The following is a 284,502-nucleotide window of genomic DNA, read 5'->3' as shown; positions in this document are numbered from 1 at the left end:
TTTGGTCTCGGCCCGAAACGTCACCTATTCCTTCGCTCCATAGATGCTGCCTCACCCGCTGAGTTTCTCCAGCATTTTTTCCTGCATCTGCAGTTATTTCTTAAACATCTGATAAAGTGAAATCAAGTAAGTAAATGTGCCAATCAGAAGCAGATTATGGTTCTTTATATATCTATCTTTGGCCTTCTCCACTGTAATGAAGCTTAATTCAAGCTTGAAAAATAGCAGCTCATCTTACATCCAAAAACCACTATCAAATTCTCTAACTTTAAATAAATCACCTTTTTTCTGTTTGTATCAAAACCAGCCATTTCTATTCAGATTTTCTTCTTATGCAAGTGCATCCTGGCCAACTTGTACCATATGCTCTGCTCATTTACAACAGATCTAACAACATAAACAATAATAAATCAACAGTTCAAAACATCATTTTTTTCCCACAAGTGCATAAACAACACTAGTCTGTCAGTAGCGGGGTCCTGATATGTCGACCTTACCTGGTACCATGCCTTGCTCTGCTCATCTTATGGCCGCCTCAACCCTGCACCCCCCCTGCTATTAACTACACTTAAGGCAGACAAAGAGGCATAATCTGGCAGGGACTTATATGGTGAACAAAATGAGTGACAGAGATGTTACCTTTGTTCTACCCATCCCTTCCTTACTTTTCCATGCAACTGAAACTTAACTTTCCATATACAGAGCTGCCCTGGCAGACCCATTGTTTCTGCTTGCTCTTGTCCCACTGAATTAATTTTCGCATAACTCAACTCCATCCTATCCTCCCCGGGTCCAATCCTTCCCTACCTATATCCAAAACGCTTCATACACCCTTCATCTCTTCAATCACCTGTTTTCCAGCACCCACTGCCTCATCTTTATGTCACCTCTAGATGTCAGCTGATCTACATTGATGAGACCAAGCGTAGGCTTGGCAATCATTTCGCCAAACACCTTCGCTCGGTCCGCATTAACCAACCTGATCTCCCGGTGGCTCAGCACTTCAACTCCCCCTCCCATTCCGAATCCGACCTCTCTGTCCTGGGCCTCCTCCATGGCCATAGTGTGCACCATCGGAAATTGGAGGAACAGCACCTCATATTCCGCATAGGCAGTCTGCACCTTAGTGGCATAAACATTTAATTCACCAATTTCCGGTATCATTTGCTGTCTCCTCCCCTTCTCTGTTCACCCTAGTGTGTACCAGCCCTCGGGCTCCTCCTCTTCCTTTTTCCTTTCTTCTCCCCATCCCCCCCCACATCAGTCTGAAGAAGGGTTTTGGCCTGAAACGTTGCCTATTTCCTTCGCTCCTTAGATGCTGCTGCACCCGCTGAGTTTCTCCAGCACCTTTGTCTACCCTCATCTTTACTATTCCTTCCTCCAGATTGTTTTCTTTCCTCCTCTGATGCAGAATCTCGGACCAGAAATGTTGATTCTTTTTTTTCTTTTACAGATTCTGCCTGAATCGTTGTGTATTTTCAGCATTTTATGTTATTATACCATTTGTAATTGTCCAGTTCTCTTTTCCATCTCACATCCTCTTCTACTTTCAAAAATCAAATCAACTTTATTCCCTTATCCTGCTCTTTGCCTTTCTCTTTTTGTTATTGTAAACAGAGCCATTGTTCTCAATGTGAGAATCAGTGAATGAAAGTCACAGCGATGACTAGTAATTTATTTGCAAGTAAGCTGGCGATACCACTTGTGGTGAAGTTGGAAGGAAATAATAGTTGCTGTAAATGCTCAGCATGAGAGAAACATTTGAGGCTGATGATCAAACATTTGAGGCTAATGAAAGTTATAAATTAAATATTTCCAGCATTTTCTGTTTCCACTTCAGATTTCCAACACCAACAGTACTTTGCTTTTGGAATAATGAAATTATGCTGTCCAACATGTATACCCTTGCATTATCTGTGTAAAGGGCCTGTCCCACTTACGCGACTTTTCAGCGACTGTCTTCGACCTTCAAGCTCGAGAGCATTCGCCTGAAAAACTTCGAGCTGGATCGACCGTCATCGATGAAACACACACACACACACACACACACACACACACACACACTCCTTTAGAGAGCGCGGGGGGGGGGGGGGGAGAAGGAGTGGAGACACTTTTAAGAAGCCAGACAACTTTTAATAAAGTTTAGCGGGCATTTAACATTACCGGTCGGTTTTCCTTGGTTCTGAAAACCCCAGTGAGCCAATTAAAATGGCAGGTCAGCAAAGGAGATTGCCTACGGCTACCTCGACTGCCTAGCGACCCCACTCCACTACGAGTTCAAAAGAACCATGCTGACCAATTTTTACTCGCGGAAAATTTTTCAACATGCTGAAAATTTTCCTCGGCCAAACTGAGGCCGCGAGTATGCGGGAACTTCCCTCGAGCATGAAGGAGAGCTACAGTGACCTCCTAGGATCACGTGTCGAGCATGCTGCAAGTTTGAGTCGAGCGCAAACTCTTCTAAACTTGCAAATTAGGTCGCCGCAGTGGGACAGGCCCTTAAGAAGTCACAAATTACTGATGCCTTACCAACTATTAGGTCAGTCAAATTTCACATAATAGTGCTTTTGGTGATGATGCAGGGGGACTAATATTGAGATATGCAGCAGTGGAACAGGCCATTTGACTCATGATGTCTGTGTTGAACATTTTGCCAAATTAAACTAATCCTAATTATAAATGACATGATGGTGGCTTCACATACAGGGACCACTGGCCTTGTGTATTAAATGTTTTGTTTTGTCACTTGAGTTCACTTCGGGTCGGGTCCAATTACACAAAATTGCATTGGATGGCAGGAAGAGAATGTCATTTTGGTTTTGGGCCATGCTATCAAGATATTCGTTCATATCTTCTAAATTAAACACAAGACATTTGATAGTTCCATGTGTAAACTGCTTGTGCTTACTGTTCATGTTAACCCACAAGGTTTTGAAGTAAATCATGTTATTTTTAGCTATTGTTTCTCTTCTAAATTGAACTTGTGTTTCTGTAAATTTTTAGCACTTTGGCTGAAATGTATGCCAAGTCCTGATCCGTGCAAGTTCAGCCAATAAGTTGCAAGGTCTATTAATAATAGAAAATATTTCTAAACACACAGCCTTTCCATATCCAGTGCCACCAATGAGCATTTTGGGGTGTTCATTAAAGTGGAAAAATCCCTGATGAATTTAACTTCCCCTGCAATTGTGATTGGAGTAGAGAATCCCTGGAATGGTTGCATTATCTTTTTAGATGGCCAAATGAGATTGGGTAACTCCGCACAAATCAGGGATCGAATTTGGCAACTTAATTTCCTACAGTAAAGCACAGTTGCATTATGTTAGTGAGAATTGCTGTGTACACAGTCTTGGAAAATTAATAATGTGTAGGAAAGAACTGCAGATGCTGGTTTAATTCGAAGGTAGACACAAAATGCTGGAGTAACTCAACGGGCCAGGCAGGATCTCTGAATAGAAGGAATGGGTGACATTTCGGGTCGAGACTCTTCTTCAGACATGCTGTCTGTCCTGCTGAGTTACTCCAGCATTTTGTGTCTACCTTGGAAAATTAATACTTTTGCTTCCATGGCTTATACATCACTGATATTGAGCTTGTTCCTCATGGGAATGTTGTACCCCACAGAATGCCAGGCAATGATTCAGCTGTTGTTTCAAATGATCTTATCAAATCAAAAGACCAATTTATAAGATTTTTTTTGTTTGGAACTTTTGTTGAATTACTGTTTCAAATTTAATAAGGTGCAGGTTTTTTGTAATGGTCTGCCACAGTATGGTTTTGACACATGTAAACATCATTGCAGTAATACTCAAAGCCCCAGGCCCAAGGAGGAGATTTAAAAAAAGGCTTTTTGTTTCTGCTGCCTTGTCTAAATTACATATTTGTTGGAAATAACAAACTTGAATGATTCAGGCATAACTTTGTACTTTTGCTTTTGCTGTCCATAATCTATTAGTCTACTGAATAAACCAATGGTCAAAAAACAAAAGTTTGACATTGGAGACATATCGACCGCTAATTTCAAAGCTGTTCTAGGATGATTAAAGAGTCCGATATGTTCATAAATAATTAAATGGAGGCTATGTACGATATAAATGCAAATATGCAGCATTGGTTGAGTAATTTCACTATTATAGTGTATAATGTCCTCCAGTCTTGAACATATTTAAGTCTGTTACTCAATCCACCCCAAGGTTTTGAATATTTATTTATTATAAGTATACTTTATACGTTACGGAATTCAGATCTTTCATTAAGAAGTCCCCTTTCAATTAGTTGATCCTTCAGCACCAGGTTTGTTTATAAATTCTTAGCCTGTAAAAACCTAAGTAGCTAAAATGTACAATGCTGGGGCCTTGCTAAAGGTAGGATCAGTTTTGGAATTTTCTTCCTGTTTGTAACCATTTAACAGATGGAACAAAGCACTGAATCCTGCTGTCAGATCCTCGCCTTGATCTGAATATAATAAACACACTTCAAGGACACTGAAGACAGCACGTTTTATTTTTATTCCGCCATTCCTTTTCTACGAGGGCGTCCAACGTCAAAGTTGTTAATGCACCGCTTTTTAACCAACGGCTGCTGAGTTTCAGATGCTGTTGCAACTTTCTGAACTCCAGATGCTGTTTCCTGTGCTTCCAGCATGTTTCTCACAGTCAAAAAAAACTTCGGACTACCCACCCGGATCGGAGTTGGTGTCTTCGTGAGGCCGAGGTGCTGAGGGTCTTAATTCTTCTTGCCGGTTATTCCGTTACGAAGTGCCAGGCTCTGGGTCGCCACGATCTGCTCCGAGGCTCCGTGCATCACTCCAGGTCTCCGCGCTCCACTCTGGGTCTCTGCTGGCACAAGTACCAATCCATTGTGCTTTGCACGCCTGGGTACGAATATCATCTTTGTCGCCAATGTCAGATCCTCGCCTTGATCTGAATATAATAAACACACTTCAAGGTCACTGAACACAGAACTTTTTATCTTTATTCCACCATTCCTTTTCTACGAGAGCGTCCAACGCCAAAGTTGTTAATGCACCACTTTTTAACCAACGGCTGCGGAGTTTCATGTGCTGTTGCCACTTTCTGAATTCCAGGTCTGGATGCTGATTCCTGTGCTTCCGACACCTACCAGGATGGCTAACTGTTCAAATAAAATTTTAGAATGCTACTTTTCACTGAATAATTTTAGTCAATGGAACAAGTGTCAAGGGAAATGGGCAATACCCTGAATTATCCAACAAAATTCTTGCGAAGCTCTCAAAATATATGATCCTTTCCTGAAATCTGCCTGCATTCTTGATAAGTTTAGCCAAAATGTTATATTTAGTGCCAATGAAGAGGAAATGAATAATGGATGAAAAATTGCTTGTTTGGAACAACTTCCTGACTAAGTTAAAGATATTGTGTTACTGATGTTTTGGCATTATGCATTACAAGATTTGATGACCATCATGCTATTTCATTCTGATACAGGATTGTTATCTATTTTGATAGCATGAAGAACTGAGATATTGGTGGATCAGGGTAACCAAAATGATCTACAGAAAAATTGTACTGAGGAAATGTGGAAAAAATAGTTCTTGGTTAACAAAAGATAAACACTCTCAAAGCCTTAATCCTCCAATTTAAACATAAACCTTCTTAAGATGAATTTAAATTAGAATTTCAACAGAAATGTTATCAAGGGCAAGGTAATGTAAAAAAAAAGTCATTGGTATTACTGTGGTTTGACAGAGGCCATTTTATAGTAAATACATTCTTTGAACTTTTATAATGAACAGGATTTTCATTTTCTTTTGCAAATGGATTTCAAGTAGCTGCATCATGTTGAAATTAAATTTCATAAAAATGCCTATCTTAATTGTAAAGAAGTCAAGTCTGACACACTTGTAACTTTACTGAGTATTTAATAAAGGCACATGTAAGGCACGTCCCAGTACTGACTGCATCTAGTCTTCAGGCGTACTGGAACCAGGGGAGGAGCAAGGGGAAGATATCACAACTATACTGAGATAACTGGCGTGGTTAGTGGTATTGAGGTAGCTACATTATAGGTAGCATGCATAAACCATCTACATTAATGTTGATAACAATCATTTGACCATGTCTACTTTCAGTTTTTGCTTAAACAAAATCTCTAGCAAACCGATGTTCCTCTGCCATAGCTGCCTCCTTTTAAAAATAATAACAGACAAAAATAAAACAAGAAATCATCAGTCCAAGTGCACAGTTTTGCCTCCATTTCTTATAGAACTAGGATTTGGTAACCTTAAGTTGGATAGCTATTACAATTGCAGTGTAATATAAAGCAAATGGTCTTGTAGCACATTTTTGATTTGAACCATTAAATGCCGATAACAAGGTTATGAGAATAAATTTGGAAATAATATTTTACTTTAAGAAAGTATTTTTATATGGAACTTAGTACTTTGCAGTTATAAAGAAAGAAATCATTTTGCTGTGGTGGACATTCCATTAAGAGTTGTTAAAATTCATTAAAGACCATAGATATTTTGGTAAAGAATTATCTGCAAAGGCTAAAAAAAAATGTAAATGAGTTTTCCTATGGCTTATGAAAATTGCTGTTTTTATTTTAATGTAGTTTGGTATTAATCTCAATTAACTTTCCTTTTAAAGGAAATGAATCAAGTCCCAAAAATATTGAGAACCAGGGCGGTGGTAGAGTTGCTGACTACGGGTGCTGTCAGTAAGGGGCTTGTACGTTCTCCCTGTGACCAGCGTAGGTTTTCTCCGTGATCTCCAGTTTCCTCCCACACTCCAAAGACATACTGGTTTGTAGGTTAATTGGCTTTGGTAAGTTTGTAAATTGTCGCTTGTGTGTGTAGGATAGTGTAAGTGTACAGGGTGATTGCAGGTCGGCGTGGACTCTGGGCCGAAGGGCCTGTTACCATGCTGTATCTCTAAACTAAACTAAAGACAAAACTGCTGATGGTGTTGGAGGAACTCAGCGGGTTAAGGGCCTGTCCCACTATACGAGTTTACCCAAGAGCTCTCCCGTGTTTAAAAAAAAAATCAAACTCGTGGTAAGTACGTAGAATGTACGTCGGAGCTTGGGACGTCTCTTAGCGGCTCGTAACACTAAAGGCAGGTACTCAGGGGATGCGGTAAGCTCGTGAAGTTTTTTCAACATGTTGAAAAATGTCCACGAGAGCCCCGAGTACCTACGAGCGGCTATTACCATCATTCTCCAAGTTCGAATCAGGGGAAACTTGGGAGAACTCGTACAGTGGGACAGGCCCTTTATGCAGCATCTCTGGAGAACATGAATAGATGACGCTTCGCCCTTGTTCAAAGGCAGCTCAAAACATCACCTGCAGTGATGCTGCTTGACCCGCTTGTCAGACCATCGCCCTGATCCGAATATAATAAACACACTTCAAGGACACTGAACATAAATGCTTTGTACGATACGATGGAGGGAAATTGGTCTTTATTCTGCCATTCCTTTACGTCCTGGCAACCTGTGTCCTCTGACCATACTGACTCATAGTAACCCATGGCACATTTAAATACAACGTCAGTTACCATGACATCCCTCCCTTATCAAACAAAAAAGGATTTCCGCATCATCATATTGTAAACTTATCATTCCAACACCATTTAGGATATGGCATTCATTACATTGATAACGCATCTTTTTCACGTGTCAACACTTCTCATTGTCCTCATGGATGGTCTTCTCTGATGCTTTGGTCTGACCACTGCCTTTGTCTGCGCTGGTACTGGATTCTGATCTGTCATTTCCTGTTCCACCCGTTCATCTTGATTCTGGCTTTGTATAGTCTCCTCAGACTCGTGCATTCTTGGCTCATCAATTTGTTCCGTCTTGGGTCTGATCCCCCACCTTCTCAACTTCAGTCTGCAGTGTTCCTAGACTATCATAACAATTACACTTTTCCACATACGATGTGTTTCTATCGTATTTGACTCCTCCTGGCAACTGGACTGTCACCTTACTTCCTTGTCTGGACACCACTATGTATGGTTGTGGAAAGAAGGGTGTGTCCATGTTGCTTGGACTTTCTCTCCTCACTTGCACCTCATCTCCCGGCATCACAACTGATGGTCTGGCACAGAGCTTTGATTCCCCTTTTGTTCTGCATCGTGGTCTCTCACTCCTTGGTCCTTTACCATGTCACTAACCCATGGTATCTTGGTCCGGATTTTCCTTCCAAACCACAATTCTGCCAGACTCTTCCCTCTGGTGTTGTGTGGTGCAGCTCTCTATGCTGCTATATATGATAAGAGGATCTCCTTCCAATCTTTGCCTTCTGCTTGGGGATTTTTCAACCTCTTCTCTAGAGATTGGTTCTGACGTTCACTTCTCCGTTAGTTTGTGGCTACTTTCGGATGACTTTGTGATGGTACACACCTGTGATTTTCATGTTGTCGGCAAACATCTGAGAAATGAACTGAAGCCCCTTGTCTGGATATAAGGTAGACAAAAATGCAGGAGAAACTCAGCGGGTGAGGCAGCATTTATGGAGCGAAGGAAAGGCAATGTTTCGGGTTGAGATCCTTCTTCAGACTGATGTGAGTGGGGGGGGGGGGGGGGGAGAAGAAAGGAAGAGGAGGAGCCAGTGGGCTGAGGGTGAGCTGAGAAGGGGAGGAGAAAGTAGGGACTATCTGAAATTAGAGAAGTCAATGTTCATACCGCTGAGGTGCAAACTGCCCAAGCGAAATATGAGGTGCTGCTCCTCCAATTTACGGTGGTCCTCACTCTGGCCATGGAGGGGGCCCAGGACAGAAAGGTCGGATTCGGAATGGGAGTGCTGAGCCACCGGGAGATCGGGTTGGTTATTGCGAACCGAGCGGAGGTGTCACTTTTAAACCGTGACTTTTGAAGATTTCCATCAAAGCTGCTTCAGTCGTTTCCGATGTTGTAGACTTCATTATCGCATACTTATAATACCTGCTGTAGTAGTCAATCGCAACTAGTATTGCCTCGCCTGATGGATGTAGGCCGAGAAAATCTACAGCAACGTCTTTCCATGACCCTTACAGTAAAAACGTGCTTCATATTGGTTCAGCTGAATTGGGTCTGCTTATCATCTGACATCCACGCAAGACCTTACATGTCATTCTACATATTTTTCCATTCCTAGCCACCATACTTTTGTGCAAAGATTTTGTTTAGTTCCAACAACTCCTATTTGTCCATCATGAGCAAACACAAACAGCCTTGACCTCAGCTTTGTTGGTACTATGAGCCTGTTTCCGCTCAGCCCACACCTTCCAATTGTGCAAAGTTCATCACCGAAGACTTCATATGTCCCATGTGGACATTTTTTCCCAGTCACCACTTTGGATCTGGATCCTTGTCCAACATGTCTTCTATTTCTCTTATTCCTAATAGAGTTCTTCTCATTGGTTTTGCTACAGGCTTAATATTTGGATTATCTTGAATTTGACTTGACGATCATGCAATTTTCCAATGCGTTCAGAAAACTGGCTTGAACTTCTCCTTTATGTCTCCATATTGGATTGGATTCAATTTATTGTCATTGCCTCATAACGAGACAACGAAATGCAATTTTCCTTACAGTCATAGAAATTTAAAAAAAGCACAGACCACAGAAGACCACGACACAAACATCCCCACAGTGGCACCAAAGTTCCCCACTGTGAGGGAAGGAACCAAAGTCCAGTCCACCTCCTCGCTGATGTTGATGTTCACCCGTGGTCGGGGGCTCCCGAGCGCCATGTAGTCGCCGCCAAGGGCGGCCCAATGTTCAGACCCTCTCGCCGGGAATGATGGAACCCCGACGTCGAGCGGGAGAACATTCTCAGCGGCCTGGACCTCTAAACCGGCCACCTCCCACCGGAGTCAGCGGCTCCCGAAGTCCACAGGCCGAGCTGGGCGGAGATTCACGCTGGCGACCCCCGACAAAGGGTCGCAGAACTCCGCGATGTTGGTCAGCGTCGCCCGCGTTGGGAGCTCCACGAACCACAGCTCCGCGATGTCAATGCAGCAACCCCGACACTCCGGAGCTCCAAACGGCGATCCCAGGTGAGGCATCGCCCACTCCTCGATGTATCCAGCGCTGCATCGATCATGCAATTTTCCAATGCGTTCAGAAAACTGGCTTGAACTTTTCCTTTAGGTCTGCATATGACTTCAGTGAGTTCACATTAATCCCAATGTGTAGCACACATGATGCTTGGGCAGCCTCTACACATGAGTGGCTCTCCTTTCTCCTCGATGACCACGTTCAGCCATAGTGTGCTTAACACCTGCTTGGACCTCTGCCTTGAAACATCCAACCATCGGTAGTGGTTTCGATGGTGTAACACCTGTTACATGCGATCATCTTTGGATTTGCTTTGCCATCTGCGAACTTTCCACTTATGTTGCCTAAAAGATCACAGCATTAAAAGGTTCCAAATAGAGTCATAGAGCATGGAAACAAGCAATTTGGCCTAACTTTCCCATGCCGACCAACATTCCCCATCTACACTTATTCCACCCGCCTGCGTTTGGTCCTCTAAACCTATCATCTATGCATCAGTCTAAGAAAGACACAAAAAGCTGGAGTAACTCAGGGTGACAATATGTGCAGATGGTAATTTAAACTAAAGTTTCTTAAACATTGTGGTAGTACCTGTCCCAACTACCTCCTCCATACACCTGCCATCCATTGTGTAAAAAATTTGCCCTTCAGTTTCCCATTAACCCCCCCCCTTTAAACCTATGTCCTCTGGTTCTCGATTCACCGACACTGGGTCAAAGATTATACCTTTACCCTATCCCTGTCATGATCTTGTAATTTACTATGCAACAAAAATATCTTCATCGACTTTGCAATGCAATGCAATTATTTGTATAAGTTTTAATGATATAGATGTCCTTGAATGATTTGTACAACGTTACCTCAAATAGTTTGTTTTTTCTTCACATCACCACCCCATATCTACCTGCCAGTCTTTACCACTTCGAATGAAGCTGCCCATCGCAAGTCTTTGCGAGTGTGTTCTTGAGCCACTTGCCACTGCATACATAGAACATAGAACATTGAACAGTCCAGCACAAGAACGGTCCCTTCGGACCACAACGTCTGTGTTGAATTTGATGCTAAGACCATCACTTATCTGTCTGCAATAGATTTGCAATCTTTCAACATCATCTGCCCCATCTGAGATTAGGACTTCATGTCAGGAGAAAGCCCTGCACTACATAGATTCGCAATCTTTTTCAATGGTATCTTTGGCAATCGTTTTTACTTTTTGATTATTTTATTTAGAAAATTTGTGAGCTTAACCTGCAATTTTATATGAGGCTCTTTGTGTATGAACGCCATGGGAGATTCATTTTGAGTTATATTCCACGAGGTCTGTGTGTATATCTGTGGTACACAACCAGCATTTGGCATGATTTGGTGCTGTAAATGGCCTGTCCCACTGTACGAGGTAATTCAAGAGTTCTTCCGAGTTTCCCCCTGATTCGAACTCGGAGAATGTCCGTAGCGGGTCCGTAGGAGCTCGTGGATGTCCCGTAGCGGCTGGTACGACTAACGGTAGGTACTCGGGAAATCCGGTAAACTCGTAACATTTATTCAACACTGTGAAAAATGTCCACAAGTAAAAAAATACTCGTGATAAAAAATATTGATGCTTTTTACTTGTAACAGCCGCTACAAGACATCCACGAACTCCTACGGACCCGCTACGGACATTCTCCGAGTTCGAATCAGGAAAACTCGGGAGAACTCTTGAATTACCTCGTACAGTGGGACAGGCCCTTAAGGCAGCAACTCTACTGCTGCGCCACCCTGCCGCCCTTTTGAATATAGCCAGTGGTGCGGCAGGCAAGAGGTGGGTATAGAGGCAGCTTCCCCTATGCATTTTCTGAGGTGCACCTCCAGCAACCGGCACAATTAACAGTTTGATACACACACAAAAAAGGAGGGTGGCTCCTGTTTTCCCAAGTAATTTTCTCTTTTTTGACATGCTAGTAAATATTTTTATTTAAAATTTAGGATGAGGGTTATCTTACTGCATTATTTAAAGTAGTCTGCACTAATTATACATATTTTTAGCTAAACATGTATAACGGGTGTGCATATTTAAAATTCACACTGCAAATCATAGTTTTGAGTGCCAATGTTTTGGTCAAGCTGTAAGTATAGAAGATTACAAAAAAAAAATGTTGATAGCATTTGACAGTGAATTTGTAAAAGCAGCAGATTGTGATCCCCATTTTAAATGTGTGTGATATAAATTAACAGTTAACAATCTGTTTATCATAAATTATAGTACCTCATTCAAAAACAAGCAGAGGTAGTTGAAATTTTAAAATGAACATCAAAGTACATGTCTCTTCATGGTCACTTTAAAGAAATAAATCTATGAGTACATCATATTACAAATGTCGTTCTATTTTTTATTTTTTTGGTACGCTCATTAAGAGTTCTGTTCTGCTGTTGTGTGTATTGTAATTCCAGCATGGTATTACACGTGTTACCCATGTTAAATAAGCAGTCAGTGGTAATAAGTTTCAGGAATAAGTAAACGTACAGAAGCTCAGTAAAGTTCAAAATACTTAGGATATTGGGAATTAAGGCTGGAGCATTGGGCAAATAAATTCTCATCTGCTTAAGTAGGTGCATCTGTTGTGTTTGCATCTCTGTAGCAGCTATCAACCAAGTGAGCTTGACATTTTGGTGATAAAGTGGAAAATACAGAATTAAAATATATAAAGTATAATAGAGGGGAGCAAATCCAGACGTGTATGTTGGAATGTGAAAATTTTGGTTTAATCACTGGGTAGTTGTACTTCAAAAGAAGGCCTGTTCAAGCGCTAGATTCTAGGTAAATGGATTGAATTACTTGACTACAATTTAAATGTTTGATTCTTCTGGACAACTACTGTTCTTTCTCCTTGAACGTGAATCCAAGATTAGTTTATTATAGTTTAGCTGCCTGCGGATGATTTGATTTCACATCAGATGTCAGGAATAATTCTACCAACTTTGCAAATACATACTCTGCAAATACTGTGCAGCCAGAATTGTTAGTGATATTTTTTGGAACACTACAATACAGTCAGGGTGAGCACAGTTGTTTACTTCCACACTCACGCTATTAAAAACTTTACTTTCCCGCAGCTTTTCAATATTATTGTCGGAGAGATTAGGTTCAGTATCACTAGTTTTGCAGTATTGCAGAGTTCAGGCAAATGAGACGACGTTCAGATTCAGATTCAATTTTAATTGTCATTGTCAGTGTACAGTACAGAGACAACGAAATGCATACATACATACTAAGTTGAAGCAGATGCATCCTCATTCTTGTTTGCTTTGCTAGACTTGCTCTCTATATATTGGCTGTCAATTTTTGCAAAAAAACTAAATTCAGCCTAATTTTGTGCACAACTATTAATGCTAACTATAATATTATTTTGAAACTGAATATCCAAAACATCCATGTCATTATTTTTGTGGGAACAAGTAAAAATATGAGGGATCAAATTTTAAAACCTTTTTCTACTAATCTGATCAAGAAATATGTTTGAGATGTTTTCCATGGTTTATTTTCAAGAGGGGCTTATAATTTATGTGTGCGTGTGTTGTGTGTGTATTTCTGGCAGAAAGTATTCAAATATTTAGTCCTGTATTCATAAAACCTCCCAGCTTCAAATGTTGATGCAAATTCCAATGCCGTACCTTGTTCAAATATATCAACATTCAAACATCCCCAGTAAGCTCCCCGTAATGGTTTCCTGAATGATATTATTCATTTCCATATTTTCAGTGAAGATTGCAAGCAAAAATCAGTTCCCTTGCAAGTATTTTCATATTTTTTTCACAGCCTTTCAATCTTATAACAAACTCAGCTTCATGTCCTTCAAATCGCAAACTTTGAAGTCATGGGTATTCTTTTCTCTTCTACTTTATTATACAATGTCGATTCTCTGAACCTTACTCTACCGAGTTCATTGCTTCCTGCTGTCACAACCTAAGTTCCTCAATCAAGTTTTCTGTTAGTTTCCTTCGCTCTACTACAATTCCTTTGGTTCTTTGTTTTCTTAAAACTTACCACATAGATGTACATTGTAGTACACAGAATAATGTTTGTAGTTCTGTCCACTGCTAATATTATTTGTGCTGCTGTGCCAACCATGAACTGAAGCCAATTTTGCCCAGAGAGAGAGAGAGAGGGAGAGAGAATGAATATAAGGGGAAATTGCATTTCAGAGCGTGCACTTTTTATCAAATGAACCCAGGGAGCAGGTCAATTCTCACTCAGGAACCGTATGTTAACACAGAAATAAAGAAAGTGAAATGAAGCGTCATCGCTATTCACTTTTACCTCCCATCCTAAAATGAAGGGGAAAGATATTGGTGATGGTCTCCTTTTAAACAAAAGGTTTAAATTTTAATGTGAATTGTTGAATTTGAGACAAGAATAAAACTATTACATTTTGGAAAGGATTTAAAGTAATAGTATTGCCATGTTGCCTTACTTAAATGTACATTTCTTTCTTGTTTTCTTTGCTGCTAACAAATACTTTATATAATAAATTACAGCATGTCCAATTTCCAACAATTTGACCATTGTGACTGAGGTAAATTTGGCAGTTTTTGTTTACAGGTACATTAAAACTAACGTATAACTACACCAATGCTAATTAACAATCACAAATTGTGTACATTATGCATGTGATTGATATGTTGTCGATTGCAACTTGTGAATTTGCCGAGTGAACATTAAGTTGTGCGTTACTATCAGTGGTTTCAGTAGTAAATGTCCAGAGGTATGTGGAAGGGAAATACAAAGAGAAGTGTGTTGGTTATTCTGTCCTAATCCCTTTCTGGCAGAAGCACAGTTTACAGTATTTCTAAATTATACTGAATGCATATTTGAGTCTGCATTGCATTAACAGGAGCTAATTGTGTTTGTTATTTCTCTGGTTTTTAATGGGTCACATTCAGCTTTTCTTTGTAAAACATATTCAACTCACTCATTATAAATACGACAGAAGTGGTTTGTTTTAATGCAGTAAAGTTTGCAAATGGAAAAGCCCTAAATGTGTTTCTGTAACATATTTGTCAAAGTGTATCAAGAGAAGCATTTCCAAAATCATACATTTCTTTAGGTGACTGAAAGTTAATTCTTGTTACTTGGGTAATTATAAATGTAAAACTGTTCAGCATTGAGGGGAAAACCTGATTAAACTACTGTAACTGGGATTTAGTTTGTACCAACTGAATTGTATTCACTTGAATAAATTAAATGTAATCTGTTTCATGTTAATGATGGTTGTTGGATTTGCTTGCCTTTATGTACTCGGGTGCACTGGAACTTGAAATAAAGCTATTTTATCAGAAATAGGGGCTTATGATCAATTGAACCCCATTATGTAACTTTGACAAACTCAGCACTAATAAAACTAATGGAAGTAAACTGGTGTACAAAGAATATCAATCTATTGGAAATAATATTTCGCCCAAAATGATTTAGCTTACAGTTAGAATTAGACATTTTTTTTTCCTCAAGAGTCCATTGTCAACCACAACCAAATGCAGAATCCTTACAACAGGTTTCCAACATGCAAAATGTATTGGAGGCATTTCACTGCGTCTATTCTATGGTTCTCTTCTATCAGGAAATGTAACCGGTACAATTGAGTTTATAGGACTTGATATTACAATCCCGACTATAATTGCACCTTCTACTCTACATAGACTAAGAAGCTGATTACTGCCGATGACCCATTTAAACTCGTCCTATGGGATATATTATGTTTGTTATGCTCATGCTTCTCCCAACATCTCTCCTACTGAAGACCAACTTGCTTTTATCTCTTTCCCAGTTCTGACAAAACCATTAGCTGTTTCTGTATCCACAGATTCTGCCTGATCTGCTGACAGTTTTCGGCAGTTTATGTTTCAGATTACCTGGGTTAAACACTCATTTCAATAAAAATATATTGATATGGATTGATACAAAATATTATCACCACTGTAAAACTAAAACAATTGATTTATAAAACTATTCAAAGCGCATTCTATATAAATTACTATAATCACTTGTCAAGCGTATATTTAAAATTGCAAGTTTTGCCATTTGATAAAAATACAATAATTGATGCTCCTGAACACATCATCGGTGATGTAACCTGGGGTCATTGGGCGTTTCGGGTCTTTCAACATCAGACACCCTCTCCCAGGCGACCCAGCCGTGGTTGATCAGACCACAACCTGTGTTCAGGTGGCATTCGCTCCTCGCCATGGACCTTCTCTCCTGATCCAGAGCCATCTCGAGGCCTTCTCTGTTGCCACCATGGTGTTCTTGATGGCTCTTCTCCTCGCCACTCCCTCCAGATCCATTCAGAACAAAATAAGCAGGAGGCTTCCCAGCAATATCAAGTGATTAGCCCTAGAAATGATTCTATGGGCATCATTCCATCTCCATCATGAATTCAAAAATATCCAGGTTAACTAAGTTAACCTAGATATTTTTGAATTAATGATAGAAATGTTGAACATAATTTGTGGATTTATGATTGCTTTATTTTGTAACAAATTGATCATCACCTTACTGTGTTGTTGGTAAACCACTACATTAAAACCAAATGCCGCACACACAATCATTGTGCAGACCTTAATTCACCTTGGCATTATTGTAGTGCTTCAATTGTCATCAGAACTCTTGGCTGAAGGGGATGAAAATCAGCCGAGCTCAGTTGGCCACGATAAAACTCTTGCCTTTCATTGTCAGGCAATATCCTGATGGTTGGAGACTCGAGGGGCACAGCTTCTTAGATGTTGCATTTCAATAGTCCAGCAAGACTTAACCCCTTTGCAAAATGCGAGTTAAAAATGACCAAACAGAGGCAGACTCGGATTACTTTACCGAGTTTTCTGAACTCAGTGGAATAAATGATTTCCCTGATAAAGCATCGTCTGATAATCTAATTATTTTTTTCCTTTAATGTTCTTAATAATGGGAAATGGTGGCCTGAGGGACAGTCGAAGAGATGGTGGGAAATATTTCACGGTGCCCAAGTAAGACCTCAAACTTAACATTAAGCTTTAAGGCAGTAGTGACTGCTGCCTTCCTGTATACTACTGGGACTTGGGCTATGTAGAACAGCTCACTACCTGAGGGTAATTGCATCTATGCCACCCCTGCTAATTCCTCCATGTTGTGAATTTCCTCACTACCAACCTTTACAAGACAGCAGGAATACAAATTCTTCCTGTGGCCTTGTTGTTTCTTCGTTGGTAAGTGGAATTTTCAACTCGCTATTGGTCAAGTGTGATGGCAAGACTGGAGTGGATAGTTTGAACAAAGAACATTGTATAAAATAGGAACATGCTCTTTTTTCCACAATGTTCACGCTGAACCTTGTTGTCAAGTTAAACGTGATCCATATCCCTCCATTCCCTGGAAATCCATGTGCCTATCCAGAAGCTTTTTAAATGCCACTACCATGTCTGCCTCTACCAACAAACCTAGCAGTTTATTCCAGTCATTCACCACGCTGTGTGCAAAAAAACGTTGCCCCACACACCACCTTTAAAGTTTGCCCCTCTCACCTTAAATCTACATCCTCTACTCATTTCCACTCTAGGGAAAAATGTTTGATTGTCTCTTCTATCTATGCTTTTCAAAATGTTATATACTTCTCTCAGGCTTTCCCCTCAGACTCTGACGCTTCAGAGAAAGTAAGTCAAGTTTGACCAATTTCTCATAGCTAATAGATTCATATCCAGGCAACATTCTGGTAAACCACCTCTGCACTATTTCCAAAGCCTCCACAAATCCATCTTATCATGAGATGATCAGAACTGCGCACAATACTCTAAATGCAGCCAAACCAAAGTCCTATTAAGTTGCAACTTGGCTGTGACATTTGCTTTCACTCCAGAATCAAGGTCACACCAGTGACTGGTTCCGCTGCAAACTCAAGGCATGATGGAGCTTCCAATTCTGAGATACTTTGTGTTGGTAATTAATTAGCTCCTGGGATGCCTGGTCATTCTCAAATCAAGCCTAGGTTTTTTCAAGGTCAGTTTATTGTCATATGTACCGATTAAGGTACAGTGAAATTCGAATTACCATACAGCCATACAAAAAAAAACCAACAAGACACAACATAAAAATTAACATAAACATCCACCACAGTGGATTCCACACGCTCCTCACTGACGAAAGGCAATAAAGTCTAATCTTCTTCCTCTTTATTCTCCCGCGGTCGGGGCAATTGAACCATCCACAGTCGACACGATCAAAGCACCCGCAGCCGGCGATTGAAGCCTCTGTTTCGGGACGATCGAAGCTCCTACGGCTTGGAGTTCCCGAAGTCTGTCTCTGACCAGAGACAGCGAGTTCCATGATGTTAAAGTCCGCAGGCTCCCGGGGTTAGAGTTCCCAAAGTCGGCCTCCACCAAAGGCCGCCAACTCCTCGATATTAGGCCGCAATGCGAACGGAGATACGATACGGAAAGAAATCGCATCTCTGTCGAGGTAAGAGATTAGAAAAAGTTTCCCCTCACCCCCCACATAAAACAAGCTAAAGAACACTACACTTAACACATACATACAAACAAACAACAAAAGAATGAAGGGTCCAACAGACTGTTGGCAAGGCAGTTATTGCTGGCGCCACCCAGTGGTGGAAAAATAAATAAGTAAATATATTGATAATAATAATAAAATATTGAAGTCTTCCTAGAAGATCAGTTGATCATCTTTGATCTGGACCAGATATTTTTCCCAAGGTCAGAGTACAAATTCTGCTCATCTGCTGCTTCCAGGATGAGGAATATGTGTTGATGATTGAGCCAGTGTTTATAAGACATTAACCAATTCCCTCTGTGATATGCCAGAGTAGCTCATGGTTGATGTTGAATCCCACCCATTGAAGATGGTATTCCTCTTCAGGTTTGATCATCCAGGAGTACATTGCCCCATTGCCCTGTTTTTTGACTGGCCAATTCCTGCCCATTGTGTCATTATGAACAGTGAAACTACCAAGCTGTCGTTGATGTTACTGAGTCTGAAGAAGGGTCTCGATCCAAAAGGTCACCCATTCCTTCTCTCCAGAGATGCTGCCTGTCCCGCTGAGTTACTCCAGCTTTTTGTGTCTCTCTTTGATGTTACTATACCCGGCTGATTCTGGAAATGTAGGTGAGACAATTAGGATGAGAATGTACAAGGCATGATTAGTAAGTTTGCAGATGACACTAAAGTGGGTGGTATCAGAGCAGTGAAGATGTTTATTAAAAATTACAGCAGGCACTTGATCAGCTGGGCAAGTGGGCTGAGGAATAGCTAATGGAGTTCAATGCTGATAAGTGTGAGGTGTTGCATTTGGGGAAGATTAAGCAGAGAGGACATTCACAGTGAATGGTAAGGGTCTGGGAATATTGCATAAGCAAAGGAATTTGGGAGAGTAGGTGCAGGTTCCTTGAAACTGGTGTCATGGTCAAGAAGATAGATGGTCAAGAATTTTTTTGGTACATTGGCTTTCATCATTCAATGTACTGAGTATAGAGTTTGGTTCATTGGTGAGATCATATTTGAAGTACTGTGTTCTGTATTTGTCACCCTGCTACAGGAAGGATGTCATTAATTTGTAAAGAGTGCAGAGAAGATTCAGAAGGCTGTTGCCAGGGCTTGAGGGTCTGAGCTATAGGCAGAGGTTGGGTACGCTAGTTTATTCCTTGGAGCTCATGAGGCTGAGGGGTAATCCTTTTTGTTTAGTTGAGTTTAGTTTTGAGACACAGCACGGGAAACAGGCCCTTCGGCCCACCGAGTCTGTGCCGACCAGTGATCTCTCCGAACACTAGCACTATCCTACACACCAGGGACAACTTACAGAATTGTACAAGATCAAGATCAAGATCAAGATAGATTTTAATTGTCACATGTGCCAGATGGCACAGTGAAATGAATTCCCATACAGCCATACAATAAAAATAAACAGGACTCAACACACTATAGAATTTAACACAAAACATCCCCACACAGCAGAATCAAAGTTTCCCACTGTGTGGGAAGGCACCAAAGCAGTCTTCTTCCCCCACTGTACCCCGTGGTAAGGGTCTCCCCAAGCCCTCCGCAGTTGCAGCTACTGGCGGCCCGATGACCAGGCCCGCTCGCCAGGATGATACCAGTCCGACGTCGGGGCTGCGGGACGTCCTCAGCGGCGTGGACACCAGAGTCGGCCCCCTCCTACCGGAGTCGGCGGCTTCCAAAGTCCGCAGGCCGCGCTGGGTGGATACTGCTGCTGGAGACCCTCTACAAGGCGCCCCAGGACTCCACGATGCCGTTCAGCGCCGCCCGCGTTGGAAGCTCTCCGCACCAGAGCTCCACGATGTTGGAGCAACGGCCCAACGCTCCGGAGGTCCAAACGGCGACCCAGGTAGGTATCGCCCGCTCCGTGGTGACTCCAGCACTGCGCCGTCGCTGTAGCAGCCCTGGTCCGGATCCCGGTCCCCGGCAGGAAAGGCCGCTCCGATCTAGCTGGTAGGCCGAAGAGACTGGGAGATGGTTTCCCCCTTACCCTGCCCCCCTCCCCCACATAGAAAAGTAAAAGTTTCCCCCTAAAACAGACTTTAGACTAACTAAATGTAATAAAAAAGATAGAAATGGCATACAGGCTGTAGGTAGAGGCTGCTGCCAGAGCAGCGCCTATTGGTACCTACAAGCCTGTACGTCTTTGGAATGTGGCAGGAAACTGCAGTACCGTAGAAAAACCACGTGGTCACGGGGAGAATGTACAAACTCCGTGCAGACAGCACCCGTAGTCAGGATCGAACCCGAGTCTCTGGTGCTGCAAGGCAGCATCTCTACCACTGCGCCACCATGTCGCCCCACATTGACAGAAATTAAACAGTGCCTCAATTTTTTAAAATGCTCATCCTTGCTTTCAAATTATTCCACAGCCTTCATCCCACCAGCTCATTAATCGGCTCCAGTCCTGCTGAGGATTGCAGAGAGCATTGCTCCTGCATATCTGCTCGCTGGACCATCCCGACTTTAATCACTGCACAATAGAATGCAGTCGCTTCAGTTTGCTTCCCTTTCACCTGACTGTGCCTCCTTTCTGACACATCTAAAAATCTGCTGCTTTGAGGTAATCTTTCAAACTTCTGTCTTCAGTGTTTGGTGTTAAAAAAAAAAATTGCATTGAGGAATCAACTATGGATATTTAACTATGCTAAAGCTGTTTTTCAATTACAATTCTATGTTGCTCATCTTTGCTTTTCTCTATGCAACAGAGAAAGAGACCATTCTGCTCATTGCTTGTGCTCGTTCTTTCAAGGCAGCACGGTGGCACAGCGGTAGTTGCTGCCTTACAGCGCCAGGGACCTGGGTCGATCCTGACTATGGGTGCTGTCTGTACGAAATTTGTAGGTTCTCCCCATGACCTGCGTGGGTTTTCGCCAGGAGCACCGGGTTCCTCCCCCACTCCATAGACATGCAGGTTTGTAGGCTAATTGGCTTGGTATTTGTAAATTGTCCCCAGTATGTGTAGGATATTGTTAGTGTGTAGGGATTGTTTGTTGGCACAGACTTGTTGGGCCGAAGGACCTGTTTCCATGCTATATCTCTAAACTAAACTAAACTGAAATCTATTTAGTCCTTTCCTTTAGTCTTACCCATATATACCTGCATATTCTTTACCATATCACACTCATTTTAGAAAGCTGTTTTAAACACTTATGGTTCACAAAGCCTTAATTCTAATTCTAACAGCAATGAACTCCGATACAGTTCTTTATTAGAGCTAGATAGGGCTCTTAAAGATGGCAGAGTCAGGGGATATGGGGAGAAGGCAGGAACGGGGTACTGATTGGGGATGATCAGCCATGATCACATTGAATGGTGGTGCTGGCTCGAAGGGCCGAATGGCCTACTCCTGCACCAATTGTCTATTGTCTACATGTGATATGAAGTCTTCTAACCACATGCCTTATTTGTATAGCTAGATATAAAAACACCATACTGTTTCCCCCTTTTAATAAATTATATGTAAATACTTTTCACAGTTATATACAGTTGCTGCAGGTTCACTCTGCAAGCTGGATTCTTCAGAGACAAGTACACAGTTGAGATCAATCTGACTGGAAACCCAGTTGTTCCTGGAGCTGAAAGCCTTCCAACCGCTTCCCTTCATTCATTTTTATTCTGTACCTTTGAGCAGAAGTGATTGGATTAACCAAAGATAGACACAAAGTACTGGAGTAACTCAACGGGACAGGCAGCATCTCTGGAGGCTCTGATTTGTTTTCAAACCTCTAGTTTCCCTCTCCCTTGGGTCTCAGTCTGAGGAAGGGTCTTGACACGAAACATCACCCATCTTTTTTTTCTCCAGAGATGCTGCCTGACCGCTGGGTTACTCCAGCACATTGTGTCTATTTTTGGTATAAAGCAGCATCTGCAGTTCCTTTCTACTCGTATGTATGTGGGGTTAATGGTTCAATGTATATGGGGTTAGTGGCAGCGCATAACGGCAGCGGCTCCACTGCAGTTGTCTGTCTTTTTTTATTTTTGTCTTGTTAAATGTATGTTTTGAGTTAGTTTTTATTATTTTTTTAGCTGTGTATATGTGGGGGGGGGGGGGGGGGGCTGTGGGGGGAAACCGTTTTAAATCTCTTCCCTGTGCGGGGACCCGACTATTCCCTGTCGGGTCTCGGATGTCGTTGGGCCTAACATCGTGGAGCCGGCGGCGACCTCCGGCCGGGACTAACCTGAGGGCTCCAGTTGCAGAGCCTGCGGAACTGACATCGCGGAGCTGGCCAACTTCGGAGCGGGAAGAGCTGTGGTGGCGCGCGGCTGCGACCCGACTTTTGGAGTTCGGAGGCACCGGCCGCAGACCCGGTGGACGGGAACATCGGGAGCTCGCAGGTCCCTGGTGGGAGACCGCTTTTCCGAGCTCCGCAATGGCGACTTCTCCCGCTGGAATCGTGGGTTTAAGGACATGGAGCCGGGGCCTAACATCGCCCGGCGTGGCTTAAACGGCCTCAGGACTTACCATCGCCCGCCGGGGGCTTTAACATCGGAGCCCCAGTTCGCCTCGACACTGCAGTTGGACTGCTGAACCGTGGGAGAAGGAACAAAGGGAAGAGGTAAAGACCTTGCCTTCCATCACAGTGAGGAGATGTTGGAGACTCACTGTGATGGATGTTTATGTAAACTGTGTTAAGTGTGGGTCTTGGATTGTTTTGTAATGTAAAAAACTGTAGAAATGATATTTCGTTCAAACCTAGGTTTGAATGACAATAAATTGCATTCTATTCTATCCTATTCTATAGAGAAAAGGCAATTGTGTGGAATAAAGTCTCTGGAGAGAAGGAATAGGTGACGTTTCGGATCAAGACCCTTCTTCAGACTTCTGCAGGTGTTTCGACCTGAAAGGTTACCTATTCCACTTCTCCAGAGATGCTGCATGACCCGCTAAGGTACAATAGACAATAGGTGCAGGACTAGGCCATTTGGCCCTTTGAGCCAGCATTCAATGTGATCTTGGCTGATCATCTGCAACCTGTCCATGCCTTCTCCCCCTAACCCCTGACTCTGCTAACTTTATCTAACTCTCTCTTGAAAGTATCTAGAGGACCGGCCTTCACCGCCTTCTGAGGCAGAGAATTCCACAGACTCACAACTCTCTCTGTGAGAAAGTTTTTCCTCATCTCCGTTCAAAATGGCTTACCCCTTATTCTTAAACTGTGGCCCCTGGTTCTAGATTCCCCCAACATCGGGAACATGTTTCCTGCCTGTAGCGTGTCCAAATCCTTAACAATCTTATATGTTTCAATAAGATTACCTCTCATCCTTCTAAATTCCAGAGTATACAAGCCCAGCCGCTCCATTCTATCAACATATGACAGTCCCGCCATCCCGGGAAATAACCTGGTCTTTATGGTTCACTGTTAACCATTGTCTTTATGGTTCCCAAAGTCTCAATTCTAATTCTAACAGCAATGAACTCCCGTACTGTTCTTCATAAGTACATGTGATATGAAGTTCTCCAACCACATGAGTTATTTGTATAGCTAGATATAAATACGCCACACTGTTTTCCCTCTTTCACGAAAATATCTGCGAATACTTTTCACAGTTATATACAGTTACTGCAGTAATACTCCAGCATTTTGTGTTCATCTTTGGTATAAACCAGTATCTGCAGTTCCTTCATACACACATACTTAGAAACATAGAAACATAGAAATTAGGTGCAGGAGTAGGCCATTCGGCCCTTCGAGCCTGCACCGCCATTCAATATGATCATGGCTGATCATCCAACTCAGTATCCCGTACCTGTCTTCTCTCCATACCCCCTGATCCCCTTAGCCACAAGGGCTACATCTAACTCCCTCTTAAATATAGCCAATGAACTGGCCTCAACTACCCTCTGTGGCAGAGAGTTCCAGAGATTCACCACTCTCTGCGTGAAAAAAAGTTCTTCTCATCTCGGTTTTAAAGGATTTCCCCTTTATCCTTAAGCTGTGACCCCTTGTCCTGGACTTCCCTAACATCGGGAACAATCTTCCTGCATCTAGCCTGTCCAACCCCTTAAGAATTTTGTAAGTTTCTATAAGATCCCCTCTAAATCTTCTAAATTCTAGAGAGTATAAACCAAGTCTATCCAGTCTTTCTTCATAAGACAGTCCTGACATCCCAGGAATCAGTCTGGTGAACCGTCTCTGCACTCCCTCTATGGCAATAATGTCCTTCCTCAGATTTGGAGACCAAAACTGTACGCAATACTCCAGGTATTAATTAGATCAACGTCAGGAATATATTCATCATGGATCAAAACATGGGGGAAAGATGCTGTACTATAATATACGTGTCACTTTGAGCAGTTTTTAATATTATGCAGATCCTCTATATAAATTCATTTGAGAAATGAGTTCTCTTTGTATGCTATTGTTGAGACAACAAACTGGTCTGTTGTCTTACACTTTGTTTTTGTAAGCCACAACTCTGTGTGCCTGACACAGATCGACCTTACGCCCTTAAAAAAACATATTAAGACTGAATACTGCTGGTAACATCTTACAACATTGACTTGCATCGGTTGCAGTCGCATGATGATGACCCCATTTCTGGCCCTTAGACCGCAGGCTAGCATTACATTGTGCTAGCACAAGGCAGAATTCTTTCGCATTCTTGGTTTGTCAACATAATCCCACACAAGATCTTTTGTGTTCAACAGTTTCAAGTATCTCTTTTTATCTCTTAGCTCACACTCGAGGCCTTGATCCAGAAACTCGACAACTGTACAGGAGTGTGATGATGTCAGCACTTGTGGTTTCCCTCACCTTTTGAATGCATGTGACGAATAAGTGGCTATTTCCATCATAGTTTGGGTTAGTGCATTCTCCTAACCTCTTAAAAAATAACATTATAAACCACATATTTGTAGCTTTCTGCAGAGCTATGAAGTGACTGTAAATATAGTTTCATGGAAATTTCCATAATTATTTTTGTTTTCTGGCCTTCTCTCACTGCAGCGTTAAACGTCTGAAATCTTCTGCACTGTTTTACTGTTCAAGAATATTATTGATCTTGAAACACGTCCCAATTCTCTCTGAGCTGTATATGAATGATTGTCACCCATTCAGCTATCAGGCTTCAGAACGGTACTTCCATAAGCTAAGGCACTGTCCGATTTGCCTCTCCCCCAGAGCGGACATTGAACTTTGACTCTGGAACTGGTGCCCTTCAATGTTGAGAACTGTAATCTGCAAACTCTACAAGAGCCTGCGTCTCTACATCTTGATATGTATCTTGATTTGCAGGAAACATGTTCTAAGACATATGAGAACTGTTCCAAAATCCTGTAACAGTGGTGACTCGTGGAAAGCTGTCTGGACCTCAGGATCTGAGCCCTTGAGGTGCTGAACTTTTTCAAACTCACAGGGTGCCTCTAAGGAAAAGAGGGTCAGCTCCTTCACTGCTCCACATCTGGAACACGTGACTGCTGACACCACTGGGCGGTAGGTTGTGGCAGTGAGTCACTTCTAGGCTAACAAAAAACAAACCCGAGCTGAACCCAAAATAAATGCAGCTGCCTGAACCGCTGAGTTATTCCAGCTTTTTGTGTCTATCTTGTATCACTCTACATAGATTGAGCAGTACAGCATGGGAACTGGGACCCTTCAGCCCCCAATGTCTGTGCCGAACATGATAACAAGATAAACTAATCTCATCTGCCTGCGCATGATCCCCTCTGGGGGGATAAAAAAATCGTATCATTGTATCGTATCCACATCCCTCCATTCCCTGCATATCCATCTGCCTATCTAAAAGCCTCTTAAACATCACTATGTTTACGTTTAAGAAGGAACTGCAGATGCTGGAAAATGAAAGATAGACAAAAAAGCTGGAGTAATTCAGCAGGTGAGGCAGCATCTATGGAGCGAAGGAAATAGGCAAAGTTTCAAGTCGAGACTGAAGTCTCGTGAACCAGTCTGAAGAAGGGTCTCGACCCGAAACGTTGCCTATTTCCTTCGCTCCATAGATGCTGCCTCACCCATTGAGTTTCTCCAGCTTTTCTGTCTACCTTAAACATCACTATCATATCTGCCTCCATCACTACCCCTGGCAGCACGTTACAGGTACTTACCACCCTCTGTGTAAAGACACTTGGTATATTTTTTTATTTCATTGAACAATCACTCTAATGCTGTCCATAATTAAATTAATGGAATATATGTTGTATCCAAAGGTAGACACAAAATGCTGGATTAATTCAGCGTTTTGGGTCAAGACCCTCCCAGTCTGAAGAAGGGTCTCAACATGAAACGTCACCCATTCCTTCTCCCCAGAGGTGCTGCCTGTCCTGCTGAGTTACTCTAGCATTTTGTGCCTATCTCCAGTGCAAACCAGCATCTGCAGTTCCTTCCTACACATATGTTGTATCCAGGTATTAATGAAAACCAGGAAACGTTTATTCAAGAGTCAACAGTGTTTTACTGTCATGTGCTCTGAAACAGAACAATGAATTAGCAGCACAACAGGTATGTAAACATTGCATTCAGCACTTATTATTGCTACCAGGTTGGAAAATCCTTTAAACAGGTATGGGTGAATTTGAATAAAGTCAGGTTTCCTAAATTAGATGATAAGTAATCCAGGAAAATTCAAGTCATTATAAAAATCAATAGGCCCTTCAAGCTGCACATAGACCCTCCCACCAGAGGTGGTGCTAAAGCACCATCTTAGCTCCCTCAGGCTGGATGGCCGAAAAACCAATGTGGGCCAAAACACCTCTACTTCTCCAACCATGGTAATGTTTTTATTAAACCATAGCCCCAGTTTTGTATAAACGAGATGCAGAATATATCACTTTAAAGCAGGGACTGTCTGCATTTTCTGGCCTATTTATTTCCTGTCGGCTAACCTGCCCTAGTTGAAAGAACTAAAGAAGGGTCCCAACCCGAAACATCTTCTGTCCATTCCCTCCACGGATGCTGCCTGACCCGCTGAGTTCCTTCAGCACTTTGTGGTTTGCGCAAGGTTCCTTGTGTCATTGTCCGAAGTAGTTTGCAGTAATACAAGGCCCATGGATGGGTCGTCTGGTCCCTCAGGACCGCCCCATTGTTAAATGACAGGCTTTCCCCCAGGCTCATTTCCCTATAGCCTTTAAGTCAAGAATCAATTGTGTTTTACTGTCATGTGTCCCAAAACAGAACAATGAATTTCTCACCTGCAGCAGCACAACAGATATGTAAACATAGTTCTCAACACTTATTATCACTACGAGCATATAAAATGTTTTAAAAAGGTATGGGTACGCTGAGTCGGTATACAAGAGTTGCCATGTTTTAGAGTCATTCGTCATGATTCAAGTTCTTAACTTGGCCATAAAGGCCCGTTATATTGGCGGCGGCACAGGGTCAGGTTGGCCAAACAAAGTTGTTGGTGTCCTCCACCACTGCTCCACTACTCTGTGCCACTGCAGGCTGCACTTGGGCTCTTGGAGTGGCACCTGATCCAATCGAGCCCGCAGGCTGCTGCAGGGCCTCCAGCCGCCCACTCCATCAACACCACGATACGGACACATCGACCCACGAAACTAGTCCCTCGCATAACCCGGCCACCGTTCAGTTTAGAAGCCCCGGGCTGCCTCCCACAGTAGCACCCAGGGCATTTGTGAGTGTTAAACACTAATCCGCTTACTGGCACCATTGTATTTCTGTGTCCATCACAGTCTCCATCTTGAATTTCTTCTTCCTAACCAGCTCCACACAAGGAGCCATTTAGAGCAGGGAAAGACACAAAATGTTGGAGTTACTCAGCAGGTCTCACTACATCCCTGGAGAACATAAATAGGTGATGTTTCGGGTCAGAACTCTTCTTCAGATTTTGATACCTCTAGAATCTCTACATATTCTTGGTGTAGCAAAGTTTTCAAAGTTAAGAATTATTATAAGGAAAGCAGAGGGTGTTGAACACCAGGTAAGTCACTCTAGTTACTCTACTCCACAATTTGGTCCATGAAGCTTCCAAAGGCATCTGCAGAAATAACTGCCTCTCCTTGGAGATAATGGGACGTACAGCCAAATTACAGAGGATAGTAAATATTCTGGAAGGGACAAATAAATTGTGAATCACAGATCTCCAAGCTTTCCTTTCACTGTTAGGAAATTACTTGGGATAAGAGATAATCTAGAAGGGTATGAGCTATTCAGAGATATACAACACAGTTTAATGAATGAGAAATTTTATTGTATTTAGCTATTGATATCTTTGGATCTTTGAAATCAAATGGATGTGGGGCTGGGGGAGGGAAAAGGGAGGAGTTGATGAGTGCCTGATTTCAGGTTGCATTTGGATTTCAACCCATTCATGTGTTGAACTGCATCAGGATGCAAGCTGCTGGAGAAACTCAGCCAGCGAAGAATATGAGGTGAAACCCTTCTTCCTGATGGGGGGTGAGAGGGAGAAGGAAGGAAAACGGTGAGGAGCCCGAGGGCGGGGGCTGGGAGGAGACACTCTAGGAAGGGGAGGAGACAGCAAGGGCAAAATTGGGAGGAGATCCAAGCTGCCCAGGCGGAAGAGAGGTCGGATTGGGAATGGGGAGGGGGAGGTTGGATTGGGAATGGGAGGGGGAGTTGAAATGCAGAGCCACCGGGAGTTCAGGTAGGTTATTGCGGACTGAGCGGAGGTGTTCGGCGAAACGCCCATGGGATACAATGTTGTGAAATTGGTATGAAAACCGATTAATGATGATGATAATTGATGATGCAAAGAATTACAGATGGTGGAATGTTGAGTAAAACACAATGTGCCTGGGTAACTCAGTGAGTCACACAGCATCTCTAGGGGACATGAATAGGTGAAGTTTCAAGTTGGGTCTGAAGAAGGGTCCCGATCCAAAATGGCACCTATTCACAAGGACATAAGGAATAGGAGTAGAATAAGGCCATTCAGCCCGTTAAGTCTATGCCATTCAATCATGGCTGATCTATCTCTCGCTCCTAACCCCATTAACCTGCCCATAACCTCTGACACCTATTCATGTCCCCCAGATGCTGCCTGACCCGTTGAGACATAAATGATGGTTGATAGACATCAAAGAATAATTGAATTAGATATATTTCTAGTTGGCATTTAGTTGCCATGGGAATGCAACACTTCGAGCCTCAACACTGAGGCTGGCGGTGTTGATAAATGCTGAAAGTTCTACCCAAATTTTGCAGGCAATGTCAAACCGTTAGCCATACCGAGGAATGAATATCAATGTACAGTATTTAAAATGCTCTTACAAGCTCGACCAGAGGGCAGAGAAATGGCACACGCAATTTAACATTGGAAAATGAAAGACTAAAAGTTTCGGCAGAAGGGCGATTGGTGTAAATGTTGTGCTAAATACTTGATTGAGTGCGAGAAAGATTGTTATCAGGCAGGTTACTGAAACCATTCGCACAATATTTGTAAACCATTAAAAAAGAAATTGGACTGTTGGTATGCATCTGTAAGGGATTCAACATTAATGTGCGGAGGTCATTTTAAAACCTATTGTCTCTGGCTATTTCATTACTGGGATAGTTATGGAAAAGTCATGTTAGTAATTGAAGGAAATGCATTGAAGAATTGCTTTATAATTAAGGGAAATATGAAAGAGGAATATTGTTCATCTTGAATCTTTCCCCTCTTTAAAAGAAAAACAAAACCAAGAGGACTTCTGATAGATGTGCCAGAGATAATGAAAGATTCAGACAAATTACATGTTTCCATTATGCAGAGATATTAATTACTTGGAGTCATATTTAGTATGGAAAAGAATAGGCATTTTTGAAGATGATAACACAGCAGCCACATAATTGGCAGTAAATAACAAATGTCCTTTTTGGAAATGACAGGTATAATGCTAAGTTTTAGATCACTGAGATTTTTTATTAAGTTGATGGCAATGGATGAGTGTGGAATCGATTATCATAAAGGGGCAAGAGTCAGTTACAGTTTTTATCTAGAACCAACTGGCCTTGTCAACAAATGGAACACAGTCAGTGCCCAGTTCAAGCCTGAAAGGCCTGGCAGGATGGACAAATTTGGATATGGGTTGAGTATCAAAATAACCGTGCGTTTGGGGCTCAGATACAGCAAGGCAAGTACGTTGTACATGCAACAAGTCTCGGCCCTCGGGGCAGGTTGAGGCTTACTGTCTGAACACGCTAGAGGCAGGAAACATGTTCCCGATATTGGGGGAGTCCAGAACCAGGAATAAGCCATTTAGAACGGAGACGAGGAAACACTTTTTCTCACAGAGTGTGGTGAGTCTGTGCAATTCTCTGCCTCAGAGGGCAGTGGAGATAAGTTCTCTGAATGCTTTCAAGAGAGAGCTAGACAGGGCTCTTAAAAATAACAGTCAGGGGATATGGGGAGAAAGCAGGAACGAAGTACTGATTGGGGATGATCAGCCATGATCACATTGAATGGTGGTGTTGGCTCGAAGGGCCGAATGGCCTATTCCTGCATCTATTGTCTATTGTCTAATGAATATTGGCTGTAAGAGAGATGAGAAAGCACAGGAATTCCTATCTCATGAAAGCTTGAGGCCTATGATGAGCTGGCCTGCAGACCCTTGAGTTGGCTCCATCATTCAATATCATGGTCAATCCTATACTACGTCCACTATTCTGCCTTATTCTCCTATCACTTGGTTCCCATTTTAATAAACATGCATTTCATTTTAGAGGTCTATATGAGTGTAAAATTTAGTTGGACCCAGATCCAGCATTTTCTGTATTTTTTTTATAAACTAGCACTGCAGTTCCTAGTGTCTAAGCAATTATCATTCCTCGGTGGAAAAGGAGGGAAAGCAATTTAAGATGTTGGAAACCGTGTCACTCAGCATCTGTGGAGAGTGAAACATATTTAATGGTTCAGACTAGGATCTTTCAGCAGAACAGCTATTTTTTTTTTCAATGTACAGCTGAACTATAGAACCTAGCTACCCCACCCAAGCGTGACAGGTGACAAAATGTGTAGGACCAACATACCTGTACAAACTGAAACGTTACCCATTCCTTCTCTCCAGCCATGCTGCCTGTCCTGCTGAGTTACTCCGGCATTGTGTGTCTATCTTTGGACAGGAAGCACAAGGAACTGCAGATGAAGAAGGGTCCCTGACCCAAAAGGTCACCTATCCATTCCCACGACAGATGCTGCATGACTCGCTGAGTTACTCCAACCCTTTGTGTTTTCCCAAGCCTGACAGAACCCAACCATATGTGTTGGGGTCAGATTTGCCTGCACCCGGCCCATAGCACTCTAAACCTTTCTTGTGCCTGTCCAAATGTTGTCATTGAACCCGCCTCAGCTACTTCTCGTGGCAGTTTGTTCTATATATCTCTCTACGGGAAAATCTTGTCCCTCTCACTCTAAACTAGTTCACGATTCCTCTACCCCGGTGAAATACACACTGTAAATTTACTATCTATTCCCCACGTGATTTTATACACCTCCATATGATCAACCCTCAGCCTCCTGCGTTCCCAGGAATAAAGTCCGAAACTGTTCCAACCTCTCCCTATAGTTTAGGGCCTTGAAACCTGGCAACAACCTCATAAGTGTTTAAGAAGGAACTGCAGATGCTGGAAAATCGAAGGTACACAAAAAAGCTGGAGAAACTCAGCAGGTGCAGCAGCATCTATGGAGCGAAGGAAATAGGCTACGTTTCAGGCCAAAACCATTCTTCAGACTTTCCTCAGAACATCCTCATAAGTATTTAAGAAGGAACTGCAGATGCTGGAGAATCGAAGGTACACAAAAAAAAGCTGGAGAAACTCAGCGGGTGCAGCAGCATCTATGGAGCGATGGAAATAGGCAACGTTTCGGGTGAGTTTCTCCATCCTCATAAGTATTCTCTGTACTCTTTTCAGCTTTATTGTCTTGGTGTTTGTAGTGTTTGAACAGATTAGCACAATACATGTAAAATTTTCACATTGCTTGGACAGTCCAATTGACCGGTGAATTACCATCAAATGAATAATCAATGGAGGTCTGCAAACATCCAAAATTCCACTGGGACCTGTCAAGGAGTTTGCAAGGATTATGTTCACCCTGACTGAGCTCCAGCGTGAATCTCAAAATAAGGGTTTGGCCATTTGGGACGGAGATGAGAAAAAAATGATTTCACCCAAAATTGTCAATCTTTTGAATTCTCTAAATGGGCCATGGATGCTCTCTTGCTGAATGTACTTAAAATAACAACTGATTGACTTTTGGATATGAAGAGTATCAAGCAATATTGTGCTGGTGCACGGAAATGACACTGAGGTAAACAAACCAGCTGTGTAGGAAGGAACTGCAGATGCTGGTTTACACTGAAAGATATACCTTCCCCCCCCTCCCACCCCCCCCCCCCCCCATCCCCCCCCCCCCCCCCCCCCCCCCCCCCCCCATCCTAGTTCTCCGACTAGTTTTATCCTGTCCTCCTGATTAAATTTTACTGATGCCTCGTTGTCAGCTTCCCCTCAGCTAACAATAATCCATTCTACATTTTCCTTGAGCGTCATTCCCTCTGATCTCTTGTTTTCACACCTTATCCTTCCATGTCTCCCTCTCCGTTGACTCTCAGTCTGAAGAAGGGTCTCGACCTGAAACGTCACCCATTCCTTCTATTCAGCGATTCTGCCTGTCCCGCTGAGTTACTCCAACATTTTGTGTCTATCTTAAACAAATCAGCTTGAAAGGTATAGCTGGTGTAAAAGGAGGAGTGGCCTGCTTTGATATCTTGTGTAGGGCAGGGTAAATTCAGAATATTAAGGTATACAGGAATACCCTAACCCGAACCCTTGTGAATCTGATGCATTCCATTCTGATGGGAGCTTTCCCCTTAAGTAAAGGCAGGATCTAGTCACCCTACCCAAGAGAGGCGATGAACTAAACCCTGATCTGTTTCTTGGTTGGGATCCAGGAGGCTTGGGAATTTCACTAATAATTGGGGTGACAGAGTGACACAGCTGGTAGAGCTGGTGCCTCACTGCGCCAGAGACCCAGGTTCGATCCTGACCTCGGCTGCTGTCTGTGAGGAGTTTGCATATTCTCCCTGTGACCATGTGGGTTTTCTCTGGGTGCCCTGGTTTCATCCCACATTCCAAAGGTGTGCACGTTTGTGGGTTAATTGGCTTCTGTAAATTGCCCCTAGGATGTGAAAGTGGGATAGTATTGAACTAGTGTATGGGTGGACGAAAGTCGACATGGACTCGGTGGGCCAAAGGGCCTGTTTCACCGCTGTACCTCTAAGCTAAACTCGAACTAAATTACGTGCAGAGAAAACTTGCAGTTATTATGTACTTGTCCATATCCCTAGAAGCCATCTGACATGATCCTTGCACTCTAAACCCCATTTATTTTAGTATCATCAACTGACTTGGAAATATGATCCCTTAGCCACATTAATGATATAGATTGTGAAAATCTGCTGCCAAGCACCCATCACTGTTGTATCCCACTGGTCACAGCCTGACATTGATTTATTTATTCCCACTCTTTGCTTTCTGTCTAATGACCAATTTTCAGTTCATGTTAGTATATTACCCCTGACTATGTATCCTTGTCGACAATCTTTGACTATGTATCTTTGTTGACAAACCACACTGAATACCTTCTAAAGATCCAAATACATCCATTAGTCTCGACCTGAAATGTTACCCATTCCTTCTCTCCAGAGATGCTGCCTGTCCTGCTGAGTTACTCCAGGTTTTTGTGTCTATATTCGGTTTAAACAAGCAACTGCAGTTCCTTCTTACAAATTAGGTCTTCATTATCTTTTCCACTGGTGGCTTCCTCAAAGGACCCCTGCATATTTGTAAAAAAATATTTTCCCTTCATAAATCCAAACTAGCTAAGGATGAATTACAAGAAATTGCAGAGATTTGTGGATGTAATTCAGTTCATCACACAGACCAGACTCCCCACCAGTGACTCCATCCATACCTCACGCTGCCTTGGAAAAACAGTCAACATCACCAAAGACTTATCCTACTCGGTCATTCAATGTTCTCCCCTCTCCTGGTGGCCAGAAGTTACAGAATCTTGAAAACGCACTCCATCAAACTCAGGAACGGTTTCCCCCCCCTCTGTTATCGGACGTGAATAGTCCTTCCATTAGATAGGGTGCCGTTCAATTCACCTCTACCCCATTGTGGACATTGGACTTTGTTTCTGGAGGTCGTGCGCTAATTTCTGCTTCTTGTGTTGAAAAGCCAACATCAGATGAAAGGCACACCATTTCTTTTTGTTGATAGAACTTAGATAGAGCAACTAACAGGAAATTACTGCACGATTATAGATGTCCCTGTGGCACTATTTGTGCAAATTGATCACAAGGCTGTTTCAATGATGACAGACCTGTTTTATTGTGGGAAGATTAGTCAGGAGTATTTTTTCTAGCTTACATGGTTAACGAATAGGCATATCGTTTTCAAACAAAACACAAAACGCTGGAGGAACTCAGCAGGACAGAAAGCACAGCGGCACCTTAAGGCTGTGTGCTCAGTAGCCGGCTCTCCTCTCTCTATATCCATGATTGTGTAGCTGGACACAGTTCCAACTCCATCATTAAATTCTCTGACGACACCACAGCTGTTGGATGAATGACCGGTAATGATGAGCCAGAGTATAGTAGGGAGATCGATCGTCTGATTGAATGGTGCCAGAACAACAACCTGCCTCTCAACCAGAAAGACCAGGGAGCTGAGTATTGACTATAGAAGAGGAAGGCCAAGGATCCACAACCTGTCTTCATCGTCAAGTTGGTGGTGGAGAGAGTCAACAGCTTCAAGTTACTGGGAAAGACACAAAAAGCTGGAGTAACTCAACGGGAGAAGCAGCATCTCTGGAGAGAAGGAATGGGTGACGTTTTGGGTCGAGACCCTTCTTCAGACTGAAGTCCACTGGCAACGCAAAAGCAACAAATTATCTCCAAATTAAGATGCTACGAGACTTGGGGACCTGCCAGATACTGGTGTGTACATGAATTCACTGCATTTGTTAAGGCTTTAGTGGTCATAAATTTGGAAGATACTGTTGAAGAAGCCTTGGTGCATTGCTGCATTGTGTTCTGCAGATATGTACACACTGGCCAGTGAAGGTGAGCGTAGAAATCTGTTGTAGAAATGATGCCAATCAATTGCAATGCTCTGTCTTGGTGGTTCTGGAGTTGTGGTTATCCAGAGAATGTTCCATTACTGCCAACCAAGTCTGAAGAAGGGTCTCAACCCGAAGCGTCACCCATTCCTTCCCTCCAGAGATGCTGCATGTCCTGCTGAGTTACTCCAGCATTTTGTGTCTATATACCTGTCTCTGGTGGAAAGGCTTTTGGAGGTCCCATGCTGCAGGGCACCCCGCCTCTGATCATCAATTCTGAAGCAGTGTCCCATCTCAAAACACCATCTGACCGTTCCCTCCACGGATGCTACCTGAGTTTTTCCTGCCTTTTGTTTTTTTACTCAGGATTCTAGCATCTGCATTTTCTTGTGTCTCCGACCATCAATTGTAGCCATAGTATTTGCACCGCTAGTCCACTTACGTTTTACTGTTAATGACTCCAGCATGTTTTTGGCCGGGGATTTGGCCGTGATGATTTTAGGTGCAATGCATGAGATAATTATGGAGATAATTGCTTGACATTTGTGTGACTCTACTATTGATTGTCAATCACTGGTCTATACCTATGTGTATAAATAAGGAACTACAAATGCTGGTTGACCAAAGAAAGACACAAGCAGTAACTCAGCGGGTCAGGCAGCATCTATGGAGAACATCGATAGGTGATGTTTCAGGTAGGGACCCTAATGTGGGCTATGTTGTGCAGCATCCACAAATTGCTGTCTCGTTATCTGTAGAAACGTGAATGCAAATGGCCATCGGTGACAATCCCAACTCCTTAACTCTGTGATGAAAGGAAAGGTTGTGATGAACGAACTGTTTGGAAGTGAGGCATTGTCCTGAGGAACTCCTGCAGTTATGTCCTTCAACAGGGAATGATTGTCCTTCCATCAACCACCATCACTTTCCTTTGAGCAAATCGAATGTTTTCTTAATCCCAATGGATTTTAACTTTACAAAGGCTCCTCGAAGCTACACTTGGGTAAAAAGCTGCACTCTAGCAATTCAAGTTTGGAGGACTCTTCTTTACATTTGTTTTGCAGCTTAATCATCCTGCTGGAACATAAATAAACTAAACATTATTAACCAGCCTATTGATAGGCGTTGCTTCAGAGCACTGTCATTAATACGTTCCAGTGTGGTATTTATGATTGTGGGCGGACCACCAGGTACTGATTGAACTGCTTCTGCTTCAGGTTGACTGAATGCTCCTTGACATACGTTCACATTGTCACATTGATGCCTGTGTCCTCGTTACAATGAAAGTGGACAATTCTGAACTGCAATAAGAAAGTCATTAGGTCCCATAGGATTGAAATATTCAGCAGTTTATTGATGTCACCTCAGATGTATATGCTTTATATATAAACATGCGGATATGCTTGGTAGAGACCGCTTTAGGGTATGCAACGGCAACTTCCCGCCCGGATGTTAAAGCTCCTGGAGCGGGGCCTGACATGGGTTGGGACTCTGCAGTACGTTTGCTAACACCAAGACCGCGTGTGCGACGATGCACCACCGGCGTGGCTTTAATGGCCGCGGGACAATCGCCATCGCCAGCCGGGGGGCTATGACTTTGACTCTGACATCGGGGGGGGGAGAGTGCAGTGGAGAGATAAGAGGGCAGCCGTGGAGGCAATCTCTGGGGTCTATTTGTATGTAATTTGCTGCAGAAACGGGCATTTTTTAATGGGCTCATTGACTCTGACTTTCAGGACGTTTGCAGAGGACACCAAGACTGCGCAGCCATAGTGCAGTGGAGTGGGGTCGTAGTTACGGGCAGTCGAATAGGCAATCTCCTTTGCTGACCGGGCATTTTAATGGGCTCATTGGAGTTTTCAGGACCAAGGAAAACCGACCGGTAATGTAAAATGCCCGCTAAACTATATTATAAGTTATCTGGCTTCTTAAAAGTGTCTCCACTCCATCTCCCACCCCTTCTCTCCCCTCTCTCCTTCTCTTCCCCACTCTCCCCTTCTACCCCCCCCCCCCCCCCCCCCCCCCCCCGCGCTCTCTAACGGATTTACCATTACTGTGCAGCCGTTTTACATTCCTCTTCATAGCGGGTGTGAATTTCAGACAGCACTCCCCCGCTTTTTGTGTGTGTGTGTGTGTGTGTGTGTGTGTGTGTGTGTGTGTGTGTGTCTGTGTCTGTGTCTGTGTGTGTGGTTTCAACGCGGACGGTCGATCCAGCTCGAGGCATTCCAGGCGAGTGCCTCGAGCTTGAAGGTCGAAGACACTCTTCTTAACTCGCCGATTAGGTCACTCAAGTGGGACAGCCCCTTAAAGGGGTCCAAGTCTATAGCTCCCTGAAAATGGCAACACAAATATCTGCAGGAAAGAAGCTGTATGGTATGCTTGTCTTCATTGGTCAAGCCATTGAGTATAAGAACCAGGATGTTTTGTTGCAGTTTCATTAAGCTTTGGTTAGGCCCTGTTTACAATATTGTGTGCAGTTTTGATCACCCCTTCACAGGAAGGATGTGGACACTTTAGAGAAGGTGCAGAAAAGGTTTATCATAATGCTTCGTGGATAAGAAGACATTAGCTATATGGAAAAGTTGAACAAACTTGGATTGTTTATTCTGGATTGTCCAAGATTAAGGCAGTTTATAGAATTATGTTCTTATTAAATCTTTCCCCACGCACCTTAAAATGGCCTGGTCCTTAAAAGGCTAAGGTATGGAATGAGTTTACCAACTTAATCCTGTACAGTTCAGATTAGCTCATAGACGGTCCATACAAAGCCAAAAGGTTTAGAAATTAAACGGCATAGTGTGTTTTTTAAATGGCAAAGGGAGTGAGCTGTGATATCTACTTGATCGGTGAATATGTTTGTCACATTTCTGGTTGTGTGGCACATGCGGCTGGTGCTGAGCACGCAGATCTCTGTGCATTATCCACTGATGACAATGCAAACCAGGTACAGTGCAATGGTATGAATCATTGTGCACTGCACTTTCAACGCTGCTGCTATTGTCACACTAGTTCACACATATGCAGCAAGTAGACAGAGTGGGATACGCACAGAAAAGCAGGTGTTAAAAGAAGTATCAGTCATGTGTGTTCAATAGTTTAGTTTAGTTTAGAGTTACAACGAGGAAACCGGCATGCCACCCACCAAGTCCGCGCCGGACAGCGATCCCCCACACCAACACTATCCTATACAAACTAGGGACAATTTACTTTCATACCAACGCCAATTATCCTACAAACCTGCACGTCTTTGGAGTGTGGGAGGAAACCGGAGCTCCCGGGGGAAATCTAAGTGGTCACCGGGAGAATGTACAAACTCAGTACAGACAGTACCTGTAGTCAGGATTGAACACGGGTCTCTGGCACTTTCACGCAGCATTTCTACTGTAGATCCAATGTGCTAAACATATTTGGAAAATGCTATTTAAGATATTGCAGCATTTCCTGTATCCTTGTTGAGAACGTCTTTAGTGCAGACATTGAAGGGTCCAGCTGGGCTGCAACAAGGAGATGGGATTGTTTTCATTTGTTGGATGAAATGTTGTAGATATTTTGTGGAGACTGACACCAGTTGTTGGCTTCGGCCACCATCGTATAATCAATGCCTGAGAAATGTGTCACATCCTTCTTGTCATTCTTCAAAACAACTTTCCTCAGGCAGTCCACAACTTAATCAATGACCCCATTTCAACATGGCCTCTTTAAAGATCAAGTATGTCATATGCACAGTGCAGTGAGATACAGCAACAATGAGGAGCTAACATACAACAGGAGCACAGGCACATTGACTCAGACACAAAAAATACACACAAAAACAAATTGTATCTCAATTACCCATAAAATCTACAGTGAAAAGAAAATGACTGTGCAAACGCAAGAGATCAGTGCCAGACATAACTAGAAAACAAATAAATTACAGCGCAATAGATGGTTCATGTTGTTCCTTTGCCAAGGTAGGAAGGATTAGTATTGTGCAGATTAGTGCGGTGGAGGGGATTCTTGATGATCGGTGCCACCTTCTTGAGGCTGTGCCTTGACTACTTTTGATAGTGGGGAGGTCTGTGCCCACACTGAGTCTCCCACTGTCTGCACCTTCACTTGTTCCTGTGTATTGGAATTGCCGTACCAGGCCATGATGGAAGCAGTCAGCATACTTTCTATAATGCATCTGTGGAAGTTTGTTAAAGTATTCAGTGACATGTCAAATCTCTTTAAACTTCCAAGAAAGTATATACACTGGTAGGCCTACTTCATGGTCATATCTATGTGCGAGGTCTAAGATAGGTTATCCAATATGTTAATGCCCAGCAATTTGCATTATGTCCAAAAGCATAGGTTTTGTTCTTTGGGAGTTCTTTGGGATGTAAGTCCCACGGTCACACACAACTAGTGTGTTCAGCTACAAAACATAGTGCAAATTGTGCCGTCGACTAATGCACAGAACAAGTCCAGAACCAGGGGTCACAGTTTAAGAATAAGGGGTAGGCCACTTAGGACTGAGATGAGGAAATTTTTCATCCAGAGAGTTGTGAAACTGGAATTCTCTGCCACAGAAGACAGTGGAAGCCAATTCACTGGATGTTTTCAAGAGAGAGTTAAATTTAGCTCTTAGGGCAAAAGGAATCAAGGGATGTGGGGAAAAAGCAGGAACAGGGTACTGATTTTGGATGATCAGTCATGATCATATTGAATGGCAGTACTGGCTCGAAGGGCCGAATGGCCTACTCCTGCACCTATTTTTCTACGTTCTATGTTATAGGAGCAGAATTAGGCCGTTCGGCCCATCTATTACGCTATTCAATCATAGTGGATCTATCTCACCTTCACAACCCCATTCTCCTGCCTTCTCCCCATAACCCCTGACACCCGTACTAATCCAGAAATGTAACATAACAGAGGTCTTACTGGAAAATCACTGGAGCAAATTGTCATGAGTCCCCCACACAGTGCTATCTATGTTTAAATGAATTTCAAAACCATAATGTTTCCTTTGAATTTGTTATAGCCTCAGCACAAAATTCAAGTGACCTCCAATGTTAGTTTTACAAATCTCTCTTGCAGTTGGCCTCAGTGAGTGTTGAGGGTGTAGGGAAATTGTGGGTTGGGAGTTCGAGGCGTGCAGGAGGGAGTCCAAATTGTCGGATGTAATATTGAGCATTCACATAAAAATCAGAAACCTTCAATCTCCACCACATTACTTTTGCGTGTGGAAGTGCAGATTGATACAGGGCTACCGAGACATGCAAAATATTATGTGTAAGAAGGAATTGCAAAAGCAGGTTTAAACCGAACATAGACACAAAAAGCTGGAGTAACTCAGCAGGACAGGCAGCGTCTCTGGAGAGAAGGAATGGGTGACATTTCGGGTCAACACCCTTTTGCTATGCAAAACATTATTATCAGTTCCTTCTGAATAATAACAAAATAAAAAGTCTGCTAATGGAGCGATGTTAGGGGCCGGCATAGTGCCACAGTGGTAGAGTTTCTGCCTGACAGTGCTAGAGACCCGGCTTCGATTCCGACTATGGATACTGAAGGTATGTTTGCACATTCTCCCTGTGACCGCGTGCGTTTTCTCTGGGTGCTCTAGATTCCTCCCACATTCCCAAGACGTTTGTAGGTTAATTTGCCTCTGTAACATTGTAAATTGTCCCTAGTATGTAGGATAGTGTACGTGGATCGTTGGTTGGCATGGACTTGGTTGGTTGACATGGACTTGGTAAGCTGATGGGCCTGTTTCCATGCTATATCTCCAAACTAAACAAAACTATAGATCTGTTGTATTCACCATTTGAAATCTACTAGCTTTTTAACAGGTTAAAATCATTTTTACAATTCATAAGTTAAAAAATATAACATTGACTGGCTGACAATTTATGCAAAAATGTGATAGAAGTTGACAGACAAAGATTACTGTTGTGTTGTGTCTTTTTAAAATTGTTTTTTTTTTTCTAAAATGTAAATACTGATTCTGTTCTATTCTGTTCTGTAGTTTTTGCACAATCCGCAGGCATTGCCACTTTCATTTCACTGCACATCTTGTATGTGTATGTGACAAATAAAGTTGACTTGACTTGACGTTCTTCATACAACACAAATATTACAGTTTTTTATTTAACCTTTTTCTTCACATCCAGCCCTCTTGAGTTCCGTCTGAGTGGAATGTAACGCATCTTTCTCCAGCAAAAGCGAAACAAAATGAAAATATGACTTATGCATTTTGAAAGAGGAGAACGCATCTGAATCATTTTACCTGAGGTTAGTGGCTGTCTCAGCTTCTTACTTGGAACTATGCAGTGAAACCACAGCATATCATTGTTGCATTTTTCACCATCACTGGCTCAGCTGTAGCTGGCAAATTAAAATTATGATTCTAAAATTTAATTTCAGTGTATCCTTCCAATTGTGTGTTTTTGTAATGATGGTGAGATAAAGCATGGGTTCTCACTCTAATTCCTGGTCCACCCAGGCAAAACAATTCCCGTGGTCCTCATCTTTCACCCTACAAATCTTGGCATCTAGCACACAATGACTCATCATTACCACCAGCTACAATGGGATTCTACCTGCTGCCATATCTTCCCCTCCCCACACTTTTCTGCTTTCTGCAGGCACCACTCTTTCTGTGACTCCCTGCTTCACTCATCCTTGCAACTGTAGGAGATGCAACACTTATCCCTATGTCTCCTCCCTCAACACCATCCAGGGACCCAAATGGATCTTCCTGGTCAGGCAAAGATTCACGTGCACCTCCTCCAACCTCACCCACTGCACCTGGTGCTCTTGATATGACCTCCTCTACAGGACAGAGTGCAGACTAGGTGAGCGTTTTGCAGAACAATTGTGCTTTGTACACAATGGCCTCTTCAGCTCCCAGTCGCAAGCCATTTCAACTCCTATTCCCATTCCACACCGCCCTGTTTGTCCTCGACCTACCCTACGACCAGGTGGAGGCCAAATGTAAACTAGAGAACTAACACCTCATATTGCACCAGCATCGTCCTCAACCCAAATTTATGAACATTGCATTTTCCTATTTCAGGTAACCAGCAACCCTGTGTTCCTACTTCTCTCCATGTGGCCATTCTCTCTCCTTTAGAAACCTTCTCTCTTCCTCTCCTTCAGGTTCGCTCACCCTAACCCTTTTTGCAAACCTACACCCAAGATCTCCTTCACCCAGTTTTGTTGCCCTCCCCCACCAATCATCTGCACATCATCCACAAACTACACCTTCATCTTCTGAAATCCCCTCCCAAAATGGTACCATCAGCCCATCATCTCTGCCCTTGGGTGTTCCACGTATAACCTTGTAATAATCCAGCATCTATATAACCATATAACAATTACAGCACGGAAACAGGCCATCTCGACCCTTCTAGTCCGTGCCGAACATGTATTCTCCCCTAGTCCCATATACCTGCGCTCAGACCATAACCCTCCATTCCTTTCTCGTCCATATAACTATCCAATTTATTTTTAAATGATAAAAACGAACCTGCCTCCACCACCTTCACTGGAAGCTCATTCCACACAGCCACCACTCTCTGAGTAAAGAAATTCCCCCTCATGTTACCCCTAAACTTCTGTCCCTTAATTCTCAAGTCATGTCCCCTTGTTTGCATCTTCCCTCCTCTCAGTGGGAAAAGCTTATCCACGTCAACTCTGTCTATCCCTCTCATAATTTTAAAGACCTCTATCAGTCCCCCCCTAACCTTCTGCGCTCCAAAAATAAAGCCCTAACTTGTTCAATTTCTCTGTAACTTAGTTGCTGAAACCCAGGCAACATTCTAGTAAATCTCCTCTGTACTCTCTCTATTTTGTTGACATCCTTCCTATAATTTCTCGACCAAAATACCCCATACTCCCAAAATGGCCTCACCAATGCCTTGTACAATTTTAACATTACATCCCAGCTTCATACTCTACCTCTTATGGACACAAAATGGCCTTCTGTTACCTTCTGTAATCTCTTATGGACACAAAATACTGGAGTAACTCAGCGGGACAGGTCGTTTCACTAGAGACAAGGAACGTCACGCATTCCTTCTCTCCAGTGACACTACCTGTCCCGCTGAGTTACTCCAGCGTTTTGTGTCCATCTTTGGTGTAAACCAGCATCTGCAGTTCCTTCCAACACATCTATAACCTCTTAGTTCTCCACTTATCAACTTCCACCCTCTCCCATCGCACTGACTCCATTGCCCAACTTTTTAAATATCAGTTTCCCTGTCTCCCCCACCTGCTCCATCTGCCCCTCTGCCCCCTCCTCACTCGATTCCGCTTGTTCAGGGACCTGCCAGGCCCTGTCTCTCCTCTCCCTCTCACTCCTTCTTAATGGCCGTCTCCCCTCTACACTCTCAGTCCTGATTCATTGTTTTGGACCTGAAAGGTCGACCATCCCTCTGCCTCCACGGATGTTGCCTGACCCGCTGAGTTACTACAGCGGTTTGTTTCTTGATCAGGGTTACAGCATCTGTCAATCTCCTGCGTCACCATTTTCCACTCCCTCTGGCTTCATATGATCGTAAATTGCCAATCCATAAGCCTGACCACAGTGGGAAAATTTTAATCCTCCAGTCAGAGGGTCACACGGTCAGTCCTACACAAGAGGCCATTATTTTGGCTGAAACTATCATACGATGCAGTGCAACCAGAGGGTTGCCTTTCAAAGGATTGTGTTTGCCTTCTTGGGTGGGTGCATAGGGTAGAAGGGCCCTTTTGATAAATAGATGGATTAGTGTTCTCATTGTATTCTTAAGTGCATTCGTTACTTAACTGATTGTACCAGGTGAAAAGACAATAATTTGATTCCTTTATTTGTGTTTTTGCAGTTTGAGGGACTTGCTGAATGCAGGTTATCAAGAGATGTGTTGACATTTCAATGACTGTGAATTTTGCTGCCTCATAGCTCCTCAATGCTCCAGCTTCCTCCCACATCCCTTAAAGGTGGCAGGAGGTTAATCACCTTTCTGGGGAGGTAGGAGGCAGATACGGATGTAAAAGGGAAAGTTGCTGCACACGTGAGAGAATAAATGTAGTTAGTTTAAGGATACAGCGTGGAAACTGGCTCTTCGGCCCAGAGTCTGCACTGACCGCCAATCACCCTTACACTAATTCTACTCTACACACAAGGGACAGGTGACAGAAGTCAATTAACCTACAAACCCGCACGTCTTTAGAATGTGGGAGGAAACCTGAGTGCCTGGTGAAAACCCATGCGGTCACAGGGAGAACTCCATACAGACAGCACCATACAGAAACTCCATACAGACAGCACCTTTCTGGTACACTGGGTCTCTGGCCCTGTGAGGATGCATCCTTACCAACTGCATCACAGTATGGTATGGCAACTGGTCTGTCTCCGACCGGAAGGCATTGCAGAGGGTGGTGAAAATTGCCCAACGCATCACCGGTTCCTCGCTCCCCTCCATTGAGTCTGTCCAAAGCAAGCGCTGTCTGCGGAGGGCACTCAGCATCGCCAAGGACTGCTCTCACCCCAACCATGGACTGTTTACCCTCCTACCATCCGGGAGGCGCTACAGGTCTCTCCGTTGCCAAACCAGCAGGTCGAGGAACAGCTTCTTTCCGGCGGCTGTCACTCTACTCAACAACGTACCTCGGTGACTGCCAATCACCACCCCCCCCGGACACTTATTATTATTTATTCAAATCGTTTGCTATGTCGCTCTCCAAGGGAGATGCTAAATGCATTTCGTTGTCTCTGTACTGTACACTGACAATGACAATTAAAATTGAAACTGAATCAGAATGCAAAAACTCCATACAGACCGCACCTTTCTGGTACACTGGGACTCTGGCCCTGTGAGGCAGCAACTCTATCGCTGCACCACTGTGCCACCCTAAAAGGGGCATAAAACAAGTGGAAAAGAAGAATGACGGGATTGGTCTGCTTAGAACCATGAATGTTAAGGGCCCAATAGAAACAAAAAATCGTTGAAGTGAAGGAGGTTTCTAATTTGAAACTGTTATTAGAGAACTTCAGAATGTTAAGGCAACAAAATTTGCAGATGACCAAGCTGGGTGGCAGTGTGAACTGTGAGGAGGATGCTATGAGAATGCAGGGTGACTTGGACAGGTTGGGGGAGTGGGCAGATGAAGTTTAATGCGGATAAATGTGAGGTTATCCACTTTGGCAGCAAAAACAGGAAGGCAGATTACTATCTAAATGGCGTCAAGTTGGGAAAAGGGGAAGTAGAACGGGATCTGGGGGTCCTTGTACATCAGTCTATGAAAGTAAGCCTGCAGGTACAGCAGGCAGTGAAGAAAGCGAATGGCATGTTGGCCTTTATAACAAGAGGAAACGAATATAGGAGCAAAGAGGTCCTTCTGCAGTTGTACAGAGCCCCAGATCACACCTGGCGTATTGTGTGCAGTTTTGGTTCCCTCAATTTGAGGAAGGACATTCTTGCTATTGAGGGAGCACAGCGTAGGTTTTACAAGGTTAATTCCTGGGATGGCGGGACTGTCATATGCTGAGAGAATGGAGCCGCTGGGCTTGTACACTCTGGAGTTTAGAAGGATGAGAGGTTATCTCATTGAAACATATAAGACTGTTAAGGGTTTGGACACACTAGAGGCAGGAAACATGTTCCCGATGTTGGGGGAGTCCAGAACCAGGGGCCACAGTTTAAGAATAAGGAGTAAGCCATTTAGAACGGAGACGAGGAAACACTTTTTCTCACAGAGAGGGGTGAGTCTGTGGAATTCTCTGCCTCAGAGGGCGGTGGAGGCAGGTTCTCTGGATGCTTTCAAGAGAGAACTAGATAGGGCTCTTAAAAATAGCGGCATCAGGGGATATGGGGAGAAGGCAGGAACGGGATACTGATTGGGGATGATCAGCCATGATCACATTGAATGGCGGTGCTGGCTCGAAGGGCCGAATGGCCTACTCCTGCACCTATTGTCTATTGAAATAACCGATGGGGGGGATAAAGCAGCACGTTTGTATCAGTGGTGTTGAATGTGTATTCATTATAATCGGAACAAGGCGAGGATCCAACAACCCTGGCCCCTTGTCTTTGTCAGACTGGTAGCAGTCAAAATTTGGAACATGCAATAGGTGGAAATTGAATTTCTCATGCAAGATTAATCTCTTGGTGAAATCTAAATTTACCGTCACTGCAGCTCAATATGCCAGGTGTCACCTGATGGGAAAGGTTTTATTTCTGGGCTATATTAAACAATGTTCTGTGGTTTAAACGGGATTGCTTGATGTTGCATGGGGGAGGTGTACAACACAGACCGCAGCCTTCGATTTGTTGGGAGATATTGGGATCAAAGATCATAGAACGCACTATGATCTTTGATTGGGATCCCAGTTGATCAGCTAAATGCAAATGGCAGATCATTATAAATGTAAATGCACTCCAGCTCCCTCTTCTGGGACGCCGAAGAGCTCCATATCCGTTCCTGTCCAACGTGCAAAAGATAAGACACACACACACACACGTTTCTGTGCCTGTCCCGCTGAGTTACTCCAGCATTTTGCGTCGATTTAAAAAAAAATTCTCATCTGTGTTCAAATATTGGCGTTGGTAAGAGATACGATGGAAAAAAACCCATAATTAATGCATTTTGATCTATACAGTGCAACACCTTAAGATGGTGGATATGCCTTTCTTTTGTGTTAAAAGCCGTCCTCTAAACTCCCTCTCACAATAATTAGACAGGCACGCCTACATTATCCGGTAACTGTGCAAACCAAAGATCTTATAAGATCTTTGGTGCAAACAGCATTGCGTCTGGGGCGATGGAAACAAGTTTTTTTGCCCCAAAATAACATCGACCAGCTGAACAATGCGTGAATAAATCGTCCGGGAAAACCAGTGAGGACTGCAAAACAAAACAAACCTAAAGAAGGGTCTGTGTACATAATCGTCAGTTTGCCCTACATTTCCGCAGCCTCGTTACTGGTGCAGAAGATAATTGTCCACAAGATAAAAAGGTTTAAAATGGTGGGGGGGTTGCATGGGTCTGTCCTATCCTGTTTCAGTGTGTGTGTGTACATACATACACACATATATATACACACATATATATATATATATATACATATATATACATATATATATATGCACACACATATACACACACACACATCATTTGCAGATAACAAGGGGTCTCTAGCTTGCTTTGACCACCTTTCCCTTCTCATGCAAGCTCCCCAGTAATATTTCGTGTTTGTTTTTTTTTCTCGCTCCCTTTGACAGGCTGCCTCATTTACAAAAACACACATATGTGTCAAGCAGATTCATAAAATGGTGGTATCTGTCGCCTCCCTCGCTATACCTTTAAAACCACGCAGTGCATCCGTTCTGGTCAGTTTCACCAAGTCCATTGACGTCAGTGAAGAGCCACATGATCAGGCGGAGACCAACCAGACGGACAGAGTTTCTGCAATGTTCATCGCCTGCCTCCTCTACTAAGATTATCCTCATTGGAACCGTGACGTCTCGCCTTTGTCTCCTTATTTTGGAAGGGGGTTGAATATCGGCCGCGTTCTTTATTGTTGTTTTGCTCACAGGGTGGTGGTTTAGCTGGAAAAGACCATGGCTTTGTTTTACACAGCGCAGTCCTAGGACCACGGGGAGCGCAGGAAGCGGCTGTGAAGGGTGTTCTCTACTGTGGACGCCGAGCCTCCTCTCTCCTCTTCCACCACCACCTCCTCCTCTCGGCTTGCGGGGACTGCCATGGATTTCAACAGCAGCAACAGCGGCGGCGGCGATCACACACAGGGCTCGGAGGACAAGTCTTGCCTTCTGCCCGAGACCTCGGCTTCGGATCTCAACAAACTGGGAGCAGCGCCCTGCAGGCGAGCTAATTACTGTACGAACGGCATGAGGTATAAACTGCTGCAGGAGGGGGATATACAGGTGTGTGTGATCAGGCATCCCAGGACATTTCTCAGCAAGATCCTCACCTCCAAATTCTTGCGGAGATGGGAGCCTCACCATCTGACCCTGGCTCATAACAGCCTTGCTTCAGCCACGGTAAGTGCCGACACAATCTATAATTCTCTCTCCCTTCACAGAGAAGGGTGCTGACAAGATACAGCCAACATGCATTGAAGGCGCTGTGTTCAACTGCGGAATTAAAACGAGTGCCTTGTAGACACAAGGAACTGCAGATGCTGTTACACACACACAAGACACAATGTGCTGGAGTACATCGCCAGCCACATTCTCATTTCAACAGTTTGGTTGGAATCAATGCAGTGTGTGTAAACTGGGTGCACGGCGGCATGTGAAGTTTATCAATAATGATGGAGTGTAGATCATTTGGCTCTCGTTGTCTGTGACCTTGTTTTCGCTGCACAGTGTAATTTCATTCACAGTGGCCGAGTTTCATTGTTTTCAAAACGAATTTTCAGCGTTGCTTCTCCCTCAGAACCGAGTTTCAAAATGTAAAAAATAATAATGTAATTTTTCACCCCTGACTTTGCAAATGTTCGAATAAAACGAGATTGGAGCCTTTGGCGAGCAGAGACAGGCGACAGTGTACAGGGCACAGCTTGGCAGTGCTGCACAGAGCAACCGATTTGGTCTGTTCCACAGTTCCCAACAATTTGTACAGACGGATTTAGCCGATGGTTCAGTGTCAGTACGGATAGTGAAGAGCTGGCTAGAATCATTGAGATAGCATGAATTGAAATCGTTGAGGGCATTAATTTAAACGTTGGCCTCCATTAACATATAACTATGATATGTTGATGTGAGTTTTTCTCCCAAATAGTTGCCAAACATTGGAAACCGAGCGCCAAGGAGCCGGCAACTTTTAACATGCGGGACAGAGTGAGAACAAGGTTGGGGAGAGTTGGGAACGGCAGGATGTGTTTTTCACAGGGCGAAGTACTAGCTGACTGGAGCTGGGGTTGGGATTAGGAAAAAACAGCTTTGGTGTTGTTGAGAGCAGACACATCCGGGATATGTAATTCAGCGATACAACTATCTATGTTACACTGAGCAGCGCATTTGTAGACCCAACCCGGCAAACGTCGGCGCTCCATTTCATATCAGATCTATAGGTGTTTCTCATGATTCCCTTTCATTCGAAAGGTCTGTCATTGGAATACTTACGGGGAACTTATTAAATATAAATAATAAATCAATAATAATAGAAATCTGCTTGTGAATTATTAAACTAATAATTTTTAAAAATTGACACCCCGTGAGATTTTGAAAGGTGGTGTGCAATTTACTGCTGATTCTGAACACTGTCAACAAACTGTAGACGGGCAATGTCAGTGCATGAAACGGTGTACTCGTAACATTATCTCGCTATTTTGTCCACCCGGCATTGGCAGGTATGTGAAATAGCAGGAATTTAATTTCTAATGCAGAGACCTAATTGAATAGCAGAACAACGTAAAATGTAGTGGGAATATTTCAGATTAGTTTGTAATAGTTTCATACGAGCCGTTTCGACCCAGTGCTTAGAAAGTAGATGGTGAGGGTGAAGTTTAATGTCTTCATTTCCGAAGCATTTACATTCTCAGTCCGAAAAGAATAAGTTGGGGTGAGTTCTCGGAAGCGAAGACAGAGTGTTGACGAATGCAATCAACCCGGCGCGCACAATCAAATCGGATCAAATGGAACAAGTTGTCCTACAACTTTAGGCTGTACACGCCATACACAAGAAGAAGAGATGCAGCCTGTCCCGACGGCTGATATTATGGTGTCCGGTATTCGTGTTTCTTCCTGTATTGAACCCACTCCAGCCGCATTGCCTCGCCTCCCGAGCGTTACATCCTGTATGGCCAGTCATTAAAACGGATTGAACGGCCCGAAGGGTGTGTGTAAAGCAAAGGGGAGCATTTCCGTGTCTCCAGTTAATCAAACTCCCCTCTGTTGTTGATCACATTTCCTTCAAGGCAGAATATTAAATAAAACATGGGTAATCATTGGGGAAACATGTCGGCGTTAAACCATCCTAAATCATAGTATTAAATATTTATCATCGATTTAAACGGTGCCCCATAACGTACATTAGATATTACTGCAAATTATTTAAACGTCATTATGGTTGCACAATAATTTAAAGTCCAAAACTCACTCCTTTAATATGGGCACAAATGCAATTGTAAGCACAGCAATCAAATCAGTTTATTAAATTAAATCGAGAATAACATTGTCAACTCCAAACACCTGCATTTATTCCAGGATGCAATAAATTATCTTGTTACAGCTTTATATTATCTAATTATTAATATATCTTGTTAGATTAATTGAATTGAATAAAGTGGCTACGAGAGTGTGAAATGAGGTATCAGAATCTGGCTTTGCACTATATAAAAACCAGTAGGGCAAAATGACAGGTCAAAACAGCTAGTTATAATCTGTGAGGATTTATTTTCCAATCAAATTGGTTGATTAACATTGAGAATGGACAGTCTACCTTACACTGTGAAATAGGTACTTTGATAAACTATAAACCCGTGGGAGTCGAGTGTGGACCATTTGTAGGTGCATTTGCTGCACTCTTTCTGTTGTCTTTCTCAGATTCCCACTTTACCGGAGTACAATGGGATGTCCTTAATCTGGGATTCTTAATCATTGTCAATAATTGGGTCAAGAAATTAATACCAAAACCCATTTGTAATTTGGTGCAGTGGGATTTTTATGGAAATCTCTGGATAGGAAACTCCAGTGGATGATTGAAACACAGTTAGGAATTGGCTATCCGGCAAGATTCGTTTAAAATCGTGGTTGGATTTTTTTTTTCAACTTGTTGAACTTTTTCAAATATCTCCCCAGTAGTCAAACAGAGGAGAGTCAACAGTGCTTTATTGTCATGTTCCAAAATGGAACAGTGAGCGTCTTATTTGCAGCAACACAACAGATATGTACTCTGTAAACACTATAATAAACAACAAAAAATAAGCTCAGTATATGTAAAAAAAACCAAGCAATAACAGTAAGGTTGAGGTTTAAAAGTAAGTTTGAGAAGTTTTCAGATGTTCTTTGAGATTTTAGAGGGCTTTAGGAAGGCCATCACATATCTAAGACCGCTTACTGTGCAATCTGTCTCGGATGTACCCTATTCCTTTACTGCACTTGCAGAAATCCGGTGCAAAATTGAACACCAGGCTGTAGATATCTGGAGAAATAATTTTCAATGAGATAAGTATTTGTTTGCGCCATTATGATACAAATTCCACAAATCCTATTGTTTTCTAAGAAAAGCATTCTTGCGTCGGATAAAGAAGTCAGTGTCAGTTTGTTTATTGAAACTAATTTTTGGAATTCTATGATTATTTTCACAGTTGGAGAGGTGAGGTGAGCAAGGTAAAATGTACCCAGTAATGTTGCAGTCTGTTTCTTTACTTCCATTTATTGCAGTTGGAAATTATTTTGGATGGTAACTACAATAAATAAAGTTATTTGGTTATGGATGAAAATAAAATGTATGGTGGACAATTTGGCTGATGCGAACATACCTAACGACTGGGGAAATCAAATATGCTCAAACGTGTTGACTTCTCGATAGAATCCATTTTGGATCCGGGTTGATGTCATTACCACGAAACTAAAATGACGTGTCTCAGAAGTACGATTTAAATTGGTTGTATTACCTGTACTTTCAATATTATAGTTGAGGCTGCAAGTGTACATTGCTTGCTGTATATTTATCCCAATGCATGAGTGTTTTAACCTTTATTGTAGTTGAAAGCTGATTGAAGGTCAATCAACAGTGGTTACGAGGAATTGAAGCAAAAGACCTGAACAAAAGGCCTTTCAAAAAAAAAATGAAGTGAAATCAAACACATGGTACAATAAAATATCATTTTGGGGGGATTTGCTGCCATGCAGATTTTGACATTAAAATGTACATAGAGTACGGTTAGTTTTGAACGTGTTTTTCTTCTCATTGCTGAATTTTAATAAAAGCCCAACAAAGTATAGATCCCATGCAAGAAATATGGAAAACTAAACATATTCATAGAGTTGAATTTCGCTATGAGCAGAGAGAACAAAGCAGTGTTAGTCATTGAAAATTAAAAGAAATGCAGATGCTGGAAATCTGAAATGAATGTAAAGAATGCTGGAAACACTGCAGGCCAGGGAGCAACTGTGGGGAGAGAAACAGAGTTAATGTTTTGATTCCAAGATGTTTTTACAATATCACTCAATAGCAAGATTTAAAATTAATGCTGCAGCTCGTGAGGGGAATAGATACATTTATGATGTAGTTAAAAATTTATTGTCATGTATCCCAGATAGGACAATTAAATTATTGCATTGCTGCAGCACAACAGGATATTGTAGTCATAAATACAGAACAGTTCAGTGTCCATATACCATATAATATATATATATATATATATCAATAAACATATAAAGTGTAATAGGCTGTTATAGTTCAGAGTTTGTTTGAAGTTGTGTTTAATAGTGTGATGGCTGTGGGGGAATAGCTGTTCCTGAAGCTGGATGTTGCAGATTTCAGGCTTCTGTACCTTCTACCTGATGGCAGCAGAGAGACGAGTATGTGGCAAGGATCTTGTGGGTCCTTGATGATGCTGGCAGCCTTTTTGAGGCAGCGACTGCGATAGATCCCCTCAATGGTAGGGAGGTCAGAGCCGATGATGGACTGGGCAGTGTTTACAACTTTTTGCAGCCTTTTCTGCTCCTGGGCGCTCAGGTTGCCATAACAAGCCACGATGCAACCGGCCAGCATGCTCTCTACTGTGCACCTGTAGAAGTTCGAGAGAGTCCTCCTTGACATACCGACTCTCCATAATCTTCTCAGGAAGTAGAGGCGCTGATGTGCTTTCTTTATGATTGCATCAGTGTTCTGGGACCAGGAGAGATCTTTAGAAATATGCACGCCCAGGAACTTGAAGTTCTTGACCCTTTCCACCATCGACCCGTTGATATAAACGGGACTGTGGGTCCCCATCCTGAACATATTCTAAATAAGAGTCTCGACCCGAAACGTCACAAATCTTTCTTCTCCAGAGATTCAGCCTGAGCCGCTGAGTTTCTCCAGTACTTTATGTCTATCTTTGGTATAAACTGCAATTCTTAGTTTCTACGTCTAAGGGAATATAAAGTGTGACAAAGGGTAAACCAAGGCTTAGGGGGAAATATAATGGGCAGCATAAACCAGAAGGGTGGAGTGGCCTGTTTCTGTGCTGTACAGTGTATGTGATTCTGCAACATGACTTAATAATCTGCATCAAATTGGATTATCCGAAATGGCAAATTCATAGCTCTTTAGAAATTTATCATGATATTTAATTATGCACTTTGGTAACATATTAGGCTCGTGAAAAGGCGTGTCACTTTGTAGATCCAGTTTAAAATGAATGAATAAAGCAGCAAAAATCGAGTTCCATCCCAGCCACAATGTTTGAGCACAAAATATGCTGTGGGTTTAAGGTTCACTCTGTGGTATCCCTCCCTATAGGACAGAGAAACACTTGGCTTCCACTGTATGCGTTTGCTTCTCCTAGTTAACGAAAAAGGGTTTGGATTTATTTTAAAAAGTTGCTGATCTAATTAATCCTCTCCTTATCATGTACCAGGGGTTGTATTGGAATAGAAGGTGCAAAAATGTACAGTCCAGCATAAAGAATAGTTAAAGGCATTGAACTGGATATAATTTTTACCTTCAAAGAAAACTGCGATTAAAGCAGGTTCTAATGTGTATATTTTACGTTTAGAATCACGTATAAATGTGTGCTCTTTATTACCACAGTTTCTAGAGGTGGTGGATTATTGGGTTGTTTCTCATGCACTACCATTGGGTAAAGCACCGTCAATTAATCAGCTGCTTGCTTTGACTTATTTTGAAAAGAATAATTAATTTGTAGGAGGTAATTCTGTTCTATCACTGTAGTCCCTGCTCACTGGGAATTGGTATAGTTTTATACAGGGCAATTACGGTCTGAAGAAGGGTCTCGACCTGAAACGTCACCCACCCATTCCTTCTCTCCAGAGATGCTGCCTGTCCCGCTGAGTTACTCCAGCATTTTGTGTCTATCTTTACTGAACTCTTCGGACAGGGGGGACTTTCAAATGGCTATCTTGAAGTGGATGTCTTGTGTCTTAGAGGTGTAAGGACTGTCTATCATTTCTCCACCCAATATACTACTCCTTGAGTATAAATTGTGCATGTTCAATAATCGCCATGGCAATGCCAGACATGTCTTCAGCCTTCTCAAGAACAGAAAGATTGCGAAATGTTTGTCCTCAATAAAAAAAGAGCCCCTTCAATAGCAGTGAAGTGCTAGGAATTACTCTGGTTAATGCAACACAAATACAAAACTGGAGCCCATAAATGCTATTGTGAGGATATAATTGATTATTATTATTATTTGACTCTGTGCTTATTTTGTGACGGTATGTGCAATAACGCCCACCTGCACATGCAAATAGTTGAAAAGGACATTGATGCACAGCAGACAATAGTGGCACGTGAACTGTTATACGTGCACAGTAATGCCACTTTTTTTGTTTACAACAAAATGCACTGGACGCAGTAATTCAGATGGCTTGAAGATCGACACAAAGCTGGAGTAACTCAGTGGGACAAGCGGCATCTTTGGAGAGAAGGAATGGGTGACGTTTCGGGTCGAGACCCTTCTTCAGACTTCGAGTCTCGACCCGAAACGTCACCCATTCCTACTCTCCAGAGATGCTGCCTGCCCCGCTGAGTTACTCCAGAAATTACCCTGGGGGTAAATTTGATGATTCTGGATTTGTACATATTTTTTCTCATTGACAGACTGTGTTTGGTTCTGATATACTGGTATCTGTTCATCATTAGTTGCTTATAAATAAGTGAAATAACATTGTTATGTGCTATTAAAGTTGTCAGGGGTAAACTGGACGAAAAAGGTTGTGAACCCCGTCCTAAATGAAACTAATCACTAATGCCGAGAGAGCTGCAACGGCCCATGCCTTATTAATGTGAATTGCCCAAAGTGTTATTTGTTAGTGATATCCCCTTGCATTCCATGTCTGCAGTGGTGAAATAATGATTACAGGAGACAGCCACATAATTTAGTGCAATTTATTTGAGCAAAGGCATGCATACAAAATTAAATTGACATTGAGCTCACTTGGGGTTGGATTTGCAGGATTTTCTCTTGCTGAAATTCCCCAGTGCCAACTTAGGTTTCAATGAAGCCTGTGCAGAAGAAAGCAACGAGGTGGACAACTTCTGGTCTTCAAAAAATATTATTTTAATTTAATGTTTCTGGCTATTTGCATTCTTAGATTTTTTTATTTAATTTTTAAATTACTCGTGTTAAGAATTGTAAATCATTTGCTTTAGGTGTGTTTGCTCTGAGCAGTATTGTGAAAACTACTTTTGAATATCAAAGATATTTAAATGTTACTCACAGCTTTGACATCTGTCAACAATGAGAACGTCAAAAGTACTGCATTGGCTGTAAACGTTTTGGGACATTCTGAAAGGGATGTGAATGGTGCTTCCTATATATACAGAAAGATTATTTGTGGAATGGTGTTTCCAATATAATTTAACGTGTTAAATTAACTATGTTTGTGCAAATTGGAATGATTTTGAACTGTTAATTTGTTCCATATTTTTAGATCACTTTAGTTCCGTTTAATTTCTCTCGTATTGGAATCGTGCTGAGTGCCAGGGTTTACATACAGGAGATAACCATTTGAGTTGCCTAGCGGGCAGCATTTTGCTTATCACAGCAGCTGCATAATTTCAGCCCCAATTCCACTGTCTTTCTGTCCCTCAAAATCCCTGTAGTGTTCAGTGCAGATTTGCCAGGGTGGTGACCAATAACTACTTTTATTTATTTTTTTAAATTTTAAACCTCTAGAAGAGCTCTAGAATATTAGCCTTCTTGATTTTTTTTTAATGCACCTGTGAATTATCTTTTAATGGAAGCCTTAAATGCCGGTGTTTATCTTTCGTTAATGCTTTCCAATTTAAACTTCCATTTCCCATTCTTGCATCCATGCTGCATATTAAATTACATTTGCCTACATTCTGATTTAATACATTGATAGTCGTCTGCATTCTCCTCAGCACTACCGTGCAATTTATTCCATTCTTACTAAGAATCATGTGCAAACTTATTATGCATCTAATGGGTTGTCCATGTCCCATGTTACCTCCAATCCAACGTGTCTCCATTTTAGTAAGCCTGATCAAATGGATTTTTGCAGCATATGCATGAACTGATCTTCCTTCATCTTTTGCTTAAAGTAGTGACTGTCAAATTACTTAAATACATTAGTTAGACAACGTATTAATTTCTCAACGATTACTCTGATTTTAATTTGTACTTTGCTATAATAAAACAGAAAATGCTGGCAACATTTAGGAAGCCAGGCAGCGTCTATGGGAAGAGAAACTGAGTTAGGTCAGGGACCATTCATCTGCACAGACACTTTCCTAATTATTTTTGTCAGGTTCCTTCCGCTCTGCCCCCTCCTCCTGCACAGGCTTCATGAAGCTCTAATTAACTTCCTGGAACAGAACGCCATCTCCCGACCAGACATGTTCCAGGTGTCCAGACTGTGCATTGAGTTCAACCATTCAAGATAATCCAGAATTTGAACTCACTCCAACTTCCTCTGAAAATAGCAAATAATTATTCAGTTTAAAATATTTCCTCTGGACCTGACCTTGTGCTACTTCATCCATTACCAGCATTTTGCATCAGGTGCTGTCAGCCCTTTTGACACTTAATCTTCCTAGATCTTCCCATTATTATTGTTCTCCCTCAGCTTCTTTTTACTTTATCTTACAACATACTTTGTCTCTAGCCTTTCCCTGCTCTGATGGAACATCATTGACCTGAAACATAGGCTGTGTTTCTCCGCCACAGAGTCTGCCTGCCCTGACGTGTGTATCCAGCATTTACTGTTACTGTGCGCATCACTGCTGGTTTGCAGTTCTGTCTCTTCCACCTTTTTCGATTATATTTCAATTCCCATAAATCTGTTGCGTTTCAGAATTACTTTACTGAATCATGCGCAATGCATTACCTCATATGTTTCCCGTCAATGATCCATAATGGGACGCGGTAGAAGAGTTGTGAAAAATGTGAGAGACGATTTGAGGAAGTATCACAGATTGAAGGATAATCGGTCACGCACCAGCATCAATACATTGCAAGGTTTCAAGGAATCCGAGAGTGCAGCTTGCAGAGGCACTAGCCATGTTGCAGGGACTTTGGGAGTGGCAGTAAGTAGGTGGTGGAATAGTGGAACTTCACAGATGGATGTGAAGAACTGGAACGCCACGGATGAAAAGATGGTGGCAGAGCATGGACCTCTTTGCAGCTTGTCCCAGAAGAGGATATATTATCATTCAACACCATCGCTCCACTCTTTTAAATCTCTTTTCCACTTGTAACTATTATATTCTGCACTCTGTCTTTTTTCTTAGCTTTACCTGTGGTACTCGTGTAAAGTATTATCTGATTTGAGTGTATAACATGCAAACAAAACCTGTACACTTGATCTCGGTACACATGACAATAAAAAACAGTGCCACTACAGCTGGCAGAGCTGCTGCATCACAGTGCCAGAGATTCAGGGTTCGACTCTGACCTCTAGTGCTGCTTGTTCAGAGTTTGCACATTCTCCCTGTGACTGTGTGGGTTTCTTCAGCGTTTCCTCGCACATCCCAAAGATGTGGGTTAGCAGGTTAATTGGCCACTAAATTACCTGTAGTGTGTAGGAGTGGGAAAGTGGGGCAATGTTAAACTGGTGTGAACAGGTGATCGATCATTGGCATGGACTCAGTGAGTCATTGGGTCTATTTCCATGTTGTGTTTCTGAACTGAACTAAACTAAACTGAACCAAACTGGTACCAATCCCAAGTCTGATGTGAAGGCTGTTTGGGACTAATCTATTCCAATAATCTATTCCAAGCCTTCTCCCCGCCACCCCCTATCAGTCTGAAGAAGGGTTTCGGCCCGAAACGTTGCTTATTTCCTTCGCTCCATAGATGCTGCTGCACCCGCTGAATTTCTCCAGCATTTTTGTGTACCTCCTATTCCAATACTAGTTGGATTTCTCAGAAGCTGCTGAAAAAAATCTGTGATCAGACCAACCAATTCATTGGGCTTTTCTATTTTGTTACATCTGATTTAATAAAATATCCTGTAGCACTTCTCATCACCTTTATATTTAAAAAAAAAAAAAAAAAAAAGTTTAATTCTCTACAGGATTAAGTATCAGATCTAGGGATGAAAATGTCAAATAACATCATTAATAACCAAATGATCACTGAAATAATCGGTTCAGACCTTTAATGAACACTGACATTGTTATGTGCAGAAATATTTTCGTTCATTGTGGACTGAACGAAGATAGTCCATGTGTTTTTACTAATGTGATTACAAACATTGACGTTTTGACGTTGAGCAGTTGGGAGCTTACAATTACGTAGCATAAAGGAAAGCAGTTCATGGTTGACTGTGGCGTTTGATTGTGTGACCATGTCATTTGACATCTTCAACGAGAGAACTCTGTTTTAATGATGCTGATGTTGGTGCAGTAGCCTGTATTCAAAGTAACGCCTTTTTTTTTTACAAAAGTGCTTTTCCAAACAAATTGCTTTGTTTTGTTCTGATTTCCTAGCAGCTAATTTACTGCAAAGAGAATAATTTTTGCATCTCAAAACAAGTAAGCCTCTGAACATCTTGAATAATGGTTTTAATAAACATGTTGGCCTGGCATTCATTATTCCCATGTGTGACACCAAACCCAGCTGTTTTTCCTCATGGGTCAGAATATGACGGTGTACAGTTGGAGATTCCTGGGACTGTTTTATTTTGGTCTGACATCCAAGTCACTGACAAGTGTGACATTTTGTGGGAAGGCACTGCCCTATTCCTAGAACACACGTTGAAGGCAAAAGCAAAGCGGGATCATTAAGAGTTCTTGGGAATAAATGGCTCTTTAAAACATTTTCTGAAGCGATTTGTGGTTGCAATCTTGTCCTCATTATCGTCTGCTAATCACAACAGTTCAGAACATGCCATGTGTGGTAGGATATATATGTAGAAGAACAAATAAAGGATTTGAAATGAAACTCCTGGGTTCACAAGTACTGATAGAAAATGGATAGCCCTGAAAATGACACCTCTTCCCCCAGTCAAACCGTTTGCTTTCTGGAGGACTGAAAACTGTAAACGTCCAGGTTCAGGAACAGCTTCTTCCCTACAGTCATTTGTTCGGCTATTAAACACTACAACCTCAAATAAGTTCTGAACTGCGTAGTGCAATAATAGTCTATTATTGTCTGTTTACTGTGTGTGTGTGCTCTTTCCTTGACCCCTATATATATATTTTATATATATATATATATTATATATTTATATATATATATGCACGCATTTGTATATATATATATATATATATATATAGACACATACACTGTATAACACCATTGGCTCAGTTTAAGCATTTGCTCAGGATAAATTGACCATGATTGTATTCCAAGCTTAATCCCAGCATACATTGCAGACACAATATTAACATGCAGAAGGCACACCAATGTTTAATCTCTTGTTCCTCTTGAATATTGGTCTGCCATATGTACAAAATATAACATAACAATTGTTTTATTTATTAACACTGGGGGAAGATGAAAAAACCATTGGCAAAGCTGACATTTATTGTACAGCCTCCCTTGCTTGACCTGAAAATGGCAGAGAGGCTACACCTTTAGTTTGAGATGCAGAATTATTACATCTGGTGCTCCTGGTACATGGTGCAATCTGAGATAATCATAAGACTGAATATTTCATGGGATGATATTGTAAAATTGCTTGTTGAATTCTGAAGTTAGCCATTTTGAGAAAATTCTGAGAAAGCCTCGCTACTTATATTGAATACCTTGAGTTGTTCTGTGTAGCTTTAAGTCTGCATAAGTAATGCATGCAGGAATATGGTTAGGTATAGGAAGGAACTGCCTCGACCCAAAACGTCACCCGTTCCTTCTCTCTGGAGATGCTGCCTGTCCCGCTGTTATTCCAGCATTTTGTGTCTTGATCTCAGGAAAATGGTTGGTTGGCAATGGTGTTACACAATGGTAATTCAATTACTCGTGTCTTTTAAGAAACTTTAAGAATGAAGCCTAAATATTTTGTGAGTATTAGTACTACCATTGGATTTGTCGCCACTGTAAATCCCACTGAAATGGATTTTAAATATTTTTGATGGAAAATTGTATACCTTTTAAGAGAAATAATATACATGGTGTAAGTTTAGATGGAGGGGACACTGAATGGAATTAAAGAGTAACTCATGATGCATGACATCTTTGTGTATCTACAAAGTTTGGTGGGGATCACCAGTCAATAATTCCTGCCAAACATTTAGTCTGCTCTGTTCCTTTCCTCAATCTGAAATTAGCATTTGAAAGATTTGTTGCCAGTATCTTTGGAGTTGATATGGAAACCAGTGAATGGAATTCTTTGGGACATATCCAATGTGCACAACAAGCTTTGTGGCATAATTTGAATTACCAGCTTTTTGTTAGCTGAGGAACACTGGGAAGTGGGGCATCCCGGAAATAGTTGTTTAGTTTTGAAATTGGTTGAAGGTCATGTCAGAAAAAAAATTAGATTTTTTTTTCATGTGTAAGATGTACAAAATTAGAATCTATATGAATAGAGATAAATAATTATGAACAGTCGATCAAATTAATATATGTGTCCGTAGACAGCTTAATTGTGGAAGAGTTGTCAAATAAGAAATATGCTGTGATAATGGCAAAATGAGTAAACGTCATACACCATCATAGGTGATATCGGCTTCCCCCAATGAGGCAGCACAGTGACGTAGCAATAGAGCTGTTGCCTTACAGCACCAGACACCCGGGTTCCATCCTGACTACGGGTGCTGTCTGTTTGGAGTTTGTACGTTCTCCCTGTGACCATGTGGGTTTTCTCCTGGTGCTCAGGTTTCCTCCCACACTCCAAAGATGTGCAGGTTTGTAGGCTTTGGTAACCAATTGCCCCCAGTGTGTAGGATAGTGCTAGTGTATGGGGTGATCGCTGGTCGGCGTGGAAGCTGTGGGCTGAAGGGCCTATTTCCACACTGTAACTCTATAGTCTATTGATTATGGACATAAGGAAATGGCATTCTTACAGAATATATAGAATTTATAAAGGGCTAATATGTAAAAATCATAAGATTAGACATAAAAAACATAGACATAGAAATTAGGTGCAGGAGTAGGCCATTCGGCCCTTCGAGCCTGCACCGCCATTCAATATGATCATGGCTGATCATCCAACTCAGTATCCCGTACCTGCCTTCTCTCCATACCCCCCTGATCCCCTTGGCCACAAGGGCCACATCTAACTCCCTCTTAAATATAGCCAATGAACTGGCCTCAACTACCCTCTGTGGCAGAGAGTTCCAGAGATTCACCACTCTCTGTGTGAAAAAAGTTCTCCTCATCTCGGTTTTAAAGGATTTCCCCCTTATCCTTAAGCTGTGACCTCTTGTCCTGGACTTCCCCAACATCGGGAACAATCTTCCTGCATCTAGCCTGTCCAACCCCTTAAGAATTCTTTGTTGGCTGTGGAGATAATTAGAGCACATAAGAGAATTATTATCAGTAATATCTAGGCAATCATGGCATTATTGTAATATATGTTGATAAGCCAATAGAGAAACACCCGTGAGAAGAAACTAAGTCATAGATGGGACAAAAGTTGACTTTGAGGGTCTGACAGTACATCTTGGGTAGGTAAAATGGACAATAATACTGGTGAACAACAATGTAGACCTTCAATGGGAAACATTTGAAAAGTATTCCAACCGCGTACAGGATAAAACATAATTTTCTCATAACGAAATAAGGTTCTTATATTTATACGATATAAGAATCTTTGTGTATGATGTACAGCATTGAAAATGTATAAAGCAGAGGAGTTCAAGATAAGGCTGAATGTAAAGGGATTTGGGAAGAAGTTTAAATTACATCTAAATTACTATGGTTGCTCTTAATATATTTTAAAGACAAATCAATAAAAATTGTTATGAATTGGAATACGATAGTTATGCAGGAGGAACTTGCCGTTAATAGGATGGAGATGGCAGAATTATTTAATTATTATTTCACTTTGGTGTTTAGATAGAACCAATGACCATGACATTAAGTGAAGAATTGAATAACAAAATTAATCCATTCAAAACTGATACAGGAAAAAATAGGGAATTAACCAAATCAATCAAACAAAAAGAGGGCAAAAGTTTGGATATAATACGGGTTATTTCCCCACATCTTCAGGCATCTGGGAAAGAGATAGAAGATGCTTTTGGATGGGCTCATGGATAGTAGGGAATGGAGGGCAGGCAGAAAAAAGTTGGTCTTGGCATCGTGTTCAGCACAGACATTGTGGGCTGAAGGGCCTGTTCCTGTGCTGCACTGTTCTATGTTCTTCAGGCAGTCAATGCAGAAAGAATGGTTTCACTTTTGTGGAAGAGCTAGAGGCCATCAATAAAATGAGGGTCACTAGTGTAGCAATTCGCAAATCTCACAGGAAGATATTTGCATCACAGCTCCGTGTCATCTGCAGACCTGGAACTTTTACACACAATTCCCTCGTCTGAATCATTAATGTGTCATGAGCAGCTGACATCCGAGCAGTTAACGCCGCAGTACACCATTAGCAACTACCTACCACTTGGAAAACATTCATATATTCCTACTCTCTGGCATTTAAGAAGCTTTTGGATAGGCACATGGATATGCAGGGAATGGAGGGACATGGATAACGTGCAGGCAGAGGGGATTTGTTAAACTTGGCATCGAGTTCGGCATGGACATTGTGTTCCTGTTCAATGCAGTTCTATGTTCTGCCCACCATTTCTCTCGCCACGTCAGTACCTTATCCCCAACCCCACATGCTTTTGTTTTGTTGACTAATCTATTATGAGGGAACCTGTGTGGTAGCTATCACAAGCCTTCTAAAGGTCCAAATGCATCGTCAACTTTGTCCACCTCATCTGTTTTGCTGGCTGCATTCTCAAAAATATTCAGCAGAACTAACCCTTTGTTGTTGATTCCCTTTTGTAAATCCATGTTGGATTTGTCCAGTCAGTTATGGAAGTTCTTTGCTGTAAAATATTTTATAATCTTTTATAATGGACTCTTGCATTTTCTCTACTGCCAGTATCAGGTTTACCAGTGTATAAAATCAGGTTTACCAGTGTATTTTTTAAATAGTACACTTAATACCCTTTAAGCTCCTTTCTAAACAGGCTGGCTATTTTCACATGGGACAGTCTTTTTCTGTGGAGGAAGGTAACGGATCAGAATGGTTTTTCATTCATTTTGTCCCATTATTAAGAGTTCAGACAGAAAGAGTTGATCGATCCCCACTGGTTAGTGGACTTGTGGAACTGATTTCCAATAGTATTAGTTGATTTGAGGACTCCAGGTCCTGATACTTGTGGGCGGAGCACCAAGACAAATTCCTTGTATGTGAATACTTGGCCAATAAACGTACTTACTTACTTGGAAGAAAGCTGGATTAACGCTCGCTGAGAAAGAAGATTTATCTTTCTAGATCTTATTCAAGTTTTTAAAAGAGATACATCATCAGATAGTGAGAAGTGAGACCCAGAATAAACAAGCCTTATCAGTCTGAATTTTATCTCCATTCATTATCCTAAAATCATCTGATACTTGATAACTGAAGTAGTGGAAGAATGTCAAGAGCAAAGGTGGAGAACATTGCAACTATTTAGCAGCAAAACGCTGACGCACTTTCTAAAAATTGTGCTGTAATTCTTATCATGAATCTCTTTAATTTTCCTTTTAAAGTAGTTTTGTAGAAAGGTTACCTATGGCAACGGTCCTTATGCTCGGAGCATGATGACCTGGCACATGCTATATGTTTGTCGAAGAGCGTTGCTATATTTTTTAGTGAGTGAGAGGTTGATCAACATTTCCCCCATAATGGCACTGACGTGCTTGCCCTTGTTTAAAAACACGGTCATTGTACATCATAAATGTGACAACATTTTTGACAATGCATCCATGTCAATGGGTCACTAATCATCTCACTATTTTCCTATTCTAATATATTTTATGCTGATAAAGGATGTCCAGTTTAGTTTAGAGATGCAGCGCGGAAACGGGCCCTTCGGCCTACCAGCGATCGCCATACAGTAACACAATCCTATTCACACACTAGGGACAATTTACATTCATACCAAGCCAATTAACCTACAAACCTGTACGTCTTTGGAGTGTGGCAGAAAACCGAAGATCTCGGAGATAACCCAAGTGGTCATGGGGAGAATGTATAAACTCCGTACAGACAGCACCCATAGTCGGGATCGAACCCGGGTCTCCGGCGCTGTAAGGCAGCAACCCTACCACTGTGCCACCATGCCGCCCGTTGGTAACATTTTAAAGACTTGAACCATTATCAGAACTACTGTGAATTGCTCATTTTGTTGCTGTTAACCGTGTTTACATTTTCTACAATATATAGGAGTGGTTTCAAGTGTACTCCGTTTTTAAGATGGCTTCCAAGAAGACCATGGTTGTCTGTTCCGAAACCAATTACTCAAATCTTTTACTGGAGAACTTATGATTCTGATTTTCGTGAGGTTTTTGAGAAGTAAATTGCATTCAAGTGGCAGGAAAGATTTAGTCCAATAAAAGTTGGATCTCTCCTTTCTCATTTTCCCTTAATTTTTTTTTTTTTAAAAAAAAAAACATTTTTAGTTTAGTTCAGAGATACAAACTGGAAACAGCCCCCTGGCTCATCGAGTCCACACTGACAATCGATCACCCGTTCATACTAGTTGTGTGCGATCCCACTTTCCCGTCCCCTCCCTACACACTACTGGCAATTTACGAAGTCCAATTAACCTACAAACCCGCACGTCTTTGGGAGGTGGGAGGAAACCCACCTGGTCAAAGGGAGAACGTACAAACTCCACACGTCACTTAATAAAGAAATTCACTTAATAAAGAAAAGCGATAGTCAATTTGTTGTGCGTCAGCAATGGAATTTGTGCCAAAATATTCAAAGATTTCAAATGTTCCAAAATATGCCCCAAAAAAATATAAATATTTGCAAGTACTTTTTTTTAAAAGCAGCATCAACAACTAATCTGTGCAGCTCCTGCTTAGAATATTCGGGAGATGGTTTTGGTTAATATTCTATTTACAACAAAATAATGTCCTGGAAAGTAGATTGGGGACTGTGGCATGTTTGCTGTTCATGAACATCGAGAGAAAGTTTGAAACTTTTTTTTGCTCAGTGACATGCTGGCAATGAGTAGGCCAAGGTCACAGTTTGACAAGAACCTATATCCTGTCGCTACAGATTTGACATGGAGCTCAAAAGTATCACAATGGGTGGCAACCCACAACTCATTCTACATACACTGTTTCTAAACTCCTGCTTCCAATAGCTTGGAACAGTTTTGTGTATGCGAATTGTCGAGGTGAATATCTAAAAGCGAGAAGCAGAGGAAATATTTTCTTGATGATGTTAACAAGGCAACCAAAAATCAAATATGGCGTCCCAGCAGTCGAAATTATATTTTTCATATATTTTTTGTTGCTGGGTCGACACGGTGGCGCAGAAGCAGAGTTGCTGCCTTACTGTGCCCGAGACAAAGGTTCGATCCTGACTACAGGTGCTGTCTGTACAGAGTTTGTAAGTTCTTCCCTTGACTGTATGCGTTCCCCCCCGGGTGCTCCGGTTTCCTCCTACACTCCAGACAAACAGATTTGTAGGTTAATTGGTTTCGGTGAATAATTGTAAATTGTCCCTAGTGTGTAGGATGGTGCTAGTGTACGAGGATCGTGGCTGGTGTGGACTCGGTGGGCTGAAGAGCCCGTTAGCGATACAGCACGGAAAACAAAACTAAACTAAAGAGGGGAGAGGGACTTGTGTTTCTTCTTTGGAATTAGCAACTCTGTACTGCTGAATGCAGGATGTTAATTCCAGCATAGCTTCATTTCACCATGCCCCAGTTCATTGTGACAATTCACTTCCCTTCTTGTCTGACAGAGGCATCATTTTCTGCTCGTTAGTTTTAATCTTTTCATCTGCAGAGGATAAAATATCAAGAAAGCACGAGAGATGTGTTATAGCATTTAGTCAGAATATTTATGATAAGATGCATTATAAATCAGTAAACAGCTTCAGTAAGCAATCCTACACTGTCCAATTTGATATTATTTTATCTGTCATCCCACATTCAATTACACCGCACTAGCTGGTAATTACACTGCCATTTGATCTAGGCGGATGGTAATTAAGTCGACCAGTGCCCACACTGGTACAGCAAGTCGCGTTGCAGTTTTAACCTTCAGAAAGGAAAACCCTCCTGATTGTGTAACTTGGTAGTTCCTTTAAACGCAAATAAGAATAGTTTAAACAAAGTACTTCTTATCGTCAACATTCCGAGCCCCCATTCCCTCATCTTTACTATGGATGTTCGGTCACTCTACACCTCCATCCCCCACCAAGAAGCCCTCCGTTTCTTCCTTGACTACAGAACCATCCAATTTCCCTCTATTCACACTCTACTCAAGAGAGAGTTAGATTTAGCTCTCGGGGCTAAAGGAATCAAGGGATATGGGGGAAAAAGCAGGAACGGAGTACTGATTTTACATGCTCAGCCAGGATCATATTGAATGGCGGTGCTGGTTCAAAGGGCCGCATGGCCTACTCCTGCACCTATTTTTCTATGTTTCTTACTATGTTTTTTAATGGCCCTCCCCATTAAAAAAACAATTAGGTACTGACATCCATGCTGAAGGTATGTAATGCACAGACAGTGGCCTCACTTTGGTTTATGTGGCACTTGGCTAATGAGATCTAATTTCAACAGACTGCTTGCAAACTTAGTTCTGCTCTGTGTAATATTTTAAATCAGATCTCATCTTACCAGTTCAATTCTGTTGTCTGAACAAAGACATCTTGTGTTGTACTAAGACGAATGAAATATATAACTTTCATTCATGGTAATCTTTCTGTAATTTACTAATGCAGTAAAAACTGTAGTAAGTCACACCAAAAGTTAGAGATGAAAAGCTGGAGAAACTCACGCGGGTCAGGCAGCATCTAGGAATAGGTGATGTTTCATGTCGATGCTGCCTGTTCCGCTGAGTTACTCCAGCATTCTGTGTCTATCTTCAGTGATTTGATCACGCGTGTTTCTGGAAGGGACAGCTGATTTTCTACCTTAATGGCATGGAGAAAAAGAATAGGTGAAATTTCGGGGTGAGACCCTACTTCAGATAGAGCTCGATCATAAGGAATAGGAGTAGAATTAGGCCATTCAGCCCATCAAGTCTACTCCGCCATTCAATCATGGCTGATCAATCTCTCCCACCTAACCATATTCTCCTGCCTTCTCCCCATAACCCCTGACACTTCACTTCCAATGTGATCACATCAACTATAACCAGTGCATAATGTGACACAGCATGGAAACAGGCCCTCTGGCCCAACTTGTCCATGTTGACCAAGATGCCCCATCTACACATCCCACCTGCCCGCATATAGCCTATATTCTTCTAACCCTTTCCTATCCATGCACTTGTCTGAATATCTTTCAAATGTTGCTATTGTACCCGCCTCAACTGGCAGCTCGTTCCATACACCCATCACCCACAGGTTCCTATTAAACATTTCCCCTCTCACTTTAGACCTATGTCCTCCGGTTTTTGGTTCCCCTCCTCTAGATAAAAGACTCTGTGCATCTGCCCTATCTATTCCCCTCATGATTTCATACACCTCGATAAGATCACTCCTGTGCTCCAAGGAATAAAATCCTAACCTGCCCAATCTCCCTGTAGGTCAGGCCCTTTTATATGTTTCTCTTTACTTTGCTTCTGTAGAACACAAATCTGTTTTTTCCAATACATTTGCATCCGATAATTGTGGGTCGTTTCTGCAATTAGCTCCTGTGCAAGATGGGAGATGTTATCTGCTTGCATCAGATGTTGACTTTGGATGAGAGATTTGAGTCATAAAGAATTTAAAAGCTCCATTTTCACACCGGACAATCCCATGGGAGATATCAGTTTGGAAATTGCTGTTATATATTGCTGTTGATCTTTTTCAATTACATTTGTTATAATTACCCATTGAAATGAAAACATTGGTTGTCACTTGTTCCGGACAATGATGCTGTTTGCAAGGCGCTCTCTGTACATATGTTGCACATCTGGAGTTTAGAGGGATGAGGGGGTGGACCTCATTGAAACATACCGAATAATGCAGGGCTTGGATAGAGTGGATGTGGAGAGGATGTTTCCACCAGTGGGGGAGTCCAGGACCAGGTCATAGCCTCAGAATTAAAGGACTTTCCTTTAGGTAGGAGATGTGGAGGAATTTCTGAGTCGGAGGGTGGTGAATCTGCGCAAGTCTTTGCCACAGAAGGCAGTGGAGGCCAGGTTAATGGATAATTTTAAGGCAGAGATAGATAGACTTTTGATTAGTTCGGGTGCCAGGGGTTTTGGGGAGAAGGCAGGAAAATGGGGTAAGGAGGGAGAGATAGATCAGCCATGATTGGATGGCGGAGTAGACTTGATGGGCCAAATGGACTAATTCTTTTCCTATCACTAATGATCTTGTGCTGTGGTACTGCATGAAATAAACTAAGTGGCTACATTTATTAACTCTACACCACTTCTACCTGCTTGGAGGTACCATGTTGATTTATTGGGTCTATGTGCGTGGAAGATCATGCTATCAAGTGAGAACTTCAACTGCAAAAGCAAGTCGCCTCGATCTCTACGTTTTTTCACATTTATGTTGTAAATGGTGGCTAATTTAAAGAATCGGATTTGGGAAGGCAAGAAGATTTTATATAGTGCCAATTATTAATACAACAATCCATACTGATCGATAATGTGCATTTAAAATCAACCGCAGTGAAATGATTTGACATACTCGCCAATGCACTGCTGATATCTGAGATCAAAATTAGTCAGTATTAATTTTCTTGTGATTGCAAAGGGATGCTCCTTGTTCTGAGTGTCAGCGGATGTACAAGTGAAGGCCTGTTTTGTGTGCTTGTTGGATTTTGTTCCTCCACAATAACCATCTATCACTGACACCTATGGTTGCCAACAGTCCCGTGTTAGACGGGACATCCTGTACTTTGGGCTAAATTAGTTTATACCGTACAGGACAGCCCTTGCCCCGTATTTGACTGCTGCAAATTGGGTCGAGGGGACTGTCGGGTTGGAGAGCCGCGCCCGGGCCCGGCATCACCCGTCCCGATGTAGTCCAGCCCATGGAGCGCCTCGCCCGTGGTCCCGTAGGTCGGCCGCCCGGCCAGCTGTCTGACCTTCGGACCTTCGCTTACCACCGACACCACCACCCCTCCTTCTCATGGCCGATCATCGGTTCATGAGTTGGATGGGGTGGCGGACCAAAACTCCTCAGCTGACCCGCCGGCTGGGTTTTGTGTGCAAGTCCAGCACCCGGGCCAACTCATCATTCACCCAGCCACGGCCGAGTCGGTCAACGTATTGCCGTCGGGAATATGTCTCGTATTTTGACCTTTGATCTATTATTTGGGAGTGACAATTCTCTCCCTTTCCTCTATCTCTGCCTCCATCACAAGGGCAGACATTACAAACCCACTGACTCTCACCGTTATCTTGACTACACCACATCCCACCCTGCCTCTTGCAAGGTCACCATCACCTACTCTTAATTTCCCCATCTCTGCCGCATCTGCATCTACGATGAGGCTTCCCATTACAGGATATTGGAGATAATCTCTTTCTTTAGTAAAAGTTTTCTCCCCCTGCTAACAAAATGTCTTCTCTCCTTATTAATGTTTAAGAAGGAACTGCAGATGCTGGAAAATCGAAGGTAGACAAAAATGTCTTGAACATAGGTAGGGAGCGATTTAACCAGATTGTTCTTGAACATAGTTTCTCCAGGATTTTTGTCTACCTTCTCTCCTAATTAACATGTTTTTGTGTCTTTTAGTGCCATTTTGTCACCCTTTTCAACTCTAGGCTTTGCCCACTCATTTGCCAATCCCCCCCCCCCCCCCCCCTCCTCCCCCAATCCTGTATCCAACTATCATTTGCCTGAAGGATCTGAAGAAGGCCATCTGGTCTACTCCAACATTCAACCATGGCTGATCTATCTATCTCTCCCGCCTAACCCCATTCTCCTGCCTTCTCCCCATAACCTCTGATACCCGTACTAATCAAGAATGTCTTTTGTGTCTCTCTTCAGTATAAACCAGCATCCGCAGTTTCTTCCTACATGTCACTTGCCTTGCTTTGCCCTGCCCCCCCCCTTTCTTTTCCAGCTTTCTCTCTCCCCCACTGCAATCCGTCTGAAGATGGGTCCCAAACAGAACCATTGCCTATCCATGCTCTCCAAGATGCTGCCTGACCCACTGAGTTACTACAGCACTTTGTGTTCTGAATGAAGACAATTTAATTAAAAATTCAGGTGAAGCTAAAATTGACTGTTGTGAATGCCTTTTAATCAGCTGGTCTAAAATTAGTTCCACATTGGACTAAATCTGAAAATGCAGCAACTGAATAGATCATTTGGTGGAGGAGAAATTGCAAAAGAACCCTATGGCCTTTCCAGAAAAGCAACCACAGACTTGTAACTATGATTCGAGTGACTTTCGGAATACAAAGTGAACCACATAATTGCCAGCATCCTTGGAATTTAATTTCATAATTGACCCTGACGTTCAGAACATGTACTTACTGTTTAAACATGGCTGGCTCCTTGATACATACGTCAATGCTTGTTCCTCTGTGCTCTGGCATGTACACATTGCTGTAAAGTGTTTGTTACATCAGCTATTACATTCCTATGATGTTAATTGCTCAACTTCAGGCATATAATAGCATTTTGGGATAGTTCAGGTTAAGACTTGGGTTTTAATAAGCTTCATAATAAAATTCCAGGGTTCTTCCAGGTAACCCATAAATATTCAGCCCTACATTTGAGCTGATCTACAACACCTTGGCCATGCTGCAAGTACTGTGTGTGGCATGGTGGCGCAGCTATAGTGTTGCTGCCTTACAGCGCCACAGACCCAGGTTTGATCCTGACTATGGGTGTTGCCTGTACAGAGTTTGGACGTTCTCCCTGTAATCACGTGGCTTTTCCCCAGGTGCTCCGGTTTCCTCCCACACTCCAAAGACGTACAGGTTTGTAGGTGATCGGTTTGGTAAAAATCGTAAATTGTCCCTAGTGTGTAGGATTGTGCCAGTGTGCAAGGATCAATCAATCAATCAGTTTTATTCGTCACATTGCACATAAAGTGCAAGTGAAATGAATTTGTCAGCAGTGGTACAATGATAAAGAACACACAAACACAATAAACATTTAATACAAACATCCACCACTGCATTCATCACTGTGGTGGAAGGCACAGAAATTGGCCAGTTCCATTTCCCCCCGTGGTCGGGACCTCAACCCTCCATCGCTGTCGCTGCGGGTGTCCAGAGGATAAAGGACGAGGTAAAAGTCAAGGTAAGTCCAGGATCAACTCTTCCCCACCGGAGACCGCGGCTTCAGGCTGGTGTAGGCCGCAGGCCGGCGGTCGAAGATTTAAAATTCCCGCCGCAGCCAGAAGCACCACAGTCTATAGGGCCGGCGGTCGAAGATTTAAAATTCCCGGGCCGGCATTCAGTCCCCCACGAGGGAGCACACCACGCCACAGTCTATCAGGGCCGGCGCCGCGGACCAGCGAAACGAGCGCTCCCCTCCCGAGGGGTGATGGCCCAGTCCACGCCGCCCGCACTGCGCCCCCGCTGTAGAAGTGGTGGTCTCCGCGGGCCGGCGATCCTTGTTGTTAGGCCACGGGGGAGGCGCTTCTTCTTCTCCCCTCACCCCCACACCCCCCCCGGGTCCCCCATACGACCGGTAAATTCCCGGGCTACAGGCGCGAAGTGCCTGTTTCCATGTTGCGTAGCTAAACTACACCAGTCCTTGGAAACCGCAACTCCTGAAGGCATGCCAGTGGCTGATTAAAATCTAATGTGGAAGCCCAGAATGGTTGCAAAACGAATGAGTTAGCGATCCCCTCCGGCGAGCCCCAGTGATTGTGGTCTCGCACCGGTAGCCAAAGTTTGTCCACGCCGATTGTCCGCAAACTGCGCAAGGTAGGCCGCTGAAGCTGGACATATCATTTGATATAGATGTCAGGAAAGCCATTAATAGAAAGTTTTAACTTTTGATTATTTTCCACCTGATTTGAAATTTTCTTAGTTGAATTGCGCTTCACTACCTTGAAGTTTGTCTTAGAAACCTCAGGTTAAGTCCAAATATGAATTGGAGGTTTGCAAAGGCCGCGCCGATCCTTGTTGTTAGGCCATGTTTGCATTTTAATTATGGGGATGCGACCTGGATTTAAAAAAACCTTGCCTCGCCGATATAGGAGGAGGGCTTTTTCTCGTTATTTTAATTCTCAGTTTACATGGACGGTATTGATTGTGAATTATGCAAAAACATATTTCTGTTCAGTGTCAAAAGGTCACATTTATAAGGCATTCAAATTAGAGGGTGTTTACAAGCAAAGATGACTGCTGGACTTGTTGATTTGTTCCTGATTGTAATACAACTGACCAGAAGAGAAAAATTAACATTGGAAACATCCTTTGTGTGTATTCTTGGATTTGTAAAAAATCCATGCACACGTTTTACAGTTGTTATATACTTTTGATACAGGATCCGAACATTAAAACCAGTCCAGCTCTCTGAGTAGGTGTTTGATGCAAAATATTTAACTATTAACTATTTCCGTGTATCCTGTTGGTCCAAAGACGTCACAGACAGAATCAAACTTTGATTAGGGAGTGGCAGTCAAGTCATGCCTGTCACATAAATATGGTCAAAGTTAATTCATAGTTCCTAATGAAAAGGACTTTGTAATATGGTATTGAGATGGAGGATCAGTCATGAATATTTTGGACAGTGGAACATGCTCGAAGGGCTGAATGGCCCACTCCTGCTCCTGTTTTCAAGACTTCTATATTACCAAGTCCTGCATCTTTACTATTTAGTGTCTTTCAGATAGAAAGCAAGCTGGATAAAATATGTTCACGTGTATATACTGTGTTTACAAAGAGCACAACACGCAATGGTCAATTGTTGATGTTTGACGTTGTATTGGACTATTTATTTGTTATTATGGTTCTATGCTAAAAAATATTCTTTATTGGAAATATCTTCAATTGTATCCCTGCAATTTAACACTGCAGAGTCCATTTTAAAAGGGAGTTAATTATCATTATCCCTGATGTAACATGGATACCTGTAACTGATTGAGTGCTCGCCAAGTTTTCTTTGGGAAATCAAATAAACCTGTTTCTTTGTGTCCTATCCTGAGACTTTATTTTACCATTCATGGCCTATTCCTTTTAGCCTTTCTGTGATTTATTTCTGTACCTTTGATGTCAAAGGACCATTGTTTTTATTTACAAAGTGCTCACTCACCTGCGTAGTCAACATGCTGGGCATCTGGTTTATTGGGAGGAGTGAGTTGGAAACTCATTCTGCATATATATTTGTGTAGGAAGAAACTGCAGGTGTTGGTTTACACTGAAGATAGACACCGAATGCTGGAGTAACTCAGCGGTGCAGGCAACATCTCTGGAGAGAAGGAATGGGTGACGTTTCAGGTCGAGATCTGCAGAAGGCTCCCGACCCAAAATATCACCCATTCCTTCTCTCCAAAGATGCTGCCTGCCCTACTGAGTTACTTCAGCATTTTGTGTCTTATCTTGTGCATGTTTATCGTTGATTATCTTCTGGATGATTATCGTTGGGTGGTTTCTTGTTTTGAAGAGATATCATTCAACTTTTGGTTGTATTCGAACACAAAGGACCAAAGGTGATGCCAATCTAACTTGGGATTTCAAAGTCTAATGGAAGACACAGTGCTGGAGGACCTCAGGGGATCAGACAGCGTCTCAGGAGAACGTGGATAGGGAACATTTTGAGTCGGGACCCTTCTTCAGTCCTCTGGACTTCTTTCAAAGTCCAATGATTCTTGATATCATCATTCTTGAAGCCCAAGAAGATGATGAGGGATAGCATTGATAATAACCATTGGAGTGTATCTCATCTCTCCACCATACCTTTAGTGGGAAATACTTTTAAACCCTTGGAAAAATGATGCTGATTTCATTTTCTATAGTTTTGTTGACCCGATATTGAGAAAATGAATGGAGACTTGTGTGGAAATACACTGCTGGTCATGTTCATGACGCACAAACATGTATGTCTTCAGTGTCAATGTTTATTATTGCATTTTACTCGTGCAAGAACTGGAATAACAGTGAGAAAATGGAAGTAGATTTTTTTTCATTTTCCTGTCATCAACCCCGCCAGAGAAAGCACTGCAAGACTTGGAGTCAATAAAAAGCTGCTTCTGCTGAACTGGGAGCAAGTTCCCCCCCCTCCACGTCGGTATAACAGGAAGGAGAACCACTGTTCTTTCACATTCTTCCTCACAGTAAAATCGAGCAGAAAGCCCGAAGGACTTGTTTTCTGCGTCAGTTTTGATTACGTTAAAGATTACCAATACAAGGCTAAATTGTTTTGAAGTGGATTCCTGCCCAGGAATGAAGGAAGTTTTACTTTAGAGAACTGCGTGAGAGAATCTACCACACAGTCTTAACTCCTATTAGGGAAACTTTCGGCATGAATGGTTTGCACTTCCTGTTCTTCTCATGACCAATTTCTTTCTGTTGTGGTTTTAAAAATGTAAAAACATCACAATATGACTGGCATTGGGTTTGTTGACCTTTTAGGAGCTCAGTTTTCTCACAACGTGTCTTGCTTTCTGCTAAGTCAGGAGGCTACATCGGACTGACTCAGTCCAGTTGTATCGTGAACTTCCAATCTTGAGATCCCAAAGATTGGCAAAGATGAAAGATTGTTTGATTGTTTACCTGGCGACAAAACAAACCCCAAATGGACAATGATTTTCCTCATTGGGAACATCAACAAGGGCTTCTCCGTTTGTTTGATTTATTGTAAAATTATTGTCAGTGCTGCTTTGGTGAACCATCTTGAAGAGTCACAGATTACAACACTGTCTTGGGACAGAAAGTGGCCATTCAAGTCATTTAATCTTTGCAGTATTGCACCACAGATGGTGACAAACAGTATTGCCTAAGTGCCTATCTTGTAGTTTGAATAAATCATATTGCTTTCATTTGAAACAAATTTGCACAATAGATGTTTGGAATTTATTGGGCAGAGCAGAGGTGGCAAGCACGAGAACAATTCGATCCATTTACTCCCAAACCCATCAATATCGCCATTTATCAAAAACGGGATAGTGTCTCCTGACTACTATTGATTCCATTGATTACTCCTGCTGGAAATACTGAGCACTCCATAGTTGCATGATGATGGTGAATTCACATGTCTTGAATGCAAGTGTAAAAAAACATTTTAGATAAATATATGTAGCCTTGATCGCAATGATTTTACGTTTGTCTATGTTCCAATTAAGATTTGCAGGTAAAATCATTACTAATCTACTAGGTGTCACAATGGCCTAACAATTGCAATATAACTCAATTATTCTCTGCTTTTAACAAATATTTATGACTCTTCTTCTTGCGTGTGGTGTGCACAGCCTTAAGTTGTTAGACAACTTGTTCTGTTTGATCGTCTGTTTGTGCACACCAGGTTGATTGCATTCATCAAAACAGGGTGGACCACGTGAAGGTTGCAATCTCCCACCCCAATTTATGACTGAAAACGTGAGCAAGCATTTAATCCAAATCTTGTCAAAAATGTCTGATCTTATACTATTTCATATTTGTTTCATGAACTTGTGTGTTATTGCTGTCACATTCAGGTGCTACACACTGAACAAGAGGTTTGTTTAGGTATTAAAGATTAATGATCAATTTGCTATGGGGGGAAAAAAGCATCATAGGACACAACGATTTCCAAATAAGAAGTGTTACTCAAGGTTGTGAAAGGCTGGAACCCGGCTTCCAAAAATTAGCTTGAAGCAGGATCCATCTCTACAGCAAAGATGGCCTAAATTATAGATGGCCTAAATCCAGCGTTGTCGACATTCCTATATTGGCCTTGAGGGCATTCCCAGACAGCGCTCTAACAAAGCACTGTTGATTAGCATGGGATTGGGTGTCACTTCTGAACGTCAGAGCTATAATGAACAGCATCACCAGATACTCAACACTCAGTCTATGGATGCCTTGTGGTGAAATCTTGCTGCTTTTACTCACTCGGTCCAGTTCAATGTTTTATTCTTCTGCTTGCTGATCAATGGTCTCTACATGATGCCTCATGAATCTATTGGAAGCATTTAAACTGTTATGGTTAGACAACAATTATAAAAATTCTCCACACGAGCCAATGCTTAGTGCTTAGTGGGCAGTGGTAAGGGTACACAGTATATCGCCTTCCATGATAAAGCTCAGGATCACTCGTCATTAATTAATAATGAGCACCCAATGAATTTTTCAGAAGACATGCGTGTCAAGAAGATGGATATCTATAAAGTGACCAAACGTGTTCCCCAGCTGATGTAGATTCGTGAGAGAATGTTGTATTTGCATTACGTGTTATGTATGAGCAATTGGACAGCAATTGAATATTGACTTTATCGATCACCAAGGAGCATATTTGTGGAATGAAATCATGCCAAATATTAAAATGTAAATGTAAATGTATTAAAATGTAAAATCATAAAATCGCATACTGAAAGAAGTGGACAGAAACAAATGGATTTTAGATAAGTAAACTCCTCATTGCTGACAAGTTTCTACACTTGTCTATATCACGCATATATCATGTGGTATTCGTGCAAGTCTAGCAGATAGTGAAGTACACATGAAGTTTGCTCGGTGTACATTTTCCCCATTAAGCTGAATGTCTGCAAAAAGCATCAGCACTGAACTGTCCAAGGAGAACCAAGAAATATTGTACTGGGTTGTAGCCATTTTAGTTACTTAAAGGAACACTCTGCTGACACTGAGAAATGTGACTGGCCACTCGGACATCTTCTAAAGGAAGGTATAACTAACTGGGAGTATTTTTCCCAGCATTTAGCTGCTGATACAGCATTGGCAGCATTCCAAGGCTGGCCATTCAAGGTGAGTCAGGAACTTTGGAGCAGGAGGCAAAGACTTGCCTATCAGCGAAAAAACTACTCCCGCAAAGTCTTTGGGGACAACATCCCACGAGAGGCTCTATGATCAGCAAGATATTCTGGGGCTCCTGTTTCCCAAGGCTGGTGTGAGAGATGCAGGGAAAACACCGTCAGCCACCCTCTCCTGCTCGGGCTGTTCGCTCCATGTAGATGAAGAATACTTAGAATCTCGACAACTTCCACCCGGACCTTTCCACGTGACCACAGCATATCTCGGTCTCCTGGTCTGCTGCACACCAATGCACCAGGAAGGCATTGTGTTGCAGAAAAAACATAATATCTACTTTGATACCAATGAGAACAAGCTGGCACCTCAGGCACTGGGTAGTGTCAGCATTGCTGGCTTCCCATTGATGCCTGAATAACCATTGACTATGGGCTTCCCTTAATGGCCAGGACCTTTTTATCAATAGTTTAGGGTGGTGCAGCGGTAGAGTTGCTGCTTTAAGGCGCCAGAGACCCGGGTTTGATCCTGACTACAGGTGCTGTCTGTACGGAATTTGTACGTATGGGTTTTCTCCGGGTGCTCTGGATTCCTCCCATACTTCAAAGGCGTACAGGTTTGTAGGTGAATAGGCTTTGGTAAAATTGTAAGTTGTCCCTAATGTGTAGGATAGTGGTAGTGTATGGGGTGATTGCTGGTTGACATGGACTCGGTGGGCCAAAGGGTCTGTTTCCACATCTGTGTTAGATAGCTAGAAAGCTAGTTGCAAGATAGATAGATCAATAGATAGCTATTTGCCTATCTTAACATCTACCTGCCTATCAAACTAGCTATCTATATAACTAGATAACTATATGGATCAGATGGTAGAGAGATAGTTCTTTAGTTCATTAGCCAGCTATACAATAGCTATATATCTATATATGTAGACAGCAAGATACAAAGATATCTAGCTAGATAGATGATTAGGCTACCAAGATAGCTCAATATAGCAAGATACCGAGATATTCCTTGTTATTCCCTCTCTAATCCACGGACACGCTGCTCAATGATGCCGCACCTCTTACTAACTCAATTTAAGTGGGAAAAATCTGTTGCTGTAGCGAATTAGATTTCTAGCTATCTAGTAAGTTAGCAATCTACACATCTAACCACCTATCTGTCTAGATATCTTGCTACCTAGCCACCTAGCTATCTGGCTATCTATTTAGCTATAAGCCACACTACTTACCTAGCTAACTGTCCATCTAGGCATCCAGCTATCTAGCCAAATCTCTAAAGTAAACTGTTAAGATTTCTACTCTTCACCATGCAGATGATCGAAGACAGGGATGATTTCCTTAAGGAGTCTGTAAAATAAAACTTTCCGACCAAGTCGCCCTTTTCAGCCGACAGAACTAAACCCAACAGAGTATGTCATTACGCAGCTGAGAGGAAAAATGATGATAAACGCTCGTGGCATCCTGTTGAGCAAGTCCATCTGCATCTTCATAGATTACATAAGTATGAATGAATACATTCCTGAATCTTTAAAGCGCTGTTAAAACATCTCTATTTCCTTATGCGGGCCACCTCACACAAAGAGTTCAGAACTCTGCAAGTATAAACAATGATGTGCAAATAACCCTGGCAAAACGTCTGAGATATAAAATGTCTTTCAACCTTGCTCCATTACATGGGACTGTGCAAGCAACGTAACTCCATTCTCATTCCTGGCGCAGACTACTGTGGCAACTTTGGGATGGCACAGTGGCGCAGGGGTAGAGGTGCTGCATTACAGCGCTTACAGCGCTGGAGTCCTGATTTCGATCCTGACTACGGGTGCTGTCTGTATGGAGTTTGTACGTTCTCCCCGTGACCTGCATGGGTTTTCTCTGAGATCTTTGGTTTCCTCCCACACTCCAAAGACATACAGGTTTGTAGGTGAATTGGCTTGGTATAGATGTAAATTGTCCCTAGTGTGTGTAGGATACTGTTAGTATGCGGGGATCGCTGATCGGTGGGGATTCGACAAAGTCTTTGCATCAATTTGGCAGGAATCATGCCGGTCCCACTTTAGCACTTGCTTCTGTTCTGTTTCAAAAAGCATTGTAGCCGCTTAGGTCGTGCCTTATGTGCGTTTAGTTAGTTTAATTTGTCATGTGTACCGAGATACAGTGAAAAGCTTTGGTTGCGTGCTAACCAGTGACTGGGCGTTAAAGATCAACACAGCCACTGATAGCACGCCAGATGGGTACAATCCATTTTGTAGTCAATTCTCCTTTTGCTTTCACCTTCTCCTCAGGCAACAATGGACCATTGTGGGCTCTTTGGCCATTGGAGGAGTCTCTGTTTTGTCCTGTACCTTTCCATACCTCTAGTTTCCCTCTCGCCAGACCCTCAGTCTGAAGAAGAATCTCGACCCGAAACGCCATCCATTCCTTATCTCTAGAGATGCTGCGTGACCCGCTGAGTTACTACTTTTTGTGTCTATCTTCGCCTTTCTAAAAGTTTTAGCTGCTCACACCGCCCGTCCTTGGAAGTATCTGCAGTGCGGTTTCGTCTGCTGCTGCTTCTTGTGTGCACGGCGGTATCTGGTGAAGGATCTCTAGTCTGCCGTGAGAATCGTTGTCCCTCAACCCACAGGAGCATCATTTCATTACAGAGCCACTATGAATATTCAAGCAGCAAAGACTATGTGAGGAGCACAGGAAGGTGGAGGAGGGATGCACTTGCGCTGTGACCAAATGTTTCGTGTGTCCGTAGACCAAATATGCTTCTAGCGTACCAGCGTACAAAGCTTTTCACTGCATCTTTCTCCTCGTGACAATAATAAAACAATCTTTCACAGCATAAAAAGGGGCACGTTTCCAATAAAATGCTGTGAATTTTCACGACAACAATGTGGGGCCTCCAAGGACACTGTCTGGGTATTGTGGAGAAAGAATATTATCCTTTTGTGCTTGCCCACACAGCCGCATAATCAAAATATATATTGATAAAATCCAGAGGCAATGACGCGCAGCTGAAAAGAAACCACTTGGTTCTCAGCGAGTACAGTACTTTCCCTGTGTCGGACGTCTTGCACCCTCTGTAGTTTGAAAATTAGAAAGGTTAAATGACAAGAAAATTCATGGGGGAATAAATAGCGAAAGTATGTAACTGTTTTTAATTACTCACTTGGAAAATATGAATAGAGGAACATGCATTTCAAAATGTCACCTACTTAAAAATAATATATTATTTACTAATCACAGGCCACCATATAGTGCTACCGTAGAATGATTAGTATGAATGATCTCGACGGGAAGGTATTTGCTGATCTTAATAACTTTCAGAGCCTGAAAGTCTTTCTTTGGATCGAATTGAGAAATTCATCTGCACAATGGCAAGAAACCTGCCATTGCATGGACAAAAATCTTATTAATGTGGTACAGTGAACCCTGGTTATAATGGAGCGTAGGGAGGGGGCAATGGTGTCTGTTATTTCTGGTTGTCCGCTATAACCAAGTAATGTATTATCATTGTATGAAAGAAAGAACTGCTGCTGATGGTTAATGCACAAAATGGCACAGTGCTGGCATTACACAGCGGGTCAGGCACTGTCACGGAGAGATGACGTCCACACCCTTCTTCAGACTGATTCAGGACACGCTGCTGCTTTCGACAGGACGCGCTTGGTCATTGTTGGGCTCCCTCATCCACTCCACTGCAGCCTCCAATGCCATGTCACCCGCAGGCGCCGACATCTTTCAAGGTGGAGTTTGTCCATGACTCCAGAGCAGAAGGTGGAGTGGACAAAGTGACGGGGGGGGGGGGGGGGGGGGGGGGGGGGAAGGAGAGAGAAGTAAGTGATGCCACAGGAAGTGGCAACTGGTGAGAGGGGATGTAGCCCCACGATGACCGAGCGCGTTCTGTATTTTCTTCGCCCTAAACATGTGCTAGTTGGTGGGCAAATGTCCTGCTGTAAATTACCCCCACCTGCATGCTAGTAGTTTCAGGATGGAGTTGATGATCATATGAGAGTGAATAGGGAGAGAAATTGGGGAATGGGATTAGTCTGATGGTTCCGAAACCCAGCGAACACTCAATGGACAAATTAGCGCCCTTTTGTTATGTTATGAAAATGATCTTTTAAGATCGAAGGACATAATGTGCTGGAGTAACTCAGCGGGTCGGAAAAACATCTCTGGAGAACATGGGATAGGTGACGTTTGGATCAGGATCCTTCTTCACTGAAATACTCCAGTACTTTGTGTCCTTTGTGTAAACCAGCATCTGCAGTTCCTTGCTTCTATCCTTTAAGACCTATTTTCTCAGGCCAGGCTAAGAGAGAAGAGGCTTCTTCTACCATACGAAATTTGATCCCAATACTTGCTATTTCTGGAGGAGTAGAACCGCATGAAGTGGCTGCTCATGCTGCTTTACACCTGGTGCTGACGAACTTTGAGATTTTTTTTCTTCTCGCACATTTTAAGTGTCAGGAAAGTCATTAACACCATTTTAACATCACAAAAGGGGGAGCAATCATTTTTTTAAGTACTAGTCTGAAATCGAGGATGGGGAAATGTGATGTCAAGAGTCAAGTGCATTTTATTGTCCCATGTCTCAGATAGAACAGTGCAATTCTTACTTGCAGCAGCGCAACAGAATATGTAAACATAGTGCACTGTAAACAATATAATAAGCATGGAAAAAAGTTCAGTGTGTGTAAATATACTCGCTTGTGTTTATTTGTGTGTGTGTGCATAAACTACACACAAAAAGGTTCTGCAAAGAATAATGGAACAATTGGTGCCTAATTTAATTAATCTGTGATATGACAGACATCATATAAATACAGCCTATACCATTTTTTTTTAATGTTGGCTGAGGGATACATTTTGAACAGCGCACTTTATTTCACTAAAAACAAATACTTCCTGTTATACATAGATGTCCACTATCTTATTCTGAGGCTGTCATCACAGTCATAGCATATAGTTGTTGTATGGAAATAGTTTCGCTTCTGCCCAAAACGACCGTGAGAAATTACGAAATTTGTGTCAATCTGACGCCAATAATATTGCAAGGGATTTGCATATCATTGTCGGTGCTTGTAATGATCAACGAATTAAAACAATGTGTTAAGTTACCAGCGTGAAGCAATTACAAGGTGAAAGAATTGCTTGTTCAGAATGACGAGGAGCTAACCTATTCATCTGCATGTACTTCAAATAGTTATGTACTTAAGAAAAGTTCTGAGTGTACTTAACAATTGTGACGTTCACAAAATGTTGAAATAACCAAGGGGTGAGTGTTAAACTACGTTTATTTACTCAGTGAACACTCTTAAGCAGTTGTGTTCGTGGGAAGGCAGCAAAACATGTTTAATCCTGTTCAAGAATCACAATAATGTACAACGGTGCCAAAATAAAAATGCCAGTGACTGGGAATGTTCTCCGGAGATGCTGACTAACCTGCTGAGTTACTCCAGCACTTTGTGTCTCTTATGAAAGCCGGTATCTTTGTGTCTCCAAGCTTATTCTGTGGAGGCGGACGCAACTGCATATGCTGGTTTACAAGAGCGGCACAACGTGCTGGAGTAAAGCCAGCGGGTCGGGCAGCATCTCTGGCGGGCTTCAGGTCAGTTCCTCCTTCAGATATGTGTTCTGATAGTGGGCGCTGAAACGGGGAGAAAGGATTTACTTTGAAGAAAGATGCAGGTGTATTTTTCAGGCTTCATTCTTACGAGTGGGACCTCGAGAATGCATTGGGATTAGATTATGCTTAACACATTCAGAAAGATTGAATCCCGTGTAGGCTTTGCAGCTTTGACTGGATGTGCTGGAGGTTGTATCACATGACCTGCAAAACATCTGATCTTGTCGTTGGTTATCTGATCCTTACATTTTCCTCGACATGAGCATGCTAATTGGAGAGCACATCAAATCTTTATTAATGAACAATTTTTCTCACTGTCACGTGACCTTTCCCACAAAACCATTATTTTTATAACATATAAATAAATATTCGAGGCAAATGAAAATAACACGGCTTTTTAAAAAAAATGTTGCAAAGCTGCTTTTTCTTTCCACAAATTGTGAGATTTGTGTCTTGGCAAATATTCTACAATCTTCGAAACTCCAACTTGATCTGGACACAGGGTGCCAGAGTAACTCGGCAGGTCAGGCAACATCTCTGGAGAACACGGATAAGTGACATTTTGTTCGACAGTCTTCAGACTGAAGAAGGGTCCTGATCTGAAACGTCACCTATGCATGTTCACTAGAGGTGCTGCCTGACTGGCTGAGTTACTCCAACACTTTGTGATCTTTGTTTGTAATCCAGTTCCTGCAGTTCCTCGTTTCTTCAAATTTAACTTGACTGAATTTAACGTGTCCCATAAAATAGAAGATAAATGAGTTAATTGCCTACTATTTGCACTAATCCGCTTTGAAGCGAGAGAAAAATAGGAAGATTGCCCTTGTATAGCCCCTCTCACATTGTTTTAGAACACCTCCAAAGTACCCTTAGCTCCATTCACGTACCTCAGACGAATGGACCCTGTTTTAAGATGGCAGTGCAGCAGCCTGCTCCCAGAGATGGTGACATGATCAAGAATGTCAATGCTTGTACAGGTCAATGAATTAAAACAATGTGTTAAGTTGCCAGCTTGAGGCAATTACAAGGCAGTAATCAGTAAATCAGTTCTTGGACGTGTTGGTTGGACGTTAAGTACTAGGCGTGATACTGAAGGAAGCTACATTGCTTTTCTTCAGACTAGTGTGCGGGGCCATGCACATCACCTGAGAAAGCAGAGGCAGTCCAGTTTTACATCCCATTCAGAAGATGGCACCTCCCCCAGTATTGTACTTGAGATGCATTCAAGAGAGTTGGATAGAGCTCTTTGGGCTAAAGGAATCTAGGGATATGGGGAGAAAGCAGGAATGGGCACTGATTCTGGATGATCAGCCATGGTCATATTGACTGGCGGTGCTGGCTTGAAGGGCCGAATGGCGCCTGCACCTATTTTCTATGCTTCTCTGTAGTGATACATCAGCCTAAATCTTTGTGATAAAATCTCTCAAAGTCTCCTTGCTCGTGGTACCTTTGAGTAGGAGATACCATTGGTGTCTACTATTGTTCCAGATGAGTGTTGCTTTTTCTTGGCCTCATTGCTCTGTCCAACAAGCATCATTTGGATTCATGCATGTCTAAAAATGTGCACTGTATTTAATATTCAACAATATACTCATTTGATAATGCTCTACACAATCTCAGACATGCGCAAAGCCAAATTACACTTGTCAAATGATGCTAGTTAAGGAAACACTATTGCGCTTCTATGTTGCATGATATTTGCTGGTGGTATTTTGTAGATTTTATCCTGACAATAAGTATCAAGTTTCAAGTGGCTTGGCTGTCAGATCGTTGTTGATTAAAGATGAACTGTACTGCACTGTTTCCATGGAAATGGAGCATGAATTTGTTTCCAAGGTAACCGCTTGCAGCGTCTGAGATAACACAAACCGATCCATTACCAGTTTTTTGTCCATTTCCCTCATCATTGAGATGATTTTCCTCATCTAATACAATGCACTTAAACAAATAGAAAATGTAGCTTATTTTTTTTAGTTGGCAAAAAATCATTGTTTATCTCAGCAACCAAAATTATAAGGTTTTGTTTTTTCTGCATTTAATATATTCAGTTAATTTATTTTGGCTTTTGATTGCTTGCTATCTATATTACAGATTTCCATTCCATCTCAAGGGGTTTTGGATAAAAACGATGTACAACATACTATTACCCTTGCCTGAGAGTGTTGTCATTGATCAGCTCGCATTCTGCTGCTGAGAGCGGGCTTTGATGTGCCTTTAGGATTGAGATTGCTGGATTTGGCCATTGGACACCAGATCAGCCAGGCTTGGCAGGCTCGCTCTTTGCACACCCACGGTTCCCAATTTCCCAGTTTTGCAGCAAAGCATAACACTGAATCACTGATAAACATATGAGCATATCAGTGGGACTTGGAATTTCAGTTCCAGCCCTTATCACCAGCATGAAGGGTCCCTAAAGTCACACAAACGTCACCTATCCACGTTCGTTAGAAATACTGCTTCACTTGATGAAGTTACTCCCGCACTTGGTGTCCTTTTTTTATCACCGGGCAGGGTGTGATAAGCAGTCCAACATTTATCAGAGGTAGTTTCCGTCATCCGTCGTTAGTTAAACCTCAGCAGGAACTTTGAGCGCACAGGTTTTCCTTGGACTTTACCAAGTGATTAATTGGTCCATGCCCCAGGCCACTGCTCGCTGTGGGATGATAATTGGGGGAAAGGTCACAAGTAATTGTAAATAAAAAGTTACAGTTACTGAAAAGATATCTGATGAATTATTTGGCATTATTCTAATCATTTACAAGTGAGGCTGGGAAACATTGTACTCTTGACATTAATGTGAAATGAGGCCCCTTTAATTGTTGTCTCATTCCTAAACCACACGTCTGTCGTATAAGTGAGCGGTGGAGGTTGTAGGTTTCCCGCAGAAGCACCAGTTCCTCTAAGCAGTGGAGGAGAGGTGAGCCGTGCGACCTCCAACATGCACAGCTGCAAGACTGAAGGCAGGTGCTCATGAGTCATGCATCTGTTGGTGTTGCAGATTGCACGGGTGAGTCGGGCCCAGAAGCACCCAGGCCAAATATTTGACCTGGAAATGCATGGGCGATCAAACATATGTTGAGTGGGTTTCATGAGGTTAAAGAAAGGCATAAAGTGGGTCTGACTTCTGGCTCAATGTGCTTCCTCAATGAGCCATCTGGGGAAGCTCAGGCTTTTAATATTTTTCTCTTGGCTTTTTTATGAAATCCACAGCTCTGGAAGGCAAGTGGAAGTAGAGCTATTATATAAACATGATACAATGTCTTCCAACACCACACACTGCCGAATGCCAATACCATTCGAATCCCTGTAAGCCCCGAGTGTAAGGCCATCCAAGCAGCTCTTTGTACTGAGCCAATGTCGAGTAACATCTTGACACGGTAGTCTTAAATTGCAAACCTCAATGCCGGTTATTCATTTCTGGTGAAGTCACTCCTTTTCCACCCATTACTCACGCTTTTAATAGCTTGGTTTCTGGAAATGTTTCAGCTGTTGCTTTCTCATCTGGGCAGGGAGATGTGCGAAGAATGATTTGGGTCATTTGTGTTGTCATGGCAGCGCTAAAGAGGAACGGTTGCCACTGTGAGCTTCCAGTTCCTGTAAAGACTCTCCTTGAGATATGCCCCAAATCTGATCTTTTCTTCAATAAGCCACAATAACACGGGGGGGGGGGAGGTTGGATATTAAACAGGAACTGGAGAAGATTGTTATCCGACGTGTGAAAGCTTACTGTAAATGGATGAGTGGTTAAACAGAAAATCCTTGTAATTTCAACTGCTCACCTCTGTGTTTGTCCAATGGCTACAAATAAAATGAAGGGGAAATCATTAAAAAATCATTCAAAATAATCGTGCCAAATCTGTTCATGGCTCTGGAAATCATGGTCGATGCCTGAGCAAGGAAATCGTCACATTTTCCCTCCTGGGTTTAATAGACAGAAAATAAAATTGTTCACCTTTAGTTTATCGTCACATGAAACGAGGTACAGTGAAAGGCTTTGTTTGTTGCGTGCTGTCGGGTAATCAGAAAGGATATACACGATTATGATCAAACCGTTCACAGTTTGCAGATACGGGATAAAGGGAATAACGTTTGGTGCAAGGTAAAGTCCAATGAAAGATACATCCGAGTGTCTTCAATGAGATAGATGTTAAGTCAGGACTGCTCTCTAGTTGGTGACAGGGTGGTTCAGCTGGGAAGAAACTGTCCCCGAATTGTACCTTTTAGTTTGAATGGGCCTAAGCTCACAGGACTGCAAGATTGACAAGGATCCCTTGCTAGTTTTACTAGTTAACTGTGTTGAGGATTTTTAACTTCTAATGAAACGAGAATAGCAGACTGGATCGTTAGATAGCGTGACCACAAGTCAATGCACATCACTCCTGGATTCTAGTACTTCTGAGAATGATATCCTTCTCGAGGAACAGTGATGTGGACATCAGACCAGTGTGGCAGGTTACAGGGGAACATGACTAAGGCTCACCACCCAATCCATGGAGCTCCACCCATGCAATGATCCAACCAGGGTGATCTCATAGTGGAGCAAATAAGCTAGCCACCCGAGTTTATTTTTCCTTTAAATTGATTACCTTACTGGATCATGGCAAAAACAAACAAACTTCATCATATATTTTTGGGATGTGTCAAAATATTGCGAGCGTTTAAATTCCACATCACCTCACAGCTTGGACTGAAGACCATCTTTAGACAGAATGAAGTCTGGTGCTCCTGATGTTTTTATTGGTGGGCTGTTAAATGTGGAGGAAGTGAAGGCAATGAAGTGGAGACAATCTGAAAAAGCAAATCCTCTTCCTTCAACCCATTTGGAAAATTGAGGGATCATTGTGCAGGCGTCACCTAAAATGCTGGGAAAACACAGGCTCCGTGTTGGGGGAAAAAGGAAGTTTAAAGCTTTGCTGTGCATTCCCCTCTAAAAGTTAATAATCTTTGAATAAGACCCATTTGTTAGTCTTCATCTAAACTAAATGAAGCTGAAAGATTTCTGTTCTATTTCACTGGCGTATCCTTAACAGGAAACATGACCAATTTGCAAGGCAAAACCAACCTATGTATTGAAAGAAAGAGCAGCAAACATATATATTGCTGCCCAAGATTAATTTCTCCTCCATAGCTTTTACCTAGAGACCCAATTTCAATCCGATCCTCGGGTGCTGTCTGTGTAGAATTTTGCACATTCTCCATGTGACCGTGAAGGTTTCCTCCGGGTGCTCCGGTTTCCTCCCACATCCAAAAGACACGCAAGTTTGTAGTAGCTTAATTGCCCCTAGTATAGTGAGGGGCTAGGAGCAAGGCCAAATGTGCATCCAGAGTCAAGGTCTGGAATAGTACTATGTGTGCAAAGCAAAGTCAAAGCTGGGACAATGGGAGTGTTCAGCACTGGGAACCTAAGCAGGTAAGCAGCTACAATCAAGGTAGAATAGGGGGCCAGGTGTAAGGCTGGACACAGGGTCAGGAATGAGAGAAGGTATGAACTGGAGTCAGGGTCAGGAGTAATACCAGGTGTGCCGTGAGACTTAGATTGGTCAACATGGACCAAGTGCTTGATTAGAATCTGATTTCCATACATGAATACACTAAGATCAAGTAATGCTGCACCTGTTCATCAGAGCCTGGCTCTACTGTGGAATGTAATTAGGAATGGAATTTAGCCTAACCTTATTCATAGCTAATCCAATTTAAAGCATAAATATTGCATTCAAGTGTTAAGTTAAAAGACTTACTACAGTATGCACCAGATTGCACAATTTCAAGTTGAAAAATGCTCCATACCAATGGGAGGGGGGCATCGGGAGATGCCCCCCCCACCTCCCCCCGGTCGCTACGCTCCCTCGCAATTTCTCACCCAACTCTCACCCAGTGTTGGCAGCCCTGAGAGTTGCCAGTTCGAGTCCCAAACCAATACACAACAGATGCTGAAAATAAACATAGAACACAGAGCAGTACAGCACAGGGAGAGGCCCTTCAGTCCACAATGGCTGTGCTGAACATGTTGCCAAATTAAACTAATCTCTTCTCCCTGATGTGACCCATGTCCCTCCATTCCCTGCATACCCATGTGCCTCTTAAAAGTCATTATTCTATCTGCCCCAGGCAGAATGTTCGAGGAACACATCTGCTTTAGGTTTTGCCCCTCTTGCCTTAAAGCTATGTCCTCTAGTCTTTGGCATTTCCACCCTGGAAATTCTGAAACAAAAACACTGAAAATTCTGGACATACTCGGCAAGTTGGACAACATTTGAGAAGGGAGAAATGGAATTGTTAATGCTTCCAATGAATGATTGGCTACTCAAAACATCCCTCGTTGTAGAGTTAAACATGCAAAACAGTGCAAAAGATTCTGAGGAGCCAAATCATAGTTAATAAATAACTCGGATGTAACTTTTTAAAATTCATCTATACTTTTATAGATAGTTGTGTTACTTTGAAGGTGATCCTTTATATTAAAATTTTCTCCAGATCGTTTTTGTTGAAGTTTTGTTCAGGGATGATGATCAAGAAAGTTACATGAAACATCAAGCTCCCTAGATTCGTTCTCGTATAAGCTCAGAATTACTAATATTATTATAGCCTCTAATTCATTATTATTGTGAAGGGTATTTGAACTTGCCATCTTAATTAACTCTCTCATAAATGATAGCTGTCACAAATATCCACTCGTAGCATTAAATGTGAACTCTTGCTGGCCTTCTATGCCACAGAAGTATGCACACAGGAGAACATATCTTTACATAGCTAGATACACGGGAGGGCAGTTTTCATGGTGTTTCAATGATTACAGTTGAGGCAAAAAATGAAACGCATTCAATATTAGGCCAGATATGTTAATTAAGGTAAAATGTATAGCCTAGCATGTCCTTTGTCTAACATAGAACAGTACAACAATGTCCATGCCGAACATGATGCCAAGTTAAACTAATCTCCTCTGCCTGCATGTGATCCAATGACAATTAAAGTTTAGACGTGTAAATAACGATTTAAATAACATTCTAAGTTATTTAATCCTGTAAAGTGAAAAACACCAACATAGCTTGATGAGGGATGGTTTGTTGGAAGGTGGGTGGAGAGGGGAAGTGTGGACAGCCAATTTCTATGCAAGTACAATACTTTGTATCTCAGCCATGTTTTCATTAACCAACAACGTCTCGTGCAAGCTGCCCATTCAGTTCAGTGCTGGAGTAGCCCAGCGGGTCAAGCAGCCTCTCAGGAGAGCATGGATAGGTCACAATTCGAGTTGGGACCCTTCTTCACACTGAGAACTGGCTATTCGGTTCATTTCTTTGCAGTGTTTTTCTTTACAAAATGAGTGCTATATTTGCCCTGAGGATTTATTGAAGGTGGTGCCCTTCTGAACATTTCTAAAGATGTCATTAGGCATAATATATATATTTTCTAAGTTTATAAATACTCAGCCTTCCTCTTTCACTGTCTCTAAATTGATGAGTGTGGTTAAATGTCATATGTGCCCTGTCATTTCACGTTGCTTGTTTAACATCTGTCATTGAGAATGTAAAGGAGGGGAGACACTGTAGTGGAAGTGAATGTGTATTGAGGGATAGTCTTGTTTGATTAGATGGCACATGTGTAAAGCTAGTGGTCAATCTGCTCGGTGCCGAACATTGGGCGATGGACAATGTAATGATGCAATTGACGTGCAGCCTTTGTTTGCTTCACATGTTGGCATCATCCATTTCCTGAATTGGAGATGAAACATTGGGAAGGCCACAACATCCCACTGTCTTTGGTGTCTTCTTGGCATGGACTTGAGATCTGAGAAGGCGGAGAGGGATAAAAGGAAGAAACAAAATTATTTTTTATTGTTATAAATCACATGTAGAAGGAAGTCAAATCTAGAAACATGGAAACAGAGAAACATACAAAATAGGTACAGGAGGAGGCCATTCGGCCCTTTGAGCCAGCACAGCCATTCAATATGACCTTGGCTGATTGTCCAGAATCGGTACCCTGTTCCTGCTTTCTCCCCATATCCCTTGATTCCATTAGCCCTAAGAGCTAAATCTACTTCTTTCCTTTCACTGCAAAGCAGAATGTCAGGTTTGGCTGGAAGACTGTTCTACTGCCTGCATGTTATCATCCTCTCAGATCTCTGGAACGGATTCATTTTCCTTGGCACAGATCGCAAAATAGCTGTGCAGAAATACATATCCTTGCGTATGCCATTTGTTCAGTGTGCTCTCTGCTATTTACATAGTTCACATAACTTACTGATGTGTTTACATGTACAGCCTGAGTGGGGATTCCTCTAATAGGGTAGTGCAGCTTTTGTACACATCCATGCAATATCATTTTGATCTGTCTTTGTTCATTCACATAGTTTACGTCAGATTTTCTTGCATTCATTTTAGTTGCATGGTAAGATGCTTGATTATTAGTGTTTCCATTGTTTACTCTATGTTTTATTTCTGCATAGAGAACTGTTTATGTACCACCTCGCCTTGTGTCAGATGCCTTTTTGGCACTGCTCCTGATCTTAAGTCCCTTCTTAATCGCAGATGGAGAGTTTGTATTAGTTGTCTCATCGCCTGTATTAATATCGCCTCATTGGGTTGGATCTGTTTACTCAATCAGCAGTAAGTGGTTAGGATTCAGAGACACAGCGTGGAACCAGGCCCTTCGGCCCACTGAGTCCGTGCCGACTAGCGATCCCCGCACACTAGCACACACGAGGGACAATTTTACAATTTTACTAGACCAACTAGCCTACACACCTTTACATCTTTGGAGTGTGGGATGAAACCGGAGCACCCGGAGAAAACCCACGCAGGTCACGGGGAGAACGTGCAAACTTCATACAGGCAACACCTGTAGCGAGGATGGAACCCGGGTCTTTGGCACTGTAAGGAAGCAACTTTTCTGCTGCGCCACCGTGCCGTCTGTGTCACACTAGTTTTGTGTACCTCTGTAATACCCTTCGCATTTGAGTGATTTTTTTAAAAAGCAGTCAAGTACTGCTGTATAATTTGTATGTGCATAACAAATTGAGAACCTTTAAAGAGATCTTTTAGATTAGATTCCATTATCATTTTTCTCAAGTTCGGCTCTGCTTTAATGGCTTTTAGAATTGTTTACAATAAATCAAATGATACATTGTTTTATAACGACAAGACCATTCTACCATCATCCTTAAAACCATTCTGCTGTTAAGGTCTCCATGTTTCATTTAACGTAATGCTTTTGGATCTTAGAGATTTATTTACTATCAATTCTGATGTCAGTTTGATAAAGGAAGTTTGTAGATTGGACTTTCAAAGGTTTTGGTCTCACACCAAAAGAAACTAACTTAAACTGAATTACTCGTTTTTGATACCTGTTGAGGCATGTAATACCCGAGTCTGAAGAAGGAACTCAACCCGAAACGTCACCAATTTCTCTCCAGAGATGTCGCCTGATCCGTTGAGTTATTCCAGGATTTTGTGTCTATCTCATGCAATACTTACTCTATTATCGTAATGCATAAAGTGTATGAATTTTACGTGGTTGGGGTAGAATCGTTATGGCACTGAAGGAGGCCATTCAGCCCGTTGAGTCTATGCTGATTTTCTGCGGAGCAATTCATTGAGTTCTTGAATTCCATTCCCCAACACTTCTTCCCTGTGTCCTTACAAGTTTTTTTCCCCTCATGCAATCTATTTCCCTTTTGGAAATTCTAGACTGACCAACATTTTAGGCAGAGAGTTTCATGTCGGTACTGTTCTCTGCATAAAAACATTTTTGCTCACTACCCTCCTATACATTTTACCAATCTGTGCCTGTTTATAACATTTCCATCTCTTTACCCCACGTATAATCCTTTTCTGGAGATTGTTCCAGTCTTGGTTCTTACATTCTCAAGGGCCTGTCCCACTTGGATGTCATTTGCGCGTCATGCAGGTGGCGCGTGAAGATTTTGTGAATCCCAGAATCCTGGGGCGCCGCTCGCGGCCGCGCGTCACTGCCTACATCACCACGCCATGAGCGCATCATGTCGTGCATGACACGCAAATGACGCCCAAGTGGGACAGGCCCTTCAGATAGCATTACTGGAGAAACCGGTTTGGCAAAGCCAGTGTATGGTACTTATCCATAGACATGTAGTAGAGGGCTTAATATATTATAGTATTGCTGGGATTAAATACCTATTCTGCCAGTAGAGACAAGTGGCTTGCATGCCATGAACTCCAACAAGCAAGTGCTGACCTGATGAACAAAATTAAGGAAATGTCACCATTGATTCAGTCCGATGAGATAATTGCTGGTTTCTTTTGGATATATATTTTGCATATTTATACACCTCACTGCTGTTAAACAAATTGACTTTTAAATGCATAATAGTTCAAAACACAGTTGTTATTTCAACTATGTTCAATTGCTTCCCTCATCATTTTTCTAAACCAGAGGCCTCCAGAATGTTATTAGTATCTTTTTAAGCATTCTTTTTTCTTTTTTTTAAGTTAATTCTACTTTTGCATGACTTGCTTTAAAAAATATCTTGCTGATTCAATTACTACCTATTGGTGCTAAATATTTCTGATGCATTTAATGCAGAGTAAAGTTTGAATGAACTGGGGAGCAGAACAACATCATTGAGCTTGAGGTTTGATTACACTTGGGAGGCTTGTATAGATCTACAAAGTGCATTAAATACTGCAAATGCCATCTCACCTGTGATAGCTGGATTGAAGTCTTCCCACAGTGACATTGCCACTGTTTTTCAGCACTTGATGATTTCTGGGCCTCCTTGGCCAGTATTCCAGTATTCATCGGAAATCTAATCTCCTTTGAGGGGAAACTTACAGAGTTAAAGGTCCCATTGTTTTACTGCGGAAGTTGGGACTGACCTTTAACATTTATTGAAAAGTATGCAACTTATTTGGGAAGAATATATATCATATCCTGTGTATTTGGAGTCCTCCCAGATTTATGGTACCACACCAGATATGTAAGAATACGTCTGTCAAAGTTGAAGGATTTTAATTTTATTCATTACCAGCTCCTGGTAACCATACTTATTTTTCTCTAAGGTGTATCTGTAATGCCATCACATCATTGTTACATCCTCTTTCAATGTGCTGAGCTTCCTAACTTAAAGTTCAGTGAAGTATTGGCAGTGAAGTATTGGCAAAAAGATTGAGGTGTTGCATTTTAGGAAGCCAAATAGGAGTAGGATATATAGTGTAAATGGTAGTGAGTAAGGAATGTTTAGTTTGGAGATACAGCGTGGAAACAGGCCCTTCAGCCCATTGAGTCTGCAGTGACCAGCGATCACCGCACATTAACAGGGCCAATTTACACTTATACCAAGCTAATTAACCTACAAACCTGTACGTTGACCGAGTGTGGGAGGAAACCGAAGATCTTGGAGAAAACCCACCGATAACGGGGAGGACGACGTACAAACTCCGTACAGACAGCTGCCATAGTCTGGTTTGAACCCAGATGTCCGGTGATGCAAACACTGTTTGGCAGCAACTCTACCGCTGCACCACCAACGCTGCCCTTTAGAGATGCAGTATTGAGACAGGCCCTTCGGCCCACCGAGTCCCTGTCGACCATCGATCACCCGCTCACACTAGTTCGGTGCTATCCCACTTAAACGGATGCAGCGGTTTAAGCTGAATCTAAAGGGTTTTAATGGAGAATTGCAGGGTAATTTTTTTTTTACACAGAGAATGGTTGATATCTGTAACTCGCTGCTAGAGGAGGTAATGGAATTAGATACAATCACTACATATTGGAGATTAACAGGCACGAATAGGCATGGCATAGGAGAAAGAGACAAGGAACTGCAAAAGCTGGATCCGTGAGCAAACGCAAAGTGCTAGAGGAGCTCAGCGGAGGCAGCATCTGTGCAGGGAATGGAAAGGTAACATGTCCATTCTCTCCACAGATGCTGTTTGGCCTGCGGAGTTCCTCCAGTGCTTTGTATTTTGCTTGGGGTATAGAAAGATATAGACTTAATATTGGCAAATGGGACTAGTGTAGACCGGTGAAAGGATTGGCATGGAAAGGGTCTGTTTCTGTGCTGCACAACTCTGACTATACCAGTTAATTTTGCTGGTGAAAAGCTATGACTGTCATGTAGTTCTTTGCCAAAATGTTCCATAGCAGTGGAATTCCTATGTTAAAAAGATGTTTTGCTTTAAATGAAATTTAAATAGGATTTGTTGCTTTAAATGAAACTGGCTTTGTGTTTCTGAGTCATCGCAGTATTCATGTTAAGTTTGAGCAAACTTTAGAAACAGAGGGTAGTTGGTGACTGAGCTGTCATTTAGGCTGGCTTTCCTTTGGGATCGAGGACGACTCATTTCCTCCTAGGTTCTGTGAGTCAGATGAGACCTCTGTGTGCCATCTAGATGTTATCATAGGTAGGTAGGAGTAGCTTAGCAGGGATGTGTGTGGGTAGTTTGGGAACCATTTCTGCAAGGCTTCTGTAATGCATTACCAAATGTTCTTCCATTTTGAGTTTTGAAGGGCAATGGATTTCCATGAATCAGTAGCGATATTTTGTTTTTTTGATCAGGCTTTGATAACATTTCTGAATTTATTCCTTTCGTCCAGTGGTGACCTTTAGGCTTTAGAGATAAAAGGTGGAAACAGGCCCTTTGGCCCACCGACCACGCCAACCAGTGGTCACCCTGGATATGACGTCTATCCTACACACTAGGGACAATTAGAGGCCAATTAACCTACAAACCCGCGCATTATTGGAATGTGGGATGAATCCGGAGCACCCAGAGAAAGCCCACATGGTCACGGGGAGAGCGGACAAACTCTATATAGACAGCACCCGAGGTCAGGATCGAACCGGGGTCCCTGGCTGTAAGGTGGCAGTTCTAACACTGTGCCGCTCTCTTACCATAATGAAGCTTGCAGCGGAGATAGACACAAAAAGCTGGAGTAGCAGTGGGTCAGGCAGCATCTCTGGAGTAGAGGAATAGGTGCCTGTTTCTGGAGTCAGGTGCCAGATAATTGAGTGACCAGGCCTATCCATCAGGCGACTGAGTGCAATTCGGGCTTTGATGGGCAGCTTCTTCTTGCGTATGGCGTGCACAGCCTAAAGTTTTAGAACAACTTATTCTATTTGATCTTATTTGATTGTGCACGCCAGGTTGATTGCATTCGTCGAAACAAGGCGGATCACGTAAATGTTGCAATCTCCCACCCCATGATGGGAATGTTGATCGGGGAGAGGACACTGATGTTAGTTCATTTATCCTGTCAATGAATGAAAGATTTTGTGGAGACACATATCTTGAGCAAAAGTGATGGAAGATCTCAGCAGGTCAGGCAGCCTCTGTGATGGAAATTTGGTTTGAGTTTCCTTCTTCGGACAGGGTTTTCGTGGAAACTGCTTTGGTGGGATTTCTGTCGGTAGGTAACACTTGACTTAGAAGTAGAGTGTATGGCAAGGATCGCTACTATTCTGTAAACCACAAGTTTAGTGCTGAGTTTAAGGTCTTTATTTTTAAATACTCTTTTCCTCAGATTGGCAAAGATTATGCTGGCTCACTAATGGCGATGGAGAATTCCATCAGCGAGGCCGATCTTCATTGATAGTTGACTCCTCCCAAAGTACATACGTCTGCTCTCTTGGCTCTTCCCAGTATTTTTAAATGAGGGTGTGGTCTTTCCACAAAAGGGCTCTGGATGCACACATTTTATAATGCGTTGTTCGTTCCAAAGTCATGTTGATGTCATGGAATGCAAAACCTGTCATAATTCAACATGTTGAGGCAGGGTATTAAATGTAATGAGATAAAATTCCTCTGCATCAGGAATTGCTCTAAATAGGTGGTGCAGAGCGAGCCGGCCCGTATTTTGCTATAATTTGTTGCATTTGAGACATTTGCAATGGTGTAGTACATGTATTTTGACATTCATAGAGGCCTTTCCAGGGCTCATACAGTCATTGTGAAGTCAGCAAAGGAAAAAACAAGTTGGCTGGACATCTTTGGGGGGGGGGGGGGGGGGGGGGGGGGAGGAGGTGGTTCTGGTCAATGTGGACACAGGTCTGTGCAAGGAGGTGTGCAACAAGGAACAGCAGATGCTGGTTTAAACCAAAGATCGACACAAAAAGCTGGAGTAACTGGCATCTGAAGAAGGGTCTTGACCCGAAACGTCACCTCTTCCTTTTCTCTAGAGATGCTGTTTGACCCGCTGTGTTACTCCAGCATTTTGTGCATATCTTCCGTTAAAGGAAGGTTGGTCAGAGGGAGTCATCAAGGGTATGGTTGGATTGAGGGAAGGTGGAGGGCTGTCTTGTGTTTTGTGTTGTTGTACTGATTAAATGGCAGGGATTGACTGGGGGCACGATCAGCCAGGATATTGTAATGAGAGGCATGAGTTGAAACAAGCAAGAAGATCATTTGAAGTGGTTCGATGTGATACTAAGTAGTCTGGCCAATGGCCTTTAAAGTTCCGTGAAGCAGGCGGCACAGTGTTGCAGCGGTCGAGATACTGCCTTACAGTGCCAGAGTCCCGGGTTCAATCCTGACCACGGGTGCTTGTCTGTACGGAGTTTGTACTTTCTCCCCGTGACCTGCATGAGTTTTCACCAGGATCTTCTGTTTCCACCCACACTCCAAAGACATACAGGTTGTAGGTTAATTGGCTTGGTATAAATGTAAAACTGTTCCAGGTCTGTGTAGGGTAGTGTTAATGTGCGGGGTTCGCTGGTCCGCGCGGAATCATGAGTAGATGGGTCTGTTTCCGCGCCGTATCTCTAAACTAAACAGATCTCTACTTCATTGTGAAGACCTACTTCTTCATGAAGGCTTGTTCCCTTTGCCAACTGCATTACCAATGGTAAATTTCACATTAGTTGCGTCCAAATGTATCAAATGACATTGATTTAATAGGCCGAAGATTCTCTGTGTCTAATTGCATCATTCACATTCAATGATGAAATAAGCAGTTTTCCACTTAACCCTGTATCAAACGATTGAATTTGGAGGCCAATTATCTCAAAAATCTTACTTAATAATACTCCTTGATGGTATTTAAAACCAAATACTTGTGGCAGTTTGATTAACAGAGTAAAAAAAACAGCAGATGAATTTAATATTTTAATTCCATTTTATACCTGAGGTTAAAATCATTGAAAATTAGTTATATAAACATTGGCTGTTTATTTTGTGGTGTGGTGGTCAATCTGGGTGTCAACTCTCACATGTGTTCTTTTGTTGCCACAAATAGTTTTTAAAGCCCGATTTAATGACACATAAATCAAGGCAATCCCATGAAACCTGAAATGGTGCTGAGTTCATGGTCAGGGTATGGCCTGCGTGGGCCATCATTTAACATACTCCAATACTCCAGGTGTGGTCTCACCAAGAAAATAAGGTATTGCGTACAGTTTTGGTCTCCTAATATGAGGAAAGACATTCTTGCCATTGAGGGAGTACAGAGAAGGTCCACCAGACTGATTCCTGGGATGTCAGGACTTTCATATGAAGAAAGACTGGATAGACTCGTCTTGTACTCGCTAGAATTTAGAAGATTGAGGGGGGATCTTATAGAAACGTACAAAATTCTTCAGGGGTTGGACAGGCTAGATGCAGGAAGATTGTTCCCGATGTTGGGGAAGTCCAGAACAAGGGGTCACAGTTTAAGGATAAGGGGGAAATTTTTTAGGACCGAGATGAGAAAAACATTTTTCACACAGTGGTGAATCTTTGGAATTCTCTGCCACAGAAGGTAGTTGAGGCCAGTTCATTGGCTATATTTAAGAGGGAGTTAGATGTGGCCCTTGTGGCTAAAGGTATCAGGGGGTATGGAGAGAAGGCAGGTACAGGATACTGAGTTGGATGATCAGCCATGATCATATTGAATGGCAGTGCAGGTTCGAAGGGCCGAATGGCCTACTCCTGCACCTATTTTCTATGTTTCTATGTTAACCCAGTGCAAACATTTGAGGGGAAAAATAGTTGCAGGGTGCTGGAGTAACTCAGCGCGTCAGGCAGCATCTCAGGAATACATGGATATGTAACGTTTCCGTTTGGAACTCTTGTTCAGACTGATTGTGGTGGGGGAAGCGAGGTGGGGGCAGGACAAAGCCTGGCAAGTGATAGGTGGATACAGGGGAGGGAGGGGGTTGATGGGCAGATGGTCGGACAAACGCCCGGGTTGAAATGGCAAATAGTGTGAGAGAAGGCTAGAAGATGTGTAAATTGTAAAGCAAATGGGGATGACGGAAGGGGAAGGGTAGAAATGGATGCAAATTCAGGTGGGAACACGGAAGAGAGGGGGAGAGAAAAGATCATGGAAATCTGTATACATTAAATGGGTACACGAGAAAAGTTGAAAGTCTAGCACAGTATATATTAATGTTGCCATAAATTACTGTCACATCTTTTTCCTTTAATTTTGGAACTGCCTTTTTCTACAACAAGCTCTGTGCTGTCAGGCAAACTGTATTTAGGTCAAAGTAGTTGCAAGCATGTGAAACCTACTTGTGAATCTTATGGAGAGATTCTCCTCCAGTAGAGAACACGCAGTTCCAGGGAAGAGGGAATAGTTTTGTGAAGTTGTTGCCTTGCGTCCACTCCCTTGCATTTGCTGCGGTGAGGTTTCCATCGCCTCCTGCACTGGGTAAAGGTCAGTCTGTCGGTGCAGGGCCAACACCGTCGGTACAGTAAGGTCAGTGGAGATTTTCAGTCTTGGGCCTCGTTGTATCCTCAACTTTGCCTTCCTGGATGTCCAAACAGATGAGGTCTTGAAGAAAGTTCAAGCTTCCAGGCGCAGAACAATGAGGGAGCTGGCGTGGGGGTGCGGGGAGAGAACAATGAAGGCTACCAGGGTGTAGGAACTGCAGATGCTGGTTTACACCTGGGGACTACTTTGTTGGTGCCCAACATGTAGTGACTCTTTGCATACCTTGTGTCTGGTGCGCTAAACAAAGACTTTCACTGTGACTCATCACACGTGATAATAAAGATGAATCAATAAAGATTCAAGAAGGAACTGCAGATGCTGGAAAATAGAAGGTAGACAAAAATGCTGGAGAAACTCAGCGGGTGGGGCAGCGTTTATGGAGCAAAGGAGTAGGCAACGTTTAGGGCCGAAACCCTTCTTCAGCCCGAAACATTGCCTATTTCCTTCGCTCCAAAGATTAATCAACTGTCCTGTGCTGTAGACCAGAGAGACCAGGGTTCTGATGTTGTCTGTGAGGAGGTTCCACCTTCTACAAGTGACTACTTGGGTTTAGCTTGGGTGCTCAGGTCGTTTCCCCTACATGCTGGTGGGTGGGTTGCTTGGTTACTGTAAACGACCTTTCATGGAGGAGAGGGTACCAGGATCAGCGGGGAGTTGCTGGGCATAGGAGAAAAGATAGGGTCCGAAGACAAAGGAGCAGAATGAGGCCGTTCAGCCCATCGAGTCTATTCTGCCATTCAGACGTAGCTCTGAACCCCATCCTCCTGCCTTCTCCCCGTAACCTTTAACACCCTTCCTAATCAAGCGCCTAAACAATCTCCGCCTTAAAAAAATAGATGGGTATTTGGGAAATATGTGGGCTGTTGATGGAGTTGCTCTCAGATATAGCATGGTCTTGATGGGCCAAATCACCGTCTATGCCATAGTAGATATGGGGAGTTGCCTGTGAGGCTTTGAGCTGGGTCCTGTGGAAGACCAGTAGTGGGCCACAGCAAGAATCAGAAGGAAAGCAAGTATTTTTGAAGAACTTTCCTTTGTTCTATTGGGCTCTCTGCCCGTTTGAACATGGCCAGCTCACAGATTGTCACGATTCTGGCAACTAAGGTGCAGTAAGAGGCACAGTGAGGGGTTTTGAACTGTGTACCACACTGGGTCAGGATAATCGATTAGCACGGAGTCTATAGGTTGTGTCTGCTCGTCCTCCTGCACCTGCCCTCGAGGAATACCAGCTCTATTCTGTTAAACACCAACGGTGTATTACTTATTCCTGGTGGCATTTTACTTTATAATTAGGCGGTTATAAATGAACCGTCTGCGTAATGGAGGAGGAACCAGTTTAATGGTAACTAACAGTGTACAATGCAAGCTTCTGCAGTTGCAGCTGATGCGTGCATAATCTGCGGATGTTGCCGGGGTCTCGTGCAGAAGCAGGCCTTCTCAGTGCTTGAGTCTTATTTTAGCATGATAGAAAGTCATAGAGTCATACAGCTTATAGGGAAATAGGCCCTTCGGCTCAACCTGTCCATGCCCACCAAGATGACCCATCTAAGCTGGTCCCATTTGGCCCATTTCTCTTTAAACCTTTCCTATCCATGTACCTGTCCAAGTGTCGTTTAAATGTTGTTATAGTACTTGCCTCGATTACCTCCTCCGGCAGCTTGTTCCATACGCTCACCACCCTCTGAGAGAAAAGGTTGTCCCTTGGGTTCCTATTAAATCTCACACAAACCTATGTCCTCCGGTTTTAATTCCTTACACTGGGTAAAAGACTGTGCATTCAGCCAATTTATTCCTCTCATGCTTTTATACATCACTTTAAGATCACCCCTTAGCCTCCGGCTCCAATGAATAGAGTTCTTGCCTGGCTAAACTCGCCCTATAGTTCAGACCCTTCAGTCCTGGCAACATCCTTATGAAAGAGAAAATGCCTGAGTGTTTCAGTCCATCAAGTCTCATATTGTAGATCTTCACGGGTGGATCTTACCCAATGAAAATACATATGCTGTTAATTTAACCGAAGAATGTGTGCATAGGAAAAACTGATGTTGTGCTGATACAATGGAAATCCTGTTAGTAAATAAAATAATCAGGCTTATACCGGGAAGGGCAACCAATGAATAAACAATACGATATATTTGCAAATGTTATGAATGAATTTATATTTTGGAGGGGAATAGGTGTATTAGTTCTTTCTTTGAGCTCTCTCACACACTCTGGTCAGAACCACCTCTCTTTCTCCATTGATCTCCAGATCAACCCACATTCAAACAGATTGCCAATATCCACAACCCCAGTGCTTCTCCCTTCCTTCCCACGGTCTTCCAGCCACTTGGTTCCACTGATTTCCATAGCATCACCTTTCCTTGCCAAATAATTCCTCCTACATCTCCTCTACCTGGGGTCTAACATCTCAATTGTATTTCTTCCTCCCTCCCCCCCACCCTCCCAAACGTTAACACAATGTGACCTCGCTCACAACCTTCTTATTTTCTTTCCGTATGGTGATAAGAAAGGCCTTTCAATGTACAACCGATATCCTGAGGCCTGATCTAGACTGTGAGAAGCCTTGGACCTTGTGCACCGCAGAAGTTTGCCACGACAGGTATCTGAAGCAAGATATCTCTTCATTCTCTCAGCTTCTCCCTGTTTAACACGGCTTCCCAGGCATTAGACAGTTTCTTGGCCAATATTGGCGTCGTAAAACATTTGTGCTTCAGATGAACCCGGTGGAAAAATGTTGGTTGCCACATCAACACTTTGCATAAATGACCCCAAGTCATTTCACAGGAGCATAATGAGATACAAATTGACACCCAGCCAAAAAAATGTTTCGCAGCTTGGCAAAAGATTATTTTCTTAGAGGAGTTCCGAGATGTAGAAAAAAGATCAGGGAGGAAATCGCAGACATCAGAAAGCCAACGGTAGGCAAAGTGAATTGTCAACGAAATGTTGGAAGAATATAGAGCTCTTGGACGGTATTACGGTGAGAGAGAGCGAGAAGGCACTGTGAAAGGCGAGAGGATTAAATATAAATATTGGGACCAAGGACTGACTGCTAGTTGAAAGTTGAACACAATACTCCAGATTCCATCAGCACCTCAGATAAATAATTGTACTCTCTGGTGATAAAGGCTGATGTTGCATCTGTCTGCCTAACTGCACAGAAGCAAGGAGATTATGTTGACCCTTAATAGAGCAGTAATGAGGTGCGACTAGAGAATTATAATCCTGGACATGATGTTCAGCGAAGTACCTGGAGACACCAGTGTACAGGAAACAAACAGCTGAATGTCTCTTGGGATAATACAAGTAATAGACTAGTGATCTGGGATTGGTCTCCTTGGAGTAGGGATGTTTGAGGATGTTTAATCTTCTCCCCCCCCACCTCCGCAACCTATTATCTGACACACTTTATCCTGCCTCTTCCCTTTTCCAGCTATCTTCTTCCCCTCGCCCAATAATCAGTCTGAAGAAGGGCCTCGGTCCGAAATGTCACCTGTCCATGTTCTGCAGAGGTGCTGGCTGACCTGCTGAGTTACTTCAGCACTTGGTGTCGTGTTGTGTATTAACCAGCATCTGCAGTTCCTTGTTTCTCAGTTGGATGAGTTATTTAAATCGGGTGCATCTTAATAAGGGAAGTAGGAAAAATCAGGTGCATCTTAATAAGGGAAGTTATTTAAATCCCTGTGCATCTTAATAAGGGAAGTAGGAAAAAAACAATTCCAGTTAGTGAAGAAATGTATGCCAGACAGATACAGATCTAAAGCAACATGACAGAAAATGTGTTTTGTGCCTTGTGTTGGCTCCAAGTTAGAATTTATTTTCTGGATGTTTGGTGGATGCAGACTTAATTGAGGCTTCTAAAAGAGCATTGGATGAATATTTTGAAGGTTCAAAATGTTTGCTGGGTTTTTAGTGGAAAGAGGTGTGATTCACTCAAAACCATCTCATCTCAGCAATGGCCTTCTTGTGAGGATTCGTCCTGGAGTTCTGGACCCCTCAGTCGGGGGATCATCCTCCCTGCGTCTGTCAAACCCTTCAACAATTTTGCACGTTTCAGCGAGATCTTGTCCCTTCTAAACGGCAGAGAATGTGATCCTAGTTTGCTCAATCTTCAGTAAGTGGCAGAAAACGTCATCACTGGGACCTGTCATGTAAACCTTTGAATTCATTTGAATCCATGGGAAATACGTCCTTTATTAACACAATATGGTCAGAAGGATACCCTCCTATCCCTGTCTTCCAGAGATTCTGCCTGTCCCGCTGAGTTACTCCAGCGCTTTGTGTTCTCCATTTTTATCTTAAGAAAGGAGACTAAAGTTGTGCACAGATCTCCAGGTGTTCTTGCCTGGACAGATACTATTGCAACTCATCTTTACTCCTGTCATCAAAGTCTCTTGCCATAAAGACCAACATATCATCTTCCTGCCTAACCCCTAGCTGCACTAACACGTTGGTCTTCAGTGACCTGTGTACAGGTACACACACGTCCCTTTGAAACTAACGCAACGTGATCTCTCACCATTCAACAAATACTGTGCTTTGTTTTGTTGTTGCAGCATTCGCTAAAGTGGATGAGATCATCATTTTCCACAGTCTATCTGTCATCTTTGTGCCCACTCAGTCAAACCTGACCAAATTCCCTGAAGCCGCCTAGCATCCTCCTCCATCCTCCCAATCCTGCCTGGTTTAATATTATCAGCAAACTTAGAAATGTGATAAATGGTCTCCTCAACCACATGTAGATGGTGACTAAAAGGGGCCCAAGCATCCATCGTCGGTTCCCCACTAATTCATATGGGGAAAAATTCATTTATTTCCACACCTTGCTTTCCATCTGATAACTAATAATACCACAATGTTGGCATATCACTCACTGATTCCATGAACTCTAACCTTGTTAACCAGCCTCCTGTGTGGAACCTTATTTGAAAGTGTTATGAAAATCCATTACTTCCCCTCTTATGTGTAGGAAGGAACTGCAGATGCTGGTTTAAATCGAAGATAGACACAAAATGCTGGAGTAACTCAGCGGGTCAGGCAGCATCTCTGGAGAGTAGGAATGGGTGATGTTTCGGGTCGAGACCCTTCATCAGACTTCTTCCCCATTATGAGTCACGTACTGCATGAGCTCCAGTAGGACCAGGCGTACATAATCATTCTTTCATTAAGCTACCTGCCGCTGCTCAACCCAGTAACCCAAGGTGTCCTTTTATTCAATCTCTCATTTCAGATTTGACCAATTTTCCTATTACTGCCAGTTCTTGCGTATTCTAAATTCTCATATACACATTGTCATAGTTGCAAGAAATATTTTCGAACAAAATGTGAAGAAATGTTCCTCTTAACATTCTAAAGGCAATTGTCATGCAAAAATCTATCCACATGTATTCTGTTTTGATTTGCACGTTAATGGGTCCATCGTGATCCACTTCAGTGAAGGTGACAACTACTTCTCCCGAGTTCATTGTTCTCCACCCAGTCACTGTAGATAGACACCAATTCCTTCTCTCCAGAGATGCCTCTTGAGTAACTACAGTTTTTTGTGTCTATCTTCGGTTTAAACCTGCATCTGCAGTTCCGTCCTACACGTTACAGTGACTGTGTTGGTTTCAAACTTTGACTTTGACTCTGACATGGGGGGGGGGGGGGGGGAGGAAGAGTGCAGTGGAGAAATAAGTTTATTTGGCCTTCCATCACAGCGATGTGATGGATGTTTATGTAAATTATGTTGTGTCTGGGGTCTATGTGTCTGTATGTATGGCTGCAGAAACGGCATTTCGTTTGGACCTCAAGGGGTCCAAATGACAATAAATTTGTATCTTATCTTATCTTAAACTGGTCTACAGCTTTGACGTTCATAGTAGCTCACATCAGTTCCAGATGTTGTCCACATGTACACAATTTTTTTTTCCAGAAATAAACTTTTTTCAGAATTTAAAAAAATATCCAAAACAAAAAGTGCAAGACACTCTTTATACATTCCCAGTGTCTATGTATTCAGTAGCATCTCACTCGGTAGTTTTCACACCCATCTTTAACCAAACCAACCACTTGTATAGCCCCCTGAGGTGATATCCCGTTCCTTGTTTGAGGGATGGCCCCACTGGACTCTGCCCCTCCATGCCGAGCAGCAGAAGGACCCTACACAGTGGTCCTCCCACACAAAGCTTCAGTGACTCACTTAGAGTGAACTCCAGCGATCTGGATTGGGCCAGTTGGCAAGATTCCCTGATGGACATCTCGCTGTGCTGAGATCAGCACATTTCGGGCAGGCCAAAGAGCTTTTTCACCGAGCTGATGATCGTCCAGCATCACTTGATGTCCATCGCTCAATGTGTCCCCGGGAACAGCCAGTGTAGATGCAAATCAATTAGATATGCCTAACCTTGCAAATTATTCTGTCTCATTTTGGGTGCTTCGGCGTAACGAGCAATATAGTAAAGAGGTTCAGTTTTAGGATAGTTTATTGTCACGTGTACCGAGATACAGTGAAAATGTTTTGTTGCGTGCTATCCAATACATGACTACAATCGAGCCATGATAAGAGAATAACGTTTAGTGCAAGGTAAAGCCAGCAAACACCAATCAAGGATAGTCCGAGGATCACCAAAGAGGTAAATAGTAGTTCAGCACTGCTCTCTGGTTGTGGTATAATTAAGGGCCTGTCCCACTTTCACGACCTAATTCACGACCTTTTTTACTCGTGGACATTTTTCATGTTGAAAAAACGCCCAGACGAGTACCTACGACCTGCTAAGACATACCTACAACCTCCTGCGACCCCGTGACAACCATGCTGCGAGTGTGAGTCAAGGGCAAACTCGGCAGAGGTCGTGAAAGTGGGACAGGCCCTTAAGTGTGGGAGTTTGTCTGAAAGGAGAAACCAGTAAAACAGGGCCATTAAGAAATCAACATCTTCTTCATCATCATTAGGTTTTATTGAAATGTTAATGGCAATGGAAATTGTTTTCATTGATCAATAGAATTTTGTGAGTAAAATTTAACATAATCGCCGACAACCAAAGGAAAATGTCAAGACAATGTGAGAGTTATCACAGCATGGAATTCACATGAGTGGAAACAAAATCAGCAGTGGCTTTGAACACGACATTGAACAAATATTTGAAAAATAAAGTGTTAAAGGTGCAAGGAAAGGCCAGGGTCAGTGAAAACAATTGCTTCTGTGAGAAATGTTGCACCCTCTGTGCTAAACAGAACAATTCATTTTTGACCTTCTGCCATTCTAATGTTTGCTGAGGTTTGAGGAAAATGTTCCAACCATTGTACTCGCCACTTCAGTGTTCCTTATTGTTTCATTGCTCTGATCCGATAGAGGGACAGTTCCAAAAGGAAGCTAATTTATGACCAAACCTAAAACATAAAATACAGGCATAAATAATAATAATAATAATAAATTTTATTTATGGGCACCTTTCAAGAGTCTCAAGGACACCTTACAAAAATTTAGCAGGTAGAGGAAAAACATGTAAGGGGAATGAAATAAATAGTAGAGACATGACTAGTACACAAAGTAAAGACAGAATACAATTCAAAACACAATATGAGGCAATTAATGCACAGATGAAAAGGGAGGGGGACGTGGGGCTAAGGATAAGCAGAGGTGAAGAGATGGGTCTTGAGGCGGGACTGGAAGATGGTGAGGGACACGGAATTGCGGATCAGTTGGGGGAGGGAGTTCCAGAGCCTGGGAGCTGCCCTGGAGAAGGCTCTGTCCCCAAAACTGCAGAGGTTGGACTTGTGGATGGAGAGGAGACCGGCTGATGTGGATCTGAGGGACCGTGAGGGTTGGTAGGGGGAGAGGAGGTCAGTGAGATATGGGGGGGCCAGATGGTGGAGGGCTTTGTAGGTGAGGATCAGGATTTTGTAGGTGATCCGGTGGGAGATGGGAAGCCAGTGAAGTTGTTTGAGGACTGGAGTGATGTGATGCCAGGATTTGGTGTGGGTGATGAGTCGGGCGGCTGCGTTCTGGACCAGTTGGAGTCGGTTGATGTAGGTGGAGCTGATGCCAAGGAGAAGTGAGTTGCAATAGTCCAGTCAGGAGGAGATGAAGGCATGGATGAGTCTTTCAGCAGCGGGAGGTGTGAGAGAGGGTCTGAGTTTGGCGATGTTGCGGAGATGAAAGAAGGAGGTTTTAATGACATGGCGGATGTGAGCCTCAAGGGAGAGGGTGGAATCAAAGATCACGCCAAGGTTGTGGGCCTGGGGAGATGGGGAAACAGTGGTGCCGTCGATGGTGAGAGTGGCGTTATTGATTTTGAGTGTGGCTTTGGAGCCTATGAGGAGGAATTCTGTCTTATCGCTGTTGAGTTTGAGGAAGTTATGTTGCATCCAGGTTTTTATAGCTGACAAACAGGAGTTGATATGGGAGGGGGGGGGGGTCGTGGGAGGATTTGGTGCCGAGGTAGATCTGGGTGTCATCGGCGTAACAGTGGAAGTCCAGGTTGAAGTGGCGGAGTATCTGACCAAGGGGGAGGATGTAGATGATGAAGAGGAGGGGGCCGAGTACGGAGCCTTGGGGAACGCCTTGAGTGACTGTGGCTGTAGCAGAGGTGTGGTTGTGGAGAGAGATGAAGTGGGATCTGTTGGAAAGGTAGGAACGGAGCCAGCTGAGTGCAGAGCCTTCAATGAGGTCTTTGAGTCTGGTGAGCAGGATGTTATGGTTCACTGTATCGAAGGCTGCGCTCAGGTCGAGGAGGATGAGGATGTTGAGGGAACCAGTGTCAGCAGAGGTGAGGAGGTCGTTGAGGACTTTGAGGAGAGCAGTTTCTGTGCTATGGAGGGGGCGAAAGCCAGATTGGAGGGGTTCAAGTAGGTTATACGCAAGGAGGTGGGAATGAAGTTGCGATGTAACGATACGCTCCAGGGTTTTTGAAAGAAAGGGGAGGTTTGAGATTGGGCGGTAGTTAATGAGAGAGGAGGGATCAAGACCAGGTTTCTTTAAGATTGGTGTGACAGCAGCAGTTTTGAAAGCGGAGGGGACAATTCCTTGGGACAATGAGGAGTTGAAGAGATTAGTGAGGTAGGGGCAGAGAACGGGGAGGCAGGACTTCAGCAGGGGAGTGGGGAGAGGGTCGAGGGAGCAGGTAGTGAGTTTGGAAGAGCTGATGAGTTTAGAGATTTCAATCGGGGTGACCAGGTCAAACTGGGAGAGGAAGCAGTGTGCAGGAGGGGTAAGGAGGTCAGTGGAGATGTTGAAAGGAGGGGCCTTGGTAGGTGGTGGAGTAGATGCTGGGGAGTCGGGTACAGGGGATAAAGATTGATAGATGGTGCTGATTTTATCAGTGAAAAAGTGGAGGAATGAGTTGCAGAGATCCGGAGTAGAGGTAGGTAGAGTGTTGGCTCGAGGCTTGAGGAGGTTGCCCACTGTGGAGAAGAGGGTTCTGTGGTTTAGGCAGGGATCAGTGAATATGGAGGAGAGGTAGGCAGATTTTGCAGCAATGAGGGCATCTTTGTAGTCAGTGAGGTGGAGTTTGTAAGCTTCAAGGTGGACTGTGAGAGATGATTTCTTTGTGAGTCGTTCAAGTCGGCGACCAGTCTGTTTCAGTTTACGAATTGCAGGTGTGTACCAGGGTGAAGATGTGTTGAAAGTTACGGTTCTTGTTTTGAGGGGGACCATAGTGTTAAGGGAGGTAGACAAGGTGGAGTGTGTGTGTAAATGGACTGTGGCTGCAATTATGAGAGTGAGAGAGAGGGAGAGAGAGAAAGCGAGAGAGAGAGAGAGAGGGGGGGATTCCGTGGGCGCTGGTCACCGCGTGGGGTTGAGAGTATTGTGAATAATGATTGTAATGTTGTACTATAATGACACGATATAATGTAAGTCCGTTTTGTGTATGACTTGATCTGTTGTAGTATTTGATGTGTTGAATAAAGTCTTTGAAAAATAAAAATAAAAAAATAAATTAAAAAAAAAGAGAGAGGGGGGGGGGGGGGGGGGGAGGAGGAGATGATTCCTGCCAAGGAGTTGTCTGTTCATGTGCTATCTTGTTGGTCTTATTAAGGAAAATATTTTCATTTAAACCTCGCACAATGGTCTGCTTGTGATGTTATTACCTGAGAACATTAGCCGGTTGATCACGGGTATCACCTCCCCATCATCAAAGGGAATTACAGGAAATGCTACCTCAAGAACTCCTATCATCAAAGACCCACAGCATCCTGGCCATGCTCTCATCTTGCTGCTCCAATCGGGAAGAAGGTGCAGGAGCCTGAGAACCGTAGCCTCTATGATGAAGAAAGCTTCTTTGCATCAACTGTTAGGCTCTTGAACCCTACTGCACAATCCTACCTCAGCAACAATCTACCGTGGACTATATGGCCTACTCCTGCACCTATTGTCTATTGTTGCACTACCTACTTTGGCTTAGAAACATAGAAACATAGAAAATAGGTGCAGGAGTAGGCCATTCGGCCCTTCGAGCCTGCACCACCGTTCAATATGATCATGGCTGATCATCCAACTCAGTATCCTATTAAGCTCTGGTTGGCGAGTGGGACTGATCATTTATTGTATTATTTATTGTATATTTGTTTGTATTCATTGTTCCATTTCCGATGCATATGGCAATTCACCAGTCTTGATTCTTGATCAGCTGTCTGCATTAGCTAGCTGACTGTCTGGGTCAAATCTTAGCACTTGAACTGTAAGTGTGATTTCTGCTAAGTAACCTACACTTGTTCTCTGAATAATTCGCTAGCATCAAATTTTGAACCGATTGTTATCATTTATTGACCACCATAATTACCAAGCTCCCAACTTCACAGGCACCCACAAACAGAACAGGCATATGTTTTTGTAAAGTGAAGTCTTTGCCTTCCAAACAATGTGTTGATAAATATCTCAATCATGAGCGATTCCGTGAATAATGCTGACTTACACCTTGCACTACACACACATCCATTAATTTTTTAGCAAATGAAATTCGATAGCAGTCAAAAGCCCAAATCCTAGATGGTTTTACCTTGTCCTCTGTTTCAGGATATTAATGCCAATTGTAAGATGTCAATTGCTTACCTGTATGAGATTAGCTAACACAGTAAAGAATTTGAATTACATTTTATGCTACAATTCATCAGGTGGGATGTTTACCCTCTGGACTGCTGTCAAGTCTGAGAACACCATTGCATCTGGATGAAGTTTTGCATTCAGAATGTCACACTATATTTAAACGGAGAAACTCTTGTCACATAAAATAAGATGTAGATAGCAAAGGTTTAGAGGGATATGGGCCAGGTGCTGGCAAATGGGACTAGCTTTGGTGGTGCGCCTTGGATGTGGGAAGGATGTTTCCAATAGGAAGATGGGAGAGTCTGGAACTTGAGGTCAGCCTCAGAATTAAAGGACCTTCTTTTAGGAAGGAGATGAGGAGACATTTCAGAGGGTGGTGAATCTGTGGAATTCTTTGCCACAGGCTGTAGAGACCAAGTCAGTGGATATTTTTAAGGCAGAGATGGATAGATTCTTGATTAGTATGGGTGTCAGATGTTTTGGGGAGAAGGCAGGAGAATGGGGTTAGGAGAGAGACATAGATCAGCTATGATTGAATGGCGAAGTAGACTTGATGGGCCGAATGGCCTAATTCTAGTCCTATTCCTGATGAACATGGGTGAGTTGGGCCGAAGGGTCTGTTTCTGGGCAGTACGACTTTATGACTACTGTAATCTGAAACTTGAATACATTTGTTTTTTTAAAGAAACATGCATATTCTGTACTGAAATAACTAAAGCTCAGATCACCCAGCTCGACAATGGGTCCGGAATCACATGCAGGTGGGAAACTTGCTTGAAGAGAGTTGACGCTAGATTTCACAACCATTTGTAAGCCTCAGATGACCAGATGTACTGAATTCAATTTGAAGGTTTGCTTTAGGGGGATTGGACACTCATGACCTCTCGATTAAGAAGGGTCTCGACCCAAAACGTCATCCATTCCTTCTCTCCAGAGATGCTGCCTGTCCCGCTGAGTTACTCCAGCATCTTGTTTCTATCTTCGGTTTAAACTAGCATCTGCAGTTCCTTCCCACACCTCTCGATTATTGTTCCAATGTCATAACCACAGCCATTATCTTCATAGAACATGGAACACAGAGCAGTACAGCACGGGAACTGGCCCTTCGACCCACAATATCTGTGCCAAACATGATGCCAAGATCAACTCTTACCTGCCTGCGCATAATCCATTCCTTGCATATCCATGTGCCTATTCCAAAAGTCCCTTGAATGCCACGACCGTATCTGCCTCCAACATCTTCCCCGGCAGTGCGTTCCAGGCACTCGCCACCCTGTGAGTAAAACAAACGTGCACCGCATATCTGCTTTATACGTTAGCCTCTCTCATCCTAAAGCTGTAGTCTCTGGTTTACTGATCTACCATTTTACAGCAGGCGTTTATTTATGGAGGGTATCACGAGCACCAGTTGAATATGCACGCACTTAAGCTAGTATTGATCTAAACCTGCCAATCAGCCCATATTTAGGCGTTATGAGCCAGGCGCTCCTGCTTTGAGTAATCTCATCTATTTGATAATGATCCGAGTTCCTGGAAAATATTGCAGCATGTTACACAGAAACTTCCTGATAGCATTAAATTCAAATTTATAAAGAATGTGCATTGAATATTGTAAACACCCAGCAAGTCAGAGAACCAGTTCTGACAAGAAACCTACGCATGAAACAATAACCTGCCTGTTCTCTCTCCCCTGATGGAGAATGACCTGTGTGTTTCCAACATTTTTCAATATTGTTGAAGATCTCCAGATTCAGCAATTTATTGCCATATATTTAAACAGTGAGCAATATGATTTTTAAGAGAAAATATACTTGTGATATTTATTTCTCTGCACATCCTGTTTTATAATATTAAGTGACCTGGCATTTAAGTAACCTCCACTGAAGCACATCACTGGCCCTTTCTTTGTTTGACTTCTTTAAAGACATGACACGTGTCTCTTTTTTTCCTCTTTCTGATCTCGCCACGTGTAAACTCATGATTCGTTCCAATTTCTGGGTGTGAGCCAATGCTATTTTAATCCATGTCAAAATATATTATGGAGTGCCTTTAAGTTGACAGTTGTGTTATTTTTTTTTTCCATCTGCCAAAATCTTCCAATACATTGCTGAAAACATTTGTCCTGAAACATTAACCCTGTTTCTCTCTCCGCATATGCTGGCTAATTTGCTGAGTATTTCCAGTTTTTTCTGTTTTTATTTCAGATTTTCAGCACCTGCAGTTCTTTTGAACTTAGTTTAGAGAATATAGCCTGGGAATGGGCCCTTTGGCTCACCAAGCCCACGCCAACCAACAATCACCCATACACTAGTTCTATCCTACACACTAGGGGCAATTTACAGAAACCATTTACCCTACAAACCTGCATGGCTTTTGAATGTGGGAGGAAACCAGAGCACCCGGAGAAAGCCCATGTAGGTCACGGGGAGAACGTACAAACTCCATACAGACTGCATCTATTGAAAGGATTGAACCAGGAACTCTGGTGCTGTAAGACAGCAACTCTACCTCTGTGCCACCGTGCCGCCCTCTTATCTTGAAATTTTATACCCGGTTAAGATCATGGCTGGCAGATGCATGGAAGCCTCATTAACTTGGACAGTAGACAGTGGGGAGGAGATGGTCAAGGAAGACCTTGACATAGAAACATAGAAATTAGGTGCAGGAGTAGGCCATTCAGCCCTTCGAGCCTGCACCGCCATTCAATATGATCATGGCTGACAATGACTTGTAGCAGAGTCTGAAGAGGGTTATTATTACATCTCTGATTTTTCAGAGGTTGTGGATTCACAGATAAGCTCTTCATCACTGAGTTATAAAACTTCACCAGGGATACAGTCTATCCTCCATCTACACCACATTGCCTCGGGAAAGCAACCAATATAATTAAAGACGTTTACCACCCCATTCATTCCTTCTTCTCCCTGTGCCCGATGGGCAGTTGATACAGAAGGTTAAAAGCATGCACCACCAGTCTTGAGATCAGCTTCCTCCCCTCTGCATATGAGGTTTCCAGAGGACAATCCAATTCTCCTCTATCTCATTGTGAACATTTGCCTCTGGAACTCTGGCGCTATAATGTTGAGCACTATATTCTTCCCTCTTTATCTTTGCCTTGGGTCTATAACTATATGCTATCAAACTAGTTTAGCTTGATTGTATTTATGTATAATATTAATTGATTTGATTGGAAAGCATGCAAAATAAAGTATTTAACTGTACCTTGGCACACATGACAATAATAAACCTAAACCCAAATCTGCCTTGAGACCTTGGTGTTTTATAGTTGGCCTATGACCTATTTGACTTCTTCTCACTCAAGACAGGCAAACAGGTGAAAATGATGGGTCTATCATTGAATGGAGTTAAAGGCTCTCAAGTCAGGGAGAGACTTATGGCTGAGGGGATCTTCATTGTGCTCCATCCAGTGGACATTAATCGTCTTTCCATCCGTAATGCACCCACTTCCATTTTTGGCTCTCAGTCAGATAAGGCCCAGTGTTTGTGTGTAGATGGTGTAGGAAAGAACTGCTTCTTCTTGCGTATGGTGTGCATGGCCTAAAGTTGTAGGTCAACTATTTGATCCATTTGTTTGTGCAAGTCAGATTTATTGCATTAGTCGAAACATAGTGGACCACCTGAAGGTTGCAATCTCCCACCCCAGGAAAGAATTGCAGATGCTGGTTTGCACCGAAAATAGACACAAAATGCTGGAGTATCTCAGCAGGACTGGCAGCATCTCTGGAGAGAAGGGATGGGTGATAGCCCTGTAGCACTGATGGTCACATTCATGCCATGGCCGTCAGTGATTTGCTGGGTTTCCACCCACTATTTCTACTTTAGGTGGTGGGTTTTCTGTTGGACCATAGTCTGCAGATGACAAAAGAGCTGAGTCTTCTCCCTTGAGACGTGAAAGAGCTCAAATCCAGGAGTGCTTTGCATTTGTGGTAAATTACTTCTGCATCTGCTAGTCATTCTCATCAAAGTAGTCTTCGTTCATCTTGGTAGAGAAGGTCACAGTGACAAACTATTGAGTGGATTGGACTCTTTCTCATTCGTATATGTATGCACGCGCTTACGCACACACCCTCGCTCACGCATACACTGTCTCACACACAGACATCATCGCTTTGTGAAGATGCCTTCCTTAACCAGTGTGATTGATATTTAGCAAAGTAATTCAGCATCCACTTTATTTTTCCAGACCTTGCATTCCACTTCTACCAGAGCTTGATACGTTTCATGGAGTTTGATTTTTTTTGTTTTAATTGATAATAACTGAAATAGCAGACCCCCAAAAATAGTCAAAATGTGTTTTGGTTTTATATACAATCAAAACTTTGTTATGTTATTATGTTTACCATGCATTTTTCTTTACATACTGCAATGCCAAAATGCAAATTTAAAAAAAAATTGGCATTAGTCTGTGGATATTCTAGACAGCGATGTGATTGAGATGAATTGGTGGAGAAAATCCTGGGAATTGAAAACACAGACAGACATTGAATGTGCAGCTACTAATATTGTCACCACCAATTGAATTACAATTCGTCATTGAAAATGAACAAAATGTATTTATCTGATTTTTTTTTTTTTTTTTTAATGATTAACCAATCAATTCTGCTTTTGCCAAATCATGACAACTAGTCTCTGAACAATAAAAAGTTAATAATAAAACCAGTATTTTGAAAATATATTAATGAATGATAACCTACCCATCCAGGGGCTCGAGTTACGGTGTGGTGCAGTCATCAATCATTCAGCACTATATTGAAAATCTCTAACCTGTGATGTACTACATAATTCATGCTGTTATTCTGACATTGGACGTGAAGCTGTAATTCACATGGTTGCTGTAGTACACTCAATACTAAAGGCCACGACTAAAGCCGCGAAGATGCCCCCCATGTTAAATTTTGGAACATTTTTGCACCCCAGGTTTGCATGACAGCTGCATGCAAATACCAGTCCATATGCAAATTAGAAAAGCCAGTTTCTTGTATGTTACCAACCCCAGTCAGTCTGGACCCGAAGAACCAAGGATAAACGATGGTATATTAAGTCAAAAGTCAAATGCTGCTGTTGGATAAATATGCACTTTGGACATTATTACACAAAATATCTTTCAAACTGGCATGAATATATTTAGTGACAAAAATATGATTTAATAAAATAAATGTGCTTATCAACAGCCAAATAAATTAAGAATAAATGTTGCATCTGCACAATGGCATTATTACATTCAATATGTAGTGTAATATTGGAAACTATTTGCACAATATAATTTTACTGTTTTCTTCAAGTTTCATGTCTTTTGCTGGTGAGTTTCTGAGAAAGTGGTCTAGGGGCAGGTAGTGGTAAGAATACGTTTTAGAGTCTATTCTGAGATGAGAACCTGGGTTTTATAAATAAAGACATAGAGTACAAGAGCAAAGAAGTTATGATGAATCTTTTGATCCACACTGGTCAAGCCATGACGAGAGTGATGTATCTAGTTCTGGACACCACACATTTGGATAGAGTGAAGGGTTTGCAGAACAGGTCTACTAAATATTATTCCAGGGACTATAGTTGTAGTTACTGGAGAAGCTGGTGGTGTTTTCCTTGGAAGAAAGATGGTTGCTTTGGGACCTGATTGAAGTATTTGAAGTTATGAAGAGTTATGGCAAATTGGACAGTGAGAAACAGTTTCTGTCAGTGGAGGAGTCAAAAGTTAGGCAACATGGAATGACAGTAATTGATGCAAGGACCAACAGTGAGATGAAGAAAAATTGTGTGAGACAGTGAGTGGTTACGGTGTGGAAGGCACTGACAAGGGTGGTTGTAGAGGCAGATTCAATTGTCTCATTCAAAACAGAGCTTAAGTATCTGCATAGCCGGTCATAGTGCGAACACCATTATCAAGTTCGCTAACTACGCCACTGTTGTGGGACGTATCACTGATGGGGACGTGTCAGAGTATAGAAGCGAGATCGAGCGACTGACCAAATGGTGCCAGCACAATAACCTGGCCCTCAACACCGGCAAAACCAAGGAACTGATTGTGGACTTTGGAAGGGGTAGGATGGGGACCCACAGTCCCGTTTATATCAACAGGTCGTTGGTGGAAAGGGTCAAGAGCTTCAAATTCTTGGGCATGCACATCTCTGAAGATCTCTCCTGGCCCGAGAACACTGATGAAATTATAAAGAAAGCACATCAGTGCCTCTACTTCCTGAGAAGATTACGGAGAGTCGGTATGTCAAGGAGGACTCTCTCTAACTTCTACAGGTGCACAGTAGAGAGCATGCAGACCGGTTGCATCGTGGCTTGGTTCGGCAATTTGAGTGCCCAGGAGCGGAAAAGACTACAAAAAGTAGTAAACACTGCCTGAAGTCCATCATCGGCTCTGACCTCCCTACCATCGAGGGGACCTATCGCAGCCGCTGCCTCAAAAAGGCTGGCAGCATCATCAAGGACCCACACCATCCTGGCCACACACTCATCTCCCCGTTACCTTCAGGTAGAAGGTACAGGAGCCTGAAGACTGCAACGTCCAGTTTCAGGAATAGCTACTTCCCCACAGCCATCAGGCTATTAAACTCAACTCAAATAACACTCTGAACATTAATCGCCCTTTATCTGTTTATTTGCACTTTATCTGTTTACTTATTCATGTGTATATATTTTTATAATGGTATATGTTCTGTTCTGTATTCATGCCCACCATATTCTGTTGAGCTGAAGCAAAGCAAGAATTTCATTGTCCTATTTGGGACACACGACAATAAACTCTCTTGAATCTTGAAAGGAAGGAATGTGCAGGGTATTGGGGAGGGAGTTATAGAGTGGGAGCAGATGGATTGGTTTTACATAATCCTGGAATTGACTCAATGAGTGGAAAACTCCCCCGTGTTATATTCATCCTATTCTTCCAATAGATATTTTGAAGAGCTTGAAATCTTTGAAAGATTTCAGTCAGATGGCATTTTCTCCCTATTGGTACATTCAATAGGCAGGTTTTGGATTATTCTTCAGCTTTCTGCTAACAAGAAACGGAATTGATCCAAGCCTGTGGTTTAGATTAAAGTGTGAATATTTAATCCAGAAATAATCAACCTTTTCCTTGGGGCAGATTGGTAATGCATATGCATAAAGGAACAAAATATATTTGTGCGCCTGACGTCTCACATTCCACAAAATGTTTCCCTTTTATACCAAGTGGGAGCCTGAGCAAAATAACGTAAATGTTTGGTAAAACGCAAAGTGTTGGAATAACTCAGCTGGTCAGGCAGCATCTTCGGATGGAATGGATAAGCGATGTTTCGGATCAGGACCATTCTCGTGACTTCTATCAGGTCTCTTCCCAACAAGGTTCCCAACCCAAAATATCATCTTCCCTTTCCATTCCCGGATGCCTGACCCACTGAGTTCCTCCAGCACTTTGTGTTTTGCTTAAGATTCCAGCATCTGCAGTTCCTTGTGTCAGAAAGAAGCTGTGGCTCGTGTCCACTTCATATCAGTGTCTGTCACGTCTGTCATTTGGCTGTGCTGGCGTTTTCTTCTCAATTAATGCACAACGTGTTAATTAACTATTAATGGATGCACTGGGGCAAGATTTGCATGGTACATGTAAAAATTTGCATTTTCTGAGATTTGAATAAATGTGGTTCCAGTGACATTAACATATAACTTTGTGTTGCTTGCATGTTGTTCACTTACAGTAGACTTCCACCTTAATATTACTTTGTACAGTGCTATAGATTACAGAGCTAATGAGGAACAGTGAGGTATATGTGCAGGAGGTCATTGGACTCTGTTGTCTCGCACATCCCTGCCTTTTCCAATAAACTCACCCATGGAAGTTTGCAAACTTAGTTAGAAGAGTTTATATATTTGTTCACAATCTCTGGATATCCCAGATTCCTTCTGAAGTGAAGTCACCGAAACAATGTTGTGAAATAGAGCAGCCCAAATAGTACATAACACGATAGACATAAAATGCTGGAGTAACTCAGTGGGGCAGGCAGCACCTCTGGTGAGAAGGAATGGGTGACGTTTCGGGGCGAGACCCTTCTTCAGACCCGATGGTGCCTTTCCAGCTGAGTTACTCCAGGATTTTGTGGTTATCTTCAGTTTAAACCAGCATCTGCAGTTCATTCCTACATGGTACATAACAACTTAGCACAAACACCAAATGAGACAAGCAACCAAGTGAACGTGTTTTATAGTGCTGGCAGAAGGTAAAGGGGTCTTCAGTTTAAGGGGTCATCTGAAGATGATAACTTCAGTAATGAGTTGAGATTGCCAGAGATCTTGGCTGCGTTGATTGAACCCCAGACCCTATGCCCTGGAGGTGAGAGTTCACCACTGAGTAAAGGCTGATGTGTAGAATCTGTTGTAAAATAGTAAAATCATAATGAGAGGGTTGGAGTAATGACGCACCTATTCACTTCCCTGTGAGCATATTAGCCAGAACGCTTTCAGTTCCTCTTAACACTACCATTTAATTTTCTGCTGTATTAGAAATGTAAAATTGGCTGAGTTACAGTAACATCTGAATTGTTTGCCTAATATTTAAAGCAGAATTACAAGTAACTAGGCATTTTCATTAAATGTAAAAAAACTATAAGCACAAGGGAATTAGCCGGGCCCAATGAATGGATCTGTGTACAGAATATGAACTTTAATCCTTACATCGTTCAATATTTTGGTTGCTATTGCGATATTTCTTCAAATATCTCGGTCAATATGTTTTGGGGGAGAGGTAGGAAAGGGAAAGTGGATTTTGGGCTTTGTTTTGTTGAATGTATGTCTATTTTGAAAGCTATGCTGTATCGTCACTGTTCAAAGATCATAGTAAAGGAATGGCTAACATTGTAACAACCACAGACTGAATTCAAGTAGCACTTTCCATCAAATGCAGAGCTCGTAAATTAAGGCCACTCATTACTGATGATTTCCCAAATCTGTATTGAGTTTGTAGGTTCTCCTTTTGATCGCGTATGTTTTCTCTGCGTGCTCCATTTTCATCCCACATCCCAAAAGAGTGCAGGTTTGTAGGTTAATTGGCTTTTGTAAATTGTCCCGAGTGTGTGGGATAGAACTCATGTACGGGTGATTGTTGGTCGGCGCGGATTCTTTGGGCCAAAGGGCTCGTCTCCACGCTGTATCTCTCTAAACTAAACTAATCTAAAATGCTCTGTGGAGTTGGACACCTCGTGAAGTCACAAAGAGTTAGAGAAAAAACTTACGACAATTTTCCGGGGCCCACATGCATGAAAATCTTTCCTATCTGTGCACCTGTGAATGTCAGACACGTTGAAATGCACTGAAAACTGCAAAGAGGTTTGGCAGCTAATTAAATCAAGGGCATAGCTTCGTTTCTTGACCTTTATTACTGTGATCTGTGAGCAGGTCTTGATTTAGTCACCTGGGAGACGCATTGCATTGGTAAGGCCTTGGCATTCAGGATTGGGCCTACTTGGGAATGCAGGTTGGTGACAGGGGAACACCAATAAGCAGGCATGTGCCACCACATAGATGAACAGCAGATGCTTACACATGCAGCAAGTTGTTTTATTAATGCTTTATTTAAGTTTGCTACTGCTTCCCCAACTAGAAGACAAAACACCTACCAAGATCTGAATGCTTCCAGAAATAGGGTTGATTAGTACGGGTGTCAGAGGTTATGGGGAGAAGGCAGGAGAATGGGGTTGGGAGGGAAAGATAAATCACCCATGGTTGAATGGCGGAGTAGATGGGCTAAATGTTCTAATTCTGCTCCTATAACTTAAGAAAATATCTGCTTATTGTTCACTTAGATTTCTCTCTCCTTTCTGGCATGGCTCTACTTTTATGTGGCGATTGGTTTATTATTTTCACAATGATTGGAGATATTATCGTAGTTATAGTGCAAAGCTTTGTTTTGCATGCTATCCAGGTTAATCATTCATACATGATTACAATCAAACCATACACAAGTATAATGGTTAGTGCAAAAAGACAAAGGAAACAGTGCAAAAAATAGTGTTACATCCAGAGAAAGTGCAGATAGAAAAGTGCGAGGGCTGCAATAAGGTAGTTTGGAGGATCCAGAATACATCCTTAAGGTTTAGGAGAGGGAATTGTGTTGTAAATGGTGTTCCAATGGAGTATGGGATCTGCTGACCCTTCAGTGGTTCCTTTGGTTGATGTCCAAGAATGATCCTTTCTCTTGTAGCACTACCTGTGAATGTCTCCGAATGTTTGAAGAAGGATCCCGATCCGAAAAGTCCCCTGCCCTTTCCCTCCACAGATCCTGCTGAGTTGCTCCAATCCTTTGCGTTTTACTGTGACTATCTCTAATTGATGCTGGAAACTACTGTAAAGGTGATTTATGATCCAAACAGCTTTGTAGGTTTAATAAACTGGTTTAGTTTAGTTAAACAGGCCCTTCGGCCCACCGTCTGCAACGACAGACGATCCCCACACATTAACACTACCCCTACAAACTATGGACAATTTACATTTGTTTCAAGCCATTTAACCTACAAACCTGTACGACTTTGGAGTGTGAAGTTCTTGGAGAAAGCAGACGTGGTCACAGGGAGAATGTACAAACTCCATACAGACAGCACCCGGAGTCGGGATCGAACCCAGGTCTTCGAAGCTCCATGCGCTGTAAGGCAGCAACTCTATTGCTGCGCCACCATGCGGATGATCAGTGGAGGTTTGTCTTGTAGTATTATATTAATGTTTGTATTAATGAGTAAACTTTCTTTGGGTAATTGGAAAAGCATTTTTATGATTGAACAATTTAAAGCCAGTATATACTCTAGTTAATTACCAAGGCCCAAAACTGTGTTTGTTAGAACATTTCCTGAAAAATATGTCTGTACAATGGGACTGTCCCCTGCCTGTTCTGTTTTACACGTTGGGCTGTAATTGAAATTGTCATGGCATTAAACATAGTGTACTGCTGCTGCCTGTGTGTGGCTTTTAGGAATGCATTGAACATCAGGGAGCCTTTCACTGAATTAGATTTGTGCATTTGTAGTTGAGTGGTCAGCTTGATAAGGACAGACCCAGACTGCATGAAAACAAAATTTGGCTAGTCTTTGTGTTTCTGTTAAATTTATTCCTGAATGAATAGCTGCTATTAAGCATGGTTCATTCCGCCAGAAACAGTCAGTTGGTCTCAGTAAAGGGGAACCGTGAACTGGTCAGGTACATACTATGAACGTTTGGTATCTCCATTGTCTAAAGGCCAGCTTTTTAATTTATTCCATAACATGTTTGAGAAATCTGTCCTTGTTTACCTGAAGCATTTTTTGTTCCGTTTGTAGCTGATGTTCTCAAGTCATAAGTTCATAAGTTCTCAGGGTAGAATTGGGCCATTCGGCCCATCAAGTCTACTCCACAATTCAATCATGGCTGATCTATTTCTCCCTCTCAACCCCATTCTCCTGCCTTCTCCCCATAACCCCTGACACCTATACTAATCACGAATCTGTCAATATGTGCCTTAGAAATACCCAATGACTTGGCCTCCACAGCCGCCTGTGGCATGTTTGTATATAGAATGGAGAACAGTACAGCACAGGAACAGGCCCTTCAGCCCGATGTCTGTGCTGAACATGATGCCAAGACCAACTCTTATCTACCTGTATATAATCCATATCCTTCCATTCCTTGCATATCCATGATCCTATCCAAAAGTCTCTTAAATGCCACTATTGTGGTGCGATCCAGGCAGTCACAACCCTCTGTGTAAAAATAATTTGCCCCACGCATATCCTTTAAAATTTGCCCCTCTTATCTTAGTAGTGTCCTCTAGTAATTGATTTTTTTCATCCTAAGGAAACTTTTTACCGTTCATCCTATCTATTCCTCTCATCGTTTTATATAGTTCTATCACATCTCCCCACATCCTCCAGCGTTCCACTGTAATTACCAATCCAATTCAGTCCAATCTCCTCCCTGTAACTAACACCCCTTAATCCAGGCGTACTTCTTGTAAACCTCCTCTGCATCCTTTCCCAAGTCCCCACATCCTCCCTGTATTAAGGCGACCAGAACTGCACGCAATATTCCAAATGTTGTTGAACCAAAGTCTATAAAGCTGTGTACTAAAATACTTTGTCCATCTATCAAAAATGACTTGCCGAGTGTTTGAGTGCGCAATAAATGAATATTTCATTTCATTTTCTTTTTGTAAGGAAACAGTAGCTGACTGGTAGTTTATTTTGCTCATAAATTGGTTTAATAAAATAAATTAAACCCTGGAATCTATAGCAATTACTTCTTTAAAAATTATGAGCTTTATGTCCTGTAATATTTCCAAAGGTTTATTTTAAGAGGATTTGATGTCTGAAACAAATTGAAAGATAATGTCATATATTTTAGCTTTGAGGATTAGATCTCGTTTTGTTTTCATTGCATTATTCAGTCTTGTGGTCACTGTTATCAGGCAACTGAATCCAGAGAGCAGTGCTGAACTAATATATATCTCCATGGTGTCCCTTGGACTATCATTGATCGGACTTTGCTGGCTTTCCCTTGCACTAAACGTTATTCCTTTATCATGTATCTATACACTGTAAATGGATCGATTGTAATCATGTATAATCTTTCTGCTGACTGGTTAGCACACGCCAAAAGCTTTTCACTGTATCTCGGGTGCATGTGACAATGAACTAAACGGAACTGTTGAATTAGGCCAAGCCATGTGTGCATTCATTTTGTTTCCCCTTTCCCCAAATCACCTGAACACAAATGTTTTACAAAACCATGGGTCGCTTCATATATCTGAAATTACTCCTGATTTTGAAGCTAGTTTCATGCCTAATTAGAGTGGTAATACCTGAAATGTTTTTCTCACAATTTTAGTGACAATCATAATGGACAAGGCCATCAACACCTTGGACCTTATTTACTATTTAGTTTGACTTGTTTCTTTGTCCTATTGTGATGCCTAATTTCTTGACCAAAATCCAGCAATCTCTGATGGCTATTTTGACCAACCCATACTTTGTGAGGAAACCTCAACGTTCATACTGTTCTTAATGTGACAACATTAACACAAATAGTGAAAGGCGTGGATGTGGAGAGGATGTTTCCACTAGTGTGAGTGTCTAGGACCAGAGGCCATAGCCTCAGAATTAAAGGACGTTCCTTTAGGAAGATGAGGAGGAATTTCTTGAGTCAGAGGGTGGTGGTGAATCTGTGGAATTCTTTGCCACAGAAGGCTGTGGAGGCCAGGTCAGTTGATATTTTTAATGCAGAGATAGATAGATTCTTGATTAGTATGGGTGTCATGGGTTATGGGGGGAAGGCAGGAGAATGGGGCTAGGAAGGAGAGATAGATCAGCCATGATTGAATGGCGTATAAATGATAGGCTGAATGGCCTAATTCTGCTCCTATCCCTTATGAACATGCTTCTTGGTACGGAATGACCAAGTTCTGTTCGGCCACGTTCTGAGCTCGCCCACCTACGAAATAGGGCTATCAAATCTGCCCCATTCAGTCCTTTAATCACGCTGAATAGTAAATAATGTACAGATGACGAGCTGCATGACAAGATAAAATTTAAAAAATGTTGAGTAATTGAATGACTATGATAGAGAAGTGTAATTAGGTCTCTTCCGTTTTTGAGATCAGTTTGACAGGTGCATATCAGTAATAATTCCGAGGCTAATTCCTTTCTGCAGCTTCTCTTTACATTTCAGTGACATTTATTTTTATACGATGGACTGAATTCAATAGTTGCACTACATTTCTATTCTATATTGCTTCAAATATTCCTTTCTCGGCAGTCTTAACAGTGAAGCAATCTAAATAAACCCTGCAATCGGAAAATGTATGATTGGGTGTAGAACCAAGTGTTATATGAAGACTTAATTGTTATTAAATGTGATGCATTCCCATAAAAAGATTTATTCATAGGTTACTAAATGAACAAAAAATATTACTTGGTGAAAATCCAAAGAATTGCTTTATGCTTTTGAAGTAATCTTTAAAATATTTTAAAATGTTTTTTTTCATAATTAATGCAGAATGCAGCCTGTGCAGAACAGCGGGAGATTAACGTGGCCATTGAATTAATGTAGTATCTAAGATCAATGCCCGCTCTCGCTCACACAAAAGATGAACCTAACTCGCACCTGGAACCAAGTAATATTTAATCTCCAACCTCTCCGAAGATATATTTTATATTCTGGCTATGAAAGTCTTGTTTTGCAGAGGAAGATAAACCTGGTTCAATCCATTTATCAACGATAGCTTTTACAGTAATCAAATGGTCTGTCTCGATGCCAACCTGATCTCTTTTCTAAAAGCCAACATGGTCCAAGTCTTCTCCTTGGGAGACAGGGAAAAGGAAATGTTTTTATTAATAATATAATTGTAGACTAAAAACATAATTGGGTCCCTGGATTTAACGGAAGCTCTGTTATTGTCAGTAGAAGAGCTCAGTTTGAGATAAGGTGTCCCGATATGTTTCCCCTGTGTAAAAGTTGCATTCAATTTGCATGGCGTAATTTCTATTTATACTGTTCAGATCTGCAGATTATTACAGTGTGTCTTGCTGACGTCGGTATTTCCTGTTAAGAAGGAAACTAAAGCTTTAAACTGGAAAACACATGATAGGAAGTTACTGCGGGCTCTTTCCCAACATCTTATATAACCATATAACATATAACAATTACAGCACGGAAACAGGCCATCTCGGCCCTTCTAGTCCGCGCCGAACACTTACTCTCACCTAGTCCCATCTACCTGCACTCAGACCATAACCCTCCATTCCTTTCCTGTCCATATAACTATCCAATATATTTTTAAATGATAAAATCGAACCTGCCTCAACCACTTCCACTGGAAGCTCATTCCACACAGCTACCACTCTCTGAGTAAAGAAGTTCCCCCTCATGTTACCCCTAAACTTTTGTCCCTTAATTCTCAAACCATGTCCTCTTGTTTGAATCTTCCCTACTCTCACCAACTGTTTAATTTTGTACACTCAATTACTTTTTTCACTGTGATTTAAACACACTGACCAATGGGAATATTGCAATATTTAGAATCCATATCAAGTCAAGTCAAGTTTATTTGTCACATACACATACGAGATGTGCAGTGAAATGAAAGTGGCAATGCTCGCGAACTTTTGTGCAAAAGACAAACAACAAAACAACCAAACAAATTATAAACACAATCATAACACACATATTCTTTTACATAATAATATCAACAGTACCCATGTTTGATATATATCATGATAAGTTATGTTTTGTTTCCGACTTTTGTTTTCTCACGGTATGTTGTTTTGGAAGGCATAGGTTTAAGGCGAGAGGGGGAAAATTTAATACTAACCCGAGGGGGCAACTTTTTCACACTTAGGGCGATGAGTATAGGGAGCGATCTGCCAGAGAAGGCAGTTGAGGCAAATGCAATAATAACATTTAAAAGACATTTGGACAGGTACACAGCTAGGGAAGTTGTAGGGGGACACGTGCAGGTAGATGAGAGGAGCTTAGATGGGGCATTTTGGTTGGCATGGATGAGTTGGGCCGAGTGGCCTGTTCCCATGCTCAACGACAAGCGGTAGGATCAGGGGGGGGGGACGACGACACACAATGTAGTGCAAGGTCAGCCAGGGTTCAGGGGAATGGACCGGGGTGGGGGCGGAGAAAGTGAGGGGGGCATAGATGTGGGGGGAAAAGGATAGGGGAAGTGAGGTGTTTGTAGGTTACTGAAAATTGGAGAGTTCATTGTTCATACTGTTGGGTTGTAAGCTACCCAAGCAGAATTGGAGTAAAATGAGGCCTGCCCCACACAACAAATGTAAAAGAGAGTGCGTGTCAGATCTCTGGACTCTTGCTCGAGGAGTGATTTATATGGTTCCAGACCCCTGCAGTTTATTGCTGAGCCAAGGTATTTAAATGGCATGAAAGGGGTATTGCCAGATCTACAGTAACGGCGTGTTTATTTGGTGTTTAAAGTCAGAGGATGCAAGCGGTCTATAATCTCAGTTTGAAACTGGAATCTTTCCAATGGGATTTATATGTGAGAGAAGGACAGGCAATGGACTGCAGATGTCGTAATCTGGAGCAAAAAACACAGTTGGACTGGGTCAGGCAGTGTCTATGGAGGGGAACTGTTGACGTTTAGGGTCAAGAAGATCCCGCATCAGACAACATTAAGAATAGGATTTTACATGGTATTTATATTATAGTCCCAAACCATTCATACAAAACAAAAATGGTAAACTTAAGATAGATACCATTATAACTATCAGCGACACATACTATAGTGACTGCAGCCAGCACAATTTCTAATACTTTGACTATGCAATAACTTCAATGCCTGAGAAGACATGAGCAACTAATATTGAGGAGGAAAGGATAATGATAAGGCACCAGATGTGGGACCCCTAACCTGTTCCATCCCAGTCTTTGCTACTACATGCTTCCAACACATCGCTGCCCCCACGTGTTCTGCCGGACATGCCGCCTATTCTTGCTTCTCTGACTTGAGGTGTTCTTTTCACAAGCACAATTATCATGACCTGGCAATTAAGCTAATTGAGAGGCAGCGGAGAAGAAAGTAACATTTTGAGCTACAACATTTAGCTTCACAGCTAAATGTGAGAAATCATCTCCCACTTGAGTCCACACCCTTGCTCTTCCCTCAAATCTTCTACGATGTTGCGTTCGCATACCTGACAACATACTTTAAAAACTATAATTGAGTTCTGTTTGCCTTGTCTTTATTTAAAAAATCTAATTAATATCTATTTTTTATAGAATCTTGAAAGCATTTGCTTTCTGATTTGTAACGCATCAAATCAAATTCAGATTTCATATAAAGTGTAGTTTATTATTGTGACGTGCAGCGATGTACAGTGAAAAGCTTTTGTTTGCGTGCGGTCCTGTCAAAGAAAGGACGACACGTGAATATAATCAAGCCGTCCACCGTGCACAGATGATAGATAAAGGGTACAGCATTTAGTGCGGAGATATAACACTGAAGCCCGATTAAAGATATTCCAGAGGTCCTTTAACAGGATCTATGATCAGCTGATGTGGTCGCTGAAAACCAAAAACATTCAAACGCATTCTGGAAACCCTGGCAGATGAATAATGCTGACTGCAAAAGGGCTTGGCAGAACAGATTTTCCCGCCTATTGTTTACATTCTGCACTGTCAATGACCCATTAATATTTGCAAAATGTCAGGCTGAATTGCTCAATGCCAGTCTGGATGGGGACTTCTCATAGTCCATGGCCCTTGTACTCTTAAAAGCGGAGGCTCACATTATCTTTCAAACATGATAGACATCACAGTAATGTAAACACACAGAGGCCACACTCCACGATGTTGTAAGCATGCATTCATGCATAGAAGACCTCTCTTGTTCCTTAGTGACAATTTAGCATTCACCATAGCACCTGTTAGTACACAGCTTAAAGGCCATTTAATGCTTTGGGCTTGTTTCCTAATGCCACATCACACTTGAACACTTATGAGTTGCTAGGCTTGCGTCTGCAATGTGCACAGTGTATTTTAACATGAGATTGGGGTAGAAGAAAGAATTTGGCGGCAGTAACATTTCAAGCAATCCTTCGCAGACAGAGGCTTCAGTTGTAGGGAGCACTTTTAAACACATGGATGGTTTCCGTTACATTATAGGAAGTTTCAAGTTGTGTCTTGTCTAACGGCTAGTCCCTTTGAATCAATCACATGTAACATTGAAGGATTTGAAATTTATTTTGCCTGCATCTTTGAGACAGAATCAAGAATTATGTTAGTCACACCTTTTGACTTTTCACTGAGCAGTTTGTTAATTATGGTGGCCAAAAAATAGCTCCGAAAGTTGCCATTTGTAAATTATTCGGAGAACAAGTGTAGGTTACTTAAGGGCCTGTCCCACTGTACAAGGTCATTCAAGAGTTCTCCCGAGATTCCCTTGATTCAAACTAGGAGAATTACGGTAATAGCCGCTCGTAGGTACTCGGGGCTCTCGTGGACATTTTTCAACATGTTGATAAAACCTCACGAGCTTACCGCGATTCCCGGGTATCTGCCGTGAGCGTTACGAGCCGTTAAGAGACGTCCCGAGCTCCGACGTACCTTCTACGTACTTACCACGAGTTTGATTTTTTTTTTAAACTCGGGAGAGCTCTTGGGTAAACTCGTATAGTGGGACAGGCCCTTAAGTAGTCTTAACAGAATCCATGAGTTTACTTGCAGGTCACGTCTGAACATTGCAAAATGTGCATATGTCCCATATAGCGAGCTAGCTAAGGTGAAGATAGCCGATCAATCGTCATGAATCAAGATTGTTTAATTGAACGCAACCAATAACATTCTTACTTGCTGTAGCCTAACAGGCATATAAATGGAAAAACACAACAAATAAATAGTTGTCAATAATATAATAACTTATCAGCATTACTAGGTAACCAGACCATAATAGTGCAAACCAAAGTTCAAAGTGCCAGCTAAACAAAGTCGGCAGTGTATTATTGTTGCTGGGGTTGGGCCGTGATTAGGGTTTTGCTGTGTGATTCAAGAGCCCGACGGTCGATGGGAAATAAGTGGTTTTGAAGTCTGAGGTGACTGTTCTCAGTCTCCTGTACCATCTTCTGGGTGGTAGCAGTCAGATGAGAGCATGGCCAGGCAGGTGTGTGTCTCTGATGATATTAGCTGCCTTTCTGAGGTAGCCTTTCCTGTAGATCTCTGCGATGGTGGGGAGGTCACTTCCCGTGATGCATCAGGCAAAGCCTACCACTTTCTGCAGCCCTTTTATGTTCCCGGGCTTCTGAGTTGCACAACCAGGCTGTGATCCAACCAGTCAGTATATTGTCTCCTATGTACATGTGCTTGTTCGATAGAGAATTAATCATATGCTGAATCTCCTCAAACTTCGGAGGAAGTAGAAGTGTTGATGAGCTGTCTTCGTGATTGCATCGATGTGCTGGACACAGGAGAAATGTTCATAAATTCACAAGTGATAGGAGCAGAATTAGCCCAGTAGGCTTATAAAATCTATTCCGCCATTCAACCAAGGCTGATCTACCCCACCGTCTCAACCCCACTGCCCTGCTTTCTCCCCATAACCCCTGGAACTCTCTGAAATGATCAGAGATATGCACGCCCAGGAACTTGAAACTGTGGACTCTGTTCAACATCGTCACCTTGACAAAGACGATGGCTCCTTGACTTTCTTCGCCTTAAATGGAAGTGACGTGAGAATAGACGGTAGAATTATAGAGTTACAAGTGTTGCAGGGCTGAGAGCTCAGGAATCTTAGTGAAAAGATTATGGAATGTGCCACAGCCAACTCCGCCATCCACTAAGCTGCCGCCCGGTGCTGGAATTATGCAGGTATCATCAGTTAGTTAGTCACAATTCATATCACAATGCTGGCTTGCACACAGCATCAAACCACCTGACACTGTAAATGTCTACAGTGCCACCATGACAGGAACATAGAACATAGAACAAAAGAGTACAGCACAGGAAAAGACACTACCCCCCACAAGCCCAATGCGAACATGTTGGTGCCAAATAAACTAATCTCTGTCTGCATGAGATCCATATACCCCCATTTCATTCTTGCCATTGGATATTGCTGATGATTGTGTAGGAGGGAACTGCAGATGCGGGTTTACACTGAAGATAGACACAAAATGCTGGAGTAACTCAGCAGATCAGGCAATATCTCTGGATAGATGGAATGGGTAACATTTCGGGTCTGAAGAAGGGTCTGGACCCAAAATGTTGCCCATTCTGTCTATCCAGAGATGCTGCATGCCCCCTGAGTTACTCCAGCATTTTGTGTCTAACTTTAATTGTATTGTACTCCTAAAAGAAGCGCTGTCATGCTGCTCGTGCCTCTCCACTAAATATTATCCTTGTTGAGTATGTCTTTCCTCGATGCTTTATAGCTATGCCCAGTTAAAGAGAATAGTAAGCTAGAACAGATGACCAGGCAATCCACCTGAGATCATAAACATCTCTTTTTTAGTCTTTAAAAAAAAAACTTTATTCAGAACAAAATATATTTACAAAACAAGAACCGTGCAAAATTTCTTCCGACATTCTCGGAAGCTAGGGATTTTGGACATTTATGCATTCTGAGCCCATAGTTAGCAGCAATTCGCAATGAATCCATTTGTTTAAAGGCTGATTAATCCAGTCAAGAGTATTTTATTGTCATATGTCCCAGACAGAACAACGAAATACATGCAGCAGCACGACAGGGAAGAATGCATTTCGTTGTCTCTGTACTGTACACTGACAATGACAATTAAAATTGAATCTGAATCTGCAGCTCTTCTGGTCTCGACCCACAAGTCACCCATTCCTTCTCTCTAGAGATGCTGCTTGTCTCGCTGAGTCACTCCAGCTTTTTGTGTCTGAGCTGTTCCTGAAACTGGACATTACAGTTTTCAGGCTCCTGAACCTTTTTTCCGATGGCAGGGGTGAAATAAGTGTGTGGCCAGGATAGTGTGGGTCTCTGATGGTGCTGGCTGCCTTTCTGAGGCAGCAACTCCAGTAAATCCCTTCGATGGCGGGGAGATCAGAACCCGTGATGGATTGGGCACTATTCACACTTTTTGCATTGTTCTTTGCTCCTGGGTGATGAAGTTGCTGAACCAGGCTATGATGCAACCAGTCGGTATGCTCTCTGCTGTACACCTGCAGAAGTTCAAAAGAGTCCTCTTAGATATACCAAATCTACGCTATGCCGTTAGAGGTTAGCGCTGCGCCAAAGCTCAAATTGTTTGTCAGGTTTTATGATACAGATCACTGTCAACAAATTTTCTTTTCAACTCTTAAAACTGTTGATTTTGTTTTCACTGTCCTGTCAGGTCGTTCTGGATTTAAGTATCAGGGATATGAGGATATGTATTTGTAACACAACACTCGGGGAAATGCTGCATTGTCAGATGTGCTAAACCTCACATGAAACAGTTCAGTGGTACAAACAGATAAACAAACAGGAGCTGCTAATAGTCTTTTGGCCAACATTCTGTCCAACACCACCATGAAAAAACATGTAGCTTGTTTATTTCTCTACGGGTTGAGAGATAGATGGTTTTTACAGGGGCAGTTCGGTGGCGCAGCGGTAGAGTTGCTGCCTCACAGCACCAGAGACCTGGGTTCGATCCCAAATACGGGTGCGTAAGAAAGAAGTGCAGATGCTGGTAAACCGAAGATCGGCTGTCTGTATGGAGTCTGTACGTTCTCCCCGTGACTGCGTGGGATTTCCCCGGGATGCTCTGGTTTCCGACCACACTCCAGAGGTACAGGTTTGTAGGTTAATTGGCTTTGATAAAAGATTATAAATTGTCCCTAGTGTGTAGGGTGATGCCAGTGTACGGGATGATGTTTGGTCTCGGTGGGCCAAAGGGCCTGTTTCCACACTATCTCTAAACTAAACTAAATTTACCTGAATAATAGCATTTATTGTCCTTGAGTAATTCACAGTTAAGTGTGGAAAGGAAGTTGGGGATAATGTGATAAGCCATTGTGTCAATGCAGTGTCTCCTTTGAAACAAGACCTAAGATTGTCCTTTCATAACTCAGTAAAGAGGATCTGCAGGTTTTCATAGTATCACTACAGACAACAAAGGTCATTTGGACTGAATGTGTTCAACCAAGCAGAAAAGGCCAACAGTGTCTCTTTTTCAACATCCTATCGTTTAGATTGTTCCAGCACTTTGTCTGCACAACTCTTTTCTATATTCAATTATATGTTCATTGTTTTCTGGATCGAGCACATTCTTGACAATGATTGGGAATTACAGCGATGGTTCCTTTGATGCAATGCCATAGTTTAGTCAAGATTATTAGAAACCCCCAGCTGGAACTTCTGAAACCCATATTTCATCTGAATGGGCCTGAAGAAGGGTCTTCACATTCTGTTGTGCTGCTGCAAGTAAGAATTTCATTGTTCTATATGGGACATATGAGAATAAAACATTCTTGACTCGACTAATCACCCTTCAAGCAAATGGATTCATTGTGAATTGCTGCTACCTGTAGGCTCAGAATGCATAAAGGTTCAAAATCCCTACTTTTATTTTCTTGCATTTGAATAGTGCTTTCATAGACTCAAGATTTCCCAGAGCACTTTTCAGGCAAGGAGGGCATTTGGAAATACTGTACATCATCTCTTCTCTTTCGCCCTGGTCCCAGAATGAGGATAAATTGCAAGTTGTCCCTCAATTCGTTTTTAATCATTTCAAATCTCACAGTCCAGTTCACTGAGAGCTGCAGGCTCACTGAGACAAATCTATAGGATGGAACTGCAGATGCTGGTTTACACCCAGGGTAGACACAAACAGCTGAAGTAACACTGGCAGCATCTCTGGAGAGACGGAATGGGTCTCAACACAAAACGTCGCCCATTCCTTCTCTTCAGAGATGCTGCCTGTCCCTCTGAGCTACTCCAGCATTTTGTGTCTCTCTTTGGTTTAAACCAGCATCTGCAGTTACTTCCCACACATTTCAATGCGAGCAACCAGAAACATCCATTCTGTTACTTTGAGCCTGCCTTTAGGGTAGCATAATGGTGCAATAATGGTAGAGCCACTGCCCAGCTGCGTGGGTTCAAACCTGACCTCCAAGTGCTGGCTGTATGGAGTTTGTGCCTTCTCCCCGTGACTGCATAGGTTTCCTCTAGAGAATTTGGTTTCCTCCCACATCCCAGAAAAGTGAGGGTGTAGTAATTGAATTGACTGCTGTATATCAGCTCCAGTGTGTGTATAGCATAGTGTGTGTTTAGCAGCTCCAGTGTGTGTATATCAGCTCCAGTGTGTGTATATCAGCTCCAGTGTGTGTATATCAGCTCCAGTGTGTGTATATCAGCTCCAGTGTGTGTATATCAGCTCCAGTGTGTGTATAACAGTGTGTGTGAGTGGTAACATTTGAGGGGAATGAGGGAAGAATGAAATGAAATTAGTATAAATGGCTGACACAGACTCGGTGGGCCGAATGGCCTGTTGCAATTGTGAACGACTCCACAACCTCTATGAGGCCCTAGTCTGTTGAGTTACCTTCACGTAATTACACTTGCAGGGTTGGAAGTTATGAAAGCTTGAAGAGTGGAGGGGCAGGACAAAGCTTGGCAAGTTATAGATGAATTCAGAGGGGGGAGGGGGGGGGGGGGTTGGATAGGCAGATAGCTGAACAAAGGCCAGAGGTGAACGTGAGACAAAGGGTTGTGAATTGTGAATGTGGAGGATTGATGAAGTGCAAATTGTGTAGGGGTGGAAGAGGAGGGGGAAGGGAGTAGAGAGATATGCGCAAGGGGAGGGAGAGGGGTTATCGTTTTTACTCTTTTTTTCTCTTGAGTAGGGGAAGAGTGACATTTAGATCCCCGTTAATGGCAAATCAACCAGGCATGTAATCATTCACACAACTGCGATTTATATTTTGTTTTGTGTTTCTTCAGTAAATAAAAATACTTCTTTTAAATGAGGCTGAATAATACAATGTTGTAAAAAAATGATGTTTATAGTAGGTGAATCTTTGATCTTAATAGTATGACAATCCCTTTCAACACTTCCTGTTTTATGACAAGTACTTCCACAAAACAATTTGCAGCAACACATAATATAATACCTAATTATATTGCCTAATGTCACTCATTAAGAGCGATAGAGAGGCATTATTTTGCTTCTCATGTGTCACTTACATGTGTGCAGATCAATGGGCTGTAAAAAAATAAACTCCACACTGGTGCAGTAGTAAATATGTCCAATGCTTTCACTATGTTTGCGATTCCAGCTTCAGTGCTTTAAAATGGGGTTTTCACTCGAATATTACCCATTGCAGCTTATATCTGGTTCTATCAATTTTGATGACAGAATGTAATATAACCAAGGGGGTTTGGAACTTTTAATGTCACTAATTTCTGTTCAAAGCAAGGTGGACCCAGTGTACAGGAAGGAACTGCAGTTGCTGGTTTAGACTGAAGGTAGACACAAATTGCTGGGGTAACTCAGCGGGTCACGTAGCATGGAGAAAAAGAATGGGTGACATTTTGGGTCGTACCCCTCTTTCAGGCAGTGTGACCCTCTTCTGCCAATAAAATATTTTTCTGCTGCGCTATTTTGACTAAGAATGGAGCAGGAATTATTTACAAATAGGAGAGAGACAGGCAAATGCTTTGGTCAGTTTTAACTCCTCAAGCTTTAATGTGAAAACGGTTTGAAGTATAGACAGTTGATTTTAAATTCTATCACATATCTCCACTCCTGTGATTTCCTCTGGCCCTGTAACATGAGATGCCTGCACTTCGCCAATCCGGGCCCTTTGAACATCTTCCGTCAAACACTTAACATGGGCAGTCATGCCTTCAGTGGCCACTGACTTAAGCATTGGCATTCTCTCACATATCCTCACTATCTCTTTCATTTTCCTATCTTTTGGCCAGGATTTTTGGAACTCCCCCAATATTGTGATTTTTTTTTTTTTTTTTGTTACGTGGTTCAGTATCAGGTCTTTGCTCAGTTAGATTGCTCTGAAGAGGTTTGAGGTGTTTTTAATCATGTTAGAGAGTTAGTTGATTAGAAGTTGCGGTTTTCAGAGGTGCATCCATTGGCCTCAGCTTTGTGGCTAGATGGTGGACTATTGCATTGGATGTGGAAACTTGTGGGGTCAATTCTCCTTCTGAAGAGATGAGTGACAATCGAGGTTGATAGTTCAGTACAGTACTGAAGGAGTGCTGCACTGTTGCAGATGTTGTCTTTTGGGTTAAGGTATTAGGGTGGCGCAGCGGGTAGAATCGCTGCCTCACAGCGCCAGAGACCTGGGTGCGATCCGGCGGTGTTGTCTTTGTGTAGTGTGGAATGACCTCCGGGGTGCCCCAGTTTCCATCCGCATCCCAAAGACGTGCAGATTTGGAGGTTAATTAACCTCTGTTTGAGTCTAGTTTAGTAAATGTTCTCTAGTGTGTAGCGAGCAGATAAGAAAGAGGGATAACAGAGAACGCAGGTGCACGGGTCGACTTGGTGGGCCGAAGGGCTTGTCTTCAGGCTGTATCTCTAAACTAAACAAAATATTGAAAAACAGACAATGTATCTGTAATCCTGTAGCATTCTTTCTAAGAATGGAAGTGGGGGTGGAGAACTCAACATCGGATTGATGTTTATTCTTCAACTAGGATGATTAAGTGGATTATCAGGTTATTTGTTCTATTAGCGTTTATGAAACCTTGGCTCAAGCAGACTGCCATATCCCGTCCATCACAACATTTACCACAGTTCAAGATCCTTGAGGTCTAAGTCATTGTAATTATGAATAAAGAATAAAGGTTTTTTTCATGATAACAAGATTAATCATGAAAGTCAAATGGTCTTCTAGTTTGTACAGAAAATAAGCGTAATATTTATTTGAATGGTCAGGAAGGTATAAGTCCTGAATGTCAGTTGTTCCAAGTGGCTTTTTGATAGCTTACTTTCGAAGAGAGTCTGTATGATATTTTTGAAACCATCATGAAAATTTAACATTGCAACTTGGTGCTAAGAATAAACTAACTGTACTGAAACTGAAGTAGTCCATTTTGGAGTTTAAGAATTTAAATGTTTAATGTAGAGAATATTCACCTCCATGGGAAATTCCACATCAGTGAATAGTGACATTGAGGTATGTAGCTAGACAGTGACAATGTGAATATTACAGACCCCAACACTATTTTATGATTGTTTACTTTAGCATGGTAGTGGATCTGTTCAGCTCTACCTATCTCAGTTGTGTAGATCCCTAATCGTGATCATTCACATCCCTACAGTCATGCTTATTTCAGGATTCAACAGACATTGCACAGAACAGGCCCCATTTTAGTCTTGCCTGAATTGTCAATAGTGTACGCCATTGGTATCAGGATTGAGAGAGAATAGATAAGGATCTATTTATCCCCCTTAACAGAGGGGGTAACATATTTAAAGTAAAGTCATAGAGTGATACGGTGTGGAAACAGGCCCTTCAGCCCAACATGTCCCAGCTACACTGGTCTCACCTGCGCGTATGGTCCATATCCCTCCTAACCCGTACTATCCATGTGCCTGTCTAACTGTTTCTCAAATGTCGGGATAGTCCCTGCCTCAACTACCTCCTCTGGCAGCTTGTTCCATACACCAACTGCCCTTTCTGTGGAAAAAGTTACCCCTCAGATTCTTATTAAATCTTTTCTCCTTCAACGTAAACATATGTCCTCTGGTCCTGGATTCACCAACTATGGGCAAGAGACTCTGTGCAAGTAATTGGGAGAAGGAGCAGAAGGGAGGTGAGGAAAGACCTTTTTATCTGTACACTGACCAGGGTCTGGGTCACGCCCTCCGGTAATGTGGGACAGGCTGAAATGTCATCATATTTTAAAATTTCATGGAGATAGAATCATAGTCATACAGCACCAGCACCTTCGGCCCAACTCCTCCATGATGTCAATCCTAACGTCCTATTTGCCCATGTTTGGGCCATATCCCTCTAAACCTATCCTATCCATGTACCTGTCCAAGTGTCTTTAAATTATTATCATGGTACCTACAGCTTGTTCCATATACCCACCACCCTCTGAGTGGAAAAGTTGGCACCCAGGTTCTATAACATTTTGCCTTTCTCTCCTTAAATGTATGTAATCTGGTTCTTCATTCCCCTAACTTGGGTAAAATACTCTGTGCATTCACCCTATCAATTCCCCTCATGATTTTCTACATTTCTACGAGATCACCCCTCAGTTTCCTGCACCCCAAGGAATAAAGTCCTAGCCTACACAATAGCTTGGACCGTCGGGCCCTGGCTACATCCTTGTGAATCTTTTCTACACTCTTTCCAGTTTAATGACACATGTACTTGATGATATGTGACCCATAGGTCTGATTCGTGATGTTAGGCTGTGTGGACCACTCTTGGACCAGTATGAGCACAATGAGCTGAATAGCATCCTTGCACACCCTTCTGTACCATGGAATTTTTATGATTCAGTTTCCATGAAGAGAAACTTAGATTTTTAATCCTTACTTATCGATGGGTAATGGAAAGAATTTTGAAAGCAGAATAATTTATGATGTGTCACCTATTTGGTAGACACTGGGATTGGCAGTGTTATCAATCCACACCCCTTACTAGAATATGGCAGAAAGGTAAAATGGAGACACCAGGCCAGGAGGAGGAAGGAAAGAAGGTGAATTCTGTACTTTGGCTGCCAAGATCAGATTCCAAATTGCTCGCTGTCCCTTCTTATGCTAAGAGGAATTCAAAAATGTTTATAGAAATGGAAAAAAAACTGAGCTTCAGTCATTTTAATCTTGTTGATAATGTCCCATTGTTTTAGTTGCTTGGTCGTTTATAGGCTGGCATGTTTGTATTAAATTCTTCAGGAATATAACAGTTTGCAGATATATCGAGGAGTTAGGGTGACAAAATTAAGATGACAATTCTAGGAATTAGATATATAAAGACTATACACAGCAATGTTGTGTCTAAAAGGGTAGAACACACTCTTCATATTATGGCTGAGGTAATTCTCACTGTTAGCTCTGGCAACATTTCCATTAAAGAAAGCATTTTGCAGACCTTTTACTTATCTGGTAAAGGCGAATCTTGGATCATACTTATTTCTGATCTATGTCAGTATGACGCACATTATTGGATATCTGGAAATTCATTTTTAAGAGTTTTCCAAGAAGTATATTCCCATGGTTTGTTAATCCCCTTTAATGGGTTGTTTTAAAATACAATTTTGATGTTATTTTTAATTGAATTTTGCAGTAAACGCACACTGTAAAGAATGTTAAAATAACTTGATGTTTATTCAATCATTGTGGCATGTCAATGGGCATCCAAACACGTTATTTGGTGGTAGCCCCTAAAACACAATTAATCACTATATGAATCTATAATGCCAAATGTACATGTGTATTATTTTTGTGTTAATAATATTCTACACAATATGTACAATATTCTAACACTTAATTTGTTAACAAATATTGAATGAGTGCCTTGGGGGAAGATTCACGACTTTGATTCATAAGAAAATATGCACAGAAGCAGTAGTCCTTTCACCATCTTGAGCCTGCCAATCATTAAATAAGATGGTGGTTGACTCCATATTTCTCGCCTTGCTTTAAGATTCGGAATCTGGGATCTGCAGTGTCAGTTGCTAACTATCTTTCCTGCACGATATTTTGTGGGACTTTTATTCCTGCCCACAAAGGCCGGTGGGGGAGTGAAAGGGCCCTCCATAACAAACAAGCACATAAATGTAGTGACATTTGCCTCATTTTCTTTAATTTTGGAATATGGGAAAGAAGCATTTGCTCAGTTTCCATCAGAATGGAGAACGATGAATGCACAGAGAAATGGAGTAGTCTTTTATCACTGGATTTGTTGTTGACCAACACATGGCCATTGGCGATCCCTCCACCTACAGCCTTCTCAGTGATCCATCCGTAATTCTGGATGCGGACCCAACCAAGTGGGGTTTAGTTTAGTTCAGAGGTACCGCGTGGAACCAGGCCTTTTGGCCCACCGAGTCCATGCCAACCTGTAATCCCCACACACTAACGCTATCCGACACACTCTAGGGATAATTTACAATTTTATCGAGGCCAATAAGCCGACAAATCTGTACGTCTTTGGAGTTTGGGAGGAAACCGGGGCATCCGGAGAAAACCCACACAGGTCATGGGGAGAACGAACATACTACAGATAGCGTCCGTAATGTGGATCGAACCCAAGTCTCTGGCGCTGTAAGGCAGCAACTCTACTGCTGCGCCACTGTGCCACCCACTAACACGATGGTGTAAACAAAAAGGATCAAAAAGCGACGTTGGTATGAACGCTTGGCTGCCTGGGGAGTAACAAAAGTTTGGATACCACTCTTGCTAAACTCATGTGGTGGGTCAGTGTGTGGAGAGCATCATGCAAGGAACCTGAAGCCTCAACTCCAGATCTGCTGCTAGACCAGCGGATGAGATTTTTGAAAATATTTTGAAAAGCCCAAATTTCCATTGCATTTCCATTCCTTGCAGACAATATTTTGCACGCTTGATTTTAACCATAAATTGTTCCTGGAATGCTCAACCATTTTGAGAGCCTCAAGAGTTAAACATAATTTCACAAGCATATGCACTTCTAAAATTGTATAATTTGCAGAGCACAAAAGCTTGAAGGTTGCCAAAACCAACTTCAGTTTTCCATTTCCTTTGGCAGCATTTTCTGTGGGTCCAACCTCATTGACGTAAACAACATAAGCGTTTGGGAACTAAATGAACACCAGCCCTCTCTCTCTCGAGCTGAATAGTTCTCCTTTAGCAGAACGGTGCATTTAACCCATGACTGGTGTGGTGGCCATTCAACGTTCAAAAAACAAATGACCATTTATCCTATTTATCAACCGTCTGTCCATATGCCAACAATCCATCTGCAGGTCCAAGGTGAGGCTTGCGAAAGGGATACACACTGCTGGAGTAACACAGCGGGACAGGCATCATGTCTGGATAGAAGGAATGGGTGACATTTGATGTCGAGACCCTTCAGACCACACGATAAAAGCTGATCACTGTAGGAGACACGGTATCACTATCTTTCATATTGAGTGATGCTGCCTTGTGCTGAAACTGCAATGGAAATGGAAATGAGATGAAAATGCAATCTGTTTGGCCTGCCCTCTGCTTGCAACTGCAATGGAAATGGAAATTAGATGAAAATGCAATGAGCTCTTTGGCCTGCCCTGTGCTTGAAACTGCAATGGAAATGGAAATGAGATGAAAATGCAACGAGCTGTTTGGCCTGCCCTGTGCTTGAAACTGCAATGGAAATGGAAATTAGATGAAAATGCAATGAGCTGTTTGGCCTGCCCTGTGCTTGAAACTGCAATGGATATGGAAATGAATAGAAAATGCAATGAGTTGTTTGGCCTACCCTGTGCTTGAAACTGCAATGGCAATGGCAATTAAAAGAAAATGCAATGAGTTGTTTGGCCTGCCCTGTGCTTGAAATTTAAATGTAAATTAAATGAAATGAGTTGTTTGGCCTGCCTGATAAGGCCCCTAATAGACGACAAACCACTTCCTTTTGCCCAAAATGCCTGTATTAGCCCAGGAGGAGCATTTTGGCACAAAAGGCCCATGCCAGGCCTGGAAAGGTTGAGAAAAAGTGCCTTTCGCTGAGATTTCACTCATTTTTTTTTAAAAAGAGCCCAGGAGTAGTCCCTTCAGCCCATCAGTAAGTATTCCCCCTGCACGTATTAAACCTCACAACACATTGATTCTCCACCCTCTCCCCCTTCACTTTCACAGTCTCTCAGCTGTTTTTGGCAGAATTTCTGGCAGTTTCTGAGCTGCCAGCCCACCAGGCCTGAGTGACTGAGCTGCCAGCCCACCAGGCCTGAGTGACTGAGCTGCCAGCCCACCAGGCCTGAGTGACTGAGCTGCCTGCCCACCAGGCATGAGTGACTGAGTTGCAAGCCCAAGAATCCATTCGGCCCACAGTCCATACTAGCCCTCTGGAAACCAGTCCCTTTGGCTCAGAACACCCATACTAGCGCTCCAGAGCCCCCCCCACTGGCCACCAATATTGGAATTGGTGGAGAGGTGGAATATTGCATTGGGGGACCAACCCTCCCGTGTGAATATGGGACCCAATGGGTCCCACTTAGTCTAGTAAATGTTAAATGTGTAAGAAGGAACTGCAGATACTGGTTTAACCAAAGATGGACGCAAAAAGCTGGAGTAACTCAGCGGGACAGGCAGCCTCTCTGGAGAGAAGGAATGGGTGATGTTTTGGGTCGAGAACTTTCTTGAGACTCAAGTGGTCTTTTTTACATATCTTTCATTCATTTGTTCTATATCTCCCTATATTACCGTCTATATCTCCCATTTCCCTTTCCCCCGACTCTCAGTCTGAAGAAGGATCTCAACCCAAAACGTCACCTATTCCTTTTCTCCAGAGATGCTGCCTGACCCGCTGAGTTACTCCAGCTCTTTGTGTCTATCTCCGGTTTAAACAAGCATCTGCAGTTCCTTCTTATGTATATGCCTCCATGTGTGTGCTGGTGAGAACTGCACACGATATGCCAGGTGTGGTCAATGTCCTGTACTTTTTCTCTTTTTATGGTTCCAAAACTATCCAAGATGATGACTGGTTCAAATGGGATAAATCAAGGAATCAGGGTTCAAAGGTCACCAAATACAAGTGAAAGATACAGGTGTTTGAGGATGCGGATGGCGTTCCTGGATGAGGAAGGTCCCTCTGCGGAGTATAGTTATGTAGGGATGGTGTAAGGAGATCTGCTGAAGCTTTCCAAGGGGAATAATTTGAACAATGAAGGGGAAAGAGCAGAGGAATAGGATTGCTTTACTCAGAACCAACATAGAATTGATGGTTACACAAAAAAGCTGGAGAAACTCAGCGGGTGCAGCAGCATCTATGGAGCGAAGGAAATAGGCAACGTTTCGGGCCGAAACGTTGCCTATTTCCTCCGCTCCATAGATGCTGCTGCACCCGCTGAGTTTCTCCAGCTTTTTTGTGTAACCTTCGATTCTCCAGCATCTGCAGTTCCCTCTTAAACATAGAATTGATGGGGGGGATGGTCACCCGTGCTGTAGCAATTCAATGACACCCTGATTCCATGTAAAGCAAACGTCTATCCATCGTTAATGTTATTAACCTGTAGTATGTGAACAGCTTCTTGATTGAGGATTAAATCTCGATTACATTATGAAGCATTTAATTTGACTAATATCATTAAATTGGAGGTCTTTTTCAAACATTGAATCATCATTGTAGAATTGGTTTGAAACTTTGATAGTTCATATTTGGCTCGTTGTCATTAAAATAAGAATCATTGTATGTGTTTGGAATCCAAAAGACCGAAAAGAGTAGCGTTGTTTAATATTTGAAAAAGCAACTTTGCCAGACAGCAAGTCTTTGAGAGAGCCACTCTAGCCCTTTATTGCAGGAAATTGTTTACATCTCGCAAAATGCGCATGTTCAAATATTGAGAATCTGATTCTCTTTGTAAGGGTCTGAAGAAGGGTCTCGACCTGAAACGTCACCTATTCCTTCGCTCCATAGATGCTGCCTCGCCTGCTGAGTTTCTCCAGCATTTTTGTCAACCTTCAATTTTTCCAGCAACTGCCGTCCTTTCTTAAACTCTTTGTAAGGTTCCTCATTTTAAAAAAGATGAATGGATCCTTGACCATCACGAAACATGGGGTTATGTGCAGGACCTTTCATAGAAACATAAAAACATAGAAAATAGGTGCAGGAGTAGGCCATTCGGCCCTTCGAGCCTGCACCGCCATTCAATATGATCATGGCTGATCATCCAACTCAGTATCCTGTACCTGCCTTCTCTCCATACCCCCTGATCCCTTTAGCCACAAGGGCCACATCTAACTCCCTCTTAAATATAGCCAATGAAATGGCCTCAACTACCTTCTGTGGCAGAGAGTTCCAGAGATTCACCACTCTCTGTGTGAAAAATGTTTTTCTCATCTCGGTCCTAAAAGATTTCCCCCTTATCCTTGAACTGTGACCCCTTGTCCTGGACTTCCCCAACATCGGGAACAATCTTCCTGCATCTAGCCTGTCCAATCCCTTAAGAATTTTGTACATTTCTATAAGATCCCACCTCAATCTTTCAGCTCTTTAGACCTGACCCACCATTAACTTGATCTGAAATCTTGGTTCCAAATGCTGTAGTTATATTACTAAACAAAAGTCTTAAGTTCAGCATTGATATTTACATTTGAACTTGAACGCGATAGATTTTTTGAGGTTGAACATTCCTGAGTTGAATTAATCATTGTACGAGGAGGTTCTCCTCAACATTCCATGTGACTGGTGTGTACAGTACTGTATATCTAATCTGGTTTCCCCGTGACCACGTAGGCTTTCCCAGGGTGCTCCGGTTTCCTCGCACGAGCCAAAGACATATAGGTTTGTAGGTTAATTGGTTTCAGTAAAGATTGTGTAAAAAAAAATTGTCTCTAGTGTGTAGGGTAGTGATAGTGCATGGGGATTGCTGGTTGGTGTGGACTCAGTGGGCCGAAGGGGCTGTTTCTGCACTGTATCTCTAATGTAAACTAAAATTAGATAAGTACTGAAGAAGGGTCACGACCCAAAACGTCACCCATTCCTTTTCTCCAGAGATGCTGCCTGTCCCGCTGAGTTACTCCAACAGTTTGTGTCTAAAAAGTAAATAATTTCAGTTTACTTTTTCATACAAAGATTACAATGTGTTTGCTGGAAATATTTACATGTGAAAAATCTTGTTGCAACCATGGAGCATGAAAGAAGTGATGACGGCGGGGAGTGAAATTCAATAACCAGAATTCATAACTTGAAAATGATTGGTAAAAGTGATGACTCCGAGGATAGTGGGAGTCTGGAACTTGTTACCTGAAACAGTGGTGGAGGCAGAAAAAAAACATGGCATTCGCAAACTGCTAAGATTTGTGCATGTAAGTCTGCAAACCGTGAGTTGGAAAGCAGTGGGTAGCCCTGCTTGGGTTGATATTGGTACGTTAGACAAAATGGCCTCCATATGGGTTGTATGACTCAAGGATTTTACAAAACACCGTTCCAGGTAATTCAACATAATCAGAAGATAGACACAAAATGCTGGAGTAACTATTCACGTTTAAATTGGAGATAAACTCTCCGGAGAGAAGGAATGGCTGACGTTTTGGGTCGAGACCCTTTTTCACACTTCAATTTTTAATCAGTTTGGTTGATGTCTTACTTTAAATATAGAGAATCAAATAGAGACTGGAGTGAAGTGTCACACAGTGTGAAATAAATTAAATACATTCTGGTATAGATGATGGGTTTAGTTTGCCTGTGATCAAATTGGCGATGTTTCTGAGATGGTAAGGCAAACAATATCAATGACTCATTCTCCAAGTTAAATCGAACAACACCTTTGTGCTCATTATATTATGTTTAACTGGCAACTTCTAATGTACACAATCTGCTCTGTCACATGGTGACAATTCCGTTGCATCGTAATTGGTATTTCTATGATAGATAGACAATAGGTGCAGGAGTAGGCCATTCAGCCCTTCGAGCCAGAACTGCCATTCAATGTAATCATGGCTGATCATCCCCAATCAGTACCCCATTCCTGCCTTCTCCCCAAATCCCCTGACTTTGCTATCTTTAAGAGCCCTATCTCGCTCTCTCTTGAAAACATCCAGAGAACCTGCCTCCACCGCCCTCTGAGGCAGAGAATTCCACAGACTCACAACTCTCTGTGAGAAAAAGTATTTCCTCGTCTCCGTTCTAAACGGCTTACCCCTTATTCTTAAAGTGTGGCCCCTGGTTCTGGACTCCCCCAACATCGGGAACATGTTTCCTGCCTCTAGCGTGTCCAAACCCTTAACAATCTTATATGTTTCAATAAGATCCCTTCTCATCCTTTTAAACAAGAGTGTACAAGCCCAGCCGCTCCATTCTCTCAGCATCTGACAGTCCCGCCATCCCGGGAATTAACCTTGTAAACCTACGCTGATGAATGCAGGGCAAACACTGTATATATCGTGTTGATCATGGGTGGGAGAGATTGCAGCCCCTTGCTCATCTGAACAAATGATGTGTCATCTGAACAAATTATTCAATTTGCCACAACCCACTGCTTAAGTTAAGAGTCTTAGTTTTAGTTTTAGAGAAATAGTGTGGGCACAGGCCCTTCGGCCGACCAGCAATCACCCGTCCACTAGTTCTTTCCTACACGCTAGGGACAATGTACAGAAGGCAATTAACCTACAAACCCACACTTCTTTTGGATTGGGAGGAAATAGGAGCACTCGGAAAAAACCCATTTGGTCACAGGGAAAGTGTGCAAACTCCACACAGACAGCACCCGGGGTCAGGTTTGAACCCAGGATTCTTGAGTGTGAGTCAGCAACTCTGCCGTTGCGCCACTGTACCACCCCAATGAGAACTCATAAAACCTGGGAAATTATATTGGCTATGATTAAAACCAATAGACTACAGGAAATAAGCTCCTTGGCCTTGTCTTTATTTTTGGCACCAACTTCTGCTTGTTGCTTATACTTTAACTGTATTTTATTGCAATTCCTATCGATAAGTACAATGTCCTTTTGCTGAATACAACAAGTTGCAACAGAAAAAATGACCTGAAATTGACCTGGTTATTTATTTCACTGAAAATTAGAGTACTTCCGCTTTGGTCAATTGTACATGGTTTTTATGGAAGTTAAGAAAATATCATTTCTTATAAGTTCAACAAATGAGCTCAGTAGCTCAGTATAAAAGAAAATACATTCCAGTAATAACAGCACAGCAATAGTAATTGAGTTTTCTTTGTGGTTGAGTGTGGAAGGAATGGATATATTCAGTACTGGATAACTTTAAAAGTAGTATTATGATCTAGTTTAGGGAGGAAAAAAACCTTGCATTTAAATAGTGCCATTTTACATTGTCACTGCCTCTGAGCTCCAGTGACCTTGATTCAATCTTGACCTGGGATGCTGTTCGTGTGGAGTTTGCACTTCTCTCTGTGACCACGTGTGCTTTGATTTCCTCCCACATCCCAAAGACTTTTGGGTTGTAAAGTTTGTTAATGACTGTGAATTGGCCCCAGTGTGGTGATGACTGATAGAGTTTGTGGGGAGTTGATGAGAACATGGGGAGGATAAAATGGGGTCAATGTAAATGCATGCTCCATGGTTGGCGTGGACTGGAGAGGCCTAAGGGCCTATTTCTATAAAGTATGACTCAATGACTTATCGCATTTTACAAAACAAATGAAACTTTTGAACTCATCTATTTTGTAATGTGAGAATTACAACAGCCAATTTATACATAGTTAGGTCCCAATAAAATAGTAATCGAGTCATACTGCATGGAAATTGGCCCACTTGGTGTGTGCAGACCATCCTGCGTTAACCATCAGCCTGAAGATGCACCCTGACCCAAAACATCAGCTATCCATATTCTCTAGAGTTGCTGTGTGACTCACTACCTCCATCAACTTGTGTTATTTCTTTCTACATTAGTGGCATTGTTTATTCTCTACAACTCCCCCTAACCGCCTTACAGTGCCAGAGACCCTGACTACGGGTGCTGTCTGTATGGAGTTTGTATGTTCTCCCTGTGACCGCGTGGGTTTTCTCTGGGTGCTCCGGTTTCCTCCCACACTCCAAGGATTGTGCTAGTGTACGGGGTGATTGCTGGTCGGCATGGACTTGGTGGGCCGAAGGGCCTGTTTCCATGCTGTATCTCTGAACTGAACAACTGAACCTGCAAATGTAAGAAACTAAGCATTACCTAAGGGATTTGAATAGTTTGTTTATAATGACATGAAGCCAGCTATTGTACAGTTAACTAAAAGTCTTGCAGTTCACAGCTGCGAAGAGTCACAATCAATTTTGAGGCTGAGACGGATTTACGATATTCTGCTGTTAGATCCTTCCTTTTTTATATTTCAAATAAATATTGTACTGAAACATTGAAGACGATATCCAACTTCTGCGCAAGCCTAGCCATATGCTTTTGGATCAGGCAGTTTTCACACACCCTATCTTGACCAGAGTAGACATGACTCCAGTCTCTGCAGTTCATTTCAATTTCAGATATGTGTCTTGTTGAATTTGGACTGGAAAGGAATGTCTCCTCACTGCACTAAGTTAGGATATGCCGGCTTGAACTTGTGTCTGCTGTTCACTGAGAGGTGTTGACGGATCACGTAGGGAGACTCGAGGTATTGGCAGCATAAGTTGATTCCAGAGTTGCAGAGCCTGACTCTGTTCAGTAGCTCGTCAATGCCTACTGTGTCGACTCACAAGCATAAAATCCAGTTGCCGAAAGAAACGAGATGTTGCTGGAGAGAGAAAACTGTAATGTTGTTTCAAAATGGATGTCTGGAATGTACATGCAGCAAAACAAGGAAGTGGAGGTGATTTCCTGACTGGGTTTCCTCGTCCATCTGCTGAGTTCTTGTCACATGCGGAGGGTCATTTTATCTCTGTGAGGACAGGAAACTGCTGTTGCAGTTAATAAGCTGGAGTGCTCTTGATTCCAGACCTGCCTCTGACATGGATTTGAAACATCTGAAGAACAGAAAACTCTTCAAACTCTGCTGAAAACTGCACACAGCTAACTAACTGTGAAACCCTATATTAATAGGCTGAGTACTTTTCAAACATATAATTTTAAAAGCTCCGTAAACAACATTATATAACAGATATAAATAGCAGTGTTTTACACAAGACAAACAAGGCGACTAAGAAATTAATGCTTCCAAAGTGTAATGCTGTAATTATAGAGGATAACTGATACTTCAAAGGTAACTTTGAAATTGTAATGAGGCAAATGTTCTAATGACAATTTGAATGTAATTAATTAAAAATAATTCATCACTGGAATTCCAGACTTCCTTATGAAATATCAATTATCATTCATTTATATATATATATAACATTTACCAATAATATATATATATATTTTAATGCCATTTTCTTTTAGATTCATAGATTTTGTGTCATATAACACAAAACAGGCCCTTCAGTGCAACTTGCCTATGCCAAGATGCCACGTCAACACCAGTTTAACCCATATCCCATTAAACCTTTCCTATCCATGTGCCTGTGCCTGTCTAAATGTCTTTATAATATATATATAGTATTTGCCACAACCACCTCCTCTGGCAGGTTGCTCCATATACCCACCATCCTCTGTGTGAAAAAGTTGCCCCTCAGGTTCCTATTAAATCTTTTCCCCACTCACCTCAAACCTAAGTCCTCTGGTTCATGAATCTCCTACTCTGGGCAAATGACTGTACACTCACCCTATCTGTTCCCATCTTGTTTGTTAAGATTACCCCTCAGTCTCCTGCGCTCCAAGTAATGAAGCCCACCTAGCCTGCCCAACCTCTCCTCGTGGCCGAGGGTACCCTTAAGTCCTGGCAACATCTTTTATTTTAAGAAGTTGTAGATCCTTGTGTCTAATGGATGCCACATTTACCAACCTAAACCTAGTCATTGCAATCAAACTAATGTTAAGTGTAATGATCATGAGTGGTTTCTGAGCTTTATTGAGAACACATCTGTAATACCCAATTACTGTTGTAGCTACAGGATTCCAAAATCAATCTAATCAGGGTGCAGGTTATAATGAGCTTTTCCATCTGGCTGTGTCTCTGCAACTATTGATCAGCTGTGGCTCAGTTTGATAATGCTCTTGCCACTGAGCTAGGTGGTTGTGGGTTCAAATCGGTGGTTGAGGACCAGAGTCCCGGTTATTGATACAGGAGTGTGGCGTTGTCAATTAGATGTGACATTATAACAAAGCCTTGTCTGCTCTCCCGGCTAAATAAATATATATTTATTCACAATCCGCCAGCCTAAATGCCTTTCAGAATATGGCGGTGAACTGTTTTATTTAACCATTGTTGCCTATGCGCTGAAGGTTCATATCCGAAGAAAGGTCCCAACCCAAACATCGCCTATCCATAGTGTTTAAGAAGGAACTGCAGATGCTAGAGAATCGAAGGTACACAAAAAAGCTGGAGAAACTCAGCGGGTGCAGCAGCATCTATGGAGCGAAGGAAATAGGCAACGTTTCGGGCCGAAACGTTGCCTATTTCCTTCGCTCCATAGATGCTGCTGCACCCGCTGAGTTTCTCCAGCTTTTTTGTGTACCATCGCCTATCCATAGATGGAGACAAAAAGCCGGAGTAACTCAACGGGACAGGCAGCATCCCTGGAGAGAAGGAATGGGTGACATTTCAGGTCGAGACCCCATCTACACTAGGCCCACCTGACAGTGCTTGACCAAAATTCCTCTAAACCTTCCCTTTCCATGCACCAGTCCAAATGTCCTTTAAATGTTCTTAAACATCCCTGCCTCAACTACCTCTAACAGCTCATTCCATATACACACCACCCTCTGTATGAAAATGGTGCCACTATCACCTTCAATCTTGGACTCTGGTTTTTAATTCCTCTACTCTGGATACAAGGCTCTGTGCATCTACCCCTCTCGATCTTGTATACCTCTAAAAGTTCACCCCTCATCCTCCTGTGCTCCAAGGAATAAAATCTTAGCCTGCATAGGTTTAAAGTGAAAGGGGAGAGGTTTAGGAGGGACCTCAAGCACAACCTTTTTACTCAGACAGTCGCCTGTATCTGTATGCCTATATATGGATGGGAAGGGTTTAGAGGGATATGGGCCAAATGCAGGGAAATTAGATTAGTCCAATATGCCAACCAGTTTGGCATGGACAAGGTGGGCCAAAGGGCCTGTTTCCGTGCTGTAGAGCTCTATAACTATAATTAGACAGTTCGCTGCCTAATATTCTGTTAGAGCATGCTGTCTCTAACAGCATAATGTGGTCAGAGTGTGATACAGTGCGGAAACAGGCCTTTCGGCCCAACTCGCCCACACCGGCCAACAATGTCCCAGCTACCCTAGTCCCACTTGCCTGCGCTTGGTCCATAACCCTCCAAACCTGTCCTATCCATGTACCTGTCCAACTGTTTCTTAAACGATGGGTTAATCCCAGCCTCAACTACCTCCTCTAGCAGCTTGTTCCATACACCCACCACCCTACCCTCTGTGTGAAAAAGTTACCCCTCGGATTCCGCTCTGACCCCTCTCACCCTGGCCACAAACTCTTTGAAGCACTTCCCTCTGGAAGGTGACTCCGGACTGTCAAAGCCCCCCACAGCCAGACATAAAAACAGATTTCTTCCCCAAAAGCAGTAGCTCTGCTCAACAGCCAAAAATCTGTAGTCTCCTTTTGCTCTGGTATTTTATTTAATTCTTCACATGTTTAAATTATAATGTTTTATGTTTAATTGTTTACTGTATATCGTGTTGTTACTTGCGAGCAAAGAACCAAGGCAAATTCCTTGTCTGTATACATACTTGGCTAATAAAATGTATTACATTCAATTCAATTAAATGAGATATTGGCGTGTCTACCAATTGATCGAGAATGTTGGCAGGTCATTGATCGACCTGTGGTCAATGGTGCAGTGGTAGAATATGGTGTTTGATGCTGCCTTCACTGACAATGGCCTGTGTGAGATAGTTGCACTTCTCACAACCCTGCATCCGGGATCTTCGGTGTGGACTCATAGTAATAATCACATTTGTATCTACTTCTTCCTTTCTGACTGTGGCCAGGGGCGACTTTTGACCTCTGCTTCGTTCCACCCCCTCTTGCAGAGCCACCAATTCTGAAGGCCAAGGTCTTCCGTATTGTGGCGTAGTTTAGTGTTTCCAGGCCGCTTTCAAAATGACAGTCAGCGTCTCTTGTACAAGCAACATTAACCATTGCCAGTAAATTATGATACAGTATTGGGCAAATTGGCATGCCACCATTCAGTGCATGCCTAGTACCAGCTGAATGGTTAATCCTTATGACAGGCAGGCAGCAAATAGCTGGTGTGTCAACTGCATTGCAATCCACAGATCCAGAACAAATCTATCTCCTGTTTGAAGGTAGGCACAAAATGCTGGAGTAACTCAGCGGGTCAGGCAGCATCTCTCAAGAAAAAGGCTGGGTGACATTTCAGATCGGAATCCTCCTTCAGACCCTGTTTCGAGTCTGAACCTGTCTTCTGACCCCGCTGAGTTACGCCAGCACTTTGTGTCTATCTTGGGTATAAATCAGCAAGTGCAGTTCCTTCCTACACGTTTTATCTCATGTCGGAGTTTCTTTTGACAACACAAGCCTGATTTATCCGTACCGCACCGTAACAGTTCCTTTTCAGAGGCAAATCTGTAAGAAAAAAATGTCCACATGACCTTTATTTGACCTTGACTATGTGCTGCTGACATAAGACTTAAAAAAAAGTTGTTTGATCTCCTTTGTAGGCATCAGGCAGTCCACTGATCAAAGAAACTTCACTGATAAGTTGAATCCCAAAATTTCAGCAATGTCTTGAGATAAATTCTTCGAAAGCTGCCTCGTTGGAGATTAAAGTTTATGCAAATGTCGCTCAGTCCTGTGAACTTCGCTTCTCAAAGAAAAGCAATGAGTAATTGCAGGGGAATGAGGTAATTGGAGTAGATGCAAGCTGAACTCATTTGCTGTTGGTGATGCATTCATTCTTGTAAACTGGCTGGAAAATATGAGAAATCATAACAGAGATTTGCACTTTGACATTGTGCAATCCATTTATTAGAATCCAATGCAGACACACTACTCAGTCGAAGATGGACGCAAAAAGCTCAAGACAACATCCCTGGAGAAAAGGAATTAGGAGACGTTTCGGGTCGAGGCCCTTTGTTTCATCTTGACCCAAAATGTCACCTACTATACTCCTTTTCTCCAGAGATGCTGTCTGACCCGATCAGTTACTCCAGCTTTTAGTATCTATCTTCAGTTTAAATCAGCATCTGCAGTTCCTTCCTTCACTACTCAGTTGTCTTCTGACTAGGATTATTTTCATAAAGTTGCAACATCCCTGAAATGATAAACATTTAGTCATCTGTTCATAGTTCCATTATAAACTAGATATTTTTAATGACAGTAACTCGTGCTGTAGTTAGGCTTCCCGGCCTACTGTGGTGCAGAAGCACCTTCCTGCTGTTTCACATTGTGTGCAGTAAAGACCACAGCAATGGGCAGTTCCATTTTCTTTCCCAAATTGATGCAAATCTATTTTTGGACAATAAGTAATATAAAATGCTACCATTATTTAAAGGTAAAGATAGATCGAGTCCCATTAAAATGATTAATTTGATAAACATGTTTCCCCATTTATATATTCCTGCCCGCCTCTGACAATATGATGGTAAAATGTTTTGCTTTTCTTGTTCTTGCACGTGGGCTTTGAAAAGAACCATGTTGGCAGACCCAGTGCAGATTTCTGTGTTGAAATGGGCAGCATCCCTCACAGAAGACTGTGCCCCAGAAGGAGATGGAGCACTAATCCCACCATATTTCCTGTCATAGCTCCATACCCATATCTGTAATGTGCTGCTATATTATCCTTTCTAACCAAACATGTTTAAACAAACATGTTTTGGAAAATCTATAGCAAGGAATTGCATTTGCTGGTTTAAATGGAAGATGGACACAAAAGGCTGGAGTAACTCAGTGGGTCTGACAGCATCTCTCGAGAAGAAGGTGACGTTTTGGGTCTGAAGATGGGCCTCGACCTGAAACCTAACCTATTCCTTTTCTCCAGAGATGCTGTCTGACCCGCTGAGTTCTTCTAGCTTTTTGAGTCTACCTTATGTTTTGAATAAAACAGCTCATCCATCAATTTCTTTCTTAAGAGTTTCAGGTAGAAGGAAATGACCAGTAGATGAAAGTAAATAAGTGATATAAAGGTTGAGTGCGTGGTTCCCAAGAGGACAACACATAGGATCATAGAGAGATTACAACACAGAAACAGGCCTTTCAACCCAATGTCCGTGCTGTCCAATGTACACTAATCTTGTACGAACCTAATCCAGTTTAATATCTTATACTAATCTAATCCAGTTTAATTCTCCCCACATTCCACACATTCACCCTCGCTAGGTTCCCCCACTCTCCCGAACTCAACTTACAGTGGCAAATTAACTCCCCTACCTGCACTTCCTTGGGATGTGGGGGGAAACCGGAGTGCCTGGAGAAAACCCACTCTCCATCACAGGGAGAACGTGCAAACACAGTCAATGCCAAGGTTACATTTTTCTACTCCTTCATAGAAATGGATGTTGCACATACTTCCATTCCCAATTCAATAATTGCCACATCTTCACCTGCTCGTCTTTTATTTTGTCTTTGTTAATGAACCAATGTTTCTTTCCCACCTTCAATTTTTTTCCCAATGATTTCCAGTCAAATCATTTCCTTCTTTCTTCATAATTTTGTGCTTCACAAGGCCATTGAACATAGGAGCAGAATTAGGCCATTTGGCCCATTGAGATTGCTCCGCCATTCGATCATAGCTGATCTATTTTTCCCTCTCAACCCCATTCTCCTGCCTCCTCCCCGTAACCTTTTCCGCCCATACCAATCAAGAACCTATCAATCTCAGCTTTAATAACTTGGCCTCCAGAGCTGTCTCTCCCATTACTAGAAACATCCTTTGGATGTCCACTATATCTAGGCCTTTCTTTATTCAGTGGGTTTCAATGAGATTCTCCCTCATCCTTCTAAACGCCAGGGAGCACAGGCCCAGAATCATCAAACATTCATCATATGTTAACACAATCATCCCTGGGATCATAAGCCTTTCCATTGCCAGCACATCCTTCCTCTGATATTGGGCCCAAAACTGCTCGCAAGGTTAATCACGAACCTTTCTACAAATTGTTGTATCTGCCTCACTCAGATGCTATTGCTGTATGTATTCAACTTCGCTACCGATAACATCATGGGAGAATTTGATATTTACTCGGAAATCAATTAAAAATAACCTATGATCAAAGTAAAGGTGCCACAAGGGTGCAATATTGGATATAATGTGGTAACTGCATTCTAATGTAGCTCAGCAAACAACCTGGCTATTTGAGTGGTTTCTCTGGACAACTGGGCACGTTATAAATGCCAGCCTTGCCAATGATGGCCAGAATACGTTGCAACAAATCTGTAAACTTGTCCCAATGTCCCACATATGGGATTATTTTATTGTCGAAATATTCTACAATACCGGGCCTATTTGATCCAATATCATTCCAATGAATTAAGGACAAGTAGAAAAAGCAAAAAGCAGATACTTTTGACCTCTGAATAAATTAGTCAGCAATCCCAAGTCATTTATAAGAGTTTGTGACAACATTTTCAGACAGTCTCTCAGAAGAAATCGGTAATGGTGTGGGATTACAGACAGTAGCTCAGCCCTTCTGTGTCATGATTGAACAAATAAATTACTGTTGGCCACCTCAGGCTTGGCTTTCAGCCGACAATTTGCAAGATCATCCACTGATAATTTAAGAATAGAAGAAGGCCATTCGGCCCTTCCATTTGTGGTAGACAATGTCTTATGATACGTGGACAGTATATAAAAGGTGATATATAAATGCAGAAGCAAAGTACTCTGACTTCTCTGTCTTTGTCACCGTACCACGTTCCACAAACACTCAACATGTACTCCAGGTACAGCACCTCATCTTTCTAGACACAAGATGCTGGAGTAACTCATCAGGACAGGGACTATCTATGGATAGAAGAAATCGGCCCTTACATTCCTTTCCTCCACAGATGCTGCCTGTCCTGCGGATTACACCAACATTTTGTGTCTATCTTCTGTGTTAATCAGCATCTGCAGTTCCTTCCTACACCTCATCTTTCTAACAAGGCTTCAGAGCTTTTTCAGAAATCAGTTTTGTTTCTGTTCTGGAAATTTCAGAAAGTTTTTCTGCATTTCCTGTTTACATCTCATCGTGTGGCTTTATTGTCCTAGCTTTCCCCAGTCATAGGCTGTGCTCGCTCATCACTGCATCCTTTCTTTGCATCCCGAGGCTTGTTTTGTCTCTAACATTTCCTATTCCTGACTCAAGGTCATTGACATGACATCTTAACTCTGCTTCTCTCTCTGATGCTGTCTGACCTATTGACTATTTCCAGTATTTCCTGCTTCGTTTCTGTAATGTAAACGCACGTTTAATTGCTTGTTTAGGATGTTTGGGGAATTTGTTATAGGTGAATTTTTGCAAAGAATGACATCGCATTTGGACCTGATTATAGTACAAATTCTTGGCACGTAAGTGAAGAACTTCAGATTAGAAGGATGAGGAGGACCTCATTGAAACTTACAGAATAGTGAAAGGCCTGGATCGAGTGAATGTGGAGAGGATTTTTCCATTAGTGGGAGAGTCTAGGACCAGAGGCCGTAGCCTCAGAATAAAATAAAGTACCTTTAGAAAGGAGAGGAGGAGGAATTTCTTTAGTCAGAGGCTGGTGAATCTGTAGAATTCTTTGCCACTGAAGAATGTGGAGGCCAAGTCAATGGATATTTTTAAGGCAGAGATTGAAAGATTCTTGATTTGTAAGGATGTTGTGTTACAGGGGGAAGGCAGAAGAATGGGGTTGAGAGGGACAGATAGATCAGCCATGATTGAATGGTGGAGTAGACTTGATGGGCCGAATGGCTTAATTCTGCTCCTAGAACTTATGAGCATAATTATTAGAGTGGTATTATCTTAACTTTAAAGTATATTAAACATATATAAATAGGAGTAGGAAGGAACTGCAGTTGCTGGTTTATACCGATGGTAGCCACAAAATGCTGGAGTAACTCTGTGGGTCAGGCAGCATCCATGGAGGAAAAAGAATAGGTGATGTTTTGGTTTGGTACCCTTCTTCAGAAAGAGCCAGAATATAAGGGTCACTTCTGCAGAGCTGCCAACTCTCACGCATTGAGCGTCAGACTCACGCATTTCGCCCAATTCTCACACTGATCACGGAATGTCTCGCGCTTTGTGCCAAATTTGCCCAGGTGACCGGCATGGACCAGGCTGCGGCTCAGTGCATCCTGGAGGACAACTAGTGGCTGCCGGAAGTAGGTACCAAGCACTGGGTAGAAGTGGTGGAAGATAGTGGCCTTCAAACGGGGGTGGTTGGAGAAAGCATCCTGCTTGCCTGCTAGATTTTCACTGACTGTAACTGCAGGAAAAATGTTCCCGATGTTGGGGGAATTCAGAACCATGGGTCACAGTTTAAGAATAAGGGGTAGGCCAGTTAGGACTGAGATGAGGACAAACTTTCTTCACGCAGTGAGTTGTGAATCTGTGGAATTCTCTAACACTGATGGCACTGGATGTTTTCAAGAGAGAGTTACATTTAGCTCTTGGGGCTAGTGAAATCAAGGTATATGGGGAAAAACAGGAAAGAGGTACTGATTTTAGATGAACAGCCATGATCATATTGAATGTCAGTGCTGGCTCGAAGGGCTGAATGGCCCATTCCTGCACCTATTTTCTATGTTTCTATGCTTGAGTATATGGCAATAAAACTCGATCACTTGATTTTGAAGCATTCATGCATGGTGGAGGTATAATGTAGTCATAGAGTGATACAGTGTGAAAACAGGCCCTTCGGCCCAACTTGTGCACACCCGCCAACATGTTCCAGCTACACTACCTGCTTTTGGTCCATATCACTCCAAACCTGTCCTATCCATGTATCAGTCTAACTCTTGCTTAAATGTTGGGATAGTCCCTGCCTCAACTACCTCCTCTGGCAGCTTGTTACATCCACCCTTTGTGTGGAAAAAGTAACCCCTTAAAAAGTTACCTCTTAAATATACTTTAAACAAAAAACTTTGAAATCATACTTCTACAATGCACTAACATGATTTTAATACATCAAATTTCAAAAAGTCCCTACCATGGGAGGGGGACACACCCTCCCCAAACTCGGTTGCTCCACTGCCTCGCCGGGTACCCCCAAGACCAGTGAACATCCTCAGCCCCCCCACTTTCAAAAACGCTCAGCGGCCCCTGGTTCAGACGGAGAGCACTGCCAGATGTGAGCGGGGAACTGAGGCCAGTTGTCCGTGATGCCCGGATCCCAATGCTCAGCGCTTCATGTCTCAGAGTTGGCTAATGTTTTTGTTTTGTAATTAGCCTGATTTGTAATTAGTTGACAAAACCTTAATTTATTAATCCGGAATATCCAGGGGGATGGGATAAGTGTAATATTAAAATGACATGCAAGGTGTCATGCTGTCTGTCACAGCATACAGCACCGATAACCCACTATTTCCTTCAGTTAAACATTGGGAAGGTAGCACTATTGTCATTTGCCACTCAACTATTATGTTTGTTTACCTCACTGACTATTTCTAACCCCCCCCCCCCCCCCCCCCCCCCCCCCCCCCCCTTGTTCAGATGCGATGTTCAAGAGCTTGTTCAAAGAAGGGGCATATTTTAAAGGAGTGATAGAAATATTTGCAGGGGAACGTGTGAGGAGGTTAATATTTGTCTTTGATTCTAGCTTGAACCAGGACATCTGAAGATTCAAAGTTTAATATAGTAATTGTGCTGATACTGACTCCAACCAACCATGTAATTAATATCATCCATTACGGAGGTTTTAATTTTCTGATGCCATTTAAACTTCACGTGGATTTCAATCACTTCAATGTAAAAGTAATTGGGAATGGGGAGCATTGGTGCAAAATTTTAATTTTGATACATATTAACTGCAATTTCATAATGTAATCATGTTGGTAGGTGCAATCAAAACAACAATCTTTTTATCATTGTTGTGTTATGAATACCACAGAAAATATTATGTTCTCTCAAGGTCACATTAAATAGAATATTATTGCTTAAATATATATTGCTATTGGACTTTGCATTTCGGAAAAGTCCCAGCTAAGAGGAAGACAGCAAAATACTGAAAATATTTGGGGTGAAAATGACTTCAGGACAGGAAAATGTAGGAAATGGTAACAGAATACTTATACAGCTGAGTGAGTATAATGTTATGGATGAGTAATTGTATTCAACCAATTGATGACATCTTTGACAAAGTAACTAGCATGTTAGATAACAAGGAAGCCAATGGATGTTGCAAATTTTGTTATACGAAATTTGGTCCGTGAAGTGCTCCATTAAAGATTATTGCATTAGATAAGCACCTATGGACTTGAACGTAATAGGTTATGTCCGGGGGGTCAGATATGGGGCTTTATGTGTGGGCCAGATATATTGTCAGTGCAGAGGGGTTAGGAGCTATGCCAAGTGTTCAATTCTAGTACTATTCAAGGTCTGGGTCAGAGTCAAGGTCAGAGTCAAGCTCTGGAATAGTACTAGGTGTGCAGTCAAAGCTGGGACAATGGGAATGTTCAGCCCTGGGAACATAAGCAGGTAAGCAGCTATGGTAGAATAGGGGGTCAGGTGTGAGGTTGGACACGGGGTCAGGAATGAGAGAAGGAGTCAGGAGTAGTACCAGGTGTGCAGTGAGACGCAGGTTGGTCAACATGGGCCAAGTGTTTGATTATAATCAGATTTCCATACATTAATACACTAAGATCATTCATGTGCTGCACCTGTTGATCAGAGCCTGGCTCTACTGTGGAAGGTAATTTGGAATATAATTTAGCCTAACCTTATTCATAGCTAATTCAATTTAAAGCATAAATATTGCATTCAAATGGTAGCTAAAAGACTCGCTACAGTATGCACCAGATTACACAATTTCAAGCTGAAAAATGCAAAAGCTCCGTACCAATGGGGGGGGGGGGGGGGGCTACGCTCCCTCGGGCTTGGTCTCTCATAATTTCTCACTCCCAACTCTTACCCAATGTTGGCAGCACTGCTTCTGGTACTTTGAATTTACGGGGACATTGTCAAATGATTGGATGGTTAATGAAGAATAAATTCTTGGGACTAGCAGGAACAGTTTGTTCTAGAAACAAATTTGGCACATCAGAATTTTCAGTTAAAACACAGCATATGCCATGTCAGCTGTAGGGTTACCATTTGCAATGTGTTTTTTTGGTAATTGGTAACAGATGATACGACTGGAGATGAATAGCAGTTCCATGGAATTAATCAGGCACAGAAACAATGGTAGTTTTTGAGCATAGCCTCACTAACAGAATGCATGTTCTAGGCTTTGATCCACTCTGCCTGTGATCAGGATCATTTTGTCCAGTTCTCACTGCATCTACCTCCGGCAAAGATGCTCAGAAGGCACACTTATGGCATTGTACGAAGCCTGGGGGACTGTGCTGGACACCCAGGATTCATCCTGACTACAGATGCTCTCAGTGTGGAGTTTGCATGTTCTCCCTATGACCTTGTGGGTTTTCTCTGGGTACCCCGGTTTCATTCCAAATACGTGCAGGTTTGTAGCTAAATTGGCTTCTGTAAATTGCCCCTTGTGTGTAGGATGGGGAAGTGGGATAACACAGAGCTACTGTACGGGTGATGGATGTTCAGTGTAGACTCGGTGGGGCGAGCGGCCTGTTTCCACTCTGCATCTCTAATTTTGTTTGTTTGTTTCCTTCAGTATAATAAAGAGGGGCTTTTGCTTGTAAACTACCGACAATTCTGAAAGTGATCGCATTTAGCTACTCATTTCTGTGGCTAATTCCTCTTTCTTGCCATGCAATTAGCCCTGCCTTATTGTGTAATTTTATTAAATTGAGTGCAAAGTTCGTTGTGGATTGCTGTGGAAGTAGGTAACCCAGTAGTTAAATTGCTCGTGTTTGTCATGGTAGAGTGACTACAGAATGTTTTTTATCTTGTTCAGGTGCAGGAGGGAGCAGTAATGTGTCTATCAATTCTATCGTTGCGCAGCGATGATAAAAACAATGAACTGTGACCTTTTTTGAAGTGGAAACCGCCTCGAGAGGTATCGCATTGTAGCCGTATACAATCACCTGCAGTGTAGGGATGGTATAGAGAGAAACATAATGCATTGCATCAAAGAACCATAAAGCAGAGCGCACTTAGTCAATTTGACTGAAGAAAAACCATAAGGTGTAACAAAAAAATATATCATTTATAGAGAGACTTTTCATGTAGTAACATATCCTGAGGTGCTTGCTAGGTATGTTCAACAGAATTTGACACTGAGCTGCACAAGGATGGTTGAATAATTGTTACACAAAAAAGCTGGAGAAACTCAGCGGGTGCAGCAGCATCTATGGAGCGAAGGAAATAGGCAACGTTTCGGGCCGAAACCCTTCTTCAGACTGATCGGGGGCGGGGGTGGGTGGGGACAAGAAAGGGAAAAGGAGGAGGAGGAGGTTGAATAATTGTTTGGCCAAGTAGGCAGGTCTTAAAGAGCAAGTTAAAGGTGGAGAAGCGGGTAGAGCATAGAACACAGAAACAGGCCCTTCGGCCCATAATGATTGTGCCGAACATGATGCCAAGTTAAATTTATCTCATCTCTCAGTACATGGTCCATTTCCTTCCATGAGCCTATCTAAAAGCCTCTTAAATGCCACTATCTGATCTGACCATCACTACAATCCCTGGCAATGCACTCCAGGCCCTCAGCCTTCTCTGTGTTAAATTAACATGCTCTGCACATCTCCATTATAGCTCTTGTCTTATAGCTATCTCTCCAGTGTTGGACATTTCCATCATGTGGAAAAAGGTTCCGTGCCTTCCCCCTGTCTGCCTCTCATAATTTTATCTACTATCAAGTCTCACCTCAACCCCCGAAGTTCCAGAGAAAACAATCCAAGTCTATCCAACCTCTCCTTGTAGCTGAAGCCCCCTGCTCCAGGCAGCATTCTGGCAAACCTCCTCTGCACTCTCTCCAAAGCCTCCACACCCTTCTTGTAATGGGGCGACCAGAACTGCAAGCAGTTCTCCAAATGCGGCCTAACAAGGTAGATATATTTAGGGAAGAAACTTTAGGAGGCACAGCTGTCAGTGGTGAAACAATTGGCTCGAATTATTATCCAGCAGCATGCAATGGAGCATAGAGAACCCAGAATGTTGTGGGGTCTGAGGAGACGACAGGAACAGAGAGGCGTGAAGCCCATCAAATTTGAAAAGGAGGAAGAGAATCTTTAACATTCAATGTGTCACACAAGGGCAATGCAAGTCAGCAACTATGGGACAATAAACCTTCTTGTCTAGGAAGGAACTGCAGATGCTGGTTTACACACCAAAGATGGACACAAAATGCTGGAGTAACTCAGCGGGACAGACGGCATCTCTGAAGTCTGAAGAAGGGTCTCGGCCCGAAACGTCATCCAAGCCTTCCTGCCTCTGTTTCTTCCATGGTTTTGTAAGAAGCCTCTTTTTGTGGAACAGCGGGATGTTTACCTATATGAGCTGCTAACTTTAACCAAAATGTTGATATTCGACAGACTGCTCCTCCTGATCTGAAACGAGACACATCATCATCTGCAACCATTTCACAATGGACGAGTAGAGAGAGGACACATCCTGAAATGGACTTCAAAAGCCTCATGTAAAGCAGTTGACACGTCAATGCAGCATTTAGTATGGAATTCTTTCCTGATAAAATTTGGTGTCATCTGATAGCATTTGGAATAGACCAGTGTGTTTCTGAGCTTATTCCATAGAATGTATACCAGCCACAAATATGCAGATATTCTCTACACCCATAAAAGATGATTTTGTTAGGGGAAGAATATCATTGTCATATGTTATTGTGACATGTATATTCTGCTCACAAGTGTACAGTGATGAAAAAATCCTTCAGACGGAACTATGAACGATAATTAATGCAGTCTCAAAGGACTCATCTAGGCCATTAAATCTGTCTGTCGTTGTGCTTCCTGAGTGATTGTTAAGTCAATAACAAATAAAAAGGCTGATTTGATATCTTGTTAACACCAAGTAAAAGATTGATGCTCAGGGTGGTTTTGATCACTCATCTCTAACCTACTTACTGTGTTGATAGTGGGACCAGACACACAGCTGTTGGTGTGTGTTACTTTAGCAGTAATTAGCTGTTTTTACCATGGTTAAGTGCTTTTCTGCTGTTGCAGACTCCTAACACATTGCCTTGCACAGACTCAGTGTAAATCATTTGCCTTTGCTCAGCACCGCCAAATCCATTTTTTTTGCTCCACTGTCCTCCTTCAGTGAATCTGACTGATTTACTTTCAGATAGACACAAAATGCTGGAGTAACTCAGCGAGACGGGCAGCATCTCTGTAGAAGAGGAATAGGCGACGTTTCTGGTCGAGACCCTTCTTCAGAAGAGAGTCGGGAAAGAGATATAGACGGTGACACAGAGAGATATACAACAAATGAATGAAAGATATGCAAAAAAGTCACAATGATAAAGGAAACAGGCCATTGTTAGCTGTTACTTTCAGATTGGCTTAACTGTACAATTTATCAATAATTAATCAAAGGGCAGCAATGTAATTAAATATAGCTGTTAAATCTCTAGCCATGCTCTATTCATAAATGATAAGCCTACAGTACTTAGACCTCCGAGAAACATTTGTAGCAAACATGGATCCTCCTTCAACTTTCCTGATCTTCTACAGATAGACACAAAGTGCGGGAGCAACTCAGCAGGTCAGGCAGCATCTCTGGAGAAAAAGGATAGGTGACATTTTGAGTCAGGATTCTTCTTTGGTATCCATCTTTTTCCTCCAGAGATGCTGCCTGACCCACAGAGATGATCCAGCACTTTGTGTCTACCTTTGGCCCAAACCAGTTCTTTATTTCCACACTCTTTGTTCTCCATTTGAAGAAGGCTCCTGACCAGAAACATTACCTAAGGTAGCCAAAAATGCTGGAGAAACTCAGCGGGTGAGGCAGCATCTATGGAGCGAAGGAAAATAGGCAACGTTTTGGGCCGAAACCGTCTTCAGACCCTATTTCCTTCGCTCCATAGACGCTGCCTCACCCAGTGAGTTTCTCCAGCATTCTTGTCTACCTTCGATTTTCCAGCATCTGCAGTTCTGTCAGAAACATTACCTATTCTTGTTCTCAAGAGATGCTGCCTGATCTACTGAATTACTCCAGCACTTTGTTCCTTTTTTGTATTAGAACCAGCATCTGCAGTTCCTTGTTGCTACATTTTGAACCATCGGTCATTGGCCTACTAAAGTTCCTCATTTTCCTATTATAAGCACCATTACATTCTAGAAACCTAAAGGGCCCTTACTATTTAATATAGGTAAGTGCTATCAGGATGATGAGGACGAAATACCAAAGTAAATGTAACACTGGCTTCAGTTTGATAGGCATTTCAATTCTCAGATGCGGGTTAAAATTAAGGCAACATTGATTTGTAAGATAGACACAAAATGCTGGAGTAACTCAGCGGGACAGGCAGCATCTCTGAATAGAAGGAATTGGTGACATTTCGGGTCGAGACCCTTCTTCAATTCAATTCAATTCAGCTTTATTGTCATTGCACAGATACAAGTATAGGTACAACAAAATGCAGTTTAGCATCTGGTCATAGTCATAGTGCAAGATAAAAAAAAAAAAAAAACAGAACAAGCATACATTAGAGTAAGAAGAGTACTGGTTAACAATGTGGATGGAGAGACCAAAGATATCTAGCGACGGGACTCCGAGTTCAGCAATGTAAGTGTGTTGTTGAAAAAGCTGTTCCTCATCCTGCTAGTTCGAGACCTGAGGGTCCTGTACCGCCTCCCTGATGGGAGGAGGGCAAACAGTCCATGGTTAGGGTGAGAGGGGTCCTTGATGATCTTCCTGGCCTGTCTCAGACACCGTTTTCGGTGGAGGGCATCCATGGCAGGGAGCGGGGCACCGATGATGTACTGAGCGGTTTTCACCACCCGTTGTAGTGCCTTCCTGTCCGCTGCGGTGCAACTGCTGTACCATACCGTGAAGCAGGTGGTCAGGATGCTTTCGATGGTACAGCGGTAAACGTTGGTCAGGATCTGGGGGGACAGGTGAGCTTTCTTGAGCCTCCTCAGGAAGTAAAGGCGCTGCTGCGCCTTTTTGATCAGTTTGGTGGTAGTGAGGGACCGTCAACAATAATTTCCTTCGTCTTCTTGGAGTTGAGGACGAGGTTATTGTTGGCACACCAAGCTGCCAGGTGCTGGACCTTCAGACTTAGAGTCGGGGAAGGGGGAAATGTAAGGTGTGTAGGGTGTGAGAAGGAGACATAGTTGGAGAGCAGGGGGAGCAGTGAGAGAGGATGTGGCAGGAATCTCGTCAGAGAAAGGAAGAGAACTTCATCAAAGTAGGCATACCTTGACGTGACTTTGCAGTGGAGCAGACCAAATGTGTAGGAAGGAACTGCAGATGCTGGTTTAAACCGAAGATAAATATCTTCCATCTGTTGGCTTTTAGAATCTTGTTTGAAGTTTAACCAGGCAGTCTCAATCCAGTTCCTTCTGAGCAAGGATCTGCATTATACACACATGCCTGATTATGATACTAATGGGCAAACCTGCAGTCTGAACGTGTGGAATATAGAAAGAGGCACAGATACAAAACGGCTTGTTTCTGTCAGGGAGGGACTAAGCCACATTGTGTGGACAGAATATAGAGCTTTACTAGTGTGTAGGAACGAACTGCAGATGCTGGTTTACACTGAAGATAGACACAAAACGCTGGAGTAATCAGCGGGACAGGCAGCGTCTCTGGATAGAAGGAATAGGTGACGTTTTGGGTCGAGATCTTTCTTCAGAGCTTTACTCCAGGTTGCACTAGGTTTATGACTGCCGATTGCTGGCACTGCTCACCTCATATGAAAACTGTCCAGTTACTCTGCATTGATGAATGTGATCAAAGAAACAGATCGTCGATGAAACAAACCTCCATACGATCCCAGCATCTCTGCTTCATATTTCTGTAGCTGTTAGTCACTTCTACACTGGTAGAGTGTAACCGCTATCTTCATAACATATTGCAGCCTTTTCAATTTGGTGTCAAATAAGTACAGAGACATGGCTCTAGTCCTGAAAGGGTTAAAATTCTACTGGCATGTAGATAGGCATTTTCTGGTCTTATATTGCATGTCAGCAAATATCTACCCTTTTCCTAAAGTCATAGGTTCAGTGCAGCACAAAAGGAAGCCATTTGTGATTGTCAATGTTGCTTTACTGGGTAATCCATTTAGTCGACTCCCCCCCTCCCCCCCCCTCCCTTATTTTCCCCTAAGCCTTCAAATTTATCTCCCTCCAGTTCCTGTCTCATTAGCTAATTTCCTTCTGAAATCATTGATCATCCGAATTTTCACCACCCTCATGGCACCAAGGTCCAGGTTATTGCCACTTGCTGCCCAAATAGATTTCCCCTTGTACCCCATTGATCTCTTGCCCCAAATCCTACACCTGCATGCCCCAAATCTTGTACCATCAGCTCAGTGAGAATCAAGTAAATGAAAACAGTTTTATCTTTATCTAGTCTTGTCATAATCTTGTTTACGTCTAATAAATTTCTCCTAAACTTCCTCTGCTCCAAGCAGAAAATGTCAAATTCCCCAGCCTAATCTTGTGGTTAAAATCCTTCAGACTTGGAAAGCACCCTTTCAAGGACTTTCATTCCTGAAGTGCAGTAAATAGGACTGTACCCAATATGTGTAGCCGAGCCAGGACGATATAAAGGTTCATTGTAACCTATTTACTTCTGTATGCGTTTCCCTTATGTAGGAAGCTGAAGATCCCACATATTTTTTGCCTTGCCAACTTCAAAGGTCTAAGCATGTGAATCCGAAGGACCTGTCCTTACTACTCATACCTAACCACTGTGGCACAATGTCAATATTACCTGTCCCCGTCTTTCCCTTTGTTAAATTACGCCATCATCTCATACTTGTGTATTCAATTCCACCTCCCACTTGCTTGCCTATTCTGCCATCAAGTCTTGCTCTGAACAGATGATTGGTATCATTTTTACTCTTTGTCGCATTCCTAAGTTTGGTATCATCTGCAGATTTTGGATTTTTTTCTCTGTATTCCAACAACTAAGTTGTTAATTTTTTTCCAAACATGAACGTAAGTAATTCTGGCTCTGACCATTGGGTGAATGCCACTATCTAGCATCCTCTAGTCAGAAGATAACTATTTGCTGCCATTTGCTGTTTTCTGTATTAAGCTGGCGCCGGTATTTGGTATATTATTGTCTCTTGTACCGAGGTACAGTGAAACGCTCTTTGCCCATGCCCTCTCTTTAGCAGCCTTATTTATCTCTTTGGTACCTTACGCAACTCATGGCATTTAGCACCGTTACAATAATTAACACATTACTTGTTGGAAGATTGGATTAATACGGATGGGTGTTAACTGTTGGTGTGGATGTGGAAGGCCAAAAGGCTTGTTTCCATCAAGAGTGTTTTATTGTCATATGTCCCAGATAGAACAATGAAATTTTTACCTGCAGCAAAATAATAAATGAGGAAACAAGTGCATGTCAATGATGTGATCCTCCTATCTTTTTGCCTCATCACTCTTGTCATTCCAGGATCCCAATGTTTGGTTCTCTTATGTTTCCATCTATTTGGATTATAATCAACTGCCGCCAAAACAATTCCTTCTCACAATTCACTAAACAAACAGCTGAGGGAAGAACTCTGTGGGTCAAGCAGCATCTGTGGAGGCAAAGGAATGTTTGGGTCTTGATGCAGGGTCTTGAGTGGAAACATAGACCACCCACAGATGCTGGTTGATCCTTTGAGTTCCTGCAGCAGTTGGTCTTTTGCTCCAGGTTCCAGAATCTGTAGCTTCTTGGATCCCCTTAAAGGGCAATTTTACTGTCACCGACTTCCCTGTTAATCTTTTGTTCCGCTTACCCCAGGCTAGATCCACTTCATTCAAATGAGATCTTGCAACTTGCTAAGTAAGTGCAGGCCTTTGGTCAACACTTCTTTTGTTTGACGAGCAATAGCCTGCATGTTGATGGCACAATTTAAATGGCAGTCAGGAGCTGTAACCCACATCATTGTTCAATAATTTGTAGATTTCCGTGATGCCATTGCCTGTTCTACCATTTCTAATGTCAGGAGACTAGACACAGCATTATGTTGTCACCAAGTGGCTGTTATTTTGGTGCTTCCCTTTGCAGAACTTATCCAGTTTTCAGTTCTGCTCTGCCAGATAACCTTACTGAGAGCAGATATGAAAAACTATCCCCAACATCGTTTTGCATCAGTTTTTGCATGAATCCAAATTTAGAGATTTATTTTATTTTGATCATCATATAGATATTTAAAGTTACCTTCCTATGTTATCAGTGAATAGTTTATTTCACACTTGGGAAAACATGGAAGTGCAATAGAGTGTAGACAAAAATGCTGGAGAAACCCAGCGGGTGAAGCAGGATCTATGGAGTGAAGGAAAAAAGGCAACGTTTCGGGACGAAACCCTTCTTCAGACTGATGTGAGTGTGGGGGGGAGGAGGGGCGGGAAGAAGAAAGGAAGAGGTGGAGCCAGTGGGCTGAGGGAGAGCTGAGAAGGGGAGGAGAAAGTAGGGACTACCTGAAATTAGAGAAGTCAATGTTCATACCGCTGGGGTGCAAACTGCCCAAGCGAAATATGAGGTGCTGCTCCTCCAATTTACAGTGGTCCTCACTTTGGCCATGGAGGAGGCCCAGGACAGAAAGGTCGGATTCGGAATGGGAGGGGGAGTTGAAGTGCTGAGCCACCGGGAGATCAGGTTGGTTATTGCGAACCGAGCGGAGGTGTTGGGCGAAGCGATCGCAATAGAATGGTGTCTATAATAAAGAACGCAAAGTGCTGGAGTGACTCAGTGGGTCATGCAGCATCTCTGGATAACATGGACAGGTGACGTTTTGGGTCGGGACCCGTCTTCAGACTCAGCTGCAGAGTTATAGTGGATATAGTGCTATTGTCTTTAAAGTACAGAAGTGTTCATTAAAGCTTTAATGGGAAGTGCGCGATGGAGGAGTGCTGTAATCCCTGTTGAATAGCTCATTACATTGCTTAGAAAACTGAGTCATTTGATGCATCAGAGCTCCGATTACAAAGATAACAGGACCAGTGCAACAGCATACCACGTATCGTCCCCACCCTTTGCTCAGAGCAAACGGGAAGCAAGGAACTGCAGATGCTGGTTTAGAAGAAGAAAGGCTAAGTGCTCGAGTAACTCAGCAGGTCAGGCAGCATCTCTGGAGGACATATATAGGTGACGTTTCAGGTCGGGACACTACTTCTGTCTGAAGAAAGGTTCCCACCCAAAATGTCACCTGTCCATGTTCTCCAGAGGGGCTGCCTGACCCACTGAGCTCCAGCACTGTGTGCTTCTTTTGGGAGGTGGATGTTCAAAAGGTGCATCATACCTACCTTGGCAGCAATGCAAGTTCCACATTCAAAAGAGAGTTAGATTGAGCTCTTAGGGCTAGCGGAATCAAGGGATATGGGGAGAAGGCAGGAAAGGGGTACTGATTGTGGATGATCAGCCATGATCACATTGAATGGCGGTGCTGGCTCGAAGGGCCTAATGGCCTACTCCTGCAACTACTGTTTATGCATCTATGTTATTCATTGGGACATGGCATTGGGCTGGGTCCTGAGAACTAGTTAAAGCTACGCAGAAACATAACATGCTTGCAATCCTGCCCTATGATATTTGTAGTGAGTACACTCTCATTTACTGTTCAAGCAGGAAATAAGGTGTGGAATACAGGCATAACGTGGGTAAGGCTTATCGATTCAGGCGATGAGTGAATGCAGTGCTCATTCTGTAAGATTCTGAGTCACTGATGAAAAGAGAGTCAACGTGTGCATGCGAGCTGTTTGACGCGTGGGCGCTATGTTGTCGAGATAAAGCAATTGGGCTTGGTTTAGGCTTGTTGGGGAAGGGGTACAGAAGCGATCAAGCATAATCAAGTGTAACACCTTTTATTTATTGTCACCTAGTGACTGTTGTATGCATGTCCTCTTGTAATAGGGTGATTTCACCAAATGTCAAATGAGCGTAGATCCCCCCTCACGTGACTGAAAAATTTAACTGGAGGACATATGTCACCGGTACATGTTAGTGAATTTCATCAAAAGTAAGTTAATAATGACTTACTTTTGATGAAATGCAGCGAGCAAACGCGATAATTCCCGATATTTTGGACCTTTAAATCTCCACGGCAAATGTCTGCTGTTCACTTCCGCTGTTTTTCCACCTTCAGTTCCCTCTTGTAATTACCTTACTTTCTATCTTTTTTTTTGCCTGAAAATTTAGGTCGCTGTGCTTCACGGTCACCCCGACTAGCACAGAAAATTTCAGCTCAAAAATCGGCCGTTTTCCATGTTTTTAACGGGTGTGAAAGTGCGTGTTTCCCCATTCACTAACATGTACCGAAGTGACATATGTCCTCCAGTTAAATTTTTCGGTCACGTGAGGGGGATCTACGCTCATTTGACATTTGGTGAAATCAACCTATAGTTATTGATTAAAAATAAACGTAGGCAGCCATGTGAAGTCTCCATGGATGAATGGTATGCTTGCTCTCTGGAGGGTGCAATGAATTTATCACAAACGACTTGTATCTTCACCATTTCAGAGAGATGGTGCCCAGCCTCCTTGTAGCCTAGTAAACCGTTGGGTTGCATCGCAGCTTGGTTTGGGAACAGCTCTGCCGAAGGCCACAAGCAATTGCAGAGTTGTAGATGCAGCCTTTCCAATGACACCGATTAGACCTCCCACCATTGACTCCATCTGTACCTCATGCTGTATTAGCAAAGCAGCCAATAACAATCAAAGGCTTGTCCCACCCCAGTCATTTTTTCTTCTCTCTGCTCCCGTCCAGCAGAAGGTTTAGAAGCTTAAAAACAGGCACCCAGACTAAGGAACAGCTTCTTTACCTCCATTATCAGGCTTCTGAACGATTCTTTCATTAGCTAGGGTACTGTTTAATTTACCTCTACCCCATTGAGGACATTGGACTTTGTCTGATGGAACTGGTGCGTTACAATGCTGAGAATTATATTCTGCTCTCTATATCCCCCTTTGCTCTATCTATTGTACTTGAGTTTGAACTGATTGTAACAGTAGGTCACACAGGGTTAATTACAAGTTCCCCAGGCAGGTCATATGAACACGTTCACCAATAATTTCAAAGTTGATACCCTGTTTGATTGGTGAGGAAGAAAGTGTCAGGTTACTTATGTCAAATGAACATGAAGTAGATGTCTGTAGGAAATTAGATCTGATGTGTAGCTAAAGGCCCCCAATATCCTTGACTGTTATTTGCCCTTTGAAAGCCACTGTGGTACGTAGTTAGGGATAAATGTTATCTTTACCAGAAACAGCCTGTGGATGAATAAACAAAGTACATGTTAGCTTGAAAGTCAGACATTTCATGTTTAGTTGACACTCAAAGTACCAAATAAAATTCAAACTTTCACAGCTGAGATTTTCCCTTACTTTATTGTGCAAAACGTGTGTCAGTTTCTGATCTCTCCACTTATTGTGACTCATTGCAAGGTTGTGCTTTACAGTGACCTCGATCAAATCTGAGATCTTTCTCCCCCTTTGGGGGAACAACACCGTACCACAACTTGGCATCTAGTGGGTGAACAGGGAAATCCCAGGGAGTGCAATCTAAAGCCTCCCACATCTAAAGTGCTAAGTGGACCAGACGACAGTTATGCTACCACAGACGAGAACATGAGATATCTGTCAGAAAAATGTTGCTTCATTGTATTTTTTCCTGATCTGCTGTTTAAGCAAGATGTTTTATACAAGATCCTTTTTGCTTCCTTCACAGCCTGCCGGTTACATGGAGAATGCCATTTCATACAGTGCTATTGAGGACGTACAGCTGTTATCATGGGAGAATGCACCTAAATATTGTTTGCAGCTCACCATCCCTGGAGGCACTGTTCTTCTGCAGGTAACCTTTTCACAGGCTGTCTCTGAGAGACTGAAATATGAACATCTCCATTGAATTGTTTTGCATTTGCTTTGTTCTGGGAACAAAGATGGAAAAGGAGTGAGAGAATGTTACAAAAGTGAACTCAAATGTCTGAAGCTTTCACAATCAGAAACTTGGCCTAACATTGGACTAGTCGACATTTACCTCCGACAACAAGCATCATTTGCCTCTGACACCAAGCTCCTCTTTCATCGCTTCTGCTTACTGATCAGATGCAATAATTAGACACATTAAATCACTTCAAATTTGTTTTGAATAAAGTATTTCAATTCATTGAAGTCAGAGTGTTGTACAGCACAGAAGTGGGGCCCTTCGGCCCAACTTATCCATGCTGGCCAAGTTGTTTAATTGAGTTAATTCCATTTGCCTGTGTCTGGCCCTCCATGCCTTTCCTATCCATGTACGTGTCTAAGTGTTCTTTAAATTTTGTAATGGTACCTGCCTGTACCACTTCCTCTGGCAGTCCGTTGCAGATATATGCACCATAATTGCAATAACAACTGGACAAGTTGCCCCACAAGTGTCTTTTAACACTTTCCCCTCTCACCTTAAAACTATGCCCGCTAATTTTGAATTTCCCTCTGCAGCGGATAAGAGTGTGATCATTCCACTTATTTATGCGCTCTGTATTTTTATATATCTCAATTAGTTCACCAACCAGCCTTGTACACTGTAGGAACAAAAGACCCAGCTTACCCAGCCTCTCCATATCGCTCAAACCCTCCATATCTAATAACATCTGAATATTGGGACTCTCACTCTAAAAATCCAACTCCTCAGCTAATCCATTATAATTGATCCATTAGAATTAAAACAGTTTGCTGAAGTTTCACAATTACATTCCAGCATATTTAAAAAATATATATTGTTCTCAGGCAGATTTATCCATGTTTTTATTTTTTTGTGTAACCTTTAAAAAATATATATTGTTCACTGCCAACTTTTTTTTCACTATTGGCCAGACCCGAGTATACTCGGTGGTGGCCATGAACAGGTTAAGAGCTTTATACAGTTCTGTGCAGGTTGAGAGAAGGTGGTTTGACAAGGACATACTCTTTAATTACTTAAGGCCTATCTTTTTCTTTAGAAAACCTCATTTTTTAAATGTTGTCATCCCTAGGGTTTTTTAATCTCATGAACTCTCAATATCTCTAGTGATTCTGTCGTAGAATAGCTGTTGCAAAAGTCAAGAGAGGTTATTACCCCCTTCAGCCACATTTACCAAGGATTTGAAGGAATTTGGAATTCATCAATTTACCTCCGAGTTAGATGCCCTTGGCTGATTGGATGATTTACAAAGAGAGACTAGACTGCCTTTAATTTAAAATAGTTAGTAAAGTTTAAACCCCTTATTATAATTCAATTTTGGTTTGAGCAACATGGATTTGGAAATCAATTTCACTTCTTAACATGCTGATTCCAGCTGAGCTGCCTGGTCACGTTTAGAGTGGTGTAGTTGTTTGAGTTTCTGACTGATTTAATTGATTGAATGAAAGATGCAGCATAGAAACTGACCATCAGCTCATCTTCCATTGCCAACCATCAATTAGCCATTCGTGCTATTTCCATGGTAGCCCAATTTCTCATCCACTCCCGACTCATTAGGAGCAATTTGCAGAGGCCAATGAACCGACAAACCCACATGTGTTTGGGAACTGGAGCACCCTGATGAAACCTGTATGGTCACGGGTAAAATGTGCAAACTCCACAGAGACAACTCCCGAGGTCAGAATCGAACCCAGGTCTCTGGCACTGTGAGACGGCAACTCTATCCAGCTGCGCTTCTGTGCCACCCCTTGATTGATTTTGGAAGGTAAAGAATAAAACCTTTAGATGCCATAAGTGACTGAGATATCCAATGTTAAATCTTTTTGGCAGATACAAGGTAGTTATATGGTAGCAGAGTATTAGGGTAGTGTAAACTAACCTTTAGCATGTGCATAGTTTATATACTTTGAATTTTGATTGAAATTTCATAAGAATTATAAATGTATTGAACATGAGATATCAAATATTGTCTGCTAAATGATAGAAAATGATTTACTCCATTTAGGAAAAATGCATTCACATTTATATAACACTGGAGAAAATCATCAACATTTATCTTTTAGGAATGCTTCTTGCTGATGTTTCTATATACAAATTATATAAACAGAGATTGAGTTGGCACATCGTCCTCTTCATTCTCCATGAACTCTAAACCTCCAAGTAAATGATCAAAGGTTCTCAAAACATTCCCCCCAAAAAAAAGCTTTTCAAGTTTGAGTTGGCCTGATCAGCTCAAAGCACATAATGTCCCCTTTCTCATGAACAGTATTAGAAATTGTAGCAGGTGTTTCACAAGAGTATAAACATCTGGTCAAAGAGAATGATATTTGGAGGGGGAAACAAGCCCTCAAGTCCTGGCAACATCCTAGTAAAAATGGGAAAATCCTCATAGACATGGATACAAAAATGAATTTTGCTGTACCTCAATATAGGTGAAATAAAGTACTATTGAACCATTGAGGTTGACTGGCTGAGTTACTCCAGCACTTTTTGTCTTTTCTTTTCATAAACTTCCATCTGCAGTTAGGAAACGGAAGTAGTTTTTATGATGGAACAAGAAGCCTAAACAGTGAGGCCTGAGAAATAATATCTCGTCTATTTTAGGGTGTCTTAGAAAGGTTCTTAAACAATGATTTATTTCTGCATTTTGTTAGTTGCTGACCTGAAGGTGAATATGGTAGTAAACTGTACAGCAAGATTACATAAACAACAAATGAGATAAAGCTTTTATATTCTTAAAGTATTTAAAAAATAACCTTGGCTTTCTAGCTTGAATATGATCAAGCTTGCACAGTGGTCATTTCTCTTTGCAATGGACTGGTGCATGGCACTCGGATATTTATTATCTCCAATATTTTCTTCCGCTTCCTTTCTCCTGCATCACTTTAATTTGTTGATTTATTGAATAGATTCTATGAAGACTATTAATCTTAACCTACGAGTCCAAATAACATGGTATGACATGGGGTGGTTAGCATTTTGTGTTTGCCTTAGTTTGACAATAATGAAGTTGATAAATTGTTCAATTGCAGAAACTGCTTAATGGTGACTGACATGGAGCACCTAGATGTTTATAATAATAAAGCAAAACTACAATAATAATTGCCTTGCAATTTTAGAACAAAAATATCTGAAATAGGACCAATAGGACCAGCAGTACAACAAATTCTTACTCTTCTTAGCCTGTCCCAAGGATGACTTGACTTGACTGCAGTTCTCTGGATAACAAATCCTCTGTAGACTCTGCCCCACGTGGGACAGCTGGGCGGGTTGTTTGGATTGTCACAAGCTTCTTCTGCCGTTTGTGCCTGCTCTCCACGCACTTCCATCAAAGATCCAAGAGGACTTGGTCCCTTTGTGACCAGGGTGCAGCAGCCTTGGGCTGGGGATTCCCACGAGCGGGTGAAGGTCACTTATTTCACCCTCGCACGTACTCAATTCCTCAGCGTTTACAGCTCCCCGATGCGAGCAATTCCAAACATTCTCAACAATCTGAGAGAAGGAATTTATTGCGAGACTTTGGTCTTTTGGTACTAAATTCTTCCCAAAATGGAAACATCATCACAGCATCCACTTTGTCAAGAGAATCTTATAGTGTCATTTTTTTATTTAGAATTTAAGCCACTGCTTCTCAGTCTTTCCTTATAGGACAATCGCACCATCCCAGGAATCAAGTTAGTGAACCTTCTTATTTTTCTCACACAGAAAATATATCCTATTTTTCTCACACAGAAATATATCCTTCTTTAAATAAGGCGACCACAAGCTTATGCGTTCCTCCAGGGGAAGTGTCTAATAAGCTATGTACCGTTGTAGAAAGACTTCAATGATGACAAGGTGCTTCAATTCACATTGTTATTCACTAAATAGTGAGAAGAATGGAATAAACAATCAAAGTTTATTATTTTTGAATAAATAGGATAATTGAACAAACTCAAAAATATTCTTGCTGCACATCTAGTTTCCAAAGCAAAGTTTCTGCTCAATAGCCATTTGTGGGTTTGTTTGCCAATGGATATCATTTGCTAAATTACATTTTTGTAATTGATGATAATGATACCACTGTTAAATATCACGACTGCACACTTCATTGGCCAGTCATTGAATATCAATCCATCATTTTAAAACTTAAATTCCAGTGGCATGTTCAGTTTAGTTGCGAGACACAGTGCAGCAACAGGCCCTTTGGCCCATCAAGTCTGCTCCAACCAGTGATCCCTGTACACTAGCACTATCCCACACACTAGGGACAATTTGCAATTGTTACCAAAGCTAATTAACCTCCAAACCTGTACGTCTTTGGGAGTGTGGGAGGAAACCGGAGCACCTGTGGAAAACCCATGCGGTCACGGGAAGAACATACAAACTCCATACAGACAGCACCCATGGTCAGAATTAAAGCCGGGTATCTGGCACTGTAAGGCAGCAACTCTACCCTTAAGACCATAATTGACTAACATAACTCTATTGGACCATGACTGATTAGCTGAAGTAGATCTTTTCTGTGCCGTGTCTCCCATCCAAAAGAATATATCTCTTTTAACACTATTTCATGTAATACATTGCTGCACAGATTGCCATCAGTAAATTTTTACAAAATATTACATTCATTTTTAAGAATAGATATGACATAAAGCCTTGTAAAGTTTAGTTAATGCACATACTTTTAAATGGCTACAGAATCCAAAACACTTCAGCTGTAAATGTTGCCCCAACATTATTCATGATGGTTTTAATCTGTTCGGTTCTGAAGAGACTAGGTTTGAAAATACTAGGCCATGTTTGAAATGTTTAATTCTCAGACCTCTTCAAATATGGTCATACAGAATTATAGAGTCATACGGTGCAGAAAATATTCTTTGTAATTTATTAAAAGCAATTTAAGTTCTTTTGACCTTGATAGTTTTGGCCTCGCTCATTATTTAACATTTAAAAAGCTTTGGAGTTGAAACCACTTCCTAAAATGGACATAAAGCTTCTTTGAAAGAAATGCTTACAGCAGCATTTACTGTCCTGTCCTCCTCCAGGATCAGTTGCCATCATAACTGCAGATCCCTCCCTGAGGAAATCTGGAATGTGCCCATATGCTGTTTAATAAAATAACATAAATGGATGCTGGCATTCTTCCCATATGTGGAGGACCATTGCATCACAATTGTCTCTGGAGATGCAGAATCATCTAAAAAGAATCATCTTAAAAAAAATATCTTTAATATATATTTTGAGCATGCATTTTGTTGTGTGCAATGCCCACCACATCCCCCCTTAATACTGCAGGTAATATTGCATGTGTTTTGGTGAAAGAAGCCTACCTCACCCAAATCATCCTCCTAGTTCCACCGTTTGCATCCTTGGGCAGCTTACAACCCAGTGGTATGGACATTGATTTATTTAATTTTAACTATGTCCTGCATGTGTGTAGGATGATGTGAATGTGTGGGGATAGCTGGTCGGTACGGATTCGGTGAGCCGAAGGGCTTATTTCCGGGCTGTATATCTAATCTAAACTAAAGTATGTAGTCACTGACAGTTACACAGTCTGAAGAAGGGTTTCGGCCCGAAACGTTGCCTATTTCCTTCGCTCCATAGATGCTGCTGCACCCGCTGAGTTTCTCCAGCTTTTCTGTGTAACCTTCGATTCTCCAGCATCTGCAGTTCCCTCTTAAACACTGTAGTCACTGACAGTGATGTGTGGATTTTCCAGTTTTACTCCGATGTTGCTGCAAGTTTCACAAAAGCCAACACTGACAGTGTTTTTGTCGTTTCAGCCACAAATTCCAAACCATAGAATGATAGAAATGCACAGGAAGATTCTGATGGCCCATTGAGTCTGGGTCAAATCGTTCACAGATTAATCCAGTCTGCCCCATTTTTGCTTCACTTTCCATGTATCCCAGCAATTATTTTCATTCAAGCCTTCATCCAATTCCCTTTTGAGAATCACAAATCAATCTATCTTTGTCGACCGGGGAGTATCGACCAATCTGTTTCCACAAGCTGGAAAGGGTACAGAGAAGATTTACGAGGATGCTGTCAGGACTAGAGGGTCTGAGCTATAGAGAGAGGTTGAGTAGGCTGGGACTCTATTCCCTGGAACGCAGGAGGATAAGGGGTGATCTTATAGAGGTATAAAATCATGAGAGGAATAGATCAGGTTGATGCACAGAGTCTCTTGCCCAGAGTAGGTGAATCGAGGACAAGAGACGATAGCTTTTTCACACAAAGGGTGGTGGATGTATGGAACAAGCTGCCAGAGGAGGTAGTTGAGGCAGGGACTATACCAACATTTAAGAAGCAGTTAGACAGGTACATAGATAGGTCAGGTTTGGAGTGAAATGGACCATAGTATTCGATCTAGTGCTTCAGGATTTTAAATGCTTTTATCAACTAGCTTCTCCTATTTGCTCATACATCAATAAACCATCAAATGTGACTTTTTTAGAAAATCCCTTTACTATTCTCTGGGAAGTCTCAATATCCTGGCTATGGCAAATGTAATGTGATGCAATGTTCTATTAGCAGCTGAATATGTTATGTGGCTTTTAAATAACTTTGTGGATTTGCATGCCAGCCTTTGTGTTCAAAGCAAAGAATCCCATTGGTTTTCTTAATCGATTTGTTAACGTGTCATGCAACTATCAGTTTTATATTTGTGCAGAAATATCTTGATGTATCTCCCTTCTTGCACCCTCCTTAAAATCGTAATAGGTAAGGACATATGTCCCACTCAAAATGTAACACCTCACGTTTATTTTATTTCTGAGTCTGCATATTTAATCTGATTAACTCTGGAGCATCGGAGGCTGAGGAGAGACCTAATTATCAAATTATGAGATGCATTGATACAGGTGACCTTTTCCCAGGGTGGAAATGTTGAAAACACCAGAGACCATAGCTATAAGGCTAGAGGGAGATCATTTAAAGGAGATGCGTGGGATAAGTACTACCAAGAATGTTAGATGCCTTGTACATGCTACCAAGGCTGGTGACGGAGCAGATATGATAGTGGCATTTAAGAAGCTTTTGAATAGGGATGTGAATAGGTTGGGATGAAGGGATAGACAGTGCAGGCAGATGGGTTTAATTTAACGCGGCATAATGTTCAGCACAGGCATCATGGGCCAAAGGGCCAGTTCCTGTGCTGTTCTATGTTCTATGGCTATCATCCTCATTTCCTATTACATCACCAAGTTTGGAATGATCTACACATTTATAAGTTCTGTTCTCTGTACCGTAACCTGTACAAAACAATGATTACAGAAACCAGGCTGTTTTTAATCGCACAAAGTTGCACCAAGGCACTTGTCAAATTCTAACACCTTCAAAATTACAACCTAGAGTGTTGGAACAGCATGGCTTGTATGTTGCAGCCATTGCCCTGCAGTGCACAATGTAAGATGCATACTTGATATCCTCAGAAAGCAAACTGACCAAGTCTTGACTCCAGGGAGGAGTAAAGGGCCTGATGCACTTTCACGACCACTGCCGAGTTCGCCCTTGACTCGTACTCGCAGCATGGTCGCCACGAGGTTGTAGGAGGTCTTAGGTAGGTCGTAGCAGGCTGTGATGCTAGTCGTAGGTACTCATGGCATCAAGTAGGTCGGGGCGTTTTTTCTAGCATGATGAACAATGTGCACGAGTAAAAAAGGTCGTGAATTAGGTCGTGAAAGTGCGACAGGCCATTAAGACTCATTTCATTGAAATTAGTTAATTGAAATTTACATTATATTGTTGCAACCAAAACTCTAGAAACTTTCCATATTTGCAAAGCAAGACATCTCAAGAACCCTCTCCCAAGGAGCTTGCCTTGTGCACATGGACTGGTATTTCTCTTTAATAAACCAGGTCACGCGGCAGCTCTGGTTAAGAAATCGCACTGCGTTAGTATGTCAGTTGATTGACTTGTCACCAAATCAATTGTAGTTTTACTTTTGACCCTCCTTAACACTACAAGTTTATCCCTGCTGACATTTATAGAAACACTTTGATAAAAGGAGGGGCCAAATGGGATCGCATGGCTACAGCTGTGCATCTGTGTCATGCTTTGTTTAATTTAGTTTCGATCAGTTTAGTTTAGAGATACAGCGCAGAAACAGACCTATTGGCCCACTGAGTACGGGCTGACTAACGCTAGCACGAGTGCACTAGCACTATTCCACACATGAGGGACAATTTACAATTTTTACCAATGCCAAATTACCTACAAACCTGGACGTCTTTGGAATGTGGGAGGAAACCGGAGGACCCGGGGAAAACCCACGCAGTTATAGGGAGAACGTACAAACTCCCTACAGACAGCACCCGTAGTCAGGATCAAACCGAAACACAGTAAATGCTGGAGTAACTCTGCGGGACAGGCAGCATCATTGGAGAGAAGGAATGGGTGATGTTTCGGGCCGAGACCCTTCTTCAGACTGATCAGTCTGAAGAAGGGTTTCGACCCGAAACGTCACTCATTCCTTCTCCCTAGAGATGCTGTCTGCCCCACAGTAACTCCAGCATTTTGTGACGATCTTCAGTTTAAACCAGCATCTGCAGTTCCTTCCTACACCAGGCACAGTAAAACAAGAGAGAGAGAGTCAATTTAATTGTCATTTGGACCCCTAGAGGTCCAAACGAAATGCCGTTTCTGCAGCCATACATTACACACAAATAGACCCAGACACAACATAATTACAATTTTACATAAACATCCATCACATAGCTGTGATGGAAGGCCAAAAAAAACTTATCTCTCCACTGCACTCTCCCCCCCCCGATGTCAGAGTCAAAGTCAAAGCCCCCGGCTGGCGATGGCGATTGTCCCGCGGCCATTGAAGCCACGCCGGGTGGTGCGAGGTCGCACACCGGGTCTTGGTGTTAGAGCCCCCGGTGTGCGCTCGCAAGTACCCGCGGCCATTCCAGCCGCGCGGGGCGGTGTAGTGAGGCCCCGCTCCAGTAGCTCCCCAACCCCGCAACACGGGCGGGAGAATTCTCCGTTGCAGCACAACTAGCACTGTAAAGCCCCTGTCCCACTTTCCCGAGTTACTCACGAATTCTCCCGAGTTTTCCCCTTGATACAAACTCGGACTCATGGACATTTTTCAGCATGTTGAAAAAGGTCCAGACTTATCTGATGCCCCGAGTACCTACGGCTGGCATTACGAACCGCTACGAAATATCTACGGACTCGCTATGGACATTCTCCGAGTTTGAATCAAGGGGAAAACTTGGGAGAATTTGTGCGTAACTCGGGAAAATGGGACTGGGCCTTAAGTCAGCAATACTCCCACTGTGCCACCCCTGGTTTTATGCCCGTTCTGAATCACATGAAGAATGATGTTTTCTGAGTCATAATTCTTACAACTCCATTGGTCACAGCAAAATAAATGCGCCCTTTGCAAATTTTAAAATGTCGCCTATCTTTTGCAAATTGACCAGGTTTAATGTAAGGCAATATGTAATGTAATGTAAGGAAAATGAACATATCAGCAATATCTGGCACCAACACGACAAAAAGTAATGTGAAACCATTATCTCTGCCAATAAATCAGTAGCACGAGATATGTAGGTTATGATGATGCTCCATTTTCTGTAGTAAGTTCTGTTTTTCATCATAAATGATCTTTAGAATATGAGGCATTGATGCAAGACTTATTACAGATGGGTCAAATATAGTCAGAGTTCATTGGAGAAACGCCAAATAATTGGGAAATGTGCTGATCGGCAAATCTAAAACATAGCAGCAGGGCATGACTTTGTCAATGATTTATCTCCCAACGATTATGTGCACTGCCCAATGCAGCTATTCTTTGTCATGAGCGCCTTTCAAATAATGCTTTAATCGGAAAGAACAAGAATAATGCCCGATGAAATAGGAGACATCAAACCAGGGCCACTGCCAACATTTCACAGACTAGCGAGAGCTTGCAAGGGCCTGCAGTATTTACCTTGCTATTAATGGATTAACATCAAAGCCCGGGCTCCTTTTCATTTTCACGTTGCCTCTTGAGTTCTTAGTAGTTGGGGGTATTTTGGTGTTGGCACGAGCCTGCTAATTTCACATAGATTGAAGGGTAAACAACAGTGCAGGAGCTGATGATACACAACTGCCCTGACTACTAAGATTTACATGTACAGAAACTGAAAATCCATTGAGATTAGCTGAAGGAAGGAAACAAGCAAAAGGTTATGACAATTTAGTCTCAAAGGAAGGACAAGAAGGGAAAGGTGAATAAACATGGTGAGACTGATGGACTGAACTGTGTGTGTGTATTTCGATGCAAGTATTATGGGGGGAAATGGATGAACTTGGAGCCTGGATCAGTGTACCAGAACATAGAGTACTGGATCAGTGTATATCAGTGATGATATAGGACAGAAAATGGTGGAGTGAATCATCGGTTCAGGCCGCATCTCCGGAGATAGGTTGGTCCTGACCTGAAATGTTACCTATCCGCATTCTTCAGAAAGGCTGCCTGACCTGCTGAGTTACTCCAGCCCTTTGTATCTTTATTTCCCCTCAAATTGTTTGCACTGGGTTAAAACTGAATGTGTTAAATAATGGCCTTATAGTAATTTTCATCCTTTCCACCCTGGGGAAGGACTCCCAGATCCACTCATCTCATAATTTTATAAACTTTTATTAGATCTCTCCTCGACCTCCGACGCTCCAAAGTTTATCAGATTAAATATGCAGGCACAGAAATAAAGGAAACTTGAGGTGTTACAGTTTGAGTGGGTGATATGTGCTTATCTACTATGATTTTAAGGAGGATGCAAGAAGGGAGATACATCGAGATATTTCTGCACAAATATAAAACTGCAGAGCTCATTAACAAATCGATTATGTAAACCTTTGGGATTCTTTGCTTTGAACACAAATGCTGGTACACAAATCAACAATGTATTTTAAAACCATGTAAAAAGTTCAGCTGCCGATAGAACATTGCATCACCTTGCATTTGCCATAACTTCAGGATATTGAGACTTCCCAGAGAATAGTCAAGGGATTCTCTAAAAATTTGTTCGGATTATTGATGCGTGAACAAATAGGAGAACCTGGGTTTTATAGAAACATATAGAAAATAGGTGCAGGAGTAGGCCATTCGGCCCTTCGAGCCTGCACCACCATTCAATATGATCATGGCTGATCATCCAACTAAGTATCCTGTTCCTGCCTTCTCTCCATACCCCCTGATCCCTTTAGCCACAAGTGCCACATCTAACTCCCTCTTAAATATAGCCAATGAACTGGCCTCAACTACCTTCTGCGGCAGAGAGTTCCAGAGATTCACCACTCTCTGTGTGAGAAAGGTTTTCCTCATCTCGGTCCTAAAAGATTTCCCCCTTATCCTTAAACTATGACCCCTTGTTCTGGATATCCTTAAACTATGACCCCTCGTCACGTGGGATCCGAGAAAGCCGAGGAACGAGTGGATAAAAATCATGAAGCACAAGATCGAAAAAAAGGAGAAACTATTTCAATTGCTGCTAAGCCAATAACCAAAGGACAAGGATTTAAGTTTTTACACTTCCTCTTTAACACATCAAGGGTCTTACCATGGATCCAAACGCCAACAATTTCAAACTTTCAAGAGTTTCAAATGCAAGTCATTAGAATTCCACGGATGTTTTCTAGGTCATTGACAGGGATTGGTAAATCCTCTGGTGATATTTACCTTCTGTGTATGCTTTTCCCTTCACTATTATTGTTACACAGATAGCTGTAAATCACAAAGCATTGAATTCAGTAAGTCACTTTTGGTGCCAAAGGTTTGATTTATGAGATAACATAAAATTCTCTCTTATGGATTTGAGTCTCCTTTTAGAAGCAAGTGTCGGCATGTCTTAGTCCAGTAAAATCAATCTTAAATGATCAAAATGGTCTGTAAATTATGCTAAATTTTCCTGTAGGTTTTAACAATTTTTTCTTTTTTTTCAGGCGGCAAACAGTTATCTGCGAGATCAGTGGTTTCATTCGCTGCAGTGGAAGGTAGGGTTGTGTCACTGCTATCTAAAAATCAATGACACTTGGCAAATGTAACAACTAGTCTGAAGAGGGATCCTGACCCGAAACGTCACCTATACACGACTTCCAGAGAGGCTGCCTGACCCGCTGAGTTACTCCAGCACTTTTTTTTTGTTGTAAACCAGCATCTGCCATTCCTCGAAAGAAGAAGGGCAACGACCCAAAACGTCACCTATTCTTTTTTTCTCCAGAGATGCTGCCTGACCGGCTGAGATACTCCAGCAATTTGTGTCGCTTTTCTGCCATTCCTTGTATTTACAACTAGCTGCTCAAAGTGTAATGAAACAGAATAATTTAGGCAGAATTTGTTCATTGTCCATGCAGAAGGCATTGACAAATCAAAGGTCTAAGAGCACTCCAATTTTACATTCTGTAGAGCTGGCTTATTGGCACCGCCCAGAATATATTCGGCTTCACTGCCAGTGAATCTTTCAATTGTGAAAGGAAAATTAAGGGCCTGTCCCCACTTGGGCGTCATTTGCGCGTCATTTACGCAACATTCTTTATGCGTCGTGACGCGCGCATGGTGCGTGGTGACGTAGGCAGTGACGTGCGGTCGTGTGCGGCGCCCCAGGATTTTGGGATGTCCCAAGTGGGACAGGCCCGTTAGTTGACAATTGACTGCAATAGCAGAGAGTAGCAATGGATCACGAAAGCTGGCTGTAGAAAATGTATAGGAAGTGAATGAAACAGAATGATTTTGCGATTTAAAAAAAAATCATATTTAACAGACCATAAGTGTTATCTTGGTCTCAAATTCATTGGTGTATGACAGGCAGAAGAGAGATTGCAGGAGAAAATAGGGACTGGTTGCAATATTTAAACATGAGGGGTGTCGGTCTTTGGAGAGGTTTGGTTCTCTTGTCCATGTGGAGGTGGATTGTATTACAGAGGACTAGGCAACATAGATCGCCTTCAATGCTTTAATGCCAATGCTGACCACAGCCTCGGCTGCAGTAATCAGTAGACGGTGATTGCGAAGAAAATTGTTTGGGTCATGTGGCATTTGAGGTTAATATCTAGGAGCATGGGCAAATTGAAAGGTGGGGCTATCAAGCTATTGCACTATTAGGGTATGTTGATGGAGCATGCAAGTCTTGGGTATTAGCCCTTACTATTAGAAGGCCAATGAACATAGCTGTATTACAGACACAAAATGCTGGAGTAACACAGCAGGATAGGCAGCATCTCTGGAGAGAAGGAGTGGGTGACGTTTTGGGTTGAGACCCTTCTTCAGATACGGGCCTCGACCCGAAAAGTCACCCATTCTGTCTCTCCGGAGATGCTGCCTGTCCCGCTGAGTTACTTCAGCACTTTGTGTCTATTGTCGGTTTAAACCAGCATCTGCAGTTCCTTCCCACATACACAAGCTTTGTGTATTAGTCCATATTAATAGGTAAATGAACATAGCGGTCTTGTTGGTTAGTGGGTGAGTAATGTGATTGGTGTCTGAGATTTGTGGTGCATTTGGTGGTGCATGGCCTTTAAAGCTGCAGCCACTGACATTATCATTGATAAGAAATCATCGAACCTCCTTTGCCACTGCATTCAGGCCTTCAGCAATTGACCATCTCTGTTGCCTTCCAACTGTTTGTGTACACGCTGTACTCTTCCCTGATGATATGCGGCATTTACTCTGCTTTGGAGGCCAGAGTGAAATGGAAGATTTTATTGTCACATGTGACTAGACACAGTGAAATTATTTGCTGCATACCCGATGTATACAAATAGCGGCCACCTACGGCTCCCCCTTTTGTTCTCCCCCCCCCCCCCCCCCCCCCCCCCCCACAGCGGTTCCCCCATTGTCCTTGTCTCCCCTTCTATTGTCCATTGTTCTCCCCCCATGGTGATCCCCCCCCCAGCGCCAGGTCCTGCATTGTTCTGCCCCTCCCGCCCTCACGGTCCTCCACGCCCCCATTGACCGTCGACCACGGGCTGACCCGCGAGGCATCGCTGCCGTCGCGAGGCTTCACCACCCAGCCACGGCTGAGTCGGTCAACGAATTGCCGTCGGGAATTTGTCCCGTATTTTGACCTTTTGTCCCTTATTTGGGAGTGAGAAAATTGGCTACCCTATTGATCAGCCATGATCATATTGAATGGCGGTGCTGGCTCGAAGGGCCAAATGGCCTACTCCTGCACCTATTTTCTATGTTTCCATGTTTCTAATTGCACATTGCAGATTAATGTCAGTATTGGAAGTCACTGGTCTGTGCCGAGCAACCTCTGTGTAAGTGCATCACCTGTATGGAGGCCAGCAATATAATTTAATGACGTGCATTATACATAGTCCAGCCTAGGACTTCCAACTAAGGAGAATTTATGATTGAGATTTTATATTGCAACAAATTCTGTGTCCATTTTTTCACAATGTGAATCTATGAAGCAAGTTTCCCTACTCCTCGAGCTTTATCTTTGTTGCCTAGCAAATTTATGGCACTCCTTTCATGTTACTGTCAAGTCTGCAGGTAGCGTTGCAAATAAACATGCCAAAGGCAGATCCCACCGCTATCAAAGCTGTCAAATCTTTAAAATGAAAGGTAAATACTTGTGTCTCTCTGCTTCATAAATCACCTCCTTGTACATGGCTTATCCTATTAATAGACTTGCACCTGAGTCTCTTAGTGCGACTTGCCTCAAGGGATTCTGAACAGTGTGTACCAAGGTACCTCAGGAGCAAACTAAACATCCATTATCCCCTTTGTTTGGTTTGTCTACCCTTTGTTTTTTATAAACACAGTCAACAACAGAATTTACACTTATTTTGAAGATCAAAGAAGGACAAATGCCATAAAGCGTTTGTGCATGTTTCTTGGCACATACAAGTTGTAAATCCTTGTTTTCACATTTGCTTTGATGTACATCAAAACTACTGACAGAGTAAAGTTTGCTTGCAACTTGTGGGAGAGGGATGAAGGGCTGTGCTTCTGATGATTCAATAATTCTGGATTATTGCGCTGAAGAGCACTTCTGGGCGTGAAGTTCTGAATGACTCAAAACCATGACGTTTTTCTTGATTGCAAATAATGTGACCGCTGACATTCTGATAATGTTGAAAACCTCCTCATCAAGTCTCGTGAGCTGTTTTGAGATCAAATGCCTCATGTATATGCATGGCAACAATTATGCAGAAGTGCCCATGTTTTTAAATCCCACTATAAATCTCCTTCAATCCAAATGCTTCCTTGAATTCACATTATCTCACCGCAATCACATCCATAACAGGAACAGGGTGGCATGGTGGCGCAGTGGTAGAGTTGCTGCCTTAACTGCCTTAACGCGTGCATTTCAGTTACTTGGCTTAGCTCCTCATTCCGAGGCTCGAGTGCATTTTCCTTCCTTGATTCCGACTGCAGAAATAGAGGACATTTCCCCTCCTAAGTTCCACCATTCAATAAAATGATAACTAATCTATGACCTAACCCATGGATCCACATAACCAGTAATGCCTTCTCAGTCAACAAAAATCTAACAATCACATTTATAGTTAACAATTGACCTAGAATGAATCGTTATTTGCAGAACAATGTTCCAGATTCAAAGCCTTTGCTCGTTAACGGTCAGTCCAATTTTTGAACCCGTTTGTTCCCAGGTCCCAACACATAATTCTCCTCATCTACTCTGATGATTCCCCACGATGGTCACAATTATGGTCAACTCGTTCATTAACCATGTGGGACAAAAGAAGGCCATTTGGCCCATCATAGCTATGCTGGTCAAAAATGATTTACCAAACCCAATCCCACCATCTACCACATACAGAGCATTCAGAAAGTATTCAGACCCCTGGTGTGTGGTGAGCTGTCCGCTTGAATTGGTAACTTAGTTTAGTTTAAAGATGAAGCATGGACACAGGCCATTACGCCCACTGAGTCCATGATGACCATTGATTACCCATTCACACTGGCCCCACATTATCCCATTTTCTCAACGACTGCCTACACAACTGGGCCGGTTTTACAGAGCCAATTAGCCTACAAACCCACACATCTTTGGGATGTGGGAGAAAACCCATGGGGTCACAGGGAGAACATGCAAACTCCACACAGAGAGCACCCGAGGTCAGGATCGAAACCGGTGAGGCAGCAGCTCTATCTGCTAGGCTTTGTGGTTAAGACATTCCATAGGATTTTGCAAAGCTGGAAAGATGGCCTCACGATCAGTAATTGTTGGAAATAAGCAAACAGCCTTTAATTCGGAGATTATTGTCAATAAGATAATGGGTGTTGGAGGACAGAAAGATTACTTGGAATTACATGGAGCCGAAAAGTCTCATTTCATCTGACAACATCAGCAGAACTCCTTAGTCCTTGGTAGACATAAAATGTTGGAGTAACTCAGCAGGACAGGCAACATCTCAGTAGAGAAGTATCGGGTCTAGACCCTTCTTATCTCTAGAGATGTTGCCTGTCCTGCTGAGTTGCTTCAGCATTTTGTGTCCATCTTTGGTTTAAACCAGCATTGCAGTTCCTTCCTGCTGCTTATTCCTTTCTCCTGCATACACTTATCTAACTTCCAACCTTCTTAAATCCATCCATTAACCATCTTAGTCTCCTGAGGTTCTAATCTTCATATTCTCATCAGTAGTGATGTTGTTTCTGAACTTCCTTCTTGGTACCTGGACAGTAACTATGCATTGGAACTCTGGCATTTACATCTGTCCGAAAATAATGACTTCTAGATGAGCTTTTTAATAGAAACCTAAGAAAAATGTTGAAGTGCTTTTGCAGATGTGTTGCTTTCCTGTAAGTACCAAATACAGCAGTAGACACAGTCTGCAATGGCTGAAAAATGATGTTTAAGTGGTGATGTTTAAGTTAGTTGCTGGTTAAAACAAAAGTTATTTATTAAAATTATTTGAGATGCTGAATCAAAAATGATATTAAGTATGATTATTATTAAGTGTTACTGGTAACATGGCAAGAATATGGAGTCTCTCAAATGCTGTACAAATTTATATATTATAATGAATGAACAATCACAATAGGAAGATTAATTCAGGAAGACACATTACAGGACTGATATTGCTGTGGGAGACTATAAGATCCTCAGGGAAAAGGAAGGTCGCATTCTGTGAATTCTGACCTTCTTGTGACTTAAAGTAGAACGTCAGCAGAATAATTTTAGGGCACAAAATCAAATGTGAAGCATTTAATTAATAATTTATTTCTGTAAAGTTGTGTTTTGTTGACTGTGTTTACTAAGTTCTTATCATTTAATAATAGAAATCAAGAAAACTAACGTGCTCAGAAGAATAATCACAAAGTATAACACTGATGATTTTGAAAGATGGGACTGGTTAGTTGGCCAGAAGATCAGGTTCATGGTTGATATGCTCTTCTGATTTGCTGACAAACGGGTTTGTTTGAACTCTGAATAAAGTTTATTTTATTAGATATATTATATATATATATGTCTACAAAAACAAAATATAGCTACAAAATATATCTACAAAAGAAGAACAATGCAAAAACTCTTCCATTATCATCCGCATTGATACTTTCATTAGTGTTACATTTGGTTGTGTTCACAAACTACCCTTATACCAAGCACCATGTGTCCCCTGGGTTGATATCCCTTCTGTTGTTTGAGAAGTGACTCCACCAAACCTTGCCCCCCAATGTCCTGCTGCAGAAAGTCCCCTGACTGTGGTCCTACCCCACAGAGTCTTGGCGTTGACTGCACCAAGCTTCAACGAGTCCCTCAGCATGTACTCCTGCAGTCTGGAATGGGCAAGTCAACGACATCCCCTAATGGACATCTCACTCTGCTGGGAGATCGAGCCTTTACTGTGCTTGTGTGGAGCAATCATTGTAATGTGTGCCATTGAGTAAGAGACAGGAAGAAGTAAAGCCTGAGTTTAAATTTTCCTTTACTCTACTTCCTGCCGACTGGGAAAAAGGGCTTATCTCCACTGAAACTGGATTATGTTTAACTTCAGTGCATTCTGTGTTTGCATAGCTACCAGACCATCCCTGTGTAAACCTGCATAATAAGGTGCAGGATTGTGATAAATGCATAGAGTGACTCTCTATCAAGAGATAGTGATGCCAGCTGGGAGCACATTGAAAAATGATGACCTTTTAAAGTATGCATAAGATTTGCGTGCATGACAACTAATTACATTTACCTTTGATCTGAGCTGGTCATGAGGTACATAGGAATATATTTGCATTGGTGCCTGAAGAGTCTTCTGCTGTAACACAGACACGCTGGCAAGTTTTCCAAAAACGTTTTGTGCAAGGTGTGGTAGATGCCAAATGGTTCTCCCAATGCGTTAAGTTACCAGATGGGGGGGGGGGGGATTAAAAAGACTTTTAGGTTGGTCAAACAGGCAGAGCATTGAGTATAGCAGATGGGAGGTCACGTTGCAGTTGTATAAGACGTTGGTGAGCGTTCATTTAGAGTATTGTTCAGTTCTGGGCACCATGTTATAAGAAAGATGTTGATAAGCTGGGCAGGGTACAGAGAAGATTTACGAGGATGTTGCCATACTAAAGGATGTGAGCTCATCAGGAGAGGTTGAGTAGGTTGGGACTATTTCTTGGAACCCAGGGGGATGAGGGGTGATCTTATAAAGGTGTATAAAATCATGAGAGGAATAGATCGGGTAGATGCACCGTCTCTTGCCCAGAGTAGGTGAATCGAGGACCAGAGGACAGAGGTTTAAGGTGAAGGGGAAAAGATTTAATAGGAATCTGAGGGATAACTTTTTCACACAGTGGGTGGTGGGTGTATGGAACAAGCTGGCAGAGGATGTAGTTGAGGCTGGGACTATTCCAATGTTTAAGAAACAGATAAGACAAGTACATGGATAGGATAGGCTTGGAGGGATATGGACCAAACGTGGGCAGGCGGAGCTAGTGTAGCTTGGACATGTTAGCGGGTGTGGGCAAGTTGGGTTGAAGGGCCTGTTTCCACACTGTGTATCGCTCAATGACTCCATGACCAAAATGATGCTGAATTGAGGGGGAAGAATTTGTTCCATCTTGTATCCTTTCTGCATTCAGCCAAGAATACCTTGGCCAGGCTTTTAAACTAGACAGCAGCTCTGGAGGGTTTTGGAATATCACTTAGAGCAGGAATATACGGAGAGACATGCTGTAATTTATAATTGGATCAGAAAGAAATATTAAGCATAGTTTATTTTATATTGAAATCTGATAGAAATGTTTCTGGTAGTTGTGTAACTGAGATCTGAGCAGAGAAGTTTGAAGAATGTTTGACTGTCCCGAGTGGGAATTAAATGAAAAATTGTACACTTTAAAGTGGAAACGGTTTTGGCTGCATTTTGACGCCAAGAGTTTTGTAAGAATTTGCCGTTGTACTTTCTAACTCTCACATGTGAGCCTGCTTGTGAAATCCTTCAGAAAGATTGAAGCAGATTAGAAGGGAGGAAGCCTTTGTGGATGATGATGGAAGTGGCACTGAGCCTGCGGTGGTATGTGAGGCTGACTCTAGGCCAACTCTAACACACATTGGGAGGCACAAGAGGGATATTTGGCTTGATGGATCCAGTTTGTGGCAGATGTCTGGAGACCAACTTTATATATCTCCTGATCTTCTATGAAGAGACGTAAAAACTACAAAAAGACTTTCCCATGCGATTTAGCTTAGTTTAGTTTAGAGATACAGCGCAGAAACAGGCTCTTGGGCCCACCGAGTTCGTGCTGACCAGCGATCCCCGCACACTAGCACTATCCTACACACACTTGGGACAATTTAACCAAGCCAATTAACCTGCAAACCTATTCACCTTTGGAATGTGAGAGGAAACTGGAGAACCCGCAGAAAACCCATGCAGGTCATGGGTAGAACGTACAAACTCCATGCAGGCAGTACCTGTCGTCAAGATAGAACCCGGATCTCTTGCGCTGTAAGGCAGCAACAGCACCACCGTTCCACCCTAACATTTCCCCTCAATTGTCCCTTCAAAATCATCCCGTTGGCACGTTGGAAAGGAATTGTGTCGAGTGCCACTATCCCTGAGACTATGTAAAGCTCTCTTTATCGATTTAAGAATTCCCACATGGGCACAATCCTGGATTTGATCAATTTCAGACCAGTTGTCGGTGAGCATGAAACTCTCACACAATGGATGCGGTCATTACTGGCAAGCCCAATGTTTGCTGCTCTTTCCTAATTGCCTTTGATATTGTTGAGATGAGCAGCTACCTTTAACTGCTGCTATCCTCCTGGTAATGTCCTCCAACAGTATATTGATAAGGAGTTTCAGGATTGATACCAATGATGATGAAGAGTGTATGATTTTATGTGTAGTGGAAATGCAGGTTCAACTATCAGTTGCTTTTGTCTATTGTATTTAATTGACACTTTAGAAAATTATGGAACTCTGGTGTGTTACGCAGAACACACTTAATATTTTTTGCCTGTGATGGCTCTTTGACTGAGATGCATCTATTGCTCTATAGCTGAGATGTCTCTGTACTCTATAGCTGAGATGTCTCTATACTCTATAGCCAAGATGCCTCCATACCTGAGATTGTCTTTGAGAGCAGTATGTTTTTGAGGGCTCTATGTCTGAGAAGGCCATATGATTGCAATAGTTCTATGACTGAGATGGCTCTGGCAAAAATTCTACTTTGCAAATAATTGAGTCGTATAGGTTTCCATATCGTCGCCTTAATATCAAATGTAATAAATGAAGTAAATGGAAGAGAATCCTTAACTTAGACAAAGTTGCTTAGATCTTTGAACTTTTTTTCAATCAGGTTCTTAAGCAGAATGTAGCTTCCATAATAGAACAAAGACTGAGACAATTTTAATTTGCTATATGCCCAATCATTCCTCCAGTCCATCCCCAGATGAATAGATATTCAAAGCTTTGTATTAAAAACATTTGCTTGGTTTCAAATTGGGTCTAATGCTCTATATTACTAATATACATATTTTAAAATATCCAAACAAAGTTGCTTTCAAGCAGAAGAAATTCTGTATTCATGAAGTAGTTTTGTAGTCCATACAGTCCTATTCAAAGTTGCAGTGATATGGGCAACTGAGAGTATGAATGTTATCTACATGATGAGATATACCTGTGTTTGAAAGTACTTTCAGTAACATTGTCAGCTTGCCATCTTCAGATCATATTCTACCCACTTAAACATTGGGTTGCTGCACTTTTTGTTAATTTGGTTTGACAAAATAATACATTCTTCCACATACAAAAAATATGTTACTATAAAGCTAAACCAATGGGGTTGTTACTTGACTGATCTACTTGAAATGCTATACTGACATCTTAAGCCACAGGTGCTTTAAAGACTAGATATTTAATCCAAAAAATCCAGAATCCAATATCAAAATGGCTGTTTGCACAGATAATAAATATTGCATAGAGATAATAACTATTTTGTTGATGTCAAACAACCTTCAGTGCACGTATAACATATGATTAAGCTTCTTCCACAATCCCCCATTATGAAATACTCGGAAGTTCATTTCATCTTAATACTTTTGTGCAAGACTACAAACCTGTATTCTAACTTATAAATCCAATTGCAACGTGCTGGAGGAACTCAGCAGATCAGTCAGCATCTGTGGAGAGAATGGTCGGATGATGTTCTGAGGCGGAACCCTTCTTCAGACTGGTTTGAAGAAAGGTCCTGACCCGAAAAGTCATCTGACCATTACCTACACTGATGTTGCCTGACCTGTTAAGTTCCTCCAGCACTGGTGTTTTGCTCAAGATACCAGCTTCTGCAGTTTATTGTATTTCTGTGTTATGACAAAATTCGGCTGCTATCTATCAGCAAGATTTACCTTCCTGAGTTATTTCTACTTAAAAAAGAATAATGCATTGTGCAATTTTCTGTTCTAAACATATTTTGTCTTTCCTTTGAAAAATATTCACGTCAGTCGCGAAAGGACATTAATTCAGTTCAATGCAGCATTAAAACGTCTGATTGCTATCCCATTTATGATTCTTTGCACATAAAACAATGACATATTAAGCAAGGTCACCTTTAAAGGAGAAGGGAGGGGAACATTATATTTGGTGAGAATTTATATCGATGTTACTTGCTTTGATCAGCATTCTGTTTGCTGTTTGATCCGTCATTCGATACTGGCTACGCTCCTGAAAGGCATTCTGGCCATTTTGTTTCAGCCATAGAAATGTTTTGTACTTTTCTGGAAAAAAATGATTTCAAAACATTTGGTTCGCTCTCTAAGATTTTTTTGCTCTTGCGATCTTTTAGTTTCTAATATGTTGCAACATTCTTTAACTCGGTTTATCACACACTCTGTTGTAATGCAGTGACCTCAACATTCATAAGAACTATTAGCAATTCGAAGAAATCACTCATCGTAAAGTTAGAAGATACTGAACTTTGTATTTAAACTGGTGGTAATGGAAATCTCAATATTCTTAGAAACCTTGGAAATATTCTGATTTTCAGAAAGGTTAAGTTGTATCTAATTGCAACAAAACAGCATCAGTCTGCTTGGATTTCTCAGCATGCGTGTTGTCTTAAGAATAAAGGTCCGATAGACTAAATGTGAAGGAAGGAACAGCAGATACTGGTTTACCCTGAAGGTAGACACAAAATGCTGGAGTAAGTCAGCGGGTCAGGCAACATCTCTGGAGTAAAGCAATAGGTGACGTTTCCGACAGACTGAATTCTGTCTGAAGAAGGGTCTTAACCTGAAACGTCACCTATTCCTTAGCCCCAGAGATGCTATCTGACCCGCTGGCTTACTCCAACATTTTGTGTTCATTTTAGATTGATTATGCGTGTACTTGAAGTTCAAAAGAGCAGGAGGGGATTTGATTGAAACAATAAGGTGAAGATGAGCCTTGAGGATGGATGCAAAGAGGATGTTTGATTTACAATTGAATTTTAGAACGTCTTTGGAATGCCATCTGCTCCCAAGGTCTTTTTTTGTTTGTTTAGTTTCAACGTGACCTTTTCACCTTCTTGTTGGCGCGGAATGACAGCATGACTTGTGGAATAGGTTCAAGAGCGGTCACATGAAAGGATGTGGTTGAGGAGGTGTATTAAGTATCTCTTTTACTTTCAACTTGCTCTCTTTCTCCATAGTTCCCCCCAATGCTTGGTGCTCATTGGACTTGAGCCATGGGTATTCAGACTGTAGAAAGACATAAAATGCTGGATTAACTCAGCAGGTCCCTGGAGAGAAGGAATGGGTGACGTTTTGGGTCGAGATCCTTTTTCAGACTTATGTCAGGGGAGAGGGAGATACATAGATAAGGAAGTGTAAGGTGTGAAAATAGGACAAAGGGAATGGAGATCAAGAACTGTTCTAACTGTAGATGGCCTTGACAGCACTTTGGGGACAACATGTGTCGTTGCTGTTGGTGACTTTCAGAGCCCACTGGCTTCACTCCTCCACTTTAGGTCACAGAGTTTTCGCTGGACGTTTGTATTCACGTGCTTGTCTAGGATGGTTCTTCTCATGGGGAACAAGATGGAAACAAATCAATCAAGGATTTGCTCCAAGCCTCCTTGAAGAACTCCAACATCCCTACTGACTCCAAGGATGATAACAGCTCAAAGTGGAGAAGGATCATTGAGATGGCGTTCAGCCTGTTGATCCCATGTATTGGGAAAACCACCTCACTACTTCACAAACTACTCATGTACCCACCTGGTCAGGTATCCTCCTCCCATCTACAGTGAAGTCTGTAATTCCCACAGTATACAAAAATGCTGGAGAAACTCTATGCACCAGCAGCATCTATGGAGCGAAGGAAATAGGCAACGTTTCAGGCCGAAACCCTTAAACACTCTGTAATTCCCACATTGGCCTGATGAGCATTCTCACAAGCCACATCACTGGTGTGAATTCCAGCCATCTTGAGGGACTGCCTAAAGAAGAAACGCCACAGCAAGCTAGAGGGACTGAATGGCCTTCTCTTCTCCTGCTCTTAATTCCCATGTTCATATAGTTTATGCAGCATTATTAACGTCATTATGTCAGGGTTATACTGGCTAAATCCAACTCCTAATCTGAGCTTCCGACATCAGATTTTTCTTTTGTATTTGACAGACTCCTGAATTTTGACAGTGATGTGCCATTTGGATAAACATTCTCTTTTTCAGTCCAACATTTTAGAGCATGCTTAATGATGAACTTGCATTCCCCATTATGATTTTTGTTTCCTGTGCGTTTTGTTTTGCTCTTTTTTAACCATTAGAAGGAGGTAAACATGCAGCAGACATTTTGCATTAAATATAATATTCATGCTGATGGTTCTCCGAAAGAACCACCAATTAATCTGGCTCAGCAATTTATAGACGGCTGCTCCATTTACAGGCATCAACAGGAATATTATAATTTATATAAAATGTCTGTTGCATGATTATCTTACAATTATCTGGTGAATGTGATGCAATATGTGTTAGCACAGGGTCTGACCTATCTTAGCTGGCAGTGTTGTTTAGTTAAGCAATTCTCATTCTGGGAGCTAGTCCCATCTTGGAACTTGAATTTCATCCATATAATAAGATGCCGTGTCGCTAATTCTTCCAGTTTTGTTAGTCTCAGCTCGTTTAACTTGCAAACAACATTTGAGAGACAGTACGGCTCAGAACGTAATAGTTGAGTGACTTTCACTCAAGATTAAAGTGATCTTCTCCAAGATAAACACAAAAAGCTGGAGTACCTCAGCGGGTCAGGCAGCACCTCTGGAGAAAAGGAATAGGTGACATCTCACCCTTCTTCAGGCTGGACCTTCTCCAGGAGTTGTAGTTTATGTCTGGGACAATTTTGGCAGATTTGTGGATTGAAGATGCTATCAATTTTACTTTTGATTGAGCACTCCCAGCTTGGTGACGTGACCCATTTTAAAGTTCTCGTATGACTTAAAGTTGCTGTGAGCAAATATTCCAACAGACTAAATTAATCAAAGTTATTGGCTATATCAATAGATCAATAGTGCTCAGAAAGATGTCTGCTCAGTAAGAATTGGTAATGTTAGCTCATCTCAAATGAACGGCAGTAACTCTCAAAGTACCAAGTGGTACGGAAGAGTGAACAGATTTGTACTTATTTGTTTCATTTTCCAATAATCAATGAGGAAATCTAACTACAGGGCGGAACAATGGTGCAACGGTAGAGCTACTGCCCCTTACAGTGCCAGAGACCCGGGTTTGATCCTGACCACGGGTGCCTGTCCGTACGGAGTTTGTACGTTCTTCCCAGTGCAAACTCCGTACGGACAAGCACCCGTAGTCAGGATCGAACACAGGTCTTTGACACTGTAAGGCAGTAAGTAGCTCTACCGCGTGGGTTTTCTCCGAGATCTTCAGTTTCCTTCCACACTCCAAAGACGTACAGGTTTGTCGGTTAATTGGCTTGCAATAAAAAATGTTAAAATGTAAATTGTCCCTAGTGTGTGTAGGGTGGGGTGAGTGTGCGGGGATCGCTGGTCGGCATGGACTCGGTGGGCCAAAGGGCCTGTTTCCACAATGTATCTCTAAACTAAACTAAGCTTTAAAAAGTACAAGAAAATAACATTTTAAGTTATAGTTAGCTTTCCTCACGAATGATCAGGCAATGAAGAAACATAGACATGAATCATTCACTCCTCTATGGGTAACACTCTTGACTGGAGTGCACACGTCTAAGCAGAAATGCCAAGTGGGAGTGCACCACTGGCAGAGATCAGATTCAGATTCAGATTCAATTTTAATTGTCATTGTCAGTGTACAGTACAGAGACAACGAAATGCATCAGGCATCTGAATGAGGCCTGGATTGAATAATGGTCAAAGAGACAGAACATTGACAGGTTTGGTCAGATGGTTGTTCTGGTACAAGCGAGAAGAAACTCAGATGTCAGAAGGTAGACACCAAAAGCTGGAGTAACTCAGCGGGACAGGCAGCATCTCTGGAGAGAAGGAGTGGGTGACGTGTCGGGTCGAGACCCATCTTCAGAAGGTAGATGGCATGCTGAGTGTAGGTAGGGCATGGGGATATGGTGTCTCTCTTGCTCCTGGTTTCACATTTGGCTCCTTTTAGCAGAAACTTCCCTGTGACTGAGCAAACAGAATACAGCCAGGTGCCACCTTTCACAAAGGAGCACAAAGTAGGCTTTAAGACAAGGGAATGATCACAGGACATCTGAGCCCATATAGCAGCAATTGCAGCATGAACTAAAAGTAAACACTTTAAGTGGGCTTTCCGCTGTCAGATTACTTGCTCAAAAAGTAAGCTGTGCATGGTTACTTTTCCAGACCAAAATGCCCACATGGAATGAGGATGGTCAATATACATCTGCAATTGAATGCTTCTTCCTTTTCTTATTGCAATGTGTTGTGTTGTCTGGTCTTTACCCATGAAACCAATGCGTCCTTTGCTACTCACAGTTAATGCAAAATGTGCACGCTTCAATTGAAACTAAATATTGGAAACAGAATTCAACCTAAATACAAACATTGCTAAATAAGTTGAACACGGGGCAAACCTACATCCTGTTCTTCTTTATATACATTTTGGACTTTAGCTGCTACTTTGCCAATGAACCTTTGAATGAACCATGGTGGTTGATGCTCAGCCATAATGTGCATACTGTTAAAAAAAAAAAAAGCCCATTTACACTATCTTCCAATATTTATCAACGGGGTAACCTCTATGCTGATCTTATCCAAAAATCAGTCTGGGAAATTTCCTGAAAATGTCTTATATTTGCATGAATATAAAAACAACTGTAAAAACAAACCAAATTTGTCAGAAGTGCTCTGAATTTACAGTGGCTGCTCCTTTTTATAGTTGTAAGTTAAACATGCTAAGCCATCAATCCATCATCTATGCACATTAGGTACTGATGCTGACAATAATTCAAGTGTGCAAAGTCACTTTGTGATATAACTCATCTTGATGCTGAAGCAAAGCTCAAGAAAAGGTCTTGTCAAGGATAATGTTTCAAAAATGGATCAAGATCCCAGCATGTAGCACCAGAACAATGTCTTCCTCGGCCTAGAATGTCATTGTGTGGGAAAGAACTGCAGATGCTGCTTTACAAGGTAGACACAAAATGCTGGAGTAACTCAGCGGGACAGGCAGCATCTTTGGAGAGAAGGAACAAGATACTGCCTGTCCTGCTGAGTTACTCCAGCATTTTGTGTCTACCTATAATATAATTTGCAGACTTTCACCCTCTAATCGCTATCAGAAATCGCTACCTCTGCCTCAGTTTGGATTGATAAAACCCATGCATTTTCATTAAGAGAACTTTAGTGTATGCCTGTTGTGTGTGATTCTGTATTCTCCACACAATTCAATGAGAGAATAAGCAAGAATTGCATTATTAGTTTAGTTTAGAGATACAGCATGGAAACAGGCCCTTTTGACCCACGGAGTCCATGCCGACCATCGATCACCCGTTCACACTAGTTATCCCACTACACACCAAGGGCAATTTACAGAGGCCAATTCACCTATAAACCCACACGGCTTTGGAATGTGGGAGAAAACCAGGCCAATCGATGGAAACCCACGAGATCAGAGAGAAAACGTGCAAACTCCACGCAGACAGCACCCAAAGTCAGGATCGAACCTGGGTCTCTGGCGCTGTGAGGTAGCAGCTCTACTAGCTGCGCCACTGTGCTGCTCTAAACCTTCTTAATATTTGGGCAAATCAAAACAACTTTACCCACCAGTACTACCCAACATTATGTTTGGATACTCACGCCTGGAAATTTCTGACCATAGGCCTCAAAAGGTTCCTTCCTGATTCAAAGTGTACGTCATGGAACACTTCTATGAGATGGAATAAACATTAAAATGTTGTAAAAAGGATAGCTCAGTATTACGGGATTGAACGTCACATCAAACGTCATTTCTGTTGGGTGGTGTATGATTATTGCTGGGAACGCAGTATTAATGCTGTGACTATAGCCTGGCATCAGCTATCATGATAGCTACTTGTAACACAGCTATAATCTGGTCTAAAGCTGCTTTTTGTTGCAATTTGCAGATTAAATTGGTACAGTCAAGCTGATCTGAGAGCACTGAATGAATAGACCACCTTCAAAAAATTGTTTCATCATATCCTGCTCAAAATATTTCCTAGCACAATATACATGAGTTATCAACAAATGGAATGTATTTACATTAATGTACTATTTTATAAACATGCATTTGACTTTTCACTTCCTTACATTGAAATGTGGATGAATTGACTGTACCAATTTCATTTAGAATTAGAATTAGAATGCCTTTATTGACATTCAAGAAAGGTTTGAACGAAATTTCGTTCCCTGCAGTCACAACAGCAAAAAACAAAACAAAACACCCAATTGACACAGTTCCACACAAACATCCATCGCAGTGAATCTCCAAACACGTCCTCGCTGTGATGGAAGGCAGAAGTCTTCCCTCTTCCCTGTTTGTAAAGATACTTATGCCCCAAGGTTCAAACTGTAGAATCAAGAATATTTATTTTAGCTGTGATGAATCTGAACGTAATCAGTTTGAATCACATGGTTAGTCATGCATTGAAACATGTATTTTAGTTTGGCCTCTCTCACTGGTGGGAAGCTTGTTTTATTAGACAGTGGCAGGAGCTATGGTAGATACATAATGATGATCCTTAGTGGAGCTTATGTGTTTATCATCAATAAGGTTTTCCCCTTTAAGGTTTTATACTTCAGTCTTCTCTCTTGATCTGACACCCTTTTGCCTTGTTTTCATCTCAAGCCTTTGTCTACCCATCTACCAATCGACCCCTCCCCTCACCTGCATCTATCTGTCCCCTGCCAAGCTTTGTCTCTCTACTCACCCCCCTCCCCCTCCCCACTCATCTCTTTTTCCAGCTCTCTTTCTCCTCCACCCCATTACAATCAATCTGAAAAAAGGATCCAGATCTGAAACAACACCTCTGCAGAGAAACTCCCTGACCCGCTGAGTTAGTTTTAATTTTAGTTTTAGTTTTAGCTTTAGAGATCTATCGTGGAAACAGGCCCTTTGACCCACTGAGTCCACACTGACCATTGGAACGATCACCTGTTATCCACTACACACTAGGGGCAATTTACAGAGGCTGATTAACGTACAAACCCGCACATCTTTGGGATGTGGGAGGAAACTGGAGCAACTCTGGAGAACGTGCAAATTCCATGCAGTCAGCACCTAAGATCAGGATCCAACCCAGGTCTCTGGCACTGTCGTGCAGCAGCTCTACCACTGTGCCACTGTGCCGCGCAACTTGAAACAGAATATAACGTTCTTTCTCCATGGAATCCAATCAATGTATTAGTGCTGTAAACGCTCACAGCATTATACTGGTGCAGAAGAAGCAAGGCCAATGTCAGGGTTTAGTTTGTGTCCCCAAATGAAGCATTTGGATTCATTGAAAGAGGTGGACCTTGTGAAAGATCTACTTCCATTATAGTGAATTCAAAGGAAATCTGCCTTGCATCGCAGCCTTGCGATAATGTGGAATTTACTATCAAAGAAAAAAATGGAAAATAAGTTGCCATTGAAGAGTTACTCCAGCACTCTGTGCTTTTTATGCTGGATCAGCATCTGCAGTTCCTTGTATTTCCCCTTTAAGCGTTAGACAAATAAATCTGTGTGAAATTTGGTGTGGGTCACAAATTGGTCTGCTTGACATACTATCTATAGTTCACAATGTAAAGAGAGAACAATGGCCGGTGAAGAGAAACAAATATTGAGGACTTGCCTGGTACCGCAGTTCCATATGTGTTAAGCGTTTTAGCTGGTATATTCAAAGGAGTTCTGTTTCTTTTTAACAAACATCAGCTGGATGATTGTGGTGCTGATTGAGTGGTTATGGCTCTGTGTCTGAATAGTGTTTATGCATGCACACCTTGTATGTTTAACCTTCTCTACATACTCGGGCTGGATTCATGATGTGGAAACACTATCAATCCCTCTTAAACAAGATATGAAAAGGTTAATTGGCTAACAATTTGTTTGCTTGCTTGCGGACACGTAAATTATGTTCAATGTGCTGTAACAAAAATTCTGTCCCTTCCCTCTGTCAAGATAAAAATAGGTTTGTCCGCCATTTTACTGTGAAAATGGCAACCGGTGCTTCCTCGCTTGTATACCGTGCGCAAATATGTTTGCCGAATTAAGTCAATATATTTTTATGTGTCAATTTGACGATCTGTGCTGAATCTTTTTCATTTTTGCTTCTGTCCTTTTTTTTCCAGAAAAAGATTTACAAATATAAAAAGGTACTTAGTAACCCAAGTCGGTGGGAGGTTGTGTTGAAGGAGATCCGGACTCTGGTGGACATGGCACTTTTCTCACCTCTTCAAGATGATTCCATTCACCAAGCGCCCTTGGAAATAGTCTCGAAGCTCCTCTCTGAGGTATGCATCACGTCAAGGTCCTTTAATATGAAAGGGTGACTGTTGAAGATGACTGTTTTTACAATTAATGGAGGTGATTCCGGCTGCCTGTTTTGAGGCATAGATAGGGCAGATAGTCAAAACCTATTTCCCAGGATGCAGATATCAAACACTAGAGGGCATAGCTTTAACGTGAGAGGGGCAAAGTTTAAAAGAGATGTGTGGGGCAAGTTGTTTTACACAGAGGTTGGTGAATGTCTGGAATGCATTGCTGGGGTGTAGTGGTCGAGGAAGATGCAATAATGGTGTTTAAGTGACTTTTGGTTAAGCAGGGAATGGAGGGATATGAATAATGTGAGGGCAGATAAGAGTGGGTCTTGGTATCATGTTCAGCGCCGATATTGTGGGCTGTAGTGCCAGTTCCGATGCAGTACTATTCTATGTTCCATCTAGGTGATGAAGACTTTGCAAATAATTGAGATGAATTGTTAATGAAAATTAAAAAAAATCTTGCAGGTGCTGAAAATCTGGAATTTAAAAAGAAACAGAAAATGATGTAAACACTCAGCACTTCAGGCAGCATCTGTGGAAAGAGAAAGAGTCGACGTTTTGGGTCATAGACGTCATCAGATCTGGGATAGAGGGAAAACATGTCAGAGAAAGGGTGAAAAGGGAACATCTCTGTCAGGGTGAAACCAAATGAATTAATGTCACATTTGGAGGATCAGTTTGGATCAGATTGCAACTCTTTGTTTGTGTGATGTGTGGCTGATAACACAGTTTAGAGACATGTCAGCAAGCCAAACTGTAAAAATAGAAAATGCAAAAACGTGCCAAATGATGGCAGGTAAAAATGGTCAGTTTTAATACAGAACTACGGAAAGAAAGGGTCACACAAAACTTGGGATTTTGAGGCAGAAGGCTTCATAGTGTTCAAGAGAAAGCTAAGTTGCCATTTCTTAAGTTTTCCTGCAGCTTAATTGCATTGATTTTTATCAATACATTGGTTATTTTATTTCTGTGTTTGAGGCAAGAGGAACGGGTTGCAAAATTTGTGCAACATATATATTGTAAATGCAGTTTGCTTAATTTATAACTGAGCACCCAATGGGTCTGACTGATAATAGATTGGCATCATTTACCACAATTTTGTTGCATTGGCTACAACTAAAGCAGGACCAACACTTGCCACTACGGCACTAAAATACTCCGATTCCTGCTGCCCTCATGCTCTAAGACCATGTTCTGGCCTGGACTCGCTACCACAGCCACGTGTGTTTCCTCAGCATTTGCCCCAGCTGCCATCTTGGGCCACATGGCTTCCTATCAAAATCCCCCTTCACCTCTATCCATCTATCACTCGCCAGGCTTTGTCCATTCCCACAAAAATTATCTTCCAACTTTCTTAACCCACTCTCCCCCACCTCCCTCACCACATCAGTCTGACGAAGGGTCTGACCCAAAAGGTCACCTATGTTCTTCTCTACAGACATTAGGTTATTAAACACTACAACCTCAAATAAACTCTGAACGACATAGACTATCATTGTTATTATTGCACTATATTTGTTTATTTATATGTGTACGTATGCGTGCGTATGCGTGTGTGTGTATACACACACATTGAACTTTTTTCTCATTGATTTTATTTACAGTGTACTATGCTTACATATTCGGTTGTGCCACTGCAAGTAAGAATTTAATTGTCCTATCTGAGACATATGACAATAAACCACTCTTGACTCTTCTCCAGAGATGCTGCCTGACCTGCTGAGTCACACAAGGACAGTCTTTTTTGTAATCTTCCATGTACTTGGTGCATCTGCAGAGGAACAACTATAATTTCATATTTAGAATTTTTAGCCAGAGAATTATGCTACAGGTTCCCAAGTGCTTGGTTATATCATTATCGCCATGTTTCTGGTATGAATGGGAAGCAAGAAGCTCGGAGGGGTCTTTGCTATTTTAACGTTATTGTTTGTCCTCTGACAATGGAAGGCCATTGATCTGAAATTTTAATTCTGTTCACTCTCTCTCCCTCTTTCTAAATGTTATTTGAGCTGGAATGATTTTAAAATTGATTTTCTTTTTTTTTTACAGAACCTTAAACTAACAACCCAAGAGCATGAAAACATCATTGTGGTAAGTCTATATTAATGACTGGGATCCAGTGAATGGGTTTAGCCCTGCAGAAACCTTTGAAAGTGCTGCAAGTTCAATACGTCACAAAAATGTCCTCTCAATGAAATGAAAATAAAACTTTTCACTTAATAAAAGTATAATATGACATCAGGGCACAGAGGGCATTGCACACATTTCTCCCAAGTGTCAGGATATTATTTTTAATGAAATCAACATAATTAAAGAACGATTAAACTTCAAAGCACTTGCATTCATCTGAATGCCACTTTCAGACCTGTGTGTCAGATTGGTGCAGTGGTAAAGTTGCTGCCTTACAGCCCCAGAGACCATGGTTCGATCCTGACTCCATCGGCAGCATTCTATAACTGCAGTGCCACAAGATGTAGCAGCACTTGACAAGACTTATTCAAAAGCACAGTCTTAAACCCATGCGTTCTACCATCTGTAAGGATAAGGGAGCAGATTCGAGGGAAATCTCCAATTTTTAAACTTAATTCTCAGAAATTGGGCCTCGCTGACCAGACCGACTTTTATTACCCATCCCTTGTATGCGTTAAGAAGGTGACAGTGAGCTTGAACTGCCGCTGGCTCATGTACTGGGATATGTGTAGTATTATAGGATAGTATTGTTCTGAAGTGTTATATGGTTGTGCATTCCAAGAATTAGAGTTGGAGCGGCACGGTAGTGGAGCAGTAGAGTTATTGTCTTACAGCGCCAGAGACCCGGGTTCGATCCTGACTACGGGTGCTGTCTGTATGGAGTTTGTACGTTCTCCTCGTGACCCGTGCGGGTTTTCTCCGGGTGATCCAGTTTCCACATTCTAAAGAAGTACATTTCTGTAGGTTAATTGGCTTGGTAAAATTGTAAAAATTGCCCCTAGTGTGTGAGGGGATCACTGGCTGGTGCAAACTCAGTGGACCGAAGGGCCTGTTTCCGCACTGTATCTCTAAACTAATCTTAGTTCCAGTGATGATGAAGGGCCAGTACCAAATTTTCAAGTAAAGATATTGTGCATGTTGGAGGGGAAGTTTCAGAGGATGGTGCCCGCATGCATCTGTTTAGTTTAGTTTACAGATACAGCGTGGAAACAGACTCTTCGGCACACCGAGTCTATGCCGACCAGCGATCCCTGCACACTAACATTATCCTATACACACTTGGGCTAATTTACATTTATACCAAGCCAATTAACCTACAAACCAGTACGTCTTTGGTGTGTGGGAGGAAACCGAAGATCCCGGAGAAAACCCAAGCAGGTCATGGGGAGAACGTACAAACTCCATACAGACAGCACCTGTAGTTTGGATCGAATCCGGGTCTTCGGTGCCGCAAGCGCTGTAAGGCAGCAACTCTACCGCTGCGCCACCGTGCCGCCCTCTGGTGTTCATGTCTGCTTCACAAGCGGTGTTGTGGATATGGAAATGGTGTCGGAATAACTGGGCAAGTTACAGCAATGCATTTTGCAAATGACATTCGCTTCTGCCTTTGTAAATTTTGCCTCCAGCGCACACACGCATGGGTCTGAAGAAGGGTCTCGACCTGAAACTTCACCCAGTCCTTCTCTCCAGAGATGCTGCCTGCCCCGCTGAGTTACTCCAGCTTTTTGTGTCTCTCTCCGGTTAAACCAACATCTGCAGTTTCTTCTTTCACACACTATCCTTACTTAGTAGAACACTTCCTCATTGTCACTGAGTCAACAATCAGGAATTAACTGGCTAGCAACACTTTGGAAAGAGCTTCACCATAGGAAATGGGTTTCATTAAGTTTACATTTTGTTTTTAGACTTTACTTTAGAGATACAGCATGGAAACAGGCCCTTCGGCCCACTGAGTCCATGCCAACCAGCGATCACCCTGTACACTAGCACTATCCTGCACACTAGGGCCAATTTACAATTTTACAGAAGCCAATTAACCTACAAACCTTTACGTCTTGGAGTGTGGGAGGAAACCAGAGCACCCGGAGAAAACCCACGCGGTCACAGGGAGAACGTACAAACTCCATGCAGTCGGCACCTGTAGTCAGGATCGAACTCGGTTTCTGGCGTTGTAAGGCAGTAACACTACCGTTGCGCCACTGTGCCACACTCGTAATGCCAATTAGGGATGTACATTCAATGCATGAATAAAACTAAAATGACTGAGCCGTCCTGTAGTGCTTCAGATAACTGTTGCAAATCAACCAGGCAGCCAAAGGGGAAGGGGAACTTCACTCGCAGCTACTGGTGAAGTAGAACGGTCCCCATAGGCTACGGTTCGCTAGGGTGCAAGTGGATAAATATGGAAGAAAAGAGTCAGTCAGTAACTATTAATGATCTACTTCCCTGGCGTGACAGGGACTTAAGCTGCAAATAACTTTCTGACCCCTGCTGTAACCTGTGTTATCCAGAACAAAAACACATATCGGAGATTTACAATAATACAATGATTCAATGGTACTTTATCATTACATGTACCTTAGTACAGTGCAATTTTATCTATAGCATACAGTTCAGTGACAATCCTACTATACAATGGGCACAATCATACGAAGTATCAAGTGTAAGATCGTAGACTACACAGAGTCCACTCTTTAGGCATCCTCCTGTACACTTAATACCGCTCAATGTAAAAGTATGTGCGTTGTTTAAGAAGAAAGCTGGTTTGGGAATTTCATTCAAGAAAAGAAAAACTTGATATATTTATTACTTGTTTAAATATGTACGATAAATTGGCTTGCCGGAGCCAGGAAGATGGAATAATTTGACATGCCTCATTTCTGTCCTCAGGAAATAGCACCTTTGCTGGAAAACAACCATCCTCCACCAGACCTCTGCGAGTTTTTCTGCAAGGTATTATCGTTAATTCTATTTGTATACATGTGTGCGCCTGGAGGTATAGGAAGAGAACTGACACGATTCTTGTGCATTCAAATATGCATTTGCTGTTAATCACGCTGAAATAAACATTGCTTCAGGGAAAATTCAGCGGTTAAATGAAGCATATGGTATGAAAATATCCATTGCTCTGCAAATCCTAATTGGAGAAACTGTCCCTGCCTTATTAAACATTAGAAATATGGGGGATTGTCTTGATAAAGTCATACAGCATGGAAGTACACCCTTTGGTTGAACCCATCCATGCTGACCAAGATGCCTCATCTAAGCTAGTCCTATTTGGCTGCATTTGACTCGTATCCCTCTGAACCTTTCCTATCCATGTACCTGTCTAAATGGCTATGAAGTGTTGTTATTCCTCAATTCATCTGGCAGTTCTTTCATACACATAGCACCCTCTCTGTGAAAATGTTGCATTTCAGGTTCCAATTGAAACTATCCCTTCTCACCATAAACCTGTACCCTCTAGATCTTGCAACACTGGGACAAAGACTCCACTATCTAATATCTTTAATATTTTATACAGCTCTATAAGATCACCCTCTCAGCCTTTTGCACTCCAAGGAATAAAGTCCTTGCCTGCCCAACCTCCTCCTATAGCTAGGCCCCTGAGTCCTGGAATCATCATCATAAATCTTTACTGCGCACTTTCCAGCTTAATGGCATCTTTCTTGGAATAGGGTGACCAAACCTGTACACAATACTCACAAGTGCAGCCTCATCAGCACTGTGTACAACTGACATAATATCAGATTCAGATTCAATTTTAATTGTCATTGTCAGTGTACAGTACAGAGACAACGAAATGCATTTAGCATCTCCCTTGAAGAGCGACATAGCAAACGATTTGAATAAAAAATAATAAGTGTAAGTGTCCGGGGGGGGGGGGTGGTGATTGGCAGTCACTGAGGTACGTTGTTGAGTAGAGTGACAGCCGCCGGAAAGAAGCTGTTCCTACCTGCTGGTTGCAACGGAGAGACCTGTTATCCCATCATCAATATTGTTTCCCTGACTGATGAAGGCCAAAACCCTTCTTCGCCGCCCTATTTACCTGTGATGCCATGTTCAAGGAACTATGTACTTGTACTCCTGGATTCCTTTGCACTACAACACTCCCAGGGCCCTACCATTCACTGTGAAGCTCCCGTTCTGATTTGACTTCCCAAAATGCAAGACCTCCACACTTAACTGAATGAAGATACAGATGTAAACCGAGATCCAGTTATACAAGGACAAGAGAATGTGGAATTGTTCTCAGAGCAGAGGTTAAGCGGACATTTACAGATTTTAATTTATGAATCTTTTGAATGAGTAAATAAGGATAAGCCATTTATTTTGCAGATGTTGGAATCCAAGGGTTAGTGGTATTCATTATTTGGCAGGGAGATTATTCTGAGATTTTTTTTAAATAAAATAAATTTTTAGGAGTTGGCAATCAAAGTAGTGGAAACAGATATTGGAGAAACATTCATGAGAGAAAGGGATATATTGGCAAATAGGAAACATTTGTGTGGGAGTAGGACCAATTTAATATCATATGAACAAATAGCATATTTTCGTGAGATATAATTCTGTGCTGTTTAAGGTATTTGTAATGTATGGCTGCAGAAACGTCATTTCGTTTGGACCTCAAGGGGTCCAAATGACAAATAAATTGAATTGAATTGAATTGAATTTTTCTTTCTTTCTGCAGCATTGCAGAGAGCGACCTCGATCGATGGTTGTCATCGAAGTCTTCACACCTGTGGTTCAGAGAATCCTAAAACACAATATGGTATGTTCCCTTTTATAAAAGGTATTTCCACCGCTGGCATTGCTCAATTGTGAAAAATATCTTGCATGCTGACAGATGGTGGAATTTCTTTCTGTTTTCTGTATGTTTATTTGCCTTACCCGGGTGATTAATATTATCAAAACTGTAGAACACATCATATAAATTCATAGCAAATGGTGAGAAACCATACAAAATATGTAGGAAGGAACTGCAGATACTGTTTACACCAAAGATATCAAGAGTGTTTTATTGTCACATATGTCCCGGATGGGACAATGAAATGCTTACTTTCTGCAGCACAACAGAATATGTGAATTTGTAAACTTAGTACATAACGTGGGAAGAGAAAGAAAAAAAGTTCAGTAATTAACAAATATAGTGTAATAATACTATAGTTTCGGGTCAAGACCCTTCTTCAGACCCGACCCAAAACGTCATTCATTCCTCCTCTCCAGAGATGCTGCCTGTCCCGCTGAGTTACTCCAGCATTTTGTGTCTATCTTTTATTCTAAATAACGACAGCTGCTCTTCACTCACAATAGAACAACTTTTACTATTGCTGAAGGTAAACACCCTCTGTTTAAAGGGCTAATATCCGTAAAGTTGAAATGGTCAAACTGGTGCGCACACAGTTTAGTTTATACACGCCATGCGGAATACTGGCCCTCCTTTGCATCCTCAAACACCTAAAATGACTCACCATATCTATTTGCCTGGAATTTACACTCAGCGGGTCAGGCAGCATTTCTGGAGAAAAGGAATAGGTGACGTTTCGGGTCGAGATCCTTCTTCAGACTGAAGACTGACCCACTGACTTGCTCCAGCTTTATGTGTCTATCTACAGTGATACTCTCATTGTCCTCAGTAATCACTGGGACAGCCATGATGAAGTGAAAAGCTCCATTAGCTGGAAGATGCTAGAGGCTTGAATAGCTTGTGCTTTACGTCTGTTTGGCTGATGAGTGCTCAGCTGTGTGTCACAGTACCACCAGCAATGAGAAATTCAACCTGTAACGTTCGCAGTCTTTGAACCAAGGATATTTTGCAAAGAGGGGCCCAACGGAGCAATACTTCAACCAGCACGAATGAACCTCATGAACCTTTAAGAGGCTAACCATCAGCATAACAACATATAATCCCCCCAAGCAAATGACCATGTCTAGGTACCAGCCCGGTGGAACTGGAAGAAGTTACTTTACTCTTGCAATATGCGCTCCTACACAGAAACAAAAGAGAAATGAGACCACCAATAAAAGTACAGAAACATACAGCCGCATATTAGAAGTGCCGAGACTGTTTTATATAAATTTAATGGTTGAGGTTTATTGGCTCAAACTATGAGATGCATGTTAAATCTTAGTCATCACAATCAGCAAGGGTCACCGTGCTACGGCATTCGTCAGCATGCTGATTTGTGGAGTGTTAACTCCACAGTTAACTGTTGGAGGATTACATTTACCAGTTTCTTCTGTTGTTATTGGCAACTTTGCAATGCAGTTGGCTCAGCGATTGTCCAGAACCAGAATAAAATATACCCTGGTGGAAATTTAGTTTCATTTTCCTTGGCATGGAAATGGAGAGAATATTTACAAATTGGAAGAGATTGATTTGCTCTTTCCTGTATGGTTGAATGTAACGACCACAGTTGAGTCAACTTTGGATAGAACATCTCAAACTGGGACTGCTATCAAAATTGTTCCATCAAAAATATATTGCGTTGTATTTTGCATGTTGATTTTGAGGATAAAACAGAACTACAGCTTTACAAATGACAATAGTTTAAACAAGGGCGGCACGGTGGCGCAGCGGTAGAGTTGCTGCCTTACAGCGCCAGAGACCCGGGTTCGATCCTGACTCCGGGTGCTGTCTGAATGGAGTTTTACGTTCTCCCCATGACCTGCATGGTTTTCACTGGATGCTCCGATTTCCCCCCACATTCCAAACACATACAGGTTTGTAGGCCAATTGGCTTGGTTTAACTGTAAATTGTCCCCAGTGTGTGTAAGGTAGTGTTAGTGTGCGGGGATTGCAGGTCGGCATGGATTCGGTGGGCCGAAGGGCCTGTTTCCGCGCTGTATCTCTAATCTTGGTGGTATTCATTTTTTTTACTGTGCTATTTTGTGACTCTGAAACAGAAACCATTAATATTTAGTCCCTTATTTGGCAGTGTCACTGGAGGGTGCCAAATAAACGAGTGTTTGTCAGAAAATGGGCTTAAATTGTATATTTTGGGCAGTGAAATGGGTCTTTTAATGTTTATCTAGCAAATGCTGTGCTTGGTATGGAAATATTTGATACCAAAACTGGATATAAAACAGGCAAATGGTGCCTTCCCATTTTTGATAAACGCCAAATAAGCGACTATTATTTATGAGTCCATAAATTAGCTATTATTTTGAAAGATTTAATTACATTTCTGTTGTGATACATGTAACAGAGAAACAAAGGTAGACAAAAATGCTGGAGAAACTCAGTGGGTGAGGCAGCATTTGTGGAGCGAAGGAATAGGTGACGTTTCGGGTCGAGATCCTTCTCTGTCAATCTTCGATTTTTTCAGCATCTGCAGTTCTTTCTTTACCAGAGAAACAAAAGCTGCTCTTATATGCATCCTAAAAATATATAAATATCATTTATTTTTTATTTTATAAGGCATGTGAAAACAGTTCCAGTTAGATGACAAACGCTTGTATCAATCCAATATTATTCCATTCTACCAACGAGTGCCTTTGAATAACCTATGACAAATCTTAGATTCAAGTTCCAAAGATGAATGGCATGATGCATATGCAGTGGTGTGGCGCTGTAAAATATGTCCTTTAAAATAATTTAGTTTGCATACGCCATAATTAACCTAAAATTCCCTTCTCATTTTTTAATGGATGCGCGGAGTGACATCAATTTTGTTACACTATTTTCCAGAACTTCTTGGATTTATGGACACTGCAAATATGTTTGTTTCCTAGAGCATTTTTTTTTTGTATTGATGGGAATGATGATATCAGATGAGCCTCCCTCCCCAATGGGGTTACTCGTCTCTTGATTTTAACAAGAATAAATTAAACCAATATTTTAGAGTGTCAGGAGACTAAAGATTGCCATAACTGAAAAGTGAGCTTCTTTTGAATAGGTTTGTACGATCATACATAATGTCACCTGGGTAGCTTTAACATTTTGATTTTTTATTTTATCACGTGGTCAGGGAATTGGAAAGAAATGATGCTAGATATCATTACACTCTAAGCACAAAACATGTTTGATGCTCCTAATATTCATGTTCAGAATTGACGAGATGCCTTTTCAAAGTAAAGCTTGAAGAAGCCATATAATGGTTAGGAAGGAACTGCAGATGCTGGTTGACACCGAAGATAGACACGAAATGCTGGAGTAACTCAGTGGGACAGGCAGCATCTCTGGAGAGAAGGAATGGGTGACGGAAGACAACCTCTTCAGATTGAGGGTCAGAGGGGAGGGAAACTAGATATATGGAAGGGTAAGGTGTGAAAACGACAGATCAAAGCAGACGATGGTCAAGGAAATTTAGAATGGGTCATTGTTGGCTGAGGGGAAGCTGACAGAGAGGCATACAAACAGTAAAATTAACCAGGACGACAGTGAGTATTTGGAGAACTAGGGTGGGGAGGAACGGAGAGAGAAGGAAAGCAAGGGTCGCTTGAAGATAGAGAAATCAATATTCATACCATAGGATTGTAAGCTTACAGTTTACAATTGTGGAATTTTGACTTGGGGAGGTGGCCTGTTTAAAGGAATGGGTAGATATGAATGAATCAAATCTTTAACCATTAGTGTAATGGATTGCAATAAACAGACATTTGGTGTTTGGTTGTAACCCTTTTGTGTTTAAAAGTTTCTATTCTTGTGCAGTAGGTCAGCTGATTCCACCAGCAACATGTTTTTGTATCTGGAGAGAAAATCTATCTACCAATCGTCCCTTTTATAGATGGCCTCCATTGATGCTATTATAATGAGGAGGTATAAAGATATGTATGTTCCATAAATGGCGGAGTCACAGTCATACAGTATGGGAACAGGCCCTTCGGCCCAACTTGCCCATGCTGACCATCATGCCCCATCTTCTTCTCTAGTCCTATCTGCCTGCATTTGGACCATATCTCTCTAAACCTATCCAAAGTACCGTTCAAATGTTTCTTAAACATTCCGATAGTACATGCCTCATCTACCTCCTCCAGCAGCTCGTCGTATATACCTACCATCCTTTGTGTAAAAAAAAATGCTCTTCTGGTTCCTATTAAATCCTTCCACCCTCACATTAAACCCCATGTCTGCCTCTTGTTTCTCTTACCCTGAGTAAAAGACTCTGCATTTACCCTGTCTATTCCACTCATGATTTTACACACCCTCCCATGGTCTTGTACATATTTCTAATTTCATCTCGTGCCTCATTGAAATGGCTACCTGAGGTGACAAAATTAGCTCATGTCTGCCTCCAGCATGTTATTTCATGTCTTTCTGCACTGGTTGAAACTGATTGTCACGCTGTTGTTAATATGCTGTGCTGATGTGAAAGGAAATGGAACTGTGCCCATGGCCATATACAATGAAGAGAGAACATGTATCATGAACATATAAGATAAGTAGGTTAGCATCCTCTTGGCAAAAGATTACCACTTGAGTTTGCGATTTAAAAACAAAATCAAGATTTCAAACCATGATTTCAAAACATTAGCAGAAGTAAGATTCGTGTAAGTACATTTATATTATGTACAATGGGAAAAGTCATTTGATTAGCTATTGTAGATTAGCAATCAACACAATTTAACACTGGTTTTTCTAGGTGAGCAACGAGTAACCTGGGGTAAAATAGATTTTTTGCAGGTTTCCGCCTTCAATGTATTTTTCTTGCGGGGAAGAGAGGGGCAAAACCTTTAGAAAACGTAATGGCAATTGGTTTAATGTCTCCTTTTCATGCTTTGTTTTAGTGACACAAGCGACTGCCTGTGCGTTTCTACCAGAAATTTGACTGGCGAGGTTAATCAGTCACCTGAGTCAGTGTGTAATCTCTTAAACAAGGTGCAACCCCGATTGAAAAGTGATTGGCTGCATAGTGATTCCTTTTAAAAAAAAAAAAAAAATGATTTAACCTTTTGCCTCCATGAATATTGTCAATGTATTTTAAGCCATTTGTAAGGTTCCCTTGCAGTGTACTATTGTTCCTGACAGGTTGCGAAAATAATCTGGTTCGTTACTGTGTTTCTGAATGCATGTGGTTCTATTTCAGGCAGTTGTTCCCCTCCCGCCCAAGACAAATGTCCTTTCTACTGTCCAGACAAGCATTAATTTGCCTGGAGAATATCTATATTAACAAGAACAGATATATGGAACAGATCCAATGCAGCCTATTAGGAGCAAATATATGGTCAAGCTGAATTTTTCTTACAGGTTCATAATGAATTTTACAGCAATAAATCTGATATGTTTCCCTATGCCTTGTTCCAGCCATGTTCATCCATACTCCCATACAAATAGTACCAGACATTTTGGACAAAATACATTGGTTGGAGTTTGATAACAATGATTACAAAATAGTGCAACCAAGTTGAAGTCTTGACATTGTCTTCAAAGAAAAAGATTACGGTTATTCTGCCCATGATTTTGCCTCATTGGAACTGACGGCCTCACAAAATGGAATAGTTTTGTATAAGTGTTTAAGAAGAAACTGCAGATGCTGGATAATCGAAGGTACACAAAAATGCTGGAGAAACTCAGCGGGCCAAAACGTTGCCTATTTCCTTCGCTCCATAGATGCTGCTGCACCCGCTGAGTTTCTCCAGCATTTTTGTGCACCATAGCTTTGCATAGTTTAGTTCAGAGATACTGAATGGGAATGGACTGTCCAGCCCACTGAGTCCATGCCGACCATCGATCTCCGTTCTCATTAGTTCTACGTTATCGCACTTTCGCATCCATACCCTACACAGGAGGGGCAATTTACCTACAAACACACATGTATTTGGGATGAAGGAGGAAACTGGAAATCCTAGAGGAAACCCACATGGGACAACGTGCAAACTATACACGGACAGCACCCAAGGTCAGGATCGAACCCGGGTCTCTGGTGCTGTGAGGCAGCAACTCTACCAGCTGCGCCACTGTGTCATCCTTCAATTTATGTGCCAAAGATTCAGCTTCAATGTATATTTGCCCATTTGAGTGAGGTTTGATTCTAAAAGCAAAATGCAATGCATTGAGAAGCTCAGGTAGCACCTGTGAAGAAAAACTGTGTTAATATTTAAAACCTACAAACGAAACTGGATGGCTGATTAATGCTGGGACATTTGAGATATGCATACATATGCATAAGTATCCTACATACTTGTACAAATATACCAGACCATTGAAACCCAGTAAGTTTCCTTCCCAGTGGAAGTTAACCCATCTATTGTTAACAGGAAAAGGGAGAAGGACTCAAATAATATGTTAATAGGTGACGATCCTATTTGGCGCTTCAAGGAACCTTGTCCTTAGAAAAGCATGGCCGCATGTCTGATAGCAGGTGGGGAGAAAAGCAAGATGTAGATGACGATCACTATTTGTTCGAGTATTAATCCTGTGGTGAACATTGGTTCCCACCTTTTTCCTGATTCAACTCCTCTTGAGCCAGTTTGTGGCCATTGCGAGTTGGCCCATCCTAAGTTCATAAGTTATAGGAGCAAAATTAGGCCATTCGGCCCATCAAGTCTACTCTGCCATTCAATCACAGCTGATCTATCCTCCCCTCTCAACGCCATTCTCCTGCCTTCTTCTCATAACCTCTGACACCCATACTGTACTTATCAAGAATCGGTCAATCTCCGGCGTAAAAATATCTATTGATCTGAACTCCAAAGCGTTCTGTGGCAATGAATTCCACAGATTCACCACCCTAAAGAAACTAAAGAAATTCCTCCTCATCTCAGGAATTGAGATTCCTCCTCATCTCTTTACAGGTAAACTAAACTCATTACTCCCATTGTGTCAGTGTGAGGTCTCTGCAAAAGGCATCCAAATGAACACTGATTTAAACTGTAACCTCGTCTGCTTCAACCATTCAACCTTTTTTTTTGCTCAAGTATTCTAAATCCTCTGCCTGAACCATCCCTGGCAGTGAAATGCCCATGCTCTGATAGCCACAGTGCAATGGAAGTAATGTCACTGAATATTTCTCTTGTAAACATGGCTGGCAAACTATCAGCTGGAGGATGCATTTGATGAAAGGTTATCTGCAGTTCCAATGAAAGAGTGCCAAGATGACATTCAGTGCTTCTGTCTCTATAGTAGCTGCCTGCCCTGTTGAGTATTTCTACTTATTTTGTGTCCAAAGCAGCAAAGCTTCAAATCTTTGGCTTTCATTTTGAGTTACTTGTGTGGTTGAAGGTATTGCCACCAGGGGATAGAAATGAAAGCCTTGTTGAGGTTTAGGTTACAACTGTTGGGAAGAGCTTATTGCTGGCAGAGATCCCACTGAATGAAAGGTTTAACACTGAAATATGAACGCATGAACTGGTACTTTGCCAATGGCCAAAGCTCAAAATACTGATTACACCAGTTGAATAGAGTAGTTTTTATTTGCAATAAGTGGGTCTAGGCCGATGATGATGTGAACCCGCGGTAATCCCAAGGTACTTTTGAAATAATCTGACAGCGTAGTGTTGATCCCAGCCTCAAAACAGTTTCAAGTTTCGCATTGTTTAATTCAGGCATATCAGCGCTGAGGTTTCACACTCAAAGCCAATTTTATTTGGCACCGATAGACGTTCACAAGAGACAGAGGTGTACTGATTTTATGTTTTTGTCTCTGAGCATGAGCATTGTGTGCAAACTGCTGTCATACTGAGATGCCGTTTGCCGAAACAGATTTTGACGGTGGGTCTCGATTTCCTAATCTGTTCTTAAAATGACCAAGATAATACAGTTTAAATGCGCGCTTGCTTGAAGTCCCATTGGATGATATACCGTTGTCAAAGTGCCAAAGGATTAAACTTTCAGAAATACTTCCGTCATGATGATCTACACGAGTCAGAAATGAGTCTAATGCACAAAGACATCTCCCATACTTGGTTTAGTTTTAACCTGCAGTTGAGGGGAAATTGCAGGACTATCCAGGACCTCTTCTATATCATCTTTGTTAATGTGGGCAAGCTTATGGCATATGTTTCTTTAAGGATGGGCTGGGTGCAATGATAATTTTTTCATAGAACAGTATAGCACAAAACCAGTCTCGTTGGGCTAAAATAAGGTAATGAAGTCATATGGAATAAGAGTAGAATCAGGCCATCAAGTCTACTCCGCCATTCAATCATAGCTAATCTATCTCTCCCTCCTAACCCCATTCTCCTGCGTTCTCCCCATAACCTCTTGACACCTGCACTAATCAAGAAATGTCTGTGTCGAACACGATGCCAAGACCATCACTTATCGACCAGCACTTAACTCATATCCCTCCATTCCCTGTATGTCCATATGCCTATCCAAAGATATTTTAAATGCCACTAACATATCTGCTTCAATCACCACCCCAGGCAACCTTTTTTAGGTACTCGCCACCCTCTGTGTAAAAACAGTATCTCCTGCACATCTCCTTTACGCTGTCCCCTCTCCTCCCCTCACTCTCCCTCTCCATGGACTCACTGCCCCGTTATTACATTTTTCAATCGCCAGAGATAAATCATCTCCATTCAAATATGCTCCAAATATTAATTAGACTGAAACATTTTTTTTTACTGTGTATCATTTTAATGATTGTTGAAGGTTAACTTTTAATTGGAACCTTGCAGATACTGTACAAGCTGACAGACTACCCATGGACTTGGGAATGATGGCCAATATTATTTATTCTGAATAATGGATTCTTGTATTATGACTTTAATTTAATGGCTGGTTCTTTTATTATTTTACCTGCATGACTATTTCACTCCTCAATACTTACTACCACGTCAACTGATTTTGCTGTGGAGGGAATGTCTGAAGCAGCTGAGATAAGGTCATCTGTAGAAGGTCTACTTGAACAAGTTTAACCATGGTGTTTGAAGTCTAAAGTAGTTTGGGGGCATTCCCTGCATGTACAGTGCCCTCCATAATGTTTTGGACAAATATCCATCATTTATTTATTTGCCTCTGCACTCCACAATTTGAGATTTGTAATAGAAAAAAATCACATGTAGTTAAAATGCACATTGTCAGATTTTATTAAAGGCCATTTATATACATTTTGATTTCACCATGTAGAATTTACAGCTGTATTTAGACATACTCCTTCCACCCACTTCAGGGCACCATAATGTTTGGGACACATGGCTTCATAAGTAATTGCTCAGATGTGTTTAAATGCCTCCTTAATGCAGGTATAAGAGAGCTCTCAGCACCTAGTCTTTCCTCCACTATCCATTATCTTTGAAAACTGTTATTGCTGTTTATCAACAAGAGGACCAAGGTTGTGCTATTGAAAGTCAAAGAAGCCCATTATGAGACTGAGAAACAAGAATAAAACTGCTAGACACATCAGCCAAACTTTAGGCTTACCAAAATCAACTGTTTCGAACATCATTGAGAAGAAAGAGAGCACTGGCGAGCTTACTAATCGCAGAGCCAAGGAAGACCTCCACAGCTGATGACAGAGAAGAATTATCTCAATAATAATAAAGAAAAATCCCCAAACACCTGTCCGACAGATCAGAAACACTCTTCAGGAGTCAGGTGTGGGTTTGTCAATGACCATTGTCCGCAGAAGACTTTATGGTCCTGCTTCAAGCTGAGTGTGTAAATATCAAGACTGGGAAGAGCGAAACCAAACATCCCTCAAACCACTTCTGAACCAAAGAAGGACGTGAGACTTTAGCGGAACATTGCGTTTAATTGTGAAGCCAAGGGTTTACAACGAGTGGCACCGATCAGAGCGAGGACCACAGATGGCATCATTGCCACAGACGGATGTGGTGGCCAAGCCAATGGATATTTGTAAGGCAGAGAGAGATAGATTCTTGATTAGTACGGGTGTCAGAGGTTGATAGGAAGAAGGCAGGAGAATGGGGTTAGGAGGAAGAGATAGATCAACCATGATTGGAGAGTAGAGTAGACTTGATGGGCCGAATAGCCTAATTTTACTCCTATCACTGACGACCTTATGATCTTATGGACAGAGGACATAGGTTTAAGGGGTAGAGGTCAGAGGGTGAAGGGTGATCTTATAGAGGTGTACAAAATGCAGGAAACATGTTCCCGCTGTTGGGGGAGTCCAGAACCAGGGGCCACAGTTTAAGAATAAGTGGTAGGCCATTTAGAACGGAGATGAGGAAAAACTTTTTCACCCAGAGAGTTGTGGATTTGTGGAATTCTCTGCCTCAGAAGGCAGGCAAGGCCATTTCGCTGGATGTTTTCAAAAGGGAGTTAGATAGAGCTCTGAGGGCTAACGGAATCAAGGGATATGAGGAGAAGGCAGGAACGGGGTATTGACTGTGAATGATCAGCCATGATCACATTGAATGACGGTGCTGGCTCAAAGGACCAAATGGCCTACACCTGCTATGTGTCTATGTAAATACAGAGGCTACACTGCAATATGCAAACCACTGGTTAGCTGCAAAATAGGTTACAGTTTACCAAGAAGTACTTAAAAGAGCAACTACAGTTGTGGAAAAGGGTCTTGTGGACAGATGAGACGAAGATTAACTGATGTCAGAGTGATGGCAAGAGCAAAGTATGGAGGAGAGAAGGAACTGCCCAAGATCCAAAGCATACCACCTCATCTGTGAAACACAGTGGTGGGGGTGTTATGGCCTGGCCATGTATGGCTGCTGAAGGTACTGGCTCACTTATTTTCTTTGATGCTACAACTGCTGATGGTAGTAGCATAATGAATTTTGAAGTGTATAGACACATCCTATCTGCTCAAGTTCAAACAAATGCCTCAAAACTCATTGGCCGGCAGTTCATTCTACAGCAAGACAATGATCCCAAACATACTGCTAAAGCAACAAAGGAGTTTTTTAAAGCTAAAAAATTGTCAATTGCTGAGTGACCAACTCAATCACCTGATCTGAACCCAATTGCGTATGCCTTTTATATGCTGAAGAGAAAACTGAAAGGGACTAGCCCCCAAAACAAGCATGAGCTAAAGATGGCTGCAATACAGGCTTGGCAATCACCAGAGAAGACACCCAGCAACTGGTGATGTCTATGAATCGCGGACTTCAAGCAGTCATTGCATGCAAAGGATATGCATCAAAAATACTAAACATGACTACTTTCATTTACATGACATTGCTGTGTCCCGAACATTATGGTGCCCTGAAACGAGGGGACTATGTATAAATGCTGCTGTAATTTCTACATGGTGAAATCAAAATGTATAAAAATGGCCTTTATTAAAATGTGACAATGTGCACTTTAACCACATGTGATTTTTTTTCTATTGCAAATCTCAAATTGTGGAGTACAGAGGCAAATAAATAAATGATGGGTCTTTGTCACAAACATTATGGAGGGCACTGTAACCAGTGCTGGACCTGCTCTGTTGAAGGTGACTAAAACTTCAGGATTAAGATGCAGGAGTCTGGGATGTTAGCTGAAAGGTACTATTCTATGATTACGGTTAGTCTTTAGTAATCCACAAGACCGCAGGATCAGAATGAGGCCATTTTTCCCATCTAGTCGACCCTGCCATTTGTTCATAGCTGCCCTGTTTTTCCCACTAAACCCCACGCTCCTGTCATCTCCCCATAACCTTTGACACTCTAATCAAGAACCCATCAACCTCCACTTTAAAAATACCCAAATCTCTTGGCTGTACTTATGGGAATAAATTCTGCTAAGTACATTAGAAAACTAGATGAGCTATGAAACGGTGCAGTGGTTTAATAATCATCCTTGCTAATGCCAGGTTTTTATTACAAATTACTTAATTAATGGAGTTTGAATTACCCAGCTGTTGCGGGATTTGAACTTCTATTTCCAGATCATTAATCCAGGCCTCTGAAACACTTGCCCAGTAACATAACACATCGCCATCGTTCCCTTATTAAGAGTTTATTTTCTCAGCTGCGTTCATCTCTTTTTTTGTTCTGCAGATATATCCTGTGAGTTATGGTGTGTATGTTGTTGCTCAATTCAAACAGTTAGATTTCTTACCTAGCAACAGTAAACAGCATCCTGGGGTTGGTACCTAGCCAAATGCTCGGTCTAATCATGTTTACTCCAAAATGTTGGCAGAGCAAAAATATGCAGAAAGTAACATACGAAAGAGCTGCAAAATTGCAATGCGTTTGTCTCATTATTAATTTTCTGCATTTTTTCAATGATTTTGAATGAATTAATTCAAAATTTCAGGACTCAATAGTAGAAATTAAATCTGTTCTTCTGGCAAGGTAGTTGTAATCTTTAATAGTTAACTTTGTCAGTCCTCCATTTGGCACACTGATTTGATTAATGATCACTAGACATTGCAATCTACGAACTTAAGAATGATTAGAGATATAATGATTAAATATTAACAAACTGGGGACGGATTTGGCTTAATTTTACTGCAAATATTTTTATAATGAATGCAACTGATTTCCCATTAGTTATTTGGCATGTTTTTTTTATGTTAGTTCTCTCAGTTCATACTGGTTAATATGTTGAATTCCACTGGGATGGCCATTTAACAAAATGTGAGAAAGAAAAAGAAAAAAATAAGTTCTTAAATTGAAATGACCTCTGGCATTAATATTTTTTTGCTCATTTTTCAGTAACTTTCTGATAGGCTGCTACATCATAGCATCTATCATCTTAATGGAAATACGTATGCTTTGAATACCGATTTCAATGATTGGTCCTGCCATTGTCACGGAGTGATCTTAGAATGGAGATTTTATTAGCCAGAGGGGTGGTGAATCTGTGGAATTCATGGCCACAGATGGCTGGGGAAGTCAAGTCGTTGGGTATTTTTAGAGCGGGGTTTGATAGGTTATTGATTCGTAAGGGTGTCAAAGATTATGGGGTGAAGGCAGGAGAATGGGATTGAGAAGGAAAAATAGATCAGCCATGATCAAATGGCGGAGTAGACGCGATGGGCTGAATGGCCTTAATTCTGCTCCTATACCTTATGGTCATATGATCCAGTCAGTCAAAGAATAAATTTTAAAAGAGCTGCCAAATTTCTGCTGTGCTAACTTTATGAGGACAATTACTCATGCAAGAACTTTAAGGTTAAATCATCATTTTTTGATTTAGCACCATGAGATTCATGAGAATCAGTGAACTCTGCCAATCTGATATTGTGGTGATGCTTGGTGGAGTTTGGACCACTGTAAACGATGGCTCGAGGGCAGTAGATGATGGCAGATGAAACTATACTTTATCTTCTTTTTCTCAGGATTTTGGCAAGTGTCCTCGATTGAGACTTTTCACTCAGGAATATATTCTTGCTTTGAATGAGTTGAATGCTGGCATGGAAGTGGTAAAAAAATTCATTCACAGGTATGTAGAACCTTGCGTTCTTGTTGATTACATTTTGAAATGCCATTATGACCCAAGTATTTGGAAGAACTTGGCCGACACAGTGGTGTAGTAGCAGAGCTGCTGCCCTACAGTGCCAGAGACCCGGGTTCGATCCTGACCATGGGTGCGGTCTGTTTGTACATTCTGCGGGTGCTCTGGTTTCCTCCCCACACTCCAAAGATGTACATACAGGCTGGTAAGTTAATTGGCTTCAGTAAAATTGTAAATTGACCGTCGTGCGAAAGATCGTGTTAGTGTACGGGGTGATTGCTGGTCGGCGCGGACTCGTTGGGCCGAAGGGCCTGTTTCTGCGCTGTACCTCGAAAGTCTAAAAGTAAAGTTTAAAGTTAAAATAAAATTCATAACCATTGGAGATTGGGAGAAAAATGGTTCTTTTTGCCGAATGAATACATCATTGAGTTTCAAATAGCATCTTTAAAGCAATATTTTAATGAGATTTAAATTGCACAAATTTTGTGTAATATGTCCACATTGTTTAGTTATACTATTAGCACATAACTACATTTAGCGATCATTTTTTCTCTGATTTTATGTTACAGTATGCATGGTCCAACCGGTCAGTGTCCCCATCCAAGGGTCCTTCCGAACCTTGTAGCTGTCTGCTTAGCTGCCATTTATTCTTGTTATGAAGAATTTATAAACAGGTTTGTGTAAAGATCTTATGCTTTCTTCACATCCTGAAAGAAAAATGAGTTGACAGAATTATGATTCATCAAAATGATTAGGCTTTGAAATGTCTTCTTGTCACCTTCTTCTCGAATGTAATGTTAATGCTAAGCATGAATATCTAATAAATGTGTTTGGTGAAAGATTTTTTTATGATGGGGCAATGTATTCATGACAAATTTGCATTGATTTGTGTTGCAAACATTCCAAAACAGTGAAATCCTCACGATCTTTAAAAAAAAATCCTTAAATTTGAATAACATATTTATGATTTAAATTCATGGTTCTGCTTCCAAAAATCAAGCAATCATTTACAGATGTTTTTTCATGAAGGTTGGCTTTTAAAGTATCATAAACACTCTTCAGAACTAAGGTTTAGAGAGTAAAAATTGGACACTTGCATCGAATGGTGCTGAAATAAAAGACTTCAGAAGCTAGGAATCTGAAATTAAATAACTACTGGAAATATTCAGCTGGTCAGGCGGTGTCTGTGGAGAGATGAAAGGCTATTGAAATGTTGACTGTTGGAAAAGGTACAGGGTAGATTTACGAAGATGTTGTCAGGACCAGAGGGTTTGAGCTACAGGGAGAGGTTGAGTAGGCGGGAACTCTATTTCCTGGAATGCAGGAGGATGAGGGGTGATCTTATAGAGGTGTATAATACCATGAGTGGAATAGATCGGGTAGATTCACAGAGTCTCTTGCCCAAAGTAGGTGAATTGCGGACCAGAGGATATAGGTTTAAGGTGAAGGGGGTAAGATTTAATAGAAATCTGAGGGGTAACTTTTTCACACAAAGGGTAGTGGATGTATGGATCAAGCTGCCAGAGGAGGTAATTGAGGCTGAGACTATCCCAATGTGTAAGAAGTAGTTAGGCAGGTACATGGATAGGACAGGTTTGGAGGGATATGGATTAAATGCAGGCAAGTGGGACTAGTGCAGCTGGGACACATTGGGTGGTGTGCGCAAGTTGGGCCAAGGACCTGTTTCCACACTGTATCGCTCTATGACCTGGTGGAGGTTTTGATAGGTCTGCTGGCATTCACTGTCGCTAGGCAGACGATGGAATCTAGCAACAGACCCTGGTGTCATTGAGACTCATAGTGTTACATTGGGACAGGCACATGTTTTCTCCTTGAGGGCTGGGGCAGGAGCCAACTTCAGATTTTTGGAGACAAAGGGAAATCTGGTTTAGCTTAATATTTCTGATTATGTAAAGTTTTAAAGTATTGGTAATTAATTATTTTAAGGGTTTTTTTTTTAATTATTTAAACATTTTTACTTTCATTTTAAGAGAATGTCAAAATCAGTGACGGCTTTTACAGCTGGCAAAATTTTGCCCCCAGTTTAGCTGAATGTCACAAGCTATCGGGGTATTGTAAGATAAACCCTTCTCGCTGCACCAACAGAGGGGCTATAGTTGTCCAGAAACACTGTAAATACAGCCTGGAGTGCGGAGGGCTCAGCTGTAAGCTTGGACAGAACTGTAGGTAATTCAGAGTTCAATGGCACTTCTTTGTCACGTGTATCGAGGTACATCGATGATCTTTTTTGCATAGAGTTCAGTGAATTATTACTATAGACAGGGACAATCTTAGATTAAGTTTAAGTGTATAGGAACAGCACACTGAGACAGTGTACAAGAGTAGCCCGGTTTTGGTGCCATTTTCAAGACCAAGTGAGGAATTGGATCCAGTCCATTCTCCCCGTTTTGTTCTCGGCAGATTTTGCCTAACCTGCTGAGTATTTCCAGTATTTTTCTTCTATTATCTCGTTGGGTAAAGATTGGAATAACCGATCCAATGAGAAACAGAAGAACCCTTTTGCATTCAGAAGGGGTCAGAAACTCAAGCATTCCACCCGCTGGAGGATCTGTGCAAGTTCTAAGCATCCTTGTGCATAGTACATGGAACATCGAAAGCTACAGCACAGAATCACGAGACAATTTAGGAAATCCCTCATGCTGATGGCTGTATTAACAGCGGACAAATCCCACCTGCACTTCTGTTCTCAAAGCCTGGAGCATTCCTACCCATAAGATATGATCCATCTGTAAAGTAACAAGATGCATGTAATAATGTAGGAAGGATATAGAGAAATTATGACATTATCAGCTATTACTTAAAAACTACCTAACATTGCGGATGATACAAAGCTGGGTGGCAGTGTTATCTGTGAAGAGGATGTTAGGAGGTTGCAGGGTGACCTGGACAGGTTGAGTTAGTGGGCAGATGCGTGGCAGATGCAGTATAATACAGATAAATGTGAGGTTATCCACTTTGGCGGCAAAAACAAGGGGGCAGATTATTATCTCAATGGAGTTAGGTTAGGTGAGACCTGGGTGTCCTTGTACACCAGTCACTGAAAGTTGGCGTGCAGGTACAGCAGGCAGTGAAGAAAGCTAATGTTGGTCTTCATAACGAGGATTTCAGTACGGGAGTAAAGAGATTCTTCTGCAGTTGTATAGGGCTCTGGTAACACCACATCTGGAGTATTGTGTACAGTTTTGGTCTCCTAATTTGAGGAAGGACATCCTTGTGATTGAGGCAGTGCAGTGTAGGTTCACGAGATTGATCCCTGGGATGGCGGGATTGTCATATGAGGAAAGATTGAAAAGACTAGGCTTGTATTCACTGGAGTTTAGAAGGATGAGGGGGATCTTATAGAAACATATAAAATTATAAAAGGACTGGACAAGCTAGATGCAGGAAAAATGTTCCCAATGTTGGGCGAGTCCAGAACCAGGGGCCACAGTCTTAGAATTAAATGGAGGCCATTTAAGACTGAGGTGAGAAAAAACGTTTTCACCCAGAGAGTTGTGAATTTGTGGAATTCCCTACCACAGAGAGCAGTGGAGGTCAAATCACTGGATGAATTTAAGAGAGAGTTAGATAGAGCTCTAGGGGCTAGTGAAGTCAAGGGATATGGGGACACGGGTTATTGATTGGGGACGATCATCTATGATCACAATGAATGGTGTTGCTGGCTCGAAGGGCCGAATGGCCTCCTCCTGCACCTATTTTCTATGTTTCTATAAAACAGGAACAAAAAAAATCTGTCCTTGCCCTGCTGTAACTGAATGCCACAGCATAGATTTAATAGCCATTGCTTTGTAGAGAAGGCATGGATGAATAGCTGGATACACTAGAGACTGTAGATACTGGAACCTTGAGCAATCTTGTTGGATGAACTCAACAGGTCAAGCAGCATCTAGGGAGAGAATGGACTGGTGATGTTTTGTGTCCTTCAGTAGAAAGGTCCCGTTGCCATACATCACCTGTTCATTTTCATCCTGAACATTGCCTGACCCGCTGACTTCCTTCGACATTGTGTGTTTTGCATAGACACATAGCTATGCATACATTTCACATCCATCACACAAACCAACCTCCCTTCCATTTACTCCATTTACATCCCACTCTGCCTCGGCAAGGCTGCTAGTATAATCAAGGACTGGTCACACCCTGGCAACTCCCTCTTCTCCCCTCTCACATTAGGCAAGAGGTATAGAAGTGTGAAAACGCTCACCTCCAGTTTCAGGGACAGATTTTTCCCAGCTGTTATCAGGCAACTGAACTATCCAACCATAACGAGAGAGCAATCCTGAGCTACTACCTACCTCATTGGAGACTCTCGGACTATCTTTGATAGGAATTTACTGGACTTTATCTTGTACTTAACGTTATTCACATTATTCCCTGTATCATGCATCTGTACTCTGTAGATTGTAATCATTTATTTGTCTTTCTGCTGACTGGTTAGCACGCAACAAAAGCTTTTCACTGTACCTACGTGACAATAAGCTACACTCAATCAACTCATTTGATTTTCAACAACATGCCGTTTAACAGACCATCCAATTATCTGTGCTCCTCCACAGTCGTGACAATTCCCCCAGCCTGAAGGAAATTCGCAATGGCTGTCAGCAGCAGTGTGATCGGAAGCCGAACATGCCCCTCCGGCACTTACACAGCAGTCCTGACCTTGTGTCGCAGGAGGTCAACTCCGACGCCAGGATGAAAACCATCATCGTGAACTCAACCGAGATCCATGTGGAACTGGGGAGGAGCAACATGGTGAATCAGAAACTGAAAGGAAGCACCAGCAGTAGTACCACCAGCACCAGTACCTGCACTAACAGCAGCAGCAGCAGCAGCAGCAACAGCGACAGTGAGCCCAGCCTCATTGACTGTTTGCTGGTCAGCCCCACCTGTAGCACGATGGTCATCGAACTGAGCTCGCAGGCTGAGAGAGTCCTGGGCTGCTATGTGGAAATCCTCAAAATGCTGTAAGTACATGCTCTCCAAAACACATTTTTACTTGTTCCATTGAATAACATTAACAAAGGGGAAAGTAATAAACCTATGGTCAATTCTGCTTTATCAAAGAAAAGTAAAATTGCAACAAAAGCCATCTTCTATTTGAGTTCTATTTGAGGACAATGAAATTCTTGCTTGCTACAGCAGAATAGAATATGTAAACATAGTACATAACGGGAGAAGAAAAAAGGTTCAGTATGTATATATACACGTGCACACATACTCAATAAATAACAAATATAGTGCAATAATAATGATAGTTCAGAGCTTATTTGCGTTCGTGTTTAATAGCCTGATGGCTGTAGGGAGGAAGCTATCCCTGAACCTGGACGTTACAGTTTTCAGGCTCTGTACCTTCTTCCTGATGGCAATGGTGAAATGTGTGTGGCCAGGATGGTGTGGGTCTCTGATGATGTTGGCTGCCTTTTTGAGGCAGCGACTTAGATAGATCCCTTCGCTGGTGGGGAGGTCAAAGCCGGTGATGGACTGGGCAGTGGGCACATGTTTATTTTTGTCATTACATTCAGATAGATGGAGTGTCCCCACCTCATTACATGGAATCCAGTTATTAGGCATCTAAGGATGTTTAGTTAAGTGGTCATTCCATGGTGTCCAAATGACTGAAGGTCTTAAGCATTCTTTACCAGGCTAAAAGCACAGAGACAGTAATCCTTCCTTAGTAATCCTTGCCTCCATGGACTATATCATGCTGATGGCTGATGTGGATGGCTGATTGATGTTTCGACCAGAAAGCCCTAATGTAGGTAGCCACAGGAAATTGTGATGCTAAGAAATGCAGCTGGGCACTAATTTCCACAAAGATTTGACTAATGTCCAGGAGAAATGTGTGCAACTTCCACCTAACAGGGGCAAATTCACAGTTGCATGTGTCACATGTGCAGTATATTTGTGATTACATTTTTCACGCCTTTTCCCGAATGCAGTCCATTAACTTCAATTGGATCAAAATTTAGGAAGCAGAGCACAGGGCCACAATTAATCAATGTGACTAACATATGCATCAAATGGTCAACATCTCACATACTGTGTTCATTTTGATGCAGTGTAGACTCTCACTAAGGAGAAGTAATCCTAAAGATCTATAATAGATGAGGGCAACATGGTGGCGCAGCGGTAGAGTTGCTGCCTTACAGAGACCTAGGTTCGGGTCTGGCTGCCGGTGCTGTCTTTGCGTAGTTTGTACGTTCTCCCCGTGACCGCCTGGGTTTTCTCCGAGATCTTCAGTTCCCCCCCCCACACTCCAAAAATGAACAGGTTTGTCGGTTAATTAGATTGGTATAAATGTAAAGATTGTCCCAAGTGTGTAGGATAGTGTTAGTGTGCGGGGATCGCTGGTCGGTGCGGATTCGGTGGGCCGAAGGGCCTGTTTCCGTGATGTGTCTCTGAACTAAACTAAACTAAAAATAGATTTAAAAGAAGAATATATTTGGATGTCTAGATTAGTAAATCGATTTCTATTTATTGCATTTGTTTACAAAGCACCAAGTTGTTATTTATAATATTATTCAAACCTTATAGTTGAATGTAATCTTACTCGGAAGTTAATTACAGCAGGAAAACTGATAAAATAGTCAAACATACTGGGTACTATCTAAAAGCAGGAGTCATTGGAATTATAGTTCTACCTTCTGCAACCGGCATAAGCTTGTTAATAACCCAAAGGATCTTCAGATGATCTAACAATATGACAGAAATGTTGGTTTCCTTGGTCAAAACCAAGATACATATACATGTGACATATTTCTGAGTGCATCTTGAGCCGTTAACACTAAGCTCCTATGTTAATCAGGATATGCGGTTTACCGTTATTTTGATCTGCAGACGTAGTTGAAGAGAGAGTTAAAATATAATGGCCACTTAACAATGAAACCAAATCACTAGAAATTTCTTACAGTCTGGCAGGATTAGATGGCTTAATTCCAATGGTTTAAACACTGGCACTGTTCTCTAAAACCACTGCAGTTTAAATACAATTTTACTTTGGGCAGAGAATTGTGCTTATCTTACATTTCACCCTCAAATTCCTGGCCAATAGTTAATGGATTTGACATCTTTTAACATGTTAGCTTAGCCACAAAGTAGAGGTTTTTGGCTCCACAGGTGCCAATTTGCTTCCCATTTTGCTTGTGAAGTGAGGGAACACTGTAGAGAGGCCCTGGCTGCTACTCAGATTAGGTAGTGGAGTAGTGCAGCCAGTACGCACACACGCAGGAAGCATGCACATGAAATGACACCGATCCACCAAATTAAACTGCGACAAACCCAATGTATATTCAATATCATTGATTCCTTAAGAAAGCTGGTCATTAGCTGCAGGAAGACTCCCATCTCCCCCTCCCATTCCCACACTGACCTTTCTGTCCTGGGCCTCTTCCATTGTCAGAGTGAGGCCCAACGCAAATTGGAGGAACAGCACCTCATATTTTGCATGGGCAGCTTATACCCCAACGTTATGAATATTGACTTCTCTAACTTCAAGTAACCCTTGTTTTTCCTCTCTCTCTCTCTCCATTCCTCCCCTATCCTAGTTCTCAGACTAGTCTGACTATCCTCCTGATTTGATCTCATTGTCACCTTCCCCTAGCTAACACTGATCAATTCTACATTTTCCTTGACCTTCGCCCCATTGTTCTCTCGTTTTCACATCTTACCCTTCCATATCTCTGTGTCTCCTTGTCTCCTGACTCTATCTGAAGTAGGGTCTTGACCTGAGACGTCACCCATTCATTCTCTCCACAGATGCTGCCTGTCCCGCTGAGTTACTCCAGCATTTAGTGTCTACCAGCACTATTCAAAGTTAATTGATGGTTAATTTGGGATAGAGTTCTTTCTTGACCTGAATAATCAAGGAACATGCTCTAAACTCTTCTGGGAGTATCGCGGCTAAGGCTGAACATGCAAACTCAACTTGAACCTTGCACTATCTTCTCCTTCGACTTTCAGATCAAAGATGACGTGTTCTTTCCAATGCTGCAGATTGGAAGTTGCCAGTGCATGAATTCTTATGAAGTGTTGTGGCCGTTACACATTAGTTATCACACATTGTTGACAGCGCAATGGGCATTGAGGTCCAAGACAATTGGGGACCAGGCACTGCTGCATAAACTAAACACAGACACAAAGAGCTATTTACTGTCAGACGTATTTAGAGTATTGTGTTCAGTCTTGGGCACCATGTTATAGGAAAGATGTCAAGCTGGAAAAGGTGCAGAAAAGATATTCAAGATGTTGCCAGGAAGCTAGGGGGCTAGGACTCTATTCTTTGGAAAGTAGGAGGATGAGCGGTGATCTTTTGGATGTGTACAAAATCATGAGAGGAATGGATCGGGTAAACGCACAGGATCTTTTGCCTAGAATAGGGGAATCGAGATCCATAGAACATAGGTTTAAGGTGAGGGGGGAAAATTTAATATGAACCTGAGGGGTAATTTTTTCACACAAAGGGTGATAGGTATATGGAACGAGCTGCCGAAGGAGATAGCTGAGGCAGGTACTATCACAATGTTTAAGAAACATTTAGTCCGGTACATGGATAGGACAGGTTTAGAGGGATATGGGCCAAATGCAGGCAGGTGGGACTAGTATAGATGGGACATGTTGGCAGATGTGGGCAAGTTAGGCTGAAGGGCCTGTTTCCACGCTGTATAACTCTAAGCCAGCACTTTGGTGTCGGTATTGTTGGCCGATGATGTGGTAGAAAGGAGGGGAGGTGAGTAGTGTTGAACTCTCTGCTGAAGGAAGGATGGGAAGGAGGAAGAGCAGGTGGTTTCTGCAGAAGGAAACAACCTCAGTAAGTTCTCAGACAGCAATTATTCACATACATGAACGGGAAAGAATGGTATGGAGACTCTGGTTCATCAGTCAAGTGGTGGCTGCGCTCTGGCCTATTCTGCAGCCACGACTACAGCCGCAGTGTCATGTCAGAACCACACAAAGTGCGGTTGCAAAGGCAGCATTGCCAGCTCCATTTCTCCATTAGTGGACATTTTGGCCACTATGCTAGATTTGTTGATATGATGTGGACATTGCTTGCACTGCTGGCAGTTATTGCTGTAGTGCTGTGTCATTCTCAAAGCCCCCTTTAACTGTGGTGCCCGGAACCATGATACCAACAATCGGGACTTGCACTGGAAGAGTTAACCTTTCTACTGCTGCACTCAGACATCGGGTTCTATGTAATTTCAGCATCTGCAAGTCATAAAATTGAGCTGGCTGCCAGGTTTGTGTGGGGAAGATGGACATCAATGGTCCTTGCAGTGCAGTGTTTGGTATGGTGGTGGGCGGCATGATGGTGTTTGGTATTTCATGCACACTTTCATCCAATACATTCAGCATTGCATCCTCTCTCTGTCCAACATCCTTCATCACCAGGCTCCCCAGTCCCTGCAAACGTACTCCAGGTGGCTGGTGTCCTGATACCCCGTGCTGCATCCCACCGCCACCCATTTGCAGATCCAACCCCTGCCTTGTAAGAATTGCCAGCAGCCGGATTGGTGGCTGCGGGTCAGCTCAAGGCACCAGACGACTCAGTCTTCGTCCTCTTGCTGCTCGGCTGCCACTTGAATGGAGCTGTGGGCTTTATGCAAGAGAAAAGGGACAACGGATTGGCGAATTGCTGAAATGGACGGGAAAGGTTTATCCTCGGCCTGCATTGAAGGCATTAAAGACGTGTGAAATTACTGGGACCCATAGGACCAGAGGCAGGATAATATCTCTTTAAGGCTTGCGGCATGGCGTCAGTTGGTGGTGGCTGACTGGAATAAAATGGCTCCCTTGGCAACGCACTTTGGTGATAAACTCATTCCCGCATTCCACACTCCGATTGATCCACTCGTGCATTGATCAATTGCACATTGAGATCCCGGAGCACTTTTTTCAATGCTATTGTAGTCTCCCCCCTTTCCCTCCCCCCTCCGCCCATTCGATCTCCACTCCTAACCTTTAGTGGAGATAGGGATAGAGGGCTTCTATTTTCACTTCCGGAATGGGCACTTCGAGTCACTAAATATTCACAGTGCAGCCAAAGGACATGTAATCGGAACACACGCAAAATGTCATTCGTCAGGAAGCTTCAACAGTCTCCATTTCCTAAAAAATGTCAGCATTAGGTGAGGTCTTGAGCTTGTGCTCATTAAACACCGCTTATTAGGATTCTGACAGACAAGTGCTTAATTGTGCTCTGCGTACATTTACTCTGAACCTTTTAAGTCCCAATATTGGCATCGGGGAGCTTAATTCATCCATTAGCATGTCTACAGGGAGAGCTAGATTACCAGCGTATGCTGTCAGTTAGGATTCCAAGTCAACCTATTCCATGTTTAAGCAAATGACAACTTGGATCATGGCTGCTAAGCAGAAATGGGGATGTCAAGAGCAAAGTAATATGTATTTCCATTGTCTGTTGATGGACCTGTCTCACTGTCTTATTAACAAACGAGCTATCAAATTTTGTGTTGGATCCCAGTGCCATTAGTGCAATTCCTCTTGAATTATCAATCACTGTCTTCCCAAATGTCAGCTTTACATTCTAAAGCGTTACATTCTATAGCTTGATTTCTACATTTCACGGAGAAAGAAGCATGACCATCCTTCCTACAATTACTTTACGTTTGGAAAAACAACAGTACTGAAAACATTTGACATATCAAGATATCATGAAAGGAACATTACAAGTTGTGAAATGCAAATGTAAAAAGCAGCACAGATTCTGGTCTGCCGAATAAAAAAAGATGACAAAATGGAACAAAAGTTATAAAAGTAGTTTGAAATGCAACTTGCTAGGGACACCGAAATTAACACAAAAATATCGATAATTTAGGAAAATATCAGGATGGGCCTTTAGAAATCAAAATGGTTCATAAATTCAGAAACAATTTGGCCCATCAAGTCTACTCCGCCATCTCGTCATGGTTGATCTATCTTGCCCTCTCAATCCCATTCTCCTGCCTTCTACAATTATACAATTGTTTTGGTTATTTATTTAGAGTACAGAAAGGGATAATCTGCCAGACATCCAAAGAATAGTAATATTGCTTCATGACAAATTAGAGACAAAGTAAGAACATAATGGGCTGATTGAGTTGAAATGGGTTCTCTGCCCACAGTCCTTACCTGTCCACGCTTACCTGGGAAAACAAGCCAACCCACCTGTGCAACAGGAGGTATTTGGCGAGCTTAATGGAGGCCTTAGCAGTGAGTGCATATCGGGGTGAATCACCACAACACTCAGTTTCCGAAATGCCCTGATAGGAGGTAAAACTAGAACAGAGACTGTTATGATCAACGGATAAAATTTAAAAATAATAATGATTACAAATAAAAGTTATTGAGCGGCTACCAAATGCGTTTGGATTAACTTAAAAAATGCAAAAAAAAAGAATAAAATCAAACACATTGAAATACCAAGAAATACTGAAAAATATTAAAATGAATTAAAAAGTAAATGACATTGTTATTCATACAAATTAATCAGGTATAGGAAAAATCTAGCTAGTCCGTCACTCGTGCTCTATCATTTAATAAATTAATGGCTGATCTGCTTGTAGTCTCAACTTTGCATTCCTATCTATTAGTGGTAACCTTTCAACCACTTACCTATCAAGAATCTATCTACTTCTGCCGAAAAGATATTGAAAGACATTTTTCCACCTCCCTGTAATTTAAATAAAACTCTCTCAAAAAGTATTGTCTCATCTCTAGTTTAAATAATGGATGTTTAATGCTTAATGAGCGGCCATGTAGTCTACATGACTGGAAGCCTCCATACAAATGACTGTGACCATAGCTCCGATGTAGGTGTACCTGACATGAGAGCAGGGAATTCAAGCATGTTCTAACTCCAATGATGGAGTCCAAGTTTCACACGCAAGGGTTTCAGAGGAAACATATAAAAACAATACATGCATCCCAACTAAATCTGGTGGGATTTTATTCTTTCAGTTTGTAAAATTCAGCATTTCATATCATTTGAAAATTTGAAAAAAAATGAGAGGGGGAATCCATGTCATCATGGGCCAATTAAAAAGTAAATGACTTTGTTATTCATACAAATTAATCAGGTATAGGAAAAATCGAGTTAGTCCGTCACTCATGCTCCATCATTTTATAAATTAATGGTTGATCTGCTTGTAGTCTCAGCTTTGCATTCCTATCTATTAATGGTAACCTTTCAACCACTTATCTATCAAGAATCTATCTACTTCTGCGATGTTTCTACATGTGATGTTCAGAAATTACCCAAGTATAAGTGAGGATAAACTTGCAGAAGATTGAAATATTTCAGCTGGTCAGAGAAATCCAGCATATTTATGAAGAAAAGATCATGCTTTGTAAATCTAGTTGAACTGAAGTTTAGGAATGGGTGAATAAAAGATTATCTTAGGATATTGCTTATATGGACTTCCAAAAGGCACTTGATGTAGCTCCTTATTAAGAGTTTATTAGCTACCGTTAAACCACATGGGGCTGAAGATAAATTATTGGCATCATTAGAAAATCAGCTGAATGGCAGGGGACTGAGATAATGGACAAATAGTCACATTGGCAGGAAGTATCTAACCGTGTCCCACCAGGGTGCAATTGGCCGCAGCGACTCAACATGTTTATAAATTATTTAGATAAGAGAATAAAAAGCTATGTATCCCAGTGTACTAATGACACCAACATGGGTGGTAGTGTCAGCAGTGCAGATGCAGGCTTTAAATATGATAAAAGATATTGATCAACAAAGTGAATGACCAAAACTGTGGCAAATTAATTTATTCTCATGTGTAAAATAATCATCAATGGCCAGTAGTAGGCTCGGTTTTGTATTAAATTAAATGATTATGCAATCACTGGAAGAATTGATGGAATATTCTCTTGATGAGCAGATGTCTTCATACAGTTTTAAAGCACCATGCAGTTAAGAATTATTACGAGATCATTTAGACCAAATGTTTCAGTGGTTTTCTATTTTCACTTTTATAAATTGCAGGTTTTCAATGGTGGAAATTTGTACTGCTGACAAATTAATTTAATTTACATTTAATTTAGTTTAATTTAATTAAATGTTAATTTACAGTCAATATTCTGGATTATTTCCAACAGGTTGAAAGGCCACTGTGAATTTCCCCAAGTTTGTAGATAAATAAGTATCTGCGGAGGGAGTTATGGGGAGAATAAAATTGAATTGATGAGGCTGGTATAAAACGAGAGCTTGATATGGACTGAATAAGTCAGAGGATCAGTGTTTGTGCTGTTTGACTCAATACAGTGCTCCTTACCATTCCCTGATGCGTAAGAGAATGACGAGGTAAGGGGGACCTGGTGGGAAAATGACATTGGAAAGGATTGTTAGGGTGGCACAGTGCACAGCAGAAAAGTTGTTGCCTTACGGCATCAGCGACTGGGTTGCAATTGCGACTACTTGTGCTGTCTGTATGGAGTTTGTGTGTTCTCCTTGTGACCACGTGGATTTCCTCCAGGTGCTCCGGTTTCCTCCCACATCCCAAAGACGTGCAACTTTGTAGGTTAATTGGCTTCTGTAAATTGTCCCTAGTGTGTAGGATAGAACTAGTGTGAATCATTGGTCATCATGGGCACAGTGGGATAAAGGGCCTGTTTCTACACTGTACCTCCAAAACTAAAACTACAAACTAAAGATCACTTGAATGGTGGATAAGACTTGCTGGGTCTCATGGTCTTTTATTTCTTGTATTCTTGTATTTGTATCTTATATTTTTAAACAATGTATGGAACCTCATTTGGAATAGCATAGATCATTGTAGAATTGATTTGTTTGTAAGGTTATGGTGAACAGTATTATTATTATTTAGTGCACTTTTTAGAAAAACTCTGTATTTGATGTGAATTCAAACACTATTGGTGCAGGGTCTGATATCTGTCTGTTCAACAGGTCAGATTATGATGACTGGAGACCTGCGCTTGCCAGCTTGCTTCAACCCATTCCCTTTCCCAAAGAGTAAGTATAATCAAACCCAAAACTATTCTCTTCTCTGTTTAATGTACTACATTTGACATAACAATTACAGTTTGACTTGTATGACGAGTTGCCTCTAAGCTACTAGTTTATTAGTGTGAGGAGTAATAAAATCTGAAAAGAGACAAGACCATGCAGAATTTAGAGTTCATGCCTAAGGTGAGAATTTGTCACTTTAGTTTTGGTTATATTTTGGTTATAATTGCTTGACAAAATCAGATCGAATTTGGTTGTTAAAATGAAATCAGACCGATGCATCAGCTTCATATGGAAACTAACTTGTTGGTGACAATATAGCTACACATTCAGTTGTGTCTCATTGTCCCTCTTGTTTTCACCTTTCTATTTTTGTCTTGTGTTACCCCCATTACAGCACAGATAAATCCATTATTGTCGGAGTTTTGAATTCTGCATTCTTAAAGTTCTGCGTTATAAAATAATAATCTCCAATAGAATGTAATTGGCATGTAAAAATGTATTTTAAGTTGGTCTTAAGTTGGTGGGTGTCTTTTTTTTAGTAGTTATTATTCGTTAAAACTGAAAATATAGTCCTGTTAATAGATAATTTCAATAGCACAATGACAAAATAATTAAACTTCAGTTTGAAGTCTAAAGAAAATAGGTACTTCAAACTTCCAGGATGTTAGAGTTAGGAATTTTAAGGATTAAAGTGATAAACGTCACTGGAGAGCTGAAAGCTATGATAAAACAAACATCACGGAGTCCCACTTTAATTATGACCTAAGTGAACAAATGTACAAAATTCAGCAGGGAAGATTGTTGTGTGGTGAAATGTATTGATAAGAATCATAGATTACCTGTTGAATTTACCAGTTGAATTTTGTGAAGAGGAAACAACCATTAAGGGATAATAATAATAATAATAAATTTTATTTATGGGCGCCTTTCAAGAGTCTCAAGGACACCTTACAAATATTTAGCAGGTAGAGGAAAAACATGTAAGGGGAATGAAATAAATAGTAGAGACATGACTAGTACACAAAGTAAAGACAGAATTCAATTCAAAACACAATATGAGGCAATTAATGCACAGATGAAAAGGGAGGGGGACGTGGGGCTAAGGATAGGCAGAGGTGAAGAGATGGGTCTTGAGGCGGGACTGGAAGATGGTGAGGGACACGGAATTGCGGATCAGTTGGGGGAGGGAGTTCCAGAGCCTGGGAGCTGCCCTGGAGAAGTCTCTGTGCCCAAAACTGCGGAGGTTGGACTTGTGGATGGAGAGGAGACCGGCTGATGTGGATCTGAGGGACCGTGAGGGTTGGTAGGGGGAGAGGAGGTCAGTGAGATATGGGGGGGCCAGATGGTGGAGGGCTTTGTAGGTGAGGATAAGGATTTTGTAGGTGATCCGGTGGGAGATGGGAGCCAGTGAAGTTGTTTGAGGACTGGAGTGATGTGATGCCAGGATTTGGTGTGGGTGATGAGTCGGGCGGCTGCGTTCTGGACCAGTTGGAGTCGGTTGATGTAGGTGGAGCTGATGCCAAGGAGAAGTGAGTTGCAATAGTCCAGTCGGGAGGAGGTGAAGGTATGGGTGAGTCTTTCAGCAGCAGGAGGTGTGAGAGAGGGTCTGAGTTTGGCGATGGGCCAACTGGGGTAGTGCAGTTATAGAATCATAGAATGTGAAAACAGGCCCCTCAGCCCAACTCGCCCACATCAGCCAACATGTCCCAGCTACACCTGCCTATGTGTGGTCCATATCCCTCCTGACCTGTTCTATCCATGTACCTTTCTAACCGTTTCTTAAACATTGCGATAGGAACTGCCTCAACTACCTCCACTGGCAGCTAGTTCCATACACCCGCCACCCTTTGTTTGAAAAAGTTACCCTTCAGATTTTTATTAAATCATTTTCCCTTTACCTTCAACCTATGTCCTCTGGTCCTCGATTTCCCGTACTCTGGGCAAAAGACTGTGCATCTACCCGATCTATTCCTCTCATGGTTTTATACACCTCTACAACACCACCCCCTTATCCTTCTGTGCACAGACCGTCGAGTATTAGCAACATCCTCATAAAGTGCCTGTCCCACTGTCCGAGGTAATTCAAGAGTTCTGCCGAGTTTCCCCTGATTCAAATTCGGAGAATTACGGTAATAGCTGCTCGTAGGTACTCGGGGCTCTCGTGGACATTTTTCAACATGTTGATAAAACTTCATGAGCTTACCGCGCTTTCCGAGTAACTGCAGTTGGCGTTACGAGCCGCTATGAGATGTCGTGAGCTCCGACGTCCTTGCTACGTACATTCTACGCACTTACCACGAGTTTGATTTTTTTTTTTAACTCGGGAGAGCTCTTGGGTAAACTCGTATAGTGGGACAGCCCTTAAATCTTCTCTGTACCCTTTCCAGCTTGACAATATCTTTCCTATAATGGGGTGAACATTTGGTACAGACAACAAGCCAATTAACAAAGCCTTTGGGCAGGAAGGTGAAAAATTGAATTTATTTCATGAAAGTGTAAGGTTGGATATTTGGAGAAGTCCAACAAAGCAATGAAATATATCCAATGAATGGAATTTCCGTGAATCAAGGTTTAAACGAAGCTTAGTATTTCCATAGGTTACCAAGGAAGCAGAACGGGTCAAAAAGGCATTTAGGGGCCTTTTTGGTTTCAGAAATGTTTACTTTTTTAAAACATAGTAAAAGCAAGTAATTTAGAAATAGAAACATAGGTGCAGGAGTAGGTCATTCAGCCCTTCGAGTCAGCACCGCCATTCAATATGATCATGGCTGATCATCTAAAATCAGTACCCCATTCCTGCATTTTGCCCATATCCCTTGATTCCTTTAGCCCTAAGAGCTAAATCTAACTCTCACCACAATGAACCCTGATTGGGCACGTCTTTTGATCACGTACTTACTATTTGGCTGTTTTTATAGTTGGAGTTTGCAGTCTTCTGCTGAATCAAAATCAGACATTGGAATTGAGTGAATTACTGAATGATATAAAAGCAGTCACTTTTCCAAAATGAAATGACATTGACATAAGAAATAGGAGCAGGATTTTGTCACTCAGCTCATCGAACCCGCCCCTTCGTTCAATGTGATCATGCCTGCGTTATTTGGAAGCTTATCTCTGCATTCACACCTCAGCCCAGTAACCGTATCAAGAATCTGTATCAATTTTTCCCCTAAAAGCATTCAAAGGCTCGGTTTCCACAGTTCAGGTTAGTTTGTTATTGTCACGTGTGAAACACCTTTGTTTACGTGCTAGCCTGTCATTGAAAAGGGCTGTACCTGATTACAATCAAGCCGGCCACAGTGTACTGATACAGGATAAAGGGTATAACATTTGCTGCGGGTCAAAGTCCGATTAAAGATAGCGCTTTTGTGCTCCCAGCACTTCGGAATTAGAGTTCCAAAGACTCTGGATCTTTAGAGAAAAAGCTTAGCTTATTTACATTTCTGCAGCATAGACTAATTTCTGCCCCCCCCCCCCCCCCCCCCCCCCCCCCCCCCCCCCCCGATCAGTGTCTTTAATTATGCCACCTTCACTCCAACTTATCATTTATTTTAATCATCTATTTTATTCAGTCAGCACAGCTAATTTCAATGGAAAATGTTAAACAAAGAGAAGGGCCAATGGATTACTTATTGTTATTTAAACATATTGTTTAGCTGGAAGCTGCAAATAGCATTTGTGAATTCACTAAGACATTCGCTAAATCAAACTTGGCGCAGTAAATGACGTGTCATTATATCACAAATGTTTTCCCTTGACTTACTTAAAAAGGCTTGAAATGTTAACCACTGATAATTAGAAAACAAAATGTACTTTGCTAACAGGTTTTTATTACTATAGTTTTCAATGTATTCACACACCGATATTGGGACATGAATTGTTTGTGGAAATGTATAAAATCAATTTTTAATTAACCAATAAATTTCATACCTTTTGTACTAAGAACAGACTGTATAAAATATCTGTGCATTTTGTCAACAGGGCCCTCGCACATGTTAAGTTCACAAAGTAAGTAATGTACTTGATATCTTTTACCTTGTTTGTATTGATATTGTTGTCAAAGATTTATGGTTTTAATGTCTCATCTGTGTTTTATTGACTTTGCTTGCAACAATAAATCCAGTGAATGTAAAAAATATATTGAAAGCGGTTGTTTTTTTACACTGTATTCCTTATAATGCAGGCAAAAAAAACCCATTTACTGAGACTTCTCTCACTCCTGCAATGTTCATCGGAGAAAGCTTTTCTTTTAAAGTTTTTTGAGAAAGTTTGCTAATCTGTTGGGAAGAGATCAAACCAAGATGTACAATGTAATAGGTACATCCAAATCCAGGTCAACTAGCATTTGAAACTAATCTGAAGAAAGGTCTCTGCCCGAAACATCACCCATTTCTCTCCAGAGATGCTGCCTATCCCGCTGAGTTACTCCAGCATTTTATGTCTCTCTTCGGTTTAAACTAGCATCTGCAGATCCTTCCTATGCATTTAAAACTAACTCTTTGGAACCACCTTATTAATGAATAAAATAGCATAATATAGATTCCAACTGTCAACCATCTTGACTTCTCTACTCCTCTTACTTACTCTAATCTCACCCCTTCTGATCACACAGCCTGGTCACTCAGCAATAATACCAACATTGTCACCAGGCGACCAGGGAGATGCCATTGTAGTCTGGCAGGCTGACCTTCACTGTGATGAGGCCAGGCGCCACCTCTCGGACCCGTCCTTATACCTACCCCTTGATCATGACTCCCCAGACGAACACCAGGCCAACATCTCCCACCTCTGGCGATCTGCCCTCCACAGCCTTCAACCTTATTGTTCCCCAGCCCCGCACTGCCGCTTCCATGGTGTCGAAAGATGGGTCCCAACTCGAAGCATCACCTATCCATGTTCTCCAGGGATGCTGGCTGACCTGTGGAGTTACTCCAGCATTTTGTGTTTTTCCTTGGCAAACCAGCATCTGCAATTCCTTGATTCTAAAAGATAGATCAGCTTCTTTCTTATTAATTTTTTTAACGAAGATAGACACATAATGCTGGTGTAACTCAGTGGGACAGGCAGCATCTCTGAAGAGAAGGAATGGGTGACATTTTGGGTCGAAGTAACATTCTAGTAAATCTCCTCTGTACTCTCTCTATTTTGTTGACATCCATCCTATAATTGGGCGACCAAAATTGTACCCCATACTCCAGATTTGGTCTCACCAATGCCTTGTACAATTTTAACATTACATCCCAGCTTCTATACTCAATGCTCTGATTTATAAAGGCTAGCATACCAAAAGCTTTCTTTACCACCCTATCTATATGAGATTCCACCTTCAAGGAACTATGCACAGTTATTCCCAGATCCCTCTGTTCAACTGTATTCTTCAATTCCCTACCATTTACCATGTACGTCCTATTTTGATTTGTCCTGCCAAGGTGTAGCACCTCACATTTATCAGCATTAAACTCCATCTGCCATCTTTCAGCCCATTTTTCCAAATGGCCTAAATCACTCTGTAGACTTTGGAAATCCTCTTAATTATCCACAACACCCCCTATCTTGGTATCATCTGCATACTTACTAATCCAATTTACCACCCCTTCATCCAGATCATTGATGTACATGACAAACAACAAAGGGCCCAACACAGATCCCTGAGGCACCCCACTAGTCACCTGCCTCCAACCCGATAAACAGCCATCCACCATTACCCTCTGGCTTCTCCCATTCAGCCACTGTTGAATCCATCTTGCTATTCGTGCATTTATACCCAACATTTGAACCTTCTTAACCAACCTTCCATGAGGAACCTTGTCAAAGGCAAGGTTATTCTCTGGAGCGCAGAAAGTTAAGGGGGGACTTGATAGAGGTCTTTAAAATGATGAGAGGGATAGACAGAGTTGATGTCGACAAGCTTTTCCATTTGAGAATAGGGAAGATTCAAACAAGAGGACATGACTTCAGAATTAAGGGACAGAAGTTTAAGGGTAACATGAGGGGGAACTTCTTTACTCAGAGAGTGGTAGCGGTGTGGAATGAGCTTCCAGTGGAAGTGGTGGCGGCATGTTCGTTGGTATCATTTAAAAATAAATTGGATAGGCATATGGATGAGAAGAGAATGAAGGGTTATGGTATGAGTGCAGGCAGGTGGGACTAAGGGAAAAAAAGTTGTTCGGCACGGACTTGTAGGGCCGAGATGGCCTGTTTCCGCGCTGTAATTGTTATATGGTTATATGGTTATAGTTACTATGTCAGAGGAGGTATATCAAAGTAGCTTACATCAAAATAGCATATCAAAATAGCTGATATCTAAATAGATATACAGTAATTAAATATATTAATTATTAAGTGGAAATGAGGAATTGCAGATGCTGTTTTTCAAAAAAAAGACACAGAGCTGGAGTAACTCAGCAGGTCAGGCAGCATCTTGCAGAACATGGATAGGTGACGTTTTGGGTCTGGACCCTTCTGACTGAAGATGGGTCCCGACTTGAAACTTCACCTATCCTGAGATGTCTGACCCGCTGAATTACTCCAGCATTTTGTGTCTTTTAAAAAAATTTGATTGTATTTTATGATCAGTTCAAAAGCATATGAGAGGCTGCTTTGAAACAGTAAAATAATGCAATTTGATGCAATAATGAAACATGCCAATCACTCTCTGCATTACCTGAAAATATTTTGATGAAAACTCATCATAAATGCGCTGTCTCACTGTTATTATTTGAGTTATGTTTGGTATCTGCTAAGTGCTTACCTGAATAGATAAATGTACAACTACCATCAAGGATTTGTATTAACCAAACAGAAAACAATGTTTTTCATAGAAATTGAGGCAATTTTTCTGATGGATTTGATTTTGTCCCTTGAAATGGTTTGAATTGCCTTTATTTGGATGTCAGTCAGATGAACTTGAAGCAATTGAGTCTTTTAATTGCAAAAATGTTTAATCAAGTCCTGATCCACATTCCTGGTTGAATGTCCTGCAATCTGGTTGGCGACACCTCCTCATTTCATGCTCAAATAATAACAGTGAGACAAGCATTGGAAATAAAATTGTTCCAATTTAAGATGATATCCTATCTCTCATTCATATGATACCTATTTCTTGTTAAGACACCGTACTACTATTATTTAACAATTACCTTTGTACTTTTCCCTCAGAGAATTAAAGTATGTCATTCAGAGATTTGCAGAAGATCCCAGACAAGAAGTGAGTAAGATCTGCAATTTGGCTTGTCAAATATTCTTTGGCTTTGGATAAACAAAGAGCAATTTTAGCAAATGAATGTTTGCATTTACTCTAGCCAGTTATTGTAAAATGTCTACAAATGTAAACGTCTTGATATTCCATGGCATGAGTAAGGGATAAGAATGATTCATGCTGCCTCTGAAATAATAGTCCCCAGTGAAAATATTCAGCATTTGAATCTGCTTCAACTGATGTCCGTCTGGCACCCTCACCCTGTCTGATCTATATGTGTCTCCAGTGGGTTAACTGCCCACCAAAATGGCGGGTGAGGGCTTGGTTCAAGGCGAATTAGAGATGAACAATAGATGTAAATATTCTGTGAACTAAAAATCTCTCTGCTGTTCAATATCTGGTAGTGAGAGGCAGATCGGAGGATACAACGTGTTGGAAGGAACTGCAGATGCTGGTTTCAATTGAAGGGCACAAAAGGGTCGGGAACCTTCTTCAGACCCGAAACGTCACCCATTCCTTCTCTCCAGAGACGCTGCCTGTCCCGCTGATTTACTCCAGCTTTTTGTGTCTATCTTCGGTTTAACCCATCATTTGCAGTTCCTTCCTACACATAAATTACTTGGGACCAGCTTCACTACGGGAATTGTCAGTCATCCAGATAGGAATCACAATGAAAACACAAAAACTAAAATAAAACTAAATATCTAACATGTCCGTGGTGATCAGTCTTTGTTGTGACGTAAACTCTTCTCCAGTGTTTGGCCTTTTAAGGTTACTGCTGTTTTCAGACTGAGTAGATTTATATATCTGGTTTCATAGTGCTGAATTTGTGTTTCTCCATATATAACATTGGCAGATCTGTCCCAATGTAAACTCCAATCCCCATTCCATGCCAGGTTTCTGCCAGAGCCGGATAACAAACGGCTTGCTCCAACTCCCTCTTTCTCCCATCATCAACGTCTTGTGCTGCCTGTTTACTGGCTGCGTTTACACGTGAGGGAAGGCCACATCGTGCTTAGATTAGCGAAGAGCATAACAATTGCTGCCCAGTTGATAATACCAATTGGGAAAAATGTCATCAAAGTTATGTAAAAATAAAAATGGATTGTGAGACCAGAGTAGGAGCCAACACACAAACCAGACTTCTGGGTTAAGACATTTCATTAACCAAATCTAAAGAGATTGTGCACTTTTTATTTATATCCGAAATGCATAAATACAGGCACTCCCTGACTTGTGTGGTAGGTGAGTTATGTAAACTCACACGTACATAAACAATTCACAATAGGAGGTCCCGTTTCCTGAACGGCCTGTGCTATTGCATCAGGGGGATGGAGAGGGGTCTCCGTCCACCAGTGATAAAACCATCGCTCTGGCTCGCTGCTGTGCCAGTGACACTGGGAAGGCAGTGAGAACGAGGGAGGTGGTGGAGAGCGATTCCCGGTCACATCGCTGACGTCTTCCACAAGGGACACCAGCGACGCCTTCTTCATCCGCACCAGCGCTTTCTTCAGGCCACCACCACCGACAGGACATGCTCGGCCACCGTGGGTCCCCCTCCCTTCTCACCAGCTGCCGCTTTTTCCCGTCAGCCATCGCTTTGTCCACTTCCCCCTCCACCTCTGCCAGTCCTCCTCATGCTCCCCCCTCCACCTTGTGGAAGATAGCGTCGACTGCGGGGGAGAAAGAGGAGGAGGAGGGGGGAGCAGCGGAGTGGACAAAGAGATGGCTGACAGGGTGGAATGGCAACTGGTGAGAGGGCAGCGGAGTCCCACAGTGACTGAGTGTGTCCTGTCTGTGGCGACAGCCTGAAGGATATGTTGTCGACCAGGGGCTACAACGTGAGCAGCACCGACAACAACCGCCTCAACTGAACCGTGCTGAAGCTGTTGAAGAAGGGCTCGCTGGTGTCCACCAGTGTCATTGGCACCTAGCTTTAAGGTGAAACGACACAAAGTTGTAGAATAACTCAGCGGATTGAGTCACTCTGAAAAAGTGTCCTGTCGCAAAACTTCACCTATCTACATTCACCAGAGATGCTGCATGACCTGCTGAGTTACTCCCTCACTTTGTGTCGTTTTGTGTATTAACCTGCATCTGCAGTTCTTTGCTTCTACCACATTTTAAGGTGATTCTGACTTGCTTTCAATCTGACTTACATAATTTACGGAACGTAACCCTTGCGTAAGTCGGGAGTGTCTGTATGTACAAGACTATTATTTGCTGTTTGTCCTAACATGATTATTTCATCTTATTCATCATTTATGATGTAATTTACATTTAACATACGTCATTCATTTATTGTCAAGTTGCATTTCAAGTCGCACCCTGTGCATACAAATGTCAGGATCCTGATTGTGCTAGTCTTAAATTGACCTGATCGTGAAAGATAAACCACCTGGATAATGAAAGTCACCCCTGTACCAGGTTAATGTGGATCATTGACACACCATTGAGAGCATTCTTACCAGCAGTCTCTCAGTCTGGTATGGCAGTTGCTCTGCTGCTGACCAAAAGGCACTACAGAGAGTGGTGAGGACAGCAGAGAAGATCACCAGATCACCCCAACCTACAATCCAGGACTTATACCCATCTCGTTGTCGCAAGAGAGCAACCAATATCATCAAAGACACCACCCACCCAGCACACAAACTGTTCACTCTCCTACCATCTGGCAAGCGCTACCGCAGCATGCCGAGCAAAACCACCAGATTCAAAAACAGCTTTTTCTCTCAGGCCATCAGACTACTCAACACACTCAAGAAAATTCCATGAACATTTAACTTTAACTCAATGTCTGCAGTATGCTATTTGCACTTTTCTATATTGCACCTTTACTATTGCACCTAAATAACATACCTCAAAATTTTACTACATTCTGGTACACTGTGAATATTTTAAATAATGTATATTGTCTCTCTTATTGGTATATTGTCTGTCTGTGTTATAAATATTACTTGCACATTTGGAGTATGGGGAAACGCAATTTCAATCCAATTTATTTGAATTGACAATAAAGTTTATTTTGAACTTTGAACTTTGAACCAGATACTCAAAGAGATGAATTGTATTGTGGCAGGTCCATTCCTGTTTGCTGAGTGTTCGGGCTGGCAAGGATGGTTGGTTCCAGCTCTACAGTCCGGGAGGTGTAGCCTGTGATGACGATGGAGAGCTTTTTGCCAGTATGGTACGTGTTTGCAATAACGTGAGTTAATACCTTCTGCTTACACTATGAACAATAATCAGACAGCATTTTATTGCTAGAATTGCACTGATTTACATGCTATTATGTGCAGCATATTATCCCAATTGCCGGTGCCCTGAAGGGAAATAAACTTTTTACACAAATCTTTTGGTTTACTATTCAGTTTTGTTTAGGGATACAGCGTGGAAACAGGCCCTTCAGCCCACCGTGTCCACGCCGACCAACGAACACACGTTCGCGCCAGTTATTCCCAGTTTTGCATCCTGTACACTAGGTGCAGTTTGCAGAGGCCATTTAACCTACAAACCTGCACGTCTTTGGGATGTAGATGGAAACCAGAGCACCCGGAGAAAACCCACACTTTCACGGGGAGAGGATGTACAAAGTCTGCACAGGCAGCACCCTTAGTCAGGATTGAACCCGGGTCAATGGCAGCAGATCTACCACTGCGCAACTGTGCCACCCTAATAATTGTGCTTTTAACAATCCCATTCTAATAAGATCAGTCCTATGGACAGACTTGGGTTTTATTCCCTGGAATGTCAGAGGCTGCGGGGATACCTGACAGAAGTATATAAAATGAAGACGGGCACAGATAGGGTAGACAGCCAGAGCCTTTTTTCCCAGGATGGAAATATCAAATATGAGAGGGCATAGCTTTAAGGTGAGAGGGACAAAGATTAAAGTAACTGCAGATGCTGGGTTACCAAAAAAGGCTTAAAGTGCTCGAGTAACTCACTGGGTCAGGCAGCATCCCTAGAGAACATGGGCAATCGACTTTCAGGTCAGGATTCTTCTTTAGGGAGATGTGCAAGGCAAGTTTTTTTACATAGATGGTGGTGGGTGCCTGGAACGTGCAGCTGGAGGTGGTGGTTGAGAGAGATAAGACAGATATGTTAGCGGCATTTGAGAAGATTTTGGATGGACACATAGATATGCAGGGAATGGAGGGACTTGGATTATGTGCAGGTAGATAAGAGTTGGTCTTGGTGTCATGTTCGACACAGACATTGTGGGCTGAAGGGTCTGTTCCTGTGCTGTACTGTTTTATGTTCTATGTTGTTCTACTGTAGAAATGCTAAAAATAAATCCTGTTACGTTAAATGCAGCTGCATAATTGAGGATTGTTAGGAGCGGCATTCAGTCTATGATCACAGCACTTCCTTTGAGGAACATAAAAGAAAGCATTGATTTTCTCCACCATTTATATAGGAAAGCCAGGAAGTTCACCTGAGCTCTATTCTAGAACCATTTTACCATATATTGCCACTGATAGCTGATGGGTTTTGAAAAACGAATCATACCAGTGTCTTTTCTTGAAAAAGTTGACCGAGTCATCGTTTTCCCCATGATCCTGCTCCTCCTCCATCCTTGATGTTTGACTGATTCACATTCTGGATGAACTATGGTTTGCAAAGCTGGATTCTAGCACATTCATTGAAGATGTTAGTTATTTGGAAGGGGTGGTCTAAGCTATTATCTTTGCACCTGGAATTGTTTGCGAACTATAGGCCGGTATGATAGCTTGTCAAAGATTAAATGGGGCAGAGGGTGGGATTGGAGTGAAGGGGGGCTAACCGGAGAGAGAGAGAAATTTGGTTTGTTTGTGAAAAGGTCTGCAGGTCCCTACAAAACAAGTAACACATTTTCATGGAGTAACAAAGAGAAACGCCACTGAAATGGGCCCTTTGGCCTTTTGCATCTGTGCCAACTATCAGCCACCCATTTATCTTACAGTAAACTTTTGTTTTTTATTCTCACCTTCTCCTCACATTCTGCCCGTTTCTACCATTCACCTGCACACTGGTGGCATTTTACAGTGACCACATAACGTGTACTATATACAAACTGAATTTCACTGTGCAGTTGTGTATGTGACAAATAAAAGACTATTGACTAACCACAGAGTGAACGTGCAAAGTCCTCACAGACAACACTTAGGGTCAGAGTTGAAGCCGGTCTCTGGCACCATGAAGCAGAAGGTCTAACACCACTGAGCAAAATTGTTCAAAACTCTGCTGGTGGGAAACTAGATCCCATGTACATCCTAAAACAAATTTGTACATTAAATTGTGGAAATCTCTGCCACAGAATGCAGTGGAGGCCGATTCACTGTATGTTTTCAAGAGAGAGTTAGATATAGCTTTTAGGGCGAAGGGAATCAAGGGATATGGGGAGAAAGCAGGAACAGGGTACTGATTTTGGATGATCAGCCATGATCATATTGAATGGCGGTGCTGGATCGAGTGGGCGAATGGCCTACTCCTGCACCTATTTTCTATGTTTCTAAAGGGTGAAGCCACGTTGAGAAATAGGAGTGCGAGCATAATGGGGCAGTAAGCTGCCAGCAGGTTGAGATCCCATTTACACAAATTACACAAATTAAGCCTCAACATCAGAATAAGGATAATGAAACGAGGTGATCTGTAATTAATATATTTTCTATTGTCCTGAGCACATTCCACTTGGGTAAGAGTTCCAATTAAGTAATCCGCTCATGATTGTATCATTACCTTCAGAAGACATTAGCGGACAATCTGTGACAAACTCAAATGTGTATCCAGTTTATAAACAAGAGTTGGCGGGATCAGTGGTGGTGAATAATGGGGGCCATTGTGTTGGTTGTAACAGGGAAATTTCAGTTCTCCTTCCACATTGTCTTTCACCAGTGAACTTAAGTTGAACCTTATTGAGTCCAGGATCAATCTCCGGCAGAATTCAGCGAGACTGACATGTGGGAATATTCTTGACGTGCCAGGTGCAGAGAAAGGGTGGACATTGCTGCATAACAGCATCTCCTTCCTTTTCTTAAAGCTGTTGGACTTGAACATTGTCCTTTTCAGCTGGGGGCAAGTTGCACTGATCTCCTTTCCAACCAAATTTGTTCATCTGTAGATGGTGACAGGGAAGTTTGCGTATTGTAATTGGATTTATTTAGTCAACTAGAACACAAAAATCAAACTGCATGTTTTCAATAAATAATTTGCTTCCTTATTTCGGCTCCGCGATGCCACATTCCATTTCCCAGTTGTAGGGTGGCTGCCATTGCTAGAGTGTGTGTGTGTCTGTGTGTTTGTTGTAATGCATTGCATGTCTTACAAGTGCAGTGGTGTATTGTTTTCTCAGGTTCACATCTTAATGGGTTCCTGTTACAAAACAAAGAAGTTCCTGTTATCTCTGGCTGAGAACAAGCTGGGGCCTTGCATGCTGCTGGCTTTGAGAGGAAATCAAACAATGGTAGAGGTAAGTCTCAGACATTAAAACAATCTATCCGTCATGAACAGTGTCATCCAAAGATCCTATAGCTCTGCTATAAGATCTTTGGTATCATCTGCTAACTCCCTCAAATGCATCTTGTATTTATATATTTTTGTTTGCAGCTAGCTGTAGACAATAATTGTGTCTCTATGCATATTCATACGCCAGCTAGAAAAAGGGGTATATTGTTCATTCCTGGTTTTAAAAGTTTGACTTTACAACAAATATAATTTGTAGTCAATCAGGGGTGTACAGGCACTTACTAGCTAGTCTTGTTTCATTTCATTTTAGTGTTTTAATTTTCCTCAAGATTTTTGTCATAGCATGGTCTGAAGAAGAGTCTCGATCCCAAACGTTCTCTCCAGAGAAGCTGCCTGTCCTGCTGAGTTACTCCAGCATTTTGTGTCTCTCTGTCTTCCATATATTCTTAGATCCATTTGTAACTAATTTATGGGCCAGTGATATTTTTGCAAATTGCAAAAAGAGACAAACTACAAGATGTTTGTGTCAGACGTTAAACAGGATTCATTCCGTTTCACATTTACATATTTAAGTGTGAATCTCTAGGTTAAGTTCTTGTGCTTTCTTATGTTGGGGAAATGCAGAGTATTATTATTGCCTGACTTGCAAGCTGGATGGATTAAAATAGGATCAAAATGTCTGCAAGCTTCACGATCTGTAATTACTGTAATAATTATTCCTCTGCCTTACCTATTTTTAAGTGATAAGGAGACTTGCCATTGTGGAAAACTGCTGCAAAGTATTTTACGTAAAACATTTTGAAAACTCAATAATGGAGCAGCAGGGTTTTATCTCCCATTCGGAGAGAGCTGTTTGTTAAAAATCTGCTTATTTATTGCATCTTACATTTTGTTGCCGTGCTTTTTGGAATTCTTGTGGTGAGCAGATTATTAAAGCCATATTTGAAGCTGCAAATAGTCAGAGGGATAAAAAAAAAAGCAGAATATTCTTGCAGATCGGGCACTAATTTTTATTTTATTACGGCTCAACAACTATGATTTAGAAAACCAGGTCAGGCCAGTCATATACCCCAATGTCAACATTAAGTACATTATAAATAGTCGCTGGCAGGCGATCAAGGTGCTATAATTTAGCTGCTGGTTTCTAATGAAATTCATAAACTATATGAGAGAACCAGCTGGCTGTAGACATTGAATCATAGCAATAGTTTTATTGCCAATAGTTTTTTTTTTTTGCAGTACTAAACATTGTTAAAGCCTATTTAAAAAGATCATTTGCTTACTCGTATAAGAAATGAACTTGGTGGTCTTGAGCTCATGTTCCAAGAAAATGTATTAGAAATTCAAAATGAAGAAGAAAATTGAGGATGTAACTGATATTAGGAGGGACTCACATTATAATTGGACACTTTCAAATCCCAATTTCAAAAAGGTCTTTCTGTATTATTAAAATCATACACCATGGATGACAGCATTTGAGTGAAATAAAAGTTTGGTATATTAAATCTTACAGTGGCAGCTTACCCTGTTATAATAGACCAGTGTGTTTCCTCTCTTCGTCTTTAAGGAAAGGGGGTCCCCCTCTTCGACTATAGATGAGGCTCTCACCAGGGTCTCCTGTATATCCCGTAGCTCCGCTCTCACTCCCCATCCCCTCACTCGTAACAAGTGTCCCCCTTGTCCACGCCTTCCACCCCACCAGCCGTCACGTACGACAGATAATCCTCCGACATTTTCACCACCTCCAACGGGATCCCACCGCTGGCCACATCTTCCCATCTCCACCTCTTTCGGCTTTCCGCAGAGACTGCTTGCTCCCTCTGTAACTCCTTGGTCAATTCGTCGCTTCCCAGCCAAACCACCCCCTCCCCTGATACTTTCCCTTGCAACCGCAGGAAATGCTACAGTTGACGCTTTACCTCCCACCTTGACTCCATCCAAGGACCTAAGCAGTCTTTCCAGGTGTGGCAGAGGGTCACCTGCACCTCCTCCAACCTCATCTATTGCATCCGCTGCTCTAGGTGTCAGCTGCTCTACATCGGTGCGACCAAGCGTAGGCTTGGCGATCATTTCCCCCAACACCTCCGCTCGGTTCGCACTAACCAACCTGATCTCCCGGTGGCTCAGCACTTCAACTCCCCCACCCATTCCGAATCCGACCTTTCTGTCCTGGGCCTCCTCCATGGCCAGAGTCCACCACAAATTGGAGGAGCAGCACCTCATATTTCGCTTGGGCAGTTTACACCCCAGCAGTATGAACATTGACTTCTCCAAGTTCAGGTAGTCCTTGCTTTCTCCCTCATTCCCCTCCCCTTCCCAGCTCTCCCACAGCCTACTGTCTCTGCCTCTTCCTTTCTTCTTCTCCCCCCCCCCCCCCACCCCCACATTAGTCTGAAAAAGGGTCTCGACCCGAAACGTCACCTATTTATTCGCTACCTCACCCGTTGAGTTTCTCCAGCATTTTTGTCTACCTTAGTGTGTTTTAATTTATTATATTAAACAAAAAAATTGCAGCACACTAGGTTAAAACGAGAAAAACTTTGTACTCATAAAGTATCCAATGATTTCAGGATATCCCAACAATTTACAGCAAATGTTGTCACTATTGAAATGTAAGATACTTGGCGATCAATCTACGTCCAGATAGTGCCTCCACACAGCAATGTATAGATAATGTTTCATTTGTGATACTGTTTGACTGATTAATATTGCCCAGGAATATTGTGACAGCTCCTTTGCTCTTCCTCAAGATGGTCATGATTTTGTTTATGCCCATCATCATAAGTTTATCTATGATTAGGGTGGCACGGTGGTGCAGTGGTAGAGTTGCTGCCTTACAGCACTTTTAGCCCCAGAGACCCGTGTTTCTACTTTGAAAGATTGCTCCTTTGTTATTGCTTATACCTCTGACCTGGGGATTGGGCCTGCTAACATCTGACTTTGAGACAAAAATTCTCCCCAAGGAACCACAGCTGGAGAAGATAGTGACACACTATTGTATCATCTGCGCATGTCCACTTTAGAATAAAGTTGGCAGAACCATGAGCATTTTCCATTCAAGACTTGCCTTTCATTTCTACTTCATTATCCCTGTCCATTCTCAGGCATCTTTTCACATGGGTGAATTATATTTAAAACTAATGTGAAAACCCCACACATTTCACTCTGGTTTCTGATATGTTTAGAGATACAGCGTGGAAACAGGCCCTTTGGTCCTCCCGAGTCCACCCATTCACACTACTTCTGTATAGTCACACTTTCTCACCCACTCCCTATACATTAAGAGATATTTTTTTTACAGAGGCCAATTAACCAACAAACCCGCGAGTCTTTGGCGTGTGGGCGAAAACCAGAGCACCCTGCGGAAACCCACGCGGTCATAACCATATAACCATATAACCATATAACAATTACAGCACGGAAACAGGCCATCTCAACCCTTCTAGTCCGTGCCGAACACATATTCTCCCCTAGTCCCATACACCTGCGCTCAGACCATAACCTTCCATTCCCTTCCCGTCCATATAACTATCCAATTTATTTTTAAATGACTAAAAACGAACCTGCCTCCACCACCTTCACTGGAAGCTCATTCCACACAGCCACCACACTCTGAGTAAAGAAGTCCCCCCTCATGTTCCCCCTAAACTTCAGTCCCTTAATTCTCAAGTCATGTCCCCTTGTTTGAATCTTCCCTACTCTCAGTGGGAAAAGCTTTTCCACGTCAACTTTGTCTATCCCTCTCATCATTTTAAAAACCTCTATCATGTCCCCCCTTAACCTTCTGCGCTCCAAAGAATAAAGCCCTAACTTGTTCAACCTTTCTCTGTAACTGGGTGAATTATATTTAAGATCAATATATAACATAGGGAGAACATGCACACGGACAGCACCCGAGGTCAGGATCGAACCTGGGACTGTGGTGCTGTAAAGGCAGCATTTCTAGTAGGTGCTCCACTCTGCCGGCAGAGATTTCCTCCATATGAATATCAGGAAGACTCTAAGCCATTCTCTTGGATCAGCTTCAGAGTTTGTTTCCGAGCTACTGATTCCATCCTTCTCCCCGACAACTCACAAGCCCATGGTTACATCATGACCCTGAGATGAGCTTTCTGAAGAAGGGTCTGACCCGAAACGACACCCATTCCTTCTCTCCAAAGAAGCTGCCTGTCCCGCTGAGTTCCTCCAGCTTTTTGTATCTTTTTCCCAATGCATCTACACGATCACCGTCTTCTTGTTCCCAATCATTATATTGCCTGATTCCATTCTTACCCTAGCCTCTGCTGCTAAAATCAACATCTTATTTATTTATCTCTAGACGTGACTATCTTTAGGCCCTCCTGACTGCCTCACCTTGCAACGTCTGCAGACTAAAACTCACCACAAACTCTTCAGCCATCATTATTGGCTCTGGCCAAAGGCTCTATTTTATGCTTTCATCATTGTTTTTGAAATCACTCCAGCGTCTCAGCACTCCTTGATTCCATAATCTCCTCTAGTCCTTCAATACAATCAGATATTTACATCCCTGTATCTTTGGCCTCCTGAATATTCCCCGAATTTTAATGTCATGGCTTTAGCAGTTAGTCCCTCGGGTGTGAAATGGGCACCTTAACCCTCTCTACTTCTTTCCTTTAAGATTCTCCTAAAGCCTACTTCTTCAACCAATCTTATGAACATTGGTCCAAATATATCTTCAGTGCTGTGCCTTCGATAGCCTTCCTGCATTGAAGGTGCTTTCCAAATACTTTGAAGTGTATGTTCAACTAAACGTTGCTTACCTTAGTTTACATGACTTTCTAATTGGCCTTTGACTCAATTCACTTAACACCAATTAGCCTTCGTGATTCAGGAGGAAGGCAGTCCCACCTTAGATTAATACAAAAACAAGGAACTGCAGATGCTAGTTCACCAAGGAAAGTCACCTAATGTTGGAGTAACTCAGCGGGTCAGGCAGCATTCCTGGAGAGCATGGATAGGTGACATTTCAAGTCAGGACCCTTCTTCAGACTCGATAGGTGACGCTTTGGCTCAGGACCCTCCCTCAGGCTGTGACCCAACCCAAAACATCACCTATTGAGTCTGAAGCAGGATCCTGACCCAAAACATTATCCATGTTCTCCAGGGTTGCTGCCTGACCCATTGCGGCAAATTCATTTCACTTGCACTTTATGTGCAAGTGACGAATAAAACTGATATTGATATATTGACCCATTGGGTTACTCTGGTATTTTGTGTTTTCCCTGAGAATAATATACTTCTGGCAAGGTGGAACCTCCCAACATTAAACTTCCTCTGAAAACAGTAATAGGTAATCAATTAATGTATAAGCCACTGGTGATTTAACAAGGCAGGTGTTCATATAATCTAACCAGTTTACTGCCAAGAATAGAATGAAAGATAACATCACTTCACCCATGTTAAGTATAAACCCAGGGTTAAATTTCATAACAGTCGGTGTTCATTTCTTGTGCTTGATCTGGATTCAAAGTTCAATGACCACCAGGTTAGTTGGCATGGTATCTACTGATAACAGACATTGAGTAGATTGATTAAGTAGTTTGGCCTCCTATGAGCCAATGTAATCTCTGTCCGTTAGTACAAGGTCATAGGCAGCCTTAGCAGTGGTCCGTAAAAGCACCACTGAAATATTACCTCAACGCACTGAAAGAGTTTGTATTGTGTGGAGTGAGAAGGAGCAGTACTTGTGTTGAAAGGTGCTGGGGCTTTTTGGTGGTATAGCTTTGCTCCATCAATTTATTACTTCCCCTCTTCAGGTTAATACCTCAGCAGTAAGGTGGCACCTCTGAAGAAGCAACACTCTCTCAGCCTGGATTGGATTCCATGCTTTGGTCTCTAGTGCGGGGCTTGAATTCATAACTTGCTGCCTCACTCAAGTGTGCTACTCACCGAGCCAAAATGGACACCCTCAGTCACAAAGTCATTGCACATTTGGAGGATCAGTGGGACCACAAATGTCTGGTGGTCAATAAGATGTTTGACTTTTAAACAAAATCTTGGTTTCTTTAAATTCTAGATCTTGTGTTTGATGCTTGAATACAACATCATAGACAACAATGACACACAGCTTCAAATAATTTCCACATTGGAAAGCACAGATGTCGGAAAGAAAATGTACGAGCAGCTATGTGATAGACAAAGGGAGTTGAAAGAGCTGGTAGGTTTTTGATAGATTACTACTTCACTCTTATTTTTACGCGGTAGTCTCTCATTTTTACTATCCTCTATATCAATTGCATCCTGAGATATTAGCTGGTAAATTATTCCTCTGCCTGCTGCTTAGCGTTCTTGTAGCATGGAAGTGTAAAATAAAATGCCCTTGACTTCCCAAACTCTATTTGGGGAGGTATGCAATTCCCTCTGAAAGCCTTTCCGAGGAGCTGCACTGTCTGTAATTGTGTATTCAATTACTGGTGGAAAGTCCAGAAGGGCACCTGGTGTGCAAGTGGAAATGATATACTGACACATTTGTTTTAACATCAGTGGGTTGGGCATCAACCAGCAAAACCTAACTCTGTACGTGACACCCGTACAACCGATGCGATGATTCAACTCATTGGCAGTAATAGTGATGTCTTTAATTGTTTAATACCCTCCAGATTTAGCCTCCACTTCAAGCAAGTATAGGATTTTACATTCCCATATCAAGTGGCACGAGTTATATTCTGTAATTGGTAAGGGAGAGAAGTGGGAGGAGATTAATAGTGGACCACAGACAATATTTTAAGTGATGGATTACGGGGCTTCATTCATGTGAAATTCCTATCTTTTGTTGCAGCAGAGGAAGGGAGGACCCACGCGACTAACACTGCCATCAAAATCCACCGTGAGTTGGAATTTAAATTAATATTTTTCTACTTATGATTCTTCTTGTTGGCGGTAATGTACAATCAAAAGCCGCCTATTCTGCTTTGGTAGTTTCTAGATTAGAATTGATGCAGTTTGCCACTTTCAGCACTAATCTTATTCGAAAGCAAGGATCTTGGAGATCCCTTAGCACAAAAAGTTTCATGGTATCTTGGTACACATGACAATAATAACCTAAATCATCTGACGTGAATTGGTGAGACTGGATTTGACACCATGTTGCGTCTGCCTTCCATCCAGGTTAAAGTGATCCCATTAGAGTCAAATGCTTCCATTACATGCCTGGCTGGGAAATTTACTGTACTTCAAAACAATCCCAACAGTGTGATCCCTGAAGTCATCCTCACTTGAGGAGAGGTGTTGTTTATTGGAGATGGATGGATCATTGGGAGATCACAGCCACTTCCATTGCAGGGGAAGCGTTGCCTCCGTCTTTATCTGTTGGAGCCAGGGTGATCAATCCAGCATAATTTGGCAGGGGGATGAATAGCGGGTTTTTATCCAGATGTGGAAGCAGGGAAATGGTAGCAAAGTTATGGAGGAAGCAACACATCTGGGGAGCACGGATTTGGGGCACGGGAGATGGACTGGAAATCAAAGGGATAGAGTCATACAGCATAGAAACAGACCCTTTGGCCCTACTTTTCCATACCAGCCACGATACTCCATCCAAACTCTTCCCATTTGGCCCATATCCCTCTCAACCTTGTGTAGGGAGGAAGTGCGGATGCAGGTTTACACCAAAGATAGACTGGAGTGGATCAGGCAGAAACTCTGGAGGAAAGGAATAGGTGGCGTTTTGGATCGAAACCCTTCAGACGGTGAAAAAGCATTTTGTGCCCCTCTAAACCTTCCCTATCCATGTACCTGTCCAAATGTCTGGTAAATGGTGTTGGAGCGCCTGCCTTGACAACCTCCTCTGGTAGCTATTTCCGTATGCCCACCACCCTCTGAAAGTAGTGTTGGCTTCTTATTGTGATGGTGGGTGTGATGGGTGTAAGGGCAACTCTTATGTATTTTACCGTTGTAACTCCCTTGTAGACCCCCAGGTGGTTCTGTGTTTGAAGGACCATGTGCGCCCGAGAGTCCCAATAAAATTTTCCCCCCGACGGTGTAGTCCAAGTTCATTGTGATGCGAAGGAAAGAATGATGCATCACCTACACGTCTGATGCGACAATTGTATTGAGGTTGCATGAGCGATTTATAGAAGGGCTTGTCATTTAAAGTCCATAAATGGTGAGGTTTGATCCAGATTCCAGGTTAAATTGTCTTCCAACCACATGCTATTAGTTTATCACTGTATAATCCCAATATTTAGGCAATTTTGCTATATTCACCCGAGAGATGGAAGGCAGATACATGGGTTAATGGCTCCATGGGAAGGCAGCATCTCTGAGATTGCGGTATTCTTACTACAGTGTATGTAGGTGTCAGGGCAGATTATATACTCAGATCTCTAAAATGACCAGGCTGCATAATCTGCTCCGACTCGGCTGTGACTGCCAGCATTGAGCACAGGCATCTACGCCGAACAGGAGATTTGGATGACACCATGCAGACGAAAGTTAGATTGTAAAAGTAAATTAACCAAAATACTCTGCTGAAGGAAATGCAGTCAATGTTTTAAAAAGGATATTTGAAATGCATTCATTTCAATGGAATCAAATGTATGGAGTGTTTAGTGCTTGGATGATATTTTTTCTCCATTCTTGGCTCTTAAAATTCCAGTACATAGGAGGATTATTGTAAGGAAATGCACAGTTTAACGTTTGTAGGAAGGGGTGAATCAAAGCTTCAGTTATTTAAATAAAAGAATATTTCCATTTGGGTTGGATCACAAGATGTTGCACACAACAGCAAGACTGAATTTGCCCAAAGATAGACACAAAGTGCTGGTGTAACTCAGTGGGTCAGGCAGCATCTCTGAAAGCAAAGGATGGGTGACGTTTTGGGTGGGGACCCTTCTTTAATGTTACCCATCCTTTTTCGTCAGAGATGCTGCCATACTCGCTGACTTACTCCAGCACTCTATGTCTATGTTTGGTATAAGACTGCATCTGCAGTTCTTTGTTTCTTCTCAATTTGCTCAAGCAGTTAAGAGGACCATTTGAAGGAAGTTGTGATAGCTGATACATTTGGCTTGTGAGGTCACGGAGCAGCTAAATGCAAATGTTCCCAGGTACAGAAAATGGATGGAGCTGAAGTAAAGAAAGACTAAAGGGCCTGTCTCACTTTCACAACCTTTTTTACTCGTGGACATTTTTCATCAGGCTAGAAAAATGCCCCGACCTACTTGATGCCACGAGTGCCTACGACTAGCATCATGACCTACCTACGACCTCCTACGATCTTGCGACAACCATGCTGCGAGTATGTCAAGGGCAAACTCTCGTGAATTAAGTTGTGAAAGTGGAACAGGCTCTTTATTGCCTCGGCTGTAACATCCAACCGGTGTTGGATACCTGGTAGTTGGAATGGGAGTAGTTAGTCAACGTTTCTCACCAACATGTGGATAAGGAGATGTATAATAGAAACCCTTTCACTGGCTTCAGACCTGACGCACTCACTATACAGTAGAGATGGACTGAGGATCATTTGTGTCTGGGATTCAGCTCCATGCACTGTAGTGTAACGACATGATGAGTCGCCAGAATTTGCTTCTCGTTGTTCACCACCACGTTGGATTCAGTAATCATTCTTTGGTTCCTGTTACTTTTTTTTTTCTTTTTCTCTCTGAGCCATTCTCTTCGAGGTTATCACAATCGTTTGAAAAATTGTTTCGCTGTTTGAAGTGAATTCAAAATATTGAAACAGCTGCAGCACACAACCCAATGGTATGAACATTGAATTCTCCTATTTTCGGTAACCTCTAACAAACCTCCTCCCCTTTCTCTTGGACACACCTTGCTTGCCCCCCTCCCCTGGGCCCCACCTTGAGTCGCACAGATTTCTTCCCTCCCCCACCAGCTGCATGCTTTCTTCTGGTTTCACAATTCGCAACTTTTCAATCCTTTTATCTCACACTTTTTTTTTCACCTTCGGCCTTTGTTCTATCATCTGCCACATTTAGTACTGGGTGCAGTTCTGGTTATCCATTACAGAGAAGATTTGGAGGCTTTGGAGAGAGTGTAGAAGAGGTTGATCAGAATGTTTCTGGGATTAGAGGATATTAGCTATAAGGAGGGGTTGGACAAATGTTGATTGTTTCCTCTGGTGTGTGGAGGCTGGAGAGACCTGATAGACGTATATACAATTATGAGAGGTATAGATAAGCTAGACAGTCAGAACCTTTTTTTTCCAAGTGGAGGCAGATATGATAGTGGGCTTTAAGAAGCTTTTAGATAGGCACGTGGATATGCAGGAAATGGAGGTATGTGGACCACATGCAGACAGAGCAGATTACTTTAACCTGACATCATGTTTACATGGTAGACTTTACAGATACAGTGTGGAAACTGGCCCTACATCCCACTGAGTCCGTGCTGACCGTAGTGATTAACGGGTCCCTTTCAGAATGTCAGGCAGTGACTAGTGGGGTACCGCAAGGCTCTGTGCAGAGACCGCAGCTATTTACAATATACATTCATGATTTAGATGAAAGGATTAAAAGTAACATTAGCAAATTTGCAGATGACACAAAGCTGGGTGGCAGTGTGAACTGTGAGGAGGATGCTATGAGGATGCAGGATGACTTGGACTGGATGGGTGAGTGGGCAGATGCATGGCAGATGCAGTTTAATGTGGAGAAATGTGAGGTTATCCACTTTGGTGGCAAAAACAGGAAGGCAGATTATTATCTGAATGGTATCAAGTTGGGAAAAGGGGAAGTACAATGAGATGGGGGGTCCTTGTTCATCTGTCAATTAAAGTAAGCATGCAGGTACAGGCGAATGGCATGTTGGCCTTCATAAGGTATAGGAGCTGAATATAGTATAGGAGCAAAGAGGTCCTTCTGCAGTTGTACAGGGCCCTAGTCAGACCACACCTGAAGTATTGTGTGCAGTTTTGGTCTCCATATTTGGGGAAGGACATTATTGCTGTTGAGGGAATGCAGCGTAGGTTCATGAGGTTAGTTCCCGGGATGGCGGGACTGTCATATGTTGATAAAATGGAGTGACTGGGCTTGTATACACTGAAATTTAGAAGGATGAGGGGGAATCTTATTGAAACATATAAGGTTAATAAGGGATTGGACACGCTAGAGGTAGGAAACATGTTCCCAATGTTGGGGGAGTCCAGAACCAGGGCCACAGTTTAAGAATAAGGGGTAGGCCATTTAAAACAGAGATAAGGAAAAACTTTTTCACCCAGAGAGTTGTGAATCTGGGTAATTCTCTGCCTCAGAAGGCAATGGATGCTTTCGAGTGGGAGTTAGATAGAGCTCTTCAAGATAGCGGAGTCAGGGGATATGGGGTGAAGGGTGGAATGGGGTACTGATTGTGGATGATCAGCCATGATCACAGCGAATGGTGGTGCTGGCTTGAAGGGCCGAATGGCCTACTCCTGCACCTAGTGTCTATTGACCAGCGATCACCCTGTATAGTAAGTGTTTAAGAAAGAGCCTCACCCGCTGAGTTTCTCCAGCATTTTTGTCTACCCTATGTACTGAGACTATCTTATACATTAGGGGACAATTCACAGAATCTAATTTACTTGCAAATCTGAACGTCTTTGGAATGTGGGAGGAAACCAGAGCACCCAGAGAACACCGGGATAACGTACAAACTCCGCACGGACAGCACCCATAGTCAAGATCAACCAGGGTCTCTGGCACTGCAAGGGAGTAACTACCGCCATGCTATTGTGTCATCTATTGAGCATGGACATTGTGGGCCGAAGGGCCAGTTGCTGTGCTGCACTGTTTTTTGCTCTAACAAGTGCCCAGTTCACAGACTTAAATTAAAAAAAAAAATAAGGATCAATATATTCCTATAAAAAATACCGATCAACATACTTTAATTTTTGAAAGGTATCTAACTAGGTAAGAAAGTCATACTGTAATATTTTATTTCTGTTTCCAAACCTTATTTTCAACTTTTGCCATTTCAGTTTATGAGCAGAAATGTCGGCAAAGAAGTCAGTATTTTTGAGCACGTTAGTTTATTTTTTGATCTCCCTTCAGTCTTCCTCGTTATCCAGATTGTCTGAAGAAGTGTCTTGACATGAAACGTCACCCATTCCTTCACTCCAGAGATGCTGCCTGTCCCGCTGAGTTACTCCAGCTTTTTGTGTCTGTCTTTGGTTTAAACCAACATCTGCAGTTCCTTCCTACACATTCCTTGTTATCCGGTTCAGAATTCTTTTTCAGAAATGAACAGTTTAAGTTAATGAGGTGAAATTATGACGCAAATATTTTTCTAAGAATGCTCTTTGAATCTTGGAAAGTGCAAGGCCAAATTGATAAAAGTGTAAAGATGAACATTATGTGATTCTGGATTTATAAACAGGAACATATAGTACCGAACGGATTATGTTACATTACCCTGAAAGATCATGGCCTAGAAACACGTCTGTACGATGTCCAAAAAATAATTACCGTGCAGAAAAAAAATCACATTAACGCTGCGATAACAAGTTTCATGTTTTTCTTTTTGAGCTTCTTGAAGTAGCTTTCGGTATTTGTTAATTTATAGGCCCAAGTGTAACATGTGCCTATAACTTAAAAGAGGGTGTCAAACTAAGGAGAGGATAGAGAGATGTATTGAGCTAATGAGAGAGAGACACAAAAAGCTGGAGTAACTCAGCAGGCCAGGCAGCATCTCATTCCTTCTCACCAGAGATGGAATAGGAATATTTTATTGTCACCTGTGACCAGGCACAGCGAGATTCTTTGCTTGCATACACACACAATGTGTACAGATAGCAGCCACCTACGGCGTTGACAAAGCTACAAAGCACGCCGGCTCCTCCTTTTGTTCTTGGCCCCCCCCCCAACAGTTCCCCCACCCGGGTCCTCCATTGTTATTCCCCTCTCCCCTCACATTGGTCCTCCATGCTCTCATCGACCGCGAGGCATCGCCGCCGCCACGAGGCTTCACCACCGCCGAGGCCCGATCATCGCGAGGCTTCACCGCTGCCTGTCCCGCTGAGTTACTCCAGCTTTTTGTGTCTGTCTTCGGTTTAAACCAGCATCTGCTAATGATGTTTCCACAAAGAAACAGGAACTAATTTCACTTAAACAAATTACAATCAGCTCAAAATAATGCATGTTTTTGATTAGGGAAAAGTGCATTAGAAGCACACAATCTGCACAGAATGTTTGGAACAATGGAAAAGCAGCAGTCTTTGGGAGTTTAATTAATTGCAATAATTGTTGTCAACTCTAACCTGGACTCAGAACATAGAACAGTACGGTATAGGTGTAAATTGCTCGTTCTAAGCTCCCCCCCCCCCCCCTAGTCTAGTTTCAGTCAAAAACCACTGAATCAACCACTTGATCAACTAATCTTTATTTTAACAAAACACAATTACAGTTCCCACCACTGTACCTAACGATATCTCGCTCAAACAGAGACACTCCAGAAGGTCACGCAGTCCTAAGCGCTCTCAGAAGATCGACACAGGGCCTCATGGTAGCAAACTTTTATATGTCCCCGAACCTCAAGGGGCCGAACCACATGGGGGTGGTCTCTTTAAAATCCTATTACAGATATCGATTAACCCCACACATAACAGACATTTCCCTAACCCAATAATACTGCAGCTAATACATTGTATTCAAACAGGGCTTCTCAAGGAAACAAACATAGCAACATTTACCCTGATCTGCAAGAAAACCAGACAAGATTCAATACCTCATCCAATCAACACCTGGCAAAGTAGAACTCTGCAACATTATTTACAATTATTTGCAAGGTGTATGTCTGGTTTGCAGTCATCCAATTCATTGTATGCATTTTGCACCTGATTGGTAGGGTCTGCAGATGTTCTTAATCTTTTCCTGCAGCTTATATCTAGGCTCTAGACAAACTGGGACCACTCCGCAGCTTGTCCCAGTTCTGCAGAGAGAGCAATTCCAAATTGACCAAATCTCTCAGCATCCCTGAAGCTTTTACCCCATTTTAAAGTCCTAGCCTCTCCAATCTGGCCAGGATTAATATTCCTTTCTTTTTATCATATATGATAACCAAATAGTTCAATAATCAGCTAACCAGATATACATAAGTGTGTCCATTACATTTCCCATTTATCAGCACCACAAGATGATGATGTTTCTTCCCAGAATCTTGTCAAGCGTCCCGAGTTTTCATGGGCGTAGCTTCATAATTTCCGTCTGATGAGTCTTCACCTCCCGAGTTTTCATGGCTGCGAATTCCCTCCATCCGTGTTGTTGCCCATTCTTCCATCCCTTTCCATAGTCGAACCTAAAACCCAAAATTCTTGAAAAACTTGGGACAAAGCAAGTTACCATCATGCACCCATGCTTTCCCATATATTCACGATAATTTCCTGTCATACCTATCCCTATTCAAACCTATTATATTCTACTCTATCATTGTATCCCTATTACTATTCTGCTCCCTAATATACTGTTACATTCGCGGCCCCAACCACTCTGTAAAAAAAACTTGTCAGGTACATTTCTATGAAACGTTCCCCCCTCTCATCTTCCAGCAGCTTCTAGTGTTGGACATTTTCACTGGGGGGGGGGGGGGGGGGGGGGGGGGGGGGGGGGGGGGAAGGATCTGACTGTCTACCTTATCTATGCCTTTAATAATTTCATTATTCTTCTATCGTCTCCCCCCAACCTCTGATGTTCAAGAGTAAAACAATGCATTAAATCAATAGTTGACTTTATTTCACTTGCTTTTCCTTAATATGTGTTCATCCCATTTTAAAGGAATTTAAATTAGCAAAACAGGCTGGGCAAACAGAATATTTGGTAAGATTACTTAACATTTGTTTTTACTGGAATTAGCTGCAGCTTTATGAAACGAGATATGTGGAAATGAAGACATAACCAAAATGTTTTCCTTTTTGATTTGATGCCAGTTTATATAGATTGAAATTACCCTATTCTAAAATAGTTATAGTATTCTATAAGGAAACTGCAATGGAGGTTTAGCTAGGGAATCTCAGGATTACTGACAGTTACAAATATCGAGAATGTTGTCAGGCAGATCCTGTTGACATTAAGAAATTATGTTTAAAAGGATACTAGTGTTCTGTCACTTTTCAAAGATTATTGGGCCTGTCCCACGTAGGCGATTTTTCAGGCGGCGAATGGAACGGCGACTGTCAGAATGGAGCACGCGCGCGCACACACACACATCGCTTCCTTCACCAGCCCATTATGCAGGCGGGGGACAGGGCAAGCGGGGGTAGTGCTGTCTGAGTGAAATTGACACGGTGCAAAGCCAATGTGATACAGACGCACACCGCGATGAGCAGGAAGGTTGGCGCTGTAATTAAGACGGTGAAAGCACAGTGTACGGGAAGGGTCACTTCCTTTAAAGATTTACGAGATTGTTGCCAGGACTCGAGGGTCTGAGCTATAGGGAGAGGTTGAGCAGGCTGGGACTATTCCTTGGAGCGTAAGAGGACGAGGGGTGATATATAGAGGTGTATAAAGTCATGAGAGGAATAGAGCGGGCAGATGCACAGTCTCTTGCCCCGAGTAGGGGAATTGAGAACCAGAGGACATAAGTTTAAGGAGAAAGGCGAAAGATTTAATAGGAATCTGAGGGGTAACCTTTTCACATGGGTGTATGGAACGAGCTGACAGAGGAGGTAGTTCAGGCAAGGACCATTGCAACATTTAAGAAATAATTAGACAAGTACATGTATAGGACAGGTTTGGAGGGATATGGGCCAAATGCAGACAGGTGGGACTAATGTTGAAGGGACATATTGGTCATTGTGGACGTTGGGCTAAAGGGCATGTTTCCACACTGTGTGACTATGACGCGGTCCTAAACCTAAAGTGGAATTGCGGAGTAACTTTTAATGTAATCTGCTCTGGGCATCTGGATTGTTCACTCCCGTATGTGTATGGGGCATTTTTGTTTATCCCACACTAATACAGACAGCTCATTCTTTACATGACAGTCATGGCTTAGGATTCTGCAAGGAATGCACTTTTTTCTTCATCGAAAAAAATACAAATGTGTGGTCACGGAAATAACCTGAGGACCGAGATGGAGACGAATATCCAGTGTAGATACTAGATGTTGCAGCAACAGCTGATTACCAGCTGATTTTGAGAAATTAAAAGCCAGGAATGCCTTTCGTCCCACAGCTCCTGAGGAATGGGCATGTGCTGGATGACTCATCCTGGTAGCTTAGCCCAGGTGTCATCTTTCATATGTGAGCTTAAACAGGGAGAGCTGATATGTCATACGCCGATGATTGCAGATAAGCACAGTTCTTTCCTCACTTGACGTCTACACTTTTGGAACAGTGAAGAGAAGGCGTATTTCTGAGTTGTTCAGTCCTCCACGCTGGTTTCATTGCAGCGTTCCCTGGTTATGCTGAGCTCAGGGAACCACGAGGTCTCCTCTCTCCGCCCCAGTGGCCGATTGCAGGTGCATCAGATTGACTCAACATTCCCCTCTTCATTCGCTGACCCTTAGGGATGGGAGGGTCACTTGGTTCCCCCTCCAGTTCTGTGGAATCACAGGTTATAGGAGTAGAATTAGGCCATTTGGCCCATCAATTCTACTCCACCATTCAATCATGGCTGATCTCTGCCTCCTAATCCCATTTTCCTGCCTTCACCCCATTATCCTTGACGCCCGTTCTAATCAAGAATTTGTCTATTTCTGCCTTAGAAATATCCACTAACTTGGTTCCACAGATTAACTACCCTCTGACTAAATAAGTTCCTCCTCACCTCCTTTCTAAAAGAGAGCCCTTTAATTCTGAGGCTATGACATCTGGTCCTAGATTCTCTCACTAGTGGAAACTTCCTTTCCACATCCTCTCTATGCCTTTAATTATGCCGTAAATTTCAATGAGGTTCCCCCTCAACCTTCTAAACTCCAACGAGTGGAGGCCCAGTGCTGTTAAACGCTCATAATATGCTCACCCACTGATTCCTGAAATTAGGTTCTGAGCTAAAGAGGTCAATGTGGCAACTGCTGGCCCTTCCACAGCTGGGGCAGGCAGTCGCTTCAGGGCACGTGTGCAGCTCGTTTGTTATGTGGTCTATTATTTCCGCAGCTTCCACAGGGCTTCAGCGATCCACAATGTTCCTTCCCCACTTTGCCGATCATGTGGTGGAAGTCCCCGGGTCAGTGGGGATGTTTAGTTTAGATTAGTTTAGTGTAGAGATACAGCATGGAAACCGAGTCCGCACCGACCAGCTATTCCCACACATTGACACTATCCTGGAAACACTAGGGACACTTCTACATTTATACCAAGTCAATAAACTTACAAACCGGCACGTCTCTGGAGTGTGGGAGGAAACCGAAGATCTCGGAGAAAATCCATGCAGGCCATGGGGAGAACTCTGTACAGACAGGCACCCGTGGTCAGGATCGAACGCCGGTCTCTGGCACTGTAAGGCAGTATCTCTACCGCTAAGCCACCGTGTCGCCCGCTGCAAATGTTCAAGGAGGCTTTCAGCACATCCTTGGCTGACTAGGTCAGCGCGGAATAAATCCTCAGCTCAGTTGTGAACCTTCCTATCGCTGTGCTCAGCATGGCACCTTTAGCTGGTCAGCAATATGAGGAGTTCCTCTTGGCTTATGAATGTTTTCTTTATATTCACAACTTATAGTAGTATTTTTTTAAATTGCAACCATATAGTTGTGCCACGGAGACACAGACCAATTGCATAAGAATGATGTGCGCAATGCATTCTGACTTAGCTATGTCACATATGCGGCTTCAAGGGGCAGATTCTGACTTGTCGGTATAGATGTCACCAATGACCTAATGCACGGTGTCAGGTGATAGCAATAAATCTTCCTGTAACATATATGATAGTATCATCTTTACAATTCCCAGTGCGACACTTTCAATCTGCATGTTAACAAAAGCTTAACTCAATTCGACTCCTGTTGCCTACCTTTCATAAATTCCAGTGTCTTTCTGAATTTTACTCTTGCTGGTGGCCTGAGCATTGACACAATGGTGGGACAGCGAGGGCAATTGCAGAGGTGAAGGGAGGAAGCAGTTATTTATTATCTAGCTAGGCACAACTTGGAATTTAAAATATCACTCAAGTTTATTTCCTGTTCATGAATATTTGTATCATTGTCTGCTACCCATGTTATTCAGAGCAGGAACTGTAATGTCCACAAGCCTATATTATATTTGATTATATTACACTATATCATATCATACCATACCATAAATTATATTATATCATGTTACATTATATCATATTATATATTACATTACTACATAATATTACATTATATCATATTACTACATTATATCATATTATATCATAATATGTTATATAAAATTGTTTAGAACATTTTCATTTATTTTAAATTTGTCATAACTACTGACCTGCAGTTGCATTGCAGTTTGTTCAACTGATTTCCATTGCTGCACATTCTCCCTGTGACCATGTGGGTTTCCTTCCCACATGGGCTGTAATATACATTATCCCTGGTTCAGTGGGAGATAGGGAGGGGTGAGGAGGTGGGGGGGGAAAGGCTACTGTGGAAGATGATAGGTCACGGAGAAATAAGTAAGAAAACGGGATTGATGGGATTGCTCTGAGAGGTGGCATTGAATTGAAGGGGCCGAATGGTCTTCTAGCCACTTTAATTTCATGTATCTTATGTTTTACGATTGTTGGCAGATCAATTTCCCTCCCGGGATAAATAAAATTCTATCATTTCGTATCATAGAGAGATATAGAACAAATGAATGAAAGAGATGCAAGAAAGTAACGATGATAAAGGGAACAGGCCATTGTTAAATTGAACTCGTGAACTTCATTCATTTCACCACCAATTTCCATCCTACCCTCAAATTCACTTGGACCATCTCAAACACCTCCCTCCCCTTTCTTGACTCACCATGTCCATCACAGAAGATGGGACTAGATAGAGTGTGCTTCCATCATCTGAATCCATTGCCTAAACTAAGGTCGGGTAGTCCAGATTTTATTTTGTGTTGTTGAAATGGATCTACTGCGTGCATGATCAGCCAGTTCGTGAGGGCAGGAACAAGGCAGATTATTATCTGAATGGTGTCAGATTAGTAAAAGAGGAGGTGAAATTAAACCTGGGTGTCCTTGTACATCAGTCGCCGAAAGTAGGCATGCAGGTACAGCAGGCAGTGAAGAAAGCTAATGGCATGTTGGCCTTCATTGCGAGAGGATTTGAGTTTAGGAGCAAGGAGGTCCTACTGCAGTTGTACAGGGCCCTGGTAAGAGCACACCTGGAGTATTGGGTGCAATTTTGGTCTCCTAATTTGAGGAAGGACATTTCTGCTATTGAGGGAGTACAGCGTGGGTTCACCAGGTTAATTCCCGGGATGGCGGAACTGACATATGATGAAAGAATGGGTCGTCGTGGCTTGTATTCACTGGAATTTAGAAGGATGAGAGGGAATCTTATAGAAACATTTCAAATTCTTAATTGGACAGGCTAGATGTGGGATACATGTTCCTGATGTTGGGGGAGTCCAGAATCAGGGGTCACCGTTGAAGAATAAGGGGTAGGCCATTGAGGACTGAGATGAGGAAAAACTTCTTCACCCAGATAGTCGTGAATCTGTGGAATTATCTGCCACAGATGGCAGTGGAGGCCAATTCACTGGATATTTTCAAAAACAAGTTAGATCTAGCTCTTAGGGCTGAATGAATCAAGGGATATGGGGAAAAAGCAGGAACGGAGTACTGATTTTAGATGATCAGCCATTGGTGCTGGCTCGAAGGGCCGAATGCACTTATTTTTCTATGCTTCGATGTTTCTATTATCTGACTACAGTCCTGACCTTAAATTTCCTAATCTAATTGTAGATATTCTAGCTGTTGGTTATGGCACAGCATTAACATTTTTAATTACCTTCGGTAACTTGGGTCAAGCTTCAGTGCAAAGTCTTGCATGTGTGATTTATGTCAGCGCTGGTGGAAAACTTACAATGGTACATGGTTACAGTGGTTACAATGGTACTTTATTTCTCACATAAGGTACAGTTAAATTGTAACCATTGTTGGTACAAGGTTTAGTGAAATTACTTTTTGTATGCAGTTCAGTACAAGTATCACCATACATAAGCTCTTAGATAATCATCTCGGAAACAGTACAAGTGTCTAGAAGCCATACACAGATAATAATAATAATAATAAATAATAATTTTATTTATAGAGCACTTTAAAAACAAACATAGCTGCAACAAAGTGCTGTACATCACTAATCATTGACAAAAAAGTTAATACACACCAAAAATAACAATCAAAAGAAATAGTAGGAAAAGACATGTAAAATAAAGAAACATCAAAAACACCACAAACAGAAGCAAAGCCTCAGGCATGGTCAAAAGCCAGGGAGTACAAATGTAGTAGACAGAGTCACCAGATTTGGCACCATTTTCAAGTCCCAGTTTGTAAGTGCAAGGTTCTTGACATGACCATGAAGGTCTGTTGTCCTGGGGGCGTTGCAGGATCGGCCTGGCCAAGCGTAGCCATGGTGTCCTCTGTCACTGCAGGCCGCGTCTGGTCCATGCGCTCGGCCTCTTGGTGCGGCGCCCGGTTCCAACAAACCTTCCACCACCAAAGTGCCATCTTTCACAAGAGCCATTGCACCTCTGTGAGAAGGACATTAAAGATACACTGGTATTATTTACTGAATAACAAGGAAACCTTTATTTGTGTTCTGGACAATATAAATCCCCAACCAACAGTGAAATTATCTCTTCCAAAATACATTTTAATTGTTACAATCACAAAGTTATGAAGGGCACTGCGATATACATCTTTCCTTTTATTATTTTTTCTTGATACAGCAGCACATCAGCTAATGGTGATTTTTCCTGGAAAAGATACGCTTTTTCAATTAATTCAATATGAACATATCACATCGGTTGCTGTTTCTGGGGATTGTAACACTGGTACAAATGCATTTGTGTTACTAATCAGTATGTGTTGAATGAAAATCAGTTGGAGCTCGGAGCTGAAAAGTAACTTTATTAGTTGTTTCCTTCACGTTGTAAAGCTGCTCACGGCTTGATTTCTCTGTGAGTGATTGCTAGAATCTTATTGGGAGTGACTTAACATGCATACAGATGTGAATTTTGTTGACATATTTTATCAGGCACACATTTATTTTACTTTTCCCCTGATTATTCTTTCAGGACGCAGACCTAGCCAGACTTCTCAGCTCAGGGTCTTTCGGAAATCTGGAAAACCTCAGCCTGGCCTTTACTAATGTAACGAGTGCCTGTGCAGAGCAGTTAATCAAACTGCCATCGCTCAAGCAGTTGAACCTATGGTCCACCCAGGTGAGCAACTTGTTTATCCTCACCATGATGGCTTCTGTAGGAAACTATTCTCCTTTGTTTAGAGAACATGTTGCGGCAGTGAGTATTATAGCTGATCTTTACTGCTTTGGCACAATGATGAGTTGAACTGCAGAGGGTGAAGGCAGAATGACTACTATTGACAGCAAAGATAGAAACAAAGTGCTGGAGTAACTCAGTGGGAGAGGCAGCATCTCTCGAGAAAAGGAATAGGTGGCGTTTCGGGTCGAAGAACTGTCTCAAACCGAAACGTCACCCATTACTTCTCACCAACGATGTTGCCTCTCCCGCTGAGTTACTCCAGCATTTTGTGTCTATTTTCGGTGTAACCCGGAATCTGCAGTTCCTCCCCACACATACTATTGACAGCATGTGAGTAAGTGTCAGTGAACGGAATGGTACCATTCGGTGCCGCTGTTTCGGCGCCGCCATTTTGGCAATGCTGTTTTGGCGCCTCCGTTTGAACACACCCAAAACCACGACAACCAGGTAGAGAGCAGAAGATTGAGGGTAAAACAAATCATTTCTAAAGTGCAATCATTAACAAAGTAGTCAGTAAATTATTACAAAGTCTCAAAATGCATTCCACTGGTTTAGTTTCAGGTTTATTATTGTTATATACTTATCGTTATATATTTAGATGAATTAAGATGAAAGTTTACATGAATTAAGATTAGTTACTGGCTGGTTATTTTTATTTTGGGTATAGGAAAATTCATGACACAATTTATAGGGGACAACAGAAACCTACATTTATATTAAACGGGGGACAATCAAAAACAGCGGTGCCGAAACGGCGGCGCCGAAAAGTACCCGACCCTCAGTGAAGGGTCCCAACCTGAAACGTCACCTATCCATGCTCTCCACAGATGCTGCCTGACATGTGGGTTAATCCAGCACTTTGTGTCCTTTTGTGTATTAACCATCATCGGCTGTTCCTTGTTCCCACATATTAGTGTAGTTCACGTTTAATATATTAAAGTAAACCATTAGGCATGAGGATAACATAGTGAGACCACATTGGCCACTCTCTGGTCGCGCTTATCCTTGTCGTTTCATTATAATGATCATAAACATTTGAGATTTCCAGAACTGCGGAGATGGTGTTTAGATTTCTGGGACCATGTTTAGTTTAGAGATACAGCACGGGAACAGGCCCTTCGGCCCATCGAGTCTGCACCGACCAGTGATCCCCGAACATTAAAACTACACTATACACACTAGGGACAATTTACATTCATACCAAGCCGTCTTTGGGGTGTGGGAGGAAACAGAAGATTTCTGAGAAAACCCACGGGGAGAACGTACAAACTCAGTACAGACAGTACCTTCAGTCGGTATCGAACCCGGGTATCCGGCACTGCAAGCGCTGTAAGGCAACAACTCTACCACTGCGCCACTGTGCCGGATGTGTTGCTGATGTTGACGGAGGTTGTGTCTTTATTACAGTTTGGAGACGCGGGGTTGCGGGTTCTTTCAGAACACCTCACATCGCTGCAAGTCCTGAACCTTTGTGAGACGCCAGTCACAGATGCAGGTCTCCTGGCACTCAGCTGTGAGTATAACAAGCCTTCATGACAACTGTTTCCAATTTCAGAACCTTGCACACCAGAAATCAAAATCTTTGTTGGATTAGTGATTGGGAAGTTCCAAACTAAAACCCAATGAAAACCTCGTTTTTATTCAATTGTTGTTAAACACTGGTTATGGGATGTTGGCTTCCGAGTCCTCGGAGGGATATAAAGTTATGAGACATGGATGGAGTAGGCTGTCAAACCTTTTCCCAGGATGGAAATATCAATAACTAACGGGCATAGCTTTAAGGTGAGAGGGGCAAGGCTAGGAGATATTGCCATGAACAGGCTTTGAAAGGTCACACTACTCAAGCAACTGCAAACTAATTGACCCTTAATCTTCTAAAATACGGGCAATATAATCTTAATCGATAAAATCTATCCTTGTAAATTTACGGTAGGATGTGGGTATCATTCCAGCACTTCTTGCAATGCCATTAGTTTATCCTCAGCTGCCCAAACCTGATCACAATAACATAGAAACATAGAAAATAGGTGCAGGAGTAGGCCATTCAGCCCTTCATGGCTGATCATCCAAAATCAGTACCCCGTTCTGGAGGTGTGGTTTAGTTAAATATGAATATCTGTAGCATGACTTCTACTCTTTTTGTACTCAGATTCTGCACTGGAGTGTTGTAATTTTATATTTAAACATTTTTCACGATCTACGTAAAACCTGTCCACAGCTTGCGGCTTGTCACTATTTAGAATGTGCTATGATTTTCTTTTGTCCACGTCACATAGCCCCCTAACTGCCTGCATTGAAATCTGTCTGCCACAGCTTGTGAGCTTCTTTGTGTGTGGATAATACAGAGCTGCAGTGTCGACCACATGAGGGACAGAGTGCATGTTCACGCCACATGCTAAGTTCCCTGGTTCATCTGCGCTGCTGTGGAATGTGCCGGAAAGCAGCCAAATGATATCCAGCAGGGATGAGAAAGCTAAAAGGAGAACCACAAACGAGTTCCCGCTCTCATCTCGTATTGCCTGTTTAGGGGAGGAGGTCAGAGATCCAATCACCAACTGTGTCCCTCTCCGAGGATGAAATTAAATTGGAGACAGTAACTCTCTTGTTCTTGTCTGGCCATAACACCCCAATACAAGAAGGAGCCCGTACCTAGAATCCACCGATCAAGGGGAAATAAATCAAGTACGAATAATTCCTTGCTGGAGAAAAGGTTGATGGATGACAAAGCTTTCAAACTCAATAAATTCTAAATTAGCCACTGTAGCTTTATAGTCATAGGGTTGTACAGCACAAAACCAGGCCCTTCAGCCCACAATGCCATGCCAACCTTTTTGCTCCCACATTAGCCTGGTATCCTTCTATACTTTTCCAATTTCAGTATCTGGCTGAATATCTGTTAAATATAGTGATTGTATCTGATTCCATCACCTCCAATGCACGTGAACTCCAGATATCAACCACTCACTGTGCAACAAAAACGTTCCCCTCAATCCACTTTAAAACTCGCTGTTCCAGGTGTCAACTGCTCTACATCTACTATGAGTTTCTCCAGTTTTTTTTGTCTACCTTTAAAACCCCTTTCTCACACTTAAAAATCTATGCTCTTTTGTGTTTGATACCCCAGACATGGGCAAAAATTCTGACTATCAACTCCATGCCACCGATGATTTATACTTTGAACGGATACCCCTAATCTCCTCCACTTCAGGAGACAAGCCAAGATGATAAAATCTCTCCCCATAACTAAAATTGTCAAATCCAGGCACAGCCTGATGAATCTCCCCTGCACTCTTTCTTGCACAAACATATCCTGTGGCAGCCAGAAATAGACACAATACTCCCAGTGTGGTCTCTTTAGACTTTAGAGATACAGTGCGGAAACAGGCCCTTCGGCCCACCACTAGCATTGTCCTACGCACTGGGGATAGTTTACAATTTTTTCTGAAACCAATTAACCTACGACTTTGGAGTGTGGGAGGCAACTGGAGCAGCCAGAGAAAATTCACGTGGTCACAGCTTACAAACTCTGTGCAGACAGCACCCGTAGTCAGGATCAAACCTGGGTCTCCAGCGCTGTACGGCTGCAACTCTACTGCTGTGCTATAGTGCTGCCCAAAGTCTCATTGGTGTTCTGTAAAGTTGCAATGTAACAGGTACATAGGTTTCGTAGTCTATGCCCCAGCCTATGAAGACAAACATCCCATGTGGCTTTGTCAGCACCTTATGTTCAAATGATGACCTTTCGGGGAACTATGGACATGAATGCTAAGCCCCACTGTTCTTCAACATTCCTCTATTTACTGTACACATCCTATCCTGATTTGACGTCACAAAATATACCGCCTTGCACCCCTTAGGATTAATTTCCATCCACCATGCCTCTGCTCAGATTTCCATCATATCTGTACTTAGCCTTAGACAACCTTCACTATTCACCATACCGCTAACATTCGTGAATCCACAGACTGATCACACATCTTACATTCACATCCGAGCCATTGATATAGAATCACAAATTACAAGGGTCCCTACACCAAAGCTCGTGGTATATCAGTGGTCATGGACCTTCAATCAGAAAAGCATTCTCTCCCTCCTACCATCAAAGTAATTTTGGATCCAATTAGTCAACTCGACTTGGATCCCATGTACCTTAACCTTTGTAGGGCAGCTTATATTATTGGAGCTTGTCAAATGCCCTCCAAAAGTCTTTGTAGACGACATATATCACCCTGAAGAAGAAGGGTCTCGACCCGAAACGTCACCCATACCTTCTCTCCAGAGATGTTGCTTGTCCCGCTGAGTTACTCCAGCTTTGTGTGTCTACTTCGGATTAAAGCAGCATCTGCAGTTCCTTCTTAAACATGTATCAATCACCCTGCCTTCATTGATCATCTCACACGGAGGATGTTGGGTATATGGAGCAAGCTGCTGGAGGAGGTAGTTGAGTCAGGTACTATGGCATTGTTTAAGAATCATTTAGACAGGTACACGATTAGGAGAGGTTTAGAGGGATATGAGCCAAATGCAGGCAGGTGGGACTAGTGTAGATGGGGCATCTTGATCGGCATGGACAAGATGGGTCGAAGGGCCTGTTCCCATGCTGTATGACTCTCACTCCGATCGTACTTACCTCTAAAAAAATGAACAATCAGATTAATGGGATGAGTTTTGTATTTTTAAGGTGTTTGTTCTCTAGAATTCTCATGAAAATATATATATTTTTGTTTCAGCAATGAGGAGCCTGTGCAGCTTGAACATGAACAGCACCAAGCTGTCTGCTGACACTTACGAAGATCTCAAGGTAACTGCTACATTGAAAGCACTCTACCTGTATGTGATTAATATTAATCTGGAAATTGTAAAGCAGAGGGAACAAGATTAAAACGGAAACTGTACCATGCATCACTGAATAGTTCTTGCAAAGTATCGTACAAAAGTGTGGATCTAACATATTGGCCATAAATTAGAAAAAGGAACATAATTCCCTTTATGGTGTCATATATCGGCATCAGGCTCCAATCACCTCCTGATAACATTGTGGGTTTACATTGTGAGTGAACAGAAAGAAGTGACTGTCTCTTGTGGTCATTAAGGCAGACGCCATAATGCTGTTAAAAGGAAAGTCGGATAATTATTTGAAAACTACATACGTTAATGGATGTTAATGGATATTGAGAACCATTTAGGGAAATGAAGTTAAAGTAGATCATTCGAGTTACTGTTCTGGTTCTCACACAGAGGAATACAAGAAAGAGACTAAATTCGATAATTTCCAAGTTGTACGGCCAGGCAAGGTCATCAGATTTTACTTAAAAGCTTTGACAATATCACTTGTAGACCCAGGTCCAATTTGGACATCAATTGAAATATGTAAACTGAGACCGAGTATTTTTGATAGGCAAAGGTATATGGAAGATGGAACTAAAATATAAAGGTCCAAATTAAATTGTGCATTGCGGATAGCAAAGCAAAAACCTGTATTACAATAACAGTAGATACAAAATGCTGGATGAACTCAACGGGTCAGGCAGCATCTGTGGAGAAAAAGTATAGGTGACGTTTTAGTTTGAAGAAGGGTTCTGACCCGAAGCATCACCTTTTCCTTTTCTCCACTGATGCTGCCTGACCTGCTGAGTTATGCTAGCAGAGCTGCCAAGTAATACCGATTTTCCGTATTTTGTACGGAAATGCGATAAGAATACGGATGTATGGATTTGCTTTGTAAAATATGGATTTTTTTAAAAATCGTCCCGACTTCCTGTTTCATCTTGCTGCTTAAAAAATGCAAGAATATAAAAATACATACTGTATCTCTAAAAATTATAGCAGATTAAATCTATTAGTATTTAAAATGTCAAGATCTGGATGATTATTTTTGTAAGCTTTGATCTGCCTGTCCCGCTACCGGTTTAAACAGCGCTGTCAGTTTAATGGAACAGCGCTATGGATTCTAATTATAGCGCTACCAGATGGAGCGCTATGGGCTTTACACATAGCGCTATGGGATTTACACATAGCGCTATGGCCACAGCGCTATGGGTCACAGACTGTTTTGGGGAGGGAGAAGGAGAGAGGGAGGGAATAAAGAGAGGGAGGGAGAAAAAAAGGAAGGAGAGAGGGAGGAAGAGAGGGAGAGAGAGAGAGGGAGGAAGGGAGGAAGAGGGAGGGAAAGAGAGGAAGAGGAAGGAGGGAGAGAGAGCGAGGGAGAGGGAGGCTTCCAAAATGGCTTCTACATCATCATCTGGTGCTAAAAGCAGGAAGCAGCTGTTCAACAGAAGTATACAAAGAGATAGCAATGAATGCATTGTCAAGTAAGGTGCGTAGAAGACAAGTCAATTGGTAGCAAAGTTATGCATTCTGTATTCTTACATGGGTATGACCGCACATAAAAAAAACATTTTTTTCAGCAAAATGACACCGCGTAAAATACTGATTTCCTCAGCAAAATACTGATTTTCAGGTACTAGAATACTGAAATGCTCTGACAAAACTTGGCAGCTCTGCGCTAGCATCTTGTGTCTATCTGCAATATAAACCAACATCTGCAGTTTCTTCCTACACTTCCAATAACAATATCTACTTCTCTGATCCCAATAAATTATTTGTTGTCAGTATTGACACTTTGTAATAGATTAGATTATCCAAAATTGATATAGAATTACTTGTTGCTTTTGTTAACCAAGTTTCCAGCACACTGACACTTGCAGTGGTAGGAGAAATTTATTGCAAGAAGTTGGATCAAACGATTAACTATATTTTTTCACCAATCCGTTGTCCCATAGGCAAAGCTGCCCAACCTGAAAGAGGTGGACGTCCGTTACACAGAAGCCTGGTGAATTCCTCCTGTGATGGTCACCGAGAAAAGATTATTTTATGGAAGAATCAGAAGAAAAAAACGAAACTTTTTTCCAGCATTTTTACCTTGGGTCAGGGAGTGCTGAAATCGCCAGCTCGGGTTCTTTCACCAGAGGCCTGTACACTGCTGGGTTCTTTGTGGACCCTGGTTCATTCTTAATGCTTTTTGATTTCAGAAGATGAAAAAATGTGTAGCAGCAAACCGGCCACAAGAGGAACCTCCCTGGTCATTAATTGCCTTTGTGCTTGCGCTGTGTGTGAAAAGATATATTCCTCTCTTGTTTATTTCGTCTACTTGAACGGACCAATGTCAAACCAATTTGGAAGTTCGCTCGATTGTCTTTGGCTGAAGATAGCAATTATTTGATGGATACGTTACCTTTGCCATCCCAAATCCTTGCAGTGATATGCAAAGTGATAATCTTTTTTTGTTTTGTACATAAATTTTACATAAACACACATATTTAAAAATTGTTCACATGGCAGGTCTGGGACCTGACACTTATTTATGGATTGTAATTCTTTTACCTGGTTTTTTGCGTATAGTACTGTAAAAACTAGTTATTTTTGGCTGTCTGGTAGCCTGGAAGCTCTCGTGGTTCCCGCTTTGCCTCAATGAACTTTTTTGGATTACTGCAACTCGTGCAAGATTCGGAAAACAGCAAAGGGTAACTTTTCTGCTTCGCCTCCAATGAAGATACTGGAACTTTGAAGGAGAATAAGTGACAGACCTTTCTTTACAAAGACCAAATTGCCAATCGTTTTTCTGAAGTTGTGATGAGGTTCCACCAAAACTATCTGCATCCAAGAGTTTTAACAAAAAATAACTTTGTAACTTCATGTTTTTCTGAAATGGTTCACCCTATTTAAATGTTCTCCCTTCCCTCTCTCCATGTCTAGTGCATAGTTCCAACATGCATGTATGATTTGCATGGCCCTCATAGAGATTCTCCTGATAAAACCAATAGCTTCACTTTTTGTTTGTGATAGCAACCACTATAAGCATTCCTTGCACTCATGGAATGCCTTTATTATTTTCCGTTACCCTCATTTCAAATGAGCCATTGTTGTACAGAGCAAAATTATCTTTGTCATTTTTGGCATGGTTGCTACATTGCAAAATTTACAGCATCTCAGAAAAAACAACAACAGACACACACGCAAGAAAAGATTGTAACATGTACCTTTTTATTTTGTTTTGTATGTAAATTATCCAGAATGGAGGTCAGGCTTCTTTGTTTTATACCTTTGTTGCCGGGTAGCTTTTTCACTTTCCCTTTTGTTTTGAATTGGTTAAGTCTTAATCAGGTTCATGTTCCAGAGTGCTGCATCGAATCTCATACTGCATGAAGATGCAGGCGTGAAAAAAAAAAAAAGTTTTAGAAAAATGAAACGCATCCATTGTTTATCATCAGCACTGTTGCTTTTATCAGATGGTTTACTACTGTTCTGTAGCTGTTGTACAAAGAGATGTGAAATAATTTCAGGCAAAATAAACAGTCAGTGAATATCTTTCAATGGTGTGATTTGGTTTCGTTTAATCATGGTAGCGGATTGGGAATGGACATGGAGTGACTTTCAGCATGCATACACTTGGGGACCACTATACTGCTGTCTGTGAAAATGTGCAGACGAAACATCCATGAACTGAAACTAGGTGGATAATAAGAAAAATAATTTCAATTTCTGATTATGTTGAAGCGCCCAGTGTTCAAGAAGAACAAATTTAACCCTTTCCGTTATAATATCGCAGATTGTATAAAACTAGTTGATTGGGGAGCATGGACTTCATTTACATTTCTCATCCAAACGATAGCGGCTGAGAACCTCTATTGTGTAACAAGAGGCGTGCACACGACATGGTGGAATTTTAGAAGCAAAACGATCATGTTGTACTGATGGAAGCTTGTAGATTTTTCCTCTGGGTTCTCCTTGTGTTTGATGTGCCTGTGCCTGCAGCTGTTGAGCATTGTGTGGTAGCATCTTATTAATGCACAACATTTGCATGTCTGGATGTTGCTCCTGTGACTTAAAATCCAGAATGCGTGGCCCACTTACATGCAGGTCTGTGCTCCGTGCTTCCCCACACCAATCTTTGCACATCCCCAATCCTTTCCACTCGTCACTTTAATCTCATGTAGCTTATGTTTGATGAGTGTTGGAAGATCAATTTCCCTCCTGGGATAAATAAAGTTCTATCGTATCATAAATGTTATGGTCTACTTTGGCAAGACATTCATGGAAGATGAAAGCCAAAAAATTACATTTTCTGGAACTCCAAAATGTTGGTGAAATACTCAACAGAAAGGGTGTTTTGCACCAGAGATCCACTTCCCTTCTCTCAACACCCTCTCGTGCAACTGCAGGAGATGAGTTCAAAAGATCAGAAGACCAAGTGTGCTCGATCAAAGTGTGCTGGTCCATTTTACCCCTGTAAACCCCATTCTCCTACCTTCTCCCCACGACCTTTGACATCCTTACTAATCAAGAGCCTATCCATCTCTGCTTTAAAAATACCCAATGATTTAGCCTCCTGTGCCATCTGTGGCACTGATTTCCACAGATTCACCACACTCGGGCTCAAGAAATTCCTCCTCATCTCCATTCTAAAGGTACTTCTTTTTATTTTGTGGCTGTTGCTTCTGGCCCTAGTCTCTCCCACTACTGGAAACTTTTCCGCTCCACATCCAGATGTAACAACAGGTCCTTTTACCACCTCCCTTTCCACCACCCAGGGATTCAAACATTCCATCCAGGTGACGTAGTGATTGACATGTACCTTTTCTGATTTAGTGAACTCCATTAAATTCTTACAACATGGTTTCCTGTCCATTGAATTATTCTCAGTGGATTCGGTGACTTCTTGCTCCAAGCTGCACAACCCTAACCCTACAATGGACCGCCTTGTGAACTACCATGGGCTAGATTTGTGATTGTGTATTTTTGCAGTAATGCTTTTTATTGCAGACTTATTATTGTAGAATTTATGTGTGATGTATGTTTTGATGCGTTGTCTGAGTCCATGTGCCTGTGATGATGCTGCAAGTACGATATTCACTGTACCTATACCAATGTCAACAAATTCAACAACTTGGTTTGAGTATGTAGGAAGGAACTGCAGATGCTGGTTTCAAACTGAAGATAGACGCAAAAAGTTGGAGTAACTCAGCGGGACAAGCAGCATCTCTGGAGAAAAGGAATGGGTGACGTTTCGGGATGAGGCCCTTCTTCAGACTGGTTAGGGATAATGGAAACGAGAGATATAGACGATGATGTGGAGAGATAAAGAATTTTGCAACTTGGTTTGACTTGACTGCTTAACAGGACACCTGCTCAGTCCTCGAGAGTAGTCCTGAACTTCCAATTATCTTTCACTCCTTCTATCCTTAGCTTTTGACATTGTTACAATGAAGTACAATATACATTCGAGGCACGAGAACTCATGTTCTAGATATTAACATTAAATTCTACAATTTTAGATTACCAGTTCCAGTGTGAATATGCACACCTCCAGATTCCAGAACAGTCCCTTGGACTATCTTTAATCAGACTGTACTGGACTTTATCTTGCACTAAACATCATTCATGTTATTCTCTTTATCATGTATCTGTACACAGTGGATGGTTCGATTGTAATCATGTATTGTCCTTCTGTTGACTGGTTAGCACGCAACAAAAGCTTTTCACTGTACCTCGGTATACGTTACAATAAATTGAAGTCAAACTCAAAGTGTGTCAGAACTGGCTATCAAACTGTGTTTCTATTTCCACAGGTGCAGCCTAATTCAGATTTTCAGTATTTGCATTTTCCGCTGCTTCAGTTAGTACTCCATGGCTGCAAACCGGCTTGATTTTACCCTGCCTTCATCGATCAACTTGCATCTCCAAGAAGCTTATAGATCATAAAGCAGCCTTCACCATACACTCTCTAGTATCACCAGCTATTGAGTTAATGAAACTTTCTCGGTCTCCATCCAATCACAAATATTTCATTTGTTTTCTATGTTTCCACCCCTTTCCCTGGAACTGAATGTTAGATATTGAACTGATTCCAATTGTGATGCCAGACTGTCGATGTTGGAGTTTGCACCTTCCTGTAAATAGATGTGTTTCCCTCGGGTTGTTCATTTAAGCAGCTGCTGTAAATTAACCCGTGTATTGGTGAGTGGAGTAGAAAAGCTATGTAGGTATGTTACAAAACCTACCTGAAGCGTGGCTGAGAATCTGTCCCATGCCCGTGTGCGCAATTTTGGCGCTGTTTTGAGGGGGCGGGTTTAAAACGCGATTTTTACTAGGCTGTTGCAATCGAAAATGTTCAGCCTGGTAAATCAATAACGAAAAATCGTTGAAAGACCCCGTCGCAAAAGGTATTATTAGTTTTTATGGCCATGTATAATAGTTATAGTAGTTTAAAAATCACTCTCAACCCGCGACCTCTCGCAGCCCCAGGGTTTTATAAAGCAAACAATTAAAGGTATGTACCTTATTTTTCCATTAAAAGGGGCTTCTTAAGAACCCTTTATATAAAGTTTTCTATAGCGAGTAGCTCATTTTGGGCTCTTTATATCCTGCAGTATTTTTCTGGGCATTTGAGGCACAAATCCAGCGCAATGTGAACGTTCTAAACCAGCGCGTTCACAGGAACCCACTAGAAAGCTGATTTAAAATGGACTTTAATTTACAGCAATTGAACACTAAATTCCTTCCATTTGGCCTATAAATTAATGTAAATGAGATTTTAAAATCATGTTTTATTGTGAATTATTTATGAATATTATTTGGACACTTGGGCTATTTAAAAACGTTAATCATTTATTAAGAAATGGATAGATGTTTAGATCTAGTAATTAAAGTTTGAAATTTGCAACACTTGGGTAACTAACTAATTATATGCTTTAATTTCAGGTCATCCAAGTTAGATTATTTTATGTTTGTTTCAGAATGGTTCAATCTACGAAAACTGAAAATTTCATTCAGTTCTCTTAATTTTTAAGAAGGTTATGGCCTTTTGACAGCACGCGATCACGGCTTTTTTGTTATGTCCATAGAAAATCAATAGGGAACACGATGCTAATTTCCGAGTATGAAAATGGCCATAACTTTTTAAATACTTGAGATATGAAAGTGAATTAGGTGTCAAATTAAACTTCTTTTTATGCTTTATCTGATGGGATAAATTACAGACTTGATTTTTTAAATCTCAAAATTTTGTAACATTGCTAAGCTATGGGAGGTGTAAATGTTGCCTACCCATTTGCCTGTGTTTGGCTGGTCCACATCCTTCTAAACCATTCTTATCCTGTCCAAATGTCTTTTAAATGTTCTAATTGTACCCACCCCTACCTCTTCCTCCGGCAGTTCCTTCCACACATCCGCCATCTTCTATGTGGGAAAAGCTGCCCCTCAGGTCATGCATGATGATCGGCACTTAGAATCTTATGAGTCAGGAGAATAGCCTGATGTACAAAGGCCCTGCATTCTGCAGAAGCACAATATTGTGCAGTGAGTTAACAGTACAGTACACGTGCTCCTCACTCTAGGCAGATGCCATCTAGCAGCAACTATCTTGTGTTATGGACCCACATGTTTTTGCAACCAGCGGAGGCTAGAGTGCAATACATGAAAGAATGATGGGGAAATGGGATAGCTTTGACAGCTGACAGGGACACGATGGGCCGAATGGCTTCCTTTATGTCAGAAGAAAATGCAAGACTTTAATACTGTTTCTCTTTCTACAGACGCTGAATGTTTCCTCTGTTTTAATTGCAAGGAACCTCTTGAGAAGGAATATCTATGGAGTCTGCTAATGGGAACTGACTGCCAGTAGGTTCCCTTCAGGTAAAAACATCACTCTGAGTACCTTTGTTCCTGGGTTCCGCAGCATGCAATCTTGTAACACTGAATCGTAACCTTAAAATCAAATTCACCCTATAGTAACCCTCATCTTCCTCTCAGCAGCTGATCAGAATTCCCCCTCGCCAATCGCACAAACCGACAATCGTCCTCTCCCCAGCATTTTGTGTCTATTTGAGATTCAAACCTTATCTCAGTTGAGATTCAGTTCAGCTTATTGTCATGTGTACCGAGGTACAGGGAAAAGCTTTTGTTGCGTGCCATCCAGTCAGCGGAAAGACAATACATGATTACAATCGAGCCATTTACAGTGTATAGATACATGATAAGGGAATAACGTTTAGTGCAAGGTAAAGCCAGTAAAGTCTGATCAAGGGTAGTATGAGGGTCACCAGAGAGGAAAATAGGCCAAGTCTAGGAGGTTTAAGTCTAGGAGAGAATACAAAAGCTGTGCTTTTGTACACAATTAACCCCTGGATACCATGACCTTTAACCTTTCCTGGTCAACCTACCACCTGCAATCCAATCTGCCATTTTGTCTAATGCCTTGCTAACATCCACATGGTCGGATATCAAATGCACTTGGAGTCGTAGAGTCTTACAGCGTGGAAACAGGCCCTTTGACCCAACTTGCCCACACCAACCAACATGCCCCATCTTCACGAGTTCCACCTGCCAGCATTTGGCCCATATCCCTCTAAACCCATCCTATCCATGTACCTCTCTAAATGTTTCTTAATTGTTGGGATAGTACCTGCCTCAATAAACTCCTCCAGCAGCTCGTTCCATACACCCACCACCCTTTGTGTAAAAAAAGTTCCCCTTCAGGTTCCTATTAAATCTTTCCCACCTCGCCTTAAACCCATATCCTTTGGTTCTCGATTCACTTACTCTGGGCAAGAGACTGTGCCTTTACCTGATCTATTCCTCTCATGATTTTGTACACCTCT

The 284,502-nt window shown here is 42.1% G+C and overlaps 1 protein-coding gene across 2 annotated transcripts; it reads left to right on the top strand.

Annotated features, from left to right (window-relative positions):
- The first annotated feature begins 47,867 nt into the window (after positions 1 to 47,867).
- cmip (c-Maf inducing protein) lies at positions 47,868 to 279,217 on the top strand. 2 transcript variants are annotated; one of them, XM_055648942.1, is made up of 21 exons: positions 47,868 to 48,583; positions 171,045 to 171,170; positions 183,184 to 183,234; positions 201,433 to 201,594; positions 203,674 to 203,715; positions 206,485 to 206,547; positions 208,286 to 208,366; positions 221,733 to 221,836; positions 222,418 to 222,522; positions 226,426 to 226,833; positions 235,782 to 235,847; positions 239,826 to 239,852; positions 243,003 to 243,051; positions 246,122 to 246,247; positions 249,374 to 249,490; positions 255,524 to 255,664; positions 256,286 to 256,333; positions 270,638 to 270,784; positions 272,252 to 272,357; positions 275,575 to 275,645; positions 277,627 to 279,217. In XM_055648942.1, exons 1-21 carry the CDS (start codon positions 48,284 to 48,286, stop codon positions 277,678 to 277,680), a joined length of 2,394 nt encoding a protein of 797 aa, XP_055504917.1. In that variant the 5' UTR covers positions 47,868 to 48,283; the 3' UTR covers positions 277,681 to 279,217. The 2 variants fall into 2 exon arrangements, with proteins under 2 accessions (XP_055504917.1, XP_055504918.1); XM_055648943.1 differs by having other exon boundaries at positions 47,869 to 48,583; positions 246,122 to 246,229.
- The last annotated feature ends 5,285 nt before the right edge of the window (positions 279,218 to 284,502 follow it).

This window comes from Leucoraja erinacea, chromosome 17, assembly GCF_028641065.1.
Source record: "Leucoraja erinacea ecotype New England chromosome 17, Leri_hhj_1, whole genome shotgun sequence".
NCBI classification, from domain to species: domain Eukaryota; kingdom Metazoa; phylum Chordata; class Chondrichthyes; order Rajiformes; family Rajidae; genus Leucoraja; species Leucoraja erinaceus.
Note: the sequence above shows the minus strand (reverse complement) of the source record. Positions and strands in the feature narration are given on the sequence as shown.

Bases quoted from the DNA above. Each gene is read 5' to 3' on its own strand.
- cmip (XM_055648942.1), top strand. From the start codon at position 48,284: ATGGATTTCAACAGCAGCAACAGCGGCGGCGGCGATCACACACAGGGC. The intron at 171,171-183,183 runs GTAACCTTTTCA...CTTTTTTTTCAG, and splicing joins GAGGCACTGTTCTTCTGCAG to GCGGCAAACAGTTATCTGCG. The intron at 226,834-235,781 runs GTAAGTACATGC...TCTGTTCAACAG, and splicing joins GTGGAAATCCTCAAAATGCT to GTCAGATTATGATGACTGGA.